At 43.9% G+C, this 285,624-nt stretch overlaps 10 protein-coding genes across 15 annotated transcripts; 4 read left to right on the forward strand and 6 right to left on the reverse strand.

The window, feature by feature from the left end:
- The first annotated feature begins 696 nt into the window (after positions 1–696).
- On the forward strand, positions 697–30,722 carry CAPRIN1 (cell cycle associated protein 1). 4 transcript variants are annotated; one of them, XM_058806178.1, is made up of 19 exons: positions 697–895; positions 1,222–1,424; positions 9,668–9,730; positions 10,928–11,014; positions 12,569–12,807; positions 12,921–13,003; positions 14,041–14,178; positions 14,770–14,822; positions 14,908–14,994; positions 19,296–19,451; positions 19,546–19,654; positions 20,081–20,142; positions 21,494–21,604; positions 22,128–22,277; positions 22,435–22,585; positions 23,263–23,457; positions 24,404–24,504; positions 24,905–24,968; positions 25,652–30,722. In XM_058806178.1, the coding sequence occupies exons 2-19, from the start codon at positions 1,224–1,226 to the stop codon at positions 25,714–25,716; spliced, it is 2,115 nt and encodes a 704-aa protein (XP_058662161.1). In that variant the 5' UTR covers positions 697–895; positions 1,222–1,223; the 3' UTR covers positions 25,717–30,722. The 4 variants fall into 4 exon arrangements, with proteins under 4 accessions (XP_058662161.1, XP_058662160.1, XP_058662163.1 ...); XM_058806177.1 differs by lacking the exon at positions 697–895 and having other exon boundaries at positions 1,184–1,424; XM_058806180.1 differs by lacking the exons at positions 697–895; positions 21,494–21,604 and having other exon boundaries at positions 1,184–1,424.
- A 1,445-nt stretch (positions 30,723–32,167) lies between these two features.
- On the forward strand, positions 32,168–50,325 carry NAT10 (N-acetyltransferase 10). Its single transcript, XM_058806884.1, has 28 exons — positions 32,168–32,337; positions 33,782–33,873; positions 34,266–34,437; positions 34,730–34,852; positions 35,181–35,242; positions 35,508–35,622; positions 36,888–36,995; positions 37,529–37,662; positions 38,034–38,127; positions 38,491–38,589; positions 39,562–39,698; positions 39,807–39,931; positions 40,874–41,024; positions 41,388–41,484; positions 42,367–42,483; positions 42,579–42,680; positions 42,785–42,859; positions 43,279–43,395; positions 43,561–43,694; positions 44,145–44,193; positions 44,642–44,735; positions 44,831–44,941; positions 46,053–46,225; positions 46,313–46,432; positions 47,026–47,124; positions 47,499–47,572; positions 48,708–48,791; positions 49,818–50,325. The coding sequence occupies exons 1-28, from the start codon at positions 32,230–32,232 to the stop codon at positions 49,906–49,908; spliced, it is 3,057 nt and encodes a 1,018-aa protein (XP_058662867.1). The 5' UTR covers positions 32,168–32,229; the 3' UTR covers positions 49,909–50,325.
- Positions 50,326–54,182: 3,857 nt separating this feature from the next.
- Positions 54,183–55,134, reverse strand: LOC131559347 (olfactory receptor 8D2-like). The gene is given in 7 exon segments (XM_058807676.1): positions 54,183–54,301; positions 54,304–54,353; positions 54,355–54,481; positions 54,484–54,514; positions 54,517–54,666; positions 54,669–54,860; positions 54,862–55,134. Coding segments are annotated over 7 exon segments (942 nt in total).
- A 5,991-nt stretch (positions 55,135–61,125) lies between these two features.
- On the forward strand, positions 61,126–69,454 carry LOC131558772 (olfactory receptor 8A1-like). The gene is made up of 3 exons (XM_058806793.1): positions 61,126–62,026; positions 68,483–68,595; positions 69,383–69,454. Exons 1-3 carry the CDS (start codon positions 61,126–61,128, stop codon positions 69,452–69,454), a joined length of 1,086 nt encoding a protein of 361 aa, XP_058662776.1.
- Positions 69,455–71,782: 2,328 nt separating this feature from the next.
- Positions 71,783–72,709, reverse strand: LOC131559348 (olfactory receptor 5G3-like). Its single transcript, XM_058807677.1, has one exon. The coding sequence runs from the start codon at positions 72,707–72,709 to the stop codon at positions 71,783–71,785; it is 927 nt and encodes a 308-aa protein (XP_058663660.1).
- A 7,932-nt stretch (positions 72,710–80,641) lies between these two features.
- ABTB2 (ankyrin repeat and BTB domain containing 2) lies at positions 80,642–195,091 on the reverse strand. 2 transcript variants are annotated; one of them, XM_058806719.1, is made up of 17 exons: positions 194,966–195,091; positions 120,027–120,173; positions 117,169–117,379; positions 97,044–97,196; positions 95,241–95,406; positions 92,110–92,199; positions 91,571–91,672; positions 90,088–90,184; positions 89,297–89,432; positions 88,030–88,256; positions 87,166–87,344; positions 86,694–86,799; positions 86,443–86,545; positions 85,904–85,994; positions 84,218–84,286; positions 83,706–83,819; positions 80,642–82,425 (listed from the first exon to the last, which is right to left on the reverse strand). In XM_058806719.1, exons 1-17 carry the CDS (start codon positions 194,976–194,978, stop codon positions 82,228–82,230), a joined length of 2,202 nt encoding a protein of 733 aa, XP_058662702.1. In that variant the 5' UTR covers positions 194,979–195,091; the 3' UTR covers positions 80,642–82,227. The 2 variants fall into 2 exon arrangements, with proteins under 2 accessions (XP_058662702.1, XP_058662701.1); XM_058806718.1 differs by lacking the exon at positions 194,966–195,091 and adding an exon at positions 190,715–191,576.
- A 14,297-nt stretch (positions 195,092–209,388) lies between these two features.
- On the forward strand, positions 209,389–222,988 carry CAT (catalase). Its single transcript, XM_058807832.1, has 13 exons — positions 209,389–209,619; positions 213,224–213,395; positions 214,245–214,355; positions 215,701–215,831; positions 216,406–216,510; positions 216,846–216,971; positions 217,374–217,565; positions 218,304–218,456; positions 218,573–218,711; positions 219,720–219,850; positions 220,151–220,258; positions 220,797–220,883; positions 221,300–222,988. The coding sequence occupies exons 1-13, from the start codon at positions 209,554–209,556 to the stop codon at positions 221,363–221,365; spliced, it is 1,587 nt and encodes a 528-aa protein (XP_058663815.1). The 5' UTR covers positions 209,389–209,553; the 3' UTR covers positions 221,366–222,988.
- Positions 222,989–227,191: 4,203 nt separating this feature from the next.
- On the reverse strand, positions 227,192–235,654 carry LOC131559379 (acyl-CoA (8-3)-desaturase-like). The gene is made up of 12 exons (XM_058807704.1): positions 235,409–235,654; positions 233,462–233,572; positions 232,554–232,751; positions 232,095–232,196; positions 231,809–231,937; positions 230,894–230,954; positions 230,156–230,232; positions 229,760–229,857; positions 229,034–229,130; positions 228,690–228,769; positions 227,917–228,042; positions 227,192–227,829 (listed from the first exon to the last, which is right to left on the reverse strand). The coding sequence occupies exons 1-12, from the start codon at positions 235,652–235,654 to the stop codon at positions 227,778–227,780; spliced, it is 1,377 nt and encodes a 458-aa protein (XP_058663687.1). The 3' UTR covers positions 227,192–227,777.
- Positions 235,655–254,732: 19,078 nt separating this feature from the next.
- Positions 254,733–265,809, reverse strand: LOC131559380 (acyl-CoA (8-3)-desaturase-like). 2 transcript variants are annotated; one of them, XM_058807705.1, is made up of 12 exons: positions 265,585–265,809; positions 262,883–262,993; positions 262,306–262,503; positions 261,233–261,334; positions 260,941–261,069; positions 259,750–259,807; positions 259,318–259,394; positions 258,773–258,870; positions 258,370–258,466; positions 257,623–257,702; positions 257,390–257,515; positions 254,733–257,071 (listed from the first exon to the last, which is right to left on the reverse strand). In XM_058807705.1, exons 1-12 carry the CDS (start codon positions 265,801–265,803, stop codon positions 257,020–257,022), a joined length of 1,347 nt encoding a protein of 448 aa, XP_058663688.1. In that variant the 5' UTR covers positions 265,804–265,809; the 3' UTR covers positions 254,733–257,019. The 2 variants fall into 2 exon arrangements, with proteins under 2 accessions (XP_058663688.1, XP_058663689.1); XM_058807706.1 differs by lacking the exon at positions 265,585–265,809 and adding an exon at positions 263,680–263,826.
- An 8,379-nt stretch (positions 265,810–274,188) lies between these two features.
- Positions 274,189–282,324, reverse strand: LOC131558851 (acyl-CoA (8-3)-desaturase-like). The gene is made up of 12 exons (XM_058806908.1): positions 282,106–282,324; positions 280,030–280,140; positions 279,557–279,754; positions 278,693–278,794; positions 278,433–278,561; positions 277,261–277,321; positions 277,074–277,150; positions 276,496–276,593; positions 276,090–276,186; positions 275,807–275,886; positions 275,289–275,414; positions 274,189–275,094 (listed from the first exon to the last, which is right to left on the reverse strand). Exons 1-12 carry the CDS (start codon positions 282,301–282,303, stop codon positions 275,043–275,045), a joined length of 1,329 nt encoding a protein of 442 aa, XP_058662891.1. The 5' UTR covers positions 282,304–282,324; the 3' UTR covers positions 274,189–275,042.
- Between the last annotated feature and the right edge of the window lie 3,300 nt (positions 282,325–285,624).

Below are 285,624 nucleotides of genomic sequence, written 5' to 3' on the forward strand. Positions count from 1 at the left end.
CAAGACAAGTCAATAAATACCAAATCCTTTCCCATTTAGCTCCCAGCCTTCTCAGGGCAGTGGCATTTCATTTTCCAGCTGTGCCTCACTAAGCAGCTGGAGCATTCATCCCAAAATTCCCTTTGCCTCACAGAGGCAGTTGTATTTTATTTATTAACACTGAAATAATTAATATTGAAAGAATAAATTGCTGGCATAGAAGTAAAGCTATACTGAGTGGTGGCAAGAAGTAAAGGTTTACTGAGTGGTGGCAGCTTTTGGTGAGTGAAACGTGAAGGACTAAAATCACACACGTTACGCGGGGATCGTAGGGACATACAGGGATATATTGGGAAACGCAAATCCCAGCCTGACAGACAGATAAAGCAACTGCTCTCGGCCACTGAGCGGCGGCTATTAGGGCTCAGTTACAGCCGTGACGGGCTCCCCCGGTGTGGGGACCCGCCGCCGGGCACACAAAGGCGCTTTGGAGGCGTCAGTGCCGGAGCGGGCGGGGGGCGGCCCGGCAGTCCCTCAGGGACCCCGGGCTCCCCTCAGGGCCGCCCCACCATTGTGTCTGCCGCGGGGCCGCCCGCCGCGCGCCTGAAGGACCCGGCGCGCCGCGCCTCCCCCGCGCGGGCAGCGCGGCAGCTGCCGCCGCGGGCTCAGGCGTTCTCTGCGGGAACCCGCGGGCCGGCCAGGACCCCGCGCGCTCCCGCGCCGCCTCGCCTCTACGCGCCGGCGTGCGCGCCGCCGCTGCCTCTCTCTCCCTGCCTCCCTCTCTCTTCTCTCTCTCTCTCCCTCCCGTGGTAGCAGGAGCAGCGCGGGCGGCGGGGCTGGAGCGTGGCTGAGGCGGCCATTCCTACCGAGCGAGAGAGAGCGCAGCGTGTCCCCCCCGGGCTCAGTCGCGCACAGGGTGAGGAGGGCGGCGCGGCCCCTCCGGACACCCCGAGCGGGGCGGGGGGGGAAGGGCAGCGTGAAGGCAAAATGACCGTTGGGCGCGAGGCGGCCGCCCCGCGCCGTCACGTGACCACCACCGCCCCGCGCGCGCCGAGGGAGGGAGGGGCGGCTTTGGGGGGGCCCCCTCAGGGGCGCGCGCGCCGGGGCAGGTGCGGCTCGTGCGCGCGCGGTCGCGTGCGCGCTCCCGCGCGTCCCCGCCGCCCGCGCTCCCCCCGTGACGCGCCCGCCGCTCTCTCCGCTCTCTTGTCTCTCTCTCTCCCGCCCGCCCTCCCTCCTTCACAGAGATGCCCTCGGCTACCAACAGCACCATGGCGAGCAGCACCACCGGCAGCAGCACCGGCAAGGCGGGACCGGGCAGCGAGGCTGCCCCGGCGGCGGCCCCGCAGGCGGCGGCGGGTGTGAACATCACCACGGTGCAGACCGAGGCCATGAAGCAGATCCTGGGGGTCATCGACAAGAAGCTGCGCAACCTGGAGAAGAAGAAGGTGATCCCCACGTCCCCTCAGACCCCCCAGCCTTGTCCCCCGCCTTCGGCCGCCCCTGCCCCCGAGCCGGCCCGGCCTGTTTCCCTTCCGCTCCCTTGTGCCGGGCCCTCCGCCGAGCCCTCCCGGATTGTTCCCGGCGTGGCCCCCAGAGGCCGCCTGCTGGAAGGTTCCAGAAGGGCGAGCGCCGCTCCCCCGGCCTGTCCCCTTCCCCTCCCGGGGTTCCCCTGCCCCACCCCGGCCGCCCTCCCGGCGCCCCGGGACCCGGCCCGGTTTCCCCCCGGCTCGCGGAGCAGAGCCCGGAGGGGCCGCGGCTGCCGACCCCCCTTGGCCCCCGCTGCCCGGAGCCCCCTCGGCGGCGCCGCTCCCTTCCCCTTCCCCCTCCTTCCGCCTTTTGTTCCCGCGGCGGGGCCTTTCCCAGCCGCGCCATCCCGGCAATCCTCTCCCCACATCCCCGCTCCGTGCGGCGGCCGGAGCGCGCCCGGTGCCGCGGGGCGGGCGGGCAGAGGCTGCGGTGCCCCCGGTGCCGGGCACATGGACGCGGAGCTGTAACATGGCGGCGGCCCGGCCTCCCCGGCGGAGCTCATTGTGCCGCCCGCACAAAGCCGGGGCCACCCCACCCCGCCCCAGTGTCACCGCTCGCTTTCCATCGCCCTAAGCTCAACTCTTTGGGAGCCTGAGCCCGGCTGGAAGCGGCCTTTCTCGGGTTATTTTTAGAAAGAGCAGCTACTCAGTCCCTGGTGCTCGGGCGGTTCGAGTTGTGGCACGGCAGGAAAAGGCTGCCGTGGTTACTCGCGGCGTGTTTTGCACCCTCTCGGTGGTGGCAGATTAAATGAGCTTCGCAGGGCTTTACAACCTCCGGAGCATGAGGTGTCCATCAGAAAAAGAACTAATACATTGCCTCAAGACTTGCTTCAAAACACCACAGTGCCAAGCTAAAATTACCCCCAAAAATTTTTATATTTGTGCCAGAGTCCTAAATATGTTATTATTTTTAGAAGTGAATAAGCACAATAACTGTTCTATTAATTTTTTTAACTTTCATTTTTTATATTTTTCATAGTGTATAAGGTGGAGGTATTTCCAGTAAATTAGTCTGTACAGGTGGGTTGTAAAGGAGAGAAGCTGTGCCTTACCTATAAATAATACACTGTGTATCAATAATGCACTGTATAAATACACTGTGTACAGTGTAGCTTCCCACTTCAAAACTGGGTGTGGGATTTTCCTGGTTTTTAGAAATGACATGGCAAAAAGCAGCAAGCCAGGACATTTTAGGTAAGTTTTAGAATCAGAGGAGCTTTTCCTCCATGTCTGTTGTGTGTAGACAGGACAAGATGTCTGTCTTAAACTTGGCATTAATACACAGGAATATCTGCACAGCCAGTACTGGTCCTCAGCTCGAGAAAGAAAGCAGATCTTTCTGTCTCTAGTTGTTCTAATACAAAAAAAGAAAATGTTTGAAAATTAACTGTTGCACCCAACATACACAAAAATCCTCTGAAAATATTTTTATCATGTTAAAAGCATGTGTTTTAAAAACCAAAATTAGTTAGTGAACATTCTGACCTGTTCTGTACTTGGGAGTAATCAAGAGGATAAACACAGTGTTACTGGTGTGAGGGTCCTTGGGAGCAGTGGTTTTATTTACTTTTAAATAATTTACACTTGCCTTAGCCATTCTATTCTATTTGAGTGGAGTTTTAGTGTTTTACCAAGTGAGTAAAGGGGACAAAGTGCCCTTTTTTTCTGGCTTTTGTTGGAAGATGTTCCATGAAAATTACTGAAAGCATTTATTTTTTGAGTACTCTGTGCTGGGCAGTGTGTGCTTAAAGAACAGGCAAGGGCTGGGGCTTAAAAAGGAAAAACTCTGTGTTGTCTCTCACTGATGAATTGAAGTTCAAAGATTCCTAAGTCTTAATGGGCTGAAGTTGTGAAACTTCCTGAAGGACGACTCACAAGCACTACAAAAGTTATGAGAGAAATGGGGTTTGGTGGATTAAAGCAGAGAAATTCATTTGTGGGCTTGAGCTTCTCCCTTGGTGGGGGAACCAAGAGTTCTGTAGTGAATGATGTCCTTTGGGAAAGGGAGCAGTACATGCTTTGTGTCTTAAAACAAAGCTCATTGTACACAGCAGCATTTCCTTATATTTTGCATCTTTGGACAAGAATATATTTTTAATTTTTCCAAGCACCCAGAAAGTAAAATTGTTCTGGAAACTGCAGAGCCAGGAGTGGGTGAGAAATGCAGTAAATCTCACTGGGAACTTGTGCTCAGTTGGACAGTTAATCCTTCCTTTGTCAGCAGCTGCTAACCAAGGCCAGGAGAGATGATTTTCAGAGCTTTGTGTCATAGGATGAACACAAATAAATACTTAGACACACATTTCTGAAGGATGAAAAATTACTGCTCTGGAAGAGGTACCTCTTAGGTTTTAAATAAAAGGAGTGTGCAGCTTTTAGTAGAGGAAAGGTCACTCTTCATAGAGAAATTGGAATTTTTGGAGTGAAGTTTGTCATGTTTACCTGCAAACGGAGAGGATAAAATAATGTGACTACCAAAATACAAATTGAAATAATATTTATAACTTTGGTTTATACTAGTTTGAATGTTTCTGTATAAACTAAAACCACTGCATTATTAGTTACACTTTCATTTTCTTTTCCTAAATGTGATCTCATTTAAAAGAATGAGTATTTCTTTTGTTAAAAGGGACTGGGATAATTTGAATTGCGGTTCAGAAATGGATGTGAAAACACGGCCTGAAAACGTCTGTGTTCCCCTCAGCTCTTTGTATTTGGAGAAGATAGGAATGCTGTCCTCTGCTCTTAGATGACAAGATATTTGTGTGTGCATGGAAGGGGGTAATTGAAGGGGTATTTTCTCTCCAGGACCTTTGAATGTGCAGCTCAAGTTTATGTTGACAAGCTTAGTTAATTTAAAAGTTGCCCGGACTCCACCAGGTGTTTGTCAGGTATCTGGGGTTAGAATTCTGCCAGCTGTCCACACTCCCTGGGAGAAAATATTTCACCTTCAGTTTCTCCTTCTCCCTGACTCTTTTTTTTTTGTTTTTAGAGGAGAAAATCCTTTCCAAATTTTAAGCCAATTGAATGTGAATCAAACTCTGGTTTTGTTTCAGGGCTGAATAAAAAACCCCAGTTGTTTTTGCTTTCATCTTGTGTAATAGGGCATGAGCCATGTAAGAACAGTTCATCAAACAAACCTTCTGCCAAAGGGGCAAAATAATTAATGTGCTACCACGTGGACATGGGGATGGGCAGATGTTCACAGGGTAACAGTGAGCTTAGAGCTTGGTGTGGGCTTGGTGTCTGGCGTTGGAAACATGGCACATGCTGCCTGTCCTGGTAACCTGAGCTGCTGTCACTTTATCAGCTTGTCTGAGTTTCCTGCTGGCTGGAACCCTGGCTGGGTGCAGAATGAGCAGCTCACAGGTGCTGCTGGCCTTGCTGCACAAGAGCTCTCACAGCACAGCAGGGGGACATCTGAAGTTGGTGTGACTTGCTTCAGTAAAATGTTGGATTTCCCTTGGGAAACAGGAACCTGTAGTAAAAGCAGGGGTCAGTTTTCCATTCTGGTAGCAGGAAGTTTGAAGGTGCCCATTGGTAGCAGCTCTCTCAGTGCATTTGTCCATGATTGGGGCCCCTTGGGTGTTCAGGCTTGTGAGTGGCTCCAGAACCTCTCAGTGGGAAGTTTGGTTTGAAATTAATCTTTGGAGATTTAACATGGAACAAATTGTAAAATTCATTTCAGACAGTGTATTATAAGCCTGAAACTTTCTTTGAAATCTCTCTTAGTAGGAATTTTGGATATCAAACTTCAGGTCAGAAAACCCAAGTAGTTTATCTGTGAAATCTTGTGGTGGTTTGTGCTTTGAGGTTTCAGGCTGGTCTGTTTTGGTTTTAACTGGTTATTGTAAAATAGGGATTGTCTCACAGTGAGTTCAGTTAACTGGATGCATGATGAGTCCAAGGAGCTGTGAAACATCTTCCAGTTTCAGTTTTTCAGATGCTGCTTTGGGGTTGGATTGTGGTTTTTGTTTGAAGAAAAAGACGTGCAGAATGTGTTGGGAGAGACACATTTGTGCTCTAGAATTCATTTGTAAAAGTAACTTTTTGGAACAAAAATTATGTGTGGAGCAAAATCCATGTCCCCTACAGTATAGCCAACTTCCCTGTAAATTCAGAATGTTTCTGTAGGAAATCCTGTGTGATGGTGATTTGGAAAGAACATCTCTGCAGTCACCAAAACTTAGGGTTCCACTCCTCTGTGACTTAATTCTGGTTACTGAAGAAGCTTTATCTGCCTCTGGGGTTAACTGATCGTGAAACTGCAGTCTCAGAATTGATGTGTCCTTGTCCTTTGTTTAAAAACTAATACATTATGCAGATATATTTTCTAAACCATCAAACTTCTCAGACTGTGGGGAAAAACCCTCCCACGAGAATATCTACTACTGTTACTCAAAAAATCAATTCCATTTAAACAGAGGACCTGTAAGTGTTTTGTGTCCTGGAGCATTGGTGTTATTGTATCCTTCCATCTTCCTGCTTCCAACTCAGGACTGAAACAGCTGCTCAGAACTGGTGGGGTTTGAGAGGTTCTGAACTTCCTTGCTAAGTGTTTTACCTTTTTCCTTTTTTTGAGGAAATAGAAGACTGGTTTTTGGTTGTGGGTTTTTTGGGTCATTTCTGGGCAGTTTTAGCTGCAAAGCCATGAATAAGTGTGGAGGGCAGACAAATTACAATGCAGAGATGTAAAACAGGTTAACAAACTTCTAATTTTTAACTTGGCTTTTTTTTTTTTGCTTCAATGCAAACTGTATTTCACAGCTATTTTAAAGTTTTGGATTATCTTCATTGCTTTTGTGCTGTCAAAAACATTCGTTCAGTTTTTGAGATACCTGAGGAGACAAACTTGAAATGTCCTTTCCATCTTTTCTTACCTTGTATGGTAGAGTTTGAATTACTAAAGATTTACTCCAGCTGCTGGCAGAGGTTCCCTTGTCACCTTGCAGCTTGTTGTGCACACTTGTGCTGCTGTAATTGGTAGAACCACAGCATTGAAATTATCTGGTTAAATATAGAGCCTCCCTTCTTCCTGCTCCTGACCCCCTTTTTTAAGGGTTATTTTTAATCTGATGATTCCAGTGATCCAGTTTGCAGCACAGCACTGGAAGTGGTGGCTCAGTGGTCAGACATTTCTAAAACCAGGCTGGGTTTGGAGGGTAATGCCAGGTAACTGCAGTTTTTGTTTCCACTTCAGGATGCTGTTTTTCACACAGTTCAGAGGAGGTGAAGAGAACTGTCTATTAGTGCAATAAAGTAACTCAGTTTTGGATTCCCATTAAAGTAAAATCCAGGGTGTAGTTCAGCAGTGAACACCACAGTCCCAAGAGCCTGTTAGTGGTGCTTTTTCCCCAGGAAACTCCAGAATGCTTCAGGTATCTCAGAGGAAAGAGCTGGAGCAGAGTGTCTGGCTGCCTGCAGGACTGGGAGCTGCTGACTCACGAGCTGCTCAATACACAATTCATGTGCTCACTTTGCCACTGGGTTTTTTTTTTTTTCCTGCTGGTTTGGTTTTCGTGCTCTGAGATCTCTGTGTGAGGAGTGAGGGTGAAGTTGTGTAAGGAGGGGTAAGATGGAGAGAGTCTTCCCCTCTTGCAGGCACTGCAGTAGGTTCCTGAGCAGGAATTGCACTGCAGTTGTTTTACAGCTCTAATGCTGCTCTTGGATTGCTGGTAGTTGACAGTGCAGATTAAAAAGGAAGGCATTTTACTTAATATTTCTGTGTAATGCAGCTTTGGATCTTAAAAGTGTCTTTGTGATGATAGAAGAATGCTTACTTGGCAGTCCAAATCTTTGTGGTAACATTTAACTAAATGCACATTGGCTTGTCCTCTGCATTGCAGCTGACAGGACTTGCCTTCCTTTTACCTTCCCAACAGGAATATTTTGTAAGAAGTAAATGTGAAGACAAGTAACTTTTCTTCTGTTCCTAACAGAAAGAGACATATTACCCTTGGCTTTTTAGTTGAATAAAAATAAGCAAAGCATTTACATTAGACCTAAGAGTATTTGACCATTCAAGAAAAACCTTGTGCGTTGTTCACTATGTTACTGCAATAGCTTATTCTGAAAGGACCAGCCATGCATGGAAAAAGTATACAGAAAAAAATTGTAGTTATTTAGGGTATTTTTGCCTCTTCCCTTCCTTGTGCCCTCAGCCACAAAAGGGATTCTGTGAGTGTTTCAGTGTAATTTTGCAATATATGTTGTTTTTTTCAACTAAGTCAAACAAAGTAGTGTTCTGGAATACAGCGTTCCACCCATTTTGTTTCACTGTAGTTGTTTGTGGGTTTGTGTTGGAAACTGGATCACAGAATTTGTTTCAGTGCATTTTTCTAGCCCCTGCTCAAGCTGGCTCATGTTTGCAGTGTATTTACTGAGCAGCCTCACAAACAATTGCATCAGGGTGACCAGGGGAATTGCAATCTGCAGCAGGAGAGCCAGTGACTTGAGCAAGTAGGAACTTCCTTGGAAATTTGCTTGTCTGCAGAGCCCCTTTGCTTTGGGATTTCAGCCATCAGAGGTGTGGGTTGACCTGGCTTTGCCCTGGGGCACTGCAGTGGTTCAGTTCTTTCACCTCCCTTTTGGCTGCACAGCTCTCCCAAATCAAGAGACTGTCCTGTGATTGTCCAAGCATGTCATCATCTGCTCTGAGATCAGGATGGAGAAGAGTAACCTGACCTTATTTCCTGTTGAGATAGATTTGCAGTGTGCCAAATGCTCTCCAGGGCTGCTTTTTTGATCTGTTATGAGCTGTGGCTGCTGCATTTAACAACTGTTACCATGTAGTTTCTGTCCCCAGCATGAAACTCCCAGTAATGTATTTTTGGAGCTCTGCAAGTTCTTGCTTTGACTTTGCCTAGGCCATTGCTGGCTCTGATACACTGGAAGGTGAAGTAGTTAAATGTTCTGTCTGACCTGGAGGACTTAAAAAGATCCAGCACCAAAAATGACATCAAAAGGACCAAGCCTCATAAGGGTGATAGGGTTTCAGGAAATAATGATGGGCATCAAATGCTTAGGAAGAGGAGCTTGCTTGATAAACTGTTCCACAGACTTTGATCTTTCCAAAAGTCTGAGACTGAGCATAGAATAGAAGTTGAATTAGCTAGAAAAGTACCAGTAAAGTATTTTAACTGAAAAGTCTGAAATGAAGAGCAGCAGCAGCCAAACAAGGTGTCACTCAGTGCAAATGTACACCCTGAGACAGTGGTGCCATCTTTGACATCCAAAATTAAGTGTTCTCCTGCTTCTTGTGTTTTGTTATCCTACATTGGGAAGACAATTGTTAAGGATTTGTTTTAATAACTTGTTGAATTAGATCATGGCAAATTTCATTCCAGCTGCAGTAAGTTGTGCTAATACAGAAATGGTGAAAACAATGTAATAATTAGGTGTGTTACCCTTAGAGGCTTTGCTTCCTTTTGAAGAGCCTTTGTAGTTAGCTGTAGCGTCTGTCACTGGGGCACACAGGAGTTTGATTCTGCCTGATGCCCCTCTGCTGTGTGGTTTCTGTTTAACCAGATGAGAAAACTGATCTTGCTGAAAAGTAGCCTAATGATTCTTTTTCAGTTTTTTTCCTGTGGAAAAAAAAGTCCTAATGCTCTTGAACAAAAACTATTTTAGAGCTATTAATATTAATTGTGTTGGTGGGCATTCTTGCACAGAGGATTAGAAACTGTTTAAAATTCTTTACAACTATCTTAAGGGATGGAGCTACAGAGAATCACAGTTCTGAATCTTAATAGCGTTGTCAGTGGGGGTTTGCAGTCAGGTTTTTGCTATTGTAGTGATGAAGTGGTGATAAGCTCTACCTCAGCCCTCAGTTCAGCTCTCTGGTGTTTGGACTGAAGGACATGTGCATGGGGAGTGCTTGTCCCCTTAGGAGGAATGTGAATTTCCTTGGAATTTCCAACTAGCCACGAAGACATTGTAATAGCCAAATAAGATAAAAATATTTACCTCTCGGCAAAATATTTACATTTAACCCAGAGGACAGTTTTCCTCTTGTACACTTCGTACACGACAGTTATGTTCTTGTGTAACATGGTACAGTCTGTGTAGTGTAATACTAGAGTGCATCATTTTGTTAGCACAAGTAGAACAAAGCTTTAAACTGATTTTTGCCTCTTCATGACAGCATTTTTCTTTTGTTTCAGAGCAAACTTGATGATTACCAGGAACGAATGAACAAGGGAGAACGTCTGAACCAAGATCAACTGGTAAAAACAACCAAAAAAAATCCTAACCAGATCTGTTAAATTGTTTTGTTACCTTTGTGATGAGGAGTTTTTCCTGCCTCTCTCCTTTCTGGGGCTGGTTCTTAAAGTAGGTTATTGCAGAGCTTTGATTCAGCAGCAGTTTTGCAATTGTAAATAAAAAGCAAGTATCAATTTCAATTCAGTTGTATGGTGCAAACATGCACATTGATACTTCAAGAAATTACCAGATGCTCAGTGTTACGTGAAGTCAAATTCCTAACAATTATCTTCTCAGTCTAGGATCAACAGTGTTTTGTGGATGATTTTTAACACTGAGAAAGTGAAGGGACAAAAATGTACCTTCCAACTATTGCAGCTGCTGACACTTTAAAGAATGAGCTGCTTCCCTTGGTGCCTTGGATTGATTTCATCTTCATTGTGGTGGTTCTGTGCCAGCTGAGAACTGAAACACCACAGATCTGTGTATTTGTGTTTTGTAATGGCCTGTTGTGAAGATAAACCACGACAGAGAACTGACATCATGTTCAGGAGGGAAGCTCATGGTTTTTATGAAGCCTGACCACCAGGCTTGATAAAAATAAACGTTAGTTGGGAGAAATGCATTCTTTTGTCACAGCAGGAATGTAAATGTCTCAGCCATAATCCTCCTGATTTGATGCAATTTCTCAGTAATATCCAATGGGTTGAGGAATTTGGTTTGCTTTGGTGCAGATCAGACTGTTAGGTTTAAGAAGATAGCAAAGCAAAGATTTCTGGAGAAGGGGACATTATGCTCTGTATATTCTGATTTTGGCTCTGACTGGAGATAACAATGCATTAATTCTCAAACTCTGCAGCAGTTCTGAGTGGCCAGCTTGTTCTTCTCCCCCATTCTTCCAGTTGTTTGTTAGTTTCTGTCAGGAACTGGCTGCAGCCAAACATGAAACCAGTCCATCATCCGTGTGAGCACATAAAGGCATATTTCTGTGCATGTTTAGCATATCTAAAGAAACTGGAGGCCCTAAGGACATAAACAAGTCTTTGATATCTGGGCCAGTAAAAATCTAAATTTACCTTAACATAGTTGCAGTCCCATTCAGGGATCCTGTGTCTCACTTTAGAACTAAAAAATGTGGGAATTTATTTGTTGGAAGTATATGTTCAGTTCTGTTGCTGATGGTTTACATTTGTGGTCTTTCTGGGGTTTTTTTTTTTAAGGATGCAGTGTCAAAGTACCAGGAAGTGACAAATAATCTGGAATTTGCTAAGGAACTGCAGAGGAGTTTTATGGCTCTGAGCCAAGATGTAAGTAAAGATCAAGCATTGCCATGTGGGTTATCCAAACACTTTAAACTCTTCCACTGAGGCAGTAGTCACCTCTGTTTACAGAGATAAATTGCCCTTGATTCCTTCTGTGTTTGGCTGTTTTCTTCTATTTTTTTATATTAGTTGATGTCAGGTTTTCTGAAGAATTCCTGATGTACTACATAAATGTATGGAAACAAGAATAATGTAATTTTCTGACACAACACAAGTGTTGAAAATAGTGATCACAGAACCAGGTCTGTCATGCAACATTAAAGATGGCCACTTGCTGCCATTGGTAACATTTTCTTAAATGGATTTCATAGGGTTTTCATTTCTTGGTAACACAATCTGAAACTACATTATGGAGCTATGTTATTTTTGTAAAGGGTAAATTAAATGGATGCTATGAAATAGGTAATCTTTTGTGTTCGTGTTTTATCAAGGATCCAGAATAATACTGTAATCAAGAATTAAATTCTAAAAATTTGGGAGTTTTGGAAAGAGCAGCAGCATTGGAGGAATTGGCTGAGCAGTGGATGTTAGTACAGCTGACTGCTCTAAGGAGCAGACTTAGCTTGTGAACAGGCTGGGATAATTTGAAGGGCAGCAGCATCCTTGTGTTATAAACTGCTTTGTGCATTGGCTGTGGCTGTAAATTAATTGTAGGACTCAGCCAACTTGTTTCTCTATTTTCTGGCAACACAGTTCATCTGTGTTTATGAAATGTTAGTAATGGAGAACGTCCTTTTCTAGATAAGTCTGTTCTGAAGTGTTTCCCTGGTCAGCTGACTGCGAAAACAAAGCAGTGAATGCAGGAGTACCAGATTGGTGTTCTGCTTTCAAACTTGGTGGTACTTTTTCCTGGCTGCAGTTAGTTGATTTTAAGATATGTCTTTGATTTTTAAAAACAAAATTTGGATGTTTCAAGTGGGAAAATTACCATCATGATAGATTTTTTGGAAGAGAATATTACATTTCCAGCTGAATATGGGACACTGGGTGCTTGGATTAAGAGTGGAAGAAACATCCTGTTCATTCAGAATGGTGCTGTATTTAGACCTTGTGGAAGGTTCAGTGCAGAGCACAAGGCTGCTGCTGATGTGTCATCTTCTTCCTGCCTGCATCCATGCTCCTTGCACTGGGAATGCTGCAGTGGATGCACATGCTTGTTCCCTGGGGTGTGCAACTGGGGATCTCGTGTCCAAGAATTTGTTGAAATCCTTTTTCGGACTTGGTGATCTGTCTATCTATCTCCCTAGCCTTTCATGTCAAAACATTCCATGAGTTCCCTCTTGTGGTGTGTGACAAACCAGTCCTTTTGTTTATCTGTTTTAAGCTGATCTCCTGGTAGTTCCAATGAATGCTTCCTACTCTGGTGGGATATGGTGAATAACCCTGTTCCTGCTCTCAGTGTGGCCAGTGTGAACGATCTGCATCACCCAAGCCTTTCCAAATGGAAGAACCCAACACTTGGGCTTTTCCCTTGCCTTCCTCTGGACGTTCTCTTAGCAGTTAGAGATTTGCAAAGAGTTTTCCCTTGGGTCATTGCAGATCCAGAAGACAATAAAGAAGACAGCTCGCAGGGAGCAGCTGATGCGCGAGGAGGCCGAGCAGAAGCGTTTGAAGACGGTGCTGGAGCTGCAGTTCATCCTGGAGAAGCTGGGGGATGATGAAGTGCGCAGCGACCTCAAACAGGGATCCAACGGGGTGCCAGTGCTGACAGAGGAGGAGCTGACCATGCTGGATGAGTTCTATAAGCTGGTTTACCCTGAACGAGACATGAACATGAGGTAGGGTTACAGCAAAGTGCTTCTCTTTCTAATTGCCAGTCACTTAACAATGTATTTTGTATGGTAATTTAAAGACTCAGTAAGAAATTAACTCTTATTAATTAATTTTTAAGGTTGAATGAGCAGTATGAGCAAGCGTCTGTTCACCTGTGGGACTTACTGGAAGGGAAGGAAAAACCAGTTTGTGGAACAACCTGTAAGTACAGTCTCTGCATGAAGAGACAGCATGCAGAATTTGTGTCTGAACTAAAACACACATCTGATGTAAGAGAACTTGGGCAGTTATTGTCTGTGAGGTCTTAAAAGAACTACTTTTTCTCAGCTCTTAGCTGGACTGTAACAGTGACTTGTGAAGTTTGTGCTCAGTCTGTGGTGTATTTTTTACACTGGCTCAGCATTACTCAGTATTGAAGCTCAGTCTGTTCCTGCTGTTTCAGCAGTACTCTGCTGCTGGTGGTGCTCAGTAACAGTTCTTTGTTTTCTGCAGACCTGGCTGTGAACAGGGTGACAGTGTAATACATACACTGACATGGCATTCCTTATTGGGATGTTCTCTCCCCCTTAGCTCCTGCAAAAAGTGTTGCGGTTTTGCCCTGTCTTCATTGATGAACTGCAGATCAGGGTGTGACCATGCCAGCCAGACTGCTTTTTGTGGAACTCATTCCCAAATACCTGGCCTAGGTGGCCAGGAATACTGCTTTGCCAGTGGGGCTGATGTCTTTTGGGTTAAGGTGCCCCAGCATTCATCTGAAGCACTGAGGGCAATTGTTCTTTGCTTACAAAGGCTCTTTTGAGCCACTTCACCTCAGGAGAAGAACTCTCATGAATAAGATGGTACCTGTGTAGATTTATTTTTATTGGCAGTTAGTTGTTTTGGAAGAAAGTGTCTTACAGTAATGCTTGTAAGTAAGAGGAATAAAAGTCTAGTAAATAAATTCATAAACTAGATCTCACTGTGAAGTGCTCCACAAAGCTTCTGAAGAGTTCTGTGTTCTTTAGATCCTTCTTGCCCTTCAGATTTTTCTGAATGACAGTGGGTTATTCATGGATTTATTGAATGTGACCCAGTAAGAGAAGAAATCCTGGTGCTGGTGGACTGGCTTGGGGCAGCAACATCTTCCCAGCTAAAGGGTCATAAAATGTATATGCAATCTTTGGAAAGGAGGGATGGAAGGAGAGAGAGGATGATAAGGACTGAGGTGGTGCTGATGTCTCCGTGTTCCATTTCCCCAGATAAAGCACTGAAGGAGATTGTTGAACGCATTCTTCAGACCAGTTACTTTGACAGCACCCACAACCACCAGAATGGGCTGTGTGAGGAAGAGGAGGCAGCACCTGCACCTGCAGTAGAAGACACTGCAGCAGAGGCTGGTGAGGAGGGGAAGATACCCTGTGACTGACACGTTTGTGTTGTTCTGTCATGTCTCTGCACTCCTCAGAGTGATTAAATTGCAAATGCAGTGTTCATCCCTAGCACTGCAACCATCCAAGATGAAAGTTCTGGCTGCCTGAGGCTTTTCCTGTTTTTCAGTGGTTCCCACCAGTTTAAGCTGAGGTAGAAGGGAGCAGTTTCTGAAGCAGACAGTGTAATTACATACTTAAGAAACTTAGGATGTTGTATCCAATTTTAAGACAACTCAAAAAGGGACAAACAACAACAGACAACTCAAAAGGGACATTTTTCCCTTTTGTGGAGAAGGCATAGCTGAACATAATTCTCTCTAGTGAGAATTTATTGGGTTTTTTTCCTTTTCAATTCAAAGCTCTGAGAACATTTGTTATTACTAATTCTCTGTTAACACCCATGACATTTCTTCTTTATTCTGAGACATGAGATTTTTCTCATCTAACTTTGTAACTTCTAGGTCTATAGCAAGAGGTTATAGGTCTTTGTTATTGTTGTTTTGGGGTTTTTTATTTGGTTTTTTTCCCACATAAATGGTTTATTTCTTTTTCTTCCAGAACCTGATCCAACAGAAGAATTTACTGAGCCAACTGAAGTTGAATCAACTGAGGTATTATTCACTGAAACACTGTCATTTTGTATACCTTCAATGCCACTTACTTTTACTTTCATACCCTTTCTTATTTTTATTTTAGTATGTAAACAGACAATTCATGGCAGAGACTCAGTTCAGCAGTAGTGAGAAGGAACAGGTAGATGAGTGGACAGTTGAAACGGTTGAGGTAAGATCTTGTGTACTGCAGGTAAAATTGCAATCCCTGTTTCTGCTGGCTCACAATTCATGATAGGTTTTAGTATTGCATCCCTTCTCCCCCAGTATATAAAAGAATACATTTATTTAAGTAGGCTTGGACTTGCTACTCGATTCTTTAATTACATACTTAGCTCAGGAGTACCTAAAATAAAAAGAAATAAAACCTATTGAGTCTGGCTAAGTTCGCAGAGAACTTTCTTTTCTTCATTAGTGGCTTGCTTGGGAAAACAGGGCTTAAAAGTCTTATGCTTAAAAAGACTTTAAGGACTTCTTTTGAAGTCTTTTTTCTTTTTGGAGAACTTAGCTGCAAATGTAGAACTTGAAAGTTGATCTACCCAGCTGCTGGCAGTGTGGTGTAGTTGTGCTTTCATGAAGCACAGGTGCCTGGAGAGGGAGCTGAAAATGAGTAACTCAACTAATTCCTACTCCAGATTGCTTATGTGCATCATTTGGTGTTAAAATGTGCTCATATGTGTGTACATCTCTGCTTCCCAGAGCTACAGCTCTTCGGGTATCTCACTTGTTACTGCTGTGCACTTGAGTGGTGTTCACTTGTGGTGTTTGTGGTGCACTGGTGTTGGGATCCATTCCCAGTTCAGTGATTTGCACTCAGACTTTGCTGCATGTGCAAATCCATTATTTTATTGCACTGGAATTTGTGGCCCTCATGTACAGGAAAAGACAAAGCCCCCTGGTACTCACTACTGTTGGAGTTTGAGTTGTGTCTGTCTGGGAAAAACAAGTATGAGCAGCTTCTTTCAGGTGCTGGAGAGTTAATTTTTGATTGATTTTAGCCTTCTGCAGCATCAAATTGCAGATGGTCAGTTTTTTAGACTTTCCTGGTGCCTTTGGCTGTTTTTAAGTGTAGTAGTGAAATAAGTGTTCATCATCTTGTGTAGTGCTGAAAAAAACAGAGCAGCTGAAATTTTGATCTGATAAACTAATCTGGCTGATTTTTACATTGAGTCTGGCTGAAATTCCTGTTTTACAGTGTTGAAGACCACTTAGAGATTTAATAATACTGAGGATGAGTGTGAGACTTCTAAAACCAAGTAGACAGCTTTGCCATTTATGTGAAGGAGTTTGATAGTTCCTTGTCACAGTATTTCATTTACTTACTTAAAAAACTCTGAAATTGTCACTGCTACTCACTGCCTACTGAATGTGTTTTAAGAATTATTTTAACAAACTGAAGAAACCCTCCAAACCCATATATTAAAGTCATACTTGGTTGGAGTGTTCTTAGAAGGCATTGAAAATTATTGATTAATTGGCTTCAATTATACCCATTTATATCTGTGTTTCTACCAAGTGTCCAGAGTCTCTGTTGTTCTTAATATAAGAAGTATGGATGAAGGCATAATTCAGGTTGGTGATTTCAGAAACTCATCATTTCCTGGTCAGCTGAATCTGGAATTGGCTCAGCTTTGTTTTCATAGGACAATTCTGTCCATATATCTTGGACATGGTAGAAAGGAATAATTTAGAAAAAATTAGAGTTGAAGCCTGTTTCTTCATAATAAAGAGCTTTATTTTCTCAGCTATAACACAAAAAAGGGAAATAGAGAATATCTGCCTGTAAAATTATTCTTGCTGGCACTACAGTCTCCATTCTCAGGAGAATGCAGCTCAATTGTGCTTTGGTAAAATGGTGACACAGGATGTACACTGATAGCTGTGAATTTTGAAATCTGAAAGAGATCATTAGCTCAGAAGATCTCTGTAATTGTTCCCTAAGGGGGAGGATATCATACACTCCTCTCTTTTTCTTTCAGTAACCCTCAAGCAGATGTGATACAGCCAGGATTTCTGTGGTGTGTTTCTGCTTGGGAGGTGATGATGTCTTCACAAGGATGTTTTTTGTATGGTCCTTCCATAACTTTTAAACTAAACAATTTCCTTGTGAATTTTCCAAGTGTATTTGGATTATATGATGTTCTAATTTTGGTGAAGATCTCCTTTATTGATAATAGTATTTATGGAGATTTTTTGTTGCTGTTTTGTAGGGTTTAATTTTTTTGAACTGCTTCTTCTGTAATTAGTCCATGAGTCTGGTTGTACACAAAGTTCTGTGTGTCTTAGATTGTGAAACTTTGGTTGGATGGATTTTGTGTAGAATTGAAAACTGTTCTCAGACTAACAAAATACAAGTTCATTCTCTTGGTTTGTGCTGTCATTAAACTTGTGGTTCTACCTTTCCTTCTATTTTTTTTCCCGTCCCCTGTCAGTCTCCTTGCCTTGTGTCTGGCAGCTCTGCCTGCTGACAAGGTTAATTTACCTCACACAACTTGAAATTGGCTCAGTTGTTCATCCTACTGTGGTTTACTTGCTCAGAGTACCCTGGTAGTGCTAATAAGGCTGAAGGAATAGGTCCTGAACTGTTCCTTTTGACATCAAAAAAGGAGCATTGGAAAGATAATGTAAAATATGAAGTACCATCTGAAGTTACTGGTGTGCTATTTGTAGAAAAGGAAAAGTTGGGTATTTTTGTCACTGTTGTTGTTGTGTTCTTGATGATTACATTGACTTTTTTTTTTTTCTTGAAGATACTGAATTGTTGTGAATGACTTGGACTCCATAAGTTGAGTAGTAGGGCTTAAATAACTGAGAGTACTTTTGGTAACAGTCATCCAGGAGATGAGTAGCTGTTGGTTTTACCACTCAAGTGCACATTTTCTTCAATTTTTAAACTTTGTTATGTGCAAGAGGTCTCTATATGTGCTCTAGATAATTTTTTCCACTCACAGGGCTTAATTCTTAATTTGGAAACAGTCCATAATGTGAAATTCAGGGACAGTTTGATAGAGCGGAGTTGTGCTTGGTTTCCAGTGTGGACTGCCTCAGGGTGTATTTTTCATGGGAATTGTCAGATTGCTTCTCTGGATTGCTACCAGTGGGGATTTGGGTCTGAAGGGGATCTCAAAGAGGACTGTGGCTGTGGTTAGCTTTTAGTTTTGTTCAGATTCTCTGTTTGGGATTTGCTCAAAGAGTGAGCAAATTGGAGTTGGTGAGGCAGCTGCATGTGCAGAATGCCATGGACAAACAAGGTTTGGAAATCTGGGCAGGCAGCAGGAATGCTGGAACGTGCTGTAGGTTTCTTGGAGAAATTAACAAGAGATGTGCAGGCTTTGAGGGTGGGTAGTAACAGTGTGGGGCATAAAGTTCAAACCTTTGTTATAGGATGGTTTGTAATTGTCATGGCTGGGTACAGAAACCTGTCTTCTGCAGCTCTAATAAGAAATCAGGTGTTTTACATCAATATTTTGAGGTTTCAGGTGCCTGTATGCTAATTTATATCCTGTGTAAGTAAGTTTTAAGGCTTAGCTCTTTATCTGGAATGTTAGCAGTGTTACAAGCTGATTGAAATAGAGAAGTAATGGTAAGAGACAATGGTATTTTTAAAGGACATTTGTTGACATTGGAAATGGCACTTCTGGATTACAGGAGCTGCCTGAAGAGCAGGTGAGGGACTGGTTAGGGCCATCAGAGTGCATCTCAACCATCTTTGTCACTGTCTGTTTTCAAACTCTTTGCTGATGGATGTTTGATGTGCCCATGTCCAGCTTGGCTGGTTGCTCTGCTGTCTAATCAGGTGCTCTCTGAAAGCCCATTGCAGTTTGTTCCTTGTTGATGTTTGCCACTTTGGGATATGTCTGGTGAACCTGAGCTTTCTGGCCCTCCCTGATCTGTGCTTCTGCTTCTGGGCTTCTGGTGTCCCCTCACAGTGCTGTCTGGCAATCCTTGTCATGCAATGCTGCCTGCTGTTCCTGAGACAGTAAACCAGGGAGCTAGGGTAACAGTGGCTGTGAAAATTGAACATTATGAAGTCTTAAAAAAGACCAAAAAATTTTGACTCCACTTATATTTACCAAAAAGCTATGAGAAAATAATTGTTCCCCATTTGTGCATATTTCTGAAGCTTACTCTTCCCCCACTTCCTTTGAATTTCTAAATGGTGATAAATTGCTGTCTCAAATCCTGGTCTAAAAAACTCCATGTGATATTGTACAAATACTTTTTTCATGGAGAAAAGAGTAGAAGGAGAGAAAAAAGAGCAGAGTGTGAGCTCTGTAATCCTGTGAGTGCTCAGATGAGTAGCTGGCCACAGTACCGACCTGACTAGGATGTAACGCTGTCCTTCAACACCACTGCAGCAATTCCGTCATCCATAACCAGTCAGGCAATAGGCAGAAATGCAAGAACTCCTGAGTCACTTGAGTGCAGCACTGGCTGGAGCTGAAATTGCAGTTGGTTGTTGTCTCTTGTTAGGTTGTAAATTCCCTACAGCAACAGACCCAGGCGACGTCTCCTCCCGTCCCGGAACCTCACGCACTCACTGCTGTGGCTCAGGCAGACCCCCTGGTCAGGAGACAGCGAGTACAGGACCTCATGGCACAGATGCAGGGCCCCTACAACTTCATGCAGGTATTTCTGTACTCTAAACATTCATCTGTTCTACCCACAACAATGTGGATTTGAGATTTGATTTTTATTTTTTTTTAATTATTTTTCTCCCCAGGACTCGATGCTGGAATTTGAGAACCAAACGCTTGATCCTGCCATTGTATCTGCACAGCCCATGAACCCAGCCCAGAGTTTGGACATGCCCCAAATGGTTTGCCCTCCAGGTTTGTAATGGTAAATCCTAAAGAGAAATACTGGGGAAGCCTGCAAGTCATCTCTCAGAAATGCGCCAGTTGCTGCTGCATAATAAAAAGGTCTCCACAAGTAATAGTACAATCCTGTTATAGTGTGTTTTCTTCTCAGAAGTGTGGTTGTACTGTTTTTTAGGCTTCCAGTTCTCACTTGCTTATGGGTTTTGCTTGAAAATATGGAGCAGCTAAAGCTTCTTTGGTTTTGCTTTGGATTATTTTGGTCAACTAGAAAAAATGTTCTTGGCATGGAAACAGGAGTTGGTAATTTGAATATAGCTTTGCCATGCTTAGGCATCATCTTCATGATCAGCTTTCACTTAAGTGCTCAGAGCAGATAGTAATGCTATTCTGTAAAAGGTTTGATTTTACTGTGTAATAAGTGAAATTATTTTTCTCCAGTTCATGCTGAGTCAAGACTTGCCCAGCCTACCCAAGTTCCTGTGCAACCAGAAGCTACACAGGTAAAATGTTTAGTAAATTCTGGTTTGGATTTGAGTTTGATATTAGGCCTGATGGGAGTTACAAAAGGGTTTATTTCCTAACTACATGAGAGACTCTTAAGAAAAAGCTGAAGGACCAATTTTGTGGTGATCTCCTTTGTTGCTTACAAGCATTACTAGTTCCTAGTTTCATTCTCTACTGACAATGCAAATTTCCAGTAATGGTAAGCAGGTAGTTTATTTATTTGCAACAGAAATGCCAAAACCACTTGGTTACAGGCAGCCTGTGTCTGTCCAAGTGAGTGTCAGGGCACAAGTAGATCTCGTGCATTAACAATATGGAGTTTGTGTTCTGTTTGATTATTCCCACTTGCTTGGATTGGGATTTTACCCTGGAGTTGTAGAGCAGTCAGTTTGAGTTGAATGTTGTTTCCAGTTGAGCTTTAAATGGGATCTCCTAAACTTGCTTCTGCACTGTATAAATTAAGTAATCACTTTGTTGTTAAGATGTTTCAGTTGTCTGGTGATTAAAGATTTTTTTATTAAGCATATGTGACATCTCTGAGGACTCTGCTGGTCTCAGTAATGGGTCTGATCCCTGTAGGTGTTTGCAAACCAGAAAAAAATCTGGATAGGTGACGGATCTCACAGTACAGGCAGTGTAAATTGCTTCCTTTGGCTTGTCCAGATTAGGTCTGCAAGGTTTAAGTCACTCATTTCTATAGAAACAGGAGTGAGGGAATTGTTTCTTGAGTTTCCTCTGTATGTACCTCCTGAAATGCTGGTGCTCTCCACAGTTTTGTTGTTTTGTAGGAGTAGAATAATTTTTTTTGGGCAGAGTGTTTTTTTTTTTCTCTGCACTAGTTTTTATTTTGCTGTTAGCTGTCTGACTTAATCCAATGGATTTTTTTTTTCCCTTACCTCAAGCAGTGCTGCCAGTGATTGTCTTGAGGATCTTGCAAGCAGTAGCTAAACTTACTCTTGGCTCTGGAACATTCCAGTGTGATGTGAACACCCCCATTTAAACTCAAATCAGTTATCCATTGCTTCTTTAACTCCCCAGTACAGTCTTTATGCAAAGTGCTCTGCTTTCCTGGCTGGACTTTTCCCTGGGCTCTCTGTGTGGGAGCAGAGCTTGTAAAATGTAAAATTCAGGCCATTGGAAGCCAGCCCTTGTCCACTTGTGTTTGAGCTTGGAGCTGTGTGGTGTTAGAATGTTGGTGGTTAAAAAGGAATTATTTTGTACTGGTTTGAAGATGTGCTGGCTCACAGACTAGAGAGTACCATCGACTCCAGAGTTCTCTGATACTTTTTACAAAACTGTGTGTGAGCATCAGCTGACTTCTGGGGGCTTTGGGGTTTATTTTGTCAGGTTCCCTTGGTTTCTTCTACAAGTGAGGGATATACAGCTTCCCAACCCATGTATCAGCCTTCTCACACAGCAGAGCAACGGCCACAGAAAGAATCAATTGACCAGATTCAGGCAAGTCAGGTTTCACAGGGGTGGGAAGAACTCTTGATTGCAGCTGGCATCAAATGTTAGTCTGTGTTTCTTAGTAAATAACATTATTTTTAGTTGATAGGGGGTGCTTCAATTCCCTTTAATTTCAAAATTCTGAGCCTGTCTGTGACCAGTGAGTCCTCCATAGCAAGACTTTTCATTTGGAAGCTTGTTTGTTTAGTTGGATGCAGCATGCCAACATCAGCATGGGAGCATCAGTGTTGTTGGCTTAGGAAGTGGGATTTATTTTTTCACAGCAGTTAGCCTGGAAACTTCTTCATTTCCCCCCTCTGGATTTTTCTAGTTGTGTTTCAAGTTAATGAGGGAGAAGATGGTTAGGTTTTTCCTCTCATTATGCTGTTGTGAATTAGGCTGTTGAGCTGAAGTACAGAACAGTCATTAGTAGAGGTGAAGCTGAGGCATTGTCACACTTTTTTAAGCAAAGTTTTTGAAGTTAAATTTTTGGTACCTCTAGAGCTAAAATATAATTTGTTTTAATTATTAGGCTTCCATGTCCCTGAATGCAGACCAGACCCCATCCTCATCATCACTTCCCACTGCATCCCAGCCACAGGTGTTCCAGGCTGGATCCAGCAAGCCTTTGCATAGCAGCGGAATCAACGTCAATGCAGCTCCATTCCAATCCATGCAAACAGTGAGTAGGAAATCAGTCCTGGATCCCTTTGGCTTGGTGCTCATCCCTTGTGGTGGGATCAGTCATGCAGCTACATATGATGGTCCTTGGTTATTCACATTTCTAAGGCTCTGATGCTTCTTTACAGAGCTGTAAAACTGAATTTCTGCTCTTACAGGTATTCAACATGAATGCACCTGTTCCTCCTGTGAATGAGCCAGAAACCCTTAAGCAGCAAAACCAGTACCAGGCCAGTTACAACCAGAGTTTCTCCAATCAACCTCACCAAGTAGAACAATCAGATCTCCAGCAAGAACAACTCCAGACAGGTAAAATTCTTGTGGCTTTGGTAGAACAGGTGATAAGTCTGTGACATCCTAGATGATGGAGCACAGCGTGTCGTAGGTTCCCTTGCAGGCCTTTCCCCTGAGCAATACCAGGTTTTGTTACTCTGTCTGGGTTGGAATATCCAACAGGGAGTAAAATTCAGTATATCTATTTCCAGTTGTTAAGCCACTGACTGAGGTTTATATGGGTTTAAAAAAACCCATGAACAGAATTATTCTGAAGATGCAAGTACTGAAGTGAAGTATTGGCTCTGCTGATGTGAAGGTTGTATTAAAAAAACCAGTGCAATTTGAGGTGTCATTTTGTAAAGGAAATAGCAAGCCGGAAATGAGAGCAAATACGGATTGCTTCTCACAGTTGATGTAAGGTCACAAAGGCCTGGAATCTTGTGCTGAAATCAGTGAGAAATTATTTGAATTCAGCAGGCAAAATGCTTTCCAGGTTAGCAACTTGAAAATAAAAGTTTATATCCAGAGCTGTTTTTTGCTCAGCACTGCCTTCACTTTCCACTGAAGTGCTAGCAAGTACTCAGTGTGGAACGAGGACAGAGGGCCTCATCCTTTTCCTCTGTAACAGAATGTTGGATTTAAAGAGAGATATGTGGGAACATAAAGAAATTGAGACTTTTCTCCTTCTTTCTTCCCCGATTCCCTTGCAGTGGTTGGTACCTACCACGGTTCCCCGGACCAGAGTCACCAAGTGGCAGGAAACCACCAGCAGCCTCCCCAGCAGAGCTCTGGATTTCCCAGGAACAGCCAGCCTTACTACAACAGCCGGGGCGTGTCCCGGGGGGGATCCCGCGGGGCCCGGGGCCTCATGAACGGCTACAGGGGCCCAGCAAATGGATTCAGAGGTGAGAGCTCTGCAAATCCCTCCCTGAGCTCTGCTCCACCCTGGGGGACCTGACCTGCTGCTGGGAGACTGGGGTAGCAGCCCTGTGAGACAGCGAAACTTGCAGTAAAAATCTTACTGGTTGTAGATAAGCAATGTAAAATTTAAGGGTGTGCTTGGACTCTTGTTACAATAGTAAGCATCTACTGCAAGTATGAGCAAATTCAGAAATATCCACCCATCAAGCAAGGAATTGAGATGCCAGCTGGTATTTCAAAAACGCGTAGTGTTTCCACAGTGTATTTTGTGCTTTTGTGTTTCATCACAATGAGAATAGGGTGGTTTATATAGTACAGGAACACAAGAGTCCAAAAGTCACTAGGCCAATGCAATTAACAGGAGTGGAGGAATGATAGTGTAGTTCTGGATAGATAAGAGAATGTTCATGATTCCTGGACTTTATATGTGTGGCTGTCAGTGTAACAAAGGTTTATGTTAGAATATAACAGATTTCCTTGTCAGGTGTTCTGGGATTGCTTATGGACTCAGGTACTGTCTTCCATGTTCTCTTCCCCTCCTGTGGCTGGGGAGTAGAGAAGAAATGTGTGTAATAAAAATACAGCTGATTGGAGTGTGAATGCAGTAATCACAGCTGGGACATTTAGATCCTGTCTAGGATTATGTTTAGCTCTGATCTGAATGTTCTGTAAATCAAACCTCGGGTTACTCTGAGAAATGCACTGAACTGTGCCTCCTCCCAGGCCTTAGGAGGTGTTAATTCTCATTTCTTGTGGTATAGTAGCTCTGATGTTGGAGACATTTGCTTGTAAACAGCCCTTGCTAAAGGGATGGGATTTTTTAAGGTTTAGGTAAAATGCTGTTGCTGCTTTTCTTTCTATAGTAGCAGAAGGTCAAGTATTAAGTGCAGCTTTGATTTCCAAGTGAAAGATTTGTGCCCTGTTCCTTAGGGGGATACGATGGCTACCGTCCTTCCTTTTCCAACACTCCAAACAGTGGCTACACACAGCCCCAGTTCAATGCTCCTCGGGATTACTCAAACTACCAGAGGGTAAGCTACCTGTGGGGAGGGAAATAACCTGCCAAAAGCACTCAGAGCTGTTAGTGACATCTTCCTCTGGGACTTTGTTGCTCAGGAAAACAAACTGCCCCTGTGTAGTTTGGAAAAGTTGAACACTAAATGCATCTATTTATATTTCTTAGTTATATTGAGCAACACATCCTGTAACTGGAGAGAGCATTTGTCACTGCACATTTTATTACAGCTGCTAGGCACTAGTGGAAGTAAGAATTTATTTTTTAAAGATTATTTTTTACTAATAAAATGTTGCGTGTTGAAGTTACAGGTGTTTTGTCAGTGCATATTGTTTTAAAAGGTCCTTATTTTGCTGGCAATTAATAACAGAATGCCCAGGTTTTATGTTGTAACTTTTTAAATTTCTTTGCTTCAGGATGGATATCAACAAAATTTCAAACGTGGCTCTGGACAAAGTGGACCTCGGGGAGCTCCTAGAGGTAATTTCCTGAGTAGGGAATAATTGATTTGGGTTGAGTGGAAGTTTCTGAGCCAACTTTTAAAGTTCTGCACTTAAAAAGCAATCTCCCTCCTTAGTCAGCAGCTCACAATTAAGAATAAGCTGACTTGAATTATTGGGATCTTGTGAACTGGTGGTGAAAGTCAAGTTGACTGTTGAATGAGGAATTCTTGGAAAAGAAACTAAAACAGCAATTGCTGTTCACATTCAGTTATAGTAGAACTATTTAACTGTCTTTTATTGATGAAAGCCTTGGGAAACAAGCCCAACAGACATAATGAGGCTGTAGTTAAGCTTCTAAATTCTATTCTCATCACATTTCCTCAGGTCTTTTTCTTAGTACATTTTTGATCATGACACTGTTCTGTCTCCATATGGACATTGTTGTAAGGGCAGTTCGAGGCTGTGCCCTGCATCTGTGAAACCCCACTTGGTAGTTCAGTTTTGAGGGGATTCAGTTTCTCTCCCTGCCTTGGTCCTGAAAGCCCTGAGGTGTGGAGCTGAGGCCTCTGGAGTTCAGTGCAACATTGGGCTGTGCTGAAGCTGAGAGTGTGTTTTAGGAAGCACAACAAAGTCTGACTGAGTTCAGAGCAGAAGAATTAGGGCAGTTTTTAAACTAACCAGATTTCCTGCAGAATTCAACCCCCTATTTGTGTTTTCCAGGTCGTGGAGGGCCCCCCAGACCAAACAGAGGGATGCCTCAGATGAATGCTCAGCAAGTGAATTAAACACGTTCACAGGATTCCGTTCAACGCCAAAAACATGCTGGCCAGTGTACAATACATGTTACCAGAAGAGTTATTATCTATTTGTTCTCCTTTACAGGAAGTTTGTTGTAAAGGGACTGTTTTCATTACCCATAATGACAGGACTACAGTTGCCAGCTTTATATTCCCTGGATATTGAAAGGAACGAAACAACGTTTACTCTGCATGTTCTGTCCTAAGCATCATCTTGAGCCTTGCACATGAGATTCAGATTCCTCACCCTTGCTAAGAATAAAGCAAAAAAGGCAATTTTCAGGGTGATCCAATCTCCATGGTTAACTGAAGTGGCAGGAAAAAGCAAAGACTCACTTCTGTCATTTAAAAGTAATTTAAAAAAATTCAGATAAAATCTGCAAATTCATAAAAATTTTCAGTGGTGGCAGTTAAAAAAAACTTAAATGTTCCCATGAAAAGATGGAAAAGGTGAAGTGTGGCTTGGTAGAACAGCTACATTTCATCTTTTTCTTAGTAAATCGAAGCACTGAACAGTTCAAGATGTGTAGTGATGCAATTGCCCTGAATAGACAGGTGGGCTTAGAGGCAGTTTGTGACAAAGAAGAGGCACCCTTAGCTGCAGCACTCCTCATCACCAGGGCCCTGATTCCTGTGGCTATGGAGTTAAGAGCGCTTGCATAACTGCTAATGTAACTGTGTAATTAATTTTTTTAGGAGACAAGGTGAAAAACAAAAAAAAACAGGCTTTGATTTGGCACTTGGACAAAATTTTGCAACAAATCCTGAGCTATAATCTGGATGGCCACTGTACATTTGATGTGAAGTATTTAGATATCTCTTTGAAACACTTTTAAGTTTCTTTGATAGCAATGACTTTTGTAAGGATTGGTATTCTCTATCATTCCTTATGACTTGCACATTGTCTGTCACTAATACTTGACCTTGCTGTATTATCACCTAAATAACTGATGCCGGTACTGATGGAAATCCCTAATGGATAATCATAACACTTTTGGTCACATGTCCTTTTGTCTTTCCTGCAGCCTTGAAGGTTTTAAGAAATCTCAAATGCCTGCTGCTGCTGCCCTTCCAATTGCTGTCTTTTGAAAAGCACCAGTCTGTGTTTGAGTTGATTTCCCCTTTTCAGGGAAATGACAGCCAGCAGTTACAGTTCTAATGGTATAAGCAAGATAAATAAAACATGTTTATAAAAATTGTATCCTGGAACACTGGTTTTCAACGGCTGAAACAGATTCAATGTGATGGGGTGACATTTCATAAGGGGTTTTTTTTTCTTTCTTTCTTTGGTTTTTTTCCCCTGATAGTCTCTTTTTCCTGACTAGATGTAAGCCCTCCTGCTGTTTTTCTGATTTTATTCTACTAGCTGTGACTTCTGGGAAACGTTTCTTTTTGATGGACTTTTCTTTTTTTTTTTTCTTCTTCATCAAGGCAGCAATGTATAAAAGAAATGGCATAAGCCTAGGAGCTGGAAAATACCAAGTCTTATTCTAGTTTTACTGCATCCTTGTGGTATAATCTTTGGAAAAATCACTTGTGCCTGCCTTTTGCGCACATGCACTCTCTCTGCAGTGGGGAGAATATTTTGATAGCTGCCTCCATAGAGGTGTTGGTAGTTCTGTTGCATTCTGTAGCACGTGTGAGAAGAAAAGTGCTATATTCTCTGTTAAGTATTGCTCATCAAATAATTCCTACCTGTGGAAAGGTGAAATTGAGGAACAGCTGCGTGGTGTTTAACTGTTCTGTACAAAACTGAAGGTTGTTTTCACTCAGAGGGTCATTTCTACTTTGTATCACCACTGAACTTTCAGAACTTGCAGTCAGATACTTTTGACTTCGTTGCGAAGCAGTCTGGAACTCCATACAAATAGGTGGGATATCACTTTTCCATGTCCTGTGTGAAGAGCACAAATGAAAAATGTTTTCACTGCGGGAAGCGATAAGCTTGTGAAGACAATATTCCACACCAGGCATCCTGAAACGGGGCTGATGTCTGGAAGCAGCAGTTTGAGTCAAGGCCTAGAACATTCCTAAACTGCAGTCCGGTGAGAAGTTGCTGTTCTGTGTCTTTTTTAGGAAGCTATTACTGAGATAATAGTCCCAACTGTTTTTTAACTGGAAAAAAAATAAAAAGACAAACCTTTTAATGTTGAACTGATGTAGGAAAACAGTGAATTATTTTAATTATTTTATTTTTCTTTATGCATCAGCTTTTAAATGGTTGGTGGAACACAAGCTGCTCAGCTTTTTCCATTGCACACCAGATGCTCCTTAAGGAACTAATTGTAGTTTGTCAGTAAATGTGCACCATACTCAATCAGACCTCTGAATGGATCAAAACATTCCACCTTGAGTTTGGGGGGTTGGTTTGGGGGTTTTTATCCAACTTGAATTTATTAATAAAACACCGGGCCTCTTCATAGAGAGACAAGTTTGTAAACCTGTATGCCAGTAGCCTTTAGAGGAGAGGGAGCCCTTAGATATCCACCGTGGTGTGATAAAGTCCTGAGACATCAGCTGGAGTGACCCTGTGCACCCAGAACCCTCGCTGCTCCTCTCAGGGCACCTCTCAGTTTTTACTCCATGGCTTGGCTCTGGTCTGAGCTCCCTCCAGATCCCAAGCACTCCTAGGTAGGTGTCTTTTGGAAAAGGTCCTGTTTAGAGCAAAGACTCTTGCCAGAATTTGATGTTGAAACAAAGCTGTGGTAGCTTGGGGCTGGCTCTGGTGCTGAGCCCCTTCTGGATGCAGGGATGAGCTGTTTGTTCATGGGCAGCTCAGGTGTGATCCGGGGGCTGGGACAGGGCTGGGTCTGAGCCTGTTCAAAACCAAACTTCTGCCTTCAGCCTCGTGCTTCCTCTTGGCTGCAATTCAAGGGTTTCTGAGCAAGTGATTTTTAAATCTGAAGTATTTCAGATCTTTGTATGTATTGTTACTGTGTCTGAGAAACTTTGATCTTTCCTAGACATCCTCCTTATTGAAAGCTGACCCAGAAATCATGAGCTGTTGTGTACCTGAGGCCAGCCTGCTCATGAATTTTACTCCTGTGTTTCTGCTGTGTACAGGCTGTTTTCTAAGAACAGTTCACCAGTGCAGCTTAGGGATTTTGCTGTGGAGAGAGTTCTAAACGTACCTTAACCCCTGTTTTCTTCCCCAGATCCTGTCTGTTGTATGCAGCAATCTCTGAATCATCAGGCAGAGTAGTTGGAAGAGGATTGTTGGCTTTTGTTACTTCACCAGGCAATGTATCCTGCTGGGACTTAACTCTCAGAGAACCTCGTGTCCTTAAAAATATGTCTTCTCAAAATGTCCCACCAACCTTAAGTTTTTAGGAAGATTGGTTGTGTTCCAGGTCTTTGGAGAAAGGATTGAGCTTCCCTTTATCCTAAATGACATTTGAGTAGAGAGAAGTTAGTGAAGAGTCTCTAACTGCAGATAAATACTGCAAAGATGATAAATTCTACTGAAAAAGTTCTTAAAATTCATATTATTTAGAATAAATAGGGCAAAATCTTTGTGGTAGGGCAAAATCTTTGTGGTCCTGCAGAGCAAGACACGCAACCAGTTGGTTGGAAGAATCTTGATATTCCCCTCACCCGGTTCATGAGGCTGCAGTCACATCCTGGGAAATCCAGACCATCCCTCTTGCTGATGTGAAACTGTTCTTGGGTGAAGTTTATTGCGAAGTATTGACAGGATGCTTGAGCTGCAGCTGAGGTTTGTCAGTGTGTGAAGGAGGCTGGTTTAGTTCCTAAAACCTGAGCACCTGTTTCTCCAGTTTTCCATCTGCACTGAGCATGGATGGGACTAAAAGGTTTCCCTTCACTTCAGCTGGCAGCAGGGAACTTGCAGGGATGTGCTGGGAAGGTGCAGTGCCCCTCACTGATGGACCAAAACATCTGGAGAGCAAGGAGGAAATGAGCCCAGACAACAAAACTCTCCTGTTGAACTCAGAGGACAATTTCCTTATTTAAATCTGGCCTTAAATATATTTGTGATTATTGTCTGGAGTTTGCTGAAAGCTCCCTTCTAATGGTGTTTTTCCTGAAATGAGAGAATTTGTTAAAGTGCATCTGAGCCCTCCATTGGTCTGGACTGATCTTGGCTGTCATGGAGGCAGTGGCACAATTCAGGGAAGGAGCTTTTGACTTTGACAAAAAGAAGGGAGCTTTGGGAACATTCCCTTCTTTTTGCCAGCACACTCTCAGTCCTGGAGAGGGCTAATTGCTTAAACTGCAACGTTTTCCTGTTGCCCAATAGTTTTTGCAGAGGGAGGGAGGTGAGGAAAGTCCTTCAATGTGGATTTTTGGTGTGATGTGGAGAGTGTGATGAGAAACTTCCTTTTCTAGACTGTTTATCTAAGGGCAGAGGTGCTATTCTGTGAACCACTTTCAGAGGCTTTTTGAATAGAATGGTATTAAAATTTGTGACTCTCTGGTTCCAGCCTTAAGGGAGGGAAAGAAATCTATTTCCAAAATCCACTTCCTAAAAGCCACTTAGACTAGCATGTAGGATATCTGCATAAGGAAAACTAGAGCCTAACTTGGCATTTGGTTCTGAATTTAACTTTCTTTGCTCTTGCTGCAGTTTTATTAAAAGAAAGATTCTCTTCCCCTCTCTTTTTAATACTCCTAGAAGAGTCAGAAGGGTGTCACTGGCTCAATTCCAACCCTGCTGGCCCATTTCTACCCAAGGAAGGATCAAGAGGACACCTGGAATTTTGGTCTCAAGCTAAATTTTAGGAAATATCTGTTAGACTTTTAAGAAATGAAAATGTACTTCCTCTTTTGAAGCTCTTGGATTTTAGAATGAATTTAGTAATGCTTCTAGTACACAAAATAAGTGTTGAGAATTTTTATTTTGTTGTCAGGTTTAAATTTTCTGATGGCCTTAAACATACCTCTATATTTGTCTTTGCAGTTCTTAAACTCAGCGTTGGAAACAAATTGGTCCATGGCTTATGTAAACACTTGACAAATAAATCTATTTAAATGTTTTATGTCCTTCCCTTTTAACAAATACTTCATACCTAAAGGGATTGTCTTGCTACACTTCTGTTGCATTGGTGGTTTTGTCTCAGTGACTGGGTTTGACTGGGTTCACCTAAAAGAAAACTGTTCTACAGCCTTTATGATTATTAATTCAGTATTTTTATCATATTTTTGTTATATTTTGAAACAACCCCAAATACATCCAGTGGTATTAAACACATTTTTCCTACGCTGTCACCTGGTTTTAAATACTTCATTGTTTGAATGTTCAAGTTAAAAAAAAAGGCAGTATTAAAAGCTAAGAATAAATCTATCTATGCAAATAGCTGGGCTCAACTTTGGTATTGAAAGGTTAGAACAGCTTGAGAATAAAATTCCATGTTTCTGAAACCTCACTGGAATTTCAGCTCAGGTTGATAAATCACTTTCTTGTTGCTGCTCCATGGCTGTGCAGCTTGGGATTTTGTAGGGAAAACTTTCCAACAGCTCTGGTGGATTTATTGAGAAGCAGAGTTAAATGTTAGCAGCTCCCTCCTCTTCCTGAGGAGCAGGATTCCTGATATTGATATTCCCTGGGGGTGGCTGAGTGTCCTGAAACAATGAATCCTAAAGATCTGTTCTTTACTGGATGTGTTCTGTTTGCTCTGTGCACTCTTGTTTCCCTAGGAGACTGCCTCCAAATGCCATTTAATATATATATATATATATATATATATAAATATATATAACATATATTTATAAGTATAAATATTATAAACATAATATATAAATAGAAATATTATAGCTATTATATATTATATGTTATGTGTTATAAATAGATTTATATTTATATTTAAATATATACATACGTGTATATATATGTATATATATATATAATTGGTATTGTCATCTCTCCCCCTGGAGGAAAGGCCACCCAGACTCAGAGTTGGCAGGTGTGGAAATGGAATTATCTTTATAAAATCAAAATTTTTAAATTTATAAAATCTGCTCTTTGTGCCCCCACGCCTGGAGGGGTCAAAGGCAGGATTTGTTTAGAATAAATCGTTAAAAAAATAAAAAGGGAAGGGAATTTCAAGGAAAGGCAAAAGAAAAGGAAATTGAAAGGAAAGGAAAAAGGAGGAGGGAAGCTGTGGGCAATAGGGGCCGCTCTGTGTCTCGCAGGGATGTTGGGAGCCGGCTGGGCACAGAAATCCTTTCCCATGTGGAAAGCTACTTTCAGTTACTCTACTTGAGACCTCGACACACAGAGCAGTGTATATATGTGTGTGTGTTTTACGTGCGATTTTACAGAAATGTGTATTTAGAAATACACCTGGGTCGCGCAGGCGGCCGGCGCGGGCAGCCCCGGGGTCCTCCCGCACCGCGCGGCGCTCGCGGCCGGGCCCAGGCGGCTCCCACGTGGTGCGGGGGGAGCGGGAGCGGGGAGGGGCCGCGGGAGAGCGGGGAGAGAGAGCCGGGAGAGCGGGGAGAGGGAGCCGGGAGAGCTCCAGGGGAGCTCCGGGAGCCGCAGCCATGCAGCGCCGCAAGGTGGACAACCGCATCCGCGTCCTCATCGAGAACGGCGTGGCGGAGCGGCAGCGGAGCCTGTTCGTGGTGGTGGGAGACCGCGGCAAGGACCAGGTACGGCCGTGCCGGAGCCGCCGCGGCTCCTCGGGCCCTGCTCCGCTCTCTCCAGCGGGAATGGAACCCTGGCAGCCCCAGGCAGAGCAGCGGGGCCTGAGGGGAGGGAACTCACAGGGACAGGGCTGGAAATGGTGTGTGAGACCCCCCTGAGGCATCTCCCGGCTGGGAACCTCCTGAACGGCAAATGAAGCTCAGGACAAGCTGCGGTGTGTGGGCTTGGTTTGGTTTTTTAAGTTGTTTTTTAACTGTTGAACTTTGGGGCTAGCTGGAGGTTCTGCCCTGTGATGGTTTCTCTCTCTCGGGGTGGGCTTGGAGTTGTCTCGCAGATGAACCTGCTGAAGTTGTGTGGAGGAAATTCAGTGCTAAACTCGTTTTCCTTCGGGGACTCTAGCCTTGTGTTTTTCAAGTGGGGAGGGGAAGAACAGCTCGGCAAACCCAGGGTGGTTTAGGACAAGTCCATTCACAAAATCACAGAGTTGTTCAGGGTGGGAAAGCCCTCCCAGACCGCTGAGTCCAGCAAGGCCAAGGCAGCCCCTAACCCACGTCCCCAAGTGCCACATCTGCGTGGCTTTTAATCCCTGCAGGGATGGGGACTTGGCAGCCCACTCAGTGAAGAAATTTTGCCTTAACACCAACCTAAACCTCCCCTGGCACAGCCTGAGGCCGTTTCCTCTCCTCTTGTCCCTTGTTCCTGGGAGCAGAGCCCGACCTGGCTGCCCCTTCCCATCAGGGATCTGTAGAGAGCAATAAGGTCCTCCCTGAGCCTTCTCCTGAGCAATAAGGTCCCAGGCTGAGCCCTTTCCCCGCTCCCTCAGCCATTCCTGGTGCTCCAGCCCCTTCCCCAGCTCCATTCCTTTCCCTGGACATGCTCCAGCCCCTCAGTGTCTTTCTTGCAGTGAGGGACCCAAAACTGAGCCCAGGATTTTGCCCTGCCCTGTGCTGAGCAGAGGGGAGCAATCCCTGCCCTGCTCCTGCTGCTCTTCTGTTCTAATTGCTGTGTAACTGATAATTCATTTATCTCCAGTCTGTGGGCAAATAAAGTCAGCTAATTATAAAAAAAAAAAAAATTGAACTTGGAAAAGAATGAGTTATTCAGGTGGCAGTAGAGGAATGTTGGCATTATGACATTATTTACTGATGAGTTCTGACATCTGATTGTGTTCACTGAAGCCCTCTGTGGAAAATCCATAAGAATGGGTTATCCATAAGAGACAAAAGTGTGTTTAGCCTGGAATTATCAGTGTTGGTTCTGGCAGAGAAGGGAGTTGAGGACACAGGAGGTAAAACCCAGTGTCCTGCAGCCCTGGAGCAGGCACAGGCACAGCCAAGGGGCCCCTCTGTTCTCCAAGCTGGAAATGCAGCTGTAAAACCAAGTTTAGAAGAACACTTTGCTTTGTGATGCTCCCTGAGAGCTGTTTGTGAGTGCTCTGTGCCCTGGCAGGTCGTCATCCTCCACCACATGCTGTCCAAGGCCACGGTGAAGGCCAGGCCCTCTGTGCTCTGGTGCTACAAGAAGGAGCTGGGCTTCAGCAGGTGAGAGAGCCCTGCATCCTGGGCAGGGAGCAGCAGGATCCAGGGCTGCAGGCTGAGGGGAGGGAGGGAGGGAGGGAGGGAGGGAGGGGAAGCCAGGGCTGTTCCTGGAGCAGCTGGGGGAAATCTGCTCTTCCAGGAGTGAAATGTGGCTTCCATAGCAGAGCTGGCACTGGCAGAAACTACCTCTGGTTTTTCTCCTTTAGCTCTAACACTGACTCTGCTACCCTGGGCCAAACTCCCTTTTTAACCTTTTTTAACCTCAAAACTGAGGTTCCTTAGCTGTTTCACCTCAGTCATATTTAGGACTGAGCTCTGACTTCCAGGCTCAGCCTGAGCACACTTCCCTCAAACCCTTCCCCAAGAAAACTCTTGTATGTTCTTTTCCCCTCCAGCCACAGGAAGAAGAGGATGAGGCAGCTCCAGAAGAAGATTAAGAGTGGGACTCTGAACATCAAGGATGATGATCCCTTTGAGCTGTTCATTGCAGCCACAAACATCCGCTACTGCTACTACAACGAGACCCACAAGATCCTGGGGAACACCTTTGGAATGTGTGTCCTGCAGGTCAGGAGGGCCTTGGCTGCCTAAAGGGCTCTACAAGAATCACTTGAAACGTTGCAGGAATGGGGTTTGTGGCTTCTGTCACTTCAGTTTTGGTGGTCTTGCTTTTCCCTCACGAGTGGTGTGAGGGTGAGGTGGCCTCGTTGGTAGGAGTTGGAACAGGGCATTGCTTGGTGCAAATTTCAGTGGGAATTAAACTGTGAGGAATAAAGGTTTCAGGCTCTCTGTGCCTTTCAGTAGGAGCCAGCTGCCCTGCTGGACTCTGGGCAGCTCTGAAGTTCTTTTTCCTGCCCAGGATTTTGAAGCCTTGACTCCAAACCTGCTGGCCAGAACTGTGGAGACAGTGGAAGGTGGTGGAATTGTGGTGATCCTGCTGAGAACCATGAACTCCCTGAAGCAGCTCTATACAATGACCATGGTATGTGCAGCACAGAGGGTCTGTTCTCTGCCAGCAGCTGCATTGAGGTGATGCTGGGTGGGTGTTTATTGATTCTGTTGTGGGCTGTTATCCTCCTTCCATCATCCTTCCTGCTCCTTCATCAGGAGTGGGAGGAGATGGGATGGGATTTGTTACACTCAGGCATTTCTGAAATGCTGCAGATGTGGGTGTTTCACCACAAAGTCAGGATCCTGTCTGGGATGTGCTGTGGATGGAAATGGAGGGATAAGAATGGGAAAGAAGGGGTCACAATCCTGTAAATGTCACTGTCACATTTTCTTTCTGTTTTCTTCCCTTTTTCCTTCAGGACGTTCACTCCCGGTACAGGACCGAGGCGCACCAGGATGTGGTGGGGAGGTTCAATGAGAGGTGAGTGGCTCAGAGTGCAGAGGAGCTGGGCTGGCAGCCCAAGGAAAGCACCAGGAGCAGCACTGGCTGTTCCTGATGGGAAAACATCCCACAGGTCTGCCTTGGAACAGGCCTTTTTCTGGAAGCTGGACTTGCAGCTCAGCTGTGGGGAGCTGTGAATACTCAGCTGTGGGGAGCTGTGAATTCTCTGTGTTTAGACGAGAGTTCAGCTGAACCACCAGGGAGTGCTGCTGCTGATTTTACTGAGTTTTCTCTGCCTGCCCAGGTTCATTCTGTCCCTGGCCTCGTGCAAGACCTGCCTGGTGATTGATGACCAGCTGAACATCCTGCCCATCTCCAGCCACGCTGCCAACATCACTCCTGTGCCCCCCCAGTCCCAGGTCAGTGAGTGATCCCAGCCCTCTGCCCTGCCACAAATCCCTCTGAGTTGGCCACAGGGTGTTAAAGATTTAAAAACAGGGAATGTTTTTTTTTTATTTCACCCTGATTTATATCAAAGGATGACATTGCAGAGAGGAAGCAGAACGTTCTGCAAAAATTATGTGGGTGAAGCTTGGGGAGCTGTTTTTTCTATATTCTGCTTTTTTTTTTTTTTTTTTCCCTGTCACATTTTGTGCTTGCCCATATTTATTAAATTTCCTGTACTGCTCAGCCCAGTGAGGTGGAGCTTGATTGTGGTTGCATGGAGGGATTTCAAGCTGATGGACCAATAAAAATACTTTTTTGGCATTTGGAGAGTGGGAGAGCACTTTGGAAATAAGTATATATTGCAAGCTCAGGACACAGCTGGAAGCTGTGGCAGTTGTTTCAATTTCTGAGTTACACATGTCACATTCCAGAAAGAATTCCCTGAGGATAATCCAGACACATTTGCACTGTATGAAGTGTATCCTTTTATCATTTCCACTTGTAGACTGCAGTAAAGTGGAACCAGTTTTAAACAGAAATCTTGAAGCATTTAAATTGTGCTGTGTGGCCTAAGAAATAACCAACACAGCTTCTCAGCTTCTGTCAGAGCTGGTAAAAACATTCTAATAAGGCACTGATTGAAAAATAAACAAATAAAACAACCTTTTTTTATTGTTAGGAACAACACTGACAGCAGCACAAATGCTTATCTGTTGGTTGCAGAGGCTGGTGCCTTTGGAATTTAAGTGACAAGCAGGAAAATCAGCTGTCATTCCCATCTAAAACTGGTTGTGTTTGTGTCCAAGTTTATTATTTGGCTCTGAAGGTCTTGATATTATTTTGGTATTGGTGCTGCAGTAGTTTTTCCCCCTGCCTGGACACTGCATGTGAGAAGTGTAACAAAGATCATGAATGTCCAAAGACTAAAAAATGAATTAAATTATTCAGAGCACTCTTCTTTAATCTGTTTTTTCTATCAATGCCATTCTGTAATTACTATGTGCTGCAAAATTCTTCCCTGTTTTCCCTTCCAAGCCTGGGGAAGTCAGGACTGGGGAACCTCTTTGTGACCATTCTCCTGAAGATGCCTGAAATTTAAGTGTTAAATACATGTCTGTCCATATAAATTCTCATGGTTTTGAGGAACACATTTTTCTTGTGGTAACTTTTCCAGAAGACACCACAAAGGTAGGATTGTGCTGAAATACCCTTGGCTCATCCTGTTGTGTGCCTGCAGGAGGAGAGCCTGGGGCCCCAGGACTTGGAGCTGAGGGAGCTGAAGGAGAGCCTGCAGGACACACAGCCTGTGGGAGTGCTGGTGGATGGCTGCAAAACCCTGGATCAGGTTGGTGTGATGCCTCAGGTTTATATTTTTCAGATTTTGTGCTGCTTTAGTCTGTAGTTCTGAGCTTCATAGTAGGGGATAGTAAGCTCTCTTCACAGAGTAGGGAGACAAAACAAGGTAGGTAGACCAAGGATAAATTATCCAAATTTCAGGCCCAAGATCATAAACAGTGTCAGAATGAAAAGAGATAAACAAGGATGGGACTTCATAAGCTAAAGGTGTAATTGGACAATTAACTCCAATATGCAAATGGACCAGAACTTATAAAAGTGAGAGATTCTGTGACTGGTTGTCCATTTTGTGACCATTTTGGTTCATCTTGGGTGCAACCCTGGCTGGGCTCTTGTGCTGCCCAAGGTGGATCCATTGAGGCCTTCTGATAAATCCCTACTTTATTCTTTAACTCTGTCCAGTTCTAGGCCAGCCTTCACAAGGCATCAGGTGTGTTGGCAGAGCTGAGCTTCTCTGGCTAGAGCAGGACTCAGGGTGAAAGAAACTCAAACTCTCTTTTCTGGGGGTTTTCTAATCCTCAGGCAAAAGCAGTTCTAAAATTCATTGAAGCCATTTCTGAGAAGACCCTGAGGAGCACTGTGGCATTAACAGCAGCCAGGGGACGAGGGAAATCTGCTGCTTTGGGGCTGGCCATTGCTGGAGCTGTGGCTTTTGGGTGAGTGATCCCCCCCTCCAATCCCCCAGGCCTTATCTGCATCCCTGAGTTAAAAAAAAAAACCCAAAACACAACCAAGGTGGCAAGATTGGAATATATTAGTAATATCCAATCTTAAATCCCTAATTTTTAATCTTACATCTTTTGATACAAGATTATATCTTGACAAAATTGTGTCTTTTGGTCAAATTTTTCTTAAAACTCAAAATAATCAACACATAAATCAAGATTATTGTCCATAGGAATCTGCTGTGTTTTGGTTATTAGGTAAAGTCAACCCCTCCTGTTAAAAACCTAACCTTTTTAGTACTTATGTGGTAATATTTGTTCAAAAAAGCATTCAGCTCTTGTTTTGTTTGTTTTCTCTGCAGTTACTCCAATATCTTTGTCACATCTCCCAGCCCTGACAACCTTCACACTCTCTTTGAGTTCATATTTAAAGGCTTTGATGCACTGCAGTATCAGGTGAGGGGAGCAGATTATTTTACAATATTTTCAAAGCATTCCTGCTAGGAAGTTTTACACCTCATCAGTGCTTTTGGCTACATATGTTTGCTACCAGCCTTTTTTACAATGTTCTGCAAGAAAAGGAATCATGGTAGAGTTGTGTTTCTTTCTCTGTCTTTAAGCAGGGTGAACCAGTTTCTTTGTGAAACAGATTTTAACATCAGTAAATAATTTCCCAGTTCTCAGGCCTTTTAAGCTTTTATAAGAATTTTTGATTAGAATGTGAAATAAGTGTCTGAGCTTGTTTTGATGATGATGATGGTAAATTATGTTTTTCTTACATCTTGGCTTCTTATATTGTTTAAAAATGTTGTTTTCCAGGAGCATTTGGACTATGAGATTGTTCAGTCCTTAAATCCAGAGTTCAACAAGGCAGTGGTCAGAGTGAATGTGTTCAAGGAGCACAGGCAGACCATCCAGGTAATTGGCATTCTTACCTTTCCAGGTTTGTTCCTGGCTATGGTTTTTGCCAGTGTTGAAGTTGTTTTGATTTTAAGCATGTTCATTCTGTGTGATGTGGAGCTGCCCTGGTGGGTTTTGCTGGAAGGCAGATCTTCAGGGAGTGACTTCCTCAAAATACCCTCTCTCTTTCAGAAAATAACTTGTAGATTACAGAGCTCCCTCATGGGTTTCTCCCAAAACAAAAGCAAAGGAAGGTGAAAGGAGTCATGCCTTAAGTTTTAGCTTTCATATTTTTCAGATTCTGTGCTGCTTTAGTGTGTAACTCTGAGCTTCATATTAAATGTTAGTAAGGTCTCTTCACAGAGCAGGCAGACAAAACAATTCCTTTTCCAGTCTGAGGACCAAGGACAGCTGTTTCAGCCTCAGGCCCAAAAACCATAAACAACAGGGAACTGAAGAGTGTATCTGGGAGGATGGGACTTCATAACCTGAAGCTGTGGTTGGACAATTAATTCCAATATGCTAATGGACCAGAACTTATAAAAGTGAGAAACCTCATGGCCAGTTGTCCATTTTGTGACCATTTTGGTTCATCTTGGGTGTAGCCCTGGCTGGGCTCTTGTATTGCCAGGGTGGATCCATTGAGGCCTTTTAGTAAATCCCTACTTTATTCTTTAACTCCTTCTTGCCTCTGTTCTAGTCAGCCTTCTCAAGGCATCAGGAGCACTGCAGGAAGAGGTTTTAGTGATTAGATTTCCTTTATTTTCCTCACCTCTGCAGATGAATTCCTGTGGAGTTGTGCCAAACAAGATGTATGAGCCAGTCCTTGTTAGGGCAGCCTAACCTTTCTCCTGACTTTCTGCTTTTCCACATCTCAGTCTCTGGCTTGGTGTTTGAGGAGAGCAGGGACAGCAAAGAGCTTTCCTGGGCCCCAGCTTTGAGGACCCTGGTGTTTCCCTGCTGGCAGTGACAGTGTCCCCTCCTTTGCAGTACATCCACCCTGCTGATTCTGTGAAGCTGGGCCAGGCCGAGCTCGTGGTGATCGACGAAGCTGCTGCCATTCCCCTGCCCCTGGTGAAGAACCTGCTGGGCCCTTACCTGGTGTTCATGGCTTCCACCATCAATGGGTGAGGCTGGAGCAGCCACTCTGCTGGGGCTCCCCAGAGCTGCCTGGTTCCTGTGGCTGCTGTGGTTGCTGTGGTTGGTGTTTCAGCTCCCTGTGTCCTGGTTCCCAGGTACGAGGGCACCGGGCGGTCGCTGTCCCTGAAGCTCATCCAGCAGCTCCGCCAGCAGAGCGCCCAGAGCCAGGTGACCCTGACAGCAGAGAACAAATCCACAGCCACTGCCAAGCTCACCTCAGGTACAACATGTCAGAGCCTGAATGAGGGATGTGGGACTCCAGGTGGCTCTCTAAAATGCAGTTTATTCCATCCAGGATGTTCCAGCAGTCCAGGGTGGTGGGTGAAAGAGCCTGTGCCTACAGTTCTCAGCTCCAGCTGCAGGCAGGCCTGGAGCCCCTTTGGTTTAGGTTCCATTGCATTACATACTTTTCTTTGCTGAGCATCTTAATACAGTAGAACCAATCTATACCTTAACTTTTATCTATAGCCTAGCATAAGTACTATAATATTCATGTTACTGTTCTCCAATTACTAAAAGTTAGTACATTACAGTTTAAGCTAGCAGTTATTATTCAGTTTTCTTGCAGTGGGAAATTCTGAGACTTTTTTTCTATTTGCAACTTTGCTGACTTGTTTGCCTGTGCTCTCTTTCTGCTTGTTAAAAACATCTTGTTTGAGGTGGGTTTGTCCTTTGCTGTAAGCAATAAAAACCCCTTCTAACTAACATATCTTTTGCCTCCTTGGTTAGCCAGCAAGTTTGGCTCAGCAATTCTTTTCTTCTATATCAAAACTTACTTACATCTCTATTCCTTCATCAGACTCTACATTTAAAAATCTTTCTGCTAAGCACACATATCTGTGAGACTTTTTTTGTCAAACTTTCATCCTTCCCAACAACAGCACCTCTGCCCTGTGTGTCCCACACAACCTGTGTGTGTCCTGGGGCTGCTGTCAGCCTGATCTGTAGCTGTCCCACCCATCCATGTGCCTTGCAGCTGTGGGAAGGGGTTGTGTGGGGAAATGGCAGAACTCTGCTGGTTTTCCCTCACAAGTTTCAGATGGAAGGCTTTTTAGAGGTGAAAAATCAGCACCTGACAGTTCTCTGATCTGGGAGCCCTTCAGGGCACAGGGATCCTGTGGGGTGCTTGTCCAGCCCTGAGTGTCCTTTTTTACCCCTGCAGCTCGCACGTTGCACGAGGTGTCCCTGCACGAGTCCATCAGGTACGCCCCTGGGGACCCCGTGGAGAAGTGGCTGAATGATCTCCTGTGCTTGGACTGTCTCAACATCACCAGGATCATCTCTGGCTGCCCCCTGCCAGACACCTGTGACCTGTATCCTCACTGAAAGGTTCTCAGCCTGGCTCACGGCTGGGATAAGCTCAGCACATGGTCTTTTCCCCAAGACCTCACCCCTGGCACTGGTGGTGGGTGCTGCCAGGACATCACCAAAGCCCAGTTTTGCTGCAGGGACAACCTCAAGGAAGGGTTGCATGAGGTGATGCCCTTGTTGGAATTACAAAAGGTTTATCTTTACAGGTGAAGGGTGTGAAAGCTGCAAAGACTGCCCAACATTATTTATTCTTGTAGATTAAGCTGGTGGAGTCTAAGAAGGCAAGCCCAGATATTGAAAATAAACCAACAGGAAGCTTTTTCCTGGTTCCCAAGGAGTTTTCTTTCTTTAATCCCTGTATTTAGATACTATGTAAATAGAGACACACTCTTCTGTTACCACAGAGCATCAGAAGTTTTCTTGCAGAGGCTGATGGCCCTCTATGTGGCTTCACACTACAAGGTATGGCTTGGGCTTCTTCCATCCAGTTTCATTCCCAGTTTCAGTGTGGAATTTTCTGGGGACAGAGGTGCTTGTTATGACAGCTTGATTGACATTTCTCAACAGCTTCTGTTGCTTCTTGTTGTGTACAGAGCTGTGTTCTTCTTTCTCTGAGATCTCTACCTCAGTCCTGGCTGTACACACTGGATTTCCAGATAGTCTGGAATATTTTTGCCTTGAAAAAATGTGGAGACTAAAATTCTAAATGAGCGTCCAAGCCTGTCAGGATTTTATCAGTGCTGAACCTCATTTGCAGTTCTCTTTACTATGTTCTGGTGGCCTCAAGTTCACCAAGAGCAGCACTGTTATGAGGCTGAAAAGAGGAATAATTCCTCTCAAGGTTTCAAGACCAGGGTTAATCTGTAAATCTGGGGAAGTCCAGAAGCACTGAGCTACTGAGTTCTAAAAATGAGGCTTAAAAAAAGATTGAGATTTGGTACTTAGGAGGTAAGGAGCTGTATGAAAATATGAAGTTCAGGTTCATACATATTAGAGCACAGGGTTTCCCTTGAGGAGAACAGATGCTGTCTGGGGATGTGACAGCCATGACCTGGCCTGGGAGCTCCTCCATCCCTCAATATTGTATGAGTTCCAAATTTCTTAATAGCTCTAAATTTGGAAGATAGAGGGATTGTTTAGAAATCAGCTGGATTTGGAAGCTCTCCTCATGGAATAACCATTTGGTAACACTCTCAGGCACATTTGTGCCCTTTTTGGGGTTGTCCTGTGCAGGGCCAGGAGCTGGACTCAATCCTGATGCATCCCTTCCAGCTCAGGGTAGTTGGAAGGGACTCTGTAATTCTCTGGACAGATTATGATCTTTCTGATGTCTTCACCCTGCAGAACTCCCCCAATGACCTCCAGATGCTCTCTGATGCCCCTGCCCATCATCTCTTTTGCCTTTTGCCTCCTGTTCCACCCACCCAGAATTCCTTACCAGAAGTCCTGGCTGTTGTTCAGGTAAGAGAATGACTCTGAGTGTCAGTTTTGATCCTGGTCTAGTTGAGCAGGAGGAAGCATTCTGTGTGTTCATGGTTTTGTGTCTTTCCTGGCAGGTGTGCATGGAGGGAGAGATCTCCCGCCAGTCCATCATGAACAGCCTCTCCAGGGGGAAGAAAGCCTCTGGTGATCTGATTCCCTGGACCATTTCAGAGCAGGTGGGTGATTTGGCTGTGCACTGGCACCCAGGGTGTATTTAATGTATTTCTTGTCTCCAGAGTGCCCAGCTGTGTCCTTTAATGGGCTCTTTGTCCCTGTGCAGTTCCAGGATCCGGACTTTGGGGGCCTCTCCGGCGGGCGCGTGGTTCGCATCGCGGTTCACCCGGATTACCAGGGGGTAAAGTACCTGGGGCCAGGGAAATGGAAATGGCTCTGCAGGCAGAGCTCAGAACAGGGCAAACACTGCAGCTCCTCCAGTTCTAAGCATTTTAAGCTCAGGACACCAAATCCATGCTCCCAGAGCATCCCCAGCCACTGTACGCAATCCAGGGATATTTGCTGTGATCTTACCGAGTGTTCGGCATTTTCTGAGTGCCAGAGTTAAACCCCAAGAATTACCACACAGCCCTGAACTACCAGGGCTGATGCTGATTTCTTCTGTACTGTCCTTCTCCCTGGAGCTGCCATGTGGCCAAAAAAAGCATTTTGCAGTGACTGAGTGATGTCTGAACTGCTGATTGTTAATGGGTTTTAAGGGAAGGACGTTAAAAATCAGAGACCTGGTTTTGCTTACAGTGTGCTGTTGCTTCTTCACAGATGGGCTATGGCAGCAGAGCTCTGACTTTGCTGCAGATGTACTATGAAGGCAAATTCCCATGTTTGGAAGAAGAAACAGTTCAAAAGCCAAAAGAAATCACAACTGTGAGCAGTGAGGTATGGTATTTTTTTTTTCTGTCATGCTAAGCTGCATAATTTCCCTTGTAAGTCTCCACTCTCTAGGGAGGAAATACTCAGCTTTGATTTTCATAGAGAAGAAGAGCTTTAATTTGCAGCTTTCTGTGGGGATTGCTGCTAACCCATTCCCACTTTCTTTTCCAGACTGTTGGTTTATTAGAAGAGGTTGTGACACCCCGGAAAGATTTGCCTCCTTTGCTGCTCAAACTGAGTGAGAGACAAGCTGAGCACCTGGACTATCTCGGAGTGTCTTATGGCCTGACACCCAGATTGCTCAAGTAGGACATGATTCTATTTCCCAGTTACATCTTGCTCTTCTTAAACAGATAATGAGCTTTAAATGCCCAGTTTTTTCAGGGTGTAGAAGTAAGAACAGCCTGTGATAGGTAGGAGTGGTTAAATTCTCATCTCTGTGACCTGTAGAAATGTGAGGTGCTGCTCACTTCAGAGCTGGTGGTTTTTACCTGACTGATGTAAATGCCTTTCACATCACCTTGAAAGTTTGTGCATTTTTTGACATTACAGTCATAATTTTTCACTTCCCTGAGCTGAACCCTCATTCAGGTGGGTGCTGTTCCTGCTTTCTGACAGAACGCTCATTTACTGTGTTGGTTGGAGTGTTGCTTGCTCCTCACCAGCTGTCCTTGTACAGCAGATAAATTGCATTTAACCACAATTTATTACTTATGTAGCTCCATAATTCTCAGTGTGTTCCCTCTTTTTCCCAGGTTTTGGAAGCGTGCTGGATTTGTGCCAGTTTATCTGAGGCAGACCCCTGTAAGTACCACACTGTTCCTGAGTGAAAGTCCAGCCCTGCTAAAATCCCTGGGCATGCATTCCAGCAGATTCTGTGAGAAGGGGTTTGGGGAAGAAGGGTTTGCTGAGGCTGCTTTTAAGGCTTGGTTTATGTTCATTTTTGTTCTTTGGGCCTATAGTTAAGGAGCAGAGTTTTAGGGTTGTGAATGTGGGCCTCCAAGTAGTTTGCACATAAAAATTTAGAGCTGTTGAGGGCTATTAATATGGTTATTGGTAAAATAGCTGAGATTTACCAAATTCTAGAAGTTCATAGGTTTTCCATTAAGTGGAGGTGGTCGGTAGCAGTTGATGCATCTGTTGTTGTTGATTTAGAAGGTATTTCCCTTCCTCAGCTGAGCAGAGTGCAAAAGGTTCATGGGGGTGATGGGAAATCCACCACAGAATCACAGAACTGTATCTTATTTATCAGAATGACCTGACAGGGGAGCATTCCTGCATCATGCTGAAGATGCTCAATGAAGAGGACTCTGAGCAGGAACATTGGCTCACTGCCTTCTGGAAAGGTAACTCTGATCCTGCTGACTCTGAAGGACCCTCTGGGCTGTTTATTATTCTAGAGGTCTACTGGGCTAATTTATTTTGTCCTCTTGCCCTGTAGATTTTAGGAGGCGCTTCCTTTCCCTGCTTTCCTACCAGTTCAGCACCTTCTCTCCCTCCTTGGCACTGAATATTCTACAGAACAAAAATATCAAACAGCAGCCCCAAGCACGTGAGTACCCTGACTGGGACAGCTGTAAGTGCATGGCAGAGCATGGCTGGAGCCTGGCACCTCAATTTGCTGTTTCCTCAAGATGTTTAAGAGGAGAATCCTCTGGGGAGAACTTGGTACTTGTGTCTTGTGGGGTTTTAGTGTCTGGCTAGAGGGTTTTCCTGCTGCAGCAAGGGAACAAACCTCTTTTACAGCAAAAGTTTTGAATTAAGACCCTGGAATTGACAAGAGCTCTTCGAGCAATGACTTGTAACTATTGTCAGGCGTAATTTATGCCCTTTCCACTGACTGGACTTTCACAGCATTAAATTGCTGTGTTGTAATATAGCAGTGCTTAGTGCCAGCAAGAACATGCTTTAAGCAGGTAATAAGCAGAAATATTATAGTAAGGCTACGAAACACAAGGAATAAATGACACGATTATGAAGGTTTGTTTTTAGGTGAACAGAGAGGGGGAATTGTGGGAATCCACAAAATCAGAGGGTTTTGGGAAAGCTGCAAGATGCAGGCCTCAGATAGAGCAGAACTGTGAGTTGAGCTAAAGCAGCAGCCATGAGATAGGTCAGCAGAAAAAGTATTTAAACTGTAGGAAAGCAAGGGCAAATAGAACAATGGCCTGTATATTAATGCTTGTCTGAATAGCTTTCTAAGCTACAGAAAGTATATCTAGCAAGATATTAGGAAGGTTAAAGCTTAATAATGGAGCTCTGTGTGTTGTGTTTTAAGGCTTACAAGTAAGTATTGTATTCAAAATAAGCAAGCATTGTTTTAACCAAAGGTATGTGTGCTTATGGTGATTGGATAGAACTACTGTCAATGTGCTTTTCCTTTATGTGATTGGTCAAGAAGCTTATAAAGTAAGTTGTAACATTAGGTTTTCTGGTCTGCTGCCTGGAATGTGAGCTGCTGGCATCTTCCCTTTGTCATAACAATGTAATGAGACCGATGCTGAAAAAGCTCGAGGTGCTTTCAGCAGCAGCTGTGTCTTGTTCGTGTCTGTAAATAGCCCCCGTTGCCAGCATCACTAAATACCTGAATTCCTGCTAAACACTGAGCTCCTGGGTGCTTGTAGAACATTGCAAACCTTGCTGTGTTTCTCTGCTCCCACCAGCCCTCAGCCGTGCTGAGCTGGAGTCAGCCTTCATCCCCTACGACCTGAAGAGGCTGGAGATGTACTCCCGCAACATGGTGGACTACCACCTCATCATGGACATGGTGCCCACCATTGCCAGGATGTTCTTCCTCAGCCAGATGGGAGACATCTCCCTCTCTGCTGCACAGTCGGTGTGTGTGGGCAGGGTGGATCTGGGAAGTGAGCTGGGGATGTGTGTCTCTCTTTGCTCTGTGCTGAAATCCCTGTCTCTTCCTCAGGCCCTTTTCCTAGGGATTGGCCTGCAGCATAAATCTCTGGACCAGCTGGAAAAGGAGCTGGAGCTGCCCAGCAGTCAATTGATGGGGCTCTTCAACAGGATCGTCCGCAAAGTGGTGCAGGTGGGAGCTCAGGACAAGCCTTGGCCATGTGGGACCATGATTCCAAAATTAACACAAAATACCACACTTAGAGAAAGCTGGGTCAGAGCTGGGCATCCTTAACACATCCCCACTTACTGACCATAAACTTCTTGGCAAGTGGGGAAAATCCCAGCTGGAAAATGTGTGGCAGTGATTTAAATGCCCATGGTTGGAAGTTTGGAACTCAGTGGTCTTTAAGGTCCTGTCCAACCCAAACCACTTAATGATTCTGTGTAGTGATTTCCCAGATAAGAGTGCTTATCTTATGGTTTTCCATGTTGAAGTGCCCTGACCAGAATGCTGAGCTGACAATCCTTGTTGCCTGAGCCATTGTTCAGAGCATTGGTGACATCTCTGCTTTCCTTGGAAAAAAATAAAATTATTTCCCAGTGTTATCTAGAGGTAGACTTGAAATCCACTGAAATAGTTTTAAAGTTTTGGATCTGGTTCCTGGTTTTCTTTCTCTCTAAGGTTTAGGATAACAAAGCTCCTGGTTTAGGAGTTCATTGTAGAGGTGATAAATGGTGTTTTAAAAACCAAGTCTTACATGTGCTGGCTTGTTTCATTTTCAGCTCTTCAACACAGTCCAGGAAAAAGCTGTGGAGGAGCAGATGGCAGCAACAAAGGATGTTGTGATGGAGCCAACGCTGAAATCTTTAAATGATGATTTGGTAATTACAAACTTTATTCCTGGTTCATATGTAAACACTTCAAGGGAGTTCACCTGAGGGCAGAAACATTAAATTTTCCTGGATGGAAAGGGTTCCACACCACATCTGGCACTGCAAGGGGGTTAAAACCTGACAGGTTTGCATTATGTGCAGCTGGAGTTGTGCTTTAAGCTGCAGTGTGGGGTTTTCACAGAAAATTACAAGTTTGTATGTACAAATAACATAAAAATGAAATTAAATAAAAGAGAGAAGCTATTCAGGACCAGCTGGTATTTGGTTTAGGGGATGTATTTGTGGGGAAAAGGTATTTTTCTCTCATTACAAAGTCATTGTTGCCCTCACGACCTAAAGCATCTTGTGCTGTCCTGTTGCAGGAGGAGGCTGCAAAGGAATTCCAAGAAAAGCACAAGCAGGAGGTGATGAAGCTGAAGGAGATGGACCTTACACAGTAAGAATTCATCTGCCTGGGTCTCAAATCCAGTTTTTTCCTGGGTGGAATGCTGGCTCTTGCTGGGATTTGTGCACAAGGCTGTAGGTGCAGTAACCCATCAGTAAATGAGAACCAGTGTGTATTGTCAGCAGTGGGTAAAGCATAAAAAACCCAAATCAGCACAAAAAGGGCAAGCAACCAGAGCTTTACTAAAGTGTCTTAATCAGACTTTTACTTAAAACCAGAGCTTTTATTTAAGTGTCTTAAGCAGACTTCTTTCTGGACCAACAGGAGTTACAGATGCCACTGATTCTCTCTCTTCCCTCTCCCCTCCCACTTTTTGTCTTACAAACACTGCTCACTGTGCTGATGTCCCAGGGAAGTTGTCTGGCTTGGCTCTAAATTGGTCTCTGGTAAATCTAGCAAAAGGAATTATAACCTTCTTTGAGGTTTGGAGAAAGGACAAGAATGGATGTGATTTGAAGTGACTTGTAAGTCAGTCACATAAGGAAAATAATACAACCAGAATGTTTTCAAATTAATTCTATTTTATAGCATTGATAGTGCTGCATACCTTTTTTGTCATTTTGGACTCTGTTTCCTGTTTTTTTTATCCTCAGCCAGAAACAGATTTTTGTTCTCCATGAGGAGAGAGACACAAAAATCTATTTTGAATACTTTTCAATGCAGGTTGTAGCAAACTTGTGGGGCTTTGTCCAACATTGTTCTGCTTTGTGGACAAAGCCTTATCTATTCCAAACCTCCAAGAACTTGAGATTGAGAGCAGTCACTCCATTCTGCTACACAACTGCTTTGCCTCTTTAAATCTGGGTGTAATTTCCAGGGTGCTTGAACACCCAGACAAGGCCCAAAGGACATGAGCTTATTTGAGTAGCAATTTTTGTCTTAATTTCTCTTTTTAAAAGCAAGCTGCAGCTCTTCACTTTTCCCCAGACTGATTTAGGAAAGCTGTCCCATGCCAGCTTTTCCAGCCTGACTTGGTGTGTGTTTCCCAAATCCCATTTGCTTGGGTGCTGCACAGTGGCTTTGTTTGCAGAGTAGTGTGTCCCTGACAGGAGAAACACCTTATTTTTATGTTGTTTTCCTCTGTGCTAACAATGGGACCTGACTTTCCTTCCCCTTTCCCACTCAGGTACATTATCAGGGGGGATGATGAGGAGTGGAACGAGGTGCTGAGCAAGGCAGGACAGAACGCTTCCGTCGTCAGCCTGAAAAGGTAAAGGAACTTGAAATATTCCAGAGATCTCTCCTCTTCCTGCTGGCTTTGTTAAATGTTTTCCAAGAGTGAAGCCTAAGGGTTAAAAGTGAACTCAGGGTCCTGGCTAGATCCTCAGTTTTCCTGAAGGAATTGGGGTGTGAGAGGCTGTGAGCTCCACTACCCAGTGTTTGTGTTGCTCTAAGGATGGTCCTCTCTTCATTAACTTGTTTAATTCTATTGCTGATGATCTGATCCTGATCCCACACAGAAGCTGGGACTGTTCCTCCCTTGGGTCACTCATTCCACCTGGCTGCCCAATTTGCTTTGGGATCTAACACTGAGTGGGAGCACCTGGAGGTGCCAGCGGAGAAAATGCAAATTCAGGAAAGAATTCTTTCAAAAGTGAGCTTGAGCCTGGAAAATGTCTGTATTTCTACAATTCCTTAATTCTCATCCATCTTCTTTCTTCTGCCATGCCCAGCATGTAATTTTCCCATTTTTTTCCTTGGGGATTTATAGGTGAGACTTCCCTGCTCACTTATTTCCCCTTCCTGGAGTGCCTGACAGCTCAAGTAATTATGTGATCTCTGTTCCACCCTTCCATGGTTTTTTTCCATGAATGCTAGGAGCTGTAAGTTTCCAAAAGCCTTCCAGGAAGGAGAGACTCTTAGCAGCTGCTTAAAAAGATCAGAGCTTGGAATTCCTGTTGTGTTTACTTGAATCCAAATCCAGTGCAGGGACAAAATTGAATGTTTTAAAACAATCAGTAGTTTCTCTTCTAGGTACTCTAAAATCCAGATACCTCATTTAGGACAGATAAAGTTTTGAAAAGCAAACACAAGAGCTAAAAGACAAGAGCTAAAAATCAAGATCTTCTGGGTTAGAGAATGTCAGGACACTATAAAATCTAAGTCAGGCTCTTCTTTGTGCTTTTTCTAGCACCAAGTTTAAATTTTCTCCCTCACTCCTATATTACAACAAAGATTTCCCTGCTGGATGGCAAGCCAGTGTGTTTTTAACAGATGTTTTGTTCCTGTTTTCCAGTGAGAAGAAAAGAAAACTCGAAACAGCACGAGGACCCAAACAGAAGAAATTTAAGAAAACTAAAGATCTAAAGCAGAAGAGGAAGAAATGACTTAAAAGCCAATCAATCAATGAACTTGAATGAACAAGTGCTGGGTCTGTACTTAAAAAGCCCTGTTCTCCTCTAAAGCAAGAGACTATTTTGGAGGGAAGAAAAATCCTGAGAGGCATCTTTCAAGTGTTTGTATTGTGGGAAGAGCAGTGTTCAAGTGTTTGTGTGAAGATTTTTATATGAAGGGTGACTGCAGCATGTGAGTGAGGAACTGGAATGCACTGGAATAATGAAAGTGCTTGAGCAGCTCCAAAATTCCCATTCCAGGAGGGCAGATCTGTAAACTTCCTGCATCTTAATGGTCCTGTGGTTCATTAAACAAGAGTTTGGACAACAAAGGACAGAAATGTTACTCTGCCTTAGCACTGCAGCTCACCTTGGTCTCTGCAGCTGCTGGTTCTGGTGGTCCTTTGGAGCTTGAGGGGGCTTTTATGTCCTTTGTATTTGGGGCTGGCTGGTCACTGCACACTCACTGTGCCTCCCTGCTGGCCCAGAGCTGCCCCTTGGCTGTGGTGGAAAGTTTTGTGTTCAGGTTGCCAGAAATCAGCACTGTTGTACCAAAACCTGCTTGTGGGATCTCCTCTCTGACCTCAGGGGCCAGTTGAGCAGCCAAGCACTGAATTCCCAGCACTTGGCAATGACTGTGCCAGTCTGGAGCTGGGGCTGGCTGTGACTCTGGCTCTGCTGCCTCTCGCACTCCAGAGGCTTCAAACCCAGGCCAGAGCTTTGCCATAGAGTGTCCAATCCCAATCCTGAGAGCCCTGCTGCAGTGCCCTGATATCCTTCTGGCTTTTTGCTGTGGGGGTTTGGAACAGAGCCCTCCCTGCAGCTGAGGTCACAGCTGTGTTGTATTTACCTGCAGATCTCACAGCTCCTTTTCCTGGCAAATCCTGAGGTAAGGACAGCTTTTCTTCTCTAGGAGGCTGATTTTAAACAAACACAGCCTGAGCCTGCCTGTGGTTTGGAAGCCTCTGTGGTGTGTCACCACAGTTGGTGGCAGTGGCACATCCCTGAGCAGGGACATGTGCAGCTACAGCCCTCAGAGAGGGGCTGGGATCACCCAGCAGCACTGCCAGGGCTGTGGTGGCCACTGCCTGCCCTGAACTGGCCCCAAACGTCTTGGAAAAGGAGCAGGCATGGAAGGCATGGAGTGTGAGGCTCTGGAGAGCTGTGCCCAGGAGAAAAGGTGAGTGTGAATTGTCCCTGGTTTTGGTGTTATTGTTAAAAATAGTGGTGTGCACCCTGAGGTGGTCTGTCCCCTTTTTTGTTCCTTAGAGTGGTAGCTGGATTTGGGAGGAGCCAAGTATCCTGGATCTGTGAGGTTTTTCCTGTCAGAAATCCATGGTGGGGATGTTTTCCCTGGCTGTCCCAAGTGGAAGGAACAGCTTTGGAGTCCCCACAGGCTGGGGATGCATCCCCTGAGAACCAGTTCAGGATTGTTCATCTGACTTTGCCACTGACCTGTGGCTTCCAGGGACCCTGCTCCTAGTGCTCCAAGCCCTGTGGTGGAGGTGAGCAGGGGGCAACAGGAAAGCTACCAAAAAAAATTAGGGGTAGGGAACAATTTGGAATTCCTGGCCTTCCTTTTTTGACAGCAGTTTATTTTGGGGGCCAAGCTTAAAACACCTGGAGTGTGTGATTGTTCCCAAGTGTCACACTTCCAGACTAGGATCTGATGGGGTGGTGACAGTAGAACCATGGAAGGGCGTGGCTTGGAAGGGACCTTAAAGCTCATCCCATTCCAACCCCAGCCAGGGGCAGAGACATTTTCCACTATCCCAGATTGCTCTAAGCACTGTCCAACCTGGCCTGGGACACTTCCAGGGATGGGGCAGCCACAGCTGGGTAACAGGTAGTAGTTGGTATGTCTGACTCCATTTCCCTTCCCAGCTGGCAGCAGATGAGTGGGAACACTGCACCAAAACCTGCTGGAGTTCCAGCTTCCAGCTCTGCATGAAGCATTACATCCACATGTGAATACTCACCAGAACAATTCTCCCATGGACCAAGGGAACCCTCATGACTTGTCTTGCTCATTTCTCCCTGGAAAGAGACATGGCATGAGCACCTTTGCAGCTATTGGAGAAATCCTGGAAAGGGCAGGAAATCAGGGTGATTGGAAGAGTTTTGTGGTGTCACACAGCAGTTCACCTGTGTTACTCCATGGTCCAGTGCTAGCCATGGAGCTCTGCCCCACAGACATTCCAAGGGCTCGTGTTTAAAGCAGCATTAGCACAAAAGGAGCTGCATTGGCATAGGAATTACCCTGTTGGTATTTCCAATTCCCAGCCTAGAATTCCAGATGACAGAGATCAGCTCAGCTGTTTTGAGCGGAGTGCAAAGCTCCTGCTCCCACATCCTCTGCCTCCCACAGCCCTGCTGGGGCTGGCACAGCAAAGGAAACGCCTCAGCTCCTGCTGGAAACTCCCTCCTGTGCCCATAAACCCAGGGAAATCCTGGCTGCTCCATCCCTGGAAGTGTCCAAGCACAGACTTGGGGCTGGAGTCGTGGAAGGTGTCCCTGGACTGAACTCAGCAGGAGCCAAATCCCACGTAAGGCCATTCCCCAGGGCATCCTCCTCCAGGGAACAGGAGCGCCTCCAGATCCTGACACCGCTGCACAGCTAAGGAAAACTCAGAACTCTCCAAAGCTGGGTCATCCCAAACCGTGTTCCCTCCTGAAAACCAAACAATGAAAGCACCTGGGGAGCACTGGGAAGGAGCTGCTGGAACCGCTCTGATTTCACACATGGATTTTACAATCTATTTTTATCCCGCCTGGGACTTTCCCCACCTTCACTACTCATAGCTTCACTTTCACCTCAGAACATTCCTTCTCTCCCCCGCACATGAACTCACATTTTACCCCGAAATGTTCATTTTGCTCCCTACAGAATCCGCCCCGGTGCCCGCAGCTCCCGGGCCGTCCCCGCCGCCCACTCGGGGCTGTCGCCGTTTGGGGTCGTCCTTGTTCCTCGCTCGGGGCTGTCCCCGTTCCCCGCCCGGGGCTGTCCCCGTTCCCCGCTCACCTCCGAGCCCGCCGCAGCCGCTCCCGGTGCCCCCGGCTCGGCCCCGCCGCTCCCCGGGCTCCGCCATTGCCGCTCCCGGCACAGCACCCGCGGTTCTTGCCGGGAGCGGCCCCGGCCGAGGGCCCCGCGGCCTCGCACGGCCAGTCCCCATCGTTGTCCCGGCCCAGCTCCACGTCCCCGTCCCGGTGCCGGCGGAGCCGCGGGAAACGCCCGGCGCCCTCGGAGCTGCAGTACCGGGTGCGTCCACAAGACAGCAGCACTGAGGGAGCCGCGGCCACCGCGCATGCGCAGCCGTTTTAAGGGTCCAAAAATCCCAATTTCAGGCGCCAATAAATCCCAATTTCAGTCAATCCCAGATCCCGGATTTCGGGTGTTCCAGAGGGAGGAGGGAGAAAGAATTCCGCATACACAGAGATGTTTCTAGGTTCTTCATACAGACCATCTTGTCTTACCTCTTTGAGCCCTTTATTGTTTCATTCGTGCACACAAGGGTTTTATTTGTATTTTCAAATCCTACAGATCCATATTGAGAATTTCTTACAGTCTAAAATCTTGACTATAACACAGCAGACAGGCGGGGTTATTTTAAAATCAATTTTTATATAAATTAAGATTATTTCTCAATATATAGAAAATGAGAATCTTTGTAGTTTTAAGTATTTTACACACAAACCCCTCAAGAATTTTCTGGCATTTTTTTGGGCTATAGCCTCCCCTGGGTTTTAGGAGGACCTCTCCTGACCCCCTTCATCCCTCACTCTCCTGGCTCCCTCTCCACAGACATTGGGGTGTCCCAATGATACCATCACCCTCTGGACACCCCCATCTCCTTTTTCCTCTCTCCCAGAGAAGGCACAAAAGGAGCCTAAGTGCCCTGGCGAGCAGCTCGGTGCTTCCATAAAAGCTCTTTCCACATGGAAATCCCCCCCAAAAAGGGGGAAAAATCAAGGGAGGGCAGGGCAGCTCCCCAAAGGGTTGGAATCTCTGCAGCTCCTGTCCTGCAGCACAGGATGGTGCCTCATCTCCCACCCTGGCTCTGCTCTGCCACGTTCCCCCTCGGCTCCTCCACTCCACACAATGCCAGGAGATGTCTCCTCCCTTCCCTGCGGTGCTGCTTCAGGGACACCATGGCACCAATGGCTTGGAAGATGAGTCTGGACTACAACCCTGGGGTCCTGAGGGTCTGATATCCAAATTCTCTTCTTGAGGGTCTGATATCCAATCTCTCTTCCAGAGGGTCCAAAATCTAACACTCCTCACTGCAGCGGGGCTGTCCTCTCCTTTCAGCTGACTGGGAGCCATGGATGGCAGCAAGGATCCAACTTTTTGCTTTCCTCACAGCGTTCCTTAAGTCTGCGTTGTGGCCAGCATGGGGGCAGTGGTGGAATACCCCAGGGAGATGAGCTTGTCCTCTCCAGGGAGCGGCTGGAGACGGGCGCAGGTCCGTGAGGGTGGAGCTGCCGTGGCTCAGAGCGATGGAGGCCGGGTGGGAGGCGCAGGTGGACAAGGCCTCGTGCTGCCTGGCCGCCGAGCAGATCCACAGGCGGCAGCCAGGACGGACAGAGAGGACACCAGGATGGATCTGGATGAGCCGTGGTGCTCAGCACATTGAACCCCAACATGGCAGCCACCACAGCCTTGCTGGAGTGGGTGTCGGAGCAGGAGGGCCTGTCACAAACCAAGTCCTTGATGGCCCAGGAGTGACAGAACAGGACATGGAGCATGGAGATATGGTGTGAAGAGTGGAGCTGAGCCCTCCAGCCAACATCCCCGTGCAAATCCTCTGGGACATGGGCACGGAGTAGAGCAGGGGCCTGCAGGTGGCCACGTAGCGGTGGTAGGCCATGGCGGCCAGCACATGGCACTCAGTGGTGGCCCAGGTGGCGAAGGAGAAGAGCTGGGTGACACATCTCGCAAAGGAAATCAACTTTCTTCTCCACCAAAACATTCCTCAGGCTCCGGGAGATGATGGTGGAGGAGCAGCAGACATCCAGCAGGGACACGTGGCTCAGAAAGAAGCACATGGGGATGCAGAGGCGTGGATCGATCCGGATCAACACGATGGCTCCCAGATTTCCTGGGAGAGTGACCACGTAGAGGGCAAGGAACAAGACAAAAAACATCACCTGCAGATCTGCTTGGGTGGTGAAGCCCTGGAGAATAAATTCAGATGCAAACATCTCATTTTCTCCAGCCATACTGAACATTTTCTATATGCAGATCAGCTGCTTTCTGTCTTTAGACTGAAGTGTTTAATGCACATAAATCCATTGATAATGATAAGAATGTTAATTTTTGTCAAGCAGTTACAAAACTTTCAGTCAATAAAAGGTAAATTCTCCTTGAAAGAGAAAAACCACAAGTTCCTGGCACCACTAACCCTGTTCAGCCAATGCATTTGGAAGCAGGGGCGTGTTTAAGCCATTAAGAAGGGAAATACCATATCAAAATAAATAAATCATAAATAAGTTGCAAGGCTTCTTCCTAGTTCTTCTCCATCCACTTACACATGGAATTCCATGATTTTCCTGATAATTCCTGGGAAAATGAAATTGTTTCTTATCTTTTGACCATTCCCTATGCAGCCTGAGCTCCTGAGGAATAAATACCCACTCCCTGTGTCCCAAGAAGAGATTTTCTAGGTGAAAAAATTGGAAAATGGGACTTCCCTTAGTGTATTTTTTCCTGGTGTAGGAATAAGAGCTGGAATTTGTCTTACCTCACTTTGCTTTAGATATGATGCTTGATTTAGAGGTAAAAGATAAATTCATGTTCCATCTTGCTGTTCACCAGGGAGAGATCAGCAGCTCCTAAAACCCTACTCTACAACAGATAGAATAAATCAACATGGATTTTCCTCCTGGATAATTATGGCTTGACAGAATTGCACCAGAGAGTAAACCAAGAGTAGGCTCTGCTGGCTCCTGACAAATGGATCCAAACCTGGAAATCCTCATTATTGCATGAGCCTTGGTTGAAGGCTGAGCTCACCCCCAGAACCTGACATCTCTTTCAGGTTTTCCATGGTCTCCTGGAGTTACTAAGGAGGATTTAGAGCTGCTTTTCATTACCCTCATTAAGATGACAGAGGTGTTAAAAATAAGGAAAACCAAACACTTTTGAGGCTGAATTTCCCCCAAGAGGCAGAATCCACCTGCTGCCATCAGAATTGACCTTGATTTCTTGCTTAACTAAAGTCCAGCCTCACTTTTTCTTACTTAACCAACCAGCTTTACTTTTTGTGATGGATCAGACACATGGAATGGAAATAAACTCAATTAAAACCCATGAGTTATATTTTATTCTTGCTGAGAAGCAGGTGGTAGGTGTGGAATAGCTAATGGAGTGTTCATCCTGTCCTCCTGTGGTGAGGATCTCCATTGTGGCACCCAAATTCCATAAAATTTTTGGGCAAAGCAGTAGAAGAACTTTCAATGAGCTGCCCTAGGATTCACCAAGATTACCTCATCCCACCTGGCCTTAAACACTTCCAGGGATGGGGCAGCCACCGGTTCTCTGGGAAATCCATTCCAGGACCTCACCACCTTCTCAAGGAAGGATTAATTCCCAATATTCCATCTAACTCCACCTGAAGGATTCAGACAACCTGAAGCATCAGCTGAAAATTGTCCTAAGACAAAAATAAAATGCAGTTTTAAAGCATCGTTTCCAAATGTGAGAACTTCAAACACCCAATATTTTCAAGAGGCTCAGGAGCTGACACTTGAAAAATAAAATATCCAGGTGGGATCAGGCACACAATGCCATTGTTTTATTTATTGCCTACTTCTCAGTTTCCTGAGCAAGATCAAGGCACTTTGCTACCCAAAGCTTACAGGAAAAAAGGAGGTTTTATGTAAAATAAAAGGGAGATCATGTTTCCAGCAATGTCCAATAGATGGTGGTGACATACAAGAAATACTAATGGATATTTTTTAACCTTTTCCCCTTCCAGTTCTCTACTTCATACCTTAAAAGGATTTTTGTGGCTCTTTAATGTCCCTTGGGATTGACAACGGAGTACCACAGTGCACCAAAGGAGAAAAAATAAGTTGTTCGTGTAAAAACAGGAATTAAATTAATTTGGAAGTAGATGAAATGCAACTTTTTACAATGAAAGGGCTTTTTTGACAACAAAAACCAGGTTGATTTGTCATCCTTGCCAGCACCAAGTTTTCATCCAGAATGTAGAGAAATGAGGGAGCTGCAATTTTGATCAGGTGTTATTTCTTGCCTAAAAATTTGACTTTTTAAATAATTATCACCCTTCATCTTTTAATTTCAGGTTTTCAGGTTTTTTCTTGCTTTGCTTTGTTATTTTTCAGTCCCATCTCTCCATTGCCAAAGGGCAAATCTCTGGATACGAACTCCACTGCTAATATTCCTGACTTTGTTTTTGGCAAACCACCAGGGGAATAAAGAGGAAAACTAATTAGAGCTTTGTTTGAAGGCTTTGAAAGGCAGAAATTGAGTGTGGAAAAAGGACAGGGCAAAGGTGACTGGTTCAATTGAACCTGGAAATTTACCCAGTTTTCAAATATGAAGCTATTTATTAATTAATTTATTGACTTGACTTATAGGTGATATCTCATTATCTCCAAACTGTGTTAAAACTGCAAATTAATCAATTTAGAATGTTATCCTTCCATCTTTCCTAGAAAGGACTTTTCATGGGAGCTGCCTCCCTAATCCAGCCCAGAAATCACAGAAGTCTGGAATGTGTCATGTGTTAAACCCACAGAACCTTGAGACAGGGGATCCTGACACCTCTCACACAATCCTGGAATGGTTTGGGATGGGAGGGACCGGAAGGATCATCCAGTTCCACCCCACTGTCATGGGCAGGGCCACCTTCCACTAGCCCAGGGTGCTCCAAGCCCCATATCCATAAATACACATGGATATAAATGGATAACTTGCCATCCTAGGGCCAGAGATCTCCTAGATGTCTGTCCTTTCTGATCCAAAATCATAAATATATATTAAAATCCAATATCAAATGTACATTATCCCATATATTTATACATAAAATGCAAAACATTACTGGGTTAAATGTGTGCACCAACATCCACATGTTACTGGATTTTCTTCTCCCTCTTAAGCCTCCATGAATCCCATTTCATTTCCAGCTGAAACCAAGGTATGAATAAGAGTCCCAACATGATGGAGGGAAAAAAAGAGCCAGACAGAATTCCCTGTCCCTGATAACACAACAAATCAGAATAAAAGGATTAAAGATAAAAATCCAGTTCTTACCTCGCCAGAGGAGCATCAGGATCAGAAGGTTCATTGAGGAACCCTCTTCATCAGCAAAACATCCTTTAATAGAAATATAATTTAATTTTTATAGTGAACATAACTTTACTTCAGGGTCAGGGGTGGGTTTGCTCCATTGCAAACAGCTCGGGCTGTCCTGGATGGATCCCTGAAGCAGCCAGCTGGGATTACAGGGGGTGAGGGCTGATCCAGACCTCCAGGTAAGGAATGGGCCCAAAATTCTTCCAGGCTACTCCTGGCCCAGCACTGGGAGCTCTGTACAGGACCCACCTGTCAGAACATGATCTAGAGTCCATCAAACCTTCTCATTCTGCTCCAGGTATTCCCAGGAATATCTCAGCTGCCCACAAAGTACAGTTTGGATCCAGAGATGGAATTGATCAGTTATCAATAACACATCCCATGATAGCTTAGATGGAATTAGAGGGATCAAGAGACTCCAGGTAGGCTGGAAGAGAATGTGCCATGTCCAAAGGAGACCCACACAGGGTCACAGAATCCTGGAATGGTTTGGGTTGGAAAAGGCCCTAAAGATCATCCAACTCGTGCTGATGTTTCAGTTGGGAGTAGCTCTGCAAACAACAACATTTTAACATCAGTGTTGGAATTTGGTGAGTTTCCATACCAAAATTTCACCACTGATTCCCATTAGTTCCTGCTTTATTCCCCATTCCCAGGCACAACTTCAAACATTCCCTCTTTTCTTAAAATAATAAATAAAACCAGGAAATCCAGTTATTTCCATGAGAAACTTTTGATACTTAGAAAATAATGACCAAGAAGGCAAAACAGCTTGTAAAAAAAGTTAAATAATTATCAGGTAATTAATTATAAATCTTTGAACTGTTTATCACTCAATCCTTCCTCTGCCTTTGTGCATTTTTCCAAGAAAAATGGCAATTTTTGCTTTCATGAGTATTTCTGCTCCATTTCTTTGGCATTGACCCAAATCAGATCTATTTTATCTTTTTCCAGGACTGTATTGCACCAAATCACCACAGACTTCCCTAAAAACCTTATTTTTCTGCCTTCCAGCTTGCTTCATAAATCAGAATCAGATTTATTCTAAGCCTCCTGGTGTTCTCTGAGCCAAGACTCCAAACCACCAGAACAGCTGGTGACAATAAGGCAGGTCCAAGGTTGACCTAAATTCTATTTTTTTTTAAATCGGGTATTTATTTTAATTCTGAATCCAGTCTATCAAACTGTTATACTAGATATCATTCACAGTGGATAAAGTTCACATAGATAAATTAATGTTTTTTACCTTTATGAGGTCCAGCAGGCTGAAACATCCAAAAACCAACTCAGTCCTGATCAGGGCTGGATCTGTGATCAAGACAAGGTGCAGATTAGTGGAAGATGTGCACATGTTGTTAAACTGGCAACCAGGACTTCTGCAGAGGGAACAATCTCCTTGAGCTGAGCTTAAGCTGAGCTTAAATAGAGTTTGTGGGTCAAGGTGTGGATGGAGCCCCCAGATGGGGTGATTAATGCAGATTAGTTCACTCTGGGACAATTAATCACTGTCTGGAAGTGCCCAGAGCTGCCTGCCCACGTGTGGGCATGTGGGCTGCAGGTACCTCACCTTGGATAATCCCATCCTTGAAGGAAAACAGGGCTGCCTGGTGTCCACAGAGGGACATGAGCAGCTCCAGAGCTGGAGGTGCTTTGTGTGACACTTGGGGACCCTCTGACCAGCCAGTCACTGCTGGTGCCACATGTCCATGTGACGTGGTGGCTCATCCATGTGATGGACTTGAGATCCCTGAAGCACAATAGATTTCAGAATTCCATTCTATCCCTTTTTTTCTTTTCCTCTTTTCTTTGTTTATGTGCTGTGCCATGAGGAGCCCTGAGGGTTTTGTCCCAGGAGAGCAGAAGGAACATATTCACAGCCCTGTCACCCACAGGCTCAGAGTTGGAGTCAGGAAAGGAGCACATCCCTCTCCCCATCAGCCTGGATGTTCCCTCCTGCATTTGGGATAAACCCTTAGCTCCCACCACCACAGCAAGCGCACAGGAGGAGCTGTAAATCCAAGAGAAAGAAGTTGGATTCCTTCTACATGTCCTCATATCCTCTTTTTTGGAGCTGTGCTGGAAAACAGCCTTCCAAAAGCAGGATTTTTTATACTATATGGGAGCAATGGCTTCTGCAAATTGGTTTTTGTTTTCCTTAGGCAGCTAAAGCAAGATAAATGGATTTCTGGAAGTGTTAAGGACAATTCTTTTTAGTTATGAAGAACTGTCAGCAGAATGCAGTTGTTAACAAACCAGCCTCTGGAACTGGATTGTTTTAAAATTAATTCCCATTCAAAGTAAGTTTTGTCTTAATTCCCATGGTTCTGGGATGTTTCAGCCCGCTGGAGCTCAGAAAGGTATAAAACATGAATTTATCCATGTGATTTTTATGTGTGAGTGATATAGAATACAACAGTTTGATGGACCGGATTAATAATTAAAAGCAAAGGGAAAATATTCTTAATGTGATGTAATCTGGGATTTCACTAGCACTGGGACTTTCTCCCACTCCAGGTTCACATTATCTCCAATGAGATTCCTCCAAGGTGCCTTCTGAAACAAATTTCTTTCAAACCAAAAGGGAATAAATATCTGATTCTTTTCTTCAATATTAATTAACATGTGCCAGAATAAATCCATAATTTTAGGTATCCGAGCACAGAAAAGCAAATTTGCCATTTGTGTTTCTTTAAGCTCTGTGTTCTTTTCTAGGTACTTCAACTGATAAATAAAAAAGTATAGAATTTATGTTTGGAAAATATATGGAATATACCAAAGTATGGCAATTAAAATAGTGATCGATTGGAATTAAATATGACCCAAAAGCAAAACTCTGGGTTTTAGAATTTTGATGTATTTCTTCCCTTTGCCTCAGCAGGTAACACCTGGCCATGGGAGGAAACTACACACAGCCCAGATTCATCCTCCTGGGAATTACAAACACTCCCTGGGCGCAGGCCCCTCTTTTTGTGCTCTTTCTGTTGATTTACATAGTCACTTTGGTGGGGAACATCGGCCTGATGGTCTTGGTTTGGGTGGCTCCCAGCCTCCACACCCCCATGTACTTCCTCCTCACCCACTTTTCCCTGGCCGACGTCTGCTATTCCACCGTCATCTCCCCCAAAATGCTCACAGATCTGTTATTTGGGGATAAAACCATTTCCTGGCTGGGCTGCGTGACACAATTTCACCTCTTTGCTCTCTTTGTCACGGCCGAGTGTCACCTGCTGGCCGTCATGGCCTACGACCGGCACGTGGCCATCTGCCACCCCCTGAGCTATGTCCTGGTGGTGTCCCCCCGGGCCTGCTGGCAGCTGGTGGCCTGGTGCTACCTCGTGGCCTCCCTCAGTGCCCTCCTCTACACCGGCTGCACGTTTGGGGGCTCCTTCTGTGGGCCCAACCACGTTGATCACTTCTTCTGCGACGCCAGCCCCGTGCTGAGGCTGGCGTGCTCCGACACCCGCGGCTGCGAGGCCGCCATCTTCACCCTGGCCGCGGCCAACGGGCTGGGCACCAGCGTGGTCATCCTGCTCTCCTACGGCCGCATCCTCCACGCCGTCCTGGGCACGAGCTCGGCGCCCAGCAGGGCCAGAGCCTTCCGCACCTGCGCCTCCCACCTGGCCTCCGTGGCCGTGTTCTATGGCTCCCTGTTCTTCATGTACCTGCAGCCGGCGTCGCGGCATGGCAGCCGGGACAAGGTGGCCTCTGTCTTGTACACCGTGGTCAGCCCCATGCTCAACCCTTTCATCTACAGCCTGAGGAATAGGGAGGTGAAGGCAGCGCTGGGGAGGGGCAGGAGGAGGGTGTTAAACTTCTGCTGGCAGCAGAGAGGTGCAGCTTGTGGCATCACGGAGTCCTGGAATGGTTTGGGTTGGAGGAGACCTTAAAGATCCTCTGGTCATACACTCCATGGGCATGGACACCTTCCACTACACCAGGCAGCTCCAAACCCCTCCAACCTGGCCTGGAGCTCTTCCAGGCATGGGGCAGCCACAGCTTCTCTGGCCAGCCTGTGCAAGGGCCTCCCCACCCTCACAGGGAAAAATTTCTTCTTAGAGTCCTATCTAAACCTACTCTCAGCTTAAAGCCATTCCCTGTTGTTCTGCCACTCCATGCTCTTGTGGAAGAAAACAGTTCCTCTAAAGCATGAATAAAAAAATAAAATTAAATTATATGGATTTTTCCCTGATCTTCACAGTTTTATATAGGTTCTTCCACAGTTCCTCACAAAACTCAATTAGAATATTTAGCCAGGAGAAACAGACCCCACAGTCACATATTCCTTGGAAGGAAACAGGAGTGGGAGCCTCAAACTTGAATTTCCTTTGTAGCCACGAGGCTGTCAGAAGAAATCACCCAGAATTATTCCAGGGTATTATTCCAATTAAACCTTTCTTTCTCTCAGGAAAAGCAAATCACAGCTTTATTGGTTTATAACTTATTTTGCACTGATCAATATGTATTTTTCTTGCAAGATTATTGTCCATATCCCTAAACTACAATAAAATTCCTCATTGTTACTTGTGAGTTATTTATTAGAGCCAAGCTGCTGGGGTGGGAGGGAGCATATGGGAAGAATAAGAGTATTTTTAAATTTGGTCGATAAATGAGAAAGGTAAAAAGCTTTAAAAGTGCATTTTTTTCTGACTTAGAGGGACAAAGATCTGGGGCAAGCCAGGATCTCAAGATACACCTTAGAATATCAAGGGGAATGCAAAACACATATTGAAAACCTAACAGTGCATTTCACCCAGAGTTTAAGGACTTAAGTAACTTGGTTTCCACAGATGAGAGAATCCTCAACACCTGATCTATGAATAGTTGGGAGCTGTTTGGGTCTGGAAAGGGCCCTAAAAAGCCAAAAACAACAGTTCTCCAAAGTACGGCTCAATAAAAAAGGCACAGGGATGGCCACAACACTGGGGAGAGACCAGCAATCCTTCATCTTTTCCTGGCAGGCACTTAGAATGGAAAAAAACTCCCACTTTCTGCTCATCTAACAAATTCCAAAGGATAAATACCCTTGTTGTTTTTGAAGGCAAACTGAGCACAATCCTGCAACTTTCTTTCACAATTCAGATGGTCTGGATAAGCTCAGCAGACACTTCCCCCTCTTCCTCTTCTCCTCCCCCCCAGTTTGGTTGTCCCTCACCTGTTGACACCTTTGGGAGTGGAATAAGTTCCCTCTGCAGAGGGATAAGCCCTGGCTGCAGCAGGGAAAGGTGGAAGCAGAAAACTTTTCCCTTTGGTGTTGTGTTGTAGATGTTGTGTTCTGAGGAATTACAAGAGAATTCACTTCTGTTTGAAAAGTAAATGGACTGTGAGTAGTCTCCTTGTTCTCTGGGAAAAAACAGCAGGAGAAGAGATGCTTTAAGTCTGGGGGGAAGCAGGAAGGGTAGATTTGGACCTGGAATTGATATAATTAAATGATAAAGGTATAAATGTCAAATATAGAAATCAAAATTGGTTGGGAAGGAACTTTAAAGCTCATCCCATTCCAACACCTTTCACTAGACCAAGCCCTGTCCAACCTGGCCTTGCCCACTTGCAGGGATGGGGCAGCCACAGCTTCTCTGGCAACCTGTGCCAGGGCCTCAGCACCCTCCCAGGGAAGGATTTCTTTGCTATATCCAGTGTAAACCCATTCTCATTCAGTTCAAGATTTTCAGGTTTAAATGAGGAATTAAGAAAGCCCACCAGCAGGTCAGCTCCAGGGTGCCACCATACAGGTACTCACAGCTATTTCCAGCACAAGGGATGCTGCTCCCATTCCCAGAGCAAGAAGTGATCCTGGGAGACCAACCACCCTTCAAGGGATCACCAGCTTAACAAGATCTTCTGGGCTTTGCCAAGAAAGTTTCCTAATCATCATCATGGAACTTCTCAGAGGGCTTCTCAACAACTTCTTTCATTCATCTTAACGAGCCATTAAAGACTAATTAGCAAAGGAAAACAAGGAAGAAACTTTCTTCCTTGTTAAAGAGAAAGCGAACTTCTCCAGGCGCTTTGTTTATCAGATCCAGGCCCTGGGGCAAAAAAGCTGGAGGGTTCATGTGTTGGCACAGGATTGTGTTAGGAGACCCTAAAGCTCATCCAGTGCCACCCCTTGCCACGGGCAGGGACACCTTCCACTAGCCCAGGCTGCTCCAATTCCCACCCAGCCTGGCCTTGGACGCTCCAGGGATGGGGCAGCCACAGCTTCTCTGAGCAACCTGTGCCAGGGCCTCAGCACCCTCACAGGGATGGATTTCTTTCCCATATCCAATCTAAAAGCCATTCCCTCTTGTCCTGCCACTCCATGCCCTTGCCCAGAGTCCCTCTGCAGCTCTCCAGGGGCCCCTTTAGGCTCTGGAAGGGCCTCTCAGGTCTGACTCTACAGACTGAGCTCAGATATGGGTTAGTGCTGGCCCTGGCAGGGCTGGGTTAGCACTTGGGCTCCATGATCTTAGAGGGCTTTTCCAACCTAAACGATTCTGGGATTCTGTAACTGCTTTTACCCCATATTTGCTCCTGGTCAGCATTCCTGCCACTCCTTCTGTGCTCAGTTTCACTGTAGTCCCAACAGTTTGTTTTTCCTTCCTCTCTGTCTTGGTTTGTTTTAGAAGGGAAATCACAGTTGCCCTAAACTGAGCAAAGCCTGTTTGATAATAAAACCAAAATATGAACAAAATGCTGGGATAGGGAGCAGCAGTTGTAATTCCACCATGATCCATGGGAGATGCCAGATGAGGGCTCCCTGCTCTTTGAGCAAGCTTGGGCCTTGAGTTGGGTCACTGCCCACCCTGTGGTGGTACATTGGAAATTCCCCTTGGAATGGATGACTTTGGAAGCAGCTCCTTCAGCAGGAGACTTGCACTGGTAAGTAAACACCATCAGTTTCAGGAAGTTTGATATATATATTCTATATATTGTAGCCTGAGGGTTTATGTCCCACTTTTTACATATATAAATTTATATGTATACAGATCTTAATACATATTTCTTTATGCATATAAAGAAAGGTTGTTTATAGAATTTCTTTATATTTTTTCTTAATATATATTTAACTTTAAATATATATAAATTTGTCCTTGAAATATATAATTGACTTCTTGGGCCAATTATATATTTCAAGGATATAAATAAATAAATAGAAATAAAAAGAACCAGTGTAAGAAACAGAGATTCAGGGACTGGGAAACAGCTGGGGGTTTGGAGAAATGCTGCAACTGCTAACTGGGAAGAAGGGAGAACACTTTAGAAAGTCTCCTGCTGGATTTTATTTTTACATTATCTGGGATATCCTGATGTCTAAACAACCCAAGAGTGTCACAATTGGGCAGATGGAGCAAAGTTTCTCTTTTTTTTTTTCCCTAAAAGAAGGAAATGGTCCCAAGTAGCTGTAATCAGAAGAGATGAAGAGTCCCTGGTCCCCAAGCTTTACAAGTGGTCAAGAAGGGCTTAAATTTCTGAAATTGAAACACCAGGCAGCAAACACAAACCAAAAAGGAAATACTATTTTTCACTGAGTGTTTCCTCCCCATCAGCCTCCAGAGCCCGGCCTTCCCCTCCTGGTTCCTCAGGCTGTAGATGAAGGGGTTCAGCATGGGCGTCACCATGGTGTAGAACACAGAGGCCACCTTGTCTGGCTGCCGGAAGCTGCTGGAGCTGCGCCGGCGGTACATGGACACCAGGGATCCGTGGAAGAGTGCCACGGTAGCCAGGCGGGAGGCGCAGGTGGAGAAGGCCTCGCGCTTCCCCGCGGCCCAGGGCGGCGGCCAGGATGAGGGCATAGGAGAGCAGAATGGCCAGGATGGTGGCAGCCAGGCTGAGGGCGTAGGAGAGGAGGATGGCCAGGACGGTGGCAGCCAGGCTGAATCCCATCATGAGCAACATGCCCAGCTTGTTGGGCGCAGGGTCCGTGCAGGAGAGGGCGAAGAGCGGGGGCCCCTCGCAGTAGAAGTGGTCGATGGGGCCGCAGAAGCTCAGCCTGAGGGCCAGGCCCATGTGGAGGGCGGCGTTGGTGACCCCAGCCAGGCAAGAGCTGGCCACCAGACACGCACAGATCCCTCGGTGTCGGAACTCAGTACATCCCTCCAGGTGTCCAGAGTTGCCAAAGACCCCGTTGGGGGGCTTGGAGACCTTGGCATGCTGCCCAGAACACCTGGGGATTTGATTTTGACCCTTGGAGCAAATTACCAGCTTTGTATGAGGACGTGAAAGTCACACAGGTTTGAATAGTGTAATAACAAAATAACCACAGGGTGAAAATGTAAATTTTAGTATTTTTGGTATGGGGGTTATGGGGACAAGATGGAGGAATCAGGGCGTGTCTAGCCTTTTTCCTTCTTCTTCTTGTTCTCCATTTTCTGCAGTGATGTTGGCACTTTGGGATTGGTTTAGAATAGAAATGCACTGTCTAGCATAGGTGATAGATATTGGGAATTAAGTGTAAATATGATATATGTAGTTTGTAGTATAAAAGGACAACACCACCTCGGGGGCGGTCAGAGTGCCTGTGGCTGCCTTGCTGAACAGACCTCTGCTGGGCAGAAAGAAAATTTTATAGATAAGAATTAATAAACAACCTCAAGACCGAAAAGTGAAGAGTTCAGACTCATTCTTCAGTTGCGCAGGCCGAAGCAGAGACATCCTGCACATCTTGGGGCAGCAAATATCAACAGCAACCCGAGACCTCGGGACATGGACAGGGGTAGAGCAGGGAGGGCAGACGGCCACGCAGCGGTCGTAGGCCATGGCAGCCAGCAGGCAGCACTCGGTGGTGGCGAAGGCCACGTAGAAATAGAACTGCATGAGGCACTCTGTGTGGGAAATGGCCTTGTCCTCATGCAGGAGAGACCGGAGCAGCCTGGGGGTGATGCAGGAGGAATAGCAGAGCTCCAGGAAGGACAGGCTGCTCAGGAAGAAGTACATGGGGGTGTGGAGCTGGGCAACCAGCCTGATCAACACCAGCAGCCCCGCATTCCCCAGCAGAGTGATCACATGGAGCACCAGGAGCACCACAAACAGGACAAGCTGGACATGGCCCTGCTCAGAGAATCCCAAGAGGACAAAGTGAGCACTGGTGCTTCCATTTCCTTTGGCTGCCGTCCTAATGCAGGTGCTGCGGGAAAGCCCAGATGGAGAGTCAGGATATTCCTGTTTTCTGCACAAACTTGTTAAAAACGGCTGTGTTTTTATCGGCAAACACAGCCTGGAATTCAGGAACTTCAGAATTTACTGTTTGGTTCAAAATACATTTTAAAGTAATCAAAGTTCCCTACTGAGTTTGTTTCTAATGGTTTTAGTTTTAGCCACTGATTTGGTTTGATAAATCATTTTGCACAGTGGAAGGTTTATACCACCTCCTGAAGAAATTAAGGGAATCTCATTAGATTCAAAGCATTAACCCTAGTAATTTACCCTGACTTTAGAAATCATTATGAATTTGAAAAACAAACTGAAAACAACAAAAAACACCCCCAAACCTCATTGGTTTAGAAGATCCAAAGGAGACAAAGCACTGGTGAGAGATCAGGACATCTTTAAAATTTTCTTTAGGAGAGTTAGAACAAATTAAAATAAACGAAATTTATTCTCTTCCTTCCCATGAAACTGAAATTCAAGTTCAAGCAGGAGATTTAGTGTATTAAAAAACCCTTTAAATATGGTGATACTTGTGTCAGTCCCATGAGAAGTGTGGAGAAAGAAAAGGGTTTTAAAAGTCTGGAGGCCCCAAAAACATTGTGGTGCCATAATTAACAGGAGGAGTAAGAGGCTGGTAATACAGTTCAAATAAATATAATATTTATAATTTGGGAAATAATCCAGGTAGTGCTGTATGCAGTGATGGATCTTCAGGGCCAGGTTGGACAGGGCTTGGAACAACCTGGGCAAGTGCAAGGTGTCCCTGCCCATGGATCATCACTGGAGGATCCATAAGGTCCCTTCCAACCCAAGCATGGATTTCATGATACATTCCTGGGTTTCACCTCAGAGACCCTAAGCCTGGATGATTATTTGTTGTGAGAACAGGCTCCCACCTCAAGCCCTCTCCTTGCAACAGATCAACTCCCTGCAGCCTTATTTTGGCAAAAACTCACCTGTTTCCTCACCTCTCAGGGTCCTTTTTGCTTGATCAGATTTTATCTCCCAGACCAAAATTTCCAGGAAGAAATAAAGCCAGTGTTAGTGTGGGAATAATTTACCTTCACAAATTTACCTTCACAAAAAGCATTAAAACTTGACCAAAAAATCTGCTGTTTGCAGTCCTCATTCACAGGAACACCAAGGGGTTTGTCACTGCCCAGCCCTGGAGGAGGAAATTTCCCTTGGGAATGGATGACTTTGGAAGCAGCTCCTTAAAAAGGAGACCTGCACTGGTAAATAAAGACCATTAGTTAAAATAATTAAATTAGTTTCAGGAAGTTAAATGGCAGTTTGACAATTTATTTACCACTATATATATATAATTAAATATATTAATATTTTACTATATAAATAAAGTTAATACAGAGGTTTAATTTATATGTGCAGTTAGAGATTACAGTTAGAGATTTATTAAGTAATTACTTAATAAATATAAATATTTTCCTAATATATATAATTTTGTTTTATAAATTATAAGTAATAATATAATTTTATTTTATATATTATATGTAATTGCATACATTTAAATGTATCTCTTAGAATATATAAATAATTTCCTGGAATCACAGGGAATTAAAAAGAACTGGTGTAAGAAATGGAGATTTGGGGATTGAGAGACAGCCCAGGGTTTGGAGAAGTGTTGCAATTACCAATCAGGATGAAAGGAAAACTCTGCAGGAACTTTCCTGCTACAATTTATTTTTACATTTTCTGGTGATAATGATGAGCTGAATTTAAGACTTTTAGGTTCATATTAACCCTTCAGTCAATTTGGCCAGAGTGTGCCTCCTAATTCTGCTGATATGAGGAACATTCATCCAAAACTGGAGTTAGGAATGAAGGTTCAGATGTACTGGAATACATGTTTTGCAATCAGGAGGAACCTTCACAATTTCCTGGAGTTATTTGTTATTATATCCTTCTGCAAACACTTGGGAAGGACAATTTTCTGCAACCAGCAAAAAATTGTCTCAAAACCATCTAAAATTTCACCCTCTCTGGTTGTTAAGATACTCACAGGTCCTGGAGCTGAAGTCCACAAGCTCCATCAGTCTGGCCAAATCCAGGAAGTTTTCTCTTCCCATCCCCTAACACGGCTGGAATATTTAAGTTTTACCCCATCCCCACGTGACAAATTACCACAGGGTCTCTGAGGTACCTGAACACACCATGAGCCTTCTCCAGAGGCCCTGGGATCCATCCCAAGGTTTCTCCCTGGAGTTTTAGGGATGGGATGCCCGCAGCACATCAGGATTGATGCCTGCAGAGCACAAACAAGAGGAAACACCAAAATGAGGATTTTTGCTAAAGGCTTGAATTTGAAAAAATTTAAAATTCTTCCCTAATTCCGTATTTCTCTTCTCACCCTCCCAAAGAAGCTTTTCCTTCCCTGTTGCTCCAGCTCTCAGTCAGAGGTTCATTGCAGGAAGTCCCTTGAGTGGCTGTCAGTACTTTCAATGCTTTTCTCCAGCTGCTGTTGGATGTCCTTGCACTCAGAACATTCACTGATGCCTCATCTCCATCCTGGTGGCCACCAAATCTCCACACCTGCTCTCCTGTCCCAGTGTCTGGGACAATTACTCCCCATGGGAAATGCTCAGCATTTCCCTTTTCCAAGCTTACCTGGTTCCCATCTGCCCATTTCTGACCAGGAAACCTCATTTTCAAAAGCAATTTTGCAATGTGTGCTCCAAAATGAGTTCAGGAGACTCACGGGGAGTAAACTGTGCCAGCCAGAGAATGCTGGGATGGCTGGGGTTGGAAGGGACCTTAAAGCTCCTCTCATTCCAATGCCCTGCCAGGGGCAGGGACACAGGATTGCCCCTGAGGAAGGTGTGAGGAATGTGTGTCCACCAGGAGCAAACATCAGTGCTGGACGTTCCATCTCCTTCCCACACGGTGCCTCCAGCTCCTCTCGTGCATGGTCAGGTGCTGTTCCCACAGAAGCTGGACACAGTTCACCCTCCTTTCCCCAATTCCCACTTGCACCACAACCCAAAACCTTTTGGGTTTGAGAGCAGCAGCTCCAGCACAAAGCCACAGCATGCACAGTGACAGTGCCACGGCCACAGACTCAGGGTTTAATTCACTAAGGGCTCACATTCTTGTTTAAGGGTCAGGTGATGGCCAAGGGAAGACCAGCTGGACAAAGAAATTAAAACCATGAAATGCTTTCTCAAAATATTATTAAAATATTGAACATTTTTCAAATATTGAATATTTTTCAAATATTTTTTGTATTGCCAAACAATGGCTGTAAGGCCTCGGAGCAAAGAGAGCTGCTCTGGGGCTTATGTTTTAAATGCCTTAATGTTTTAATCAATTAAAAATTATGGGGGGGTTATGTTTTAAATAAAGCATTTAAAATAATCTTTAGTCCTATTTAAAGAAAAAATGTACAATCTTGTCTGCACCCAAATTAAGCAATGTTGTGAGGGTGGCAGGGAGGAACAGAAGGGTGGGAGAAGAGCAGGAGATACACAAAGAGGTCCCAGTTCATGGTCCTGATCACAGAGTCACAGAACTGGAAAAAAACCCTCTGGGATTATCAAGTCCACCATTCCCACAGCAGTGCCAAGGTCACCACCAATCCATGCCCCCAAGTGCCACATCCACACACCTTTTAAACCCCTCCAGGGATGAGGATTCCACCACTGCCCTGGCAGCCTGTTCAAGGGCTGGACAGCCTTTCCCATGAAGGAATTTTCCCTTTCCAACCCAAACCTCCCCCAGTGCCTCTTGAGGATGTTGTCTCCACATCTGTGGACGTGTGAGCTGAGGCCCTTTGGGGCCTGCCATGGGGGCTCAGCACAGCTGAGGAAAGAGGAGCAGGAGCACAAACAGCTCAGGGGGATTCAGCCAGGCAGCCTGACTAAATAATAACCAGGGAATTATTGGCAAGATTTGGGAAAAAAGGATTCAGCTGACTGACCCTGAGTGCCTATGAGTTTTGTGTCATCACTAAATCGGCAAACTACCTCGATTCTGGCTTGATTTAATCCAACTGAGCAGCTTCTCCTCCATCCCAAGTTGTTCTGAGTATCTAGGAGAGTCTCATCACTCTGGATTTCACCATGGATCTGGCACAGGGTGAGATAATGCACTGATTTGGAGGGTTTGGGGTTTTTTCATATATGCAGTGCTTTAACACCAAATGTGTCACAGAATTCTGGAATGGTTTGGGTTGGAAGGGACCCCAAATCTCATTCAGTTCCAACCTCCTGCTGTGGGCAGGGACTCCTTCCACTAGCCCAGGCTGCTCCAAGCCTCATCCAAACACCAAAACTGGAGTGAAATTGCTATTTTCAGCTGATACTGAATCAGCCAGCACATCATCTAAATCAAAGTGCAGAAGGCCCCAAAAATGTCTCTCTACATCAGCGTATCACCCACATCCCCACAACGTTAAAATGTCCAAGCTTATTTTATTTTCCTGAGTCTCCTCCAAGCCTCCTTCACCTCCTGGTTCCTCAGGCTGTAGATCCAGGGGTTCAGCATGGGGGTCACCACAGTGTAGAGCACAGCAGCCCATTTATCCCCTCCCCTGGAGGTGTCTGCCCTGGGGATTAGGTACATGAAAATCAGTGGCCCATAGAAGGTGCTGAGGGTGGCGAGGTGGGAGGCACAGGTGGAGAGGGCTTTGCGCTTGCCCTCGGCTGAGCTGATGCTCAGGATGCTGGAGATGATGGCCACATAGGACACCAGGACCACCAGCAGGCTGGGAACACCGAGCAAGGATGAAGAAGTCCTCAGGATGAGGAGGCTGAGGGTGGTGTCAGAGGAGGAGAGGGAGATCAGCATGGAAATGTCACAGAAGAACAGGTCGATGGTGCTGGAGCTGCAGAAGAACAGGCTGGACATGCCAAAGGCTTGTCCCACGCCGTTGGTCAGCCCCAGGAGGTAGGAGCTGGTCACCAGCTGGGAGCAGCGCTCTGGGGACATCACAAGGGGGTAGAGCAGGGGGTGGCAAATGGCCACAAATCGGTCATAGGCCATTGCAGCCAGCAGGAAACACTCAGTGACCAGAAACAGGCCAAAAGTGAATATCTGAGCCATGCACCCAGCATAGGTGATTCCCTTCTTCCCCAGCAAAACCCCAGCCAGCATCCTGGGGATGATGGTGGTGGAAGTGCAGAGGTTCACAAAAGCCAGGTTGCCCAGGAAATAGTACATGGGGGAATGGAGCAGGGCACTGGCTCTGATCAAGGTGATCATGCCCAGGTTCCCCAGGATGGTGACAAGGTAGGTGAGCAGGAAGAGCAGGAAGAGGGTGACCTGAGTTGCCAAGTCCTCGGTGAATCCTGCCAAGCTGAACTCCATTGCTTGGGTGCAATTTATTCCTGGCATTGCTTCAAAGTGTGTTGTCTGTGTGAACTCCCTGCTGGAGGTTTCCTCCAGCTGGAAAACCCCCTTTGCAGTGGGATCTGTTGGAAGAGAGTCCTACAAGATCTAAAACAAGAGTTTAGGCACAGATTGATACACAGTGCTGGGTGGAAGTCATGGCATGGGCAGGGAGAAGCTGTAGGTTACACAGCCCTGAGGAGCTTTACCTTGGTGCTGCCTTCAGTCCCCTGGGCGTCTTCAGCCTGGGACTTTGAAATCATCCAGCACAACCTGAAACACGGAGAAACCCAATAAAGCTGTAAAAGACAGCACAGAATTGATTATTCTTCTTTCTGTTGGCATCTGCAAACCACCTGCTTTGTGTCTTCTCCACAGACTCCTGTAAGGGTTTGGGTTGGATGGGATCTTGAAGACCATCTCATTGCACCCCTGCCATGGGCAGGGACACCTTCCACTAGACCAGATTGTTCCAAGCCCCATCCAGCATGGTCTTGAACATTTCCAGAGGAGGGGCACCCAAAACTTCCTGACTATGAAATCTCCCCTCCCTCCTGATGATTTTCCTAAAAGATTTTCCCAGCTCATTATTCTGCTCCTGCAGTCTTCAAACAAAAACATGCAACACTGAAAGCTCAGCAATCTCCTCCTGAAAATTCTTATTTTTTGGGGGGAAAAAGAATTAAAAATCACCTTTTGGACATGCCTTAAGTCAGCAATAGTAAGATCCATAAGTGTTCCTTGCAGGAAAGCTGCCAGACCTCATCCAGGAGCCCATTGTGGTCAGTGAGAGGTATCCAGAGCAAGTGTTCCAACGGGGTGTCCTCACCCCACATCTGCAGCAGATCCCCTGGATTTGGTGCTAATCCCAGAGTACAATGAGGAACTGGAGCCCAGGAGCCTCCAGGCAGGAGCTGAGATGAAGGCTGAAGCTGTTTCTTCTTTGCAAGAGAAAACAACAGGAGATGGCTGGCTCAGCATGTGCTGTCCCTAGTCATGGTTCTCCAGGATGATCCTCCCCTACATCCCTGCAGTCTCCCTGCTTCCCTCCTGATGCTCTTCAAGGTGGATATTAAGGTGCTCTGCAGGTGAATTTAAAAATATACCACTGTCAGCAAAGACATTTGTCCACGTAATTTGGGGATTTAGAGGCTCCTGGAGCCCCGGGAGAGTGACAAAGCCCAAGGCAGGTTGTTATTTCTTCCCTGAGCTTCTGACTTTGGAGGTGATTACACAGAGGAGATTATCTCACCTTGAGTAAGCCACAGGGCTTTGGGGACTCCCCAGAGCAACCACAGGGCAAAACACCCCCTGTTGTGACCAATTTTTGAGCATTCCAGAGATTTTCAACTCTACAAATGCGGTGTTTGGCCTTATCACACCAGGTGAGCTGAGGGGAATCTCACTGGTGGGGCACAGTCCCATGGGAGCTGGTATCCATCAGCAGTTCCAGTCACCAGAGATGATGAACCACCTTTCTACCCATTCCAAATTCCTTAGACCCAAATCACTGCTCACCTGTCCCATCCCTGGAAGTGTTCAAGGTCAGGTTGGAGGGATCTGGTCTAGTGGAAGGTGCCCCTGCCTATGGCAGGGGTGTGGAACAAGATGAGCTTTAAGGCCCTCTCCAACCCAAACCATTCCAGCATTCTGTGAAATTGCTGCAAGAGAAGAAGGCTGCAAGAATCCAGGAGAATCACAGAGTATGCTGAGTTGGAAGGGATCCACAAGAATCACCAAGTCCAGCTCTCAGCCCTGCACAAACCCATCCCCAGAAGTCACACCATGTACCCGAGGGCATTGTTTAAATGTTTGCTGAGCTCTGTCATATTTGGTGCTGTGACCTCTGGTCTGGGGAGTCAGTCCAACCAGCCTCTGGGTGAGGAGCATTTTTCAAACACCCAGCTTAAACCTTTATCTCTTCCACAACCAATCCTCCCTCCAAAAGATATCTTCTGTTAATGGGCCAGTGAGTGCCACTACATAGATAATAAAAATTACATCATCCCATTGTGAGAGTCCACCCAGAGGGAGGAACCAAACATTCCTACCTGGATATAATCTAAAATTTAGAACAGAGAAAACCTTTTCCCACTAGATTCCCAGACAAACAGCTTTCTTCTCCACTAAATTCCCAGAAGAAAACCAAGCCCATCTACACTACCACTGGACCTTCAGAAGAAAACTACACCTTTCCACAAGATCACTACCTCCATTAAACCACATCTATCTCTCCAAAAAGACTGCAAACACCATCTATTCAGACTGCTATCAACAGCCTGACCAACAGTGTCAGGTTGTATTCTGACTCTGTCAGTGGTTTTTTTGTTGCTTATTTGTACTATTGCATTTGTATTTTAATTTTCCCCAGTAAAGAACTGCTATTCCTATTCCCATAGCTTTGCCTGAGAAACTCTTAGTTTCAAAATCATAGTAATTATGAGAGAAGTTTACATTTTCCATTTCACAAGAAATTCCTCTCTTCCTTAACAGACATCTGTCTTTTCAAACCCAGACAAGCTTCCAGTCAGCTAGAACTTCTCCAGATTCCCAAGACGGCTCAAAAAATTGAGAGAGGTTTTTGACATCAACAGCTCTTTGAGGATTCTTGGATGAATCCCATCGGGCCTGATGGATTTTTATAGGGATCCAGCTGGAGCAGCAGTTCCCACACAACTTCAATCCTGTCTGTTACTCGAGGTTCAACCCACAGGCTCTTCCGCACAAGACAAAGATCCCACTCCTGTGCTGGATCCAAACACAGAATGGTGTGGTGGGAGAAGTTTGGAATTACTAGAAATGGATCAGCTTCACAGTTTTCCCCCTCTGTTTTTCAACTATTTCCAAATTCTTGGAATTACTCTCAAATACACCCAAGAAAATTCCTGTGAAAAGATCAATCAGAGGAACATCCTAAATAGAGAAAACCGCCTCCAGCAGCAGCTGGAATGATCCCATTGCTGCTCTCACCTGGTCTCCAGGTGCTCCTGCCAGAGCTCCCAACTGCCACTGCCATTCCCAAGCAGGAGCCATGGAAGACATTCCTGCTGTCCATGAGGGTGAGGAGGCCCTTTGGCATGTTCTTGGCTGTGCAATCAGACAGGAGAGTGTCAATGACCTTGTGCTCCCTTCCGAGCCAAAGCAGCCCCGGATTCCTTGGGATGATCAGCACCTCTCCCAGTTCCATTCCAGAAACATCCTCCCACTAACCCAGGACTTTCCTTTTTCTGCACCACATCAGGGATGTGTGGCCCAGTGCGCCGGGCAAGGGATGCCCCAGCATTCCCGAGGTGTCTCAGCATTCCCAGGGATGCCCCAGCACTCCCGAGATGCCCCGGTATTCCCAGGGGTGCCCCGGCATTCCCAGGATATCCCAGCACTCCCGGGGTGCCCCAGCATTCCCAGGACGCCGCTCCCCTCCGCTCCCGCGGTGCGGCGCCGTCCCGGGCTGCAGTTCCGGCGCTGCCCACGGGGCGGCAGCACCGGGCGCTCCCAGCCCGGCCGGTGTCGCCGTCCCGGCGCGGCCGCGCCTCTGACCCGCCCTGAGCCGGCGGGGCCGCGAACGCCGCGGGCAGAACCCTCCGATGCCCCTGTGCCACCCTCCAGGGCACAGGATCGCGGCATTCCTGAGCCGAAAGGGACCCGCGGGGAGCACCGAGACAAATCCTGGCCCCGCACAGGACCCCAAGAATTCCCCGCCGTGCCCGGGAGCCTTGTCCGGAGCCCGGCTCTTCCCCCACGATCCTGAAAACACAGCGGGGCTGGGACAAGGATGACGAGGGGGGCAGTTTTGTTTATATCTCGTTATACGATCGTTCTGTAGCTCCGTTATGTATCGTTATCGGTAACCCTACAATCCATACGTCCCTTATATCTCGCTATTCATCCTTACACGTCGCTTTCACGGCGGCGGCTCCAGTGACCGACGGGGGCCCCGCCTGACCCCCGCTCCCCTTCCCGCGGTCAGACCAGGTTTCCTTCCCGGCTCCAGCCCTGGATTCCCGCGGCAGTCTCAGGTGTCTCGTTCCATAAAGCAAATTATTCACAGCAACACAGAGCCAGCCCGAGCTGGTCCCTCCGGAGAGCATCGACCACTTCATCCTTACCCCAAACTGTGCGTTCTGGCCCCTGCACATTAATTCAGATTTCACTCTAAAATGTTCATTTTGGCCCCTACAGAATCTGCACGGCAGCGACGCCCCGGGCCCCGCTCGGCCAAGGCAGCTCCGGTGTCCCCTGCCTGCAGCTCCCGCTGCTGCCGCCGCCTTCCCGCTCCGTGTCCCGAGACAGGACAGCGATCCCGGCACAGGGACAGCGATCCCTGCACCGGGACAGCGATCCCAGGATCGGGACACCCATCCCCGTGCCAGGACAGCGATCCCCGTGCCGGGACACCAATCTCCCGTTCCCCGCTCACCTCCGAGCCCGGCCCCGCTGCTCTCCGGGCTCCGCCGCGGCGCTTCTGAGTTTGGTCCCAGAAAAAACCTCGGGTTTTATTTCTGAGCTCGGACTAGCAGGACTTGCCCCAACCCCCCCGGGGCCCCCCAGTGTGATGTAGGGACAGCCGGAACCCCGGCGCTGTCGGGCCGTGCTTTGCACTGCAATGGGGGGTCCCGCCGAGCGGGCCCGGCCCCGTGTGGGGGCTCCAGGGACAGCGGGGGCGCCGCTCCGGCCCTCTGGGCTTTATTGTGCGGCGCCCCGGGGGAAAGAGGAAGGGGGAATAGGGGGGAATGAGGAGGGGAGGGAGAAGGGGGCAGAAAAGGGAATAAGGGCAGGAGGAAGCAGGGGTAGAGGAGGTACAGGATGGGACCCCGAGGCCTCCATTCCTCACCTTGGACCCCCGGAGAGCCCGGCCCGGCCCGGCCGCTGCCCCCGCACCGAGCGCTGAACGAGCACAGGAGGCCGGGGTGGCTCCCGGGTTTCAATCCCCCGGTCCCGCCCCGCGCACCTGAGCAGGGCCCGGCCCGTTTGGGGCCGCTCGCCCCGGGATGCGCCGGGAGCATCGCCTTGTCCTGGTCCGGGATCAGCCCTCCGTGCCCGCAGGGAGATGGGAACGGCAGCGGGAGCCTCCCATCCCCATGGAGGCCCCTCTCCACTGACCCAGCGTGTTTTCCACCTCCCTTGTCCCAGACAGGGAAACACTGGCTGCTCCTCTGCTATTCCCAAAAACAGAACCCCTGGAATTAGTGCCCTGGGAGCCCAGTCTGGTCCTTCCAGGCACTGGGGGTCACCCAGAGGGTCTTCACCAGCATAAAATGAAAAAGACATCCTGGTCCAGTGGATTCCCAGCAGGACTGGACACTCCTGGGCACGGTGACCAGTCCATGGAAGTTGGACCAGTGACAATTCAGGGGGATTTGAAGTTGGATTCTTGCAGATTTCATTGTGCAGACGCTCCAATTCTTTTTGGCACCTCTTGTTTAAATGTTTTCCTGCTGGAAGAGGTCAATTAGTCTTTTGAATGGCCAAATTGCCAGAGGCAGGGAAAACCAAGCAGCATTCCCTGCACATCTCCATCACTTCCACGTCCACCTGCAGCGAGTGGCTGAAGGACAGGAGCCAGCCCAGGACAGGCTCGGAGATGAGGCTTCCAGCCCAAACCGCTCCAGGATGATTCCACAGTCTCTCCCTGCATTAATTTTCTATTGTTTCCTCTCAAATTTAGATGATTTGTTAAAAGAAAATAAAATCTAAAATTATTCCAGGAATAAAAAGGGGAGTTGTAAAACATGCAAGAATCATTCCTATGTCCATGAAATAATTTTAAATTGGAAGCTTACTCCATCATCTCTGTCCTTGTTTTGCTTTTCTGGAAACCCTTAGGATCTTAGTTTCTAGGTGTATTTCCCTCCCCAAAAAGGGATGGAAACATCCTGATGCATTAGGGAAGTGTTGTTTTTTTTTGTTATTCCAAGGAATGACAAGCAGAGAGATGGCTTGGACACTAGGGATGAACACCCTCAGCATTCCCTCTCTCCAAACCCTGCACAGATGGGGCTGGGAATGCCGGAAGGAGCCGGGTGTGCCTCTAATTGCAGAGCGTGCCTTTAATCCCGGCCTAAGCCAGCTCAGCACGGGGACAGGCCAGGACAGGTCTGGGCACAGCCCAGCACCCGGGTGCATCAGTCCCGGCCTGCTCCACACCCTCCAGGCCGCTGTCTGCCCATTCCTGACCACTGCAGCAGGATCTCTCCCTCCTCTCCCACAATTTCCCCAGTGACGGGGTCCCGTGGCTCACTGCAGGCAAATGTGGCAGCCACGTCGGTCTGAGCAGCTCCCTGCAGGTGGCGGCGAGATGTGACCTACTTGTCACTGGAACCACGGCCCTGCTTGGAGAGCTCTGAGCTCTTCTTACAGCTGGAGCCAGCTGAACCCAGCCTTGTCCTGGGAGGGAGCAGAACCAGGGAAACTGAGGCTGCTGCCAGCTGGAAATGCTGCCAGGACAGGTCTGGCATCCCAGAGCAGCAAGAGGGAGAACGGAGCTGGGTGGGAAGCACTGGGTAAGGGGCAGGAGGAAGGTGTGTCCTTTCCTGGTGATATTCTGGCCCTGGTGATATTCCCTTGGGAATTTTTAACTTGCAGAGCTGGGTTTCTGTTTGCCTGTGCACCTGGGAATCGCAGGTGAGGGCCCTGGTGTGTGGGCAGGGCTTTGTGTGGGAGCCAGGGCTGTGGATGGAGAGAGGGACACGGGAACCCTTCTCCTGCCTGAGCTAAGCATGGAGGGAGGATCAGCAGGAATAGGGATAGCACTGAGATGACTCCAGCTCTGGGTTGTGTCACTCCTTTTTCCTTGCTCTGCGATTTTATCACAAGATACCTTTTTTGTGCCCTTCTTTTTCTTGAGCAAATAATGCCAAGTGCACCATTCTGTGGATTAATGGATCCCTCAGGCTCCAGTCTGCCCTTTGGGGAGGCAGGTCCAGCTCTGGAGCCCTGTCCTGTGCCACAAGCAGTGTGACAGCAGCCTGCTGCCCCAATCCCTGGGGAGTGTCCTGCCTCCCCCCTGTGGCAGGTGCAGGAAGCAGGGGCTGCCTGCCTGGGCAGCATTTGGCGAGGGCAAAGGGCCTGTGAGTGGTGCTGCTGCGTTAGCCAGGGCCTGCCTGCTGTGCAAAGCCTTATTAGAGAGCCAAAAGGGCTTTATTTCAGGCTGGAAGTCATCGAGCCTGTTCAGGCAGATGTTTATTTCCTCTGCTCCCTGGAATGATGTCATTGTGGCCAGTTCTGTGCTTCCCCAAAGCTGGGCAAGCTGCTCTGGTACTTTCTCAGGCTCCCCGGGAAGCACTCTATAAAATACAGGCAGTGTACAACTGGTTTCACAAGGAATTTCTGTTTAGCCTACTCATTAAAGTGCTCCAAAGGGAATCTGAGGTGTTTGTATTCCATGATTCTTGAGAACCAGTCCCTGTTTATGCTGGCAGGTTTCCAAATACGGAGAAAAAAAGGATACTTCTGGGTCAAATTCTTGCTCTTAAGCTTTTATACTCCTTACCTCTTGGATGAGTCCTGTGCTCCATCAATCCTCCCAGAGAGCACCAAGCAGAGCCCTTCTGGCCTTTGGGATCTGAGGTGACATGGAAGGATCACCTGTTTATTTTTTTAATACCTCTGACCTAAGAGTTACTTTAACCCTCACTGTTTTTCCTGCTGCAGAGAAGAATCCTGGAATTAGGGGTTTCTTGGACACTACATTTGCTGCTTTCTGCTGGAAAGCAGGTAATCTTATTCCAGCTAGGGAAAAATGCAAATTAAACTTTTTAACTTCACAAAAATGTCTGAGCCTAAGAAGGGGAAATGAATGCCTCTGTATCCCTTAAATTAGATTTATGTACACCAAAACCAATTTAAGATGCTTCAATTGCAACAGCCTTTTCCACATGTCTTTAAATCTTTTTTTTTCCTACTGTTAAGAGGAACAGAACAAAAAACAGCACCTGTGTATTTTAAAATTACGTTGTTAATAAAATCCCGGTACATTTACATAAATGACAACATTAATGTACAATTAAACAAAGCATTGTAATATTACAGCAACAAAAGAGGACCTACATATTTGTACAGATAGCTGGAGCAGCTACTTGAAAATACTTTCCAAAATAAAGCCTTTTGTGGCATTTCTCAGTGATAATTTTGACCCCCCTGTATGGCTTTCTGTAATAAATAGGGTTATTGGAGCTGGTGATGTTCAGCAGATGTGTACCTAAAGCACAAAGGGAGTGTGCCCTGACCAACCTGTCAGCTGACTAAAAATCCTTATCCATGCATGCAATTTGCCTCTGTGTAAATCCTTTAGGAACAAGGCCATGTCAGATTTTGATGGATTTGCTGGGAGATGCTGGTGGTTCCTTCTCCTTCCCTTTATCTAAACTGTGTCTGTGCTGGGCTTTGGAGCCCGGGCCCAGCTGAGCCTCCTCCTTCCACTGTGTTTAGATACAATGGGAATAAATTGTTGAATTTCTAATAAGGAATAAATAGTTCTCCACTTAAAATTTGGTTTCCTCTTGTTCACCCATCTACAACAAATGGAAGTGTCCTGGCAAATGATTTTTGGAGGGTGCTTAGCCCAGCTCAGTGGGAATAGCTAGAGGTCTTTCCTTCATCCCAGCCAGCTCCAGAGAGAGAGCGAGCCACTGAGCTGGATGTTCTTTGGAGGCCAGGGGAGGCTTTTATTGCTTTTATTGCAACTGGGCAGTGTTTCAGCCTACTGCCAGCTCCTGCTACACCTGAGCCTTCTACAAAGTGTCTTTTGTGAGGTCAGGTCTCACAAGCAATGTCCAGAAACAGGCTTTTAAGGTGAAGAAAGTGACTGACTGACACTATCAGACCTTGACAGCAAAAGGGTAGACAGTCTTTTTCTTTCTCCTCAAAACAGATCCAGATTAACAACTGGCACAGTGAAATTGTATTTCAAAACACTCAAACCCCCAACTCTCCCCTCCCCTCCCTGCCCCAGCTCAGCTCCTCATATTAGGCTTAAAGAGTGAGTAATTTCAGTGTTAGTATTAGTTTCTACTCAGCTTTGAACATACAAAACCTCTCTCTCAAGGTGCAAACAGTTGTGGGGGAAGTTTCTGTCAGTCTGTAGCGATGCACAGATGCTGGTACTACTGAGGGGAAGTATTTGTGTGCAGACAGATGGCTCGTGGGATGGGCTTTAGGACCAGGAAACTCCTTCTAGGCAGCCTTTTTACAGGGAAAACATCTGTGTGGATGAACCTAAGCCCATGTATTAGTGCTGGGCTTAGCTCAATTGCCTCTTTCTCCACGGGCCGGCGCCGTGCTCGTGGAAAGGGCAGCGCCCCTGGCCGCGGTTGGGGCTCTCCCCTGCAGCCCAGCTGGTGTCTGGGCCATGGCAGTGTGGTTGTGTGACAGTGTTGTTCCTGTGGCAGCAGCAGCAGCAGCACAGAAAGGCAGCTCCCCTCCCTGGGCACGGGGGGTGCCCGTTCAGGCTCCAGGGCACTCTCAGGAAGGTGCAGGGGGCAGCCAGCCCCAGAGCAGCGCGGTTTGCCAGCGGGACCGGGGCTGCCTCACACCCTGGAGGTGACGTACACCGAGTGCAGGCGCCCGGCCAGGGCTGCCTGCAGGTCCCTCAGAGGGTCCAGGCCCTGCACTTTGCTGTTCCTGCTGTAGATGAGCTGCTTGAACGAGTCCTGCTCCAGCAGGGAGCTCATGTGCTTGAGGAAGAAGCCCTCGCAGAAAGAGGCCAGTTCTGGTGCATTGTGAATCTGAGGAAGACAGCAGCATTATTAACTCCTTCTGTACATCACAGACCTAAATGACATCCCTGAGTCTCTCATTCCTAATGCTCTTCTGCTTTTTGTCTCATGGAAAGCATTAAAAGACAGGAGTAACAATGGAAAAGCACTGAAGGCAGGATTTTGTCTGATCATTTCTCCTGGTGCTTTTTGCAGGAGGGCATCCAGGCTTTTTTAATTCCTTCCCCTGCTGGCCTGCTGTTGGCAGAGCTGCTGGCCTGCACTCCAGCCCCTTCCCTTCCTGCAGCAGAGCAGCTGGCTGATGAGGTGGCCAAGGTACCTGTTTGGCTGAGCCACAGCACACACACAACAACGCTGCTGTGCTGGCAGATGGTGAGCAGGGCTCAGGGCAATCAGGACACGGGTCACAGGACGGGAGCCTCAGCCCATCAGGGAGGGGCTGAACACAGGAGAACACGGATGCTGCACTCCTGAACCACCACGAGGTGATTTCTGCCCGGGACCTGGCTCCTTTTGCTTCAGCATCAGTAACAAGAACAACGAAACTCAAATTCAATATTAAGAAGCTCTGTGCACACACAGCCTCTTCCTGGGAATTCTGTGCAAATAATAATTTAAGGAAAAGTACATAATGGCCAGTAGGGAATGCTGTTTCCCCTTTTTACCACTGCACACTGTTAAATTTTAGGTCTGAAAGAAACCAACCCAATGTGAGAAAAAAATTGAAAAACATCAGTGGGACAATACACACACAGTGGGAAAAAAATCATTATCAGCCCTCTGTGCAGTTTTCTCCTTGTCTTTAAAGGAGATCCTGCAAAATTCCAGGAAGAGCAGAGCATTTCTCTGATTTATGTTATTTGCTACAGAGGTGTGTATCTGTCACACAACAGACTTTATGTTCCTTTTGGAGCTGAAAAGAATATTTTCTAGCAGCAGGGGTGCCAGGAAAGGGTTCACTCTGTAGTTGCTGTGGTGTGATCAATTGCCCCTGCTGCTCCCAGGACTTGAATCCCTCAGGATTTGCTGATGTTGCTGTATCAGCCCGTTAAGACAGCTTTCCCCTACTCTGCAGGGATCCCCCATCCATTTCATCCATGATTGCTCCAGACAAGAAAACACACCGGGGCTGTGCAGGACTTTCCAGCCTGGAGCTGGGAATCATCTCCCTCGTGTTGTGGCTGGGAGGAGTTACCTGCAGGGAGGGTGCCCACCTGGGGTTTTTAGTTAGCAGCAGCAGCACACAGGCTGCTCACTGGGGTTCTCAAACCAGGGGGGGTTGGATCTACCTTTGCATATTTATAGATGTTGACAGAGTTGTCCATGCTGATGGTCTGGGCACAGAGGATTTCACAGTGTCTCTGGAGGCCGTCCAGCTGGAACAGGCTGGCAGCCGACAGCAGCTATGGGGACAAGAGAGAGGCTATTTGAGATCATGAGGCTTGAAAGGCCTGGGGAAGGCAAACAGGACGGATGATTTCCTCTCTGAAGAGTCTCTGACTTGCTGTTTTAATGGCCAAGTCCTCATCAAACAGCAAAAAGGCTGCTCCATGCTGAAGTGACAGACTGACACATTTGCCTCTTAGCAAAGCTCCTCCCACAAGCATATTTGCTCTCCTTTCTGTCAGCACGACACAGAAACACCAAGCAGCGATGTTTTGAAATTTTAAAGCTCATTTCCAAGCGTTAAATATGCTCCTGGACTGAATGGGAGCCTGCTGTTAGCTCCTGGATTTTGCCTTTCAACTCTGTTTTATGCCCCAGCGCACTTGGCAAGACTTGGAAGAAAAAGCTCTCTCACCTCTAAGATATCAGTGGTGGGAATTTCCATGGATTCTGTCCCTCCATAGTATAAATACTGCATCAGCATCTGGAATGGGAAGAAGGCCAGGCATGAAGTTATCAGGGCAGTCACAAGGGGCTGTTGATGGCTGTGCTCCCCTTCCTGAGCAGACAGGAATCGTGTCCTGTGCCGGCTCTCACCTCCGCTGGTGGCTTTTTTCTCACTCCCTGGCGTAGCAAATCTGCTGCTTTCTAGCAGTCCTTTTTTCTCTTGGGCCCTGAAAAGGGCCCTGCTGGGGACCTTGGGCTGAGGGTGACAGTGTGTCTCTCAGCAACACCACTGTCCTTGTCTGGGATCTGGGCTGCTGAAGCTGGGCAGACCGGTCACGTGCGGAGCTGCCAGCGAGCCCAGCGTGAGCATCCCGGGGACCTCCCAGCCACTCACATCCCTGCTGGGCTTCTAATCAGCTTCCAGCCCCTCTCCAAGCCCGGAGGAAAAGGCATTAATTGTCTGCAGGGAGAGCAAGAGGCAGCTCCTGCTCTTTGATCTGCATGTGCCATCCCCAGCCCAGGCAGCGTCAGGGGAGGGAATGGATCTGCTGTTGGATCACAGAAATGTCCTGGGTGCTGTGTGGGGCTTGCAAGCTCTGCTTGCCATTCCTAACAGGGCTGGGAACAAAACTGAGCTGGTCCTTGTGAGATTGCCTTGTTTAACAGAGTTACATGCAGCGCAGGACCCACATCTCTGGTGCCTCAGCGTCCTCCACCCTACCTGAGCCTGCCTCTCCTTAACCCCTCTGACTGTATTTACCATCAAATTGTCAAATACTGCACTGTTCCAAATCTTTCTGATTTGTCTCTCTCCCTCCACTGAAGCACAAGTTTATCTTTAGAAACCTTTTGATGTACAAATGCTGTTAAGGAAGCTTATTTCAATACTCAGTTAGATTTTCTTCTCTGTTGTGGCTTGAAGCTGCAAAATTTGGATGTCACTTGTCCAACACAAAACTTGTACAGCCCCTTACAAGCAGAACAAAGATGTTCTCACGGTCAACTTATTTCCCTCTAGTGGGATAACAGCACTGCTGACCAACAGACCAGGTTTGTTTGCTTATAAAAAGAGAAAAAAAAGCCTCAACCCATTAGTGAAACAGTGACATGACCTATTCTGCACTTCACATCTCCCTGTTCCTCCACTAAATACGGAAATGTCATAAAAGCAAAGCACAATTCTCAGTTCTGAGCCTTTCTTGACAGGGACACCATTGATTTCTTATCATCTGATTTGAATTAATATGATGCTTGGCAATGCACCTGCTGTAAATAAGTTACTTTTTGCTTAGCAAAGCATAAAAATGGTGGTGTAAAAAGTATGAAAATGGTGTGTTAAAAGTATAAAACTACTTTTCAGTAGAAGACTAGTTTCTCCTGCATTATGGAGAAGTCAGCTGCCTAGGAAGACAATAAGAATGTAGACTGGAAGAGTCTGTTTTAAGGCTGGAACTTTGGTAAAAGGGTATTTCAGAAAACTCCTTAAATTCAGATCTGTTGAAAGGTACTCCATTTCCACTTGTAATATTACCTAATTATGGTATTACTTATTATCTACTTATGATATTACTACTTAGGTTTGTCTTACCTTCAAGTAGTTGAGGAAAGAAAAAGATGAAAAAGAATAAAGAAAGAGTTGGATTAAGTCCCATACCTTGAAAATATTGTATTTCATATCACTGATTTCTACAGTCTTGCTGCCATGGCCATCATGCTCTGTTTTATTGGTCATTAGTGTCTTGAACCTGGGAATGGTTTTAAACAGATTTAATTGAAAAGACTTGATTTAACTGTATTAGTGTGCCACACACTCATCACAAACAGCAAGGGCAAAACAAAGATCCCTCCTTGTTCTTTGCAAGCTGAAAATTGAAACATTTTCTTTAATTTAATGATGATTAGTTCAGGGACAATTTAAAACTGTAAATTGGCTGGATCTGATCTAATCCCACCCTGTGATAGGTGGCAGACCCTGTTTCTATGCCAAGAACAGAGAAAGAAATTGCAAACTGCAAGTGCACCAGGTCAGTGTGAAAGCTGGAGCAAGTGCAGCTCTCCCTGCAAACTCTGGGAGAAGGAATGGGAAGGCAGGGAATGGCTTGATATGTACACTCCATCTACCACACATGATTTCAGGGGCAATCATGGCTGGATTCATTATTCATTGTGGATTCATTATGGTTAGTGACTCACCTGTTAGATGCAGTAACCAGCAGGACTTTGTGTGCATAAAAGAGCTTTCCTTCCACTAAGAAAGTTACATCAGACATTTCTTTATTGTTCAGAAAGTGAGGATCTGTTGGGTAAAGTGACAAAAAAAAAGGTGGCACTTTTTTTTTTTTTATACTGTCCATGCTTTTCAGAGAAGAAATCCAAGCAAACAAATTAAAACCCCCACCCCAGCAGCAACCAAAAGAAGCTCACTGCTGAGGTGAGCACCTTACCCAGCCGAGCTGGCAGAGTCTTCCGGATCTCGGGAATGCTGGGAATGGGGCTGCTGCCATAGCAGTGGGTGAAGATGGATGCCAGCTGCTGGTTGATGGAATCATTCTGTGAGGAGCATGGAACAGGGATCAGCAATTCATCATTTAGCAGGTTCCAAATGTGCTGTAAGGGCTCACCTGGGGCTTGCAGCAACTGCACCCCACAAGAGTTACCTCCCCACAGCTTTAAATTAAGGCAGAATTACAATATCTATGGAGTTATGGAGGTATAAAGAGCTGCAGAGCTTGCCCCAGATGTATGTTTGAGGACTGTCTGGGGGCTATTTATGAATTTAGATAAATGCTTCCAGGGCCATTTCCATGCCATAGCTCCAAGGGACTTTGCCCAGCCATTCCCTTTTTCCTGTTGTGCACAACAACAATGAAACCCCAGAATACTCAGCTCTGGCACAGTTATAAAACTCTGACTTACTTTGCTGGTTTTGAGGATGTCAAACATGAGCTGCAGCCCCTCAGTGACCAGCTCTTCATTGTAGTCCTCCTCTTTGATGGTGACAAACTCCCTCAGCAGGGTCTGCACCACGGAGTAGCGGGACTGGGAGAAGGTTGTCCGCAGGGACTCGATCCACACGTGGAGCTTCCATGGCACTCCTGCAGCCACAGGGAAAAGGGACAGTGAAAAATGATTTCCTGAAGTGCCTGTGAGGAGATTATCCTGCTCCTATTACTAACACTTGGCAGCACTGAAGTAGCTCTACCTACATCCTAACAGCAGATAGATTTTTATCTTGATATTAAAGGTGACTGAACTGGGTCACTGACAGGTTAAGTGGCAAAGGATTGGCACCAGGATCATAAATTGGAAATTTCTGCTGATTTTTAAGGATCAGAGACGCTCTGTTTTGTTCTGAGCTTCATGGTTAGTCAAAACCACAAGACAAATTTGAACTGAAGTTGTAAGGATACATAATGCCACACAACTGTGGTGTGAGGTCTTTTCTCCCAGTTACACACAAGCTTCAAAGCTTTTATCTCTCCTACCTTGAGATCAGTTTAGTTCCTTCACCTTAAACCATTGATAGAGTGAATTTTAGGTGTAAGTATCTGACAGGGAGAGATGCCCCTTCCTTTTGATACGTGTGAACAGAAGATCCAGCCAAGGGTAAGGGACATCCCAGAGCAGCAGGAATTTGAAAAGAACCCAAACTTATGAGGAGCCTTAAACACTTTTAAAATTTAGATTACACAGCTTTGCAGTTGTTGCTCTTCTAAGTGAGAGAGGCAGAAGGAGGGTTTCTATGCCTTATGTGCACAGTGCAGAGAAGGAAGAGCTCACCCAGGGCCCTGAGCTCCATGGTGATGTCCACGTAGCCGTGCTCGGCGCTGTAGTACATGGCCTCCTGCAGCGCCTTCATGCGCGTCTTGCACAGCCGCACCTGCCCCTCGCTGGAGCTGCCCTGGCTCGAGGTGTCGCTCTCCACCCCCTCGGCCAGGATCTCCTCCAGGGACAGCACGTCCCCCTTGGCCTGCTGCGGCTGGCTCAGGAGCTTGCGCAGGACGTTCCTGAGCAGGACGAGAGGTTTCGCTTACTGACAAAGGAAATTTCAACAACTCACACAGGACTGTGGGGATTTGGGATTAGGGATCCGGCTCAGTAAACAGTAATTTCCTTCCCAAAGACAGCTGGTACTGTGGAGCAGTATGGAAACCACTTGTCCTTCCCTACCCCACATCCTAGAAACTGGTGCCCCTCAGCAAGGGCAGAAACATGGCCTATACTCCTCACACGGGGGGTTTGTTTGGAATTTCACACGGCAGTTGCAAGAAACAGACTTTTCTGTTTGTGTCTTGTTTGGGGAGTTTGCATCACGGGTGTCCCTGAGCCAGCTGGGGACAGCTGCTCCAGACATTCCCCAGCCCAGCAGGGCCACCCAGCACTCCCTGTGCTGCTGCACTGCCACCAGCCGCTGCTCTCCCTGCACCCACACCACACCCTGGGGCTAAATTCAGCTTATTTAAGGACCCAGCTTTAGGATCACCCCATCCTATCCTACGGCAGAACAAGCTTGGATCTCACTAATGTTTTTTCTGGGAACACAGAGAAGCTTGCAAGTAATGTCTTATTTCTGAACAACCACCCTGAAAACAGGGTTGGAGAGCCCAGGCTGGCTTGTTTAATGATTCACCTCTTGGTTGGCCACCCAAAAACCAGAGATGCAGACACCCAGGCTCTGCTGTAAATTATTCTTGCCACCTCAACCTGATTAGATTCCATCTCAGAACATGAACCAGGATCTCACAACCCTGATCTCGTAACCTATGAGATTAGAGTCCCACGATGAGAGTCCCACCTTAGGTGTAGGTGGGACTTGGTCTGCTGATGTGGGGCTTAAAACCAGCTCACTCTCAGCGCTGCAGAGCCAGACCAGCAAGTGTAAGGACAAGAAACAGCAAACAAAGATCTTTGTTCTTTGTTGTCAGGAGAGTCTTAATCCCATCTGCTGAACTGCACAGGCAGGGGTTTGGGTCACAAAGTCCCACAGGACACACAGCAACACCCAGAGTGCAAAAAGGTCTTGTTGTGAGCAGGAGCAGAGCACTACCTGTGGCCGTGTGCTGCTGAGTGGCTGAAGCAGTTCATGTCCTCGTGGAGTGACGATGACATCCCGTTGACTTCCAGCATGCTCAGCAGTGGATCGGCGCCCCTGCTGAGCAGCAGGCTGACCAGCTCATAATTCCCTGGGGAAAAAGGACAGGAACATCAGCATGGTCCCTCTGTGGAAGCACAAAACACAGGACTGGCCACAGGCAGGACTCCCTGGCTCCGTTCCCATTAGAGGGAGTAGGGAGTGGTGGCAGGACATCCAGCACTGGGTGTCACTGGGAGAGGAAGAGGCCTTTTTTATCCTTTCCATAAAGCTTGGAACACAGCAAGCCAGCCACTCCTCTTCATAAAAGCACAAAGATAACAGAGAAAGAAACAAAAGGAAAAAAACTAAAACCACTTTGAGGTGAGAAGTGTTGACAAACAAGGCCAGCACAGACTCGTTCTGAGAATGTTCAGCTCCTGACAGCCCGCTATAAGAAATGCAGAATTTTTACCAGCATTTAATAAACTAATAAACCAAATTTCTTTATATAACAGTTATTTTTCCTCAGGCTGAATGGAAACTTGTTAATTTTTCACATCTGGGTGTTGCTTAGGCCCACAGACATGCCCAGACTAGACAGTTTATGTTCCTTGACAGTGCTGAGTGAAGGAGTTGGTGCCATCAGCTCTGCTGTGCAGGCTCTGGGGAGAAGTCAAGAGTGGGACAAGATAAAACAGATACTTGGGGCCCATCAGGCTGGTGGCAGGAAGAGATGGAGAGTGCTGAGGCCACAGGGAGCTCACCTGCAGCTGAGGCCAGCTGGAGGGGGGTCTCAGCATAGTTGTCCTCCCCAGTGTTCACGGCAGAGCCCTCCACGTGGGCACCAGCATCCAGGAGCAGCTGCAAGGGCACAGGAAAGACAGGGAGTTGGGAAAAGAGCAGTTCAGAAGGACCAAGCAGCCAGGGCTAGGTGTTAGAAAGGAGAACCAGTGAGGAGGGCCCATCTGGAGAGCACGTCCTCCTTTTTTAATCTCCTTTATGGTCGTGGCTGTGCAATTGGAATCTCCAACCCCAAAGGGCTCTGCAATCAGAGCAGGAAGTCTATCCTAGCTCCATGCTGTGCACAGGAAGCATGGTTCCCCCAGGGAATTACCAGGCTGGTCATAGCTCTGGAGCCTGTGTAGGGAGGCCTGGCAGCTGCAGGACTGTCACACAGAACCTGCTTTCAGAGCTGCTGTGAGGGAAAGAGCCCCCTCCAAGTGAAGGGGAGAAGGTGCCAGGGTGATGGGGATGCTTTATGGCCAGGTGGGGCTGGCAGAAGGCTCTGGAAAAACCAGAGCAGGGCTGGCAGGGGCTGGCAGGGAGGATCAGCCCTGTGTGTGTGTATCCATCAGGATATTCCATGCTTCCACGACTGTGGGCACTGCAGTACACAACAGGAGCTTTGATTCACTTGGCTTCATCTCCTGGGAGAATCAAACTTGTATCTCACACATAAATTAAGGCTGTCCAACCTCTGGAATACCAAAGGCTACCTGGGCAGTTTGCCAGGTGGAATCTAATCTTTATAATTATGTACAAATGTACACAAACAAAAGATGAGTGTGTGCAGCCTCCATTTACTTACATTTTTATTTTTTTTTAATTTTATTCCTTCCCTTTGAGCAGAAGGTAAATTAAATTCAACAGCAATTGATTGTCTGCTGTGATCAGTTTTTCATTCCCCTGGAAGTCTGGGTAGCATTTCTGGGGCTCCACCCCATCCTGCTGCCCCCTGTGATAATTCCACAAAAAAGGGAGCAGGGAGGATGCCACAGGCTCAAATCCCACAACAGCTTAAGTCTTGCTCATGCAGTTCTCAAGGATTATGAAGGAAGTTACAGATGATTTGCTGCCATTAAAGCAGACATCAGCACACACTGGATTTCTGCATGTAAATTTATAAACCAATTAATATCTACTGTTATAAAGCTCCCGATCAAACAGCCAACCTGCAACGACTCCACGTGAAGCACAAGTTTATTTAAAACTAAAGAAATGATTGTGCAGCATTGTTTTAGGAGCAGTGAGCAACACTAAAACCAAAGAAAAATATAGAAACACGCTGTGCTTTGTTATCAAAGCCTTACTAGGAATTATGTCACTAATTTTCATTCTCCTTGTTTTAAACAGCAGGCAGTTTTTTCACTGGTGTTTAGGAGGCTCAGGAAGGCTGGGAACAAGGGCTCCCAGGGCTGCATTTCAGTGCCCTGTGCCTCCTGGAAGGATTCCTGGCTGGAATCTCACCTGTACCACGGAGATGTGGCCGTGCAGCACGGCGAAGGTGAGCGCAGTCCAGTGCCGGCTGTCGGGATGCACCGAGGGGTATCGTGGAGAGCCACTGGGCACCTGGAGCAGGGAAGCAGCACTCATTACCCACTGCAGCCTGCCTGCCTTCCTCCCCTGCCTTCTACAGAGCCAGCCTCTTCCTCTGTGAGTGACAGACCCAGGGAATGGGGACTTGGGCCACTTGGGGAACACTGTGACCACCACTCGCTCTGCCCCATCCCCTGGGACTTTTAATGGGCTCCCTGGTTTCTCCCTGTGGCAGTTCCTTCCCTCCCCCTCCCCTGCCCATTAGACTTGCCAGTGCCAATCCTAATTGGAGCCACTGAGTACTCCAAGGTGTTTGGAAGGTTTCCTCCCCCCTCCCAAATCCCTGAAGTGATGGTTTTAGGGAGAAATGCTTTCTTGAAGCTTCAGGACTGAAGCCTTCAGTTGCTAGGAGAGATTTTAGAGCTCCTGTTAGTTTACAGCTGGATAATTATGGGCAGAGGGTTACTCACTGGTATATCTAAATTTGCTCCAGCATCTATAAGCATTTGGACCATAGCTTCATCTCCAGCAGCACAGGCGTACATGAGGGGGGTCATACCCTTCAGAAAGAAAACAACAAATAAAAACAAAAACAAAGTTATCTTTCTATCCCTACCAACAGTGACACTGTCATGGACACAGCCAGTTTGAATCTTAACCTACAAAGTGTGTGTAGGGACAGCATACATGTATTTATAAAGCATTTCTGATTTCTATGCAGAGTGGGCACAACTGATACTGGAAAATGACCTGGACAAACATCACTGGACAAGGCTGAAAGAACACAAAAAGGATCACTGAAAATCCTAGCCCTGTATTGTTCACAACTCTCCAGCTTTCCCAAGGCTGCCAACAAAAAAATGCCATTTCTTGGCTCATTTGTAGCCAAATGAACTGAAGGCAGAAAGCAACACAAAAATACAGACGATGAATTTATTTGGCAACTTCTCCCCATTGCTAAAATCCTATTTGCCTCAATATTTCAGCATTTCAATCCCATAAATCTCCCTCCCTCTACTTAACCAGCAAACCATGACGGCTCAGAGATGAATTATGAGAAAAATGAGCCTTACTTACAGAGCTCATTCCTGAAGTAGCCAAGGACAGAAAGGAAATGGCCTGGTAAAATCCATTCCTGCTCACATCCCACAGCTTTCCTGCCCCCTCCCCTTAATTATTGCAGGCATTTGAATTTTTTACAGGCAGCATCTCCGCAGCTCAGTGTGCAATAACAGAGCTTCATCCTTAATGGAGCTGCACTGTAAAATGGAATTACATCTCTCACACAGGAATTCTGCTCTTGACTCTGTAAAGGTGTTTTTTCAAAGCAGCCACAACTCCCAGTTTCCTGCTTTGGGGCACTTCCATTGGTGAGGATATTTCTGGGTGAGATATTCTGGCTTCTGTGGGGCTTGGGAGACTCCACACTCATTATAAACTGAGAACTCAAATCACGGGTCTGCAGGCACAAACCCCAGTCAGGGCTCTAAAACTTGTATAGACTTACACTATCCTTTTTTAAATTTTGAATGTTAGTTTTGCAATTCCTTCTTGCTCCTTGCAAAGAAAAGAAGAGACTGTTCTCCTAAACATCTCCAATCCCCTGAAACCAGGGTGCTTGTTGGTCCCCATCAGAACTGAATACAGGGTCCTGCTCCAAACTCACGTTTCTGAGGACATGTTCTGAGTTCTTTTCCACAGATTTCCATGTACACAGATGGGCAAGTGGGTCTGAACATCCTGGACATGCTCACACCCTGGGAGTAGTCAAAATCTCAGCCTGGATCTAAAACCTTTGTATTAAATTATCCAGCAGCTCCATCATACCCAAGTCAGATTTCCCAAGTTTGGGCACCTGGCTTTGTCTTTCTGTTTTCCAAAGGGAGCAAAACAAGCCGGTGGCAAAGTCCAGCTTTGGCTTCCTGTTCCAGCTATGGCAGAGCTCCTTCTCAGAACTTGGATTTAACTCTGCCTGCGGTGGGCAGTGCCATGCAGGCACTTGCTTGCACACAAAGCTGAGTTGCTCCAGAGTCAAGTGGAGAATTTCCAAGAAACTATGTCTTCAGAGGGGGCCTATCCTGCCCTTTTTGTTGGTTCTCAAAACATTTTCTGAGGGCCAAAGACACAGAGCTGCCCCTCTCACAGCAGGGCAGGCAAGAGGATCCCACCCACAGGATAAGACATCAGTGAGTGATAGCAGAAACTCCTCAGCCTTCCCGAGGAGCTGCACACAGGAGCCTCTGTGCTGACAAAAGCCAGACAGCTCCCAGTTTGCTGGCTGTGTGAGAGGTAGAGGACATCGTGCAGCAAGAAGTGACAGTCCTGCTACCAGTGTCTGAGGTGTTGGGGCACAGTGGCTCATAATGCAAATCACAAAATAATATTTGAGAGATTGAGTGGCCTCTGGGCTACAGGAACTGCAAAAGCTTATTTTAAAAAATATAAAGAGGAAGTGGGAAACCTTTATAATATAAATCTGTGACCTCAGTCACTTTACTGAAGTGAATATCTATGATGAGATACCCACCCCAGTGACCACAAAGCTCCTGATACTGGACCTGTAAATAAGGCAACTATACACCCAGATATGTCCAGGAGCAGCTTCTGCTATTTGTGTATACATTCACACTTCCCTTAAAACTGTAGGATGGTGGGAAGTGCTTTGGAAGATGTGACAGGTTCAGAGCTGGGTCTGAAATGTTACTGCAGTAAAATGCTGGCAGTGAGAAAACCTCTCTACCTGAACACAAGCCCTTCCCACTGCTCAATATCCTCTTGTTCCAGAGATGTGACAGCTCATTCTCCTCGCTGTGACAGCTGTAACGAGTGTTTATTTAGGAGAGGTCGCTTTTTCCCCCCTTTTTTTAAATTAAAAGCTAATTCCATGCATTGAATGATATCCCAGAGGACAGACTCTGCTGTTACTTGATGGGACTGACAGCATGAGCAGAAGCAGCCAGAGACTCCCAGGACTATCAAATCCCTGTGGTTCAGAGTAGCTGAGCAGGGAACAGTTAAAAATGGATAAACAGACACATCAGCATGATGGACTATGAGCAAATCTAACACTGACTGACACCAGGCCACTGGGGCAGGGCCCTCAGTACTGTGTCTTGTATTCCAAACTGCTCTGAGCCCGAAAGCCATGAGACAAAAACACCTTTTGGTCACTCCTCACTAACCCAGCCGGGATTTGGGCTGTTGAGACAGAGGAGAGTGTCACTGGAAAAGAAAGCACTTTGCTTTGACATCCTCTCAGCATGTATCAGACTTTCCATTCACTGCCCCTGTGTTAACCTGCCTGCCATCAGTGCCTGAGACAGCCCATTCAAAGAAGAACAGACATTCCAGCTGATAAACAATCCACTCCAGGCTCTAATGGGTTTCTTTTTTTTGGAGGGGTGGCATGACAGTGGGGTGGGGACGTATTTTTTTGTGTTTTAAGGGATGCATTTTCAGCCTACTAAACCACAAGCTAGAATTAGAAAACCCTTGGAGAGGCAACAAACACGAGCTGGTATTGATTTGCCACGTGGAAAGGAAGGAGGGAGCTGCTGATGCAGGGGGTTTTGGGGCGGTGAGGGTTTGTTCTGTGGCACACCTGATCATCCATGGTGTTCACCCCGTCGGGGCCCAGCGCATCGATGGCCTGGTTGATCAGATCCGTCCTCCCGCAGTTCAGCATGCGGAAGCCCAGGTCCTGCTGGAATTTCTCAGTAGCAGCTTTAGCATCCAGTCTCCTGAAGGAGCTGAAGCAGCATTCAGGTCTGTGAAAGACAAAAGAATTCCTGGATGGTGCCCATACCATAAAAAAATTTATGGATCCTTAGTAATTTCTGGGCAAAAAATATATCAAAATTTTTTTAAAGTATTAAAGTTAGGCAGAGAACACCCTCAACACTTTTCCAGCAACTCACTTGAAGGAAATGTTTTAACATTTCTATGAGGATCCACTAAATCCTTATCCTTTAGATGACTATCAGGACAACTTTTATGTCATCTGGAAGGAGCCCAGGGATTACTGTAAATCCTCTGGCTGTCTGCTCAGGCTCTTCTGAATTCTAGACCTGGAAGTGTGTCTCCTTCACTGAAGGATCACTTCCCAGCTGGAGGCTGGCACTGGGAGCTCAGCCCTTTGATGTTATTTTGGGGTGAATGCCTTCCACAGTACCTGCCTGGTTTCCAGCACAGGCTCTTGAGCAACCTCTCAGTGAGTGAGATATCAGCCTGCCAAGTTCCTCTGATAAATGAGATGCTTTCAGCACAGCCATCCTCCTCTGGAGAGCCTGGACAGCCTGCCAGAGGAACAGGCCACTCATCACCTCACAGAAGATTCAGGATGAATCTCTCATAAAATCCTACCATAATCTTGTTCTAACTGGTATCACAATTTACAGTGTTACCCAGAATAACATGTAATTACTTTATACAATAGTAAGAAGAAAGAAAAAAAGAAGAATTATGTTAAAAAAAAAAAAGTGAAATAAAATGACTCCATTTGAAATCTAGTGAACTTCAAAAAAACAAAGGTTTTTGAAGATATGGAACTTGCCTTTGCACATTGTTCCTATCCTACAGCAAGTCAGGAATAAATAAACAAACAAATAAATAAACAAACAAACCAGTTTCAAGACCTTCTTTCCCCCTGAACATGCTGGATACAAAATAACTGCTTTAAAGGATCAAAAAATGCAATCTGGAATTAACTTTTTTTTTTTGCTAGTTTAGATCTTTCATTCAAGCTACCTTATAAAGCAAAGAATAAGTTTGTAGTTAAGTCTGAGGCACAGAAAAACCCTGAACCCAAATAGTTGCATTTCATATTTAACTTTCAGAAAGACAAAAAAATCTTTCTGCCCCAGCTGCAGAGTTTGGCCAAAGCTCCTTTATCTCTGGAAGTACCAGAAAGTTAAACATGTATCGCTTGTGCAGCACAGAGAGATCTGGCTTGTGGGAAATGTAGTGAAAGTGTGACCCTGAGATTAGCTCCATGCTTACAGCATGGTGCTAATTCTTAAGAGTTGAACTTGATGATCCTTGTGGGTCCCTTCCAGCTAGGAATATTCTGTTCCAGCTAGGAATATTCTGTGCCTGAGCACTGGCAGCTCCCACCTGTGGCCTGGGCTGCGGCATTTCCAGCACCAGAGGGACTGATAAGAGACTAAGTGAGCTGAGCTACAGCCCACAGAGGGGACTTTCTGAATTTGTCACCTCTTTTGGAGCAGCAAGAGGTTTTGCTGTTTAATATTGTCCATTTTTGTGCTGGTGATTGGCCAGCACCGAACCCACTCCACAAATTGGCACATTGGCCGGGAAATCTCAACTTGGCAAGCCAAAACCACTAGAGGGAAGTTTTAAGAAGCTCCAAGGACCAGAGGAGCTCCCCAAAGCTGAGCCCACGTACTTGAGCTGGCGTGGCTCGCAGTCCAGCCCCGGCAGGAGCAGCCTGGCCGTCTGCCTGATGTCGTCGCTGTCCACGGTCAGGCTGCGGCGGTGCTCGGCGTAGGTGATGGCCACGCGCATCCACTCCATCAGCGGCGGCAGCAGCATGAAGGGGCTGTGGAGGGAGGGCAGAAATCCATTAGGGAACAAGGGCTGGGGCTGCAGGGCACTTGGTGGGTTCCTGGGTGTGCAAGGGGGAGCCTGGCACGGATAAAGGAAACTGGACTGTAAGGTCACGGTGTCTCAGCCTCGGTCACCCGAACAGTTTATGTAATAGCTGTGTCTGTTATTCTAAATAATCCATAGGCACAGGATTATTTATTATTTATTATTGTTTTTACACTCCTCCACTAGGAACGCTACATATATCCTTGACTGTTTGCAACTCCAAACCTTGATAAATTCAGTCCTGCCTCCATTAATCTTCACATTACTGCCATCCCCACGGCTTTTTGCATTTTGCCTTTCTTATGCAGAGCTCAGTTATGCCCACCTGACCCTCAGCTTTGCTCCCCTGAGTCTCCAGACCACAGAACTGGTGGAAGAATGAGGTTTTACTCAATATGAAGGGCTGCAAGGCAATAAAGGAATATAAATAAGGTAATAACAGCAGCACCAGCTTGTGATTAGCTCCCCTTACTCCTGCTGTAAGAATGAACACAGCACTGAGATCACACATTAATGTATAGTTACCATAATACTCTCATACACAACACATCTCATCTACCCTCTCAATATACAGCCAGACTGATCTATTTTGCTTGATTTTTCCCCAAGGATACCTGCCACCCCAGTGGAAGGCTTGGAAGTGCCGGCTGTAATGAAAACACCTCTCCCATTCCCAGAAACGACTTCATTAACGCTGTGGAAAAAGGAAAAAAAAAACAAACCAAAAACCTGTGCCATTTAACCATTCAAAAGAAACGAACTGAGGGGAGAAAGGATCAATTCCTTTACAAAGTTCAGAGAGAAAAAAAATATATATGAGGGAATATGAACTGATTTGGGCATTAATGAAAGCAGTTGAAGTCATGAAAGGCATTTTTCAAAGCTGTGCCTGTGTACATGTGTGAGGGCAGGAAGAGGGAGCTGCACCAATCCCTTTAGAAACCATTTATTCATAATGGGATTTACAAGCACAACTCCCTTTATCACGACTTTGAACACCCTTCAGGCTGGAATAACTCCACTCTGTAAAAATATGTTCTGTTCTCATTTTCCCAGTTGCAAGGTGCACCCAGAAACGTGGCCACTTATCACTCTACACACACACCCACCATTTTTCCCTCTTCTCCTCTTCTTCCTTTTCTTCTGAGTTGTGAAACAGCTTCTACAAAACCAGAGGTGTTTTAAGCACCGGATCCTGGCTTGCCCAGGGCCAGGGTGTGTCTAACAGGACACTGACTTTCTCCTGTTACCAGTTCACTTTTCTGCCAAAGAATCAGAATATCAAGGTTGCTGATATTGCAACAATCACCACTTTAAGAACCATCCAGCAGCTCATCCTTCCCAAGACTTTCTGAAAGGGATGGGATGAATCATTCCAGCTCATCCAATTCAGAGCTGATTGACCTCCCCAAGGGAAGAGCAGGAATTGTCCACAGGCATTTGGGAGATGCCTTTAAGCAAATTCTCTGCTCCAGAGAATTTCAGCTCTTATCCAGCCTGGAAAAGAGCCATTCACACTTTTTGAATGCAGGTACTTAAAAGAGGAGCCAAAATAATTATTTATCTTTTCTATGTACTCTGCAGAGCCTCTAGCATGGAATTCAAAGTTCCACAGAGGTGGTGAGGGCAGAGAGGTGGGCCAGGGAGGCCAAAAGCATCAAAACTAAATACAGAATTAAATTATATTTAGATTGGGAACGCTCAGGAGCACTGGAAAAGCTCATCTTACAAGAGATTCCATCTGCCACCTTTTGTGGTAAACAAAGCTTTAGGCCACATCCCAGCTTCCCTGACACTCCCATGGTGGGAACACCGCTGGGCAGGAGCCCTGACCAAACTCTGTTGACTGACTCAAGGCCTGGGCAGCCAGAACCTGTGGTCAGCCAGCAGCAAATGCCACAGAGTCTGCACCAGAAATAACACCTATCTTGAAGGAATTTCCACTCTGCAAAAAATCCACATGTGCCAAGGTTATAAATGGCTTCCACACAAGCAGACCTTGGATGTGGAAAAGTGCTTTGGAGGAATAGCAAGAAGAAAAACTTTTTTTTCCCCCTTCTGTTTCTTTTTTTAATCTCAACAGATTTTTTTCCAAAGGCTTTAAAAGTGACAGCTCAGACTGCCTGGTTCTCCTCGTGTCCAAAGGGGAGCAGACATTGGAATGCAAAAAGCAGTGTCAGGAAGGATGCTCTCATCCTGCTGTCCTGATTTTCCAAACCCCACTGCTGGCATTGCTGTGCAAATTGGATAAATCATTCTTTATTATTCATTATTCTATCGAGGGTCACTATAATGTCTTCAATTTTGCTGAAAAAACTTTGTTTCTCTGCAAAATTTTTAGTTTGAATATAAGCTTCTTACTCTTTTCCCCTGCTTTTATTCAATTATTTCCTTTCTCCCAACTTGGCCATGCTCTGGGAACAGCTTTATCTTCCTTTGCTCACTGACACTTCACCAGATAAGCAGCATTATCCCAGGATTGAAGCAGAAAGAAGAGGTGCAGTTCAGCTGAATCAAACACCAACACTGGGTCACATCGCACTAAGAAAATAAATGAAATTACTCATTTCCTAGAAAATAAAATGCCGTTCTCAACCCTGTGGCCCTTAACCTGGGCATCCATCTTCCCCCAAGGAATCACTGATCATTTCACAGTCTGCAGCAGGGGAAGGGGGGGAAACCTTAGTGGAAAATTAACTGGGAGATGCTGCAAGCTAAAGAATTAATTTCTGTCTCTGCGCTCCTGCCTGTGCCATGTTCTGCCTGGTGCCATTTTCCTCTGGTCTTCCTGACATTTAGAAGCGTTTGGCAGCTCATTAAATTCCACACATGAAGTGATCCAGCCTTGGGAAGCTGTCATATTCCAGCAGCAGCTCACTGGGGACACAGACCCTCAGTTTTCTTGGAAGCACAATGCCACCATGGCTTCTTCCCGTTTTTTTTGCCATGAAGTTGTTTTGGAGTGATGCCAGTGTGAACTGGGAATGTGCACAGGACTGGGAAGTGGAATAGGAACTGCTCCTCTTCTGTACACCTTGTGAAGGATCACACTGATGTCTGATACTGTCATGAGCTGTCAATATTGCACCCATAAGTTCTCTGAAATTCCCTCCATCTGGAATAAGACAGCCACTCCCGAGGGGATCACCTTGGAGCTGGGTGAGAGTGCTCTGAGAAAGAACAGACTTTATTATGGGCTTTCCCCCTTCCTTTGAGCTAAACCACATTGTTTTATTTAGACATAGCTGAGGAGGCCAAGCAGCTTTTGGCAAAGAATTTACAGCAAGTTTTAGGATAACTTTTTCCTGGAAAAGGTGCTTTCATTAGAATGGCTTTGGACATGACTGGCATGTCGAGAGCACATGCAGCAGCATCTGAGGAGGAGCTGTGGGATCACAGACTTTCAGGGATGTCCATCACAAAGAAATCTTTCCCGAAGTGGGCTCTTCTGGGGATTTCTAGGAGCACTGGGATCAAGATATTTTGGCAAAGGGAAGTTAATTGTATGCAAAAAGGAAAGAACTCCAGAGGAGTTAGAAAATCACATCATCCTTCCCCTGCTTTGAGCACCTGCTAACTCAGGTGAAGACAGTGGGGTTTCCCACAAAAACAGCCATTCTATCACATTCCTTCCCCCTGGCTGTGCCCCCAGGAGGATCCAGTGACAAGACTGGTGAAAAATCACAGTCATAGAATGGTTTAGGGTGGAGAAAGCTCATCATGTTCCAACCCCCCTGCCATGGGCAGGGACACCTTCCACTAGCCCAGGCTGCTCAGAGCCCCTTCCAACTGGAGGGAAAAAGGAGAAATAAATAATTTTCCCTGTTGCCCCACCTCTTCTCTATTTTTCACTGCCTTCTGCTCTGCTACAGCAAAACAAAGCAGGAGCCAACAGTGACAGCAACAGCAAGAAAGAAAAACCTTGTTCCTCTAAACAAGGCTCTCCTTCTTCTAAAGTGGGAAAGAAAATCCTGTCCTAATGGAAGCAGGTGGGAATGGCAAAATTCACCTCCCTCCTGGCAGCCTGAGCAGGGCCTGAGCTGCACAGGCACAGTCTCCATCCTGCCTGTGCCCAGGCCTTCTAAATGGTCTGAGTGAACTAAAGCATGTGGAGATCTCAAAATATTCATGGTCAGAGTGGAGGGGCCCATGGTAACCCCCACATTTTACTTACAGGAACTATACAGAGGCTCCTGCAGAGAAGAATCCCAAATCTTTAAAGATCAGTGTGAATTTTTACAAGGGACTAAAAAATGAAAAGGGAAGGTTTTCAGTACAGTGAGCTAATATTTGAATTTATTGCTGGAATCAAATTCTATGGCTCAAAATCACTCAGATGGAAAAATCCCAAGGATGGCAACAGAGTCAAAAAGAAATTAGAGCGAAGTCTCATTACTTGGAGAAGGGAAAAGATTCTGAGGCAAGACAGAGTATCCAAAACTTAAACCATGGCACACTGATGTGGAAAATAGTGGCATATTTACAATTTGGATTCTCAAACACTAAAACCACTCTTCAAGCAGCAGGGAGGAAAAAAATGTATCTTAGAGTATGTAATTATATGTGAATAAAATAACAACAGAGATGTTGATTTAGAAGAAACACAAAATTGTTGCTCCAAAATACAACCAGCTTCACACAGGAGCTATTCCTCACAGATTCAAAAGTATTTCACAAAATTTCAAGAACTTCCCACATTTACAGGAGAAAAAATAGGAATTACCATGCTGGGCCCTATTCAAGGATCATCTCAACATGTGCAACATCTTTCAAGGCAGACAGTCCAGATCCTTACAGAAAAGGAAGAAGAAATTTAACCACATCCAACTGACCCCAAAAAGCGCTCTTCTGACTTCCCTTAAAACAATGACTGGCTCACATCTCAGAAGATAAGAGTTCTCAAATTTTAGTGGATCGTTATCAAGTTACTAAGGCCTTGGCTTGGCTATGCCATGAGTTTAGAGAGTTATCCTGCAGTCAGACACTAATGGAATGAAAGCCATCTGGTTAATATTATATTTATTGGGATCCTTTCTCCACTGAATCTGCCTTCAGAGTTTCCTCTTTATATACAGAATATAAAATGGTACAAGAGTAGTTTAAATCTAGAACTGGCAGCTCTGATCCTTCTTCCCACAGACAGAAATAACACCTTTTCCATCCTTTGCAAACCACACTTAAAAATAAGGTGCAGCCTCAGACAGGTTTTACTTCATGTTGCTACAAATCAAAGGAAAAATTAAATTTGAGTTCACTAAAAAAATAACATGAAGTAATCATTGGGAACTCACTATGAAACTTAAAAAGAGCTCTCAAGTCTATGGTTTATTTATTGTAATCGCATTTTACAAACCTTACTTTACCAACAGGGAAAAGATTTCATTTTCAGGCTGGAAACAAGCACTGGTGCTGCTCTGGAATGTGCCATGTGTCTCATTAGAAAAACATATTTGCAACATCTGCAAAGCTGAGGCAGGAGGAAGGTTTCTAGAGAGGCAGAAAATAATGAAAACCAACTTCAAATGTATACAGTTGTTGTTAAGAGGCAGATAAACATACATGATAGTTTAACTATGACAATATGGTCACAGTTATGGGGTCAAGATGCGACAGATTTCCATCTGTCCCCCCAGCCCCACACGGAGCTGTTGGAGCCCTGATGGACATGGAGGAAATGCAGAGGAAGGAAAACCACCAATCCTGCTCCTGCTGCGGCTCCCAACTCCTCAGTGCCCTAAAGCTCTTCATTAGGTGAAAACTACAGCAAACAATTTGGGGGATGAACCATTCTTCCATGTGTCTGGACCTAATTGCAGTCCTGACCTCAGTGAACACGGAGTGAGTCCAGTGGAGGCCATGGAGATGCTCCAAGGCATGGAGATGCTCTCCCAGGCTGAGCAATGTCACCTGGGAGAGCTGGCATTGCTCAGCCTGGATGAGAGAAGGCTCCAGGGAGCACCTAAAGGGGCTCCTGGAGACCTGGTGAGGGACTTGGGACCTGACAGGACAAGAGGGAATGGCTTCCCACTGCCAGAGGGCAGGGACAGATGGGATACTGGGAAAGAATTGTTGCCTGTGAGGGTGGGGAGGCCCTGGAAGAGATTCCCAGAGAAGCTGTGACTGCCCCATCCCTGGAAGTGTCCAAGGCCAGGTGGATAGGGCTTGGAGCAACCTGGGCTAGAGGGAGGTGTCCCTGCCCATGGCAGTGTGGTGGGACAAGATCACTTCTAAGGCCTCTTTTAACCCAAACCATCCCATTATCCTGATTCCATGATTAATCCAACAGTGGCTCTGGCCAGGCCATCTACATCAGATCAGGCCTTTCCCAACTCTTACAAAAAAGTGACTGCTCTGGTTTGCAAGCACAAAACACCTTCCAGACAAGATCCAACCAGTGCAACATGCGGAGTCCTGGTGGCCAGGACTCGCCTTGAGGAATCTGATCCAGGAAAACCTTGCCATGCCCAACAATTCCAGCAGCAAAGGAAAAAACTGGTACATTTTGGAGCAGGACAGAGGCACAATTTAAACGCATGAAAGGAATGAGCCTGTAGCAGCACGCTAGGTGATAGTCAGAGATAAACACGGGCAGAGAGCCAGAGTGGGGTGTCTGCTATTCTTGGATCAGCCTTGATCCTGTGGGCAGAAAAACCAAGCAGCAACTCCTACGGTGCATTCCAGCAGCTACACTGGCAAACTAACAAAAACAAAACAAAACCAAATCAAAAACAAAACAAAAAAATATCCCAAGCTACCTGCAAGCAGATTTACCAGGGGTCAGCTGGTTCTTCACTACCCACAGCCCAGACTCCTCCTTCCCCAATTTTTTTTGCCCATTACACATAATTCCCAGCAGCAGGAGCAGGATTGAGACAGCAGCCCTTTTAGTTATGATTTCAATCTGATTTGCCAATGTGCATATGTTAAAAGCATATGCTGGCTCTGGAGCCAAACCCAATGTGCCAGATTCAATCACTGAACTGGTTTTCAGGGCCCACTTGTAAAATCCTGACACGGAGTGTTGCCACGCTCATGAAAACTGCCCGGAGCTCCCCAGTTAGAGCTGGGTGAGCAAAGAGCCAGGAAGAGAAATGGTTTTTTTCTGCAGTTCTGGAACACTGAAAGCTGTTCAATTAATTATAGCTGGAAAAGTTAGTTCTGTTAAACAAAGACAATTCTTACCGAAGCAAAGGGGTTTTCACAATAAACAGGGAAAGCTTTCCCATTTACATCCCAGCACAAGCCAAAACCTAATTAGTGTTTCAAATAAGACATTTTAAACTACAGAATACTGGTATCTAGAGGCAAAACATTTCAGGGTTAAAAAGATGATTCTAAGATGCTTCTTCCCTTTTCAGGACTAAGAAAAAGTTGATGAAACCACTGTTTTTGTACAGACTTGACTGATGTGGCATTCCTGTGCCATGTCACACTCCTATGAGCAGGGACACTGTGTGTCATCAGTCACCCCACTGCTGATGTCAGTGCTTTCTTCATGAAAATCCAAGAAATCTTTTGGCTTTTCACTTTCCTAGAATCTGAGATGTTCCAGGAATTAATTTAGCATGAAGGCACTAAGAACACACCAACACATGAGGGTTTGCAGCTCTCTTAGGTGAAATAATGCAATGTGTGCTCTAAAATCAGGTACCCACTCACCCAATAATGTAATTTAAGAGTCCATTTGCTTAAATAAAGGGTATTCAAAGCCCAGGGGTGTAGCATTTATGAATGAATGGACAGGACTTTTCTAATAGTGCCATGTAAGACACAAAATCTGCCATTAATCAAAGTTCAGAAGGAGAAGTAACATCACTGATCAAATAGATGCCACTGTGGCATTTTTAAAGTTTTAAATTATTATTTTGCAGGAAGACATCACTCTGTCCTAAAGGCAAACTGCTCAATGAACACATTTCACCTAAATCTTCAAGAAGCTTCTGCTCTGCTCCTCAGTTCTTGTCTTGAAACACTGAAGAGTTGCTGTGCAGAATGAAGAGAAAATTCCAGTGGTGAATTAATTTGTTTCTGCTTTTTAGTGGAAAGCATAGAGTTCCATGTTTGCATTTTGCCTTAAAAAACTGAATAAACACCACCATGTAAAGTTACAGATACGAGAAATACAAGCAACAGACGTGTCCTGAATTTAAAGAAAACAACTGTTGCAATGAAGTCTTTCTATGCCAATCAAGAAATCATCTTAATCATCCTGTTCTTCCATTTTGTGTTTAAGACTGTGAAATCTCCTAATTTCAAACTCTTTTTATGGTTCTATCTCTGGGATTTTTATGATCCTATCAATGGGCATCATCACTGAACCTAAGCAGCACTGGGAATGGCAGACACAACAGCTTAACTCTGGGATTCTGGTAGGTGGATTTAGTTGGCCAAGCTCAAATTCTTTCAGTTTTCAAATATCCTAAATTTAGAGCACGCATGCACTACATTTCAACATTTGGAGCTTCTCAGCAGATGCCACAAATTCCAGCTATTAAGTCTGCTTTTAGTGCCAGCAGTGCTGCTGAGCAGCCTCTTGCTTTGCCTGCTACAGTGTATGAACTTCTACTGAATCTCAAATGAGAGTAACTATAATTATTCAAACCTCAATATATGGATGCAGGAGATCTTTCAGCAGGTCACAGCTTGGCCTAACCAAGAGCAATGCTGACAGGACACATGGAAAAAAGCTCTTACCCTGACACCCTGAGGATGCTGTGGTCAAATACCAACACAAACAGGAGGCCAGAGGCATAACCAATGCCCTCCTACAAAGCAACTTGTCAAATTACCAGAGTTTCATATCTATTTCTCATGGACTGTGAACTACAGAGTTGCAGATTTTGTGCCCAGATGGCAAATGCCTGAGTAAGACACCAGCAATATTTGTTTAAACCCCGACACCTGCAGCACAGGGAGATGAAAAAACCCAATTGTCACTCAAGTCTCCATATCAAGTTATCTGCTACCCCATCTCTCTCTCTCTAAAAAGCCACACTTAAATAGTCTCATATTAATAGATTAGATAAACATTATATTAGGGATAAAATAATGAAGTTTCCATATGCTCAGATAAAACCTGTTCTTGCAACAGGCCCAGCCTGGTTCATGCTGACCACGGCAGAGGGAGCAGCTCTGGCCTTCCTACAGGAACACAAAGGAATTTCAAGCTCCAGCTGCTCTCTCAGCTAATGACCAGCACGAAAAACCAATAATTTTTCTTTCTAATGCCAAATGGCAGGGTTTTTCTTTCTTTTCAGCTCCATTAAAATGCTGCTGCCAAAAGGCAAATCTCAATCGTATCAATGATTGATACGATAAAAATGACAAAGCTGAACATAAGCATATTCTGATACCATTGCATTCAATGTGCACAATGATTCTTTTTCAGCTTGTTGAGGGAAATACCAGCATTTTAAAATTCTGCTCTACACTTAAGTACCTGTTGCTTTAATAAACTGTTCTCTCAGCATCCAATGCTCTGCATTTCAAGCACAAATAAAGAGTAATCAATGAAATGTTTACAACACATGGGACACACCTTTCTTCGCAGAGTTTCTACCTCAAAAGAACCACGAAGGAACAAAATTATTTGAGAAACAAACTGGCTTTCATTTTATTTTCTTTGCAGCAGGTACCTCTGAGCCCTGACTGTGAATGAAGCTGTACAGAGCCCAAATTCTGTCACTATGCTGGGACAAACTGTGCTCTCAGATTAAGCCACTTATCTTTAGGTATCTTGAGTATCTGAGCACAGACAGTTTAGCAGCCCAGAAGTAGCCCCAAAGTGTGTTAATTAAACTATTGTAACTTCTCCTACAAGGAAGAATGGGATGCCCAGATGGAAAGTCACTTAAAGCACATATGTTTCTGTGATATTCCACTGCACCAGCTCCTCAGAGAGATCCTTCCTGAAGAATTTGGCAGCCCCAACAGGGAACTGAGCACTGGCTACCTGGCACAGTGCAGGGCTGACAGAGGGAACTCTTAATCACCCAGTCTGGCTGCTGGGAGCAGGATAATTACAAGCAGCTAAGTTCTGAGCAGGTTATGTTAGTCCTGTTATAATTTCACGCTAACATGCTCCTATTCCCTCTCAGACCATCTTTTAGAACTGCATCACAAACAACTCATCCTTTCCCACTGAAAATGTCCCCAGTTCTGCAGCATCTCCCCAAGAAGAGCCCCCTGTTTCTCCAGAAAGATCTTTTCCATTTCTGAACAAAGCCAAAGGGGTGAGGAATTGTTAACTGAATTCCTTCCAGCAGCAGAGAGTTTTCAAGCAAGCTTAGAATAAAACCTTCCAGCTTCTGCCTGCCCCTTCTGTTCTCTAGACATTATGATAGCCTTTCCAATCCCTGAAGAGAGACCTGCAGGTACAAACTCTCCAGTGGAACTTGAGTTGCCAGTGGTTTGACTCCAGGCTGGAAATGCCCCTTCCATCAGCATCACCAGCAAAGCACAGCCTGGTCCCTCCTCTCTCAGCAAACATGTTAGACCAGCACCAGGGATCAACACCAGGTGCTTCAGCTCCAGAAGAGTCTAAACCCAGGGCTGAATCAGCTCAGACATGCAGCTCATTTGAATAGGATTTGTCTTGCAGAGCAGAGGTGCTTTTTGAAACACTCACTTCAGCAGTTGCTGCAAAAACCATGTGATTAAAATGGTGCAGTTTAGCTGTGTAAGTGACCACGAGGTCAGGGCAGCACAGGGATGAGATGGGGAAGTGCAAACTGCCTTGGAAAAGGAAACCAGCAGAGACTCACCAACCTAGGTTACCCCAGGGAAAGCTTAGGTCTAATCTCCATAAGGTCAAACAGAGAATGATAGCTGCTATTATCACAAATTACACCCAGAAATATTTATTCTGCAGTGCAGCTTGGCTCTTAGCAATGTGTTACAAAGATGTCAGGAACAATAACAGCAAAACCCCCAACAACCTGCCAGCCCTGGCTGCTGCACAGCAAAGGCTCAGGATTGTATTTATTTAGTGTGGCCTTTGTTTAAAAGCACCAGATAACTCCTTCCTCAGGAAACAGGCAAGTTCTGCAAGGGAAGGGCTGCAATTTAGTCCAATAGGAAACAATATTAACTTCAATTGGCAGCAGCAATTACTGAAAAAGGAGAAACTTGTTGGCTTGTTACCATCACTGTTCTTTGCAACGTGCACAGAACTTTTCATCCCCAGAATTACTGATTTTTCATTGCATTAGTTACAAGAGCACTGTGCTGCTATCAGGAGGCTGTCCTTAAGGAAAGATGGACACAGGAAAGACAGAAACCTGCAAGAGTCAAGCAGAGAGGTGCAAACTCTCAGTCAGTCCTCTATTATTCCCATAAGCACTATCTAAAAGGCAGGAAAAGAAGCCAGAAGAGCTTGCCTAACTCATTCCTGTGTTTCTGTAATGCTCTAACAGCTTTGTTTTAGGTCTCCCTGGATTATTTTCCTTTCAATCTTGATGCTGGTTTGCTGCTCATCACAAGGAGTGAACAACAAACAATGTACAACCCAGGCTGCCCACAGGCACTGGAGATTCCTGAGTGCACCAGCCCCGAGATTCCAGGCAGCTGAGTTGCCAGGCTCTCATCTTCTTACACCTTTTTTATCTGAGCAGATGGAAACTCAAGAGCAGGAGCCAAGAGCTCAACGTGGGCATCTCTGCCTTAGTTACAGTAATTACTGGAGCTGTAATTGCAGGGTGGTAACACACACAAACACACACATAGTGTCTGTTGTCTCTTCACTGCTGAACAGCACAGCCAGAGATCATCTCTCCACTTCTCAACACTTTTACAAACAGGGACTTTCACCAGAAGTGCCCTTGGTCAGTGACGACCTTTGCGGGGATTTCCACCCAGCACTGGGGTAAAACCACTGGAAGAGCAGAAAATTGTGGTTTTCAAACAAACATTTTGTAACTGATGTCAGACACCTCCAGGTAGGTGGTGAGGATCAACCACTGCCTGCTGAAGAAGCAGTTCCAGGGAACAAGGTATTGATTCCTGTTGAGTGGGAAATCACCAAGTGGAGAGATGTTAAACAGCTCTGAGGGCAAACACCAAAATTAGAACCACAGCAGCACAGGACAGCTGGGGTTGGAGGCACTTCTGGAGACCATTAAGTCCAAAGCCCTTGCTCAAAAGCAGGGTCAGCTGAGCACATTGCCCAGGAGGACCACCTGAAATGGGTGATTTTTCAGGTGTCCTGTCCCACCTGTACCAGTGACACTTGAGACTCAGAGCATGAAAAACAGCAGCCAGGTCTCAAGACAGGCCAAAAACCGGACTTCTCCCCCTACAGCTTCACACACAGCCTTTGTCATCAAACTTCTGTTTCACTGTACTCTCTTTTGTACCTGTAATATTTCCCCTGTCTCTCCACACAGTCTGCTCTGTGTTGCTCCACTTCATACACAGGGAGAGTCTTCTCCTCCCACTTTTCAGAGAATTTAAATAATCTGTGTTTGTATCACACCCCTGCTCTGAAACAGAAAGATCAGAAGATGCAGCGGGGCTCCTTTGGAAGCACTACAGTAACATTACAAACTGCTTACAGCCAGCAATGTGGAAGAAAGGCTGGTCTGTCCCAGGTGTGAGATATGTAGACGTGGAAAAAAATGAAAACTGAGCAGTGGATGTTTATACAAACAACATAAAAGAGAGGGGGGGAAAGTATCTAATTGAGAGTAGAGTCCATTGCCAGCTTCAGCAGTTGCACTTGGATGGATTCGATCCTCAGGCTTTGCAATTAATTCCTTTCACCACTGCCAAGGTCATCTCTCACATTCCAGTTCTGCAATCTTTGAACTATAAAGAAATGAACAATTAAAAAAAAAGACAGCTCAAAATACCTCAACAGCTTCAAAATACAGTTTAAAGTACCTCAGTAGGTGATGCCAGGCAGAGGAAGGAATATTCCAGGAATGGAAGCATACCTGGGGTCTGTCACCTACTGACTTTAGCCAGACTGGTTTTAATTCCATTCCATTTAATATTCCATAAACACTTCATCCTGTGTCTCTCTGCAGCCTTTCAGTTAGAATACCAGGAGCACATATGCAGGAGTCCCACTTCCATGGGCTCTGACTCTGTCAAAATGTCTTTTTTTTTTCATTTTGATCCAGAAGTTACTGCTGAATATGTGCTGAGATGTCCCATAAACAGCAGGAAAGTGAAAGCTGCTCATCATAAATGTGCTAAAGCTACTTGCTTTTAAAAAGGATAGATGTCCTCAGATCTCAAAATTGTGTAATATATTCAATGTTTTGAACTATTTAGTATGGACTCAGCAAACAAATGATCCAGTCTAAGGTCAGGAACAGCACAGCCACTGAACAGTTAATTTCAGTCAATAGACACATTTGGGTTGCAGCTTACTGGCCTCTGAAATAGGGTTATTCATGTCATCTCCTTGTGAATGAGCACCTCAAAATCACAATTCAGGCTGACATTAACTGGTCAAAGTCTAAAAAATGCATGGTAGCAGCCTCTCTCCCTGTGCTGGTGAAGGAAGTTGATCTTATCTGTTTATAACCTTTTTATTCTACTAATAAATCTAGCAGACTAGGCTTTCATGGATAAGCAAATAGCTTTTTTTTTTTTTTCCTTTAAAAAGGGGGGCACATTTATATGTGCCCTTTGCACAAGCAATGCCCTAATGACACAGTTCACTGTAAGGCTTCCTTCTCTTTCCCTATATTTAACCACTATATTCCTATCAAAACAGCTCTGGGGGAAAGAATAAAATCAATGGAGTGTGGCATGGGGATGGGGCTGGAATGTGTGGACACATCTTTCTGTTGACTTCAGGGATACTCTGAGTGGATTTAAGTACTGTCAAATTCTGCAGGATCACAGCATTTTGCTCTCTCAAGGCAAATGACTGGATCAGGGTCTGCTTTTATTATTCCTGTCCACCTATTTTTGAGTGGTGAGGCAGCTGCAGACAGAATGGAAAGATACTCAGAGCTCTCAGACAAGAGACCTCAGAACTTGTTTTATTGCAGACCTTTTCAAAGGAACTAAGTGTATCAAGTTCTGCTCCTGATACTGCATGGAAACAATAGGGTATGGCTGTAAAATAAAAGAACTCAGACATAAATACATTAAAGTGGAATTAGGAAAGACTAGGCCACAGATAAATCTAAAAGACAGGCAATGATGTAGCTATGGCACTTAATAAAATTCCATAAACCTGCAGTTAAAAGGAGCAGAGGGGAAAAAAGCCTCATGACAGATCACTGAGAGTCTGGAAAGATCCATCTGGAGAAGAGATTTGTCCTGAAAAGCCTCAACCAGCTCTGAAAGCAGGGATTCCTCTCAGTGATGCTGAGGATGCAGCTCAAGCAAACACAGGTCTCAGAGCAGGCTCTGCAGGTTATTCCTGATTTTCCTTCCTTTCCTGCCAGCTGGATGCCCATGCTATGCCAAGCAAGACTTTTTTGAGACAATTCCCACTAATAACTGGGCTATTAATATTCTCTTTAATCTGAATGAGAATCTTTGCATAAATGTGATCCATGTGACCAAATCACTCCTGTCTCAAGCAATTCCAGAAGGAACATTTAGTAGTGGCAGGCATTTTTTGAACACAGGGAAAGAACCCAGTGAGCCATGAGGGAAGGAGCTGCAGGCTCTCATTATTTCTAATAATGCACCTAGAAATCATTGAGTAAAAAGGAACTAGGTAAGATCAAAGTCATGTGTTTTTAAAACATGGAATTTAGGAAATATGATGAGGAGACCTAGGGTCACTAGGGATTAAAAGCCAGCCATGCCATAGGGCTCTTTATTTGCATTGACCACTGCAAATCAATGAATCAATTGATCCTGCTTGGGCGGGATTTTGACACTCTACCAGGAAGAATTAATTTAGACCCAACTCTGGTTTCTGTTCCAGCCAAAGTAAGTCTAGATTACACACATGACAAAAACTATCAAGTGTTCCAGCCAATGATGATTTAAATCAATAATTCAGATGCTGGAAGAATAGAGTATTTAAGCAAAGAGCACTGAAACACAGCATGAAAGGGCTGCAATCTTTCCTTTTGTAGCATTGATATATCTTCCTTCAGATTCAGATGCATTTTTCACCCCTTCACAATAAATAACTTTGCTGGGAATTCTCCACAGAGAAAACCCAAGTAGGCAGCTCAGCTTCTGTCTCTTCTGCCCAGCTAACAGAGGAGTCCTTTTTTTCTGCCCGACTCTCCTGAAAAATATGGTTTCCATGTTTATCCTTTGGCTTTGGATCATGAGAGGTAACAGATGTAATGGGAAGACTCCTGGTGGAAGCAGAAAACAAATCCAGGTCACTTTTGAGCCTGGTAGGCAAGAGCAGCCGCTGAGCTGAAGGCAGGATGAGCAGCAGCCTTCCTGAAGGATTTTCTGTGACAAGGGAGAAGCTGAGTGAGGCCAGGTTTGTTTACAAGCAGCAAATCTGGAGCCTACACATGGCAAACCTAACCAAGCTTTCTCTTCTCTTAAGAGGTGGCCTCTGGGCTTCTTCCAGTTTTCCAGCTTAAGAGCTGTGAATTTCCTTTAAATTGACAAGCCCCAAAATTTCACTGCTGGCAGCTGACAAATCCTCCATCAGCTCTGGAATTTCCCCAGCGTTTTGCTGGATTTCCACTGACAAGCTCAAGATGGGTACAGTCTGTGGGCTCCTGCAGATGTAAACTGTTTTATACTCCCTCCCTGATGTCTGGGATAAAATAATGCACCAGCAAACTCAGACAACATGTAAAACTTGGCACTGCTGCAGCATGGACAGCTTGGAAAGGCCTGACATGGCTGGATCGACAGGCACTGATGGACAAGCCTGGAACGAGCTCCACAATGTTCTACAGACCAACAGTACCAACAACAGACAAAAATTTAGAGGTTTTTTTTTAATAGGGCAGCTGAAAGGGGAAGAAGCCCAGCCTACCCAAAGCCACAGATAATCAGCTACATAAGGAAGCAGGATCCAACTTTTTTTGCCTGTTCTTAGGTATTAGATCATGCTGACTTTCCAACAGTAAGTGTTGCAGGCAGATGATAACCAAAAAGAGACAGGATGAGGGCAGTCAGTGGTGTCTATTCCCAACTTTCAGGTTGGACCACTATGCTGGCCAAGTAATTAACCCAGGGCAGAGCAGTCCATTCAGCAGTAAAATGAGCCTAAATATTGACCTCGATTTGGGCTCTGTGGGAGCTGACAAATACTCCCCAAGATAAGCATCACTGCGAGAGCATTCCTGCCTTGACACACCATTAAAAAGAAAACAAAAGCTTAATATCCCACTTGGGGAAAAGTGAAAAAGGAGAAAGGAACTTCGTTTACCTTTGAATGGCTCTTCTCAAGTCACAGGATCCCAAACAACCCCAGCAAACATGCTCTGGGACATGAGCTCACACTGCACGAGTGCTCCCAAGCTTAGCCTGACTGACATAAGCAACGGGAGAAATCCCAGAGCAGGAACAGAGTGAAGAAAGCAGAAATGCCACGTGCCTGGTCCAAAACCACATAGTTTGACCCCTAACACAACACAGACTAGGATCTCAGAGAAAATAAAAGTATCTTATTGCCCAGCAGAAGCCTTTTTTGCAGCAGCAGCAGCACAGACAGAACTCTGCTGACACGGAAAAGCTCCGAGCCTCGGGGCACTCAGGTGTATCCTCACTGAGCTAGTGCTCACCTCAGGGTCTAATTCCCTTGCCAAAATATTGCACAAGTGGCACTCTGTGTTTGCAAAATGCTTCCTCAGGTGTCCTGTTCGACCCCAAACAGCAGATGCTTTACTGTCTGTGCAGCAAACGAGGTCATTCTGGGGTTCTAAGTGGGCCATGGCTTGGTTGCAGAGCAGCTGCATTCACTTTGGAAATGCTTCATGTTTTGCCTGAGATATCTGAGTACTTTCTAATTCTGCCTCCTCTCCTCCTCCTGTTTCAACACCTTCACCTGAAGGTGCCAGAAGCAAACATCCCCAATCCACAAACTCTGCAGAGTTTCAGCCTTTTGGGTATCCCAAAGCATCCACATACTCCAGAAAGCTGTATAGGTGACCCCATCCACCCCGCTGCTGCAATCTTCTCCACCTTCCTCACCTCAGGTCTTTTGCCAAGGTGTTTAGCATGGATAAAAACCCACTTGTGTGGGTTGAAACTGGCTCTGTTCAACAGGGTGCCTCAAATCTGCAAGTGTGTCTGTTTTCATACCCTCTGCAGTTTGCTGCAGGGTAAGTGCAGAAGCTCAGCCAGGCTTTTAAAAGCCCTTCACTGCACATGACAGCCTCCATTAGGCATGGTTTCAGAACAAATCTTAGGCTGCCTTCAAGCTGAAGTGAAGATCTTCCAGACCCTACAGGGTTATGATTTTCACAGCATTCTGAATGGCAGTGTGACACACAGAAAGCCAAACTGCACAGCTGACTGTAAGGTCTGTGGATGAACCACTGCAGCTCCTTCCACTGAATCACTGTGTCTCATGGATCTTCCCCAAAACCAGGTCTTACCAAGCCTGCAGCTCTAACAGCCACCCCTCTCTGCTGAATTTCAGATCAATAGATGCACAGATTTAGGCAAGAGTGTGGGGACTGAAGCACAAGCAAAGGCAGAACAGGTCAGCAATACTGTCCCTGCTTGTGACCAGGATTTTTCCAGCAGAAAGCAAGCTGGAGCTGCAGAGCATGGAACACGTGTGTTCCACAAAGTGTATTCCAGAAAGTGAGCACAAACACACAAAAGAGCAGTGCCCAGTTTGCAGCTGATTTAGCACAGCGCAGGGAAGAATACAAGAACTGGGCTGCACAGCCTCGCCAAGTCACATTAGGTGAATCAGTGCCCTCGCCTCTCACGCCACGAGTCCGGCGCCTCGCACGCAGCCTCGGCTGCCTCTCTCCTCCTCGGCCAGGAGAGAGCAAAGCACCCTCTGCAAAGTGCTGCCAGCAGGATTCATCCCCTGCCTATGCTAGATATGTGCCCAGAGCTCAGGACAGCGAGACACAAACACATCCTGCAGCAAACAGAACATAGGGTTGGATGGGCAGTACTAATTTCATTTCCAGCTTTCATAAATTTTTCGAAGCCAGTCATTTAAGTGCTCAGGTTGTTTTCTTTTTTTTTCTTCATGTCAGTTTTTGCTCCATTTTAATATATCCTCTTTAATTTCCTTTACAGCTAAGTACTGGTCAGAAAAAATGGCAGAAATTTCCCTTACCCCAGCTGTTGCAGGATCTAGTGCGGATTTCAAAACAGAACAGAACTGCAGCCTCCAGAAAAACTCCGGTGAACCATGAGAAGAGCATTGTTTGGGAGCAATTGGAGAGATAACTGCTCTCCTGATTTAACTCCTTTATTATCCCCAGTGTACAAAACAAGTAGCTACAGTAACATTATTACACTGAGAGGACTGAAAAGAATACAAAACAGAAAGCCTAATCTACATTTCTGATACGAGCTGTTCAGCAGCCTCAGCTGTATCACTGTGGGAAACAGTGGCACAATTTTACACAATCTGGCCTCATGAAAACTTTTTTTTGCACAGTGTTCAAAATAAATGGCCTTGCACTATGTAAGAGTAACCTAGATTAAGGTTAGTGAGCACAAAAAACTGAGCCAATAGCAGGCTGAGGTGTGCAGCCATGCTTCTCTCTACTCCTATTTATTCAACTTAATTCCTCCTGATTCTTCATATCTGTACATCTCTTCCCTCTCTTTGAGGTGTTCTGCTCTTTTTGAAAAGATTTCAGGGGAGGATCAAACAGAAAGGCAACCTTTTTTTACTCCTGTAATTAATTATTTGTGTGTTACTACAATTTCATACAGATCTCAGAAGCTGGGCTGAGTACAGTAAAGCCCAAGGTGGGAAGAAGAAACTATGTTATTTACAAAACTGCAGAGATGTTCTCCTTTCCCTGCTCACCTGTCCAACTAGCATTTTGCTTTTTAGTTTTATGAGTATGGCCTCAGCACATCAATACACGAGGAAACTTCCCAACCACAGGCTGCTTTTGGGAAGGGCCAGGATAGAGCCTTCCCTCACCCTGATGTCCAGCAGCCCAAAAAGATATCCAAAAAGCAAGCTGGAATAAATAATGGATAACTAGAAAACAAAACTCCCCATTTAAGATTTCTGAAATTAACAGAAACTTGGATGTGCACTTAGAAGTGAGAAAACAAGTCTGGAGTGGCCTGGGTCTCCTTACAGAATGCAGCTGGGGAGCAGAAGCTACCTGACCTGTCCAGGAACTCAGCTCTGAGGGCTCCTCAGCTCTCCTGTGCCACCAGCCTGTCAGGCAGCCTGCCAAGGGGCTGGGCAGGAAGGAAACCAGGGAGGCTTCCAAGAGCAAAAACATCCCACTGGAAAATTTCTGACTGCTCTAATAATGGCCCTACTTTGAGAGTTCGTCACAGAGCTGGCAGAAGGCAGGGAGACCCACTGCCTTCCCTGGTTAGCTCCTGGCTTCCTGTAGAAATTTCTTTCTACTCCAGACACACAGCACCAACTGAAGTAACCCTCAGGTAGGATGTTCATAAAACCCCTGTTCATAAATCCCCTGAACCCTCCCCGCAGCAAACGGCGTGGCTTTTCCCCAGAACGATGACAATTGTTAATTGACACCATTCAGGAGGTAACATTTTCTTTGGGAAGGCCTTTCCTGCTTTAGGCAACCACATGTACTTTTGGCAAGGTCTCCAGGCAAGCCCTGTTGGCAGCACACAGCCTTGTGCCTCGCTCGGAAAGACCACACGAAAAACCAGCTCACTTTCCAGCTCCGATTCCAAGGCTTCGCAAACTTGGCAGGGCTCACAAGCTAATGTGGCCTGGCTGCAGGAATAAGTGATGCCTCCTAGGTAGCATCCCACAAACCTGCCCTGGAAATCCAACAGAAGGAGCCCTTTCAGCCTGCTCCGTGCCCGCTCCCAGCTCACCGACCTACCGCTCATTGCTCAGCGTCATCCTCGGAGGGTCCAGGTTGGGATTCTCCATGGACTCCATCTGGGGACAGCGTAGGAAGTAGTAGAGGGTGTGGAGGGCATCAGGGGACCAGGAGATGGGCTGCTGCTGCCGGGTTTGCCTCACAGGGCTCATGCCAGGCCGGATGGTGTTCAGGCACTGCATGTGGTGCATGGCTCGCGAGACCAAATCGCCTGCGCGCACACACAGGGAGAAAACACAAAATCATTTCTTTATTAGGCACCCACAACACTTTTAATCATGCTTCTTGAAGAAATCAAAGCTCTCACAGCTCAGAGGAATGTTTGCTGTGTGCACAGAACCTCCTCCACGAAGGCAGAGGGTGTCCTGTCCTTCAGGCTGCCACTCGGCAACACTTTCTTTCAAATACTAAGTTATCAGTTAGAAAACATGAAGTGCAACACCTCTCAGTTAGCACACATTCTTTACAGTGAGTTGGCTGGTTTACTGCTGGTGCTCTGCTCTTTCCAGCCACAAATACCGAATTTTTTTGCCAACCTACAAAAACTACTGATGTCTTTGTAAAATGTTCTCTGCCCAACCTGGCAGCGACAGTCTCACAAGGCAAAGGCAGTAGCACCAATACTTCACTCTCCTTTTTTTAGGAAGTTGCTCCCATTTCTTCCAACTGGGTCATGCTGTTCTACCCTCCTGCCCAGGCACTTGAGACAAATTAGTGACATTATGTTCAAAACAGAAACCTCTTCTTTGAGGGGTCTGCTGCTCCCATTCTCACTCCAGCTGCAGGTTTCTCCAGAAGAGCCAAGACCTGACTCTCTTATTAAAAAGCCAATCTTTATCATGCTGGCTGTCTCAAGTTGTGCCAGAAATCTGTCCCTGAGCATTATAAGAATCTCAATCCAGGAGGTCTCTGGGCTTCTCATTCCTCTTGGTTTTTGAACTCAAGCCAAGCTGTCGGAGCATGGTGGACCTGAGGAGGCCTTGACTAAGGTGACCTGGATCACACAGTTGCACTCAGAATTTTAGGACTGCAGATTTTTAAAAACTTCCCAGAGCAATGACCCAAAGTTGGTATTTTTGCAATAAGCTTGCTTTAGGCACAACCCTGTTTAATCTCCTTGTGTTGTGGTGCATTACAAACTCCAAAAAGCTTTAAAAGCTTCATATTTGAGTAGTGTGACTACCAATCAGTGAGCTAAATTATTACTATACTTAGCTAGGATATGTTTTTTCCTTGGGAGAATCTCTGCTGCTTTATGCTTCACAGTCCCCTCAAACTCTCACAGGAAACATTGCTCTATTGTGTCCAAAAGTTACAATACTGGGAAAGGATGGAACCGAAATAGTCGCCCCATCAAAAAAGCTGGCTCCTGGGAAAGCAACCTGAGTTTAGTGGTGCCACATATGCATTAGCAACACGTCCCTCTGAAATTCTTGGGAAGTCATTATTTGTTCATTTATATCTAAAAGCAATACACTAAATTTGTTAGTCAGAAGCCCTGGGGTTCTACCGTTACACAGGAGAAAGCCCCACAAAGCTACTGTATGTCTAAACATGACATTTTTAGTGGTTCAGACCAACGGGGTATTAAAAATCTCAGCTTGTAGTCTAAAGCCCTGCCACTCCTTTGTTGAACAGCACATTCAGCTTTAAGGACCCACTTCAGAATAATAAAAAAATCCTTCTAACAACTCTGCCTTTCCACTTCAGTAGCTCCAGGATCCGCACGTTTTACGAGAGCATCACGGATCCTCCAGCGCTGGTGCTAACACAGAAGTCTGCACAGTTTATAGCAGAAATGCATCTGGAATTCAAATTTTCAGCTCAGAATAACGTTCCTTCTCCTTTGCACACTCACTATATTTTTCTGGCAATGGCCAGCAACGTTTTTGGGTTTTTTTTTGTTTTTTTTTGTTTTTTTTTTTTTTTTTTTGAAAAAAAAAAAAAAAAGAAAAAAAAAAGGCAACTGTATCAGGAGAGCCATTCACTGGATGTACTGACCAAGTTGACCAGGCAGGGATGAGGGAAGAGGGAGAGAGGAAGCTGTATTCAATTCCAGCCCCTTGCTACAAATGTTCTCTTGTGTTCCAGGATAAATAGAGGTGTGTTGAAGGAATTTGAAAACCTCAAACTACGGCAGGTTGCAAAATAAATGGTGAAACACACAAACTCCTTACTGGCCCTGGCATTCATTAGCATTCAGATGGTGCAGGCTAAGAAAGTGATGCCAGCAGAAACGTTGCAAGGGGGAAAGTAGACCAGGAAAACACAAATCATTTTTGTTTACTTTAAAGGGGCTTTGTGAGTACTCTAGGAATGGAACATTTCATTTGGTCAGCTGTAAAAAAAAAGGGTGTTGAACAAGTTTTTGTGAGCAGAGTGCTCTCAGATTTTCTTTTTCCTTCGCTTTTTGTTTTTTAAGTAACCAAAAAGCTTTTCCTTGAATATCCCAGACATTTCCACGGCAGAAACACTAACCAAAAAAACGCTCTTTGCTGTCTTTGGGAGGTTTGCTGTGCTTCACAAATGCACATGACAGCCTCCAGAGGCATCTGGGAAAGAGCATCCAACTTCAGCTGGCAGTAACTTCTCTACCAAAAAAAAAACACCACCAAAAAACCAAAAGAAGCACCTCTCACACCTCTCCAGGTGATTTCGACATTAAGCAGACTAATGAAACCAGCTGATTTTCATAAACAGCACCACCAGACGATTACATCTCACCCAACACTAAATGCTGCTCACGCTGCCAACAGTGGCAGCGCTCCTGCTGCCCCTCAGCAGCGGAGGAGGGATGGGCTCTCGTGCCCTGCTGCAAGAACCCCATGGTGGATTAGAGGATTCCATCCCAGACTTACTCAGTTCCGAGATGCTCCCGACGCAGGTGGCCAGCAGGGACTGCTCCAGGGTCCGCAGCTCCAGCTGCGCGTAGGCGTCGGCCCGGCCATCGCTGCACACCGAGCCGTCGTGGTAGGGGCTGAAGTAGGCAGGGAGGGACAGCACACCTGCGACAGAGCACACAGCACACCTCTTACAAATCAGCCCACACTTTGTGTGCAAAGGCAAATCCCTCCAGGAGGGATACAGAACTTGCACCTTTCTCTGGGAATTTTTGAACGGTTCAAAGGAAATCAAACAGTGCTGTGAACACTGCTGGAATGGCTGAAACAGGCTCCAGGGAGTAAGGCTGGATGTTCCTACAGCCTTTAAGAGCTGGAAACAAATTGCAGTCGAGATAAAACTACATGAAAAGCTTTGGTTAAGTCTCTACTCTTGTTTATACAACAACAGGGCTGCACACACGCGGCTTGCTGCTGAACAGCTGTATGCAGATCCCCAGATAGAAGGGCCTGATCTGGAGAGATGTGGAATATAGCCTGGAGTCCACCTCATCCCTGCAACCCTGCAAACAAAACCAGGGGCTGTGCCAGCCCTTTGAACCTGCCAAGCAGTTTCAGGTGCTCAGACTGTGGTTTCTGCATGTGCACGCCTCTGGATGCGCCCAGCAGTTCTGAGGCTGCCTGAATTTTCATCTCTGTAAATGACCCCATGTGAGAGAGAGAGATTAGGAAGGTAATTACACTGCACACATATGTTTACCACGCACATCTCCTCTCCATCAAATGCACAGGACCTGATTGCTCTGTGTGGCACAGAGAAAAGGGGGAATGTGACCTCTGGAGTGGATGTGAGGCAGGGAGGAGGGTGTGTGACAGGCTGGGCTGGGAGAGTGACCTGCCCTGTCCTGTGGCACCCTGGGGTAGATCTGGTGCCACTGCATCCACAGGGCAGGTGGACACCAAAAAGCCACCTGCAGTCACTCAGCCATTGTTCTTGTGCCCTCCCTACTGCCCCGTTTTTAATTACAGATCCATCCCACAATTCCAGCAGCACCTCCTGGCCCATATTTTCCCTGATTCTAGACAAGGGCACTCAGAGCAGCCACGACTGCCTGTGCTCTTAGCCTGCTGTATCCTGTATTTCTGCTTTTTAACTTTGATCCCCAGCAATAGAGTGCAGCTCAGACCCACGTTTCCTTCCACCCTCACCTCCTGACCCTGGCTCAGGCTGGGATGTGGAGATCCTTTACTCCTGTGGCAATGACCTCCTGTCACATAGGTGCTGGATATTGTTGCCCAACAAAACCCTGCAACTTATTGTGCAAGACCTTTTGTTTCTTTGTCTTGATGTTTTCTTTTGAGATTTTATGCTGGATTGATCTCTCCTACCCTTTTCACATCCTCTTTGCATCCTGCTTTGTGGCAAAGCCAAGGGCTGTATCAAAAACTTCCTGGACATGATGAGAATAAGGGAATGATTTATCCTGTTATGCTTCTTCACTGTACATCACTGTTGGTTAATGGAGAACGCTCTGCCAATGCCCTCTTAACCTGAATAATTAGGAAGTTGAGGCTTTAAGAGCTACCAGAAGCCATGCATGCAAACTAGGAGAGCTTTGCTTTAAATACACTATACAGAGCCTAAGCCACTTCCTTTTCCATGCCAAAGCTATGAAAGGATGTTTGAGAGACATATGGATTGAATTTATGGCAGAGGGAGAATGAAAACAGCCTGATTTGTCAAAACTTTCAAATAGAGGCATATAATTCTACAGAGGCGAAAACAGAAACTGGCAGCTCCACTGCTGAGCCCGGCAGAGGGAAAGGAGTGGGGCACATTTTCTCTGCCAGCCCCTTTCAGTTGGTTCTGTTTTCTAACAAGGAATTAAAAATAAAGATTTGCAGAATGCTTTGGCTCGCAAAAGGCAACACTATTTTCTCAGTTTTCCAGTTCACAGTTTGTCAGGTGATGCTTGGAAACTGGGAGGATTTATTTACCTTTGGAAAAATGACTAATCCAAGATAGCTATGGACAAGATTTTTGCTGTCACCTGCCTTGGCAGAGCTGAGGAACATCCTTTAGGCACCAGAGAGGAATAAGGAACTCACCAAGACTTTGGCCATGTGCCAAAGCCCAGTGATGCCACTAGGGATTTTCCCTGGGAGAGGGGGATGAATGACACACAGATTCCCAAGGCTCCCCACATCTGGCAGGTCTCCACAGGTACAAGCAGGCCTGGGAATGAGGACACGCCTCCCAACACTGATTTTGGGACACTGGGAAGCAAAACAGAAATGTACCACACAACTGTTCTATCTTGCAGCACCCTAATCTTGGTTTCCTCTCTGATCCACTCCTAGTAACTCTGTAGAGCTGGAAAAGCATCATTGTTGCTCCTCAGATAAGAGATTCAGGCACAAGGACATCTGCAGTCAAGCTTTGCCCAGTGATGTTTTAAGTAGGAACAGGACTTAATCTTTAATACCAATTAAAAACCCCCTTTTTTGATAACAGGCCTTGTGCTGATTATTTGTATCCCAAACTATGGTTCTTGCTCTCCTACTCCCCAAATCATGGCATTTTCAGTCTACAGGTGTTAAAATGGTATAAACCATGGGTAGTTTCTGTCTGGCATTCACAATCCTGCATTTTCATATTCCATGGCAACACTGGTTTTAATAACGACAAGCAAGATAAGCAAAACTGCAACTGAAATAAATCAATCCAGGTCAGAATACTCTCAGTTTGATATTCACCTTTATTTCCTGATTTTCCAAACTGTGTTTTTCCCACAAAACAATGTGACAACACATAATTACTGTGCAGGAATGAACCACTTGGGCAGTATTTTTAATTAAGATTTTAAGTACAGGATCCAGGCCATGGTGGAGCTAAGGAGAGACTAAATTCAAGTGTGGCTTAGCTCAAACCTCAGGAGCAGCAAGAGCTCACAAGTCACCTCTGGAACGGCCTGATTCTCAATTAAAGCATGGCTGGCTAACAATTTTTTCCTGATCTTTCCATAGCTTTTGAAACAGCAGCTGGAAATAAAGCAATATTTATTCTGCCTCAGTTAAATATGAAACCTGTTCACGAGCACTTGCTGCCAATGCTCTTAAAAGGCAGTCACGACTGGGTGAATTCCAGTTAAGCAGTTCCTTAAACTCAAATTATTCTGCTTGCCTAAAGAGTTTGAAATTGTTGTCTGTAATCTGATGCTTTTTAATAGCAACTGAAAATGTTTCCAGTCTGAGCAAGATCCAGGGAAAAGTCTGTTCACACTCCTGGACATCCTTCTGCTTTAAGAGGTGCAGCAGCTCTGCAGAGAGCTTTGGCTGTAAAGTGACAGCTCCCCCGAGCAGGGCTGGGCAAAGCTCTTGTGTGGTTTCCAGCACGTGCTGGAACACCTCTGCTTTGGAGACAGGCCGGGAGAGTTGGGAATGTTCAACCAGGAGAGGGGAAGGGTCCAGAGAGAACCCTAGGGGCTCCAAGAGAGCTGGAGAGGAACTTTGGACAAGGGCATGGAGTGACAGCACAAAGGAGAAATGGCCCTAAACTGAAGGAGGGTGGGTTTAAACGGGATGTTGGGAAGGAACTTTTTACTACATGGGTGGGAAGGCCCTGGCACAGTTTCCTAGAGAAGCTGTGGCTGCCCCATCCCTGGGACTGTTCAAGGCCAGGTTTGACAGGATTTGGAGCAACCTTGGTGTATGGCAAGCTGTTCCTGCCCATGGCAGGGGGTTTGGAACTAAATTATCTCTAAACGTGCCTTCCAAGCCAAACCACTGCCTGATTGTATGACTCCCCAGGCTGGGCAGTCAGTTCAGTTCCTCAAGCAGGATAATTCCTGTAAGAAACCCCAGGTCTACCTCTGAATGTCCTCATAATTCAGAGGCTGGCATCAAATTCTGTTATTTTGCTCTCAAGATACAGGCAAATGCAGACCTTTCCCTGAATTTTGCTCTGAGATTGGAATGTTTGACGTTTCAACTACCCATGGCCCCTTCACAGCTCAAACCATTTGCACGCCATGGTTGTGCTAAGGGACTTGCCATCATTTTTACCTTGTTGTAATGGTTTTCTCTGGGCTTTCTCCAGTCTGGACCCTTGATGTTGGCAGACAGCTTCCTAGAGATTAACTCATCAGCAATTTGATGGCTTTCAAACACTTCTATGATGTCGAGAGGTTAAGATGGGGCCACTCACAAGTGGCAAAGGGCCAAGGAGTCTTGGCTGGAAAGCACTTGAATTCTGCTGTCTGGGATTCCTCATGGAAATTGCCCAGGGTACTTGATTTCCTTATTTCAGAAATGCACTGGCTCTGCTCATGACAGATTAGGCAAAGAATCAGGAATATAATTAGGACAGGGATATACACCATAAACTACTGACATGGAAAAACTGCTTTTTTTAAAAATAAACCTAGCAAAATGCATGGGGTAATACAATGTGCTATTTATACCTAAACACTTCCATAAAACAAATCACAACAGTAGGAAAAAAAGCACCTATTTGGCCAAACCAACTAGACAGCCCTTGGAAAATTCAAAATCATCTCTATACATTATAAATTGCTGCTAAAATCCCCATGTGTGAAACAAGGAGTCCTGTGAGTATGCTTGAAAAATGCATTAGGAAACCAAGCAGGAATCCCTACAGCAGCGTGCTTTTGTAATGTTCGGCTTGGGATAAATTCTGCAAGAAACATTCTGGGGGGTGGGAATGATGGCTGATCCCTGTGAAGTGAAATTCTGGAAGGCCCAAGTTTTGAAGGCAGACGGTGACGACCTGACTGTGCTGGAGTTGCCAAATCCCACCAATTCCAAGGGAGCCGGGGGAAAGCTCAGCCAAGCGCAAGTGCAGTTCCCACGTTGGAACGTGGCCATGACATCGGGACGGCTGTCACCTTGCACAAAGTCCTGCCATTCCTCATGGCCAGGAGCATTCAAGGCTCTCCTTGTTCTCCCTTCCCCGTTCTCCCACACCACACAATGCCCTGCAGTTCCCTCTTGCCATTCAGTTCCCAGTGTGGAGCACCAGCAGGAATTAATGCCAGTTCCTGGAGCTCTGTTTTCTCCTTGCTGACCTACCGCGGCTATGAAAGCTCAACCCCTCTTTATTTTATGAAATGAGATGGGATCATTTTGACAGAATATAAACAAATCCCTCCACAAAACAGCAACCAAAGTGTTCCTGATGGAGCTCCCTCAAACTTTAAACACATCAGGCTCTATAATCAACTGCAGCCATGTTATGGATGGCGAGAGAGGCTTGTGATCAGGGAACAATGCACCTAATTGCTCATATATAGGAAAAAAGTGTGGCTTCTGCTAGAAAGCAGGCAGGCATCTCTCCCAGTTTGTCAGCAGTAAGAAAAATCAAACACAGTTTCCTATATCTGCATCCACATTAAACAGTAATTCTGTAATTGGAAACAGGAGTAGAAGCAGAGGAGGGAGGAGCTGCAAGTGGAGAAGATTTTAAAATTTTCTGCAAGTGCTACCCTGGATCTCTCCATCAAAGAGCTGATGTCCTAAGGGGACACTTCTGGACACCTCAGAGTCACACAGCCCTCAGTCTTGGTCCTACTGCTCAAAGAGACAATATTCTCTCCAAATTAACAAAATACAGTTTTCCTGGACTTCAGGAATGTTATCAGAGAATGAGCCGCCTTCACGCTCACAGTCTTCCTGTAGCTCAGTGTTAACAGGTATTGCTCAAGTTAGGTATCAAAATAACCCAGGAGAGACTTATAAAGCACTCTCAAAATTCAGCACTCTTTCCTCCTGGGGTGCAGGTCACTGCAGAACTGGAAGTCTAAAACGCAGGGAAATCCACAGAGCACACAGCCAGGGAAAGGGCAGGAGCCGGTGGACCATCGCTAAAAATGCCTCCCTAGTCCTACAAAACTTCCTGTGCCTGTCTTCATCCCACACATTTTGCTTCCCTTTTGCTATGAAAATGGTGGAATTGGACAAAGGTAGGAAGGATCTGTATTCCATTTGAATCCAGCTGTGATATATGGGCTTGCAAATGACTATAAAAGTAGGAGAAAGGCCTTGGTTTAATACCGAGTCAGAATTTACTGAGTCACTAATCCCACTTCCATATCCCTGTGGTCTTCTGGACAACCACTAACCTGGCCTGGCCCCAAGCATTTAATTGAACATAAGCACAAGGGAACATATCCTGGGCTTGCATTGTCATAACTGCCAAAAAACACAGCACAATGACTGTCCTCGTTCCCATTTCCGAGACGGAGAAACGCAGGCAAAAGGAAGAGAAGCAACCACCAAACTCCTGCACCAGAACCAGCACTTGGCAAAGCCCAAACCTCCCAGTTCAAATTCTCAGTATGAAACTGGGCAGCACAGAGCCATTGCTCCCTGTTCAAAATTCCCAGTTCAAATTCCCAGGATGAAACTGGGCAGCACAGAGCCACTGCTCCCACAACCTGGATCCAGAGATTGGAAATAAGTGGAATAACTATGTGGCTTTAAGTCTAGGTTTGTAGAATTATGCTTCCTGTTTTATGTGTCCTAATAAAAGGCCTTTGGGGATATAATCTGTAAATATAAACTGTAAATGCTTCCTACTATTATTACTTCCTACAACTACTTCTCAAGAGGAGCGTGTGTGCTCAGATGTCAACAAATACATCCCTAAAACTCGGCTGATCCTTTTGGAATTTTGTACATGTGATTTTCCAGGCATTGGCTCTTCTATGCAGGGCCCAAGGGCAGGCAAAGACCTGTGCTACACTGTAATATCAGTGTTAAAAAATCCACCAATTATGAATAAATCCATGCTTCCAGGACTCTTATTTTCAGGATCCAATACGGCACACTAAAGAGAAAACCCCATACTGGGTTAGAAATATCAATGAAAAAACAGTTTTATGAGGAGTGGTATAAATAGATTATGAAAACTGTGAAAGAAATAGAAAACCAGAGTCCTGTGCCAAAAAATTACTGTGGTCCAAGAGGCTGAAGACTTAGAATTCCCTACTTGTGTAAACCCCGACCAGTTTGAATAATCTCAGAGTCTCAGTCTGCTTATCTGGAAAATGAGGATATTGCTTAATTCCTGGTAAGGGTGGTATGACAGCAGCAGTGTTCTTGCTTCATTTCTCATCCTCAACTTACTCCTTCATGCTGCTCAACATTTAGCAGTGTCCCCATTTCCCATATGTGCCAGTAGCACATTTTTTGCCCCTTACCAACATCCCTTTTTTCATTTACAAAGCCCTTTTAACCTTCAATAAGGCTCCCCAAGATGCAGCTACTTCTGAGATGAAAGTACAGATTTTATGACAATATTTAATTGCACCTCAGCGGAACTTATGACATCAGAAGTGAAGCTTTACCCAACCCTGAGAGGGTTAAGGAAAGTAAAATTATTTTTTAGGTGCTTTTACAGTAAAATCAGCTTCATGTGGTGTAAGCAGTGGGACTGCAGCAACGGCAGGCACCAGCTCGAGCCCTCATACCCTCCACAATACCCTTTTCTAATCCATTCCTTATTGTTCACTGTCCTTCCTGTAATCTGGCCTTTGAATCATGCCCAGTTCCCCAGATGTGCTCTGAGTAAGCTCTTTGTACATCCCATAATGACCTCTCTTTGCTTGCCTTCAATTCTTCTATTTATACATCCCATGATCTGTATGCTTGCCAAACAAAGAGGATAGTAAATTTATATCCTCAGCCACTCCCAGTTCCTTTTCTTAGGGAATGTCAAGACCGGGAATCTGACCAGGGAAGTACTCCAGAATAATCCAGTGCAATCCCTTCTAAAGTATTCCAGAGCAATTTTTGGGAAGAAATTACCACTGCATAGCTGCTTCTTTAGACAGGTGAGTCCTTGCCTGATAAAATCTACCCTCCTTAGCCTCTCCTGGCTGTTGCAAGCCATTAAAATCAGATTTCAGAAACCATGGTCACTTAATAATAAACATCAAGACTACAATAACATCAGTTAATGACCTAAAATATCAGAGTGTCATAAGGGCTGATTACTCTCAGTTTATTTTTAAAAAGCCACGAGGAAATAGGAGCTCAGAAGTAACATACTGCTCCTAAAGGAATTTTTTAGACAACTCAGAGCCTGTCTCCTTTAGCTGTCAGCAACAGCAGCTTGGGCTTTGTCAGGGAGAAATATGCATCTGTCACTCAATATGAAATTGAAATTTTATCTAAGAGAAACACAGTGCAGTGCTGAGCCCGTGAAGTCTGACCTCAGGAGGGCAAGGCTTGGAGGCTCCCCAGGATGAGCACATTCCTACCCTGCCTGCAGACAAAAATGATTCAGCTTTGGAGTCACCGGCCAGACAGCACAAAACTTGGGGCGGGTGCATGGTGAGCAGTTCAGGAGAAAAGAGCCAGCACCATTGTAGATTTGATACCTCCAGTTTAACCTTCAGTATTATTTCAGCACAGCAGATTGCTCACAGCAGCATTTACATGCATGAGTAATTCATGAATCACTAACTTTGTAATTTTTCACCCCAGCTCTGCCCACAGCCCCATATTAGTGCAAGCTTTTGGGACAAGACAAACACAAAAAGCTTCACCATCCTGATAACAATGTTTGTGTTTGACAAGCACCATAAGGCAGGGTTTGCTCTCCAAGAGTATTTTGATAGCACTAAAGACCAGCAGCAATTCTTGCCCAGGACAGAAGCTATGCCTCTCTCAATTTTCATTTCCTCAAACAAACACTTGGAAGTATTTGGCAGTTTTCCCCCCAATACAGCTGATTAGTCTCTTACTAATGACAGTATTTTGCAACTTTCTGCTTCCTCACATCAAAGCATCCTGGAGATCTTGTCAACAATGACCAATTGTTTAGACACTCAGAAGTGAAGCTGAGGAATTCCACTTACTCACCAACTGATCAGCATTACCCTCAATCTGAAAGATCTGCAACACTTGAGCCCATTTCTCGCACTGTGTGTGGCACTCAGAGACCATCTCATACCATCCACATTCATGCCTGGCTTCCTTCCATGACGTCTTGCTCTGGTTTCAGCACCTATTTTACCCCCTGCTTCTGCATCTGAATTCCTCTTTCTTGTCCCCCATCACCTCTTCATTGTCATCACACTCGCACTCAGGGTCCAACCTTTCCAAGGCTCCACACCAGTCCCAAACGAGAGCAGATCCAACATCTATTTTTGAAAGTGCCCTTCAGGGGTGGCAACACTGTAAGAATTTGGCAATATTTGTAAAGCTGGCAGGCAAAAGAAAAAAAAAAAAACAACCAAACCCAACTGTACTACAAGGCTCTGGCCTGTCTCACTATTGCACAAGTGCCAAGTGCATTTCAAAGTCTAAGTCTCTTGGTTGTAGCCATTTATAGTTTGTATAAAAAGCATAACTTGTACACTTCCATTAGAGCCCTAAATATAACTGCCCTGAGCAAGTACTCGCTGCTCAAACAGGACCTCTTTGAATTTTGTTTCCAAAAGAATGTTGCTGCAACTATATTATTTACAGACATTTACATTAAGATCTGAATACTTGGTCAGGAAACCACTCTGATTAATGGATCCCCAACATTATTTTATAACCAAAGAAAACCAGCATTTTTATTTTAAAACAGTAAATTTTTTACATAAGCATAAAAAGCAGCAGTTCTCAGGATGGCCACGGTTCTTTGAAGAATTTGGAAACGCAACCACATGTTCTGGGTTTTTAACACAGCATCTGTGTAGGGGATGAAAATTAGAATCCCAATCTTGTATTTTATTATAAAAATACACTTTGATATCTCTATCACAGCCGTGCAGCAGATCCATAATGGATTCAAACATTCAGCCCAATTGATTTTGACAGCCTGCTGCTGTCTCAGGGTTTTCCTGCATGGGACTTCCAGTTACCCCATTTCATAGCATGCAATTATTTTCCTGACACTTGGAACATTGTTATTTGTGGAGGTGAAATGAAGGAAAAAAAAAACCCAAACATTTTTCATCATTTCAGGTAAAATGATGGAAAAACAGGGAAAATTGCCTCACAGCAGAAGAAAGTGAAATTAAAACAAAAGAACTTTTTAGAGCAAGATTCTTTAACTGACAAAAGCTGCACAGTTGGAAAAAACTTCTTTATTTTAACGAACAATCACAGTGTTATCTTTGTTCATAAAACTTCTGTAGTCATTAAGGTACAAAATAAAACCTCTATTTTCTATTTTGTGGGTTCTCTGTTGTTTTAAATTATGATTTTCTCTCTGAGGGCAATGTGGATCATCTCCACTGCTGCGAGGCAGAGATGCACAGCATGGAAGGACTTGAAAAGCAAAGGTCCATCCCACACAAATAACCCCATCTCACAGAAGTAATCACTTTTTGGATCCAGCTGTTTGTCTGCAACCACTATATCCCAGCAATATTAATAGCTTTGATTATTGTCAAGGGAAAAAACATCTTAGAAGGCTTTTCAGATTTGTCATGGAATAAAGCAAAAGGCAGAACCATAGCAGAGACAGATTTGGGGAGGCTCAACTGTCTAAGAGTGCTTTTTTTGGTTCTTTTCACCAAATCATTGAAGTGATAGCTCAAATAAGAGACTGTTCTGTTAAAAAAGGACAAACTGGTAAAGGCTAAAACTGGGCTGCCCTGCAGCTCTACTTATGGGTGGAAACAGACTGGAATAGGAGATAGGGAACATCACTTGGAACTAACACAGAAACTTATTTGGAGTTCAAACTGTACTTCAGAACAATCTTTTCCTCCAGAAGTAATACAATTATAACAACAAGGAAGGGAAAGGAGCACATAGAAGACTCAGAGAGGCTGGAAATAGATATATGGAAAAGGAACAGGAAAAAAACCCCAAACCCTTAACATTCCCTGATGGAAGAAATCAGTGAAAGAATGGAAAACAGTCCTATAAATAAGAGCAAATTCTGCACCTTTACCTTGGAAATATTTTATTTTTCCTCAAAATTATTGAGGAACGTGTGACACTGTCTTTTAACCTCCAGGATCATTTGTCTCCCTTTCCCTGATCCCATTCCCTGAGAAGTGGCACAACAAACAAAGGGTGATTGAGCAGAGCTGGACATGCCTTGGCCCTGTGCTGATGGAACTTGATACCCACTGTAGCTGTGTGGGCAAAGTCATTCAGCTTCCAATACCCCTTCCCAGGCAAATTTCAAGATCACCATAATAAGATAAAAAAAATTAAATGTCTCAATTTTTTAACACCCTGCTTTGAAACCTGAAGTTACCTTGGGTGTGATTTGGGTGCTTTTTTGCTGTTTTATAGTTCTTCAGGGCAGAATAATCAGACAAACAGAAAAATGTAGCAGTCTCCTTACTACCTATTTTCAAGATGATCTTCACCTTCCTGCCCTGTTCTTCCTAATAAATCACTGATTTACTGTTAGGGCCCTGCAGGCTCAACCATTGCTTCTTCATCTCAGTGGGAGCCAAATGATGATTGAGATGCCAATATATTAGGCTGGTCTGATTCAAAGCAGGGTAAGGAACAAAGCATTTGTGCAGAGCGAAGATAAATGAATATAAATCAAGTGCTAAGCCATTTTCTGTGATGGATTAGCACCTTTCTTTGACCCAATAATGTCAAGGGGTCTCCATGCTGACAGGAACTAATGTGGAAATCTGCGCTGTGCAAAGCCAGGAGGAATCCTGATGTGCAGCTGCACTGCTCCTCTGTTTGCATTTTGCTCTCGCTCAGGTGTGAGCAATCCATCTCCTCCATCTCCCCTTGGGAAATGTCACCACAGTGCCCACCAAAACTATCTCTAGAGTATAAAAGATTTCTTTTATTCTGACTTTCTGCCTGTAATCCCATTCTTATCAGTAAACCAGCAGGTCATACATGGTACCTCGGCAAGGACTGGATGGAAAAGCTTTCTCAGTATCTCACAGAATGGGCTGGAAGGGATCATCTCAAGGGATCCTCTCATTCCAACCCCCTGCTGTGTTCATCTTCCACTGTCCCAGGTTGCTCCAAGCCCTGTCCAACCTGGCCTGGAAAAATTCCAGGGACGAGGCAGCCACAGCTTCTCTAGAACCTGTGCCAGGGCCTCAGCATCCTCACAGGGAAAAATTTCTTCCCAATATCCCATCTAACCCTGTCTCCCGTCAGTGTGAATCCATTCCCCCCGTCCTGTCACTTTAAGCCCTTGTCTAAAGTCTCTCTCCCTTCTTGTAGCTCCCTCCAGGTACTGGAAGCTGCAAATAGGTTACCCCAAGCCTTCTCCCTGGTATCTGATATTGCCAAAGTACAAAACTATACAAAGCCAGCAGCAAAACCCACACATTTGGATCAAATCTGGCAACTGCAATTTTGCCAAAAACATATGTGAGGGAAAAAACATTATTGTACGCAGAGAAAAACTTCAGTGGGAGTCGAGGCCAAACCTCTCAGTTCTGGCCATGTGCAGTAGCTGGAGCTGTACTGTATTATATTAAAGAGTGGTTCAAGTGCACTGCATCACTGGCTGGTGGCAAAGCTGCAGGGTTTGAGAGCAGGAAACACATCCAAGCCCTGCAGCTATTGCAGCTCCCACCATTGGCATTTCCCAGATGCAAAAGTCGTGTATGACTTGCCCAAACCAAGACAAGAGTGAAGCTTGTCCTGTGTCTGTGACATGAGCCTGGACACTTGGCTCTGTGAAAACGAGGGTTCTGTGCCTGGGCTGCTCTCCCAGCTCACTCTGGATCTGAGACAGCCTGGGAAACTCAAATTCCACAGGTGAGTGGCACTTGTTTAACCTGCTGCAGACTGAGTCACCTCTCACCCTCTCTGATGAAAGACCATCGATATTATGTGCTCCAGGCTGGATTCCACCCTCTTGTCTCCACATTACACTGATAAGAGGCAATATCTCAGACACCCAGGGCATTAAAAATGAGCTGAAGATGCTCTCATTACCACCTACATTGTTTTAAATTTCCAGTGAACTACATCCTAAGTGAGAGCAGCCCTGCTCTTTGTCCCAAGCTTTGTGTTCCTGGCTTTTGTCAATATTCTCCCTCAGCAGGATCAGCTTTGGCTATATCAATTCCCTGCCTCAGTGTAAGCACTGTATAAACACATAAATGCAAGTGCAGACATAAAAGGGCAGTGGGGAAATGTTTGGGGGCAAAAAAGGATGGGTGAGACTGCAGCACCCCCGATTTAGTTCAGCTAAAACTGGCACCAAATCACATCACCCTGCCAGTACCACCACATCTTGTAGAAATAACAGAAACTGCTGAAATGCTGAAAAATTCATAAATTAAATAAAACCTCTTAAATTTAATCTCTTCTACTTTCAGAGAAAATACTAAAATACTTACTTTTAGAAGTCAATAGAAAACTTCTCCACAGTTTTGGCATTCTGAAGCAAACGGAATTTGCCAAGTGCAAGAAGTTGTTTATAAGAAAAGAAACAGAGAATTGGAAGTAGTTCCAGAAAATTTATTATGACCCACCTGACTGAAGCCAAGAATATTACATCAGCCCAGATAGCCTGAGAACTGGAACAATATTGCTCTCAAATTAGCAAGTTGCTGGTACCACCGGCAGGGAGAAATGGTTTTGCAGGAGGTCTGGGTTCTCTCCTCAGCTCTGATGGGCAAGGCTGCTTCTAAACTCACTCCCTGTGACCAGAAACAAAGGATTTCTTCTCTTTATTCCTGAGGTTGGTTGGATGGGGAAATGGTTTTTTGTTTTTACAACATCTTAAGATTCTTAGGGCAGTGAGCATCTCTTAGTAAGGCCTCCAGAACTCTCTGTACTCCACATGAGCTTTCTTGGTTCATGCTGAAACAGGAATGACTACAAGGTAAATCCAGCCCAAAAGCCACAGAGCCCCTGGTGCTGATGGGGAGTTGGAATTAAGTATATTGCCAGCAAGCCAAGGAATTCTGTGATGCCACGTTCAAACAAGGAAAGCACAGCACAGGCAAAGAGGTCAGCTGACACTTAAGTAATTCAAAGATCATAATTAGAGAACACCTCTGCAATATTTAGACAATTTCCCTCCAAAATAAAACACAGCACGGAGCAGCTACAACATGACAGCTCATCCAACAACTTTCTCTTCCTCTCCCACTGCAATCAAAGCCTGAGTGTTCCCCACTGCAGCTGCAGGGTGATTTCTCTCATTTAGCAGCTCTGATAAATTACCTATTTTATAAGAGTCTAAGAAGCCAAGACTCATAAACTCTCTGATGAAGCTGGCATGACATCATTAATTCTGAAGCAGCACTATAGATGCCTTTTATCTTGAAGCATCTAAAAGAACTTTCTTATACATTAAACAAGGTGGTTCATCAGCAGTGCTTCCTGGAAAGAGCCTTTCTCTCCCCTCACACCGGAGCATTCTGAGGGAAAAAGGTCTGAAATGAGGTTCTGAACATTCAGTTCTTACAATGGTGAATCCTCTTTAACAGCTCCAGTAATCTCCTATTAATCTCTCACCACATTCTGGGGCAAAAATATAATCATCTCTAATCCTTTGGGGCTGGGGGAAGTTCCAGGATACAACCCTGAACCAAAAGCACTTAGTGCCTGAGCTAAAGCTTTCAGTACATGATCCCAGGATGAAGAGGCTCCCTCCAAGTTATCAGCATATCCTGACCCAAAACCTCCATGAATACCATGGGTATGCCCAGATGGAAAAATGCTACTTAAACATTGACTCAAGTAAGAACCACATTGCATCCAACCACAGAGAGCTCAGTTCCTACAAGCTTGGTCACATCATCCATAAGACCCGTGTTAGGTCTAAATCATACCATAGTTCATATTTTATGTGATTTTTTTTATCTATAAAATACATAAACCACATAAGCAAATAGCTAATGAAAAGCAGAATGCAGGAAATTTTACAGGGCAAACAGAGGTCATCTGTTTCAAAGATGTTATGTTGTCATTTGTGTTTCTGCTGCCAAATGTCTTCTCCATGAATAAAAGAGCATTTGTTGCATCAGGTTTCATTCCCAATTTCACTTTCTGAATTTTGTCATGAAAAAGGAAATGCACTTTAGATACATCAGCATTTCTCTTCTCCTCACCACTGAGGAGGAAAATCACAGGGGGTTGGTGGCTATTTGTTTGTTAGGGTTTTTGTTTGTTTTTATCCACACCTGCCTGAAATCTGAGGTGTGGATTTCAAACTAACACAAAAAGCTGTGAAGGAATATTTGAGCCTACTACACAAACACAGTATTTTGTCAAAATTAGGTTCAGATTTAGGCCTCACTAAAGACATCATCATCACCACTCTCATTTCAAACATGGTTAAAAAGCTGAGGTTTGGGTCTAACTGGAGCCTTTAGGAACTATTTCCATCTCTGCACTTCTTAGGTAGGAAGGAAAAGGTCTCTGAATTTATTTTCATGTAACAGACTGAAAAAACAAACTGACAATTCCTCTTTTCTTCTAGGATGCAATGAATAGACCCAAACCGCTCTTTGCAGAAACACTGTTTTATGGATTTGAATCGCCTTGGCCCTTCCTCCTTTTAAAGCAGTTTGAAGTTTTAAACAATACCTGGTACAAAGCAAAGATCCATATCACTGTCTTTGTTTTCCAGCAGGAGAAACAGAGGCACAGCCCTCAAAGCCCTTGGAAACCCAGTGCCCAGGAGGTCAGGGAAAAGGGTGGGAGAACAGAAGGGGTTATCAATAACTCTTTTCCTGTTTGCACATCTTTGGTGACCACATGGCACCTGGTGCCATGTCCAGGTGAAATCCATCTCTACAAGCAGATTTATGAAATATCCTCCATGGAACCTGCCCGACAGCCTAAAAGTTCAAGGCATTTCCATATGGATATGGTTTATTCAGTGTCTTCAGCTGGGAGGTACAAGAGAAAAATAAATCATTGCAGTGCTAGCCTACATCAGTATTGTTTTAGTTACCCTCTGGCTTGTTTTCTTTATGTGCCCTTTCTCTCGAGGGACAGTGCCAACAAGACATGCACCTCTACCTAAAAGCAATGGAAGAGTCTGGAAGGAATGGGCACATTCACTCTGCCACTCTCCTATTTTCTCCCTTTGTTAAACAAGCACCCCTGTTTTGTTTCACTGCTCCTGTGCACCAGGCTAACGGCTTCCAAGCTTTTTCCACAACAATATCCAAAGCCCTGTTCCAGCACAGTGTTCTGGATGGTTTTTCCAGTGCACACACATATTCCCCCAGCTGACTTCTTTCATTTCCAAGTTATTGTACCATTAGAATGACAAGATGAGATTTATTGCACAGCAGAAGTATCTTAAATAACCCAGAGAGGCGCTGACATTCCCAGCTCTGGATGGGGCCTGTGCAAACCCCTCTCCTGCTGGAAGGACAAGCTGAGATCAGATTGATGTGGAGGTTTTCAGCAGGGAATGATTAAAAATTTAAAAAAAAACTGGGGGAGGGAAGGTATTTTGAAGAAAAACTTCTCTATTCTCAGAAGAGAAGGACAGCTATTTTTGAGGCAATATTAAAAACCCTAAGCCTGTGCTGAAACAGAGATTGGAGTGGGAAAAGCCTTCGGAGGCTGGAAAGGCAACAGTAGGTTTAGTACACAGCTCCTGGGACCCAGCAGCAGAAATACGGAACTTATTCCAGTCTGCCACTAAATCATGTGGCTAAGGCATTTCCCTCAGCTTTCTCATCTGTTTAACAGTTCCCAACCCTGCTTCCACAGACCCTGCCTCTGCATTGCGTTTTCCCGATGCTGGAAAACGCTCCGAGATGCGAGGAAGGAAGCGGCAAGGCAAGACAAAAGCTCTCAGTCTGCACAGGGGAAAAGCTCTAAACTGAACACTAAATTCCTGATCCACTGAGAGCAAAGCTGAGCATTAGTCTGCTGCTTTATATAAAACATAATGCTGTATATATATATATCAGCCTCCAAGCAAGGCAATTTCAGAATTCTGGGTTTCCTCCAAAGAACTCTTGGGGGAAAAAAAACCCTCAACCAACACAGAGCAAGACAACTCTCACTGAACACAGCCATGACAAAGTCAGCAGCTGCTTCAAGACAAGTATTAACCTGAAAAACAAGCACTTTCTTGTCTATGGCAAGGCAGGTGTTGCTGCAATTACAGATTTCTGGTATTTGCAATTAAATCCTTAATTCTCAACCAGTGCAGGGACAAGGCAGAGCTGGGGAAGAACCCAGAAGTTCTGTTCAGATCCACCAAAGGGACTGCTCGTTGCCTCTGTGTTTGTGGCAACATCTATGTCCTGATAAAAATATAAATTTTTTAACATTTCCAAACCAAATTACGCAGCAAAGAAGCTGTTTTACAACAAATTATGAGGCTAAATCTCTCTCTGCTCTCTCCCCAGCCTTTAAAAGCCTGAAGGAAGATGAAAGGCAAGCCAGGGCATGCCAGTCGGAGCAGGCAAATGACTTAAAGATCACCAGTGACACACACAGAAAACTCCCTTTACTGGCTCTGTCTGACCAGAGAGGGGGGAAAAAATCAATTAAAGAAGAAGATCAATCCCTTGTGGTGAGACTAAAAGACACCCAGCTTCATCAGCCATCTTCACTTTGAGCTTCACACAAAGCTTCACTTTGTTTGAAACTTGGAGCCTTGGAGCAAGAGATGAGCACGAGGCTTGCTCTGTCACAAGGTAGAGCACAGAAGGATGTTGTTGTTGGGGGATTATATCCCCCAGTTAGGACATTTTACTCCATGCCTTCTTTTCCATGCCTGGGAACTGAGGAATAGCAGAGGAATTTCTATTCAATATTTAGTTTCAATTCTTGATGGGCAAGGCTCATTTCTGCAGCACAGCTTCTCTCTGAGCAAAGTTCTGTTTCAGTTTGATACAGAGGCTGCAGAGAGGACAGTTTGCAATAATTCTGCAATGAGTAATGAACCCACAGGGCTTCCAAATGCAGCATGTGATCCATGGAACTTCCCAGAGGAGGAAAAGGCCTTTCCCTGCAGCCCAGCCTGGCTGGACTCTTATCAGCAGCTACTCCCAACCCACGTGCTCCAGCATCTCCCTCTTGCATGGAACCAATCCATGCTGAAATTGCACTTATCACCCTCAGCTTTTACTCCTGACTTCAACTGTCATCTTTAAAACAAAGTTATTTCTTTCCTTGCAGTTTTCCACATTCCCTGACTGGTTCTGAGCAATTTCATCTCCATATGACATTAATAACATTGCCCTTGTGAGGACCTGCTGCTCCATCCCTTGGGGCTGAACTGCAGACAAGTTTGTGACAGGCAGAGCCAAAAAAAAAAAAAAAAAAAAAAAAGGCTTATTTCATCACATAAGAGACTGATTTTTACTTTAATTCCAAACCAATCCCTTCCAAAAATAAAAGGCAAGTAAATGGTCAGTTCAGCTTCTCTGCTGCCTTTCCCAAGGTCATGACCAAGGGCTGGCAGGCTCACAGCCAGGCTGTGAAAGGGATGAATTTCCCTTTCCTGATCTCTTAAAAAGTGTAACATCTTGGCTCACCCTCGTGCCTCTTTAATCTCTTTGCTGTATTCATACATTTTCCTCACCAACTAGAAGGCTATTGCTGTTCCACAGTATTTTTTTTTTCCCAATAAACATTCCTTGTTAATTTTATTATTTAACATCATCTGAAGCTGCACTCTGGAAGAAGAGTGATTTTGGAGTGCCCATAAATCACATCACAAAAGAGACTTTTAAATAAATAACTTTATTTATTATTATTGTTCCTGTTATGCTTTACAGCCTATTACTGGAATCAGCTTATCCTGCCACGTATAAAATCTAGATGAATTAACAAACAAACAAAAAACCCCAAAAGCCAAAAAGAAAACAAGAGAAGACCCAGGTACCACCTGTAGCTCATACTACTGGAAGTAAGGGCTGAGGAAGTGGCAAGGAGGCAGATCTTGCTGGAATTGCTACACTGTGACCTTCACTGGAGTATTTTCTGCTTTGTGCTGGCCAAAGAAATACAAATCGTCTTCTCCCACAGTACTTCACCAACTAAAGTGTGCAAGTCTGCATGGTTCAAAACCACTATGGCAGAAACCAGAAGTGAAAAAGGTTTTCTGGCAATCTCTCTGTATTCTGAAAAATGAACTGTATTAAGACAGTGGTTCCCTTCCAGTTTAAGGCAACAAAAGTCAAACTGGGAGTCTGCAATACCAAATTAAAGGCTAAAATAAAGAATTATGGATAACAAAGAACTGGGGGAAAAAACCCTCACACCAAGAAAGCACTTGGTAGCTTTGGCTCATTAGATCACAAACTGAAGACTCATGGAAAGGGATGGAAAAGGCTTATTCACACTCAATTCTCTTGCAGTTTTTGTGGTTTACAAGTGACATTTCTCTGCTTCTCTGTATTTGTGCTCAGGACAGAGCCCTGACAACAATGAAGTATTTTAAATGACTATGCAGATTTTCACTGGAAACAATAAAATTCCAATGGGAATCCACACTAGGCCACCAGAATATCTGTGCTTTATCTCTGTCCTGGAGCTTTCAGCAGATGCCTGGACCTGGATCCCCTCACAGGCATCCAGTGGGATACAGCACAGTATAACCAGCAATCAGCCTCGGAAGTTCCTGTCCCCTTGGGTAAGGACCACTGTCCATGTCCCGAGCATCTGCAGAAGAGCAGCCAGTGCAATGCCACCCTCGGGGCCATGGCTGCACTGGAAACTCACCCTGGTGGATCCCAGGGGGATCTGAGGAGAAGGAGCAGGGTCCCATCCCCACAGGGACACACACCAGCTCTGTCCCCAAGGTAAGAGCCCGTGGCAGGAAACCTTCATGTTTAATTCCTGTGAGAAACCACCCTTCCCTGCTGCATGGGAATGACTGAGGATTAAACTACTACACTTGGAGATGAGAGCAGCCAGGCACTAGTGTCACATCAGCACCAGCCTGGTGGCTTTTGAAGCTGGCACTGTGTAGAGAAGGCTCAGGAAGGTGCAGAACCTGGAACCTGCAGGAGGCTTGTATTAACAACCAGATTTGGGTTAGTAGCTGAGGAAAAGCGGGAACAGCACAGGGATAGGGTGTAATTGGATCCTGGCTTGGGGAGGAAAGACAAGGCTGTGCTCTGTGTGTAAACACACATGGAGGAAAAGCAAAAGGAAAGCCAAAAAAACCTTGTCAGAGTTGACCACACTTGATTTCCACAGCTGAGGTTTCCAGCCACCATTTTTTATTACAAAAGAAACAAAATAAATACAAGCAGAGCAGAGGATTGCTGTGAGCACGGTGGGTGTGGGAGCGGGACACGTATGACATAAGTTGGTGGCACAGCAGAGCTGTGAATCATATGGTAATCAGAGAAGTTCCTGCCCAAACAATGCACACAGTGTTGGGCTACAGGTTGTGTAGGCAGCAGCCCTGAGCTCATGGACTGAGAGCTGGAAAAGCCCCCAAAAGAGTCTGAACAGCAAAAAAAAAAAAATAAATTGAGAGAACCTGGGCTCTGGAATGGTCACACTTTATCTGTCTCCCCGAACACAAGAACCCCAAACCTACTGAGAAAACTCTGGCTCCTACTGTACCCCACCATCCCTCGCTGTTGAAGACTTGCCTCAGATCTTTGTAATAATGAGTTAAATAAAAAAGATTTACTCAGATGCTTTTGAGCACCACCAAGCTGTTATTTACTACATTAAACTGCTGAACACCCTGACTACAATTACCTACCCATTACTAAAATAGTTTTCTGACTATTTTTCAGCAAGATAAAAAAGGCAGCAAGAACTCCCGAGTCAAGCAGGAGGTGCTGAGCCAACCTGGAATCTGTGTCTCTGACTGGGATCTGGAATACCAGTACTCAGGAGAAAGACAAAGGCCTGAAAGTCACCTAAAAATAACAATTCAGAGAAGAGAAATGTAGTAACACAACAAAATGCAAATAATACTCAAGCTTACCCAGCAAATGCCAGAGCAGGAGACCAAAAAAAATCACAGCTGAAGCAAATCTAGTGAAAACCACAGGCATAATAAAAACCAGACAGTAAAACACAACGGAGATGGATCGCTAGCTCTGAGTTTTCTCTGGTAATGTTTCCAGTAAGGCCCAGAAAATAAATCTGATGGTGGAAACGATAAGAACTTCTGAGTTACAGAGCCCTTCTGAGTTACAAGGCTGTACAGATGCATGAAACTGAGAAGGAAACAGCAGAGCCTACGATTTCTACAAAGCTGTGTAGTTGCAGTTTCTCTAGAATAACATCTGTGTGCACTGAGGGACGGTAGGAAGGAAATATGCTCCTTAAAAACAGGCTCCACTTCTTCCAAAACCAGGTACACACTCGAGCTCTGTTAGCCCCACTGTAAGGCCAGTGTGATCACAGCCCCCTGGGGCTCCAGGTTCTCTTATTTTACATTCAACAGTCATGGGAGACCTACAGGAAAAGGCAGAAGGCTACAAAAGCAAACAAATCCCAAATTATGCTCCTCATAGCAGCCCTGCCTTCCCCTAGGAGAGGACTGTGGGACAAACTGGAGTTGGATCCACTGCACTGACCACACTTTGTCAGGACAAACACTGCCCAGGTTGAGGGATACTCAGGGAACAGGCAGCATCAATTTCTATTGAGAGCAGTCAATTCTGCTAAACTGAAAAACCATAATTCCATAATTCTCTGTGCATGCAGCCCCCTTCTCCTCTCCTCAGGCCATCTCCATCCTTTTTCTACTTATTTTTTCTCCCATGGTTGTCACAGCTGTTTAGCAGGGTTCATCTCAGACAGAAAGGTCTTTCAGACAGAAAATTCAGTGTCTTGCACCGTGAGTGTTAATATTTAGAAACGGTGCCCAGAGGTGAGCTTTGGATTTGGGAGAAGGCTTATGATGGGCTATGAGTGTTCTGCTTTGAGTGCAAAGTACCTCATTATAAAAAGACAATCACAGAATCATTAGGGTTGCAAAAGACCTCCAAGATCATTAAGATGAAATACCCCTGTGCCCACTGAACCATTTCATGAAGTGCCACATCTACTCCTTCACATTCCTTCTCCACTGCAACAATGGAGCACACTGGACTAGTAAACATTCTGCCTAAACTATCCAAAACGGAGGCATGGACATATTTAAGTAGCCCTATTTATTGCCAGACAGCCAATGCTGAGGAGACTCCCATGTGTAACAAAGGTACCAGAGATTTCTCGTTTGGATGCCGTGACGCCAGGGACTTGAACAATTTAGGGCCAACAATCAGTGTGAGCAAGAGGAGCCTGAGACTCAGACACTGTTCTGGCACATGAAAGGCTTTGCAAAAAAGCCCAGGCAAGAGCTGAGCTATGCAGGCCACGCCAGTATCTGCAGACATGGTTATTAAACTTCCAGCAGCCTCCAGATCTGTTACCTTAAAGCAACAACACTGAGAACGTGCCAGGCAATTTGGGAATTGTCACTGGCCAGACAAATCCAGGGTGAGTTAAGGTTGAAAGTGCAACCTTTCCTCTCAACACCAGGAGAATCCCCCACCTCCCAGTTCAGCAACAGGATCCTTCATCCACTGGGCATTCAGCCAGTGCTGAGCTCCGAGGGCAGGTATGCCAGGATAATACATCAGACTTGCTTTGGTGGCCTGTGTTCATTTCTGCCTCACTTCCACACTGAAACTTGGGAAAACCTTAGTGAAACCAAGTGAATTTCCCAGTAAACCATCTGCTCATCCTGCAGAGACTGAGAGTCTGGGTTGGATTCGTGGGAGGAAATGGTGAGAGGCTTGCAAAGCCAGCCTTGCATAACCTCGCTGACATCAAAGGCCTGCCAGGGGTTTAAATCAGATCAAAATTTGACTGTGCAGCATTTGCACTAGAAACAATCAAAACTCAGATATCCTCAGAAGCAATTTTTGATTCATGCTTACATTTTAACCAACAACTTTTCTCTGCAATTCCAATGTCTTTATTTTTTCTAAAGCAGACCAATTTAAGATAAGATTATTCATATTTAGTAGATCACTTTATAGGTCTTTTAAAGCAACTGCTTAAAATGCCTGAGCCCATGCAGGGAACACCAGAATATTAAACATCTGACATGTTCAGTGAAGCATTTCTATAGAGAATTAAGAATAGATAAGAAGAGTATGAGGAAAGAGGATAAAGTGCAATCAGCAGGAGGGAGGAAAACCCAGCCTACTACTTGCTGGGTTTTTTGAGAGTCAAATAACTGGCCTGAATGAAACCACAAATACCTGTTCACTGTGTTACGTTTTGCATCCTGAATAATACATACACCTCTCCTGCACATTGAAAATAGAACTCACTGGAGCTGTCACAGTTACTGTGCAGATGGAGAGTGTTAGGATTAAGTGACATCCTTAGGTTACACCTGGAAAACGTGCAGAGGTGTAGCTTGTAAAGGAAATAGTTTTGTATTTTAGCTGTTGTTCCAATTCAAGAAGAGCATGGAGTGCATCTAGAGGATGTTTCAGTGTCTGCAGAGGGAGAGAGAGCCAACCTAACACAAGCATCACACCAGCTCCCAACCTCTGGATTCACAGGACAGGCTGCATAAAGCACCTACTGAAAAGAAATTCACAGCATGTGTGTGTAAAGGTAAAGACATATTATTACAAAATAGAAATATATGTACTTTAGTGGAGCTGAAGTGACTGATACCCACAGGATTAAAAGTATAGTTTACTTGGGGTCACTTTCTGCACTGACAGAAGTTTAAAAATGCCTTTGTTTTTAGTGAACTGGCTAAGACAAATTTATTGAGATGGAGCAGATATGAACAGCAATAAGGATTAATTACAACATGATTAATTAATGGTAACGTCTGGATTAAATGATACACCAGTGGAAAGATTAAAAAAAACCCTGAAGTGTGATACAGATCCTTGGTAACCAGATCTATTTATTACCATTAGCACCCAGAGGCAGCATTGCTGTTTCTCTCTCTGCCATATAAAGTTATAATTAATTATGCAGCGCAGCCGTGGACACCTGAGATCGATTCCCAGTTCTGCTCTTCCAGGACAAGACTCCATGAGAGGAGAGAACTTTGGAGACACCTGATACTGCCTCAGCATCTGCTACCTTGGCACAGCATGTGCTGGAATACAGTGATCCCCTCCCCTGACACGGCACAGGCTCAGGAAAAACAGAGGGAGAAGGGTGCATTTAATTTTTAAAAAATGCAGCACTTCAGAGTTGATCACCTGTGTTTTATGGGTAGAACCAGAAAGGCACCAGGAGATCACAGACTCGTGGCAAACTCTTTGACTGTGCCCTACTTTCAGCATGAGCTTCCTTTTTGGATTGCAAAGTTCCTGGAGTTTGTCAGACAAACAGGAGCAGGTTGTGCTGCACAGCACTGACATGAGGCACTTTCTGCAGTGGGAGATGCAGCCTTCACCTCAGACAGTCCCCAAAAGGAGGAATAATAAAAGGGCTGCAAGATTAAACCAGCCCAAATTGATAATGAACTGCAGGTTTGTTTTGAACTGAGCTCACTTTTAAATGGTGTCCCCTCAACCAAGTGACTCAGGGGATGGGTTTGGAATCAGGGATGGTTTGAATTGCTATGTTCTGGATTTCATTATTCCCCTCTGGGCAAGTGGATGCATTTCAGAGCCTGAGCCTTCATTTGGAGAAATCCTGTTATAGCTGGAAAAGCAGGAACCAAACCAACCAGGATGGGATACATACTCTGAGTCAGCATTCAAATTCCTGTTCCACTGCAGCATTTACTAAGTCTGGAAAGGACAAGAGGAAATAAAAAAGAGACAAGAGGCTTTCCTTACACTGCCAGCAGCACACAACCACGTGTGTGCTACAGGAAACAGTCTTGGGCTCCACTTTTCAGAAAGTTTCCTTTCTACATGAAGCAGCTCATTGTATAAAATCACAATTCTATTCCTGTTCCTGGTTTATTCTGTGCCTCACCTTCCTACCAGCTGGTGGCTGCAACTGCTGCTATCTCATCTGCTAGGGAGAGGTGAGTGTTTTGCCTTTTGACAGGAGACGTGTTGCTGCAAGTCTGATATATTTAACATTCTTTCTACCTGGTTCATTTACTAACACACAATAATTAGCTTCCAGAAACAATTGGCAGGGCTCAAAGGACTCCTCCACTGAGATTTGTAACCAGAGTTTTGAGTCTGAGCAAACACAAAGGGAAGGAAAAAAAAGAAGAAAGGCAGAGCGTGTGTTCAAGATGAGACTTGAAGCAAAAGCCTCAGCCCAATGCTGAACCCCAGGTGATAATAGTGAAGGAATGCACAGAAGCAGAAGGTTAAATCTGCAGCACCAGTGGACTCAAATGTGATTGCAATTATGGGGAAGATGTGCTTCTACTCCTCATAGCTCTCCTTTCTCTTGGCTCACACCCAGCAAGAGTCATAGAGGTTTTATGGGCAACTCATATTTGAGACCAAAAATTAATGGAGATACTGACCACACACATAGCATACATTAAAGTAATTTGATTTAAAGCACAACTATTAGTGCTTTTCTTTCTCCAGCTACCTGCCTAACCAAGAAACACTCAGGAGACAGCAATTAAAAAACAACTTGTTGATCCTTAAGGACTAAAATTAAATAGATCTATGCCATAGAATTCTAGAATGGTTTGTCTTGGAAAGAACCTTAAATATCACCACAGTTCCATCTCCTGCCCTGGGTAGAGACATCCTCCACTATACCAGGCTACTCAGAGACCAATCCAGCCTGGTCCTGAACACTTCCAGGTGTAGGGATATGTATCATTCAAAATAGAAGGGGGCAACTATCTGTTTTGGGAGGGATGAACACAGAAAGAACATTCTCAAGCACTCAAAGGCAGAGGTGAGAACATGAGGTGCTGAGACAACCCCCAGGTCATGATTTGTACAGTAAAAGGCCAAACTAAAACGAGAACTCTGGCTCAAAGGGATCACCACTGGGGCAGGTTCAAAGGAGAGATTTCAAAAAGTTCAGGCAAGGACAGATCCTGCTCAGGTAGAGCTGTTAGTGGAGCTTGACTTGGAAGACAAAAGTTAAGATGATTCCAAGGTTCAAAGAACAGATTAAGAAGCAAGAGATCTTGGTCTTCCCCCACCTCAAACTCCTTCCACACAGCACCTCACACTGAAAACAGCAAATGGCCCTTGAGAAGCAAGAAATTCAGGATCTGGTTTTGTCTTTGTCTGGCACTTCATGTTTTCATTTGTGAAGTAGAAGCAATAAACATCTCTGTTACTTCAAAGCACTGCAGTACTTTGAGCTCCTCCTCACAGAGAAAACAGTAGGTACAGTTATGATCTGCTATGTGATCATTTCAGGAACAGCACAAGCTTTGCTCTCCCAGATTTACAGCTCCTTTACAGACCATTCATTTTATTTTTTGTGTTACAACTGAAGGAGCTGCTGACTAACTTGCTGAATATAGAAATGCTACTGTACTCCTTGGAGTATTCCTTCCTGCATCACTTTCCCCACCCCCAGACATATGTTAGTAGTTAGAATCAGCTTGCTGAAGCTCCAAATTTGACAGAGGAGGGGGAAAAATGGGAATAGGATATGTCTGTTCAGAACAAAACAGGATACCTAAAAAGACTGCCCTTGTCTCTCTAGCTACATACATACATACACACACTTTTTCCCTCTATATGAGATTTTTAGTTAAGGCCAAGGAACTTCTAACTAGCTGAAGCAATAAATACTTCAAATGGCTCTCACTATGTATACCTGCCCCTGAATAAAAATAATGACTGAACAATGAAAGAACTCAGATATTGGTAATGCGCACACACACTGTGCATTCATATGGATCACAAGGAGTTATCCCTTAGAATATCCGAAGTTGGAAGGGACCCACAAGGATCATCCAAGTCCAGCTCCTGATGACAACATCAGCACAGTAACTATTGTAGTTTATACTGTGTCTGGTTGATGCAGTGGCATCATCACTGGAAGGCTGAGCCCTCTATCTGAAGCAGTGCAGCATTTCCTAGCACAATTTCTGAGGAATAACACACAGAAGTAGTAAATGAAAAGGGACAATGCTAGCAGTGGGCTTGCCAATGTCCAAAAGACAACAGAAAAAGTCTTCCTGCTTCTTACTTCTCTCCTGCCAGAGAGATGAAGAGGGCAGAAGGTAAGGGAGCAAGTAAAGAGCCACTGACCACCCCAAGCCAAGGCCAGGGACACAGAGAGCTGAGGGGGCAAAGGAGAAGAAAGTGTGGCTGGTGGTGGACATGTCACCCAGGCAGGGAATTCCATCTGGGAAGAGCTCATTCCAGCTGTCATTGCTGTGCCAGAGGAAAACACCCCAGTGTCCCCAAGCCAGCCCTGTGTGTCCGTACCCATCCCCTGGGAGCCGTGAGCCGATGGGAAGCGAAGCTGCAGCAGTGCCCACGGTGAGAGCAGCTCCTATCTCAGCCCTATCCCAGCAGCAGGAACCCCCAGCAGGGCTGGCACCCTGCCCACAGAGCACTTACTCAGCCGATTCAATTTATGTTATCGTGGAGTCACAGCACCGAACCCACGGGACAGCCCAGCTGTCCTTATCGCGGCATTTCTCCTTGGAGCAGTGTCGGTGACCGGGTGCAGGGCGGCACAGAGAGGATAAGGGAAGCTGGGACAGCCTGGATAAGTCAGGCACTCTGCTCCCACTTCCAGAATTGGGCCTGGGAATAGAATTGTCACCTTGGCATTAATATGCTTTCCCCGTGGGAAGCAGCAAGGCTGAAGTGAAGGGTTGAACAAACCCAAAAATACTACAGGCTTTTCAAATTTTCAATTTTTGGTTAAGTAACCAGAATTACATCAGTACTCTGGAAGCTTTGTCATGGCACGTGTATTTTTATTTTGAAAGAATAGAGCAAACACATTCAGCTCCAGCTCATGAGTTTTCCCACATTTAGTGAAGTGCTTGGCAGCACTTAAAATTATAAAAATGCTGCTGTACGTGTTCCTGTGTTGGAGTTACCCAGTACAGGAACAGCAGGGAATTCTTTGGAGTTTCAGCAACACTAAATCTTGCTGTTTTCATTCCAGCAGGACTGCTTCCTAAAAACCCAGCCATCTCCAAGTTAATGCCACAAAACAGAAGTATCCTAAGAAAATAACCTGAAAAGGTTGAAATCCCACACCCACATCTCCCTGGATTTTAGATCCTCTATCTGAGATGTCTTGAAGCTTCATGTTGTAAATACAATGTCCTGCTAACCACAAATCATGACCACAATGCTAAGAGCTGCTCTGCCATGGCTGAGGCTTGGTCTGGCAGAAAGCTGTAGATAAGCCATGAAATGCTGACATGGGAAAGGGAATGGAACTGAAATTCCATTCCTGGACTATTACAAGTTGGGAACAAAACCCTGGAAGGCTCATCAGCACAGGGAATGAAGCTTGACAGATCTCGTGTGCTTATCACAGATTAAAAAAAAAGAATTGTGTTAACCCTTCAGACTTTTCCCCCCCAGAAAGTTAAATGCTCCTTGTTAAACAACTCACTTTGGTATTTCCCATGCAATATGATTACAGCTTCATAGCTGTCGTTTCTCACATGTGGTTTCCAATGTGCTGTTTTGTTTACAAAGGACAATTTGATCCAGCTTTCAGATCAAACCCAGTGTGTGGCAAGTTAAAAGCCATGACTGTTTAGGCTGATTTCTTCCTTACTCTACAGAACAGAGCTCAAGATTTGCCTGGTCTAAATAAAGTGCCCAGAGTGGTCTGATTTTAGGACTGCAGCTTATTTAGCTGACAGGAATACTGATTTTTTGCTGATACTGTTTTCTAGAAAAAAGGCTCAGCTGATTGCTGAGCACTGCAGAGATGCTCACGATAACTGTAAACAAGTTAATCACTGGGAGTGCAGTAATTGCAACAGCACAGCACTAAATATGGGTTAATATACCCTGCTAGGACTCCAGGATAAATCTACCTGCAAGGAACTCCAGGGCACCCCAGCTGTCCTTTCTCAAATATTCAGGTCAACTCTATGTACTGCAGCATAGGAACACCTGGAATCTGAGAGAAATGAAAATATTTAAGAAGGGGAAAAGATGTTCAGAATTAATTGGGAAATTAACTGAAGTAGAAAACCTCCAGGAAAATTAGTTTTTCTCTGTAGTTTCTGAAGCTTCTAATAGCTTTTCTTATAATTACAGATCAGAAGGACCCTGGAAGCCAGGGACAGCATTTTTGGGTTTGTGAACTGTAGCCCATACATGGAGAATGAGTTAAGGAGCTGTATTCCACTCTTGGGTACTCCAGGGCAGAGAGGAACAGAAAAGGGAGGAATATTCAGGGCTGTGGCCCTTCAGGACTGACTTCTGAGTCAGTCTAGATCCAGATTACTCCACACATTTTATGACAGAAAGGGAAAACTTGCTTGTGAGTTCCTACAGCATCTCTCTGATTTGAGCTCCGGGGCATTACTGATGTATCAATTGTCTCTCTAATTACAGTAATTGGAACAGACAAAACTCACTGGGTTTCATCTTCATCTCAGCTCAGGATTTCTCTTCTCTTGAGGAGACTTTTATGTTTCCAACAGTGAAAGCCACACTGTTGGAAACATAAAAGTCTTGCTTTCCTGCAAGTCTGCTTGACAGAGCAAGACATCCACTGTCAGGAAATCCTTTGGTATTCAACTTGAAGTTCCCTTTTGCATCTTCTTTCCTCTGCCAATTACCTCTCCAGAGCGCACTAAGCAAATCCTTCACCATTTACATCTTTCAAATAATATGGCATAATTAACTCCAGGGGAACAGCTTTCACCAAACTACCTGTATTTATCTCTTTTAATCTTGTGCTATTAATTTATCCCCTCCAGCCAGTCCCTGAGTTGTTTGGGTTGCTCCCCTGTGAGCTCCTGCCAATTTGTGAGCTTTTTTCTGGTGACTCAATTGCATGAAGCTCACAGCAATGCGGTAGGTGTGGTCTGTGCTGAGCCACAGGCAGAGATCTCCACGGTTAAAGGCCATTCTGAGCCATGAAGGACGACAGCACATTAAAATATTTTGGAAGTGGAAGCTAATTCCCATATGTCTCTCTGAGAAGGGAAGTGTCTGGCCTGTTCTACACATTAGAAACAACAAAACATTTTACCTCTGGCCACAAAAGCAGTGTCAGTGTGAAAACAGTGCCTGAAATTCAGCATTTCACCATTAGTCTTTGACTTTAGACCATTTCCATTGGTCCATAAAAGAAACTGAAGGAGCTCCAGAGAAAAAAAATTTCAGAAAGACATGAATTTAGCCGCAGTTGTCCTGTAATTCTGCTTCTGGCTCTCTGGTCATGCATTATTGTATTGGCTCTGCATCTGAGTACCATTGTGCTTCCCAGGGTTCTGTTTTGATACTTGACTTGCCTCCCTCATTCTCATCCATTTCAAACTGGAGTCTGAACCTCCAGCCCTCCAGAGCCCAATCCCCTTCAGCTTTGAAGCCAAATGTCAAAATACTCAACATCAAAGCACAAGCCTGAGAACGAACCACACCTCCGAAAAGCCACAAGTGCCTCTCCAAAACTACAAGTCAAAGGTGTAGATTTGTAAAGAGAACGGAACATAAAGCAGTTCAGTGCAGGATCCCTCTATTTGTGGGGGAAAAGCCCGGTAACATTATGAAGTGTTGGCACCATTCAACTCGTGCTTCGTACGTTTCAGCAGCGCTGAGCTGTTGTTGGTCTTGACAGACCGAGCAATGCCAAGTCCTCAGGGAGCGCTGCAAGGAAACTGCTGCATGCCTGGCTGGAGAAGGAGCAGCTGTAGACTGAGACCAGAGACTAAAGAGAACATGTTTCAGCTTGATTTTTGTTTTTTAAAGCCATTTCTACACCTTCTACAAGCAGCTTGTTTCCCTTGCGCTCTCACTCACGCTCTGAGAATGGCTGGTTTTGGGCCTGGGGTTCTTTTGGGCCATGACTATTTCTGTAATCTGTCTTTTTTCCAAAAAGTTTGGGAGAACTTTCTAAAAACAATACAAATATCACAGTCTGTCTCACCATGTTAGTGGCAGCTGCAGATGACTCTGGTTTAGTATACCTTTGATCTGCTAAATAGATGTGCATATCTATGTGCTTGATAACTAATTTTATTCAAATTCAGTATCTGGATAACCTGAAGCAGTCCATAACGCATGTGTGCACTTCACATCCCCTGCCTGTACAAATTTGGGAGCTCACACAAGATTTAAGGCTTCCAAAGTCAACATTTCTCCAGTCACACTCCCTTCCAAAACTCCTTGAAGGTGGAGAGACACCAAAGTGTGGGACCCACACAGTGCCGACTCTGTTCTCTGAACAGTTTTGCACTGATTGTGGAAAAAGTCTGGACCTTCCTCCAGCACTACACATGGAAAACTGTAAGAAAATAATGAAAATAAATGGGAGGAGGTGCTTGAGAGATCCTACATGAAAATATCTCCCAGAAAGGCAGACTCTCCTGATGACATAGCATTTCCAACCCAGGCAAAAACAAGACACTTGTACAGACACGTAAATTACAGCGTAAGTGATAAATATTTTTAATTCTGCTTCCTCCCAGGTATTCACTAGGCCTGTACCCAAACAGAGAAGAACTTTTGAGAGGAGATTTAATTTCTCCTGGAACGTAACCTTTCCCTGGGGACTCTGCTTCACAAATTCAAATACAATACCACTATTCATTAACCTCTCTTGCTTGCTTTCCTTGAGGGGTCCATTCCCTGCTCAGCCCTTTCCTCCAATTCCCCCTCCTCATCCCTGTACTGTCATTCCATGAGCCATGTTCCTTCCATTCTGTGATGCCTGCAGTACAGATTTGATGTGCTTGGCGTAGAGAGCCAATGTCTGTTTAGATTAAAACCATGTTGTAATTTCCAGGGAAAACATACAAAGCCACGGCTGAGTGTGACGGGAGAAAGCCATTCCCAGTTTTGGAAGCTGCAGGATGTCCCTCCTGGGAGCAGCTCAGCCTCGTGTTTATTACTTTAACCAAAAAGAGGGGAAATGGCTGAGGTTTTGCTGGGCTCCACACTTAGAGAGGCCAGGGCTCATCCCCCCCCAGCTCATCCCCCCCCCAGCTATGCCGAGGTGAGTATTTTACACACACTCTCATTCTTACTTAATGGCTCTTCCATCCTTTCAAATAACCCTCTCCACTCAGGCAAGCATATGATTTATGGGAGCCCAGCAGAAAGGAATGGATTACAGGGCCAATGAATGAATCAAATAAACCCAAGAGGGGAGATCATATCATCAGCTGCGTGGGACTCACTTTTTGAAATGGCATTTCTACTGCTTAGGTCTTTGTGCATGGTTATACTGAGGTTTCAAAGAGCCAGGATCCAGACAGACACCGAATTGTTTAAAAAAACCTCCTAAACTGTGGAATTTTTCAGTATGGATCTGCCCCCATTGACATCTTTTCATCAGCGTTGTCTCCATCCAAATTAGCTTCCACTAATGCAAAACTTCTGTGACAGCCTCTACAAAACTTGGGACAGAACAACTTCGGGAGCATTTCCCTCTCAAATACACCTATGGCACCAGGCAATCCTAACAGGACACTTCTCTTGGAAAATATCCAGGGCTGTGAAGTTCTATTTGCCCTTTTAGTAATAATATCCCTGAACCTCTAAGCTGGTTTGTACCCTAAGCACACCCTGAAGAGGTTGGAATACCTGGAGACTCCAGCAAGAACAGCAGACTTTGCCCCAGATTTGCATTCCAGCAGCTCCCTGTGATAAAAGCTTTGCCTCTCTACCAGCCCAAAGAAGCTCTTTCAATGTCATATCTTTCAATATCATTAGTTTAAATATCAGGTTTGTGTCTCAGCAGTAACAAAAATCCCAGCACAAGCGCTTTCTCATCCAACTCTTTATTTTCCCAGTAAACCTTTGTGGTTTTTTTCCTACAGCTTATGATGAAACAAATCATAATTTACACACACACACAGAGCCAGTGGTTGGTCTGGATTTGCAAAATCTTATCCTGCATGTTTTGCTTTATGTAATCAAAATCATAGATTACTTGACTCAGGTCTAACTTTATTTAAAAATTAAAGGCAGTTTTGCCTGAGAGTGGTAGTTTAAATATAGTTTAATTTATGACTATTTTTAAACACTGAATGCATATGGGAGAGAATAGAAATAAGTCTAATTCTATCAATTTACCTATTGAGTTATGCATACAACTTCAGGCCTACTATCGAATTGTTTTCACAACATGAAAAACTGGTTTGTTTTGATTGAAAGTTTCTTCAGCTTTCACATTAAATGCAGGCAAATAAAAAAATTTTAATTCATATTGACATTAAAATCTTTGCCTTTTAAGTCTAAAATGTAAATGTTTAAACTTTCCAAATTTTAATCCTACTGATTAGGCCCATGTTCTGAATTTGATGAATACCCATTTTGAGCTAAAATTAAATTGCACTTTTGGGGAATGAACTATTTGATTAATAATTCCTAGTGTTCCCTCAGTATTTATTTCTTCCCTCCTGCCAAAGGAGGGTCACCAGAAGGAATGAAGAGCTTTAGCTGAGAATTAGTTTAAGATAATTATTCAATATGTTTCAGGCTCTTTCTACATACAGGAGAACAAATATTGTGGAAACCGGAGTTGTTTTGTGTGTATAATCTGAGAATATATTTTGCAGAACGAGTGAGCGGGATATTATTTGGTTAATGCCTACAGAGCTAAATTCATTAAATAGGATTTTTTATTAGTACTAGGAGAAACATTCTCTTTGAGCAATGCCTTGTGTTCATCATACCTAAATACTTCCCAAGACTCATCTTCTCACTGCCCAAATGCTGAAGTTTTTACTTTACCCAGTCTTGTGAGATTCAGCACTTTGCTATCAATCAGATTTACTGCGAGCTACCAGCACTGAGATGACAAAACCTGCTTCTATTCTTGACTAATATAATTGATTGGACCCTGCTCTTCACTTTATGCCATGTGGAAAAATAAGTGGCAAAGAGTATTTTTCCCCTTTCTCTCCCCACAAAGCCTGACATTTCATTTCATCCAAGCCTTTTATTGGTTCTCACATCTGGATTATATAAATTTAAAGCACAGTTTTCAATATCTCAGATGCTTAAGGTTACCATATTTGACAAATCCTATTCGCCAGGCTGTCAAATTAAATTAACGTGGGCAATGGAGGGGGAACAAAAGAACAAAGAGGCTGAGTTTGATTCCCTTGTGTTCTCAAAGTGAGACAAAATTAACCCCTCTGAAGGGGAAGGACCAGCCCTGACAGGCAAACCTGCCAGAGTGCTAACAGGGGATGTGACAGAAATCCAGGAATTTTGTTGGCTGGCATCCCAAGGATCAAGTGGCATTTTTTTGTGCCATCAACTCCAGTTTTCCAGCAAACACACCAGGTAGGATCCATCTCCAATTCACTCACAAACTCATTAGTGGGCCACGAAGACTAATTGGTCCCATATATTTTTAGTATCCCAAGGGATGCTCTTCAGAGCACTCCTTTAAAGAATCTTCCTCTGCAGCTGTACACACACAGTCTTTTTAATTTTGTGCTCCAGGGTAGGTTTTGGGGGGACACCACACTTCAGCAGCCAATTCCTGTGTGGGACACTTACCAACAGCCAAGAAAAAGGCACACAAAGCCCAAAAAATCAGTAAGGATAGGATGAAAAGTCAGGGCACTGCTCTGCTTAATTCCTAACAGATGATTAAATCTGGTGTAGTGCTGCTCAGACTTCCAGGTGAGACTAACTCAGAACAGCAATCCTGCATGGGACCTTTATCTGCTTATATGCACTAGGAAAAATCTTGGATCCTAGGCTGTGTCAAGATGGCACTTGAAGGTCTCTGCAGGGGGCAAGAGGGAGAATTCTTTCTTCAGAATTACCTGTGGGCTCTGTAATTGCCTCTGTATTTCTGAGATAAACTTGGGTAGCCACAGTCCAGAGCTGAAACCTGGAGGTCTCATCTTCATTCTGCTTTTCCCATTTTTGTCCCTGATGGTTTCCTGCATCCCTCTCAGTTATGGATGGACGACTACACACACTCTTCTTCAGTCACAGCTATTATGGCATTTCTTCCTACTATCTGCATGGAATTTTGGGGCAAGCAACTGCTTAACTAATGCCTAAAGTCTATATAAAATAATTAACTTCAGTAACAATTTCCTATCTCAAATATCTTGGTGTTCACTTTACATACATTACACAGACCCCCTATTGAGCAGCCCCATTACACTGAGCAGGACTCATTTTTTAGGAAATTAAGAAAACCACATGGCTTTGTTATCATCATTCTTGCCACTGCCGTGCTGCAGGGCAATGATGATTGCTCCTTCCAGCTTCCAATTTGGAATGTGCTTTTGCTTATCTCAACTATCTGCTGACAGCAAACACCAATCTAAATGTACACATTGGTACTTTTTTTTTTTAAACCACCACTTTATGGCAAAACCAAGGGACTGACAGGCAGTAAAAAAGGAGAGAAAACATATCAGCAGTGATGCTGTTCTGAGGCACAGTAAAGCAAGACACATCTGTCATGAGATAAGGGACCACAAATGTAAATCTTTTTTGCATGTACATACATGAAAAGATATTTGACAGTGATCATGATGTCAGCGTGGTACCCAGGCTGTCTGGAAATCCTGAGAAGAACTAGCAGCTCTTCCCATGATCAAAACCACCTCTCAGCTAAGCTCACTTAACACTAGAGCCACTCCTTGTGGATATTTTTAGGTTCGTAATAGTGACATGAACTGATGAATCACACTTTCTGTCCTCTCAACTCATCCAGTTTCTGCTTTTAGAAATTATCCCTCACACTCCCACCGCCCCCAGAGTTGTGTACTACCCCCAGTCATCTGAAACCTCCAAACCAATAGTCATTAGAGCACTTTAGACACTTATTTTCTCCCTAAGAAGATGACATGGTTCAGACAGCACATGACTGGGCCTATGGTTCAAAACTGAACCAGCCATGGGTGAAATCAGAGGCACAACCTCATCACAGGGACATAGCAGCTCCCAGAAGTTGTTCTATAACAAATATTTACCAAGGGCTTTTTTTTTTTTTTATGGGCAAAAGGTCACACTCCAAGGAAGAGACAAAAACTAAAATGAAGCTGCAATAATCCAACTCTGAGTATTTGCAGGTGTGAGGAGGTAGAAAGAAATTGGTGAAGAAAGATGCTTGAAGGAAGGAGAAGGAATCTGAGCAAGTCTTGAGAACAGAAAGAGGATTTAGGGCAGGTCACCAAGGTCAGTTCAGTGGAAGAGCACTCAGCTTGCACAAATTAAGTGTGTTTGGAGTCGTATTGGGGGAATCCATTGATGAAGACTCTCAGCTGTGGAAAAGTGAGGTTGAAATGGAGGAGGAAGAGAAGCACAGCTACGTTTGGAGGAGGAGAACCTCAGAAACACAACAGGCATGATGGAAGCATTAGGAGTTACTCCTGTGACAAAAAGAGGCTTTTGGACGGTGTTCCCTTTGTGCTTCCTTAGATTCCCAGCTCAGCTTACCACAGGCAACATTTTGAGGCCGAGGTTTCAGATGAGATTTTCCTTTCCCAATGGGAATCTAAAGTTACAAAGTGACTTCAAAAAGAGGCAAGACCCTGCTTATTTCCTTATCAGTGGTTTCTGAAGCAGCTCCTTATCTCTGCAGGAGGGAGTGGCTCTCTGAGCTCAGCAGCCCCTGCCCTGGCTGATACTTCAGATGCCACAGCTGAAGGACCTGGCTGTCAAGTTCTGCTCCACACCTGCCTCAACACTCTGCTTTGAACCTTTCCTAATCAGCTTCTGTGTCCAGATACACTGCCCCAAACCTCAGAGAGCCCCAGAGACCTGCCCGACAGAGCTAAACCTGCAATGAAGCAGCAGGGGAGTTGTTCAGCATTTATTTCTTGGAAGGATTAATTCTGCGCAAGAATCAGTGCCATGAACAGAAACCCCTCAGCTGATCGATCAGTATCTGCAATTGCTGAGGTTGTAAAACTCCAGTGAATGAGGCAGATCACTCAGGACAGACAGAATCACAAGTTCCTCCTATGCTCTGCTAGGATGGATAATGTTACGCAAGATTTCCTGGGAACATTAAACCCCAATATAATGGTCATTTATCTGCCCAGATCTGCAGTTCTTTGGGGGACATTACATTCACTTGGCAAAAGAGAATCTCCATCTCCACTACATGCAGAGGAACATAAAATAAGAACAGCAGCACATGGCAACACTCATCCTTGTTTAGAAGATTTTAAAAATGAGATGGTTTAATGGACTATTTATTCTAGAACAATTATTTTTTCATTAAAATCAGTTTTATCATAGATCCCTCACAGAGGAATTCAAAACAATTTGAAAGAGCAAAAGCATAGAAAGCAATATGAATATTCAGCAAGGGACTGACTAACAGAAGGGAATTAGAAAGTTTTGAAACTTCAGAATGGCAACGTCCTCAACTGCTGGTCCTGGAAATGATTACATTTAAATTTGGGAAATGATGGAGGAAAAAACCCCACAATATCCCAAACCAAGAGCAACCTGCACTCCTACTCCTGAGCATCAATACAAAGCAAGGCTACATGCCACCACAGCTACTCCTGCATGTTCTCTTCCACACAATTATTGGTTCTACTGTCACAGGATCAAAGGCAGAAGGGAAGATTCCTTCTTGGGTGGCTTCAATCCCAAATGCTGCACATATGGCAAAGTACAGCAAATAAAAACCTGATCCCATCACCCTCACTCTGGAATCAAAAGGGTTTTTTCCAAGATCTGCTTTTGTGGTTTGCCCCAGTCTGAAGGGAAAACCAGAAAAATGCACATTCTGCAGAAAAAAGAAAAAAAAATTAAACCCTATTTGATAGGGATTGAACCAGGAGGAGGAAGGTCAAAAATGCAGAGTAACAATAGAAAATATTCCAGCTTTTGAAATTATCCACATACCAGCTCTTTATCCTACAATGCCCAGATATCATGAAAACTAAGTGCAACACTGTCAGGCATTCCTCATTTCTCCTGGACATTTATTATTTAGACATTATTTCTCTTTTATGGTTTCCCTGGAAGGTCAAGACAAATTTTCTCTCATCACCTCCAAGGCTCAGGTTGGTAATGAAACACCTACCCAACAAAATAATTGCTGCATTATAAGCTGTAATGCTCCATTGGAATAGGGGACATGAAATAGCTCTATCCTTCAGGGAGCAGAGCTTCCACTCACAACACCAAGAGCTTTCACATTTCTCTCATTTTTTTCCTTCCTGTTCTGTAATATCATGAATTTCTAGCCAGAGGTTATGCTGAAAGAGATCAAAACAACTTTGCCACTTTCCATCCCTTTCACTGAGCAGATCTGCAAACCAAAAATTAAGAAATCTAGTAACTGTAAGGAAAAAGACACATTAAGGAAAATTAATTGTATATAATAATAGTAATTTTCTGAATGTAAAACTCAGTACTAGTAAACAATATCTCTAACAGAGGGCTAATCAGAATTATCCATCTGAATTTCCTGCTCTCTTCCCAATGTCAGAGCACAGCCTCTGTTCTTGCTTCCAGTGTTGTGACACTAATTTCAATTTTCATTAAAAAGCCTGGAGTTTGGCCTTCAGATTTGCATTTGTTCCTTGTACATTAACAATGAACCATATTAACATGAAAAAGCAGCTTCAGAAAATGCACTTGTGAGCCACGAGAGGCTGTTTATTATTGTTACCCCAATTCTGTACCTGAACAAAAGCAGGTAAAGCACAAGGATTCGCACCATGGCCATAAGATATTTTTGCATACTTTATACAACACACTGGATTGTACATTTTGCATTTCAGTGGTTGGCTCATATTTGATAGCACCATTTTGATGTTTTTGGCCAATTTTTTCCACAAGGTATATGTTCAGGCCAGTTGAAGTGAGTGCCTGGCAAAGGAAATTGTGAAGAGTTGGAAGGAGAGGATTTATTACTGGGAAAGTTGTTCCATGCAAACTCCTGTTTGTTTGTAGAACCTCAGCACAACAGGCACAGCTGCAGGACTGCATGGTCCTTGCAATAAACAGGGAAATGTTTAAGAGAGACAGATGCAAGAACCAGCTACAAAGCAGAGTAACCTGATAAAGCTCTTTTTAGCAGCTACTGTAATAAAGAACCTTGATCTGCAGCACACAAAGTGAAGTGAGTTTCTGGAATGGTCCCCCGAAAAATGTGCAAACATGGGCTGAGTGTGGCTTCACTCCTCTCAGTGGGAGGAACTTCCAAGGGCAGCTGCACCAGGCTGAGTCTGCTCACAGGTCTGGGATAGATCTTACAGGGATATTGCTCTCTTAACAACAGAAAATTTATTTATTTATTCTACTTTCCCCTGCTGAGGGGTGGGAGAGTGATACAGAGAGTTTTATAACTTGTTACTAAATGCTTTTTGTAGTATTTATTCCCACCATAAACCTGGTCTAGAAAAATAATGATTTCCACCAATTTAAGGTTTGGTTCTGCAGTACATATCTCCCCAGGTTACCTGTAGGGACTACTTCCAGGAATAAAGGGTAACATTCTGCTTTATGAGCACCTTGACTTCAAACAGAGCTACTCCTGATGTATATCAGAGTGAATGGAAAGGGGATCAGAATGAGATGGCATCTTGCATAAAACTTCTAAGAGAAAAGGAAGAAGTGTGTCCATTCATGTATCACCAATCAGGAAGATGAGATTAGCCCACAGGAGATGAGAGGATAAAGCATTTGTTTTCATGCTGGAAATTGCAGTTTCCTGCTGGTTAAGTGTGTCACCAACTCAAGTGGAAGCACTCACCCAGAACTCTGACCTGGGATGCAGCTTCCTCCTGCTCCTGACTCAAAGCAAGGTGTTTCAAGACTTGTTCCACACCCTCTGATAAGGCTGCAGGGAAGTTTCATGTTTATCTCATCCTTCTCTAGGAAATACCCATGATGTAACAGCTGCTCAGGACTGCAGGTGATGCACTGGCAAGGGGTGAGTCAGTGGTACAAAGGACAGGATATTTGCCTGTCAAATTCCACCCATTCCAGTGTTTCCACATGCAGAGCTACCATCCAGCAGGGCAGCTCACAGCCAACAACACAGAAACCAGGATCTCACCTGGAGGTACCAAATGATGTCTTAAAAAGGTCCAAATTATTCTGTAAACCTCAGCTAAGTGTTATCAGAACTTAACCACCGAGGTCACATCACACCGGTGCTGTCAAAAAGTGAAATTCTATTTTCTTTTTCCCTTAAGGAGCAGATTCACACCCTCAGCCTTGCAGAGCTTTGTGTCTTAGAATCCAATCCAATAGAAAAATCGCTTTTATAGTTTGGAAAGCCAGTTTTCCATTAAGTCAGCAAACTGATCCAGCTTGCCCACAGTCAGAGCTGCCAGAGCAAACACAAACAGAGGGAGCACACGGCTGGCCCAGGGAGAACAGGATCTCATTCCACTGGCAGCCCAAACTGGGGCTGAACTCCATGTAACACAAACCTGCACCCTAATTGTCTCTGACTGACTCACAGGACACTGAAGGATCTCTGGACAACTACAGAAGTTGCTGTGCATGAGGCTGATTCCTCTTCTCTCCCATATGTGAACACGGAACAGATGTTAAGGATTCTGCTGCAACAGTTTTCATATGTAAGTGGTGACAGAGGTTGGCACAAAGCTCTGGATAAACAGAGGAACAACAGATCCAGAAAGCAATTCTTAGACTTTCCTGATGAAACCTTGTCCACATGCTATGGACTCAGGAAAAACAAGATTTACCAAATTACTAATTATTATTATGAGGGTTATGCCAGCTCTTAGCAGTTTTCAGTGCGAAGCCACAGCTCCAGAAGAGTCAGGAGTTACCACTCTATTGCAAATGTGGGGCTTTCTCCAATTCTCAAGCACAAGTGTTAAATGAGCAGAAAAATATTTTTTAGAAGAACAAAAAAGTCAAAATATCCATATTTTTATTTTTCATAGGTAAGGACAATTTAAACACTGCAGGCTAAAAACAGAAAACAACCAAAACTAAACAACCAAAACCTAACCAAAAATAAGGGGTTTTTTGTTTTGATCCGTATTAAAAAAACAAACAAAACAAAACAGGCTCCTAACTTTTGAATAGCCAGGCCAGAATTTTAGAATATTGAAGATGCTAAAAGAGCCAAGCATTGATCCTGCAAATAAGAACTCTTTAGCATTCCAGGACTATCATCAATATCAAAACAATATATAATGTATTTTCTGTTAGAAGGGTCCTTCTGATTTAGTCAAAAATCTCCAGTAATTTATATTAAGTTCCAGTTATTAGTGCTCTTTTCTTCTGTGGTTAATATCTTGAATATTTAAAGGATGTCAATTATAAGTATTAAAACTTTTATATCATCATCTATTAATGTCTTTTTTTATTATTACTAATTTTGGTATTTGAATCCTATGCCAGCTGTGAGGGGAAAATTTGGAATTTAGGAATTCACATTGTAATTACCTTATTTCTGCCATACAGGTCTTTACTGCATGTCCTGGAAATTCACCTGGTAAAACAGAACCTGCCCAGCTTGAGTTAGCTTGCTCAGTTTAGTTAAATAAAACTGAGCAAAAAAGTTAAGCTGCCCAAGACGAACTCCCCAAGCAACACCAAACACCAGCACACTCTGAACCAGGGCACTTTGCAAGGGAGGAAAGAATCCCAAATGGCAGCAGATGCTTTTTGTTCAGATGTATAATTCTGCTGCAGAATATTAAAGTTCTTTTTCAAACTTGAGTTTCTAAAGATGAAAAGAACTGTTAAGATTAGAAACAACCCAGTCAATCTGACAAGAGAGTCAGATTTGGGGTCTAATTCTAGAGGACAACATCCTTTAGCACACAGGCACGTTTTACACGGGCTTTTTAAATGGCTTTCACATTTATTTTGCCTCTCCATCACTGACAACACAATACAAAACTGCCTGAACTTAAAATATGCATTTCATTTCCACTACAATGGATTTATCTTTCCAGCAGATGTTGTGTGGAATATCCAGTGATTGCAAGAGGTTTTGATCTAAAGTGATGACTAAAATGTGCACCAATAACCCCCTTTCTTCAGGGAGATTGGTTTTTTGCAAATCTAGTTCCTATAATCTGTGGGACAGCCTTAAAATCCAGGCACCAAGATGAGGTGTCCACAGCACTATATTCTAAAGAAATACTGATTAAAGAATGTTGTTTCTGATCTCTAGGCCAAGACTTCTCAGCAGATCAGGTTTCCTTATTTTGAGGAATGGATTCTTTGGAAACCTGGAGCAATATTCCTCCTGGAAAACTATGAAGGCAGTTGTTTGAAAAGTAGAAGCTGACCTGGATTATCAGTGTCAGGGCAAGAACTCCAGCTGCTTGATGTAATTTTTAGTAATCAAGCCAGGGAAAGTGCAGCGTGTTCAGGACAATAATTGCACAAACACTTCTCTAAATTTTTGTCTCCTTGGCTTTGAAAAACATATGCTGCAGGAGTGGAATGTTTGGAAGTGTCACGGAGGTATTTGTGTAAGCAAAGCCCACAGTAATATGGTCTCTTATTTATACAGTGCCTTACATCCACTGTTTCAAGAGTTTTGGTCAATCCTATACCCAGGATTGTTATTTCACTCTCCATATTTTTTCTTCCAAACCCTCCAACCTATTTTCTTAATCAAGTGATGGTTATTTGACTTCTCTAACTCTCACTCTGGTCTCTACCATGACAGTGTCCAGGAAATGCGGTTTCTGTTCTTCATATATATAGAGAGAGATAGATAGATATAAAAATTAAAAACAACTTAAAGACTTGAGCAGTTGGCCTCTTCTTGCTAATTTTGAGATTTTTCTGAGAGCTTTTAATTGCTTTTGCTGGCAGTGATTTGATGCTTCTATGATAACTTATCTTTGGCCAATGTTTGTTTAACAAGCCTTCTCCAACAGACTGCACATGTGAAGAAATAAATTTTTTTAAAAATTCTGAAACAAATTACACTCTTGATTTGCAAGTTCAAACCTACTTAAAAAAAATCAGACTGAAATCAGCTATAAGCATAGAGACCAGAATTAAATTAACTCCCATCAAAAATTTTACATCGGGATTTCAATTAGGCTCAGAGTTAATTGTTAACTGCCTTAACTCCTGACCCATCAAAGAGTTAAAAAAATAAAAAGGAAAAAAAAAAAAGATCAGGCTTTGATGCCAGTCTGGAAGTTGCTGAGCTATTAATCAGTGGTTATCAGTTTGCCTTAGATGACTAAAACTCATTAATATAAACGAGAAGCCTGAAAGGATCACATTAGTGTGTTATCAGTTTCATCATTTACAACCCTGGAACAGCTAAAAGAGTTAAGCTATCACACACTGCACTGAAGGATAATTTGGCATCATTAATTTTGTTCTGCCATTTGCCAAACCTAATTGGGAATGATAGGGGCTTGGAAATCTGAATTCACAGCTTTCACCCACATCCCTTTATTTTTTCCCCAGAGTCCTGGCATTTAATGAATGAAAAGCACCAAAACCATTCAAAGGTTTTAATAACTCAAATTTTGGTGAATAAATTTCACGTTGCCTTTGATTTCAGAGATATATCCATCATAAAAGAACAGTGCTGGTGCAATTATTTCCAAATTTGTTCATTCTTAAAGGGGCTTTTACACTTTTGTCACACAGGGAATGTGATGAAATGGAAAAAGTTTCTTCTTTGCTAGTTAAAAATTTAAAAAAAAATTTTTGTGTATATGGCCAACAGTAAGTAAAATGCACTCTCTCCTCAGCCTCATTCCCACTGCCTTTGAATAAAAGCTCAGTATTTCAATAGTTTATGAATAAAATAATTAAAAGTAATGCATAAATGTTAAATATTACTCATCAGATCCAACCTTCCTGTGATTTCAGACTTGCAAACACTTAGCTAGGTCAGGGAGAGCAATTCTTAACTAAATTCATGTGTGGAAAATGCCTGTTCCTGTCACTATAATTGACCTAAAGGTATAGTGAAAGCTAAAAGGAGGAAGGTGTTCCAATGGCAGAGGTGGATAAATGGGCTGGACCAGGAATATGGTTATTTACTTCCACTCCAGATCTACATTCAAGATAAGCTGAATTAGCTCCTGTGTAGCTGCATCCCTTGGATCTGAGAGGCTCTGCTAATTTCAATGAATCATTCCCAATGAGACAAGAACAAATCATACCTGTGCTTTCTAAAGAGATGTCATTCACTGCACAGAAGGAAAGCATTCATCTTTCACATTTTGGCACTTGCCAGATAATCCCTTTAGCCTTTGGGTTGATGCACTTTATAGAAATTCAAAATAACCATCCACCAGACTTATTTCATAGCACAGCCTTTTATGACGCTCTTCAAAGAGCATTCTTATTCCAAAGAGATAAGGGAGTTCTTTTGTCACATTGACAGAGAGACTTTATTATCCTTTAATGGAAACTTCATCATCTGTGGCAGTTTTTAACCTTAAGGAGGTTGTGCTATTAAGACACAACAGACGTGCTACTTTTAACCATTAAAAGTTAACATTCAAGAAAAGTGTTTTCCACTTTCCTTACAATATTGTGATGCTATACAAGACATTTGCTATTTTCACAAGAACACCCAAATTACAGCCCTCTTCCCAAAACTCTAGAGGTTTTTGTTTTTTTTTTTTTTTTAATAAATTGTTTTGAAAGCAATTTTTAAAGACAGGGATAAACAAGGGCTTCTCACAGTTCTGCATTCTGAAATTCTGTACCGTTAACTTGCTTCACACACTGAGAAATAACCTTCTGCAAGCCAATAAAGGATTAAGTCCATGAAAACATATCAGAATATGTAAACTAAACCTCTTTTGAGGCCCCTTCCCCTAGTCCTGTCCCTGGAAGCAGAGCCTGACCTGGCTGCTTGCATCCTCCTGTTGGGGGATTGTGCAGAGCCAGAAGGTCCCTCCTGAGCCCCCTTTTCTCCAGGCTGAGCCCCCTCTGCCACTCCAGACCCTTTCCCAGCCCCATTCCCTTCTCTGGACTCACTCCAGCCCTTCAATGTCCTTCCTGAATGGAGGGGCCCAGAACTGAGCACAGTGTGATTCCTTTTACATTGGCATAGATTATTCCTCAGGTGAAGAAAGTTCCCATTTTCTCCCTTACACAGAATGCAAGATGTTAAGGAGCAACAAATTCTTTCCCAGGAATTCACCAACACTGGAGCTTTGTTAACCACAACTCCTTGGATTTACATAATCCCAGACTTTGAAAAACGTGAAAAAGCATCCACCACCAGGGTGGTGTTTGTGAAAGCATCTCAGGGGAATAATTTTGCAACCTGCTGACATTGTGTAAACACACAAGAGTCTTGGAGAACCTTTTCAAAAACTTGTGGTTCATTTTCACTCTGGCCAAGTAATGCAGCTCACACCAAACCACCCCAAGGGGGGTTAACAAACATCCTTCATTGTTCTGTTTGATACAATCCCATGCTCAGTAAACAGCAGGTACAGGATGTTCCTTGTAGCACTAGGAACTACACAAGTAGGAAAGAATACAACCAGTAACCTTCCCATGGCGGGAGTAAGCTCATTTTGCTTCTTTGTTTTAGAAGCGAGGACAAATTTTACGTAACTGAGATTCTGGAAGACTCACAAAATATTTTATTTTCATTAACACAACTGGCTGAAGGGGAGTTGTTCCCAGACCTTCAGAGCATTTGCTGTTTGACAAGGAAAAGTTCAACTTCACCTCCCACTGAGTTCCTGGGATGCCTCTGCTCAAAACCTGTATCTTTACATGCAGCAGGTATTGGGGATGCCTTTCCAAGGATGAAAACAAACCTCACCAAACCTGCTTTGAACCCAGTCATGCCTAATAACTACACATGCACTTCAAACCACAGTGCTGCCACCAGGGGTTAATGAAGAGGCTGAGAGAGAAGTGCTAATTACCAGGGTCAGAATGGTATCCACACCCATTATTACTTTATACAGCAATTCCTTATTTCTGTTTCCAACACCAGACACTAACTAGCTTCTTCAAGAATGGACAAAAAAAAAAAAAAAATCAGTGTTAGGTGTCTAATGCAAGGTGTCTCTGCCCATGACAGAGGGTTAAAGATGGTCTTTAAGGCCCCTTCCAAGCCAAACCATCCTCAAAATCTAGGATGATCTTTTTTGTTTGTTTTTTCTTTCCCCCCTGCACTTGCACAGTAGATTTAACAGAATCCAGACTTCTTGGCCCACATTGCTACAACTCCCATTACTTCAGAGGGTCCAAGTCTTGCAGAAATGGAACAGGCAATATGAAATGTAGGATTAAACCCTGGCCACACCATAGAAGCAAACAGGTTTTGACATACAGAGGGCAAGTAGGGAGCATGTAAGCAGAAAAACAAATAAAAATGGGAAACTGCAAAGCAAGAGGTTCCAAGAGAAGCAGACTCTGTTTCCAACACAGCCAAGCAAGTGGAGTAGTTAAGTACAGGCAAAGCCACTTAGATTTGGGCTAAAACTCAAATTCAATCCAGAGATTAGATTCAGAACCCAAATTTCACTACTGCATTTCTGAGGGGTGTCAGTGACTTCCTGAAGCTCCAACAGCTCTGCCAAATATATTAGCTCAGCATGGATTCAAGTCAAGAGATGGCATTTCAAAATTGCTCACATGATGTCTCCAATTCTACTCTGGTACCATAAATATAAGTCTGTTTGGAGTTTAAATCCATTCTGGAACTGTACCTGATGATAAAAGATGACAGCATCTATTTTAAATGCAATTATTATTTGAAAGGTGCTCGTTAGTGCTAAATGATTCCTCTTTGATAGAGCTCAGTACCTGCAGCACAGACTGGTATTGCACTGGAATTCCACACTCCCAGGAGTGAGCAGTTCCCTAAACTGCTAATTAACGTGATAACATCAGGGCTCCTCTCAGATACACTGTAATTGAACTTAGGGTACAGAAAGAACAAGCTCTGCCATCTGTATCTGTGCAGAGGGAAATGCTTGATTTGGACTGGGATGGGGATTTGTTTGGGATTTGCCTCTTTTTAGCCAAAGGGAACCCTCTCACAGGGGACTGCTTGCTGAGAACTTGAACTCAGTGTGTTTGTGCTGATGGTGCGGCAGCCCCTGGTGTGCTTTGGAAGTCTGTCAAGCTTTGTTTGCAAATTTTCTACATCTTTTAAAAAATGATTTGTGCCACTGTTCCCTCCCCCCCTGCCAAGCAGTTCTGAATAATTAAAGCGTTTTTACAAATTTTGTAATTAAAAGACCTCCTGGAGTTACTATAGTAACGGGGCCTTTAGAAATCAATTCAATAAAACAAAAAAATGGGGTTGATTGGTTGGCTTTGATCTTCTCTCTTTGTTCACTGGCATTAAGAATATTCTGAAATATCATATTTTTCTCCCCCTCAACTGCAGAGTTGTTATATTCCAGGATGTACAGGGTGTAAGCTTTAGTAATTATCATCAAGCCATAGCATAAATGGGGATGACTTTCTGGGTGCCCTTTTCTTTCTGGTACCAACCCTGACAAACAGAGCAACTCCATTTATTCCATTTTAAGAGAGCCTTATCAAATGTTTACCACTGCTTATTTTGCATTGAAATCAACACCTGGAAAAACTCTCAGTCACAATACTCATTTTAGTGAATATTCCTCAAAAAATGCAATGCAGTTCCAGTTACAAGAACAAAACTCAGAGCTGATGAATTTCAAAGCAGGATCCAACTGGATGGTGCAGTTAACTTGTTTTAGTGCCAGTGTTCTGTTCAGTTTTACTTCCACCAGCACCTGACTCTTCAGGTTTCTGTTTCAGGAGTGTTTCCACTTTGAAAAATCACTTCAAAGCCGTGATGAGCTCTTCTTAACTGCTCTGCTCCTTCTCACAGAGCCAGATCACTGCTCTTAGGGCACACATCATGCCTTTTGCACTTTTCTGTTATTTTACTTGAATTTCTAGCCAATGAAAAAAAAAAATCACACCAGAAATTTTCACTGGGGAAAACATTTAACAGCAAGACGCCAAATAAAAGACCACAACAGTGGGGGTATGAGGAGGATGAGATCCTATTTACCAAGTGCTCTCCTGCTGCAGATGAATAGAGGTGCTGCTTGCTTTGGGATCCCAACCCCTCATCAGCACAAACACAGCTCAGTGCAGCTGCCACCCGTGCTGGAAGGGCAGGATTTGCACTCCAGAGCCTGTCCTGGGAAAGGGTGAGCTCAGTTCTCAGAGCCAAGTCTGGCCTCTGTTGCAAGCAGCCACCTCCAACACTGTTTCAGTTTGCAGTGTTGAAAATGAAACTTTTCCCCCATAAGGAACAATTAGCTGTCATTAAGATATTTCTATTATTTACTGGGATCTGTTTGGAGAATACTTTCATGAACATCTTACTGCCGTGCAGAAGATGAAACTACAAATCCGAATGTCAAAATCCTACCCACAGCTGTGGAATGCTCTGCCTATCTCTGGTATCACCCCATCCTAGGATGCTGGCATGGCCCCACTTGGTCCTCACCCATCAGTGGTGCCCAACTCCAAACCAGCACCATTCCAGGGACTCCCTGCAGTCCCATTTTCCCAACTCTGCTGGAAATTCCCATTTTCCTTGGAAGAACATTTGGGTGCCCAGGTAACCAGGCAGGCTGGGGAGGAGGTGGAGAGATCCACACTCAAGTCCTGTCCTGCCTTGTGGTAGGTAGGAACACCAGAAGGTGTTAGACCAGCTCTGCAAGGCACACCAGGATGAATCCACCCCACAGCTTATGCAGAACCAGAGAGACCAACACTTCAAAATTATTTTTCTCCAGAGGAAGAGACATTTTAGAACAAATTTAGCAACAAGGAAATTCAGCTGCACATAAATCAATAACATTTCCAGAGGTTTAACATGACTTATGTAAAAGCTGTTCTTTATGTCTAATTTAGGACTGTTGTTACAAGCTTACTCAACCAGATAAATTTATAGTCACACATATTTATGGAACAAGCCTAAATCTCCATGCAGAAGTTGCTTTTACCTTAAATAACCTATTTTACTGACTAACTAATTTTTATTGGTCTGAAGGGCCATTGTTTAAAACAGGTTTCTTTGTAGATAAGAGATAGGAGTCCAGATGCTCATTTCAGATACATGACTGGAGCTCAGATGAACACCAGATCCATTTGGTAAAGTCAGAGCCTGATCTGAAAGCAATAAATCACAACTTTTTGTTTTATATTTAAGTTATGCTAGTGAACTTCCTCAGGCCTTTGGAATTTTCTATTTCTAATTAAAAAAAGAAATCATATTCTTGGCTGATTAATGATAGAAGCTGCTTTTATCTGTGAGAAACCAGTTCTTATTTAGTGTAACACTGAATTGAGTTGCAGTTCTAAAAGAAGCCATCAAAACAATGAGGGATTGATTATTTTTTTGATGAAATTTTATAAAATAAGACAGTAATGAACTCTCTATACAGCTTCCATAAAGAAAAATGCAGAAGCAGATGCATCCCCCTTCAACTTCAGCATCTACCAGAGGCTATAAAAGAAAGAAGAATTCCTTCTGGGAAGGACCAAATGGAAACAGACTGAGATTTCACTTTCAGCATGGAAAGGAGTTTTGTAATCAAGTCATATGTGATGTACTGAGAGTTGGCTCAATCCAAGAAGGCAGTTCCTATTCTCACCTTGCTGCAGGAGCATCTCTCTCCAGCAAAATTCCCTGCAAAACCTCTAACCAGACTAATTCCTTAAAACGAACATCAGCACTCCACAGCCTAAGGATGGCACAACCTTTTGCTCCCTAAGTCTCAAGCAGACCACCCTCTGACAACTTCCCAATACCCAAAGGAATTTCAGGAAGGCAGCATCCCATTTCTTGTCTGGGGATAGAGTAGGATGCTGAAGATGCTTGGCTGTCTTATGTCCCCCCTCCACTGTCTGTGGGCTCTAAATTCATGCAGTCCTGGGGTTGCTCTGAAAACTCCTGAATTCTGCTGCAGCCTCATGTTCAGGACACCTCTGCTTCAATTCCTGAAGAACTGGTACAAGTCCTGAACTAACAACACTTCTGGCCATTAGGTAGCACCACAATATCAACTCAGATTCAAGGATTCTTTCCAGTTTTGCCGCTTTTTGGTGTAATTTCAAACAAATCACTTCTGCATACATTTCATATTTTCCTTTTTGTTTTAAACTCGCAATACCTTCTGCCTTGATGAGCACTACAAAGCTTATTTAGTACTTGCAAAACACCAGCAAGAAATACTTCATTAAAAAATCCATGTTATTTATTATAATAGTAAGTTTTATAGGTTTCTTTATTTAAGGCTTGAGCCCTTGCAGTGTTTTGTAAGCAGGGTGTGAGGTAGAAGCAGCACACAACTTCTTGTGTGTCATCTTCTCCACCTCTACGCTGCCTACAATGCTTGGAAATCTACACAAACACCCGGAGAACCCACACAGCTTTTCCATATTGCTGAAAGGGGAAAAGAGGCTTTCCTCATGTGCCTGGTATGCCCTAATTCTGCCCAGCTGGAGAATATTTTCAAAAAGAACCATGACAGCCTCTGACATACCCAGCAGAGTCATCACCAACGCCATGCAAACTGAATCCAAAACCAGAAGACTGAGCTTCAGAGAGAGAGAGAGAAAGAGACCTTCCCATCATTTGCAACAAGGAAACCACCTTGGCTTATCAGAAAAGAGAAGTTGCTGGGCTGAGGCAGCGTTTGTCACCACGCAGATAACGTGGAGGTTGCTGCTGGGGAGCTGCCCCAACATGTTCTGTAATGAGGTTTCACAGTGTTCTGCTCTCCTACAACATGGAAATGTTACCCAAATGTGGCTGGCTGTACACAGGGTATTCCTCAGAATATTCCATCATCATACACTGACTTTCAGTCTGACAGAATGCCACAGCTGAGCTAAATGGAAATTCCCAGGGTTATCTGGCTACTCAGATTTTCACTGCTCTTCCTCATGGCTGTCCCAGCCTACCAGGCTGCAGAGAAAACATCAGATGAGCAAGCAGTTCAAAGCAGTTGTGGAATTTATTGCAAGCATCAGTGATTTTTACTGCAGTAAGATCTTGCAGTTATTTTCACTGAAGGCTTGATGCTCATGGTATAAAATCACTGCTAAAGAGTCCCATCATCTACTGGTGTTGTCCCAAGTGCAACTTGTCCTCTGGAATCTTAAGCTCTAAACTTTCACACCAGGAGAACACAAAAACTCAAAACTTGAACCAGACAGAACATCGAGAATTCAATCCCAACTTTAGGACTGACTTAAAAGGTGGTCTTGGACAGTGAATTGAGTTTTCAGTGCCACATCAATATAATGGGTAGGGTGCTGTACTAGCATCAATATTCAGCTTAAATAAAGTCAGGCCTTGCTGAAAAAATAAAAAGGTACTCAAAGTACAAGAAAAATCTATCCCACACATGTCTTTATTTTCATAAAGGGATCTGCTTTCCTTTTCCTTTTGTCCCCAAAGGGATTAGTTTTCCTTTTCCACAGAACAACCCCAGCAGTGAATACAGATCCCATTTTTTAAATCTTGTCATGTTTATTCACCCACAGTGTTCCATCCACTACTACATTCCCTAGAAATAACATGGACAAACCTGGAGAGGTTTGCAAATATTTCAAATATTTCAACTGCATCCAGGCCAATCAACATAAAAGCGGGAATAATATTTGATCCCTCAGGAAAGCAGGGGACACCCTTAGTCCTCCAGTCACCTACATGCTCTTCACAGGATTCCACTACAGAAGTAACTACAGTGTATGACTATTACAGTAAATCCATTCAGTGCTGGGTTTCCTGCTGTTTGGTCATAATTCTCATTCTTGGTCATCCTTCCCTTTTTTTTTTGTGAGGAGAATGAAGGAAGAATTCTAAGCAATTTGTTTTGCAATCTCCACATCCTGCTTGGTTTCCAAACCACACTATTCACACACAGCTCTTCCAAAACTGCATTACTTATGTATCTGTGTCTTCTTCCCACCAGAAAATTACCTTTGCTTTAAGTGTATAAGGGTTTTTTGTGGGCAATAAGTGTAAGTTTAAACTTAAGCTGCTGTTAATAGACTGTTGCTGGTACCAGTGAAACAGGTTTCTCACGATGCATCACAACAAGCCTTCCTATTGAAATTGTTTAAAGCACATTGCCAGTTTCTTGGGCTTGTTATTTACGATAAAAATGTAAAGATGAACCCCCTAAAAGTCAGAGCTAAGCTATGTACCCAAATTCATGAGCTGTTGTGATTAAGAGCAGCTGAGCAGCAAAGAAAAAAAATTACAACAGAATGAAAGAGAAAAGAGCCAAACCAGATCAAAGACGTGAGTGAAGAAGCCTGGAAAGACCTATTTAGCTCAGAATCTGAACAGCTTTTTTAGACAAATAACAAGAGATCCCACTGCCTTCAGAACACAAGAGACCTTCATCCTAACACTGCATTTCTGCTATGAGGGTATTTCACAATTATCAGTATTCCCAAGAATGGGAGCAGGGGGGTATTTGTGGCACAGGAACTTTGGAAGCAGTCAGGGGTATATCCACATCTGGGGAGCAATGCTCCTGTACCACTTGTCCCAGCTCTGACACCCAGTCTCTCCAGATACTCACTTGTATTTGCACCTCAAATGCTTTAATCTCCTGTTCATCTAGTCTCAGATTAATTTATTCTGAGATAAAAAGAAGAGAACTTGCCTTCCCCTTTTGCAATCCCAAACTCCAGTTCCACCATCTATGGTCACGTTTTTGGGAAGGCTTTTCGATATTTGTCCAGATACAACTGCAGTAGGATCAAAAACATGTAAGTACGTGGTGTGCTGGATAAAACTTGACAAATTCCCTCCTAACACTTGGGGAGGGAATTAACCAGCAGCAGGGCTCAGTTCTGCAATGAGCAAAGTTTATTTAGTTAATAGCTTTCAGAACAGTGCAGAGGTGGTTTCTCCAGAATCCTGAGACTGGGAGAAGCTCACTCCTGTCTGTATTTACAAGCAGAATACCTGTACAAACCAGCAGTCCAAACATCCCACCAGCTAAATCCCAGGATGGAGTTGACGAGTTACACAGGGAGCTTGCATGGGGTTGTATTGCTTTATATAAAGGGTTTTATTAGCACACGTTTCAGATGACTTGAGAGCTCAGTAGCGGCTTCCTGAATAATGTGGCTGGCTCAAACTCACACCAATAAAACTTTTACACCGGCCCAAACTGCCACCTAGTATTTTAACATCACACATTATACAGGGAAGCTGTTTTAGAGAGCTTTAAATACTCTGTATTTGCTCTACTTCTTCACGTCTCCAGCGATTCCATAGCTGCCAGGAACAAATGGCACCCAGCTGCACAGTTAGAGGCACAAATACAACACTTCTCAGGTCCCTCGAAGGGATCTGTTTATTAAACAAAGATGAGAAGCATTGACAGGCTGTGTCTGGTCAGTAAAAGCCCATTTCTCGCCCTGTGTTTAATACAGGGCTCGCCTGTGACAGATGCACAGCCCGAACCTGATTCCAGGGATGCTCTCCTGCATTAGCAGAGCTGCATCCATCGGGACACAGGCAAACCTGGCTCTGAGCCACCTCCAGCTTCTGAATCCTCGTGTGTGCGAGGAATCAAAGGGCTGGTCACATCCCCCGAGTGGAATGAATTAGTTCCTGACAAAAGATAACATTTTCCTGGAGAACGCTGCTCCCTGAATGAGAAAGTGCTGAAAGGGGCTGCATTTCTGTAACGTGAGTGCGCGTTTAAGGGTCCCCTCCGGATAATCCACATGTAAATGAGGCAACATTTAGCTGCAAGTATCTCTCGAAACTTAAACTGGCTGCACATTCTGAAAGTTAAGTAAAAACAGAACCACGGGAGAGAGCCCCTAATTACCACATAGCGAGGGGACTGATTAAAACCATCAGGGCAGGGATCCTGTGTTTCATTAAATAAATATACCAAGTTGGGCTTTATTGTTATTTTAGCTGATGAAGGAAAAATAAAGTCTACCTCTGCATGCATGAAATTACCTAAATTCAAAATCTCACTGGCAATAAGGGTAGTGCAGGATTTTTTCCCCCCCCAATGTTTGTATTTAAGTAGCCCACTACAGTTACTCAGATTAATATGAAATGTTGGAACACTGTTAACCTCGGCATTTTTAGCACCTACACAGAGCCATTTCTTTGGATTTCACATGGCAGGGTGTAACTAATAAATGCAACATTAAAATACCATTTAAATTATTTTTTTTCAGCTGAAAGCAGAGAGGAACTATAGAGCATTTTGATGTAAGGGACAACACCATCTCACTCATTCTCTAGCACATGGGGGGGGTTTGCTGTTTTCTGGCTACTGCATTAAGTATTCAAAACTGATTGCCAAGAGCTTGAGCAAACAGTCTTGGTGAGGTCATTTCTGGGTAGCAATTTCACAGGGGGTTTACTTCAATTAGAGCAAGACAGACATGAATTTGTGTGCACTTCCCTCTTGCTACTACCAAACCCAATTTAGTTCCACTGCCCCAGACAGGAGAACACCATTTTCTGGGATATACCAATATTTGCAGTCTATACCTCATTAGTCAGCATTATCTCTGCTGACATTTTCCAGAGTTTTTAACTATGAAAAAAAAGAAGTCTCTACTCTTTTTCCATCTTCCATTCCTCTGAGGGAAGCCTGCATCCAGGAATGGCACTGCTGGCTGATGGGATCCAGCCTCTTCAAGGAAGGGTTCGGCACAAGCTCAACTTTTCCACAGGAGAGAAAGTTACAACTCTTATCAGTTGCTTGTACTAATTACCTCAAAAGCTCGAGATTTAGGAGCTTTGTTCAAGAGCTGAACAAGTTAAGACAGAATAACTTTCAGTGTCACAGTCTCCATCCCCGTCTCTCTCCCAAGGTTTATAACCTTAGAAGTAAAATAAATGAAAGTTGGAAGACAAGCAGTGTGGCTACATTGAAAGTTGCTCAGTCACCAGCATTGCTATTTTAATTGAAATAGAATCCTCTTCAACTGCTTGCTTTAATATTATTGGTCTGTAATTTTTGGTGGTGACGTTATGTTTTTAAGGGTTATGTAAAACTACAACATAATCCCATACCTGTTTTCCTGGGCAAGCAGTGTTTAGAGCCACATTTTTTCCAAAGAGATGTTGAATGAGCCTTTAGATTTTTGTGAAAGCTCCACAATGCAGTGAGTAGAGAAACCAAAATATTTGTTTCTCACTTCTCCAGTTGCACAGAGTGCCTCAATTCTCCAAGTACATGGAGGCAGCATTCATGTAAGTGACTGCAAATTTAGAAAGGGCAGCCAGGGATGAAGAATTATAAAAGAGAGTCTGCTGTAACCTTCTTTACCATCTTCTAAGCTTAAAATCATCAGGCAAGTTATGCCTTCAACTCTGGTTGGGGGGACAGGAAAGGAAAGGAGAAAGAAAAGCACTGAAACCTGAGACCAGATCTCAGGCAGAAACAGACTCGCAGCCAGACTTCAAACCCTTGGTTTTGAAGGTGTCTAGATAGTGAAAACACTGATATTCTCACACACTGCAATAGCTGTAACTCAGGTGAGTTTGCAAAAAAACCATAATATTCAATTGCCACACAGAAGACTTTAAGGATTTCTGTTGGTTTGATTTTGCCAGGCTTTTTGGGGAGTTTTTCGGTGGTTTGGAGATGCAGTGGCTTTTTCATTTTTGTTTCATTTCGGTTTTTTAAACATCAGAAATAGTTTTGACTGTACCAATGGGTACAAAGGAACTCAAGAACCCCTGCTTGTGGCAGCAAGCATCCCAGTCATGAAATGAAGTCATTTCTCTACGGAAACTCCAAAGGGCCCTCTGAGTTTCATGCTCTGACAGAATGAAAATTCTACATTTGAAACTTCTCTTTTTCCACCTCAAAAAGTCACAGCCTCAACAACATAGTTCAGCAGCACTTTCCAACCTGAAAGGTCTCCTGCACTCAGGGTGAGGCAGAGATGAGAGCAAACCACACAATACAATGTACTGATAATGGTCAGAGAACAGCAGCTGATCCTGAGGTCCAGCTTGCTCAATCCCTTCAGCAGCAGCCTCAGCAGGTTTGTGGGGAACACAATTTTAGGCTCCCCACTTCAAGTGGGACATGGTTAAACTGCAGAGAGACCAAATGGTCTCTGCCTGGAAATTGTGAGGGTAGAGGAGCTATGTTTGTAGAGTCTGGCTTTGAGGACACTAAAGGCCAATTTAAAAAGCACCTACAAACTACCTGAAGGGTGGCTAGAAAATTTATGGAGTCAAATTCTTCTGTGAAGCAGTGCATGATGGGCACTGGCACAAACGTGAGTTAAGAGCCTCATGCTGGACATCAGGAGAAACATCTTCACTAAAAAAGTGAGCAGGTTGCTCAGCAAGGCTGTGAGATCTACCACAGGGGTGTTTCCAAGATTTAGAGATGCAAAGCCATCACTCAGCTGATCCAGTTCTGGCATGAGTCCAACCAGAAGTGGAAATGGACTCAACAACCTCCAGGAGCAAATCCTAACCAGCATTTTAGTGATTCTGAGGTGCACTGCAGCTGAGATTTCCAGCTTGTGAAGTATTGGTATATATTCCTCCTCCCACCCTTTCTCAGCTTTAATTTATCAGCTCACAATGCTTTCACAATTAATCACAAACACTTGAAAAATCCCCTAAAAACACAAACCCCAAAACACATTGAACTGCTAGTCCAGGCAACTTCCCTAATGCTGAATGTAACAGAGCAAATATCCATGACATTATTGGGAAAAGAAGCCTATGAGATATTTCTATTTGAAACATCTCACTCCTTTATTAAATACTGCTTTTGTCTTAGCTTGTCATAAGCTGAGGAAAAGAGGGGGGCAAAGGAAGCACATAATTCCCCACCAATAAAAATAAACCTAATATTCATTCAACGTTTAGAGCAGACCCAAACACTTCAGCAATACTTAAAGCCTTCAACACCACTGCCTGCACTGCCTGCATGCTGTTACCAAAGAGCGGCTCATGACTTGCATTAGAAAGCTGAGGCCAAAGAATAATGTATCCCAAAGAAGCCAATTGGAAAAAAATAATAATAATTAGTGAACAGCTGTGTGATTGCTGCACAACAGTTGTGGGAAAAGCAGTGCAGCAAGGTCAGGTTCTGATCCATTACATCACTGGGAATCAAGACAGGCTCTGTTGCAGAAGGAAGCCATTAAAGATGTGAAATAAGCACTAGAGATGTGAAGTAAGATCAGAGTCCAGTCCACAATCTGCAGGACGGGCAGCAGAACACACTCATTAGCATAGGCACACGAATGCCATTATTCAAACAAAATTAATACTACTCTGCTCTCAGCCCCAGCTACTCACTGTGCCAAGCCATGCGTATTTTAAGAGGAGGCACAACTCAGACCCCAAGAGATCTCATTCTGGTTCACCTCATGCTTTACTAACCCTTCTATCCAATTAAGGCTGCCAGTTTTATGAACTCCTATATATTAATGACCACACAAACCTGACTGTACCCTCCCAATAAAATGAAAATGCTGCTTGAGTACCCTCCTTAAAGGCTGAATAGAAGCTTGGTCCCGTGCTTATGATCCCATTTTGGCTTGCAGGAACAGACAACTGTATTATTAGACAATTAAAGAGCAGGTTTCTGACCAAATCTAATGCTCCCTTCCTCTGTCTCAAAACTGATCTAGGTTTTAATGGTTGATCCATTTACTCCCACTCCTCAAAAAAACCCAACTCTGTAACAAGTTAACGTTGTTAACTATTATAATGTAGTAAGTTCTTCTCATACCATTAGGACTACACAGGGGATATATAAGAAAGACATCCCCAAGGAACTTGGGTTTTAACTACAGAATAAGTCCTGCTGTAAAATAAGTGCTGGGATTTTTGAGGGTAGAGGAGATGCAGAAGCTGGTTAATGCGCTGAAAGACTTATAGGAAAGTGAAGTCTTTTGTGTTAGCAAAACTGAACAAAGGGAAGAAGCCACTATCCCAGGACAAAAATTTACACAAGAGGAGAGTTCAGAGCAGTTCTTTGTGCAGGTACTTATACAGCCACCTCCCACTCCTAAAAATGAGTAACAGGAGAGCCAACAATTAAACAGGAATCTGTTTTGGTTTTACTCCCTATTATAACTATTTGATGATCTTAACCTATAGATCTGACTAGACAATATATGTCTTAGGATCTCTGGCATTTCAAAATGTACAAGAGATGCAATAAGTTTTTTTTAATAATAAATGAAGGTTAAGCTAAGTGATTAATGAGTTCTTTAATGTGTTATGCTGACTTTGTTCCAAAATAAGCAGCTGCTTTATGTGACCTGCCTCATTTCAACAGCAAATCACAAAAAAAGTAGAAGAAATCACTCCCACACGAGTCTCCTAAAGCTCGTGCTGTTCATCACAGAACAAGCCCAGAGAATAACCTGCTGTCCCTGAACATCAGAAAAGTGTCCTCAGATGAACTGTCCACACAACAAATACTACACATTCTTCCAGCTATTCCCTGAGCAAACTCCACAGTAACAGCTGAGAACAAAAAGCAAGGTTAGGAGAGCAGTTGATTATTAATGCAGATCCATATTCAGATCCAGAAGTCAAATTAGAATGTGTCTATCAAGCCCTAATTAAGATGAATCAATACAACTTCTCTGTCTCTTCTAGAAATCACTCTGGGTGACAAAGTCAGCTGAAGCCAGCCCATGCAAGCTCCATGAATATTTTAAAGCAAGAAATATTGTCTCTCCCCCCCTCAACTGGCTCGAGGGATCTGACAACAAAAGATCTCGTACCTCTAAGCAAAATACAGATTGAAAATACGAGTGACAGTAGCTTCTCACCAGTGTGGAGCATCAGAAAGAGCTGTAGCCCACAACAGATTGTTCCAATCAGCCTTACTCAACCACTCGAGCACTCCTTTGTTATGCTTTCTCATCAGAGAAATACTTGGCAGTGTTCACATGTAAATCACCAGCAGCTTTTTGGATCACTTCTTTTAATGTAGAATCAGCTCAAACTTTTCAGAATTGGGATGTTTCCCTAGAATGCTCTTTCAGGAATACAATGCGCTGCTGAGGGCTCAGGCAGATGGCTTGGCTGAGACAGTCTGCCATTTGAACACTGTCTCCCTTCAGATTTAAATAAAATCAAAAAGGAAAAGCAGCAAATCTTTCTGACATTATATTGCACATAAAAAGGCAGCAGTTATTGGAAGATGCAGGGTCATGAAATAAACTGCCTCAGTCACTGATCCCAGGCCCAGGGTTAAACCCTACTGAAGTTTTTGATTTCTAATGAGATTAATTGGTAGCTCCAGTTTCATTCTTGACAAATACATCACCAGTGCATCCAGCAATATTTGGCCAGACCTCACCTTACTCCTGGTCACAGCTCCATTCTTCCAAGCAGCTGTAGAGGCACTACATACACAAGCCAAACTGGAAAATGCCCGGTGAACAAACCACCCTCTTATATGGCTCCCTTCAGTCAGAATTAACCACAGATGGGCCTTGGAGAGAAAGTTTTAAAGCAGGTTTTTACCATAAGAAGTTTGCTGAGCTCCTGTTCTGTCTGTCCAGAATGCCTCCCAAGCACGATGCTCAGTGTGGATTTGCTGGAAATTTTAGTCAAGGAGTATCTCCTTTACTAAAATTAAATTAGGAGCTGCTGGAGAAATTATCCTTTCCCCCATCTGTCAAGGCAGCTTAAGCTGACCAGTCCTACACTACACTTCAGACACAGTGGAAGCTCTGCAGACTGTGCAGTTCATTACACACAGATTATTGTGCTTATCTCTCATAGGCAGATGATAAAACTGTTTGCTCTCTAAAGCAAATCACCCCAGTATTGCCTATTTTAACCTACAGCTCAAGGAAAATGCATTAATAACTCTGACCCTGTGATCTTCTACCCAGGGCTACAAAGTGACCCAGCTCCACTAACCAAGCACCTTCTGCATCCCTGTCACTTGATGGGCCACACACACATAGCCTCCCATAGCAACACACTGTAGTCCACAGAACACAAGCCTTGATCCCTAAAAATAGAACTAAACCCCCAAAATGAGTCCCTGGGAAGGAGAGGCAGGGGCTCCTCTTCTGCCTCACATGCCCCAAGCTCCATGTGGTTACTCCTTTCTCCTCCACTTTCAGCCCAGCACAACCAATTAAGCCAGGGCTGAATCAGGCCCCTCGTACATCAATGGATCATTTGAAGTTCTGCACGTTACTTTACATGGAAAAAATTCCAGCTTTTAAAAAAATGAGCGTATAAAACCTACCAGGACATTTAAAGCACGCGGGCACACACAAGGCAGCTTTGCTTCTCCCTGCCTGGTGAGCAGAACAGATAGCCTGTTCTCTTAAAGTCCCTTTTAACTGAAAACCTTATACAGGCTGTGTGTATTTTGGAGCCTTTCCCATCCTACCATGATTTCCTGTCTGAGTCTGCAGCCCATGGCAACAGCAGAAAATTGGAGTGCGGGCTTTGCAGATGGTGCAAGACCAAATGCCCCGTGCCAGCTCAGTATCTTCTGCCATAACATAAGAATTATCTAAGTCTTGGCTGTGTGGCAAGGGTTACCTGCACGCTAATAAATTATATTCATTTTCATTTGTAAGTTGTGCTTGCCTTAGGGGAGCTCTGGCCTTCTGCAGTGAACGTGAAAAACCACAATCACACAGCCTTGCTTATACATCATCACACTATAACAGGAGAATTTTGAATATTCTGAACTGCTGTGGAGGCACAAGAAAATTCAGAGTTTAATCACTCAATTGCAGCAGGTCACCTCAACTGTTTGAAAACAAAGCAAGACAGCCCCCTCCCCAACTTTATAAATGTGCAGCACATACATCATCCCACAAAATAACTGTGGTGAAAACTGCATTTCCACATGTCTCCTACAAAAACATGAGCCACAGAATTACACACACAGGGAAGAAGTGCCAGAAACAATTCCAAGGTTGCTTTCCACGGAGAAATGTTGAGCATGAATCTTCCTTGAATGGCTTTAATAGGAGACTCTGCATCTGGCATTGACCTTAGAGAATGGAGCTGGAGAATGGAGATGCTTTTCCAAATAATATTAACATCAACAAAATAACAAGATTAACAAAAAACATACCAGTCACCTACATTGCACTCACCAGCACAGCTACAAAACTACCTCAGGGCACAGATGCTTTAAATCCCCCAATCCAGGTTTTCCATGGAAGAAATGGTCACCAAAGCCAAAGCTTCTCCCACCTCAAGGTGTAAATCCTTTAAGTTTATTACAAAGCACTAAAACAAAACCACCTCAGACAAACATGTGGCCTCAATCCAAGCAATTGTGAACCCAGGCAACTGCTTTAGAAAGGATCCAGTCTTTTCTGCTAAGCAAAAATTGACCAATATCTATTAAAAGAAGTGGAAATTATTCCTTAGGCTGCAGCAAGGTTTAACTTCAAAGTATGCAGAACTTCCTGCATGGATTCTGAGCTTCTTTCAGCAGCAGGTCATTGACAACAACTCTGACAAATCTCCTGTTCTTACTTCAGGTTTGAACAAAACTGACATCCATTCAAGCCAAAGTTTCAACATGTGCTGACAAAGCATAACAGAAATTTTCATAATACTTCCTGGGGGGGGAAGCTTTAAAAGTCTTTATATAGTGACAATAGAATGACATTGTTTATTAAAAACAACAATAAAGATTATTAATTGGTTACTACCATTATAGTTTTTCACCTTCTTCCCTCCACTCTAAGTCCAACTGTCCCTACTGTGCAAATATCCACAGACACATTATAAAATTCATATAACAGCTCAAAAGTACCAGAAACCACACTAAGATAGTAATAAAATTGTATCAATGCAGCTCAAGAGACATTTTTATGATCTCTAGACTAAACAAAGTCGCCAGTGCAAGCTGAGCACAAAACAGGGTGGGGGGCTGGAATGAAGATAACATTCAACCAAAGAGCAGAAATTCAATGTACAATTCAAGAGAACTTATATCCACCGCCTCAGAGGAAATATGTTTCATTATATGTTATCTCTCATATTATTACAACAAACACCATCACTAAGGTTTTGGTTAGGCCTGTGGTGTTATCTCAGGAAATTGCACAAAAACTGGGAAAAGAAATAAAAAGGAACCTCACAACCACTTGTAAGAGAAATCAAAGATAAAGATGAGTGAACTGCCTAAAAGCAGCTCAAAACCCTGGGTTTTGCTTTCACCTGATATGAGTCAGAGCTGCCTGGAGTACTGAGTCGTCATTTAAACGAAATAAACAAGAAACTGACTTCTACTAAATTCTAGTAAAACATCAAAAACCCAAATAGTCTGAAGAATAAATATGAGGCAAAACTGGCCCAATTCCCTACTTTAACTGTCTGCCAATATTCAACTCTTGTCCTTCAGCTCCAATAGTAGTGTGCTTGATTCACAAACAATAAAATGTAAATATTAGAACAAAATCTACTCACTGTCATCTTGGAACTAATCAGGAAAAAATCCAGAGCTATATAGGATCAAAAAATAATAGATAATTATGCCTCTGCATGCTTATCTTTTTAATGTATAAGTCCCAGCATAAACAGAGTTGTATTTTTTTCTTTATTCTCCAGGTCCCAGGCAACAGACTCCAGATTAGGATAGAAATTAAAGTGACAGAAGTAGCCAGCATGGACTGTGATGTTATAAACACTGCAGAATGGAACAAGCAGATTATGTCTTCTCTAGTGTTCCTTTCCTCTCATCCCCAAAAGACCATAAACAACTTTTACTTTGATCTTGCACAGCCCCACAGCAAATCTATCAGTTGTTATAAATATACATCCACAAACTGAAAAGCTGCTCTGAAATGTTTATTTGGCTTCAGTTCTTGGTCTCTACCCCAAGATTCTACCACAAACACTCTTCATCATCTCAAGCATTTTAGTGTCACTACACAAAAACTACAGGAATTGTTTAAGTACATTTTCCCATTTTTTGGGGTTTTTTTGGCTCATGTCAAGGCTTTTTAATTTTTGGACAGGGAGAGCCAAATGCAGCCTCATGACAGATTGTTCTGGCATTTTGCTCAATTCAGACTTGAAGCAGGTCAAGTACAACATGATGTGAACATCAAACAGGTTTTAAGAAAGAGATGGTCCATGTGTAATAATTAAACAACCAGAACAAGACTGACAAGTGCTCAGGTGTACAACTGACCTCTGAGTGTCTGGGTCAAAGCCACACCACATTCAAGAGCACCAAACCATCCCTCAGACTCAGTTTAATGATGCTCCCAGGTTGCAGCCCAGCACCTCAGGCTCTGCCGAGGGGCAATTTCAGAGAAATGCTTCACGTAATCACAGCACAGACCAACCCAAACCCCTGCCCCATGGAGGAGCTCCTCAACAGCATCAGCCCAACCAGGAATCACAGCATTAAGGAACAGGTTTTGAGCAGATGAGGAGGAGGAAGTTTACAATTCCAAGGGGTTTCCACCTGCAAGTACCACATAACAAGTAGGTTTTAAAAGACAAGGATTTTACAGCTCGGAATTCCATTTCACTTCAATCCTTAGCATTCCCTCCTGAAGAGCACAGCTGTCACATCATCCCCTTTCCTCAGAAGTTACTTCCATGCTATTAATTCCATCCCGCATGTCCCAAGCTCACAGAAGTGCAGCCACCACCCGGGCAGGCTGCAGGCAGACACCTGAATTAGGGGTTGACAAAGCCACCTCTGCCTTGCCAAGCTCAGCAGGTCACCTGCTGTATCCCAAGCCTTCCCAAGGAGCAGGCTGAGCTCACAGATCCTGCCTGGCTTGTGACCCAGGGCCAGAGGCAAGTCTGGATGCGTTGGGGGTGAAAGGAACAAACCTTTCCTCTTTCTATTGCTGCTTTCTTGGGACAAGTCCTGTGATGCAAACAAGGCAACTCCACTTCAAAGGCTCTCCTCACTCATGTGATTGAAAGGTCATCCTTCAGGTACCTTCCAACCTGGTATTCCATAAAAATCCACAGCTTGAACCCTTAAACTGACTCATGCTCTCAACAAGGTCCACCAGTTTTTTATATATATTTGTTCTTTGTTTTTTAAATGTAGCTGCTCTTCTGTACAAAAAAAGAATCAAGAGTTCTGTAGAAGTACTTTGGCCCCAATTTGTAAATGAAAAAACACGAAGCCACCACTGTCCTGGATGTACTGGTGCCTCAGGCTTGTTTGGATTTATTGGAATGTCATGTTAGGCACTAAGAATCAAAATACCACATAAGTCAATCCCAATAAAACAAGGGAGCACCAGAAATTCAATTGGATTTATCCTTTTGTTCATCAGCCTGAATTCTCATAGTTCAGCATGAGTAAATGGACATTTCCTCCTGCTGTCTACTGATGGGGCAAAACTTCATCAGGGAGAGAGGGGTTTTCCTTAATGTCCAGCTTGCAAAATCCTGAGTCTCCAACAACAGGAAATGTTTATAAATAAGGACCACATACACTGACTGTAAAGCTCAGCCCTGACCAAATGCAAAGTGAGAGTTCAAATGTAAATGGAGAATTATTTTCATATTGTTTCCAAACATTCAGGAGAATTAAGACAGCTGAGAGATTTACTGGGCACTGCAGAGTATCCAGTGGGTTTATTGTGTTTACAAGCCTCTGTTTCTCCTCTGTTTAATTTTGCTGGCACAACTGACAAATTGCTCAAGAAAAAGTGAAATGTAAAATGCATTAGCCTTTAAGAAAGGACAACAAGCTAATTTAGTGAAGATCACAGGATTAATACCACTTTTGGCCTTATTCCATTTTCTTGCATTGCTGTAAAATGAGTTTTTTAATGATTTACTTCTACTTCAGCACCAAGATTTTGGGTTTAACCTCCCAAGTGCAAGCGGGCACTTTGGAGCTTCAGCATTCTCTGCAGTTAATTAAGTGTTTGAGTCTTCACCCATCCTACCCTGCAACTTGGAATTGTTTATTGTAAATAAATGTTTCCCGCACTTTTACTTATGTTTCCTGCAACAGAGGACTTCATAAACTGAAACATTTCCTTTGAGTTGTTGCAGACCCATCCATTACAAAGCAAGCTGGGGAAAGGGACAGAAAAATCAAACAGATGAAGAAAGCTCTAAATGGACCATTAACTGGAGTAATTGAATCACATGATGTACATCAGCAGAGACAAATTATTACAACATGAAAACATTGCAATAACATTACTACCCAAACAAGATTTTTCAGTGTAAAAAGATGTTTCATCTCAACCCCATTAATAGAACAAAATGTATTCAAAATTCACCACTACTCTTTGTTACTACTTCAGTTAGTTTTGGAATAACTCCAAATTAGGGTGGATTAAGATGTCAAAACAGCCAAAATATATATATATATACACATTACATCCATGCCCTGGATGAGTGCTGATATCAAGGAAGAGGAAGATATCCATAATCCTACAGATCAGTTATGGAAGTTGATTGACAATCAGCAACCCTCCCTTGATCAGGTGAGTTGTTGTTTCAAATCACATAAGAAATTAGATGGGATACATGAGAAAAAAAATCCCACTCTAGTGGCTCAGTTCAGCAAAATCAGCTGCAAGATCTCTACTTTAATTCCAGTTATTCCAGGATCAGAAGACTGTACATTAAACACATTGCATTTTATTACTAATAATATGAACATTTAGAGCTCATTCCTCATTTTCTGCTGACACACACACACACAAAATGTCATGTAACAGCACCCCATATACTGCATACGTGTTCACTCCTAATCTTTGAGCTAAACCAGCTTTTGTTTTTCATCTGGAAAATCAATTAATCAATGAATTAATGAATGAACCAAACACCAGAACTCTGGGATAAAATTCTGTCCTGACCCCAACAATATTTGCTCGGTTTCAACTTTAGCAGTAACAAAAAATTTCAGCCTTGACAAAAGAAGTCACAGAGTTTTCTCTCCAAGAGACACAACTCTTTTTCACAGGGTGAAGTTGCCAGCAACAATGATTCCACTAAAAATCTAAACATCAGCAGCATTTGCTGCTGGTAGTAACAGACAGGGGGATTTCAGCACTTGCTCTTTAACCACTTTTACTGAAAGGACACAAATTTTATTGCCATGAGGCAATATCAGCAATGTGAAGGATTAATTTATGACAGAATCATGACATCATTAATTTTCCTTTACTAAAACTAAAAAAATATATATAGACACACAGTAAAGTGGAAAAAAATAGGCAGGTCAGCCCTACTTGCTCTGTACTTTAACACAAGATGCACAATTAAAAACACAAACATCTGCAGATATGCACCTGGTGGTTTGGTTTTTGTAGGAGAGGAGAGCATGTGTGTACAAGCATTAATATTTAGGCTTAAAGAATTTGTCCCTGTGGGTTTGTGGATAGAAATCCAAGCTCTTGGCTGTGTAGGAGTAGAAGCACACAAGGTGGGCTGGGGGTCCAGAGGTGAATGAAGCCAAAGTTGGAATAGGATCATAGCTTCACCCAGTTCACCCAACATGGAAATGTGAACAAAAGTTACCACATTCCAATATCCAAAAGTTACCAAATTCCTGCCCAGAAATCCCCAAAATTGCTTCAAACTCCTGATTCAGACAAAGTAACACAGAAGACAGAGTTACTTGATTATTTTTTTCTGAAACAATTTACAAGCCACCTTGTAATTGTACCTGCTGTAGCACCATATGAATCCTGTATTTCCCTTCAAATTCATTTACTGATTGCATTTGCAGCTCTTTTCCCCAAAATGCCCCCCTTCCACCATCCAGTGCTTTCCTGAAGACTTGTGGAGCTGATAGCTTATTAAAATTGATGAGGCTCTTGATGAGCACACCAGTTTGTTCAGCTCAGATAACAAAAGGACATTCTGCTTATTGAAATGTCATTATTTTTCCCCCATGCTGCATTTCAATACAGTACCATGACTATGCAGAAATAAAGTTACTTCAGATCATGTGATAAGTATAAAAAGGAATTTTCATCACAGTGTAGCTCTAAAAAATCCTGTTAAAATCAGCTATAATTTTTAACTTGTAGTGTGAAATATAAAAGAACACAGGGTTGGTGACAGTAAATGCTAAGCCCATGTATGGTGTTTGATAAGGTTTGTCAGTATTTAATATTAGAGAGAAGAAAATTCATGCCTTGTTTAATTCTATAGAGTCCAAACCATTCCCTCACACTGTGAGGAAAGGTTACACATTCCCCCCCCCCAACCCTTCCTAAGAAAAATACCTCAAAACACAAATAGAATTCTTTCAGACCCTATTTTTCTTCATCCTCAGGTGAGCAAAGCACAAGACTCATTTGTGTATTAGATTGTCCAGGGAGAACTTCAAGTGTTTGGGCTAAGAGGTACATGAAGAAACAGCATTATCGGGTTAAATTCCAACCCTTCCCCCTCTCCTTTTTTTTTTTTTTCCTTTGGCAAAACATCTGTCAACACTTCTATCTCCAGAGCACCAGGATGTGCTGATGCATTAAACAGCACAGCAGGTGGACTGGCAGACAGAGGAGTGCCTGACCATAACCAGAGAGTTCACTACAACCCAAGTGCTGTAATTAACAGGGCAATGATATCCCAATGTATTTGCAGTGCTGACAGCTCAGAGTCTAAAGAACCCTGCACCAAACACAGGCAGATCAAGTAAAAGAATCGCATTCCCAAGGTAAGTTCAGATTTCAACTTCTCTCTCCAGCATTTTAAATTAATAGACACTAATATTCCTAATTAGAGTGTCTCAAAACCCCTGTGAAACCACTGGGTGCATTTTCTGACTGCATATATGCATTTTCTGACTGCATCTATATATGACCACTGCATATATAGATCCCCATATAAATAAAAATAGAAAATAAAACCTGCATTCCAATTTACACTTGCTTTACCTTTCATTAGCTACATTGTTCAGTAGCTGCTTATCTTTTTTGCTGCTTTTGTTTCATTTTCTTTCCAGCATTGCATTGTTTTTACAACATCCCACCTGAACTCCGCCTAAGGAGACCTTACCCTTGGGGGCATTAAGAACTCAGGGCCACAGGCTCAGGTCATTCCTCCTCCTTCCAAGGCAGAGCCACCAAGTCCCAAGCACAGAGTCAGAACTTGCACTAAGGGCAGAGAACAGCTCACAGAAGCAGCAAAAAAGTTGATTAAAGAACAGCTTCACAAAAAGGGCAAATAAACAAGAAAGCCACTGATTATTATTTATTTAAAAATAATATTAGAATTCCCCCTTAAGCATTTACAGAGTTTTAACTTTACCCTTCACACAGCAGGTGTTGATTAAAACACATTTGTTTTTATATACAATATTGCTCTTTCAGCCTCCAAAGCTTCAAGTGACTGGACTGTGGTCTTTGATGGGAGATTAGTCACTGAAGAAATACAGGTCTAAACCTCAGTCTCATGAGAATTTAGGAAGATTTATGTATTTACTTACTGTTTCTTTGACTCCAAAGCAGCAGGCTGTCCTGATCTAATAATGAAAATGGTATTCAATAGATCATAATGCCAGAAATGTCCATTATGATAATCCCGTGCAATCTTCTGCATAGGACAGCGCCATGGATCTCATCCAGGGATTACAATGCTTGACTGGAGCTGGAACTGAACCTCTAAGTGCTTTTTATCTCTGCCATCAAACTCAGGGCTATAAAACAAAACCCAACACACACACACCCCCCAAGTTTGCAATTTACCAGCGCTCCACTAAATGCTTTTACTAGGAAAGAAACAAAAGTGACAGTAAAGCAAGTTTCCCTGTTCCTTAAACAGGAATAAATCCAGTTATTTCACTGCCAGATCTACTTCAGATTTAAATTAACGTAAAAGACAAGATCATTTGAAAGCACTGTGCAGAATGATGTGAATACTACTCATTTACAATTCCTACAGGGAGAAGAATAGAGAAGTTATTTCAAGCTTTTTTGCATCCATATAAAACCATTTGTGGCCTTCCAACTGCAAGAAAAGCCATTTAGAGGATTCACTGACTTGTGTCAGGTAAAACACTAGTGACAGACTGTCACAGGAAATCACAGGATGCCTTCATGTGCGGTTTTATTCAATTTCCAGACTTAAAAAATGCATTCAATCATTGACAGGATTGATCTGAAAGGCAGGAACAACAAAAGAGGCAACAGAAGCCAATCCTTCTGTGGCCACTGACTGCTTGGCTTTCCACTGTGCAGGAGCGTTATCATAACTGACCATTTGGTGCTCTGAATATTTATAAGCATTTCCCTGCACACTCACCCTTCTTCCCATTCAACACCAGCATCCATTCACTCACTGCAGTTTTTCCAGGGAAATTTCTCCTAAGAAATAGACTAAAGAAGAAAAGAAGCTGAGTGAGGCTCCAACTCTTCACTTTACACACAGAACCTGTGCGGCAGAAGCACCGAGCAGAGAAGAGCTGAAATTTACATTCAGGTTCGCAGAACCAAAATACTTCCCTCCAGGTTCCCTAAATAAGGAACAAGGGGGGAGAAACAAGTCCTTTTCTCAGAGCTGGTGGCAAACAAACACTCCCATGAAAAACGAAGAATGACAAGTGTTTTGGCAGACACGTCCTCATACCTCTCTAATCACCCAAGCGCTTTTAGTTAGAAGTGTAGATGTCTGCGTTTGACCTTGAAACTTAGTTATGCCTTGGAGCAGAGCCAAGAGAACATCCAAAAGGCTCTTCACATTTATTTCTCAACTGTTTAGTAATGCTGACCCAACGGGGACAACTCCCTGCAGTCACCTACTCGTGATCCGAACAACAGAATTGCCCGGGTATGGAAAAACTGCAGGAAATCAATGTACCCAGGGAGGAGAAGGTGAGTCAGCCCATCTGTGACAGCTTCAAAGGGTTTTTCCCCCTCAACTCAAAACAGCTCCTTTACTTCTCTCGCTATGAGATTCCCTTTTGAAAAGCCCCTTGGTTTTATAGAGTTAAATCACAAACGTATTAAGCATGGAATAGCCGACCGTAACAGAGGCCAGCAAAAGTCATGACACCGTGGGTGGTACACAAAATACTTTTCTAAACTGGACGTTTCCCTGAATTTTCCATGGGAAAAATATGGTATTCCTCAGTGTGACAATGCGAAACAAACAGTGCAGCTCCTTAACACAACTGTCACGGCTTAAGCCTTCCAAACTGCTCCTCGCTCCCGTAGAAGGTGCCAACATTCCTCTAAGTTGTTCGGAAACTTTGCTTTCCAAACAAATGGCAGCGGTAAGTACCTTAACACTGTGTTATTCTCATCACCGAGACACCGTCCTACGCTCACACACGCGCTCTTGTTTATGGCAGGAAAGGACACCACAGGTTTCTGCTGAGTTACAAGGAATTCCAAAGTATACAAGTTCAAAGTTTTTGCTCATAAAGTGAATTTTACTACCGCAAAGGAAAAAAAAAGATTAATGTTGTTTTCCCTCTCCAGGCTGTACGTAGTAACAGCATCTTTAAGACAAAACTACAAGACACTCGCTGTAAGATAAATTTTGTTTAAAAGACATATAGTAGTACTTTCTGGACAGCAGCTTGTAAACCACATTTCATCTTAGTGTTACAGAGAACATATTTGCACGCCAGTTAGAGGGAAAATGCTCAAAACAGCAGCTGGTGTAAAGTCAGATGTTTGTTAGGACAACAGGGCTTGGTTTCCCACAGCCTGTTATAACCTGGCACATCTTAAGGACAGAGCAGGATCGTTCTTGCCTGGCAGGACCGTCATGTCTGCTTTACGCACACATAAACCGCGACCAAGATGCAATCCAGATGCAAAGAAAACCCAGAAAAACCCCAAGTCCACAGAGAGCGAGGACTTTTACAGTAAAGCTTGCTGGTATGAAGAAAACAGACCATAAAAGCTGGATCTTACCATTAGCATTTTTCCCACAGATGAGGTGCTCGTAAGGTTGCAACACTCCCCAAAGTTCCGCATCGTTGTTGATAACCATCTCCAGGATTTCAGCCGAGATCTCCCCTCCACCATCGGGGCTCTGACTCGCCAAAACCCTAGCCTTAATCTCTTCCACCAGGTTCTCCATGCAAGCGGTTAGGGAGATGGCCGCGTACTCGTGGATCCTCACCGAGATCCTCGTGTCCACCATCCACCTGAAAAACCTGCCCACCGAGAAGGTGAGGCCGCAGCGGGCGGATTTGCCTTTCCGGAGCCCATCGCCGGCGCTCATGCTGTACAGGGAGAGCGCCTTGACGGTGGCCAGCACGCAGCTCTCGGCCAGGGCCCAGCTCTGGATGAGTTTGATGGCGCTCTGCACCTCGAAGCGGGTGCACTTGGAGTGCATCACGCTGAGCCGCTGAGCCTCCCGCGACACCCGGATCAGGGCGCGCCGCAGCAGCTGCGAGAGCCGCCTGACAGCCTCCTGCGAAAAGCTCCTGCCCGGGCCCTCTCCCTTCCCTTTGCGCAGGATCCTGCCGATGTCTTCATCGGTCCAAGGGTACTCCTCGAGATCCGGCAGCTTAGGGCACTTGGAGAAGATATCTGCGACCTCGGGGTCTTCCGGCAGCACGGTGTTCACGGTGTCCCAGCTGTTATTCCTACTGTTCATGGAGCCCGAGTAGTACCACCAGTTGCCTCTGTGCTGAGAAGAGGTGAAGGCTTGCGAGTTGGACTTGGAAGAAGAGAGACTAAGGGACCTGCAGGAATCCCCTGCCCCATAACCAGAGTCCAAAGTTAAATCCTCCAGGGTCTTCAGAGTCGAGCTGTATATCCCAGCCATAGGAAAGACGGGTTAAGCCAAGCGGCAGGACAAGCGCGAAAGGTGAGGCAGGGGCAGATCCCTAGCGAGCCCCGAGCGGCGCGGGCGGATTGGCAGCGCAGCGGGCAGGAGCCCTCCCCGAGGGCCCGGCTACCTCCATCCCGGCGGGAGGCTGCGCTCAGCCATGTCCCGCTCGGGCCGGGGCGGCGGAGGGCGCGGAGGCTGCGGCGGCCGGGCCGGGACGGGCGCTCGGCGGCGGCTCCGGCGCAACTTCTCCGCTGCAGCACCGCCTCGAGCCGCGCACCGCACCATGCAAATGAGGCGCGCGGCGAGCACCAATCGGCGGCGGCGGGGGAACGGCCCGGCCAATCACACGCGAGAGGGGCGGGGCGTGAGGCGGGGCGAGGGAGGGCGCGGGGAGCGGCCCGTGCGGACGGTGCGGGGCGGCGGGCGGGGGTCGACGCTCGGCCCGGGCATGGTGCGGACGGTCCCGGGGCCCGTAGCCCCCCACGGGAGCCTTTGAGGCACGGCGGGTTCCCCCAAACCGGGCTCGGGCCGGGAGCCATCCGCGGAGCGGAGGAGTTCAGTGTGTCCCGTCCCGCCGAGGTGCGCGGGACGAGCGCGCCCCCGCGCGGCCGCAGCGGGGAGCGGCGGGCAGAGCCACGGGTCTCGCTGTGCTTCGGGCTCGGGTCCTCAAATCCCTGGAATTTAACTTAAAAACGCGTTTTGCGCATCTTCCTACAGGACGCAGCCTCTAAAAGATCTTAAACCCGCTGCTATTTACGGCCCCGATCCAGGAAAACGCGATAAAGCAAGAGTGCGTGTCCTCGATAATGCTGCCGCTGTGACAAAGTGCGTAAAAACCCAAAACCACAGCCCAAAGGATAACATTTTTATCTGTTCGTTCACACGGATTTTGAATTTTGCTGTCTATTGCTGCCATATACTCGCTGTTTGTAGGATAGATATGATAGGGTATGAGTAGAAGCCTAAAGAGAGTACGTTCAAAACTTCTCACCAAGGACATTTTCACTTCAAGAAGTACTGTCAAGACAGATCTTACACAGTCCTTAACTACAGACTGAAAAAAAATAAAAATAGATATTTTCCACAGAAATGTTCCTTACAAGATACAGCTTCCAACTATGATCAGCTTCAATACCTGGATTTCCAAAGTTCAAAATGACAAATTGTCTTTGCACCACGAGGACAAACTTTTCAGCAGGGCCTGTTGCAATAGTACAAGAAGGATGTTTTTGAACTGACAGAGGGATGGTTTAGATGATACAGAAAAGAGATTTCCTGCTTCTAAACGCCAATGCCTTACAGGACATCCCTTTGTCTTTTTGTACTGCAGTATACACATTAGTTAGTGTCAATAAAAATGCATCAAAACTATTAGGCATGAATTAAATACTTGAAAATCATCTATTTTACTAATGAACTCCTGCACACAGGATCAGGCAGCTTCTGTTTATACTAAAAGACAAAATATTTAACAAGGCATCCTAACTTCCACTAGCTGAACCCCAAAATTGATATTTTTTTAAACATAAGATCATCTTTTATCTTTCTTATATTGAAGCCCAACTATAATGCAGCTCTCAGCTTTTTCATAGCCTCTCCCCATGAAATCATGAACACAAAGGAAAAGTTGTCTAATAAAACCAGACCTAATTCTCTCAAAATAATTCCAATTTATTTGGAAATCTTAACACCTCAGCACCTCATTTGTGCTCCACTGTCAGCTCAGAAATTGGTATTTTTACTGCACAACTGATGCTTTGCTCAGGTGTTATTTTATAGATCAAAGCTAACTCTGCTATTTTGGTGTATTTTTTAGGCTATATTTTTAAGAGCTGACAATACAAAACTGACAGTAAACACGGGAAATAGGTCCCTAAATGTGAGACAAGGCAGGACTGTTTCAAAAAACCCAGTTTTAAGTCTCATGTGTTCAATCAATACACTTCGTTATAAAAAAATTATAATCTTTCTAGTTACATCTGTATTTATTCCCCAAACTTAGGGTGCCATGGGCTACTGCAGGCCTCTTAAATGAGACTTTTGGTGGGTGACCATGTGGTGCCTCCTCAAAACCAGGGTATTTATTTTATTCTCTGTTAGTTCCTCCAAGATCATGCACAGAAGACTTGTGTTTTTACAAGGATCACTGCAAGAATGGAAATAGGGCAAAAAAAGGCAACAGAGTTGGCCTCTCTCACCAAAAATCCTTCATGCTTTGGTCTGTGATACTGCTTTGCAAAAACTTCCTCTGAAATTCATCCTGTTCTATCTCCTAGAATTCATTTCAATCACAAAAGCAAGGCCAAATTGACACAGAGAATTGCTACACAGTTAGCAAATAGGAACTTGATATTATTTAGGAAAAATGCAGCTGTGCAAGCACTCAAAACTTTTACAAACCACTTCTGTTCCCTCTCTTTATCACACTTCTCCCATACGCCCACACAGTTTGTTATTCCTGCCATTCCATGTCCGTTAACAACACCAAAAATGATCTGGTTTAACAAGCAGTGTCTGCCTTCCCCACTTCCTTCAGCCAGTGTTTTCTCATTGTAATATTTATTTATAAAAGAAAAACCTTTGCCAGACAAATCCTTCTCTCCTGCTGCAAAGGTACCACCAGCCTTTTCTACAAGGGAAAAAACCTTAGAACAGAAGCACCCCCAAATGAAGATTTAAACCTCAAACTCTAAGATGTTGAACCCAATAAAGACATCAAGTCATACATCAAAACACCCATAAAAACAACTCAACATTCCTTAATTTTTAAGGCACAATAAATACTCAGATATTTTTTTTTTCTGTTTGCATATGTTTCAAGTGGAGCCATCAGGAATCCCAAGTTATTTTCACACTACAAAAATCAACTTTCCACAGACAGATTTTCTCATAATCATTTCTCTCTAAAATTAGTGTTAAAGTAGAAAGCACCAGAAGACTTCCAGGAACATAAACAAAACATGTAACATTGGAAGTTTCATAATAAACAAAGCCATGGGACTCTAGAAACTCCATTTTCCTTCGTGTAAAGGCTCAGATATGAGCTTCTCTAGCTCTGATAAACTATAGAGTTAAAAAATTTGAATTTAAAGTACACCAGAATTAATTAGAAATAAAATGCCTTTGCATTCTCTGATACACCAAAAGCAACTGGATAAATAGAAAACCTATTTAAAAAACAAACACTGGTTTTAAGGAACTACAGCAGTCAAAGCAAATGTAAAATCCCCATAAACTTGATCTCTACCAAAAACTCCAAATCAGTACTTTCTAAAGTAACCAATACTGAGATTGGCCTGTTACTGTTCAATCCACAAAGTTCAGTGAATTTCTAAGAAAGAATATTCATATATATGGTATTGAGCAGCATAAACATCCCTTACCTCTAGGTCCCATGAAGATTATTTTACTCACTTGAGGAAAAGAACACTCAAGAATTTCCAACAGGAGAAGAAAAAACAAATAATTAACAACAAAACTTAACACAGCCCTCAAAGAAGCTGCTTGATTGGTGCCACCAACCCCTCAGAGCAGTACTAAGAAGAGAGGAGCCCTTTCCTGACCTTATTTAAAGCACTTGTGGGAGGGAGTGTTAATGAGCCCAAAGGCTCAACAGCTGGCTGGGCTTCCATGGATGTTGCTGGAAATTTCCTTCTCAAGCTGCTGTCTCTGTTTTGAACACGTGCTAATGGCATTTTCCTTGTGTAGCTACTTCATTAAACTGCATTTTATCTGCAAGGTTCAGAACTATTTTTGTTAATAAAGAAAGATAGCTGCTGTCTGATACCTGAAAATCAATGTGAGACCAGACAGCAGGAGATGTGGGGGAGCAGAGATGAAGTGTGACTAGAGCAGGTGAATCACATATCAAGTCTAAATTAAATGAAAAAAAAAAAAAAGTGTTAAGAGAATTCATTTTGCATATTTTCAAAGCACCACTGATGGAGAGAAAATGTTCATGTGGTTTGTTTTCTACCATACAGCAAAATCCCCATCCAGCCCTCAACTTATTTTCTAACTGGAGTTGCTGGTCCAGTACTTGGAGTGACCAAATACTCCCTGCTGACCTCCACCACTGCCAGGTTCTTGTATCTTCCCAGCTGGAGAGAAAATTTATTCAATGTGTAATAATTCAAGGTCTCCTCCCATTCATTTTGTGCAAAATGGCCTTTGCCAAGGTTACAATACTTGTCTTTCAGAATGTCTTGATTGGTAATTTAGGTAAATCTACTTGATAGCACTAATTAAAATTTAAAAAGAGAACATAGAATCTCATGAATGTAGAATTTTAGGAATAATACTGTCCCTTGTGTAAACTTTTCAGATGGTTAGAAGTCACTGAAATCAGTGTGTGCTGAACAAATCTTCAGGCTATTATTACTAAATGGACATCTCACCTCCCTGTCTTGGTTTTATTTCTGATTTAGCATAGCCTAAAACTACATTTTGCTATTAACAATTCCTACCAAGAGAAACACTCCTGCTTAACAAATCTTGCCTCATTTTTCCCCTACTCTACTATTTAGTCTAATAAAAGACATTTCTTGTCCTTACATAACTTGCCTCGCTCGTATCCTTAGGCTGTCAATTAAAACATAATTTCTATTTAAATAAGATCAGGAACTTAAATTTGCTTAGCATAAGAAATCAGCCCAGATCAGCATTACTGTTATTTATAATGACAGATAAGGCAGAGCTTCTCAAAATTAATACTGTCAAGAAAGAAGGGGTCATGTCTATCATGACTAATAGTGACTGTTAAGCAAGACCATTTAAAAAACTTTAATTGCTGAAGATTTTATATTACAGCCTGCTTCTGACACACATTTTCAGGTATGAAAAGAGTGTAAGAAGCACTGGAATCTATTAAGAATATCTTTTCTACACTCAAGAGCTGCCTTTTGTAGTAGATATAATTGGAGTGATAAGGAACTAGGAGTGAAATCTCTATGCACAAGTATATCAGATGCCCAGAATGAACAAATAAGTGGTTTTCTGCTGCTTCAGAGATCCTTCAAAGCAAACTGGTCAGGTACCAGTCAGGTACAAACTGCTCAGCATCACCTTTATCCTTGGGAAAGGAGTGGAACAAAGAAGCCTAGAAAGCATTAAGGACAGAAAGGTGATTTAGAATCACAGAGTTTGGGTTGGAAAGGACCTTCCACCCCCTGCCATTGGCAGGGACACCTCTCACTAGACCAGATTGTTCCAAGCCCCATCCAACCTGGTCTTTAAAGCTTTCCAGGGATGGAGATTCCACAACATGTCTAGGCAACCTGTGCCTGTGTGTCAGCACCCTCACAGGGAAGAATAAATTCCCAGTACTTGAGGCTGGATGCAGTTGTCTTTCTGGATTGCAAGTGTGTGTTGCTGGGATTTGCTGAGCTTCTCATCAACCAACACCCCCAAGTCTTTTCCAGGCTGCTCTCAGTCCATTCTCCAGTGATTTAGGAAGGGTAATTATGCCTGACCAATCTGTCAGCCTTCCAAAATTATATCAGTGGTACGATGGATGAGGGAAGGGCAGTTGATATTGTCTTCACCACAGCAAGGCTTTTGACACTCACTCCTGCAACATCCTCATTGACAAATTGATGAATTTTTTTCCTGGATAAACGGCTCCTTTCAATCTAAGTGAAAAACTACTTTGGATAAAAAGGCCTGTTGGAAAACAAGTTGGATGTGAGCAGGGAATACACCCCTGTGGCAATGAAAGCCAGCAGCACCCAGGAAAAACCCTGCCAGCAGGTGGAGGAGGTGATCCTTCCTCTGCTCAGCACTGATGAGACTCAGATGGAGTTGGAGTCCAGCTCTGGGTTTTCCAGTACAAAAGAGGTGCAGACAAACTGGAGTCAGTCCATCAAAGGGACACAAAGATGATTAAGGGAATGGAGTTTCTGTCAATTGAGAGACTGAGAGGCTGGGAGTGTTCATTGTGGAGAAGGTGGGACATTGTCTATAAATACCCAAAGAATAAAAAAAGGAAAAAGACAGGTGGGCTCTTCTTAGTGGTGTCCAGGAAAAGAATGAGCAGTAGGCTCAAACTGATATACAAAATATTCCATTTAAACTTTAACGCCCCCCACCTTTCCACTGGAACAGGTGAAACAGGTGACAACCTGGAACAGGTTTCCCAGGGAGGTTGTGGAATCTCCATAATCAGAGATATTCAAAACCCAACTGGACACAATCCTGGACAAGCTGCTTTAGCTGACCTTGCTTTGTGATTCCAGAGGTGCTTTCCAACCACCAGAAGGATTCCATGAATTCTGCTCTTTCCACTGCAAAGGGCAGAGGAACCATTTCCAACACAACTTCCCCTTTCCAAAGTCTGCCTACATTTGGAATGATTCTCCTCACAAGCTTTCAGCACTGCTGCTGAATCCTCTGATCTTTAAACATTTCTGGTTTATTTTGTTTTTAATCTCTCTCAATTCAGCACACATTGTATATGTTAAGGCATTTTTAAATCAAACATTTTCTAAGGATGAAAGTATTGCTCAAGATGCTTTCCTCACTTTTAGGAAAGAGCCTCCCTCCCCAGCAGCTGTTTCACTTGCAATGCATTTGTTCCATGGGTATTTTTTGAAAAAGACTTTGAAGCAGGAAAAGTAAACTACTCTCAGAAAAAAACAATGATATTTTACCTAATTTAAAATGTAATCCTCAACAAGCATTGAACATTTCTGTCCTGAAATTTGGAGTGTAGGAAGACATGAGTTGATATAAAAATGCTTTTTGAAATTTTAAGTGCAACCAGACAACTGAGCAAGTGTTATAGTAGGTTTTATTTGGAAAGACTATGGAACTACAAAAATTACAGATCTGTGTTGGATTATTTTCCCCAATAAAATGATTGTGATGACAAAGGGTGGAGAAAACTGTCAGAATAAGAAATATCAGACTAGAATGCATTACATTCCTGGATAAAAACTTGGTACAGTATCAGACTGTCTCAATCATTATCAGAAATCTTATCAGTGAGGGTTCGTGGGGAGAATTATACTTTACCTGGAATAAGATCAAATGAAGGGGGTAAAAGAGTATTTACTTCATCACACAACAATATTCAAGATGAAGGATGTACTGAAACTTACTGAGGCCTCTTTGCCCACTCCTCCTCTTCTCATTTCACTCCTACTATTAATTACAATTTTACGGTGCCTGCATTTTCTTCCTAATGTAGGAATTAAACAACCAGAACATTCTGAGAGCCATCAGGCATTACCAAATAGCTGCAGACAATGAAGTTGTTCTTCAGCATTTAACAACTTTTAATTTATAACATCCAGCTATAAAGTTACAGCAGGATAAACATCCCCAGTCAGCCAGATCCTTAGCTCTGATCTAACACCAGGCTTGCCAAGTCTGTGTATAATAGCTACCAGTGTAAAATAACTCTAACTCTTTGGAGGCACTTGAAATAATCTCAGTTATCTGGTCACGGGACCAACTGCTATATCATGTCTGTGTGGAAACCTGCTGCAGTCCTGTGTGCCAAAACACACATTTGGAAGAACTTCATGTTAAAATTGCACTTATTTACTACAGCCATTCACTGGCTGTAATATCAGCCTGTCTCATGAGGCACTTGATAGAGCCAATTACGTGTATCAATTGCAAAGGATGTGTGTCATGTTTCCTGAAACAATGTTCATATCCTCAGCTCTCCCCTATTGGCCAGGGACACAGCATTGACAAGAACATTATCAAGACTCTAGCACTGTAATTGCAAAGCCAACAGAAATAATAGCCAAAGAGAAGGAATTACAGCTAAATATTGTATTTTTCATAACCCTGAACAGTCAGGAAGTTGCCAGGAAGCCAAATAAACTATTACCCTCTAAGAGTGCTATGAAGTGGATGCCCCAAAATTTATCAGGCCAAGCTGAGATCAGTGGTTATTTGCAATGGGAAACAACACTGAAAAGAATTGAAATTATTGAGAACACTCAAGGTCAAAACCCCGCCTGCCTTGCCTGGGATCATTCAGAACCACCAGACAACAGCCGCAGTGTTTGTTCTGGTACTGAAATACACCAAGTGTAGCAACAGCTTCCTAGCTACTCCTCCATCATCATCTACAGCGGCTGTGCCTAAATTCTGCCTCGCCCTGGTCGTGCTTAAACCTTTATTTTCCCAAGGAATCCCGAACTCGCAGGATTAGCAGCTTTTCCGTGTCACATAACCCGCTGCCTCCCTCTTGAGGCCGCAGTGCCGCATTTGAGCTGCGGCAGGCTGTCCGCCTGCTCCCGGAGGAGCAGAGTGCGGGATGCTGAGGGGAACGATGGAGGCGCAGCCGTGTGAACAAGGGCTGCCTGTCCCTCCTCGTGCCACGGGCGTGCGTGTGAGCCATGACGAGGCGCTGCCTACGTGGCACAGGTGATGCTGTCCCCACGATGTGACACTGTCACAAGGTCCCTGCCTCACAGAGGGACCAGCATGTGCAGCACCTCGCACACGAGGATGTCCAGAGGAACATCCCGACTGTGTGGAAGCAAAGCTGCCGACTTTCTAATTATAAAACTCAAAGTAGAAATCTGTTTTCTTTCCTCATCCTTAGCCTAAAGCCTCTGGAAGGGGGAACATCCCTTCTCTCCACTGGCAAGACAGACTCAGCATCGTTGCAGAGATTTTTCCACAAAGGGAACTGAGTGCAGTGTGGTAGTGAAACTTTGTCACTGCTTTTTTCCACTCAGCTGAGGAGCAGATCAAAAACTCTGTGAAGCTTCAGGTGCCTCACTTTGAACTGGTATATATCCTGTAAAGTTCAAACATGTTTGGGGGGGGGAAAATCCCCAACAATGAATCATCATTTCCAGCAACAAAATAATTCCTAAAAAAAGCCAGACATGAGAATAAGGGGGAAACCCACAACAAAACATCTTTAATTGCAGAATTCTCTTTTTGCTCCGAACTTCCTACCTTTTTACTTCATGACCCCTAATCTTCTTGTCTCTGATTTCTCTTGTAAACTCAAGAATTTTTCACCCTTTCCACTAAACACCAGAAAACTTTGCCTACCTGAGAAGAAATCTACAGTAGAACACAATAAATGTTTCAGTTTGAGGTATATTTGTATTGTTTAAATACCTCAGAACCAAAAGCATATAATTCTAATTTAGTAAATAAATGAGTGGTTGCCCAAAATTAGGCTGAAATTTTAATAGTTATATCTAAAATTTATAAGTCCTATGTGAAAAGTGTGATATAACTCACCCAGCAGGACCATTAATATTGGCTTTTTTAAAAGAAAAACAAACCAGAAACCCAAGTTTTGTACCACTAGTAGGCCACTAAAACAGGAAAGTCTGAGATAGAGGAAAAAAATCTTTCTCTCTCAAATAATCTGTAAAAGAGTTTCAAAGAAATCTTTTTATTCTGTATAATATTGTAACACTATTCTAGGATTCACTATTAAATTGTATTACCCTTATTAATAATTTTAGAAACCTATTTCAGTGAGAAGATTTAAACTCAGTATATTGAGAGCAGGAATTTGTAGCTGGACATTTATTGCCAAGGGAGTGTAGTAATTAATGGGAACTTTTTAGGTAAGAATGTTGGTCAGAAAGCCTTCCATAATGCACTGGTCACACTTTTCCAGCCTATTCCTTCCCAGTTTTTATATGAATGAACAATCTTTTACCATTTCACCCATCTTGTGAAGATGCAGAATGTGTATCCCACCATGGTTTTGCTACAGCAAAAAAGCAAGTGTAATTCCAACCTCAAAAAGTAAAATCCTGGGGGAAAAAACATTAGGGAAGCAATCTCATACCAAGGTTTCAAACCTAATTGTCAGCTCAGTACAGGCACGCGTTGTTAATTAGCACTGTAGGCTCAGAAACCACCTTGTCAACGTGCAGCCTGAATAAACATAACGCCATCCACTTCCTCGGATCCCTAACTCCAGTTATGACACAGGGCTGCTTGTTATCACATAACCCAGGATTATTTTTCCAACAAGGAGATGGCTGACAGGCCAATTTGTGATTACCACTCAGGATGAAACACATGCTGGGAGCAATGGGGAGATAATGACGCTTTTTTTCCCCTTGCCTGCATCACTGGGAAGGAATTCCCAGGACACATCACCTGTGATGGAAGTGTAACAGTGCTCTGTAGTGTTCTGTGCATGGCACAGCCAGAAACCAATCCCCAAAAAATATAGAAACAGTCTGGATGATTCAGTAAAAGTGGGGCTGTTCCAGGAGCCATCAGCACTCAATAAAATGGTGAGTCAGAATGTATCAGAATTGGATGAAAGGATTTAATTAAATGAAGAATGGAGGGTGGATATTGTAGGATAAGTCATTATGGATCACAGCAAAAGCTCCCTGTTCAAAAGGATCAAAATAGATGGGGACAGACCCAGGTTTGCCTCCAGTTCACAGGGGAATACCTAAAAAAAAATTCTCAAGTACAATGGGATAGGAAACATTGGTTGCAATCCCTAGGAGTGGTGAAGAGGAAAAGGAGGAAACCATCATTGTGGAAGAAGACGGTGAAAAGCCTCAAGAATCTCAAGAAAATCAAGATATCTCAGCCTTCCATATCTTGAAAATTATTTTCAGTTTCATGAATAGGTATAGATAAAAACACCAAACAAAAGAGGGATTGGCACATTGTGAAAACAAGTAAAGAACCTCTCTACCATACTAACAGCAAAAGAAAAGGAAAAATAAAATGAACATTCTCAAATAATATGATAACCAGAGGACTACTGAAAAAGAGTTGTTTTCAGCCTGGGGGAATCAAAAGTAGTTGGTGTTCAAAACTAGGCCAAGTTGCCATGCTTAATATGATGTAGTACTCTTTGTTGTAGCTGTAAAAATTTATCAAATATTTTTAAACCAAAAGTATTGAAAAAAACAAAAAGTGAAACATGTATATTCCTCTTTAAATTGTTTGGAAGTCCACATTACAGGTGAAGACCCAATTGTGCTGTTCAACCACTGCCCTCAGTCCAAGGAAAATAGGAAATGCAACCAAAGCTGGGTAGGAATGCTGATAGGATAGATCCCTGTAGATCTGTGCAGGAGGGTTTGGTGTATTTATGAGTTTGGTGGTTTGGAAGCTATGATCTGTATTTCATTTTTATCCCCACATCAGAGGTTTCTTGGCAGTGTAAAGGGCTTGTAAACCTCTTGTAAATATCTTAGAAACGTCCAACCAGGGTGCAGGTAGCAATTAGGAGCTGGAAAGAAACATGTCAATTAACCTGGAAGTTTAGCATCAACCTCCAGGGAAAAAAGAAACCCAAAACACACTAACAATTTGTTACAGTTTCCATGTTAGATCAAAATAATTTGTAAAGATGAACATTCTAGAAACACAGTTCTTCATGTGTAAAAATGGACTAAATGTCTAAGTAAAGACACTGTAATTATGGAATTGTTATATATATACATTTTGAGCTTCCATAATTCCAACTTACCTATTTGAGGCAATGAATTTTCTGTGAACAGAAAAAAGAGGTCAAATGTACAGAAGAAGACTTGGGCTTAAAGAGCAGGAAAAAATCCACCCTTTGATTTCCATGCGCCTACCTGTGCTCAAAACAGCCAAGGGCTTGTCCAGGACTTTAATTCAGGAGCAGGTCCCTGGCAGTTTGTAAATGTTAAACAAATCAATGGCCATCTCTGCAACCCATAATGATCTAGAACTAATTGCTTTTAGGAAATGACTGGAGCAACAACTCAAATGCTGATAGCTGGGGCAAAGGGCACCAGCAAACTGCTGGCCAGATGGCAGGCACTGGGCTGCAAGAGTTATTTTATATTTATCTAATATCCCACTAACCCCAGGATTTCTTTGTAGCCTTGCATGTTTTCACAATGAAGATGTTTAAGCAGGTGGTTTACTTTTTGCCACTTTTCAATCCTTAGATGTCTCCTATTATAATGGAAAACAGACTAAGAATGGCAGCTACTTCAAGAGGAAAAAAAAGGCTAAAATATTCCCATCAAAATAAAAACTAATTTTCAAAGGTACTGAAACTCCTATCGATTCCAGCAATACTAATTAGTGTGCTGGTGTCCTAGGATTAATTATTCCCTGTGCTCTATTTGCTACCATCTCAAGGGACAAACCTAAATGGTTGTTATTGCTCTTAAACAGGGCACCTCAAGAGACAGCTACATCCATCTTCTAGAATAAAGCAGATTTTTCAAACTGCCTTTATTTCACAATTCATTGAAATTATCTTTAAAAAATCAGTTATATTTAGCATCTATTAATCACCTAGAGACACTGAAAATTAATCAATATAAATGTATACAAGTGTGTGTGTGTATTTTCAGGGCCAAAAAAAAGCAAAAGAGAAAACATTTTAAACTATATTTGAATTGTAAACACCTAGAAAATGCTATTTCAATGGGATCTTGCAGGCTGTCTCCACACTGGAATTTGCAGCAATTCCATGGGAAGCTGGCCCAACCAGTCAGCAGAGTGGATTACTACCCATGTGGAGTGCTTGCTGATGCCCTGGCGCACAAATGCCACGTGTGCCTGCCACCCTTGTCACCTGGGAAGAGCCTTTGATGTTCCTCTGCTTGCAGGGTGCCCCATCTTTCCCAACTCACTGAAACAGAAAGGGATCAATCCAGCATTCCTCAGGACACCTAAAGGCCACTGGCTGCTGGACTCCAACCTCTCAGCTCTGCCTTGTGAATGGATCAAATCTGGAGAATTTCTACCTCCTATTGCTTTCAAAGACAATGACATTTCCTCTCCCAGTACCTCACAAATCCACTTGTTTGCATTTCCTTGGTCTCCAGCATGCATGTTTGCTGTGGTTTTCACAAATTCATCTGGTTTGTTGCCATTCCACTGGCTGCTCTCTCTGTTGTTGTTGGTTTTTCTCCATAAGCTCCCTGTGATGATACTTTATTTTCCAGTCAGCACCATGATCCCATATTCCCAACGAAATTCAGAAATCATCACTGTAAAAAACAAATTTTAACTTTGTTTAGTACCAAACTATCTGAAATTTGAGGTATGAGCCATGCTGAAATCCATCATCACTGGTGTTAATGAATTATATCAATAATCTCTATGTGTCAGCCTAGAGCCCTACTGATGCATTTAGCTACACACACCTCTGCAAACTTTTCAAAGGCATGTATCTGATTTTTCCTGGCCATGAAAGAATAGCCTGATTTTCCAGTCCTGCTGGGCAGACAACATTTTTAATTGCCTTTCATTTTCTGCACCTTCAAGCTCTGTTCATTTAGGATTCCCCTCTTTCTGTGGAATTGGAACACATGAAATGACACCTAGAGTATCAAAGTATCTCTTGGATCAAACATCTATATTTATACATGCAAACATCCAGCATGCTAATTAAGCACTTGACTAATTTAAAGAACATGTGACTAAGTCATACCAAGGGTTGACCCATTTAAAAGCTTAAGAGCTTCTGATTGTAACAACAGAACAAAATATGGCTGTGTTTAGCTTTAAATCTTTTCTTATGCAGAATGAAGCTCCAATGGGCAAAATCAGGTTCCAAAATGAAGGTTTTATGAACTGCCACTGGGTAGATGCTTCAGACAATGCTGCTAATAACACAGAGAACAAATGGAGAAAAACATTCATGTGGGCACTCTAACTTGAAAGGAAATCAAATCTGCATTAACAAAAAGAAAAGTGTGTGTCTATGATGTGAAATCATTTTAATGGTGCAGTTTTCAGGAGTAAAAACACAGAACTGAGGTATCCAGGATGCTAAAGATGTTTGAAAACCCCACAACCTGAAAAGTGGTGTATTTCTTACCCTGTTTTTGTTCCTTCACTGATCTCAAGAAGTAGATTGCGGCTGTCTTTGCAGCACTAAATATGAAACATAAATTCTTCATAACGATGATCACGAGTAGTTTATGAAAAGCAATACATTATTAGAAATAATTAATAGAGATTAAGTAAATTCTATTATTGGTAAAAATTACTAGGTACAAGACTACTGGCATTTACTAACCCCATACAAACCTCAAAGGTTGAAGAGAACTGCTCCAAAACCACTGAAGTCATTCTCGTGTACGGAGAATGAGAGAAGCAAAGAAAAACATGTTTGAAACATATAAATTATTAATATTCTAACACACTTTTCTATATTTGAGGCTAATTTTTTCCTAGTAATTTAAATTGAGACTTTGCCCTAATAACTACAGCAGAGGAGGGTGAAAAATGACGAAACACAAAGCAAAGTTTCCGATCTTCCTTTCCCTGATTTTCTTCTAGGTGATTTTTTCACATTTTCTGTGCATCTCAGTATCTCACTCTGTCCAATGACACTCCAATGTGCTATTTCCCATAAAAATCAGACTTCCTGCCTGCTTACCTTGTTGTCCCCTCAATGATCCCTTAAAGCCCACCTCTTCTGAAGTATTTCAGTGCTTTCCATGTTTTCCATTAGATCTGATGACTGAAAACACAAAATTAAACAGGCCATGCACAATGCAAGTTACTGAGTGACAAACTTAACATCAAAGCTGCAAAATGTGTTCAGACCTATCTTACAGATGGAGAGATCCCCAGTTTATCATTACCCATCTCCTGTTCCATCTCTTGTGCTCACCATAGACCGTGTCCGACACTTCAGCACGTGTCACCCAGGGGCTGGCTGACCTTTCACAGCGTGAACTTCACAGCTGTGTAATTGCCAGCTGGAGGTACAAAATTTCCCTGAGTGTGTGTTGGGGATCAGCACAGACAGAATGTTTTCTTTATTGCATTATAACTGACATTAATCTGTTGTTTCTATTAATAAATCTCTGCTTCTGTCTATAATAGAATAGCAACCTACTTCTGTCTGTGGCTGCCATACCTACCCCTCAATCCTCTGCCATGTTACTGTTCTTTGTTGCTCTTTCCATGCTTTTTCTGTGCCCTGATGTTTACACCAGGCATGACAGCAGAAGGATGAGTGGAAAAAGTTTCTGAGGTACTGCAAATCTATAAATATTAGATATTGATAAAGGCCAATTAAAATTTCAGGTCTTGAGAATAGATTCATTATATGATTTCATAACTGGTCCACATGCAGTAGCTGAATTTGGTTTGTGACTGAAAATACACTCAGTCATATCAATTATACTTTTATTATGTGAGACTGAACCAGAGCTTTGATGTTTGTCTGACCTTATTCCTTGAGGCTCAGAGTAGAAAACATATCCAAGTCTCACCTCCAGATGCATAATTTGGATCCTCTGGAAGATACAAGTTTGAACATCTTTAGCAGAAGGGTCAATAAACCTCCCAATCCTGTGGTAAGTGTTCTCATCAATAATCAGTTTAATTATGAAGTCAGCACACTCTGTCTTGTGCTTCTCTTTCCTGATCTCTTATTGTAAAAGTCATCTTGTCCCCCATGCTCTGTGCTGGAGTTAAAGGCTCCGGCTCTGCAGCAGAGGCACTCAGAGTGCACAGATGTTGTTGTGGGGAGCTTGGGAACATTTGCAACTCTGATTTAATCATGGAGCAAGCAGGGACCAAGGCAGCCAGAGAGGGCTGCTAGATGCAGGATTAAAGTTTGGGGTGCTTGTGGAACTTATTTAGCAAAGCAAGAGGCACTGCTGACCTTCTACTCAACTAATTCTAGATCCTTCCCTTGGGTGTGAATCACTGAGCTATGTGCAAACTCTATTTACAGCACAATCGTGAGTGACACTGACCTTGCAGTTTGTGTTTAAACTCACTTTAAATACAACAATACACAAATGCTAAGCACTCTGTCTTTTAATCTCCCCAAATCTTAATTAAGGGCAAAGTGTGGTTTGGATCATGCCTCAAAAAATCATGTGGCAGCAGAGAACCAGTCTCCCCAGGTAAATAAAGATGATTAATTTGGAATTGTTTGAAGTTTGTTTACTTAATGCAGATATATAACAGGAGGCAAATAAAGTGCTGCAGGAAACAAATATCATCAAGATAGAGAAGGGGGGAAAGGTAAAATACGAAGATACCCACAGCCAGATACCCGTGGAATTCAAACCAGCATTCATGGTTTATTTTTTCCTGAAAAGACATTTTCTAAGACAAAATTAGAGCAAGGTGAGAGGCAAAAGTATTTGTGTCACTCTGAACTTTGCCTTTGACCTTTCTTATGAAATGCAGTCACTTGGTTTTAGTTAAGCTGAAGTGCAAACACTGTTTGCAATAGGTGCCACTGGTGTTGCCACCTTCTGTCTCCTGGGTTTTGGTTTGGGGTTTGCTATTTTCCTTAGCCAATATTTAATCACTTGTTTGTTTTTTATGCAGGCATACACATGTAAATATAAATATATGTATATGCACATATATCCTTTCCTCTAGCATATAATAAAAAAGGTTCATAGGAAAGGAAAGAAGTTTTTGCAAGTTACTCTTACTTTGAAACAGATTTGTGACCAGCAAGTTTACCTAAACATGTTGGCCTGCTTAAAATTTAAAGTGTTAAACTGTAAAGGAAAAGCAAATATTGACTGTTGATGAAAATGTTCACATTTCCCCCAATTTGCTTGTTAAGCAAACTGAAATAGCAATTATTGATTTAAATAAAAAACATGTGGGCAATCCTATTGTTAAATCTAGGTGTGGTAAGTGTAGTCTGCTGATGGATATTTTATATAAAAATATGAGAAACATAAGCAATCTTCCTTGCCCTTCTTTATGATGTTGGTTATCATGCTGAAGCAGAAATGATTACGAGGCTTCAAGACATGAAAAAAAATGTCCCAATAAATGGTGAAGCAGAAAAAAAGGAGCTTGCTGTTCTTAATTCTGCAGAAAAGGAATAGAAGTAATTATATCCCCTGTATAGTGCAGACCTGAATCTGGGAGCTTTAACCCTCTAATCCATAATAACACGTACCAGATAAAGCAATTGTCTACTTGAAATAACAAGTTTGACTGTTCTTTGTATCTATTAAGACAAAGAATGTAGATATAATCTTGCAGATAAGGAGTTTAAAATGGATTATTTGTGTTGTTGAAAGGTTTTACCTCAGAAATAGGAAAAATTACCAGCTTTTTGTCACTCTTGTCATCCTTAGTAGATGCATAGGCCCAAGCCAGGGATATTCTGCAGTATTATCAAAACTACTTGTGTCATATTTGCTCACAATTTGTAAGTATAACCACATAATTCAGAACTGGGTGAGTTTTAAATGTTAAAAATACCAGTCACCAAAGAAATGCTCTTTTGTTGGGTGCATATGACTAAAGTGAACCACCTCTACTCCATTTCAGGCACCAATACAAGAATGAGCCCGTATACAGTTAGACACTGATGTAATTTATATAGTTACATAATTTATATAGTTATATATCGGTCGCTTTGATTTTGCAATTTACAAACAAATTTGTTTCAGCAAATTTCAGCAAACAAAAGTTTCAGCATTTTTTTTCACTGCTGAAACAAATCCTCCCTCAGAAACTCCCTAAGTGCAGCTTTCACGGTGGCGAACCTATAACTTTTTCCTGTCACTGCACAACGCCTCCACCACCAGCAGTTTTAGAAATCTCCGGCATCTCAACAATGCGATTACAGGCGAAAAATCCCTTTCGCAGAGATTTTGGTAAATTTCGCAGGGATATTGGAAAATTTCCTTTCAATTTCAAAGGAACCCGACAGCGCCGCCGGCCTCTCCCTCACAGCGTGAGGAGGGGGCGGGACCTCGCCGCCCATGATTGACGTGTCTTTAGACCAATCAGACATCGAGGTGGCGGCTGGCCGCGGTGCTATTGGCCGAAGAGGTAGCGGGGGCGGGCGCAGGCGGGAGCGGAGCTGTATTGGCGGTGCCTCCCGCTACCCGCGGCTGCTGCGGGAGGGACGCGGCGGTGGCGCAGGGTCCCCGCGGGGTGACAGCGTGACCGGGCCACGGCCTGAGCTCCCCGCCGCTGCTGCCTCCTCGCCGGGAGCGAACACAGCCCCGCCGCTCCTCTCCTCGCTGCCCTTGCTGCCTCGGGGGTCGCCGGAGACCGCAAAATGGCCGACGGGCGGGACGACGCCGCGAACCAGCTGGAGCAGTGGAAGAACCAGCGGGGTTCGCAGGTACCCGCCGGGCACCGTCGCTCCCCGCTACTCCCGCGCTTCGCATCCCCCGGGAGCCGCGGCGCCGGAGGGCGCAGAGCCCCGCGGAGTTAAGCGGGATGCGGCGCTCCGAGCGCCCGGGCGTCCCCGGGGCAGCGGCGGAGGGCGAGGCGCCCTCGGCCCGTCCCGGCCTCGCCCCCACGGTTGGAGCTGTGCCCGGGAGCAGCGAGGCACGGAGGGCTGGAGGCTGCCAGCTGGCCCCGAGCGATACGGGCGGGCAGCGCTGCCTGGCCCCGGCCGATCCTGCCCGGCAGCGCCGGGGCTGCGCTGCGCCCCAGGCGCGGGCCCGCGGGCAGGCATGGGGGCGATGTTCTTCTGTCTTAAATCAGAAGTTTGCGTTTCGGTTTGCTGTCACGGCGGTAGAGCCCGGTGAAAATGTGACTAGGGAATAATAGAAGAGATAAAGCACGTTCAGCAGTGTGTGCAGGGCCAGGAGTTGGACTCGGTGATCCTTGTGGCTCCCTTCCAGCTCAGCGTATTCTGCGTGACCAGACCGAAGGGAATTTTTTAGGAAGAAATTCTTCTCTGTGGGATTGGTGAGACCCTGGCACAGGTTTCCCAGAGAAACCGTGGCTGCCCCATCCCTGGAAGTGATCAAGGTCAGGTTGGACGGAGCTTGGAGCAGTCGTGGATAGTGGGAGGTGTCCCTGCCCGTGGCAGGGGGTGGAATTCAATGACCTTGAAGATCCCTTCCAACCCAAACAATTCTCTGGTCCTATGAAGTGGACTGGGACAGGTGGCTGGCTGAAATCGTAAGGGCATGTAATCAACAGAATGGCACTCAGTCATCTGAAGCTGTAGAATAGACTCCAGATATTTAGGTTAAGGTGTAAATGTTGCAAGAGTTCGCTTCCCTTCTTCGTCAAATCGCTGTGACAGTTTCCACGTGTCGTTTCTGACGAAACGTGTATTTGCTACTAAATACATTTTGTGCTGGTTTTAAGTGGCAATCTTGCAAGATGTAAGTGGATGTTTCAGTTCCCATCGGAGCTGTTAAGTCGTCTTAATTTTATTTTTTCTCTCGGTTCCCAATGGTACAGTGCAAAAACTACCTGATGGCTTGTGACTCCATCATATCCTAGCATGTGTCATAGTAGTTCCTTTTTTATCCATGAGTAATTCTTTTTGTAGGGATGTCAGCTTTTCTGTAGCAGAGCAGCGTTTGAAAAGAGGCCAAAGTTAATTTGGAGATTGGGAGGCAACCCAAAGTCTGTGTTGCATAAGGAGTCATGAGACTTTAAGATAGAAAGTAGGGAGGACTTATTAGAATTTTAAAGTGAGTTGTATGAGGTGCAAAGTATCAGTAACGCCTGGAAGTGTGTACTTTGATGTGTGCTGTTTGCCATAGCAGCGACTAAAATTCTTCTGGCTTTCCTTCCCTTCTTTTTGTCATGGCAGGTTAGTGCTGTAATGAAATACAGATCTGAAAGCTCTTACCTATCAAGGTCTGGGCTGTGTGCAGCTCCCAACCAGATTGAATCACAGGCTTCAAACAAACTCAGGTCCAAAAGTAGTGTGAGAGTTCTTCCTCAAACTGTGGTGTGGGGTTTTTTCTTCTCTGGAACTTACTTTGTGTGCCTCAACGTTATCCTGAAACTAAAGTGACTATCTCCTTCCACTAAGTAAAGGAATATTCTTTACTTCTAATGTGAACACTAGAAAGTCTGCCTACACAAAGGAGTCTACAGCCACAAAGCTGTTAATTTTTTTTTACAGCCTTAATGTCAACAAGTTGTGGTTTTAGCAACTACTTCTAGTGGCCTTAAATATTGGCATTTTAGAATAGTCTATAATAAATAAACAGTGGAAAATATACTGAGAACAATTTCTACTCTTGCATATTTCCCATAAGAAGCTATAGATAACCTTTTGATTTAAGCAGATGTTTGTTAGACTTGAAATACGAATTTGGCTTTATTTAACTTCCCTGTAACTTTCTGAACATCATGTTTATATTTGTAACCAGTTACTTATTGTCTTTTATAATGTTTGTGCAGATTTCAGTGTAGGTGAGGATTCCAGGCATCCCAGAGGAATTGGATTTATGCTTAAAGCTTTATGCTAATGAAGTGGTGAAGCAATAAAGAACGTGGATATTTTGGGAATTTAAGCCAGCTGCAGTAGCACGTGCTGCACGTTAGTAGGAACACAGTGGAAATGCACTTATCCTCTCAAATGTCTTTTATGTGGTTATTCGTGGACCTGAGTGAAACAAAGGTGTCTGGAACTCCCTGTGTTCTCTGCCTCATCCAGAGCTCTGGGTGTGGATGTGAATAATTATTCTTTCCTTGCCTTTGTGGGTTGCCTTTTGGGGGGAATAAAGTCTTCTATCAGATGGGAATCTTGTCTGTTTGCAGTAATTAACCCCCTTAAAGCAGAACTTAGGGTAAGAATTGGAACCCCATGCAGTCACTGTTAGAATAATGAATGCTTTTCTCATCAAGAATTGCTTCTTCATTCTCTCCACCATCCCTTTTCATTTATAGAACTTTAAAGGAGGAGAACTTGTCAGGAAGGGCTGAGGGAGTTTGTGCTGATGTGGTTCAGCTGTGTGGATGCTTCTGGATAGTGTGGATGGAGAGCCCATATGGAATTATGTCAGTTTAGTGCAAGCTGTGGTGGATTTATTGTTAGCTGGAATCTGCGACTGTTTGAGCTCACCCTGTTGAAAATTTTGTGTTTATTTTCTTTATTTTTTCCTTGGTCCTTATTTTTTTTTTTTTTTTGTGTTCCTATAAGTCCTTTACAAGGCTCCTAACAATAAATGTACTCCAGAAAGAATTGAAAACTGTGACCAGCAGGTCTCTGGAGCTGATGTGCCTTTCTCACTACATTTTCCACAGCACCCATTAAACAGGAATATTGCCTTAGAGGAGCATATAACCCCACATGTGATGCAGATGAAGTCTTTTCTACTAGAATCTTTTAATGAGAAAGTTCTATTCTCATAATATTCTCATAAACTCAGTTCTAGTGCAGGTGTTTCTTGAAGTTGTAGGACATTTCCTGCCAGTAGAGCTTCTTAGGGTTTGTGTTAATCTTAGTCTTTCCATGGTGCAGGAGTCTAAAATGATGATTCCTCAGGTATTCCTACTTCTGTTGTTTTCCATAACTCTTCCAGACCACTACTAATTAAGGAAACCCCATTTTGGTCTGGCTGTAGCTCTTTCCTTATGTCTCTACCCCTGTACTGACAATACCTCCTTCTTCCTCTCCTTTCTCCCTTATTTTCCAGCAGCTGCTCTTGTTTTAGTTTTTTTTTTCCATCCCATATTTTTCTTGAAATGAGTTCAGTGGTCTTGACAAGAAACACTTCTGAGCCACAGAAAACATTCCTGGATTTTACATGACTTCAACTCTCCTTCTTAAATTGTCCTAAAACTTTGCTTTGTAATTTAGGTAAACATCTGTGTGTTCTGTAACTTCCCCCAGAATCTGAAGTCATTTTGCCACTTCTTGTTGATATGTTCTGTGACATGTAATGATTGAGTCATGCACATTGTGTGGCTCAGATCCAGAGGGTTTTTAATTTCTGGTGTTGAAAGTGACTTTCTCTTGCTTCCAGAAACCAGATGTCCTGACCACAGGCTCTGGGAACCCCATTGGGGATAAGCTGAATATCCTGACAGTGGGGCCACGTGGACCTCTTCTTGTCCAAGATGTTGTTTTCACTGATGAGATGGCTCACTTTGACAGAGAGAGGATTCCTGAGAGAGTTGTGCATGCAAAAGGGGCAGGTATGTTTAAAATCACATATTTTCTATGTGTAGAATGAAAGAGCTTTTGAGTAAATGTGTAGATTGTGATGCCTAAATTACATTGTTATTTATGATTTAGTGTTACTAGCTGTAATAAATCAGTATAAACAACAGTGGTAAGACCTTCAACTCAAAACTTGAAGCACTGCAAAATTTACAAAAATGAGAGAAAATGTGGCTATAGCCCCTCAATTTTTACTGTATCTGTTGTAGTCTCTGCTTCTTCTGTCTGTTCCTCCCCATCTCTATTCAAATGTTGTTTCCATGTTACTTAATAGGGAATTTGGCTTTGTCTTCTAGTGTATGTCTGCCAAAGCAAGCTGATAATCTAATATTTAAATTAAAAAACCTTAAACCTTTAAAAAATTATTCTTGGTCTTAGTAAGGTAGAATTAGTACATTGAGTTTTGTTATGCATTGCCCTAGAAGGAGCAAATATGGGGCTGTATTTAAAATGTGATTGTACATGGGAAAAGTTCCTCTGTGGGGGTGGAAAGGGTTGTGTTGCTTCACCCAGCTTACAGATGCACCAAAAATTCTGCAACTCATAGAAGGATTAAAGAAATACCTACATTGCTCCCAGATGAATACACAGATCTTGGCAGAAGAGCATCTTCTGTGCTGGGAGCTGCTAAGAGTCAGTTAAGGAGGAGAGAAAGAGCAAATAGCTTGTGTTAAATCAGTTTCATTTTGTGAAAGAAAATGGAGTGTTTAGAGCATTGTTTAAACTGGTGTACTTCCCTTGGACTTCAAGTTGTATGTTAACAGACAAGCTAGGAGTGGGAGGAAGGTATTTGGATCTGATATTTTGAACTTGCTGTTCTTCAGGAGCCTTTGGCTATTTTGAAGTCACTCATGATATCACCCAGTACTGTAAGGCAAAAGTGTTTGAGCACATTGGGAAAAGGACTCCGCTTGCCATCCGCTTCTCCACTGTTGGTAAGGCTCTAAATTCCCTTTGTGTCTTCTGCATGTGTGCCCTGAGAGCACTGTTTGCATTGTGGGGCACTGAAGGGTGTCTGCAGTGCTTGCTTCATCTTCTCTGACATTCACTTGCATGGAAGACCTTAAGCAGCTTTTGCCCCTTTCTGTCAGAGCTCTCTGGAGACACTTTTCTGTCTGAAATGTGAGAGAGAGGGCAGCCCAAGCTGGTTTTTTCTGACAGAAAACTTGCTTTGTTTCTGGTTGGATCACAGTCAACACTAATAAGTTAAATACCTATCATCTCTTATGCTGCAGGAATGTTATGGGGATGAATGATGTAAACTAAATACTGGGCAAATGAAAACAAAAAATCTTCCTTAAATAAACTCTGATTTCTTAAAGATTGGAATTCACAAACTAGCAAAATCTTAAATGCTATTTGTTGAAGCTGATTGTGGTCAGTAGCTTGTCTGATAGAAAAATTATAATTCATGATGTGGATGTATTTAAAAGGAAAGAAATCCTAATGAGGATTCAGTTCTGGAAGTATTGGAGAGAAAAAAGTAGTCCAGCAAGGCTCAGGGAGCTGCTGGCTTTGGCCTACTGGCTGTTTCCAGTCTTAAATCCCTTAGGATTTAGGGTGTCCTGAGTGTTGTACAGGGTAAGGACACTGTGCTGAGTTTGAAAAGTGGACTGCTGCTGGAGCAAGTTGTTGCATCCTTCCCTTCCCTTTGCCTGCCCTGTTTGGACACGTTCCCTCCCTGCTCGTCTGGAATACACGAGGTTTTTAACGAGGGAATGAGCGTCCTACTGATTTCATCACAATTCAGCATTAGCTGTTCTGAGCACTTCTGGAACACTTCTGCACAGGTGGTGTGCTAAGCACTTGTGCTCTGGTCTCAATTCCCATTGAAAATCCCATCCGGGGTGAAGCAGGAGGAATTAAAAGGATTACAGCTCTTCCATAGTGTTTTATTAGGCACGCTGGTTAGATTGCTACCTTTCAGATGAGAGCTTTCCCACTGGGATTTGGTGTACAGAAACAAATGTGGGTTTAGATGATTCAGCCTTAAAATCTGATGATGTCTCTCTTAGTGATAATGCAAATTCCATTCTTAATTGGCTCAAGTGGATATACTTCATTTTTTCCTTTTTTTAACTGAGGCCTGAATGTTTGGTCGGCTTTACACTTTGAAAACTCTCAGTGCCTGAAGCATTGTTGAAAATATTCATACAATTCCTTGGTGTAGAAAAGACTGCAATAAACCTTGCCCTTTTAGGATTTTATGGCCTATTTTCAGCTCATATTTATATGCATTTCCTATGCTAACACTTCTGTGTGGTCATGTATTTCTTCAAGCTGGAGAATCTGGCTCAGCTGACACAGTTCGTGACCCCCGAGGCTTTGCCATGAAGTTCTACACGGAGGATGGGAATTGGGATCTTGTGGGAAACAACACTCCCATCTTCTTTATTCGGGATGCAATGTTGGTGAGTAAGCACAAAAGTTCATTCACATCTTGTTTTGGCTTCCCTCAGAAGCAAAAACTTGGTTATTGGTCAGATTGTCTGAACATTTTTTACTTGGAAAGATGTTCTGAAGCAAAAGTTAATAAAGAACTAAAGCTTGATAACTTAGATGGTTTCATGCTTTTCACTTGAACTTTTCACTTGAAAACCTTCTTGCCAATTCTGTTTATTAAATCTGGGGTTTTTTGGTCTTTTGGCATAAGTTTGACAGCAGCTAGCAGAGGGGTTTTCCTTGAGTGCAGGAGTTCTGCACAGATACTTCATAGTATCTCTGTATTCATTTATGAGTCACATAAACACAGAAATACAAATCTGAACAGTTTTATCTCTCACCTTATCAACCACAAAATGAAAGCATTCTTTATCTCTGTTTATTCTAATTGTGAATGTTTGACATTACCCTAATTTTACTGACTGGTCTGTGAATTAATGTGTTTGGCAGGAAGGGTATGGCAGTAGAAGATTTTTTTTCAGTGATCTTACAGCTTTGTCTTGTTTTTCTCTCTTTTTCCTTTTCAACTTCTGGACGAATTAGTTTCCCTCCTTCATCCATAGCCAAAAGAGGAATCCTCAGACTCATCTGAAGGATCCAGACATGGTGTGGGACTTCTGGAGTCTTCGCCCTGAGTCTTTGCATCAAGTAAGCTTCTCCTGTGACTTTATTTTGTATGATAAGATAATCATGTTATGACAGCAGGTTCTTAACTCTCTCTTTTCCATGTTTGATTTAGAAGTCTACATAGTCTTATTTATATTTTATTTAAATATGATTTTAAATTATTCATACTTACCTATGCTTACAGGGGAGTCAGTTTTATTTCATTAACACCTAAAGTAGAAATTCCTCAAGGAATTCCTGACAACATTAACATAACTCCCAGTGATGCAGATTAACAATAAACAAACGTAGTCTGGAGTGAAGAATTTCTCCTTGATATGCTGAGCCCATTCATAGCATTTGATCCCTCTCTTCAGGTGTCTTTCCTGTTCAGTGACCGTGGCATTCCTGATGGCTATCGCCACATGAATGGATATGGATCACACACCTTCAAACTGGTTAATGCTGATGGAAGAGCAGTTTACTGCAAATTCCATGCCAAGGTAATCATTTTTTAAATTGAAACTATACATCATGCTGGATAAAAACCATAAAGATGTGTGACTTTTCAAGTTTAATTCAGGTTCAAAGGTTTGTGGAGTCCTTGTTGAGTATCAGTTTCATACCCTTAACCAGTAGGAGAGGCATCTGTCTTCTATTCATTTACTAGACTGTAAGAAACTCTTATTTGGGCATCTGTCTCTTGTTAATGGAGCACTATCAATGAACTGATTTTTGTCTGGAAGGCAGCTGTTGAATGTACTATAAATCTAAACTCAAGTTACTGGAAGTTAGAACTTGGACAGTCTCATTCTTGGATTATAAACCTTGTTAAAATCCATTCTTGATGAATCATCTCTGTAGTACTTTATGCATGCTGTAACTGGTGCTTGCATTGCTTTTAGACTGACCAGGGCATCAAAAACCTTTCTGTGGAGGAAGCAGGAAGATTGGCTTCTACTGATCCTGACTATGCCATACGGGACCTTTACAATGCCATTGCCAAGGGGAACTTTCCCTCATGGTCCTTCTACATTCAGGTTATGACTTTTGAAGAAGCAGAGAAGTTCCCATTTAATCCTTTTGATCTGACTAAGGTATGTCTGATAATTCTGGGAATATTCAGTTTCAGGTAGTTTTTAAGTGTATTCTTTATTGTAGAGCCACGATGAGCCAGGACTTCTGGAGTGAAGCTGTAGTTGTGTTATATCTGATGTTACTTTTCCTCAGGGAAATATGGGTAGGGCTTGATTCCAGGCCTGCAGATCCCATGGCACTTCAGAAGTGTGATCTCAGATCAGAGTCACACCCTGAGCGTTGCTGGTCTCATTTTGTCCCACTTCCAATAGCTGCTCCTAGAAATGCCTCATTGAAAGATGACAACATAAACTAGCGTTGCATAAACTCTTTTTTTACCTCTAACACCATTCTCCCCAAGTGGCTAAAGACCTTTGAACTTTAAAAGTGCAGCTCAGATGGCAAAGAAAATGCCAGTTAAGCCAGTTAAGCATTTTGAAGGAGCTGAAAACATTTGTGCCACCAGTTCCACCCACGCCCTGCTTCCCTAGGCAGCTTTTCAAGGGCCTGTGGGTATTTCGTTCAAGTACTCAAGTGCTGAGATTATGCTGGGATGATGAAATAAGTTGCATTAATAATCTGTGTTGATTGCAGAAGGCTTCTTAAAATAAGACATTCCTCAAGGTTTGTTAAGAGAAAAGAAACTCAGTAATGTATTTTATTAACCTAGACTGAAATCGGGTGAATTCTGCCTGGCGGTTAAGCTGCATAATACTGTAATAATGTTGATTTTACTGGATGTGTGTTGTGTCTTACAGGTTTGGCCTCATGGTGACTACCCTCTCATCCCTGTGGGAAAGCTGGTCTTGAACAGGAATCCTGTCAACTACTTTGCAGAGGTGGAACAGATGGCTTATGACCCTAGCAACATGCCTCCTGGAATTGAGCCCAGCCCTGACAAAATGCTGCAGGTAAACAGGAGGTGTGACCTGAGGAGCATTGGTTACTTTGCTGCTTATGAAAGCTTTGAGTTGACATGCCCCAGTGTTTTACAAGTGGTGGTTCGTGTTTGTGCTCAATGTTTTAGGGGCGCCTCTTCTCTTACCCTGACACCCACAGACACCGCCTGGGCCCCAACTATCTGCAGATCCCTGTCAACTGTCCCTTCAGAGCCAGGGTGGCCAACTATCAGAGGGATGGGCCAATGACTGTTTCTGACAACCAAGGTAGCTAGCTTTCAATATAATAATTTCAATATAATCATGCTCAGGCATGGGCTACTGTGTGCCCTTCAATTCATAGGGGGCTTATGATCCATGTTTATTATCTTTACGTACTTGTTAGAATGCTTGTAGATCTTCTCTGTTAATCCAGTAAAGGAGACTTGGGATATTCGGATACGAGATGAGGAATTTGTTTGAAAGTATAAAAAGCAAACAAAGCTTAGGATGTGTTTAAAACTTAATAGAAAGGTCTTTAACAGGAAAGCAGTTTGTGGAAGAATACCTGCAGTCAGGTTTTAGAGACTGACTTGGCTCAGTCCACATTTTTGCTTTCAGATTTCTGAGAGATTGTGAAAGACAAAAGTGAAAATGCCAAGAGTAGAGCTGTCACTTCCCCTCTACTGAGCAGCTTCTGTTCTGTCAGGGTTTGCCCAATAGTGGCTGTTTTCCACCTGAGAGTAAACAAGGATGTACTTAAGCTGTGGCTCATGCCAAAATATGTGTTCCTCTGGGCTATGAATTCAGACACGTGCTGAGGAAGGAGAGGGAAATATTTGAAAAACAGGAACTTGAGGACAGCTGCACTTGTCCCAGAACAGATAATGAGTTTATTTTTATGCAGTTCTCTTAGTTCACTAGGTGTTTAAAATACACCCCCTACACAGGGAAGCATTGTAGTACTTCAGATATGTAAATGATTGTGTTTTTATGCTGCCTTAAACTTCAGCCATGACTTTCTATTATAATTGAGAAATATTGTTGTGGCCAGGTTTTCTTATTTTTGAATCAATATTCTCTGAAAAAAGCTGTGGAAATTCTCTTTGTAGCAGGTGCTGTCAAGTACTGGCTTGAAGGTGTTGACAGAAAAATGCTGGCAGCTGTTTTTAATAAAATGAATCCTGTCTCAGTAATTGATTTAGATTCCTCCAAGCAAATAACATCCTCTGTCTTCTGATTTCCTTGAAAGTGCTCCCATCTGATTGATTTGGTTTGGGGATTATTTTTTCCCAGGTGGTGCCCCAAATTATTATCCAAACAGCTTCACTGGTCCTGAGGATCAGCCCCAGCTGAAGGAGAGCCGCATGTTTGCTTCAGGGGACGTGCAGCGCTTCAACAGTGCCAATGAGGACAATGTGACCCAGGTGGGGCTGTGGGAAGGCTTTGTGCTGCTTGGCACACAATGAGGAATGTGTAGGGTGTGCGTTAGTGTGAGTTCTCACAGAATCTGAAATTCAGATTTTGGGCATTGTTAGGTAGAGGCTCTGACTTGTTTTCTTGCCATTAGTGTCTGGAGAAGTTGTTGGCATATTTGCCAAAGAAAAACCCTGACAGATTGGATGCCTTTTAAATGTTTTGCGTATTCTAAGTGTTACTTGACTAGGAAGCGAAAGCTATTTTTATTCACTTTTGGGACTATCAAAATAAACCTTTATTTCCTTTAGGTGAGAGAATTCTACCTCAAAGTGCTGAACGAGGAAGAGCGCCAGAGGCTGTGTAAGAACATTGCAGAACATCTGAAGGATGCCCAGCTCTTCATTCAGAAACGAGCTGTAAGTGCCTTTGGGTTTATTCCAGGTTTTCTATCAGCCTGGTAACATTTTCATAATGACTTCTGGAAAGGAAGATCAGGAATTCTCTGAAAAGGCTGGATTTTTTCTTACTCTGGAATTCTCATACTTAAATATTTGCCTATTTACACAATATAGCATCAGTATATAACATGTTAAAGTAACTTGTTCCTGGGGGGAAGAATGGGACAGGTGTTGAACAAATGTTTAGCTCGGTGTTTTAAAAATCAGATGACTGCCAGAGTAAGGTTTTGCTCTAAACAAGGAGAAGCAATGAGGGCCAAGGAGGGATTGGATCCTTATCCTTCCCAGGGCAACTTTGTTTAAATTGGGAATGAGCTCTGTGTGGCATAATAGAAATCGTCTTTGGAGATGTTCATGTCTTGTTTATAACTGATCAGAATTAAACTTTTCTTCCTTATGATACCTACTGCTTGTAGCCCAGGAAGTGTGGTAAAGAACCCTCTTGAAATGGAGGAAAAAATTCTTACCGCCTTTTCTGTTTTGTCTTCCTGTGCAGGTGAAAAACTTCCATGATGTTCATCCTAGTTATGGAGCCTGTATCCAGGCTTTGCTGGACAAATACAATGCTGAGGGTGGGAAAAAGGTAATGATTTTTGTAGTTGCATTTTGACTGGCTGTGAGTTATTTTGGCTTCTCTTGTAAATCCAAGGACATGAGAAATTAGTCTTGATCCCCATTTGTGCTAAAGGCCAGAAGTCAGTGCTTACAGAATTGTAAAATAAGACAGTCCTCTAATAACAATTAAATGTTGATTAACTGGTGGTGTACAAAGACTTTGTTTCAGTTGAGGTTTGTAGGGTTTCTGGAAGGTATCTGTACATGATATAAAATGTGTTCAGGTTGGTTACCCACCCTTTGAGATGGTAATGAAAAATTGCCACAAGCCTTTCTTGGGCTCAGTACTTGCTCCAAAGAACAACTCAGTTGATTCAGTTTTTTCCTGCAGGTCTTTACTTTAAATAGAACTTGATCTGAGTTTTTCTCTTGCTTTATTTTCAGGATGTAATTAGAACATACACACAGTCCGGAACTCATATGTCTGTCAAGGAAAGATCCAACCTGTAAATCTGCAGAGAGCTGCTCTGAATTTTGCATCCTTCCAGCTGCACAAGAACCTGTCCAACACTTCAATGAATGTAGCAGACTTGTCCCCAAGCACATTTTACAGGTGTGATTTACTGAGCTTTCAAGTGCTGTCTGTACTCAAGACCAGGTAACACAAGCTCCTATCCTAGTGCCTTTCAACACTAGTGCTTTACTGCTTGATAATAACTTAGGGGATTTTTAAACAACTCATGGATAAGAAATTGCCTTCATTTCTAGGAGCAAACAGAAATTTAATCAAAATACTGCTTCATTTTTTTTTTGTTGTACAACTTTCTTGGCTAAATCACACAGTAGAATTTCTATAAGGGCAGTGTGGTTGCCCTCATGGAGAAACTGCTTAAAAAGTTGCTGCTGTTCAGTATTTCTAATAAAGTAATTACCTGTCGGTATTTATGAACACACCTCTTGAATTTCATTTCTGGCCTTCCAGAAGTAAAATGATACCCAGTACCTTGAGTAAAATGTTGGTATGTCTCATTCCTTATGAGTCAGACAAAGTTAATTACAGTTTCATCTAAATACAGTTCAGTCTTATTCCCAATATATATTTTAAGATAATCTTTGCTTACTAATGCTGTGTTGGGATATAACTGACATAAGGGAGGTAGCAAAGGATATTTTCTTATTCCATGCACTGTTCAGCTAAATTGATTACACCTTACAGCCTTTTCAGGGGTAGGAGAATAAAGTGTTCTTTCTAATCTGTAAGACTTTAAATAGAAAAATATTAAACATGCCAAATGTTAATAAATAAACCTTCTAATGCATTAATATTGAAATTCAAGCTCAAAAAATTTCAAAACCATTCCCAGTGGTTGCTGAAATTCTTATTTTACTGCAATAATCTGCTGTTGCTATTTTTTGATCAAGCCAGGGCTAATTTTTAGGGTGATCCTTTCATTAAGGCAGCATGTTTGTACAAATGTCAATATCTAGCAAATATGTCTAAAACCTGATTTGAGGCATGCTGTAATGTTACCCAGCATTTGCAGTTTAGTTAAATAGTGCAAAAAATCTTTGGACCCCAGTTACGTGATAATTATTATCCAAGCTAAATGCAAAGTATTTCAAAGTATACTGCTCTTATCTAAGGCAAATGTAAAAAAAAATCAAATCATAGCAGTTTGGGGGTGATTTGTCAATAATCACTGCATTTCTGGGTCTGCCCTGAGTTGTATTTGACTGGGATTACTTCCTGGTTTAAGTGTGAATTGCCAGGAATGGTGGCAGGTAAAGGAGAGTAGATACTAAATGCTGTTCTGTTAAATTTTGGAGAATGTTACTTGCTTTGCAATTCATTTATCTACCAACCTCTTGTGAAAAATCAACTGGGGTAGAGGTGCAGTAACATAATATGAACTGATAACCTACTGTATTCTAGGATTACATTGGCTTTTTACCTGATCAGGCATGTGGGATTATCAGGCATGATGATTGGGTGGGAATATTTTGTGCTGGAGAGAATCCTGACAAGTTTTGGAAAAGAGTAAACAAGGCCTGATCTTCTAATTTTGTGTCTGCTAAGTGATTTATTGTTTTCTTTTATTTCTGAAATAAATGGAATGAAAAATCTCTTGGCAACATGTTTTCTGTGCAAATGTCTTCAAATACTTTGTGTTAATCTAGGAAGTTCCAGAAAAACAGATGAAGGTATGTATGAAGTGGTGCAGAAGTTGTAGGTTGGATGTACTTTTTGCAGCTGCCTTTGTTTTAAAAACTCATGTTTCAACTCCACAGTTGTGTTTAAATGACTTAAATGACCTGTGTTCTATGCTAAACTGGCTGTGACAAGTGTACAGAAAACTTGGCTTTTCCCAAAGCTGTGGAGAGCACTAGGCAACACTGGAAGAACAGTAATGTTATTTCTTCAAATAAATAAGACAATAAATCCATTTACACCTTCTTATTTTGAGATTAAAGAGACTGTTGACATGACAGAACAGCAGTTTTGTTTTGTTTTTGTATTCTGTTCAATTAAAATCAAACATTCCTTTGCCAGGTTGTTGCAATATGATTTCAGTGATCTGTAAAGCAGAATTGCTCAACATTTTCTTATTCCTGTTCTATTTTAGATGCACATCTCCAGCAGTGGATTTGGGAATTAATTTGAAACTAATGTTAGGGAAATTACAGCTTCTCTAGCAGTACCTCTTCTTTTAATAGGCCTTCATTCCTAGGTTATTTTTTCTTCCCCAGTATATTGGAACTTGAATATCCAAAAACCGTGAGCAGATTTCAGAATCACATTTGTTATAGTGAACTGTGCCAGGAGATGAGGAAGTTCATGGGATTGCTAAATGTTATGTGGGGAGTAAAAAAGGGGTGAGGTAGGTTTGAATCAGACTTTCCAGTGCTTCAAAGATATTGGAAAAAGCCCTGATTTCCTTTCTGTAGTGCAGCTTATTGATGAGAATTGCCTGCTAAGCAGTGTTTGGGTGTCCATAATTTCAGCTTCCAGTTAACCAGTCACTTTGTTTTGCCCAGTATTTCATAGCTGTTGCCCATCTTGCAGAACGCTGTTTGTTCTCTGTTTGTATAGCTCATCCATGAATTCTTGCAGGCAGGTGAGTCACCATTTTCTCACAAAATGTTTTATGAGGATGATGAAGCCCTGGCTCAGGATTCCAAGGGAAGTTTTGGGTGCCACATCCCTGGAATTGTTCAAGGCCAGGTTGGATGGGGCTCTGAGCAGCCTGGGATGGTGGAAGCTGTTCCTGTTCCCTGCAGGGGTTGGACTGGGTGAGCCTTCTGTGACTGTCTCTACACTGTGAGTTCAGATTGCTGTGAGACTCCAGCCCAGCGCTGCAGAAGTGAATCGATCCACTGATGGGTTGTGTGTTCTTATCTCCTGCTGATAACAAATTGCACAGAGATCTGCAGTGCAGGGTAAAGCCTGACCCTTGCCCTCCCCAGGTAATATTGCTGAGCTCAGTCTGAGCTGATGTTTGGGGTCAGAGTTGTGTGGCATGCAGAGGTGGCCTTGAACATAACCACAATCCTGACATTGGAGATTAAACACCACAAGTGGCCTAAAGTCATTTTGGACAGAATTGGGAAAATAACTGAGACTCTCTTTGAATTTTAAGGCAGTTTTGCCAGGTTTGTGGCATTCAGGATGATTCCAGCTGGGATGGATCAGTAAGATGAAGAAGATTCCCAAAACCAGCCCTGTGTTTGCAGAAGGTTACACATCCAGGAAAGCAAATGAAGGCTGAACAGCGAGGCAGTGGTGTAAAAATAACAAGCGAAGTATTTGATATGTGAGTGTTGATGATGACACTTTTCCAGCCTGGATTACGGAGCAGAGCCTGTGTGGTTTAATTGTCTGATGAAAGCTTGGATTTTGTCACCCTGGAATTCTACCCAAAGTCAGACTTCAACCCAGAGCAGCTGGAAAAATCCTTGCACTGCAGGCCCTCAAGAGCTGGGCTGAAATTTATTCTCAGATCACAGACTGAAGCTTGATAAACTGATAGTTTTACTTTTTTAATGAAAAAACATACTGAATATTTTTACATCCTGCTACTCAGAGCAGTTCAAATACTGGAAATCTCTAATGGACGAAGTCAGAAGGAAAACTTCTTTTCCTGTTTCATAGCATGTGATGAACCACAGAAATCCCTTATATAGATTTGCTGTGTCTGTTAATTTCAGTATTTATTCTTTGCTTGTTTCTCTCAGGTTCCCCATTTTTAAACTTTGACCAGGATTAGGAACATTGGGGTTTTTTTAGATGTTTGTTTGGGTTATTTTTTCCAATATAACAAATGCTTGTACCTGTGATTATTGATTCAGGATTGACACAGTAGTAGATACACTTTCCTACTCAAACTATTGTATGATTCTCTTTTTCACACTTGGCAATCTTTGACCTTGTGTTTGCATGTTGTAAGATTTATTGAGGAAGAACGTTGATGGCAGGTACTGGTTACAGACTCAGTTACAGTTGCAACACTCCCCAAAACAAATGAAAATACAGAATTTCTGCATAATCATAGTTCCTGTGTTCTCTACAAGGTCTCAACAACACTCTCAACTTTGGAAAGCCAGGAATGAAGAAATCTTTTTTTTTTTTTTTTTTTTTTACTTATTGTGTTTGTGCAGAGTCCAGGATGCTTTAGCCACTCTTACGAAAAGTACTGAGATTTTATTGGAAAAAAACTTCACTTTGAATTTAAACTTTCAGTATTATTTCAAGTAGGAACTGTGTTCCCTGAACCTCTGATTCCAAGATAATAGTGTAAGAAAAGAATGAAATTTTGCCCTTCAGAGTTGCAGGAATCAAGGCTGTATTTTAAGAGTAAGCCAGTTAATATTTTGTATTGTTTTCATCGTCATTCACATTTAAGGAAGATAATCTGCTGCTGATGCTGATTTTTTTTTCACTCTGTTTTCATGTACCATAACTTTTTTTACAGAAGTGAGTAGGTTTTGTTTTGTTTTGTTTGATTTTTTTTTTTTTTTTTGTGGGGGGGAGGGGGGCTTTTTGTTTTGTTTTGGGGTTGGTTTTTTTTGTTTGTTTATGCTTTTCTGTTGGGTTATATGACTAATTTGTATGTGTTTCCTTCTTTGGGCCTCTCAGGGATATCTTCTTGGTAAAATCTCACCCAGCTAGCCAATATTTTCTTGAGGGAGTGCAGGCAGCCTTTTATTTGAGAGTGATACTGCTAGGATTGCTCAAAGATAACCCAGGGAAGACTTGGCAGCTGCTCCTGTTTGCTCTGGCATTCATCCATTTATTGCTTAGGCTTTATTTCCTATTTATCCACAGCCCTTCATCTCAGTCTTGCTCAGTCCTCTTGCACACCTGTCCTCACTGGAGCACTGTTGGGTCCTCAAACAATGGAAACATTCACAGCTCTCTTTGTTAATTGCATTTTGACTTGTAGGGGTAATGAATTAGGAGCCCAGTGATGTCAAAGGTCCAAAAATCAAATTATGATCTTCAAAATCAGGCCTTTCATCTACCCAGTAAATCATTTTCAAAGGCTGCTTAAGGTAATTTTAAAAGGCTTTTTAAAGTAGTGGAAATGTGTTTGTGAGTACATGATATTGCTGTGACTTCTGCTTAATTTCTTAATTCTTCCACAGAGCTTTTGGGAATTGCTTCTTTTGCTCCCATGGGTCAGGCTTAGTACTTTGTGCTGTTAACCTCTGAACATAATAGAACTTTTTTCAAGGCAGAAAAATGGTTTAATAGCAAATCTTTCCCTTGTTCTGGCTGACTGTGCAGGGTTAAAGGTTTTTAAGTAATCAGCCAATCATTGCACAAGTAGTACAAAGTCCATTTGTTACATCATCAGAGATTTTTTTTATATCTTTTTACCTCTTGAGTTTTCTATTTGTTAACCTTGAATTACTGAAAAAAGTGTGGTAACCGCTAATATTTAATATTTAAGTGAATTTTGTTGTTCCCATTGTCTCCTTTCCAAAAGCTGGTCTTCCATTTTGGGGTCTGAGTACTCACCTGAGACAAAGAAAAGTGCCTGAACCAGCCTCTTTCACTGGCTCACCTTCTGCCTGGCACAGCCAAAATCTGATCTAATCTTGGTTTAGCTGCAACAGCAACTTTCAGATATGACCAAATGGCTGTAGGTGATTTATTTTACTTTTTGTTTACCTTTCTGTAGTATAGTCCTGGTCCTGTTTAGGTGGGGGAGTGTGTGTGGAGTGTGCACACCTCTCAGCCCAACACAAAATACAAAAAAACCCCCTCAAACCAGATCAGTTTTGAAGAGAGCAGAGGCCTTAAGCTGGCTTTAACCCCATGTGTTTCTTGGCCTTGTGACAATGAGGATTCTCTAGAGGATAGTAATGAAAACCCATTTATGTTTTTATTCACTGCATGTGCACTTGCTACAGTCTAAGTGTTGTTTGTAGGTTATCCTAATTTATTGTAGTTTAAGCACATTGCTGGAACACCATGTTAATCCAAAATCCTTTGCAGTTTCAAATTCAAGTAAGCAAATGCTGTATCAAGCATTAAACCCTCCACATGAGGAAAAAAATAAAAACAAAACCAAAGCCCATGATCAGAGGCCTCTGACATGAAGTTAAGTGTGTGCAGCTCCACCAGTCCATCATCTGACTTGAGCCCGAGCCCAGGCTCAGAAATGCCCAGACTCAGCAAAGAACTCCTCCCTCTTCTAACAATTCACCTTCTGCTTGCCCTGTCCACTCTTAACATATCTGAACCATAACCCCAGGAAAAACCAGAAGAAAAATTCAGGCAGTTTCATCTCTATTGGAATTTTATCCCTTAGTCCTTACTGACTTTCTTCTGCCAGAGAATCCCTTGTGGTCCCTGCCCCTCAGCTTGCTGGGAATGCATCTGTGGCAGGCTGTGAATGGTCACACCAAGCCTTGTCCTTCATTTGTGCAGGTAGGCATCGTGCCAGAGCTCTCCCGAGGTCTTCAGGGAGCTGGGAGAGAGAGAAAGAGGGGACACATCACAGGGCTGCTCAGGGGAGTGTTGCTGGGACAAGGGAATGAGGTTTGTTTTTACTCACTGCACGATGTCTGCAAAGGCTGTGAGCAGAGGCTTGCACTGGTACTCGAGGCCATGCTTGGCACACAGGGACTTCACCAGAGGGGCCACCTTGCAGTAGTTGTGCCGTGGCATCGTAGGGAAAAGGCTGTGAACGGGAGACAGGCAAGCTTCACAGGAAACCCTACCATTAGTGCTTCCCAGGAATCACCCTGCTCACAGCTCCTCTTTCCCCCTGCTGTGCTTTTAGCACAAGGAACTTGTAGGCACTTCCTGCTTTACCCTCTGTTCTCTTCCACAGTTTGTCTCCAAATGAAATGATGTTTATGGAAGAAACTACTTTCCCCTCCATGCCTTTTTCCAGAAGTAGCCCTCTCCATATCATAGAGGAGATGAGCCCATCCTTCATCCTTGCATATCTCACTCTATAGAGTAACAGCATAAAAAATCAGCAGAGGTGGCTTAAAACTCCTATGGCAGACTGAAAACAGATGCTTTAGCCAGGACATTTCCATTGATCCCTAAAACCTGGGATTGACTCTATTGCTGTTCTTGCACTGATCCTGCCCCTGTTCCATTTTCTCTTGTCATCCTGTGGATCCAGTAGAAGTTCTGAATTACATGAATCTCTTTAAAAGTTCCAAGTTTTAAAGATAAACTCATTGCTGCCCCACAACTATTTGTAGAATTCAGAGCAAAAAATAATAAGAAAGGAAAAAAATAAAAGAGAGAGGGGGAAATATTTTTTTCAAAAAGAGAGGAGAAAGAAAATTCCCTCTTGGTGTGAGTACTCACTGATGCTCTATCTGGAAGTTGAGGTGTCCTGTGAACCAGTCATTGAACAGTGACTGTTCCACATTGCAGGTTGCCAGGAGCTAGAGGAGGACAGAGGAAAGCAAAGTCAGAGACAAGTGAAGAGTATGTTTAGGAACCAGGACTCAACCTGGATTTCATTTTGAATTGCCCATGAGTGTCTCATTGCTTTACTTCCTACCTTTTCCATGACTGAATCCATCAGCCTATTAACCTTCACCTCCCAGCCACCAACAGATTTCACCCTTAGTGCAACAGGAGACTTGCTTATGGTTAAAATTTGTACCTGTATGGCCACAATTCTTAAGAAGGGAAAAATCTTTTACCTGAGTAGACACCCAGTCCAAATTCTTGTCATAGTCGATATCCATTGGGATGTGGTTCATCTGTGAGACCCAGACAAACCAGCTGCTCTCCAGCATCCTTTGCAATGAGATGAGAGAACTCAGTGCTGAGTGAGCAGGTCAGCGAGGAGCCATTGAAATAATGGCAAAGCCAGACTTAAAGACATGGCTGAACACTAGCCTTGCTAAGCCAGCACCTGGAAGGACTTCCAAACTCTGGAAGTTTAATATTTCCTTATGAAACTCATGATTATTTAATGTGTTTTGTTAACACTGACTGGTGTTCAGCTTGTTTTATCTGTAGCCAAGGCCCAACCTGATTAGAATCAGTGAAATGATCCAAGGGGAGAGTGTGCTGTCCATTCAAGTCAGTGCTGCTGGATAATACCATTTGCAAGCCCAGGCTAAGCTGTTTTGGTTAAATGTGTCTTTAAACAGCAGCAGACCCAACACTCAAAGCACTGAATGTTATATGAGGTAAGTATTTCTCAGTTTGGTCAGCACTCAGTGAAATCTTTGTTGCCTCAGCTAATGGGGCAACACAAAACTTGCACTGGCAATCGAACAAAAGAATTTATGAATTAAAAAGTAGGCAAAAAAGAGGTGGCAAAGGAGAATGTGGAAATATAAGCATAGAGAAAGGCAGGCAGGTACAGATGGAAAGAATGCATAGAGAAAAGGCTGAAGAACCTTCTGAAGACACATCACCTGAATATAAAATAATATGCCAGGAGACTCTTTGTTTCTAATAAAGATCCATAAGTATAAAAGAATCTGATGTAGAAGGTCAGCATCCAGGCCAAGTCCTACCAAAACCAGAGACAACAAGAAAAGCATGTCTTTATAAATTACATTTGCTTATTTATTTTTTAAACTTCATATAATAGGTAAAAGAGAAAAATTTGCTTTCAGCTTTGACAGGTTGTTTTTTTTTTCTGGAATGGAATGGAATCATCTAGACCAAGCCAACACAAGCTGATGATGCTTTCTCACAGCTTGCTGTAAGAGGTGAATCTGAGCATTCTTGCCCAGCAAGGAGCAGGCAGAAGGAAGGCTGAAGGTCCCCCTCTGACCCCTTTGGGTCACACAAGCAGCAGTACTCACCGCCCAGTACTTCTTTGTGTAGGCAATGTAGAATGTGTGGCAGTGGAAGTAGGTGGGGAACAGGAGCGGAGGAAGAGCTGGAAAGAAAAATTCATCACTGGTGACATCATACATCAGCCTGGGAGGGAAGGGTCCTGAATTCCTGCTCAGTCTGGAGAACTGTCCAGGTTAGGATGTTGGTTTAGTGCCTTGAAACATTTATAGGTCTGACAATTATCTGAGAGTTCTTACAAAACTCAGATTTCGTCTTAGGCTCTTGACTGAGGAACAGCCAGAAATTATTACTTTGAGAAGTGGCTTCCACAGCCCAAAGATTATCTGGCTCCTTATTCCTTGGTGCAAAGCAGGGGAACAACAGGAATGAATATTAAATCCTTTTTCTATCAGGGATTTGGGGCTGAAGAACTCAAACTCAGCCTTCCAAAAGGACATCTCACTTGCAGTTAAAACCCCAAGAAACCAAACCAAACAAAAAAAAACCTGAAACCCACAGACTTTGATACTACTGAAAGATGTGGTAAGATATCATAACCCAGAGCCTCTGTGGAGGATGTGGGAGATCAAGGATAAGATGAGGCAGGTCTCCAACTCTTCCAAAAATCTGGTTGTTATTATTTTGGTTTTTTATTTTGTTCTTTGACTCAGACACCTTTGTTTTTCTCGAGTTCTCCAGGTCAAAAGTAGACTCTCCAAGCCTCTTTAATACTTTACAGGGAATTGAAGGATAGAGATACTCACTGATGAAGAAGTATTTGTGTTGGTGGTTGTAGGGCATGTACTTTTTCTTTTTGATCCCAAGCTGTGGAAAAAAAAACACAGAAAAAAAATATTAGTGGAGACCAGGCAATTTGCCAATTTGCACAGGTAACTTGCTCTTTTCCATTTATTTTCCAGAGGGACTATTCTTGCACACTTCCCACAACCCTCATTCCTTGTTTCATGATTCATTTTGTAAAGAATTAGATATATCAAGGCTAAGTTATGTTAGTGGTCAGAAATACGTATTTTCTCTCATTTTTCCCCCTTATTTCTTCTCTGAGTCTCTAAACTTAAATGGCAATCCCATGATGGCATGGAGAAAAATATTTCAGTGCTGTAGCTGCTGTGATGGCGTCAAGAACTGGTGGGATTTACAGCAAAAGGGGTTCAGCACTCTTAGGTTGTCACTCCTGGCAGTGCCCAAGCAGGGCAAACTGGGAATATCCTACACAGTCCAACAAATTCTGCCCAATTGGAGTTCCAGGAACAGCCCTGGTTTTTTCAGTCCTGCTGTTCCTGTCACAGCAAACTCTCCTAGAAGACATGAACACATCAAAGCCACCCTCTGACTGAGCATCATACATTAATACTAAAATAATAATTCCAGGCTGACTGCAGCCATGCCTTACATTGATTGATGTTTACAAGTTATCTAATGATCATTAATTACTGAGTTGCTGTTCTAGGTCATTAGATTTCTCCAACCATGAATGTGCTGGTGGATTTTCCACCCTATATACAATGCCCTTACATCATGTCTAATTTATTTACATCAACACATCAGCTGTTCAAGAGATTCTTAAATGGACTTAGCGTGAACTGTGGAGAAATAAACCTCATTACAGAAATTGCCATCAAACCTTAGTTTTAGACTTCCCACACCCACTCACTGACCTCCACAGAGAATTTCTTCCCCAAAGTGAAGAGGAAAGGGTGCATATCAATGTCAGGGTCCTTGTGGAAGCAGTTGGGTTTGGCATGGTGCTGGGAGTGCAGGAGAGTCCACCACTTGGCAGAGGCCCCCTGTTCAAGAAAGAACAAAGCATGAAAAGCACTTTCAGAGCCAGAATTCCCTTTACTTCCTGACCCTAATCCTCCCCCCAGTGCTGCACATGCTCCACAGAGTCTTCAGAACACATGTTTTTACAGGAAAACCCCCAGAAGTTTTCCAGGGACTCACAATCAAATGGCACATCACAAACTTGTGTAGCAAGTGGTTCCACTTGGTTTTCCTGAATACTGAGAGATGTCCTAAATCATGCTGTAACCAGGAAGCCTGGACCTGGAGGAGGAGAAAAAAAAACTTCAGGAGGGGAGAAAAAGAGGAATTGAGATGGGCATGGTGCCACACTCATCCTTTGCATTGAAATACCAAGATTTATCTTCCAGACACTGCTCCCAAGTCACCAGCAGAAAGGGACTGTGGAATCCTGACAGTCCTAAGGCTTCCCCCAGAATACATCTTGCTGAAAGAATCCCAAACTAAGTTTACTGTGAGATCCCCACATGCAGAATTTCTTCTTGGTATCCAGATAGTGGCTGTGTTTTTATGCCAAGTGAGGAAGCAAAGGACAAGAAACTGCTCGTTTCTTGTGTGTGTAGGTTGATGCAAGGCCTTGCTGTGGAATTCATTGCTCACCTGGGAAATGGTCAGCAGCAGCAGGGAGAGAACAAAGGGCAGTAAGGATGTCCCAAAGTAGAGGAGGATGAGCCAGGCAGCTGTATCCAGGAGCAGGATGTGAGCCAGGAGCAGGAAGAAGAAGAGCTGGTTTGGCTCCAGGAGTCCCATTCTTTCGACTGTAGCGCGCAATTTCCGGAAATCTTTCACCAGCATTTCCTGGGGGAAGCATCAGGGTCACAATTCTGTGGTTTTAGAGAGCACCACTGCAGCCTCATTACCCAAAAACCACTCTGGTGGGGGGGACAAAGAACAAAGGATCTGGCTAAAAGGGCAAGAGCTGGGTTTAATAAACATTATCTTTGCTCTGCTACAGCTTTTTGTTGAGGAGCCAGGAGCAGCCATCCCAATGTCTGCATCCCAACCCCTAAAAGAAATCCTCCTCAGTGCTTCTTCCATCAAATCCTTGGCAGGCAGCAGAGGGCTCAGCTGAAGTTGTGTTTAGTGGAAGCTGTACTTTGTGTGCATGAACTTCCCATGCCACCTTGTGGTAGGTTTTTGCATTAAATTATTCCTTATATTTGTCTTCACTTTTCCCTTCCCAGGATTAACACGGGAGGATTAAATGGACCTACAGCTGAAGGAGAATATTTATTCTCCAAAAATATTCCTTTTCCTTTTGGTTAGCTCTTCCTCCAAGCAAGGGAAAGAAGAGGTGATAACTCTGCTATTTAGGTAGAGAGGCTGTGACATGAAAAATTCATCTTCAGGGATTTCATATTTACACATTGTTTTTAAGTAGTAGCCCAAAAATGTGAGGAACCTGGTTCCCATTGCTCCAGGAGCTATGCTGATAGAGAAGAACATGGTGTAATCTCAGAATATTTCCCTTTAGTCTCCTTTGATCTGTTTTGTAAGGACAGACTTACATTTTTAGTGGGCTCAATGCTGGGTTGGTCGGGTGCCAGTTCCCCAATCTGCAGTGGCTTCAAGTACTTGCTCACCAGCACCTTGTCAACATGGAATGCCACAAAGGCATCCTGCAAAGGCACAGCAACAAAGGAAAAGAAATCCAGATTTTGTTTAAAAAAAAAATTTAAATTGCCTTTTAAATCACTCCATTCCTGGAAGTGTCCAAGGCCAGGTTGGAGCAACCTGGTCTGGTGGAAGGCATCCTTCCTTTTTTATCCTCTGTGAGAGAACACCACAACAAAAAGCAGCACCAAGAGAACTCCAGAGTTTCAGTGTGCAGTGTCACCCTTTCTAAAATGTTGGCATTAGTTATACTCATTTTTTAATTCCTCAGGTGTCTTTGCCTACTGAGAGCCTTCTGTGCTTCTCACCCTCTCCTGAGCTGCCACCTTTCATGGGTTTCTGCTTTTGGTTAAAATCTTCCAGCTCAATTAAGATAATTTCTTTATTTTTCATAATATATATCCAAAAGATTAAGCAATGGACCTACTGCAAGATGGACAGACCTGTGGCTCAGATCCTGGAGGGCTTAATGATTTGCACATGGAACCAACTACCTACCAACCTGGCTCAGATCCCAGAAACAAAATATCTGGTTCATCCATTGTCTGGGATTTTCCAGCAAGCTAAAATTAAAGAAATCTGGTAGTAGTAACTTGAGAAACGAGTGCTGAAATTACAGAGTGCAAAGTTCAACTAATACACAATTTGAAATTTAAACTTGATGGATTGAAAATTATTTGATTTCCATGAGCCTCAAATATCTCTTATATATGGAAAAAACTGCTGCAGCTCACAGCAATGACACAAGCAAGACCAGGAGATAAGAGGAATCCTGAAGACTTAAGAATCATAGAATGGTTTGGGTTAGAAGGGACCTTTAAAGCTCCTCTACTCCAACCCCACTGCAATGAGCAGGGACATCTTCAGCTATACCAGATTGCTCCATTAAGCCTGACCTTGAGTGCATCCAGGGGTGGGGCATCTCTGGGTCACCTATGCCAGTATTTCACCACCCTCATCAGCAAAACCTTCTTCCTTATACGCACTCTAAATCAACGCTTCTTTAGTTTAAAGCTATTCTCCTTTGTCCTGTCCCTCCGGGCCCTTGTCCAAAATCCCTCTCTGGTTCCCTTGGAGCCCTTTAGGTACTGGTACTGAACTCTTCTTAGAGCCTTCTCTTCCCCAGGCTGAACACTCCCAGCTAGCAGAGGTGCTCCAGTCCTCTGAGCATCTCCATGTGCTCCTCTGCTCTCTGTCGCAGACATATTTTCATTAAAAATCCTTTCCTTAGGATTTTTTCCTCCTGAGAAGCCGAGAGGCCTCAGGAACAAAATGTAAACCATAGTTATCTGCTGCTGTGGAATGCAACAGGTGGATCTGGGATTGGCCCATCTGGAATGTTTATAATTAATGGCCAATCTCAGCCCAACGGGCTCGGACAGAGAGTCTGGGACAGCTGCCTTGGTTATGATTCCTTCTTTTCTATTCTTAGCTTAGCTAGCCTTCTGAGATGAAACCTTTTCTTCTATTCTTTTAGTATAGTTTTAATGCAATATATATAATAAAATAATAAATCAAGCCTTCTGAAATATGGAGTCAGATCTCCGTCTCTTCCCTCAACATAAGACCCCTGTGAACACCGTCACAGCTCTCGCTCCCGCTGTTGCTCTGATTTAGCTGGAGCAACAGCTCCGATCCCGTTCCCGTGGGCTGCATCTTCTCATCTGCCCTGTCCCATGGCATGGGCATAGCGAGGCTCGCACGGAGCGGTCACACTTCGCTCCCCCGGCTCCGTCCCACACCCCGATTCCCGCTGAGGCCGTTCCCAACCCGCTCCGCCCGGCTTTTCCCGGGCGCCCTCCTGCGGCGCATCCCGGCTCCCGCCTCCCCGCTCCGCTCACCGTGGCGTCCTGCCCGGCGTGGCTGACGAGGAGCCGGGCCCCTCCCGGGTGTCTCCGGTAGAAGTGGCTGATGTCGTACACCTTCCTGTGGATCACCAGCCAGCGCTCCTGCGGCGCCGGCCCCCGCCCGTTCCGCTGCCCGATCTCCTCCCAGGTGAAGCGCCGCATGCCCGCAGCGGTGGCTCTGTCCCTGTCGCCATCCCTGTGCCCATCCCGCAGCTGCCCGCCGCCCCCCGGCGGTGCCATGCTGCCTCCTGCCCTCCCTCCTCCCTCCCTCCCGCGGCTGCAGCCCCGCATCCCGCTCCGCCGCGGCATTTAAGGGCGGGAGCCGCCCCGGCACCTCTCCCCGCCTCCTCCACCCGCTCCAGCTCCTCGGGGTTGGGTTTGCCCCCCAGAATTGCCCCTTTCCCACCCTGGTTCTACATCCCCAGTGCCAAATGCCCCGTGGTATCCTCAGGTGGGGGGTCCTCAGCAAGTTCATTCCATTCCCAGAACAGGCTCAGGGAAATCTTCCCTTAAAATACTCCTCCGATTAACCAGGAAAAATATCAATCTGTAGCTTCACTTTTGATGTTACAGTCCACAAACCCTCTGGATGAAACAAGAATTAAGCATATTCTTATGTCTTACTAAAAAACCCAACAACCAAACTACACCAATCTCCAGAAAACTCAGTATAACAGTTAAAACCTGATAAAACTCTATATTTCAGTCCAGTTTTCCAACACCCACAGCAAGCAGGGAGCTCCCACAGAGCCCATGGCAGGAATAATCCTCGAAGATCTGCCCTGCATGCTTCTGTTACCTGGGATAAACCTGGGATAGCACACACGGAATGTTGTACCAGGTTCTGATAGCAGGTTGTGAAACTGCTCTTCTTCCCCTCCCACTGCCCCCTTCATGTTTGTAAAATTATTAATTACACCTGGGGACTCCAGGAAATGAGCATTAATTGCAGAACGACACTTGGTGCCACTTTTCCTTTCCCTCTAAACAGTCACAGCATTCACATAATTTTCTCCTGTCAAAACAGAGCCAATCTTGAAAATTGAAAACTGCAATTGACTGAATGATTTATTTATCCTGTAGAAAACCATATGTTAAAACCCACAACAGCAACAACCCAGATGGAGAAGCCCACAATTAGGACAGGCTTTTCAAAGTGCATTAATTTATCTGAGATACCTATATCCTTTGATGATTAATTAATTTGAAATTATTTCTTTATAACATTTCTCATGCACGTACTTGTCCTTTTTCTTTCAGTGCTTGTTTGCTCCTTGAGTCTACTTGTGCTGGTAAAGCTCACACTTGATAATGATTCTGCAGTCTAGATTTCCAAAAGAGATGTTGATGCAAAAGAAGAAATCTCATCTAGTTATCTCAATCAAACTGTTTACACAATATTTCCTGCTCTTCTCCTTTACAGGAAGGTGTGAAATTCTAAAGCTGATTTCTCAGCCCAGCTCCCAGACAGCCAGCACAATAAGGCGCCTTAAAAAGAAGTTTAACAGTCGTTATCATCAACCCATTTATTTTCTTGTCCCCTGTCACAGTAGGCACCATTTCCTCCTGATTCCTGGCTTTGCGATCCCTTTAGGCTCACATTTGGTGCTTTTTGCAAAATGTGTTTTTATAACATTTGAGATAAACCACTTCCTGCACATACCTTCAGGAATGCAGCACAACTCCTTCCTTTTAGCTTCTCCTCTAACACTGAATACTCAATACTGAATATTCAGCAGAAAAGGGGGAAGAATCCACTCCCTTCTTGTCCCATGTTCATACCTCCTTAGCTACTTTATGGAATTATTAAGGTGGGAAAAGACCTCCAAGATCATTGAGTCCAACCATCAAAATCATCAGCCCAACCTTTCTCTGATCCTAAAATCCTGCACGAGGTTAAATAGGTTAATTAATAGGTTAATTAAATGGGTTAATACGACAAGCAAAAGCTCCTCCCCAAAGGGTTTTTAGTGTATGGAGCACACAAAATAACCCCAAACTCCACAACTTCTGTGCACAATTCCAGTACCTAAAGGAGCTCCAAGAAAGCTGGAGATAGACTTTGAACAAGGGCCTGGAGCAACAGGACAAGGGGGAATGGCTTCCCATTGACAGAGGGCAGGGTTAGATGGGATGGATATTGGGAAGAAATTCTTCCTTGTGAGGGTGGGAGGCCCTGGCACAGGTTGCCCAGAGAAGCTGTGGCTGCCCCTGGATCCCTGGAAGTGTTCCAGGCCTGGTTGGACAAGGCTTGAACCTGGGCATGTCAGGAGACAAGCACGAGCTTAGCTGGAGTTTTAGATTTTTTTTTAAAACTGACCTCAAGCACCCAAAATGGTAGTGAGGTTTTAAGACCTTACATGGATTTATGTCAAGCCCTTGGATAACTGAAGCTTTCATTGCCTCATGATGAGCCAGGTAATTTGCTGAGAGAAGGAGCTGCCTGTCACATACAAGACACTCATGACATTATCACCATGTCAGACACTGCTCTGATAGGAATGCTGATAACATTATAGCATACAGCAGGTCCTTCCAAGGGGGACAATCCATTTGGGAACAAACCCTTCATTAATCTGCACCACAGCCCTTACATTACCAAGGTTCCAGCTCCTCAGTTTTCTACCCACATTAAGCAGCACTGATTGCTTTTGCAATCTGTCTTTTCACAACAAAGTTGTCAACTGCTAAAAAGATAAGCATCAAATTATGACTCGATACCTATCTGATAACCATTGTTCCTTCACACATCCCACATCTTTATGCTCCTGTAATCCAGCCTTCCTTTCCTTGCACTGTACCAAAGCTGCATCATAATCCTTTCTGGAACTTTTGTCTTAGTACATATGTCATCAAGCCTGGAAAAAAAAAAAAAAAAAGAAAAAAATTGGGGCAAAGCTAAATGGACTTTTTGTGCAGACTAAAATCTGATTTTTTCCAAACTGAAGTGCTGCACTTCCTAAATGATGAATATATTTGCTGACTGCCAAAGGAACTCCGTTAGTTCCCTTTCTGCGTGTCATGAATGTGGCAGATTCTGGAGAGAAATATTGATTAGGTGATTGACACCAAAGGCATGAGGAAATCAAGCACTTTGATAAATGAACAAGCAGGAGTCTCCTCTCTCTTAGAGACGGGAGAAAATAGAAGAGAATGGGATACAACAGAATATTTCAGTTGAGTTGGTTGCAAGGGACTATCATTTAATCACTTAGATCATGTAGATCACTACAAATATCATGCCTGACCACTTCATGGCTGACCAAAAGTTAAAACCTCTATCATTGCTCAAATGCTTCTTAAACACTGCCAGGCTTGGAGCATCACCCACCTCTTGAGGAAAAAGGGAAAAAAAATAAAAGGAGCAGTAATTAAGTTGAGTAACTCAAAGCAAAACATAAATAAAATACATTATTAAATATAAATAAATAAACCACTTAGCCATAAAAAAATGTAATTTATAGAAGAATGAAAATTGTATCCATAAGTTATTCTTTGCAGTCTGTAACCCCTGTTCTTTCTTTTTCTTTTCTTATTCTTTCATGTGGTGCAACTCCTTGTGGAATGTTCTCTATTTATTCCTCATTTTTCCTAGCAGGATCTGAGCAAGTCCTTGGAGTTTACAGCAAACTGGAAGGGACACCATGGCAGGGACTTTTGAGGGTCCTGATGTTCTGCTGCTGAGGACTGGTAGAGCTGCTTATCCTGTTTTGGTGATAATTTAGCCACAAAGGGGGAGGGCAGGGCTTTCCTCCTGCACCAACAGGAGCGAGGTGAGGCAGTTCACATAGGCAGGGTTGCAAGTTTCCTCCTGCCAGTGGGGCTTTTAGTTTGTTGTGTTTCTGTTGGTTGGTTGGTTGGTTTTGGGTTTTTTGTTAGCAATGGTTTTTACACGATGAAAAGCCGCAGTTAGTACAAGTGCATGTAGCCAAATAGAACCCTCCAAAAGGATGTGTCTGTCCAGACCCTTCCTGGCAGAGTGTTTGAGCTATCAGTGGTTCCAGGGGGCATTGCAGAAGAAGCCTACCTGCTCCTGTGTGAACAGGTGAATTATCTCCCTTTGCTGGTGGCCAAGCTCAGGGAGGAAGTTGAAAAGCTAAGGAATATCAGGGAAAGTGAAAGGGAAATAGACTGGTGGAGTTTTGCCCTTCCATCCTTGAGGGAGGCCCACCAGAGGACTCCCATGCCTCCCACTGCCAGGCAATAGAAGGACACCTGGTGGATGAAGGGGAGTGGAAATGAGTCCCTGCTTGGGGAGGTAATAATAAAAGTTCCTCCTGACCCCCATCCCCTAGCCAGGTGCCACTTCAGAATAGGTATGAGCCCCTGGATCTGGAGAGACAGACAGATGATTCAGAAGAAAATTATCTGCCCAGTGAGCCTTCTAATTACACCTCATCTGTCAGACAGATCACTGCCTCTGGCATTAAAAATAAAAGAAGGGTAGTCCTTGTGGGTGACCCCCTTCTGAGGGGAACAGAAAGCCCCATGACCCATTGACCCAACCCACCCCACAGGGAGGTCTGCTGCCTCCCTGGGGCCCAGCTGCAGGATATCACTGAGAGACTCCCTGGGCTGATTCAGCACTCTGATTATTACCCACTGCTGATACTCCAGGCTGGCAGTGATAGGATTGAAAAGAGGAGCATCAGGGTAAAAGGGACTTTAGGGCACTGGGTCGAGTGGTTGGTAGGGCAGGAGCACAGGTAGTGTTCAGGTAGTCCCTTTGGTGGCAGAGAAAAATGATGAAAGGAGTAGGAGAGCTCACATTATCAACAAGTGGCTCAAGGGTTGGTGGCATCAGCAGAATTTTGAGTTCTTTGATCATGGGGCAACTTTTATGGCACCTGGCCTGCTGGGACCGGATGGGCACCATCTCTGTGTTAAGGATTTTAGCTCAGGAACTGGCAGAACTCATTCAGAGGGCTTTTCTAGGTTTAGAAGGTTTGAAGGGGGAAGGGGCTGTCTGGAAACAGATCCAAAGGTGGTAAGCCTGACATAGGAGTGAAATCAGTAGCCCAACTGAGGTGCACATATACTAATGCACACAGCATGGGTAGCAAACAAGAAGAGCTGGAGGCCATGGTGCAACAGCAGAGCTATTATGTAATTTCCATCACAGAAACATGGTGGGATGACTCACAAGGCTGGAGTGCTGCACTGGATTGCTATAAGCTCTTCAGAAGAGACAGGAAAGGGAGAAGAGGTGGAGGGGTGGCCCATTATGTTAGGGAGGCTCTTGATGCCATGGTATTGAAACTAATGATGATGAAGTTGAATGCCTGTAGGTAAGAATTAAGGGAAAGGCCAACAAGGCTGATATCCCTACTGGGAGTCTGTTATCGACCACCCAGAAGAGGTAGACAACTTATTCTATAAACAGCTAGAGCATGTTTCATGTTCATCAGCCCTTGTTCTTGTAGGTGACCTTAACCTACCAGATATCTACTGGGAACTTAATACAGTAGAAAAGAGGCAGCCCAGGAAGTTCTTAGAGTGTGCAGCTGGTGGGTAGCCCACCAGGAAAAGGACTATGTTAGATGGTCTGGTGGGAGAGTGGTGGTTGGAGGCTGCTTGGGGCATAATGATTGTGAAATTAGACAGTTCTCAATATTTAGTGAAATGAGGAGGAACATCAGTAAGATTTTACATTGCACTTCCGGAGGGCAAACTTTGGTCTGTTTAGGAGACTTAGTCAGAGAGTTTCTTGGGAAGCAGCCCTTAAAAACAAAATAGTTCAGGAAAGGTGGGTGTGCTTCAAAACAGAGATCTTAAGGGCACCGGAACAGACTGTCCCTGTGTGTTAAAAGAGGAGTCAATGAGGCAAACGTCCAGCCTGGATGGGAAAGGTTTCAGAGGAGCTTAGGAAAAAAAGAAGATGCATCATCTTTGGAAGGAGGGTCAGGTCTCTCAGTAAGTTTTTAAGGAGGCTGCTAGGGCATGTAGGAAAAAAAATAGGGAGGCCAAAGCTCAGTTCAAACTTAATTTGGCAACTTTTGTAAAGGATAATAAAAAATGTTTTTACAACTATATTAACGGCAAAAGGAGGGGTAAGATCAACCTTTGTTCTATACTGGATGTGGGAGGGAACTCGGTAACTGCAGATGAGGAGAAGGCAGAAGTGCTTAACGCCTTCTTTGCCTCAGTTTTTAGTGAGAAGACAACTTGTCCTTAGGATAGCTGTCCTCCTGGTTAGATGGTGTCAGGGAGCAGAATGGTCCCCTTGTTATCCAGGAGGAGGCAGTCAGAGAGCTGCTGAACCACTTGGGTGTTCATAAATCCATGGGAACAAATGGGATCCACCCCAGGGTGAGGAGGGAGCTGGCAGATGAGCTTGCGAAACCGCTCTCCATCATTTACCAGCAGTCCTGGCTCACTGGTGAGGTTTCAGAGGCTTGGAAGCTGGCCAATGTGACACCCATTCACAAAAAGGGTGGGAAGGAGGATCCTAGTAATTTATAGACCAGTCAGCCTGACCTCAGTACCTGGTAAGGTGATGGAACAATTTATACTGAGTGTCATCACACAGCACTTACAGGATGGCCAGGGTATCAGACCCAGCCAGCAGGGTTTAGGAGAGGTTGGTTGTGTTTGACCAACCTGGTCTCCTTTTGTGACCTGCCTGGCTGATGCAGGAAAGGCTGAGAATGTTGTGTACCTGGACTTCAGCAAGGCATTTGGCACTGTCTCCCACAGCACACTCTGGGAAAGCTGCAGCCCATGTCTGGGACAGGAGCACTCTGAGCTGGGCTCAGAACTGGCTGCATGGCCAGGCCCAGACAGGGGTGGTGAATGGTGCTGCATCCAACTGGTGGCCAGTCACCAGTGGTGTCCCTCAGGGGTCTGTACGGGGGCCAGCTCTGTTCAATATTTTTATTGATGGCATGGATGAAGGTATTGAGTCTCTCAGTAAATTTGCAGATGACACTAAGCTGGGATAGTGTGTCAATCTGTTGGTAGGTGGGAGGGCTCTGCAGACAGACCAGGAATGGTTGGATGAATGGGCAGAGTCCAATAGGATGAAGTCTAATAAGTTCAAGTGCCCAGTCCTGCACTTTGGCCACAGTAATCCCCTGCAGCGTTACAGGCTGGGGACGGTGTGGCTGGACAGTGCCCAGGCAGAAAGGGACCTGGGGTACTGGTGACAGCCAGCTGAACACAAGCCAGCAGTGTGTCCTGGGAGCTAGGAAGACCATCCTGGCCTGGATCAGGAACAGTGTGGCCAGTAGGAGCAGGGAGGTCATTCTGCCCCTGTACTCTGCCACACCTGGAGTGCTGTGTCCAGTTCTGGGCCCTCAGGTTGGGAAGGACATTGAGACACCTGAGCAGATCCAGAGCCAACAGGGCTGGAGAGGGGCTGGGAACACAAACCCTGTGAGGAACAACTGAGGGATCTGGGCTTGTTTAGCCTGGAGAAAAGGAGACAGAGGTGACCTTATCACTCTCTACAGCTCCCTGAAAGGAAGCAGGTGCCAGCTGTCAGGTGGGGTTGGTCTCTTTCTCCAGGCAGCACTGATAGAACCAGAGGACACAGTCTCAAGCTGCACCAAGGGAAATAGAGGTTGGATATTAGGAAACAGTTTTTTATGGAAAGAGTGATAAAGTACTGGAATGGCCTGCCCCAGGAGGTGGTGGAGTCACCATCCCTGGATGTGTTTAGGAGAAGGCTGGATGTGGCACCTGGTGCCGTGGTTCAGTTGAGGTGTCAGGGCATGGGTTGGACTCAATGATCTTGAAGGTCTCTTCCAACCCAGTCATTCTGTGATCCTCTGTGATTCTGTGAACTGCACCCACAGGTCCCTTAACCCCTTGAAGAAATTCCGGACACATGTGGAAGCCGCCTCCTACCAACTTTCCCTCACTTTTAACCACTTACACTCTGAGGAAAACCCTGCATTATTCCTATTTTCTTCATCCCAACTGGCTTTTCCAAGCACCAGATTACCATACTTCTACCCAAAACTTTCCAGTCCCAAATTCAGGGCTGATGAGGTACTAAATAAGTGGCTCTGCATGTCTGAACTAGGCAGGCAAGGGTGTCAACACAGAGACGCTTCCATGGGAACTCACAACATATTTGAGAGTCGTTTGAGCCAAGATATGCACAAAAATAGGGAAAAGAAGAACCTAAACAAAAACTACAAAGAATGTGGCTGCAGAATGTTAACATGGGATAACTTCTAATGCTGTTAGTGGGATAAATGGGAAGTAAGCTGAAGGAAATGCTGGGTACAGGAGTGATGGAGTTGGCACATGCTGAAGTTGCTGCATAATACAAGGGATTTTGTAATCTCTGGGGAAGTGATTTCTCTCATCAGCCTTGTTTCTCACACCTCACACTTCACCATGACAGCAATTACCTGCAAGGGAGGCCAGAATAAAGAAGGACAGACCAGCTCCACATAAAAATTACACATAGAACCAGTTGTATGATCACTCACTCCCACAGGAGGCACTACTCTCTTGTTAGATCAAGAAGCAATAAATAAAGCAACTGAAAGCTTTATCAGTCCACATGACTTTCCCTCATGTTATCCTTATTAATTTAGAGATTATTTGTCCTATGAGTCCTACCAATAGCAGAAAAGCAGTGAAAGTATTTCACAACTGCACTATTTCAAACAGAGTATTTCAAACTTGGTCCTGAGAAATGAAAACAGAATTAAGGTTAGGCCCAGTTCTATACATCATTTCAGAGATGTCCAAATCTACCAGTCCCTCTCTTTCTCCCTCTTCTCCTGCAAACATAGACACATTATTTTAGAATAAGAGTCAGAGGGAGCCAGAAATCCCTCAGAAATCATTGGCTCTTCCAAATAATCTTATATCACAGTATTGCTAAACTGACCTCTCACTCTCAAGTGTACCTGGAATATCCTGAGCTGATTTCAACTTCACATTGCCAATCTGTGGGGGAGAGAGGGATTAATGTTGCATAATTCCTAATTTCTTAGTCCTGTATATCAGAACCATAATTTCTTCATTTCCTAATCTCCAGAGGGTGATGTCCTGATGAAGAGAGTGTTTGGAAAAGGCTAAATGAGCAGCCCAGCAACTCTAAATGCATTGGAATTATGAAGGAAAAGAAAGGAACAAAACCCATCCACAATGAGCTGGTATAGAAGGTGAAACATGGTTCTCACTTGTGGTGGAAAGTCAGCCGAGAGATTTCATAAGGGTGGTGATTATGTTGCTGTCACACCACTGGCAAGGATGGGGAAATGCAGAAAAAAACTGGAACCATTTTGGTTGGAAAAGACCTTTTACAGTCATGTTCTTAAAGCAAATCTGAGAGAAACTTGTGACAGTGTCCACTGTAAATGTACATTTTCTCCTGGAAAAGAAAGCAGAGAAGGGCACTCCTTATGTTTGTGCCACTGCATTCCCTCTTTTTCTTGTAAAATAGAGGAATTGTGCATTTCAAGAGCTGAGGAAGCACAAGGAGATGAAGAAGAGCAAGGAGCCAGCAAGGATTTGCTGCACATTACTAGCTGTGTCCACATCCTACACAGACTACACAGATCCTGTTGGTAGGAAGCTTTGTCTGTTTTAGTGTTTGGGGAAAATTCCAAACTCATTCCAGCTCCTGAGGAAAGATCCACCCAGCCTTCCCACCTGAGGTGTGCCAGCAGGTACAGGCAGGCCCCATCAGCCATCAGGGTGAAAACACATTGCACAACCCAAATTACCTTCCTGAGAAGCTTCTTCTGTAACACTTGGACTCAGCTTGTGTGTCCTTCACTGTACCTCCTGAGAAGCACTTCCTTTGCAGTTCTTTGCACTAACAGGCTCTTACTAAACCCAGCTGGAAATCACATTATTCTGCAAAATTTAAACACAAAAATATAAATTTCAGTGACTTTTCACTTGGAGAAGAATACTGCAAATATCACCTGAAAATGTGATTAGTCCTTTCTTACTTGTTTATTTCTTTTTTCCCCCCTCTGCTGTTTGCAGGAAGTCTTCCAGGCCAGGCTGGAACAATCTGTTCAAGGGGAAGGTGTTTCTGTCCATGGAATTGGATGGGCTTTAAGGTCTCTTCCAACCAAAACCATTGCATGACTCCATGAAGAATATTATGTCCTTTAACAGTCTCATCCCCTTTTATCAACTACATGTTTAAGGATCATGCTGTGGGGTGGCACAGGTTCAGAAACCTCTCAGAGGTTCATGGAACCTCTCTGTCTCCAAACAGGATGATGTGAGCACCAGAATATTTCAAATACAGTAAATTAATTTAATCACTTAGCTTTAGCTGTCTTAAAATGCATAATGTAAATGATTTATGTGTTCTTGCTCTATAATCATGTAAGGAAATGGACAGCATAAATTAGATCCAGAGGTAATTATCTCTCTCCATTGACAAGAAAACCCAGGCAGCAGCTTAGACAAGATGCTTGACTCCATAAAGATGGACAAGATGAATCTGATTTGGGGAGTCCTTCAGTGTTATTGTTGACAAGGTTATTTTTCTAAACAGTCATTGCTGCAGGCAGCACGAGTTCTAGATTTAAGGACAACTGGAGTATTTGAGTTCTAATCAGCATTTCTTTGTATTCCTTCCCTTTGTTATGGACAGTGACCAGCTTATCTTCTCTTTCATAAGTGAAATAATGGAACTTATGGAACTGTGCTTTCAGAAAAAGTCTGCAGAAGCAGTTGAAATAGAAAATCAAAGAAATAAAATACCCCTTTGCAGAATTACACTCTTACAATTAGCTTTTACAACTTTATCACATTTCAGAAGGGCTTAAATGATTCTCCTTTATTCTCCCCAGGGGAGAAAGAACATTAAAAGCCCAGTCAAGTTATTCAGCCAGTTTCAAGCAAGAACTCGTGTTTTCCACACATAGAATTGTCTTACAAAATCCCAGACACCCACTCACTCCATGAGGACAATCTTGTCACTTTTATTGGAGGGAAACGAGGGGGAGCGGAGCTGAGGGATATAATTCATCCTGTCACTCAGGAGCCTTTATCAAGATCAAAAGGGAGGAACTGTATTTTGTAGCTGGACCAGTTCCTTGCTCAACCTGCACCCAGCACCACCTGGCTTACCTAATTGCCTTGATTCACCTGGAGTGGCTGCATCCACATTTCATCACAACCCATCCTTTCTTTTGGGGTCTTCCTCCTCCTGCATCCCTGTGAAGGGCAAAGAAGCAGAAATGGAAAGTTAATGCTACCTAAGCCTCACCATTCTTGTTTGTCAGACAGAATTTATCTAAAACAACCTATAAAGTGTCTAGTTTATTTATATTTTGGCTTGCAGTTGCATTTGGAAACATAAATTTGCATAGGTGACATAGGCACAGGACACACTAACTTCACATCCCCAGGTGCACAAGTGCAGCTCGCTCTGGAAACACAGGGATTTGGTAACTGCAACTTCAGTGCTGTAAAACAAAGGCTACAACTCAGACAATCAAAACCTGTGCCTTTGCATATCTGTAATAACAATATCTGTTGGAAACTTCTTGCCCATTTATTAGGAACCCTAAAAATAATTAAATATTCCTTTCATGGTAGTGTCCAACATATAAAGAGCAGATAATAAATTCAATCAATCAATAGAAGGGGTGTTAAGCATAGATAAGTGAGTGTTGCATTGCAGTGCCTCTTTTTAGAGGGTTTTAAATCATAAACATCTTCAAACAGGGCTAATGTGTCATTGCTCCTGCTCAGGGACAAAACCCAGCAGTTCAGTTCAAAGTTTCCTTTATTCTTCTTACTTATAATCAAAATGTTTCATTTTTCAGGCAGAACCTTTAATTATCTTCTCCAAAAAACATTTCAAGAGTCTATATGGTTAAAATTGTTAAGAAACATACGTTAAGAAAAGGATCGACAGGTCTCAAAAATTCAGTAGAATGGAAACATTCATTAAGTATAACAAATATTTAAATATTTCCTTGCACAATCCCTGCAGAGCTTACATGGATCAGCAATGGTTTATCATTATCCTTTTCCAATGTCATCAGATAAGTTATCTCAAGAATCTGATTTGCAGTAGATAAGCAAGTGCTCAAAGTCTAAAAACCTCCCATCACTAATGATTATTAATGCTGACCAGATTATTTAATGCTCCCTTGGGGTTTTTTTAGAGTATTTTTTTATGCTCTTCAATCAAAACTAACCTGCATTATTGAAAGAAATATTGGTAAAAATACAGTTTAACTATTCCCAGCTGTTTTTTACTTAAGCTTTTTCTGATTCTGACAATGAGTCAGTAAATAAAGAGTAAATGTACATAGAAATTATCAGCGTATGCACCATTTAAAACTACCTAAGCAAAACACAAGAGCAAAAGTTTTAGGGGGGAAAAAGGCATCTTTAAAATATAATGAAATGCTAGAAATGAGTCAGATAAAGCAGCTTCTGAGGGACGCAAACTCAGAAAGTAACTGGGAAAATTATAATAATAATAATGGAGAATAAAATTTATATATCTATATCTATCTATATAAAATATATAATATGGAGAATAAAAACCATGCAAACAGTGTAGATTCAAGGTGAATTTTCCTGTGCTGTCCTTTTCCTCTCAGTTCTGCATCCTTGAACTGAGGGATTCCTACTGAGACAAGTCCATTAAGGGACTAGATGTTTATTTGGATTCATGGGTTACTGTTCCATAGGTTAAGTGGTTGGAATGCTTTGTTGTTCTAGTATGGGATCTTCTTTAGGTGCTCCATGAGCCACCTGGAGTGTTAACCCTGGAAGGAAATTGCATTATAAATCCTTTTGCTCCAGCCCAGCAAGATGGATATTAGTGGATATTATGCCAGTATTGCAATTGACTTCCCTTAATTGCTCCTAATCCTTGATGAGACAAACAGAGGCCTTGGGCTGTGCCTGTGGGATACTTCTCAAGTACTAATTGGATAATCTTAGCTCTGAGCAGCTAAAACCATCACCTTTGTTCATGTCCTGATTGATCACAGGTTGCAAACCAGAGGAGGCACCAAAGCACTCCAGGTCCTGTGCTTTGGGCATGGAACAGAAAGCTTGAGAGCAGCTGGGATTATCCCAGGATAATGGATGGAAATACATTATCTAGAAATTACAAGATCTAGAAATACAACCTTTACCATAGTGGGATCTCCCCTGCCCTGGGACAACAATAGGGTAAATAATTAAAGGACAACAGGCTCAGTAATTAATTTGCACCTTTAGGGATTATATCAGGGATACAGTGAAATTAAATTTCCCGTTGGAAGAGGCATGATAGGATTGTGGGAGTTGCAGAGGGAAACAAAGTAATGAGTTTAACCATGCAAGGCTGAGTCAGGCCCAGCCACTGCTGGTCTCTCACATGGAGCAAGCAATGGAAACACCATATCCCTTTCTATTTTTTATAAGATAAATTGAAAGAAAAGGCTTTTTGAGAGGCCGTGCAGCTTTTCCTGAGCTCCTTTCCTTGGGGAAGAGGTTTAGGAGGAGAAGGGAACTCAAGGACTCTGACCTGCCATCCGAACTCTGAGGCTCTCCCCCTCAGAAAACGATGTGCCAAAAAATGGGTAGCAAACACTTCCTGTGGTAAAAAATCACCTCAGATGTGCCATTTGTCCTCCTGGGCACTGGCACAGCCTCACAGCACCCAAGGGTATCCCCACAAAGCAGGAGCTGAGGAGCAGGCCTGCACATCACGGGGAGCAGCAGTGACAAGTGTGAGGCCATGGGCTGAACCCCCTTGTCACGGCTGCGGGCAGACAAGGCCTCTCCTTTATGCACAAACGCTCACGATTTGGTGGCAAAACAAGTGAACCAAATTCTCACACTCTGAAATTTCATGTGGACAATGATTCTTCTTGTTCAGGAGGTGGAATATCTTCTCTAAAATATACAGGTTTGGGGGGGGGGGATGAAATTTGTAAATTATAAGTCCTGTGTAGTCCTAGCTTCTAAATCCGCCATTATTTCAAAATAACTCACCCAAAAATATTAGAGTTTTCATCTCATTTTTCCCTCTCTTTCATGAGCTACTTAAAAGTTGGAATTCTTGTCTGGAGATAATTTGGGTTCTTTTACTCCCAGAGCAGAGCATTGATTAAATAGCTCCAGCTGTAAAGCTGCTATAAAGTGTTACAATTGCTGCACCTTTTCATTATCAAATACACCTAGTGCAAATGTAACCCAGGAGAAAGATATTTTTTTTAATGTTGTCATTTGTTATAGTGATTTGGATAACATTTCTGTGTTATCCACAGCAGCTGTATTTAAGGGTTTTTTTTATATTGCCATTTGTTATTGTGATTTGGAGAACATTTCTGTGTTATTCTCAGCGCCTGTTCCAGGGAGGAATTCATCCAAAGGAAAACTGGCCCATTTCCAGGTGCTACAGCGGGATTCTGCCACAGGGGGGCAAACTTGGATAATTTTTCCCCTCATCCCTTCCCTGTTTTTTTTTCCTTGAGAACTCTTCCAGCTGATTCAATTCTCGAGGCTCTCCAAGCTTCCTCTCCTTAGCTGTCCAAATAGCAATCAATTTGAAACTCAGCTGCCTCTCACAGTGGTTTTCTCCAGATCCACATTCAAACACTCCTTTGAAATAATCTGGAAAATAAATTTTTTTAAGTTTTAATTTGATTTCAAGTCATAAGGGGAAATGCTGACTCCAGAATTGAGGAGGTCAAATAAAATACCCCCAGTAGCTGAGGATTACACTCCAAAATCAATGATTTCACATTTTGGGTTTAGAAAATGCAAAGTCTAATCCTGACATGTATTCCATGGTCACCTGGATGCATTTACCAGCAGGGGGGAGCACACAGCTGCAGCCAATATTCAGCTTTAGTAAGCACCAGTGCACCTGGAGCAGGCAAGGTTTACTCCCAGTTCCAGGTGGGAATGATGCTAAAAGTGTCAAGCAGCGACCAGAGGCCAAGGTGAGCTCAGAGATGAGTTCTGGGCTTGCCAGGTTCCAGGTGTCCCAGTGGGAAACTTGTTAAAAGATTTTCTTTGCAGAGACAAGAGGGATTATCTTGCTGTCTTCAGATTCAGACAAGAACACCAGGCACACCCTGGTTCATGCAACTGAAGAGTGACAGCAGACAATAAAACACTGCATGAAGGAGGCAGCTATGCCTCAAACTTGCTTTTAATATCTGAGGTCATATTTAAGAGCTTGTTAGTCGAGAGAGAATTCCTTTTCCAGGAATCTTCTGTTCCACGGGATTGCAGCCCTGAAGAAGCAACACCAAATCAAATTATATTCCACAGACTTTTATTTTCCCAAAGCCATGTTTTCATTAAGAGAAAAATGGAAGGTTTTTATTTCCTTGGACACTGGGGAATGGCTTCAAATTGCCAGAGGATGGGTTTGGATTGGATATTGGGAAGAAATTCTTCCCTGAGGGCAGTGAGGCCCTGGCTACATGAAAGGACTGCAGTTGGTGCTGATCAAGGCCTGAAAGGCACCATAATACAAGGAATACAAGGATGGGGAACTGGGATCTTGTGCAGCTCTCTGGAAAAGCCAACTGCTTGGATTTGTTGGCATGATATCTGTTATCTTGGCACACTGACAACAAATTTGCAGGACATTAGCTGGGATCTCTCCTCCTCTGCTCTGTAAGTCACTGGGTGTATTCATGATAAGAAATACCAGCAGATTTTACTAAGCACAGCTGCCTAAATCTGGATATTACTCTGGATATCCCCCCAATATTTATTCCAAACCAGCTTTGTGGGGGAAGAAAGAGTGGCAGAATCCCAGGAGTAACAAAACTGGAGAGAGTAGCCCAGAGGTAAATCCCTTCCCAAGGTGTTATTACGGAGAGATGGAGGTGGCAAGATAACTCACACAGGCAGTGAAACTATCCAGGGATATTCAGATTTTGGACTGGGGAGTGTAGCAAGGATGCAAATCAAGAGTTTATACTGAAAAAAGGAGATGCTGGTTAAAGATATAACACAGGGCCTTTCATCATCAACTATTCTTAAATATAAGCAGTCAAAATGAGGAACTCGGGGCCATGCTGCAGAGAACTGAAAGGATTAAAGGGACAAAAAGGAGTTGATATTTTTCATTGGAGGTGACACATTTCAGAGAGGTGCTCAAACTGTAAATTACAGCCCCAAGAATACCTTATTTGAGTCAGGGGAAAGTTTCCTCAGCACTTTTTCTACTACATTCTTAGGCACTACTGAATTTCACCTCATTCCAGAGACCACAGAATTCAGGACTGTTGGGTGGATGGTCACATTGGCAGAGTTTTCTCTCACCTCACAGGCTGTCAGCATGTCTCACCTTCTTACTCAAGGGATTTTTTTATTTAAGAGTTGGTAGGAGCAATAAAAAGGAGAGGTGGGTTAATAAAAGAGGGTTTAAAACTACCCAGAGAGCATCTCTTTCATTCTCACACACCCAAAGCCTGCAACTTCAATCCTAGGGTTAAAAATCTTACATCACCACCACTTATATTGAGCAAATTTTGTGTGCTGCAATATCACACTTTTAGCTCATGTCCCATAGCTGATATTTAAATAATTTTAATGAGCATTTTGCTGGGTAGTCCCTGCCTGCTTTACTTTGCTCATTGCTGTGCACAGCTGATGGATTTCTGATTCAGCAAACTGGAGCTTCACAATGGGGTGTTGAAACACAGCATCAGAAAATCCCACCTGGAGTTTGTATCCCATCTATTTCCCTAAAAAAGCCCAGGTAGAACGTTCCAAAATTGTTTGGCTCCTCTCTCCCTGACGTAACACACAGAATGCAGGAAACCTTAGTTTGAAGTTTAATTATGTTTGGTTTTGGTTTTTATGGCATAGATATTTTAATATGCAATTTTTATGTAGCTTTGGGTTTGGTGTGGAGTTTTTTATTTGATTTTTTTTTTTGTCATGGTGTGTGTAGATATAACACCCGCATCAACAAGAAAATAAAGACAAAAATAAAACCCACAAATCCTCTTTGAGCTTCATGAGGAGCCAAAGCCTGGTAAATCCACTGTTGCAACAGATCAAAGGGGTTTAGGGTATTTCATCATTCCAGAGGAACAGAAGAAGGTTAAGTGAATATTTGGGACCTCTGGCATGAGGATGCAATTCCAAAGGTCCTAATAAATCAGTGGAAGTGGAATGAATAATTCCCGAGAGGAGCCACCCTTTAAATCAGAGCTGCCTCTTCCCACATGGAATAAGTCCCTGTCGATTCAGCCCATGTAGGATAATAAAATAAACACTAATTAATCCCTATTGAAGCTGGGTTTATTTCTTTCTTCAGGCCTCCACTTTTGGGCACTGGGATAATGCCCTGATCTGATGAGGTCTTTCTTTTGCCCTCTCCTGCCTGTTTGTTGTTCTGGATACCCCACAGACCAGGAACCAAAGCTGATCCAACTGGTTGTGAAGGGGCAGAAAAGCCCACGTAAGCAAACCCCAGCCCTTCACTGACTGGGATCCAACTGGTGTGCACAGTTCTGCTCCCAAAAGTGGAATTATGAGTCAGAGTGAAATTGAAGGTCATGCAGATCGCTGTGTGCAGCAATTCTTGCAGGCAATATGGGCTTTATTTGCATAATTAGCTTGTTCTTGCTCAATAATCTCCTCACAGGACTGGATTCTGGATGTTTTTGCTGGATTTTTCAGGTGTTATATGCTATTAAAACCCCAAAAAGCAAGGGATAGCACTTTAAAAAATACCTTTGTTTTTATTTCATGAATACATTTAAACTGAATCTCTTCTAACCCATCACAAATTGGAATAAGAGCTCCAGTGGGTACCTTTGTGTCAACACCTTCAATCAATAAACTGGATTAATTGGCACAAAAAGATAGCATGGTGGCTGAGCATGTTATTTTTTAGAATGGAAAAAAACCCCCACAAAATCAAAATCTCAAATATAAACATATTTACCCTTCTAAGCCTAACCACCCTGCAGATAAAACACACAGATAGGGTAAATAAGACTTGAGTGGTAAATATTTGTAAGGATGGAACAGTCAGTAGGGAGAGTTCTAGACCATTTCCAGAACCTAAACCATCCCTAAAAGGTGTATTTTCACATCTATTTTTCTGTGTTTTCAGGTGTTACTTCCAAGAGAGAATACAGACCTGTTAGGGGAAAACTATTTTTTTCAGACTAGATTGAGTTTAGTGACCAGACAAATCAGTAAAGATTATTTCATTTGATTTTTCCTCATCTATCACCAAGGATAAGAGGATATAAGGAAGATGCATTTATATTTTTCTGAGAAAATAGAAAAATACCCTTGGGAGGCCAAGAGCTTAAGTGAGGAACATCCTCAGCATTCCCCAGTTAAGAAGAGAGTGAAAGAATTAATATTTTGATGTAAATCTGCCACAATCCATGGAGGAGATGAGGGACAAGTTGAACTGAAGGGCCATGGACTGAGATGAAACCTTAGGTACAACATTGCTCTTGTAAGTTTAATTACAAAGGATGCAGGATTGCTTCTCCCAGCTCAGTTTTTGAGAGAAAACAGCCATAAATATCCTCTGGAAAGCACAGTCCTGCCTTTAGGAGTGTGATCCAAGCATGCCCATGGGATGAGGTCCCTGAGGGGGATGGCAGCCAGGAAAACTGAGCACGCCCCACCCTCGGGTGGGAGATAAGAGGAAAATTGCTCAGACAGAGGCAGCTCTGTACTTGCAGGGGAGCACAGCTCAGCACTTTGGGCTGAGGAGTAATAGCAGAACACACCTTCTGTGGGCAGCACCTGAGGAAAAGGCATTTTAGGTGGCAAGCTGGAATAAAGTCACCTGGGTTTTTTTGGAGTTCAGTGTAAATACAACTTCTGTTTCTGGCTGTCTCTTTCTTTATGGACACACAAACTGTAATTTCCTTCAAATTAGGCTACAAGTTGCCCTCCAAACAATCATTGAAGACTTTTTAGGCAATAAAACTGAAGGAGTTTTTTTGCAGGGGTGACTGGTAAGAGGAATCAGTGCCTAAGTGAATAATTTTACACACAGAAAAAGAGGTGCTGGACTGGGATGCTGCCACACAAAGTGGGAGTTGTGGGAGTTGTTCTCTCCATTTCTAAATCCTCTTCATCAGGTTCCACCCAAAGCATCTTATCCAATTGCACCCCTAAATCTGGGGCCTGGGGGAAGAACAAAAAGATACAAAAGAACTTTTTCTCTACCTGGATAAGGGAAACCACTTCCAGCAGCATCTCAGCACAAACTCCAGCAGCCAGGAGGATTCTGCAAAGCATCTCCCTAATTTCCTTGTCTCTTCCAGGTATTTCAGATGGCAAATATTGTCTTTCAGGGAATATTAAAATTCTCACCTGACCCCTTGGACTTTGTAAAGCATGTTAGAATTTAACCAAGGTAAACCAGCTCTACTGTGAATAACCTTTATTAAAAAGATAAAGAAATTATTATCAACACAGAGCAGCCTGTTGAGACAAATAGAGACAGAAATGTTTTAATTAAAACCAGATTTGAAAAAGAATCAATAATAATGACATTCAAATAAGCAGAATTCTAATCAAACAGTACAAATGATCAGTTTAATTTATGAGACTGACACTACAAAGAACCCTTTTGATTCAGCTTTGTATTGATTTCACGGGATCAGCACAGCTTTCAAGTCTCACTGGTAAAAAAAAAGGAGGAATCTTTAATATTTATATTACCTTCAGCAGGACAGAAATTTTAAAATGTCTTTATGTAGTACCATGAAATCCCTGCATTCATCTTAAGACAGTATCATCCCTTAAATAATTATGTAATATTTTTGCTTTTGCAAATAATTATGGATATCACTATAATAACCAGCCCTGGATTTGGGAACACTGAATTGCTCTAGGGATCAGTTATCAGGGATTTCCAAACTACATTTTAACCACTTTTTAACAATTACTTTTTTAAACAGGACCCCTTTCAAAGGCACCTGTCAACCATTCTTATGATACATCCAGAACAGTGTTATTGGTACCTGCACCTACACATAAAAATATAAAAAAAACCCAAGAAGAATTGGAGATGTTTTGGAAAAAAAAACAAAGGCAAAAATAAAAACTCCAAACTTCTTCTGCTTTGTTTGTTGGGCTTGATCTTGTTACTCAGAAATTGCAACACAAGAGAGCTGCTTTTATATCTCCCACATCTTCCTCCTGTGGGTGATTTATCCACTGAAAGTTCTGGGTGTGAAGGCAGAGGAGAGGAACCATGTGGCCTTTGAGTTTATGGGCAAATGATCTCTTTATTTGCCACTACAGGTTCTTGCCATGAAAACCTTTCTAGTTTTGGATCAATGAGGTGGGTATAGTACCACAGGGGTTCTGCCAGTCCCATAATGGAATATATTTGCTCTAAGTGCCATTAGGAAATGTCATTGAATAATAATTGCTTTCAAAATCAGCAAGATAAATCAGAGCTCCTTCTAAAACAGGCTTTGACTTCAATCTAAAATTCATGACCAAGAACTCTATTCATAATTCTCTCATAAAACTAATTGTACTAAACCACCAAGAGGTAAACTTTTAGATAAAATGTAATATATATATATATATATATATATATATATATATATATATAAAAGCAGGAGTACCCTAAATACCCTTGAAATCTGGACCTACTCCTCAGTGCTTTGTCTCCTCAGCCTGATTCAAAGCTGGTCTGCACCAGAAATCCAATCTGACAGCACAGTCAGCACTCAGTCAGAACCCAGACATGTATTTATGCCTACAGACACCACTTGCCATGCCAAACTGTGTTCACAATGCCTCTGCAGGTGTCAGCAGCCCCCAGCTGATCTGCCTGCCCCTGCCATCCAGGAACAGAACCTGTTACAACCCTTAAGAGTCACAGCAAGCTGACCAGAAGTGATGGGGACGTGGCCCAGAGGCTATCTTGTTCTTTGTACATTTGTTTGATCTGTTCAAGAAAATTAAAATAAAAAAATCCCCTCTGGCCTAATGTCTCCTGACTTCCTGCACTTTTCCTGCATTTTTTCACTGATCCACTGAGCCAAGAACACAAAGGAGACCTTAATACTGAAAGAGGCTTGTGAGAAAGATGGAGAGTGTATATCAGGACTTTTAAGGACAACAATTCAATTTGAATTGACAGAGAGTGGGTGTAGATTGGATATTAGGAAGACATTCTTTATTGTGAGGCACTGGAGCAGGTTTCCCAGGGAAGCTGTGGATGTCCAGTTCCTGGAACTGTTCAAGGCCAGGGACAGGGCTTGGAGCAACCTGGTCTGGTGGAAGGTGTCCCTGCCCAAGGCAGGGGGTGCAGCAAGATGATCTTTAAGGTCCCTTCCAACCCAAACCATTCCAGGATTCTATGACTTGGAGAAGAATTTCCTTTCAAACCTTTTCCATAAGCAAGGAGCTGGCACTTCCAATAAAGTTAAACTGGTCAAGCTGAATGAAGAGCTACTTCTCCCCAAGTTTAAAAGCACATCTCTGAGTTCAGAGACTGAGAGCAGGAAAAAACAGAGGTTCATGGTGGGGAACAAGGTAAAAATATATCTTGAAGCCACTTTCCCATTTCATTCTTACTGAAATTAACTTTGCCCAGCTCCTGAGTTTCCATGCCTGAGGGATGCACAGGGATGTGTCCTGGCTTTTGGCAGCAGTTGTGTGGTGAAGGGACTCCCTTGGAGAGTTGCCAGTTTCTATCCATGCAGATATGCTTCCAGCCAGTGCTCCCCAGAATCCTTCAGGGAACTGCAGGAGCAGAAGGGAAAAAAGATCACTTAGGAGGAGACAGAGTTCAACTTTGTGGAAGGCCAACTGTAGTTGTAGAAATAAAAGGGAAAGAAATTGATTTTAAATTGCATGAACACCTCATAGCAAAGTCTGACTGCTGGCAATGAGCTGAAAGGATTTAAAGAAGAGAAAAACAAGCTTTGAAACTCTAAAACTTTAGAGAAGTCTAAATAAACTCTAGATTTCATCTCGCCATGGACATTGATTTGAAATGGCTGCCTGGGTGTCTCTTACCTGTCACCACAGAGCAAAATCATCTTGTTCATTGATACTTACTGCAAAATGTCTACAAAGGCTGTCAGCAAAGGCTTGGTTTTGTACTCAATGCCGTGCTTGTCACAGAGGCTCTTCACCAGGGGAGCCACTTTCCAGTAGTTGTGCCGAGGCATGGTGGGGAACAGGCTGCACAACGGCATGAGGGAGAGTTATTGCAAGGCTTGGCTTTCTCCCTCTTCAAAACATCCCCCTGCCCCAGATGATTCCCATTTTTCCCCCCGCATGGTACTCACTGATGCTCGATTTGGAAGTTCAGGTGCCCAGTGAACCAGTCATTGAACACAGACTGGTTCACGTTGCAGGTTGCGTGGAGCTGGGAGGGAAAAAACCCAAAACCCTCAGATGATTTAGATTTTATTTTCCTGCAAGTCCAACAATTGAACCCCAGCAATCACTGCCCACCCTTATCTAGCCTAAAAATCAAGGCAAAGTCAGGGATTACAGCCATCATTGCCCTGAGGAATTCAGCACAGTCTAGACTAGCCAGGCTGAGTTTTTCATCCTTGATAAAACAGGAAACTGCTGCAAACCCACTATGTGGGATGATACTGCTGGAGGCAGGATAGATGTGAGCAAAGCTCTCTTTACATGTTCTTTTTTTATCAGGCAATTTTTTCAGATTTATCTGTAGTAAACTTGCAGCCTGAAGGGTAAAAATCAAGGTATCCCACTTTGCTTCCCTTTGCTTGGCCTAAAAAGGAAATTGACTGTTATACCACCAGTACTTTTCTATAATAGGGAGGGGAAAGGGTTGTGAAAAATATGTCAAGGCCTTTCAGTGAATAAACAGTATTTTTTAAATCTAGATTTCTTGTTTTGCAACTAAAATTTTAAATGGCTTGAATATCACAGAAAGGTTTATTTAATGAATAGAGTTTTATTTAACCTCATTAACAGTAAATCTAAGAGAATAACAACACTGTCTTTGTTCTATAATTTAGACCAGCAGACCCAGTATTCCAGAAGAAAGAGTTTCTCACCTGAGTAGACACCCAGTCTTTGTTCTTGTCATAATCAATGTTCATTGGGATGTGGTTCATCTGGGACACCCAAATAAACCAGCTACTCTCAAGGTACCTGGGCAGATAAATCCAGAAACTCTTGTCATATCTCTAATCCCATCCAAATTTAATACTAAAACACTCGGCTAAGTCTCTTCTTAAGTGAAAAATCACTTTTGGAGTTTAAGAACCACTCAAGTTTTAGATGCAGATGTCCCTGAGCAGCCACCCCCCCCCCCACCCCCCGAAGTTAAACTGTTTCTTCTGGACTGTTTATTTCTGAGAAAATCATTGTTTAAGTTTTCATTTCTTTCTTTTGAAGCTCAATATTGATGACAAATATTAATTGTGGGGCTCCAGAGCCCCATGTGCTCTGAGTTACCTGGACAGCCAGTAGTATATCATGAAGGTTTTAAATCCCATTAAAGGAACATACATGAGGCAAACTCGGATGTTGAAAGTCACAACCAATATCAGGTCCTGTAAAAAAAAAACCAAACAAAAAACCCCCAAACAAATCAGGATGAAAATCAGCGTTTGTTGATCAAATGCCTCCATTCCATCCTCTCCCTTTTTCTTGAACTGCAGCTTAAAAAATGTTCTGATATGCAAATTTCTGATTTGTCAGGAGTATGCTCCATTCTGCATAACGTGGGTGTGTCCCTGAAATATTCCTACTTAACCATCAATAACTGCAGACAACAGCCCTGCCATCACACTCTGGGTCTGGGAATTTCCTGGTAATTTTTATTTATCTGCTAAAAGGCTAAAAAGCCTCTTCTAAACTATTTTCTCTTGCTGCAGCAAGCCTAGAATCAGCCTTCTCTATCCTTCTTCTCTCTTACCCCCCAGCCACCTGACCAATAGGAGGTGAAGGTGGATACAGTGACATTTTTGGAGTTTTCCAGACAGGGAAGCAGTGCTTACCAACCACTTTTTCCTCTTGATTGCAAAGTAGATTGTCGACAGCTGGAAGAAGGGTATGATGGCGAGTGGGGCCAGCACTGAAGGACAGAACAGAAAAAGAGAGATATTTGTAATTTCACTGCATCATAAAAATAATTCTTCTTTCCAGTAGAAGAAAAATTGCTTTCACTCATATTAACCTCCATGCACCCACATAATCTCTTCCTCTTTTCTTCTCATCACTTCTCCATTTCTTCCTCATCCCTGTATCTGTTTGATACATCCCCATCTACATCTTATAACCCAAACAGACACTTAAGGGGTAATTCCTCCTCATGGGACCTTCTTTAATGTGAAGGAATCTTCCTGGAGCTCTCACTTCAATGGGAATATCTTTAAAAACCCTTATTTTGTGGGGAAGGAGATGCACTTGTGGTTTTAGGGGATACTCACAGATGAAATAATTGTGCTGGTAATTGTAAGGCATGAACTTCTTCTTCTGCTTTCCAAGCTGAAAAATGAAAAGATATTGAAATATTCACAAAAAGCACAATTAAGTTTATTTCTTCACCTTGTAATTTTTCACCAATTGCACAAAAAGTTTCTTAATATCACCCCAAACTTTTGTGAATATAATTCTTCAAAAGACAAAATAATAAGGAGCTAAAGCAAACTACTTCCAGAGCTCCAGTCTGCACTGGATCAACACTGGAGCAACAAACAAACTGGATAAACAAAAGCCCTGAAATCCACTTTGCCTACCCATAGTGTGCCTAACACTGATCCTGCCAAAAAGCAGGAAGACATGAGAACTGATTTCCTACATTTTCACTCCACCAAACCCACTGGAGCACAGCCAGCCTGCTCTGGATGTTCATGCTCCTACATGAGAGCTCTTTCCCAAAATCCCTGACAAAATCCAATGGTCTTCTATCAATAAGCATTTTGTATCTCCCATTGCAGGAATATGTCTGGGACAGCAGAGCTGGAATTTTCCATGTGCCTTGGAGAGTTTCATCAGCAGGTAAAAGAGAGAGGCATTGTTTTAAGAGGCTGGTGTATCTCGCAACGAGGCTGTTTCATCACTAAATGATGAGTAAAAGGAATTACAAGGAAAAGGCAAACGAGCCCTTGCCTATCCTGATGCTGTCAGAAACCATCATGGAAGCAGGGAGGATCTATTCATAGCTTCTCTTTTTATGAAAGCCATAAAGTTCAGGATTAGGAAACCCTTCACTGTGTTTGGTTCGGAGCGCGGCAGCTCCGCCAGCCCTGAAGGATTTGGGTGCCCAACAGCTCCGGCAGCCAGGAGGATCCAGAGGGAACATCTGACTCACTACCACTCTCTAATGCAAGGGGCTGACTCACCCCTGGAGCTGCCTTAAGGTGCTTGCCCTTACTTAAGCACTGATTTTGAGCCTTAGTTTCTCAGGAGCAAGTGCCTCAGCATTGCAATAACACAAGATTTTCAGATCTTGGAAAACTTCATGAATTATCATAAAATCCTAGAATAGTCTGGGTTGGAAGGGACCTTAAAAGCCACTTTGTTTCAAGGCACAATCTGGGTTGTTATTATTCTATATTAGACACATATCAGTACATATCACACTCTAGCTTTCTGTGACTAAATCTGCTTTTGCAGACCTCCATGGAGAGGGTCTTTCCCAGGCTGAAGAGCAGCGGGTGCATGTTGAGGTCGGGGTCCTTGCGGAAGCAGTTGGGCTTGGCATGGTGCTGGTTGTGCAGGTGGTTCCACCAGCTGGCAGGCAGCCCCTGCATGGGGAAAAGGGCAACACCAGGGATTCAAACTGGAGCAACATCAAGGATCCCATCTCTGTTTACTGCAATTCCCTCACAGGAGACCTTGCCTGGATTTAGGGACACTCCCATCCATTGCTTAGTCCTGATCAGCCCCAGAGAACATTCCCACCACTACCTTCAGCATGTTTATCACCACGATCTGCAGGAGATGATTCCACCTGGGCTTCCTGAAGACAGAGCAGTGCCCCAGATCGTGCTGGAACCAGCCCATCTGGATCTGGGAGACAAAAAGATCACTGAGGAAAGAGAACTGCTTCATTGCAATAATTTCCCTTGTGAGTCTCTGTAACTTCATAGTGTGAGCTTCATCCTCCTTCTGATGTGTCAGGAGACACTCATAGGGCTGGGAACTTCCATCCAGGCCACTGTCCACTACAGCTGCTCAATTCCAGATATTAGTTTCATCAGGAATATTACAGGGAAAGCAGCGAAGCATCACTGCAATTAACTTCACTGTCACAGCATGGAATTGTGTTGCTACCATCACAAATAATTAATTTCCAAGTAACCAGCCACAGCAAGTCTGTGGCTTCACTGCATTCCACATTTCCATGGAAATACAAGACTGCTCTTTGAGGGGTATCTGCCTTAGCAGATATTAGGCAATTAAAACAGATTAATTAAATAAATTAGCTCATTTGCACCTGCTCCAGGGGGACCTGAGCAAACTTAAGCATTCAGGGCTAATAAGAAAATCTCGTGTTCCTCCCTCCACCACACCCTTCCATTTCTCCCATCTAAGTGCCACAAATCCCTACACCCACACTGAAATTGATCCTTTGCTTATATGGCTGAATTTACTAATCCAGCAGAAAACTATTCAGGGCTAGAGGGGACTCAAGAACCCAAAAAATACCAGAGCCATCTGTCAGAAGAAACAGAGAGCCAAAAGTGCAGGTGAGAATGAAATATTCCTTCTTTTTGTTGGGGTAAGTGATTAAATCAGCTCATCCCATCTTGTGAAAGAGCCAGTTCCACAAGAACCCCACCATCCTGAGGGAGCAGCCTGTCAGCAAAATGAGATCTGCTGCAGGCAACAAAAATTGTGACGTAGAACGTGCCTGTCATCTTCAGCCAGATAATGGGATCTAAGGAGAGGCAATGCCTGGGATGGGAGCATTCCATTAATCCTCTCCACCTGGAGAAGCCGAGGGTGTCTGCAGCATTGAGCACCCGTCAGCAGTTTACCTGGGCAGTGGTGAAGAACACCATGCCAGCCAGGAAAGGCACCAGGGATACGCCAAAGTACCAGAGCACGAGCCAGGATGCAGCATCCAGCACCAGGAGGTGAAGGAAAATCAGGAAGAAGAAGAAGTAATTGGGCCTCAGAAGTCCCATCTTCTCAATGGTGCAGCGCAGCTCACGAAAATCCTCCAAGAGGGATTTCTGTGGGTAAAGTGAATATTAATGCACTATTTACTTTGAAAATAGAGCAGAGCCAGGAACCCCAAAACAGCCACAGAAGTTTGAGATGTCTGTCAGTAGGGGCTCTGTGCCAAAACAAGCATAAAGTCAACAGACTTTGCTTTGATTCTGAGACACCCCAGCGAGGAGAAAAGAGCAAGATTTGGGGCTCTGGAGCTCGTTCCTTGCTCCCAGGGGTGGATTGAGTGATGCTGGGACAGTCACATTTCCATGCCTGCCTGTCACCACTCACAGCATCAGGCGTGCTCCCTCAGAGGCCATTCCTGTTACCTCACTGTTTTCCTTCTCCTTCCATGCTGAACCCCGAGCCATTCCCACCACGGGAATCTAGGGCACTCACCTTTTTATTGGACTCAAAGCTGGGTTGATCAGGTGCCAGCTCCCCAATCAGCAGAGATTTCAGGTACTTTTTCACCAGGCTCTTGTCGTTGTGGAATGCCACGAAGGCATCCTGAGGGACACAAAGGGAGGGAGTGAGAGAGGGCACGTGACCGAACACCAGAGCTGAGCCTCTCATTCCCCAGGTCTGGATTATAACATAAAATCCTGCTCCCCTTGTCCGTTTTTGTCTTTCCTGTCACTCTTTCCTATTAACTGGAGCTTGGCCCAAGGAAGCTGGAGGAGTTTCAAGCACCCAGATTTCATAAAAGCCCCTGGGCGAGGCTGGTAATAAACATGAAAGGGTTTGATGAAAAACCCTCTGCAGAGGGAAACCTGTTCCTTCATCTGCTTGTTTCAGCACAGTCTGTCCCTAGAAGGCTGCAGCCAGCAGCCCTGCCCTATGGACGGGACCCAGGAGCAGGGAATGAGGTGTGTCTCTGCCATGCTTGGGATGAGGCTTTGAAATCCTGTCTGTGCAACACTAGGCCATACAAAATAGATGCTGAAGCCTCATATTCAGCAGCACAAACTGGGTGTCTCTTACAGTTCCCTCCCAATTTCCAGAACAGGTTGATGTTTTGGGGATGTGGGAACACTAATGACACAAAAGTTCCTGTCCAAGAACCATTTCAAATCACAGTTTCAAATCAAATATAAACAATGGAAAAAGGATGAGATTCCAGATAAATCAAAACTCTTCTTTAGCTCGTGTCCTCAGTGGATTTTCCAGAAGAAAGGTAAAGAGGCTGGCCATACCCTTTTTTCTTCCAGAAAGAGCAGATAGAACAAAATCCTCATTTTGAACAGTCTGGTTTTGCTGATTTTGGCTCTGAAAATCAGCAGGGATGAGCACAACCCAAATATTCTGCACAGGTCAGGTCAGGATCAAATCCCTGGAAGAGGACAGCGGACTTCCTTGGAGCCTCTTGGCTGGAGACAGTCTGTCTCTGAGTACTGTAGTCTAGAAAAAGTCAGAACAGGGTGACTTTTTGGACACTTGGGCTTTTCTACAGACATCTAGTGACCCTTTGTCACAGTGACAAATGAACAACTCTGTCCAGACCAAGAGGACTGAGGAAATCTTTCCATCATAATTTTGTGCTCCTCATCCTCCAGGTCCTTATACATTTTTATATCCCTTCATCTTGCCAGGAATTCTGATATAATCCATTAGTATCGATACTGCAGTTTGGAAACAGGAACCAGAATCCTTTCAAGCAGAAACTCCTATCCATGAGATCAGTATCACAGATTCTTATCACTGAAAGCCTTTAAGTCCTGCCTGTTCTTTCTCCTCTCTGGTCTTAGGCCCTGATTAGCATCTTACTAACTTTAAGATTAAGTCTAGAGATTAACTTTAAGAACTATCACCTACAATGCACATAACTCACAACATTTGACATCAGTTAAATGCTCTGCAATGGTCTTCCCTTGTATTTTCAAAATAATCCCCCCAGAGGAAGAAAATTCTCACTATGTATGGACTATTATTAGTTCTAGAGCAGTCAAGAGTTGTTGGAAAAAAAACATCCTGGATCCTGGTTTTAGGTCCTGCACCAGTAATTTTTTGAGACACCTTCCAGTCCTGCTTTTCTATGTGGATTTCTTAGACTATATGGAGAAGCAGCACTTTAAAAGCAAAAAGGATTAGCAAAGTCAAGACAGAAAGTGTTGTTAGGATGCAAAACAAACCCACATTGAACCCACAATTTCGGCTACTTGTTGTTGTCCTGTCTTCAAAGGGATATAGTACAGCTAGAGGTTTGAAAATACCTTTAAGATCAAGTAAAATCAGATTGTAATTATTGCTACAATAAAAGCAAGTAAGATCAAAGGTCATTTTTTAAACCCATTCACTGCGGTTAAAGCCCCTGGGTGTCTACAAATACAATGATGTAAAGTGCAGATCCTTTCAGGAGCTGGGAGAACATAGCTTGGGGACAAATCATTCCATGCATTCTGCATTCCTTGACTCCTGTAAAAGTACAGTGGCAGAAAGTGCAGGAGATAGCACCAGGATCTCAGGGCTGGCCTATGCTCTGAAGGTCAGTGAACTTGGGAGAAACCAAACAAGACTCAAACCTCTCCTTTTGCTTCCTCTGGGATCACCAGGTGTTTTTCTGCCCCAGTTTCAAGCAGGGTACAAGGGATGAAATGGGAAAAGTAACTGATCTGGTCCATTTTGGGCTGGGAATTAGAAGTGCTATCCCATTCCACACGCTGAAACATGAGGAATTAAGACAGGCTAAGCAACTTTCTTCAAGTCAGAAAGTCTTGTCGTGACAAGAATTAAATCTCCCACATCACAAGTTTATACCCATGTTTCCAATGCCCAGATTTCTGCCTATTCAGAAATTCAGCATCTCCTTTCAGCATAGTCTGGGAGATCTGCTTAGAATTTATTATTCCTGCCAAAAAGCACCAAATGATTTTAGATAAATCCTCTAGATCAAAGATTTTTGCAGGAATCCCTGGAAGGTCTGCGTTCAACTATATTTGTAGGACTTTTCCTCATGTCCTGCAGCCCAAGGTCATCATGCTGCTTTCTCAGTCCTCTCTCTGACCAAGCACAGCGATGACCACCACCAGACAGGATTCCCCACCACGTCCTCCTTCCCTGACACTGGAACCACCTTCTTCCACTGCTTTCCCAGCTCTTACCGTGGCATCCTGCCCGGCATAGTGGCTGATAACCCGGCTGCCCCCGGGATGCTTCTTGGAAAACTGGCTGACATCATAAACCTTCCTGTCAACCACCAGCCACTGCTCCCGGCCCTGCCCGCGGCCGTTGCGGATCCCGATCTCTTCCCAGGTGAAAAGCTGTGGAAAGGCTGGAACAGGTCCCGTCTCCTTCTCGCTGGGGCCAGTCTGTGGAGCCATCCGTGCTGGGACTCTCCAGCACCAGCTCCCTGTCCAGGCTGAGGGTGGCCCATGCTGGCCTGCCCGTTATACAGCCCCACTCCAAGCCACTCCCTGTGCTTCCAAGGGCTGGTTGGCTCTCCTCGCCCAAACACACCCATCCCGAGTTCCCTCCTCTTTCAGATGCTTGGACACGCCTGTGAGGAAAAGCCCTGCTCCTTCTTGTCCTTTCTGAGCTGCCTTTGCAAGGTCTGACTGCTCCACTGAACACAAACAGGAATAAAGACAGAAATTTGGGAAGACCACCTGTTACCTCTAAATGGCCTTATCACCACCCAAACCCTTCAGGTTGTTCTTGGTCTTTGAAATTTTCTTGACTCTGGCATGCCAAATTAATGTGCCTTTCTTAGCTAAAAAATTGATTAAAATACCACCAGATCAGAGCAGAGAAAGAATGCATTAAGAAAGCATTCTTTGTTTCCAGTTAATTTGGCTTCTACATTGATAATACTTTGCATACAGTTGGTTTCAGAGTTTCTTTTATGTTCCTGAGGCCATGCAACCACCTAATTGTTCAAGTCATTCATTCATTCATAAGTCTATAACATTAAAATATTTTGTAGTAATAGCAGTAGTAATAAGAGTGATAAAGATAACAACAACAATAATAATAACAATAATAATAGCAGTAACTGTTAACACCAACTTTGGCTATAAATTCAGAAGCCTATGCTTAAAGGCAATGTTGACACAACTAACTTTACTTAAACACTGCTCCTGCAGAAATCAAGCCTAAGCATCTCTGATATTGTGAAGGTCTGCTGCGCAATAAAGACGTAAAGAATTCTCAGCTGTAATAAAATGCATTGACAAGGCGATGCCAAGTTTCCTATGAACTCACGTCAATTTTGCAGAAAAAATTAAGCAATAGAAATTAAATATTGTCCTACTTGAGATCTAGCAGTGTCTTAATCCTGGTTGGGTTTTTTTAAATCCAAAATTCCAAGCCTTGGGTGCTTTTGAGGAAGGTACAAGGAGCAGGCAGACATGGTACAGTCTGGGGTGGTACAGATGGGGTATTTCCATCATACCCCTCTGTAATGCAATACTGTGTTAAATCCTGACTTTTCACCCTTGCCCCAAATGTTCTATTTATGTTTCTGAATTTCTTAGGTCTATAACCCCAGATGTGGCCTGCAGTGATGCTCAGTCCCTGCCTGAAGCCAGGCAGCTGAAGTTCTCAGCTATCTCTCGTGACAATGAGCTTCCCAGACAATTCACACCCTGGGATTCCAAGAAAACTGCTTGTTGTGTGAGCTCCCAGTTCTGAGAAGGACTGAAAACACTCAGGTGAAGTTGCAGACTCCAGGCAGGACAGAGAGATAAAGATAAAGGTAGATAAAAATGCCAAACTACTTTCTTGACCAAGGCACCTTAGCAGAGTCAGGCGTTTTCCCTGTCTCCCAAGCACAGAGTGGGCAGTTTTCTGGCTGACACAGAACTCCATATTATGCAAGTCTAATTCTTCAAATCATGTAGCATCTTGCAAATTAATCAGTCAAGCCCCAAACTGCCATTTAAAACTGTCTGACATGTGGCAATTGGTGAACCACCCAAAGTAAAAGAGAAATGTAACTGCTGCTATTCATTGGACAGTGATAAAAGAATGGGAGGAATAATTTCTATCCTGCTGTCACATTGTATTTTGTAACTCTTTATCTTGCTCTAAATAAAGGCTGAGAGTGTCCACGCTAATGATATGTTCATGATCTATGTACATGTGCAGAGTCTTACCTAAATCAATGTTCAGTACTTGAGGTGGTGGCAATAAAATATGCAACAGTTTGCGCAATTTCGTGCAGATGTGGGGTTTTGTGCACATGTGAAAATATCAAGTTACTCCATAGCTGGCTGAAAGTACAAAAAATCCTTCCCATTGCCCTATATTCAGACTTGAACATGTCTGAAAAGGAGGAGATAAAAATGTGGGGTTTGGTTTCAGTCCTCGAGGAGATGCAGGATAAAGAACCAGGAATGTGTTGGAGTGAACAAATATGGGATGTCTCTGTCTATACCCACAGTCAGCAGCTGTGACTTTCACTGTTAACACTGTGGGTGCCAGCATGCACCAAACTGGTGGAATTAAGTTTGGGAACTCTAAGATGATTGTCCTCTGTATTGACAGTGTGTATAAATATTTATAGTCCAAATTTATTCAGCATCAGATCCCATACAGAGGGGCCTGTAACACCCACTGATATTCTGTTAAATTAAAAAAAATCCCTTCCCAATGTGAAAGCAGAAGCTGCCTCTGTCTATATGATCCGGGTTACCAAACTGATTCCAGAAGCTCAGACAGTGAAAGGCATGGTCCTGCTCACCCAGAACGAGGATTGAGAAACCTGTTGAAGTGAATTTACACCACACTCGGTGTTCTGCAACCGCTGCCTACACACCTGCCAAGAAGCGTGTCCTGCGCTCCCGGGAGCTGGTACACGTGCACAGGGCTGCTCCCGTGACTCAGAGCCTCCTTGCTCAGGCTCCTGACAGTTTCCCAGATTTCCAGAAGGACACTACGTGACTGCTCAGCTGGCAGTTGCTGCCTCAGCCCTTTTATTGTCTGGCACGTAAATGTTTGCAGCTTACACTTAATCCACTGGAGATAAATAAATAAATAAATCCAAAAATAAATCTGGTACTGAAATACCCCAGAACATTTCAAAGTGGTTGATGATCTTAGAGGTTTTTCCAGCAAGAATTAATGATTCTTGTTTCCAAGAAAATCTTCTTTTCCAGAGAGGATCTTTAGGTTCTGAGTAATACTGTCTTACTTTTTTACAGGGTTTTCATGGAGCCTTGCAATTGGGAACACCTCTCAAGTGAGGCTCCCAGGCAAAACTGGGTGTGTAATCTCTACTTTATGAAGTGCAGAGCCTCACCAGAGTTGTTAGATAGAAGATAAACAGTTTTGGGCTGAACAGGTCTCCAGAATTAGGTGTCAACAGTGGGGAAAGCTGGAAAAGTGTGACCTTGGATGAGCATCTACAAGTACACCTGCACTTCCTTCTGGAAGCAGAGCTGAGCCTCTCTGCCCTGTCCTGGCTGCTCTGGAGCCATGGAACAGCATCTTTGATCAAAGCAGAGATGATCTGAAATGTCTCTGCATCAGAAGGAAGGTAATTTATATAACCTAATTTATATAATATAATTTGTATAACATTTTTACCTAAAATAATACCACCTAATTTATATAACATAACTATGCTTTGAAGAGTTTGTCCTCAAGGGACTCTGGAATGGAGCTCACAGGATTGTGGAGGGTTCAGGAATGTTCTGCCCTACAGTGGCTCCAAGGAAATTACCTGCATCCATCCACAGTCAGCACACACATTCCTGTGCACAGAGTCTGTTTTTCTTCCTGGATTTCATGGACTCTCCTTCAAGGCTCCCTCTTCTGTGACTGTGATGTGCCTCATCCTAAACACAGCCAGGAAATAGAAATAATTAAAATTATTTTATCTCCAGAACAAAACTTAATGGGGAATCCATAATTCAAGAAAAAGCTGCATTCAGAAAGATCTTTACAATCTTTTCAAGTGATAAAAAACTTGCACAGTTGGCAAAATTTTGTTTTGGAAAGGAAAAATACTCTAGTAATTTACTGCTTTTGGATAAAAACATAAGGCATCATGTCAGTCAGGAGGAGAAAAGGACCAGGTTTTCCCTTTTTTAGTATATTTGATGTTGATGAAATACCACCCTGGACCTCAGATGGAGCTACTTACCAGCAATACCATGTCCCATTAAATGGAAAGAGAAACCTAAAGCAAAACCAAAGGGTTTTTTTATAGACAGAGTCAAGTTTGTAATGGACACCCTGCCTTGAGGGATTTAATTTGCTCAGATATTAAAATTTTTTATCAATTTTGTTTCATTCCTTAGTCCAGATATCAATTGTAAATTAAACAGGGTTTTTTTCTCTGTGAAAACTATCTTCACACCCTTTGCAAAAGAGGAAAAAAAACACCTGGGAAAGCCACACCTTCCCTCCCAGCTTTTGGTTGCATTTTATGAGTAAACAATAAAACCCTGAGATGCTAATTAGAATGAGGGCTAAAATTAGGCTCTGTAATAAGTCCTGTGAACCTTCTCATCTAAATCTCCCCACAGAACATTAAATTGCATTAAAACACATATTATATCATTTTTTTTGCAACTCCTATGAAATAAACCCTTTGCACCCTTCAGCTTCATGAAAGAATCAGAAGAATGAAGAATCAGAATCCCAGGGGCTCTTTTGTGGCTTTGAGATCTAAATTAAGCTGATTGCTCTATATTGTTACAAAGAGTAAGACATAACATGATCCAAGTCAAAACTGTTAAATGCCCGTAACAAACCCATTTTATTTTCTCACTGTTGTGTATTTGTGGTTGGCTTTTTTTCAGACCAGGCAGCATTTTTGTTGCATTTCCTGTGCCCAGTGCAGAGCACTCACTGCTTACAAACTTGTGAATGCTCTGGCTGCCTGAAACTGGGCATCCACAGAAGAGAAACTCCACAAAAGGTGCCCATGCTCGAAAGTTTAATACTTGGTTTGTGCAACATTAATTACGAACAAGGTGGCCTAAGCCAGGATTAAAACACCCACGGTGGCTCCATGGCCTACACTCAGAGCACCTTCCTCTCTCTGACCTTCCTGTGGGCCTTGGGCCACCTTCCAGCCTCTGCAATAAAAGTGGCACAGCCAATATTTGGCCATAATTCCTTCCCTGGCATTCACCATCTGCCTCTGTCCTTCCTCAGCCATGTATTTTGGGGTGTATTCTTAGGGCAATGTAAATATTTTGCCTCAGAGACGTCCCTCATCCTTAAACTTCTACATCCTACCCTGCCTGCAAGGGCACCACTCATAGTTTTCATATTTTGTTTCTTCTTTTGCAAAATTTAATTTTCCTTTGACACTTTAGCAATTACTAAATTGCTGAAGTTACTACAAGTAGCAACTCCTACTTGTAGTTCCATGACCTTTTCACTGTTCTTTCTATTCCCAATCAGCCTCACAGGTTGTCCCTCATCCCTCAAAAATGCTCTCCTGAGTTTGTTTCTCCCCTCCTTGCTAGGGATCTAAGCCCCATAGTTTTACTTTGGCAGCTTTGGAATATTTGCTGAAGGCAGAAATACCTGTGACTTTCTAGTCTCACATGTTTTTGATCTTCCTCTATGGATGAGGGGAGAAGAGGGAACAAAACAAAGAAAATGTCAAAACCTGAGCTCATTGCAGATCTCCACTCACCTTTTATTTTACTTGGGCAACACCCAGCATTTCTTACCTCACCTTGTTTCTTTTTCCTAACTGACTGGGAGACGATCCTGGAAAGGAATTCAGGCTCACTTGTTAGAACATTGGCACCCCTTCTTGCCAGAAGAAGTTATCATTCTATCTTGGTCTGCAGCTAAATGATGGGTTAGTGCTCATCTGAAAAAGTCTATTATGCAGGAGCTGACCTAATTAGGATAATACTGCCCACAGGCCTGCCCTGATCTCTTCCTGAGTCAAAGCAAAACATTATACAAGGAATTATCACTCATAAAATTGAGTTATTTTTGAATTTTTATATTAGCCTTAGAGGACAATCTAGCACTGCTCCTGCTAATTGGACTAATTAACCTTGGTACTTAGAATTTGCACTTACACTGTATCTTGAACTGGTATTGATACACACTTCAGATCAGGCTGCTGAATATTTCTTTCTTACTGACAGATTGAAGTATGCTCTGCTCTAAAACTTCTAATTTTATGATCAGGTCACTGCCTCTTCTTTTATTGGGCTCAGGGAATGCTGAATTTTATTCTCTCACCAAAAAAATCACCAGACTGGCAAGAGCCTAAATAATGAGCTGCAAAAATCCAAAAGCCAGGCTAGTTCTTGGGAGCAAAGCCAAGGGAGATTACTATGGATCAATCAGACCCTTGGAAATTTTGCCTAAGGGGCACCGTCATAACCAGGATTTCATATAAGCTGTCACAGGTGTATCATTACCTGTTGCTGTTTCAAAACTATTCTTGGTGGAAATTCCTCCCTATTTTCTGAACATTTAATACCAGTCCCTGCAGGAGATGCAAATCCCAGCAAAATGTCTTCCAGTGTAATCCTCTTCCTTTCCCACCCATAAGCAGTCTTGCATTACTGCACTTGTCCTCTACACCTGACCTGTCATGAAATCTCTTTATGTTCCTTGTAAAAGAACCTTGGGAAGCAGCAAATCCTCTTGTTTATGAGAGACTCAGCTGTGTTCATCATCCATCCTGTGGGATCTACAATCAGCTTGATTTCCCCTACTTTTCTAAAGGTGGGGAAAATTCCATAAATAAAACCATTTCCCTCTTCAGGAATTTGGGATAATGGATGCAAACACATTCTCAAGTTGGGCAAGGACTGCAAATCCACACCATTAACAAATCCAAATGGGTGGGTGCTGGCAAGGGGAAAACTACAGCAGCTTTTAGTTGCCCCATCACCCTTAACTGTATGAACATCACCCTGACATTTTTGCAATTCCAGTTGCTCCATTGCTGAAGATGTTCCTCCCTGATTTGGAAAAAGCTACTTATTCCAGGTTGGAGCCACCTCTTTGTCCAATCATATTCCACTTAACTGGACAATCTTCAAAGCCTTATGAACCTCTGACATCTTCAGGAACAATGTCCTCTTCTTCCGGCCATGAGCAAGGACATCTCCCACTATCTCAGGTTCCTCCAAGCACAGTCCAGCCCAGACTTGGACACTTCCAGGGATCCAGGGACAGCCACAGCTTCCCTTGGCAACCTGTACTGGGGCCTCACCACCTGCACAGGGAAGAATTCCTTCCCACTACCCCACCTAAACTTCTTTCAGTTTGAAGCCATTCCCCCTTGTTCTGTCACTCTATGCCCTTGCCAAGTCTCTTTCATGATCTGATCCTTCCCTTCTGATCCTCTGAGATGTCCTCCTCCCCTTCTGGTGTCTGAGTGCCACCCTGTGGCTATTCCACAATGTTCAGGTTCCATTTTTAAGGCCAAAAGGTTTCCACTAGATGGCAAAGTTGGGGCTGGTGTTCTTCCAAGGTCGTGTGATTCAGTGTATTTCCTCAGCCTGGAAAACTCTCTGGAGAACTCTTCTCGAGCCTGGATAACTTCCAGGAAACTCAGCACATTCATACCTGGTTATGTTGAGTCAGGTCCCCTTTCACTCTTACTCTTCAGGATTGTGAATCTGCTCATCTGTGTTATTTTTCCTGGTTATCCAGGCATTCGGTTTATTGTATGGTGAATATTCCCTCTTTATTGTAGCAGGGAAAACACAGGAGAAGCACATTCTGGAGAAAGAGGTTTATGACAGTTCTCTCTCTGTAGTTGTGGACAGCCATTTGTTCCACCTTTTACAGAGTGAAGACTCTTGCACAGATGTATTTTACTCTGATGACAGCACAAATTGGTAAGATAAGGAATTTTATTAATAGACTTTCCTCCATCCACAGTTGTAATATGAGGGAAAGAAATGGAGCAGGAAAAAAACAAGGTAAAACAATAACTAAGGCCCACTTTCTTTATGGTCTTAATCAACAATTATTTGATTGCATGATGTATTGTTATTATATAACAATATATTATTATAACAATAACAATATTATATATATTATACGGGTATGACAGTATTATTATTCCCATTACAATTCTATCCTGTGCTTAACAACACTCTTGGCCTGAGAAGATCTATTTCTTCCATTCTGTCAACACCTCATCCTCCTTTTGGATGTTGATTGGGAAAAAAATTCCTCAACATCAACCCATCCCTCCTGGATTCTAATCCACCAGTCCCTGGGGGACCAGGGTGATGGAGCATCTTCCTCAGTGATGTGGCAGGTGCTACATCCTGGCTTGGCATCTGTAACGTTGGGGCAGTAAACTAAAAGGCCCCAGGAAAGGCAGTAAGATATTCAGTAAATCCCACAGGATTGGGATGTGTTTGGAAGGCACATCATCCAAGAGAGGGAGACCAGCAATGTTTTGGCTGAGGAGTGCCTGTGGATATGCAGCTGAATGGAAAGTTAAACACTTTTAAACAGCAATCTGACCCCCACCACCTTTCTAACTTATATTTGTCTGCTGCTCAGGCAGGAATGCCTCACTCTCCATGGGCCAGGAGGCAGGAATTCTCTCCTTTTAAAAAATCACCCAGAGGTCCAAAAAAGCCCAAAGCTTCAGGCACAAATCAAGAGTGATTATGATCACCCTTCACACAGAATCATTGCAGAATGATTTGGGTTGGAAGGGACCTTAAACCTCAGCTCATTCCACCCTTGCCATGGTTTATTGTATTCCACTAAAGCAGGCTGCTCCAAGCCTTGTCCAGCCTGGTCTGGAACGCTTTCGCTTCCTCTGTCACTCCTGTAGGGATCCTGGGTGTGGATAGGACAGGTTTCTCTCTCTTCTGACTCAGTAATGGCTTCACAACACTCCAAAGTCTGGCACGGAGGAAACCCCTTGCAGATCCCCCTGGAATGTCACCAGTGGCCAAATAACCCAGAGGCTTCCAGAGATGTGGAGGGCAGCATTACCACAGAATACAGCCCATGGAAAAACCTCCACTTTCCTGTTTCCCTACCTCAGTTAGGGCTCTGACTAGATCCTGTTCCTAGAGAGCTGCTGCCTGCACCTCCCCACCCACATATGTACAAATTGGTCTGGGAGCTCCCTATTACAAACAGGGATTTGAAAATACTGAACCTACACAATTCCTTAGAGCTTCCACATTTCCCTAATTCCCACATTCCTTGATTTCACACTGTCCCAACTTTCTTACTATACTCACAGTGAGAGCCACCCCAAAAAGCCTATGTTAGATAAGAAGCTTCCTTCCTATATACTCAATAAATGAAGGACCAGCAGATGGAAAGGAATCTGTTCCCAGTCCCAAAGCTGCACCCAGCTTGGTGGGACACAACCTCCTCCATCCAGCTTCTCCCCAGCACCCAGCACCAGAGAAGAGGAATGAAAGAAGCACAAGAAAAAAGTTAAGAGCACATATTACAAAAAAAACAAAAAAAGAAAACCAACCAAAAAAAGGAAAAATCATATTAATTACATTCATCCATGGAATTAAGCAGCACCACCTCCCCAAATCTGGGTTAGCCAGCTCTCCTCAGTGCAGGATCTTCAGGGTGACCACCACAGGAGGCAGCAAGGCTGGGGAATTCCTCTGCAGGGACCCACTGCTGCTTACTTATGTAGATAAGCATCGAGCCAGAGCTCTCCTGAATCTTTCAAAGAGCTGCCAAGACAGAAACAAGGGAATGAACCCACGTTCCAACCAGAGTCTCATGGGGAGAAGTCTACAGGCAAAGCAAAGGAGATCATGAAGTGATTTGGGTCAGAAGGGACCTGTAGAGCTGCCCCTCCCTGTCTGTTCCCTCCCCTTTTTCCTCCACAGCCCCTGCCTTGGGAGCACGGCGGGTCAATACTCACTGCACGATGTCTGCGAAGGCTGTGAGCAGAGGCTTGCACTGGTACTCAATGCCATGCTTGGCACACAGGGACTTCACCAGAGGAGCCACCTTCCAGTAGTTGTGCCGTGGCATTGTAGGGAAAAGGCTGTGGGAAAAGGAGGTGCTGATTCAATGGCATCCCTCACCACCACATGGAATCCTGGCCCTGCTGCTGTGCCTAATTCTGGAAGCGCCCCCAGCTCCCCTTGTGCCAAAGCCGTGGGTGCTCTGCAATGTCCCTCTCGTGTCCCTTCAGTGCCTGTGCTGGGAATTCTCCCCCCTGTGCCATGCAGCTTAGATCTGAAGTGGTGCTGGTGCTCACTGGTGCTCCAGAAATTTTCATTTTGGAGCTCCTGTTCTGCCCCCACACAAAGAGCACAAAATGAACCCACATTATCTTTTGTTCCTGTCTCAGCTGATAGAGGGACCTTGGAGGCTCTTCAGCCCTGGTGTATCTAGCACTCCTTGGAACTATTCCCAAGCCCTGTTTCCACTCACTGGTGCTCGATCTGGAAGTTCAGGTGGCCACTGAACCAGTCATTGAAGAAGGACTGATGAACATTGCAGGTTGCCTGGAGCTGAAAGAAAAAAACAGAAGTTCTGTTTTAAGTATTATTTCAGCAATGCCCTGTCTCAAACACAGGTTTTTCATCCCCACAGGAATTCTGGCTGGACACAACAGCTTCAGGAGTTATTTCCAGCCAACACAAGCTGGCCAGGCTGAGATAGATGGATTTTACACACCCAGAACTGTCATATATCTCCATAAATAAGGTCTCACCTGGGTAGAGAACCAGTCCACATTCTTATCATAATCAATGTGCATGGGGATGTGATTCATTTGTGTGACCCAGACAAACCAGTTGCTTTCTATAAACCTGTCAAAAACAAAAAACCATCACGGATCACACACCCATGATGTGACAAGTCAGTACAAAACACTTGTGCACACACCAGCTGGTTGTTGCCTGACAAAATAAACACCAGAAACACAAACAGATCAGACCTACACACACCTTCCACCTCCTGCAGCCTGACAAGAAACCACCCCTGTCCCACTGAAAGGATCAGGACAGAGAAGAACAGGGAGTGATGAGAAAAATAACCAGGGGGCTGGAGAGAAGCTGACACGAAGGATTGATACAAACTAGGCAGAGAAAACGTCGGAATTGTCAGTTGGATGATACCTGACTAGCAGGTGGAGCCCCAGGGTACCCTTCACACCCAGGAAGGGCAAGTAGGTGAGGTAGAATCGGATGTAGAAGGACAGCATCCAGGCCAGATCCTGTAGTACAGGGGACAGGCAAAACTTCATTAGAAGGAAGAATTTCTGACTTCTGAATTTACCATCATTCCCTTTAAAATCTCCCATAACATCTTCTACTGATCAATTTTTCCTCCCCAGACTCATCACAAAGTAACCTGACACCATTCCCTGTGCTCAGGAATTATCCTGGTTCCATGAGCCCAGCAGAGGGCCAACACCAGACAGGACATGCTCTAAAGCACCACATTTTCCCCTGGATCTAAAGAGGAACCAAGCAGTGAGAAACCCTAAACCCAGAACACCAGAGAACATCTTTCATTCCCCAGAGGATCTTTCACAAAGAAAGGCTGTGGAAGATACCCCTTTGGCAAACACCATTCCCAAATCTATACCCACATCCTTTGCTGCACACACACACACACCTCCCAGTAAATCTGGCACTGGAATTAATCCCTAAACCCAGGAGAAGCCCCCCTGGCCCCCGTGGAGCTGACTCACCACCCACTGCTTCCGCTGCACGGCGAAGTAGAAGATGTACCACTGGAAATAAAGGGGCACCAGCGCTGGGGGACCGACTGCAGGGACAAACAGAGCCATGAATTATCCCAGCAGGATGGGATGGAATGAGAAAACAAGGGGCAGAGTGACTGCTGGCCATGGAACTGCACAGGGGGAGGTTACTCACTGATGAAGAAGTACTTGTGCTGGTGGTTGTAAGGCATGAATTTCTTCTTTTGCACACCAAGCTGTTAAAATACACAAATTACTCAGGCCATGAAGACACCTGTGCACACACTCCTAAACTTCCAGGAGATGTTCTATCCAACCAAGCCAGCATCCACCATCCCCTGGAAGAGTTTTTACCCTGCAGAAGGGGCTGGGCAGTGCCTTGTACACACACAGTGACCTGCCCCTACAGAGGGCACAAGCTGCCTAAAAATGCTGAAATAGAAACCCACACAAACAGTTTGCTGACAAAGCAGAGCTTCAGAACTAAAGAACCCCAGGCTATGGTACCGTTATGATACTGTTAATGAGGATGGCAGTGCGTGGAACTCCCATCTCCTTGCAATTACTCTGGAAAACAGAGAAGTGAGCATCTGAGCATGAAACTGTGTCCACAAGAATGAGGGTGAACAGATTATCTTCCCTCTGAGGCTGCTCATTTTTCAATGTTTACTGTACAAACATAACAGATCAAGCCACTGGCTTCCTTAAGGAATGCCATATCACTGTACATGCTCAAATTAATTCCCAATAGCCCATCCCTTAATTTCAATACAAATCAGAGCATTTAAAAGTGACACTATGAATTTACATATCTTTTTTTTTAAAGGACAGCAAATGCTAAAGCCACTCATTTAACTGCAGAGCTGTACCAGAAACAGAACTGGACTCCAGATGGGAACCACTGTGACACCCACTGCCAGGCTGAGACCACTGAAATCGCTTCTTTGATCAGGAATTGTAAAAGTTCCAGACAGCCCTGGCTTGTCATCTGCTGCTTCCCATCTGATCCCCAGATCACTACAATTAGTCACACTGATCTTGGCAAAAGAGAAAAACTTGTAGTTCTGATCTTCATAAAACTGAAATTCTCTCATCAAGGGAAATAGGAACTTGTAATTGTGGCAAATATTTCATTCTTATCTTCCAACACCGCAAAAATAACTTTGAGTGAAGCTTTAAGAATACAAAGGTCTCAGAATTGCTGGAATATTACTGAGGAATATTAGGGAGTAGTGGAAGGCGAAGTAGCACCCCATATAAAATCATACTAATTAGTGTCCAAGTTCTCTGCAGCTTCCCAAATTTGAATCCCATTGCTGTCACTTCCCAGCTTCTCTCAGGTCTCACCTCCACAGAGAGGGTTTTCCCCAGAGCAAAAAACAAGGGGTGCATGTTGACATCGGGATCCTTCCGGAAGCAGTTGGGCTTGGCGTGGTGCTGGAAGTGGAGGTGATTCCACCAGCTGGCCGGGGCTCCCTGTGGGAATGGATGAGGAGAAAGTGCCCTACAGAAGGTGGATCTTCTGCCCTCGGTTCTCTCCTAACCCTGGGATTGGTTCTGGTGGCAGAGCAGGGCTCTGGCAGCCCCTGCCCACAGCCAGTGCTCACCTTGAGGTGGCCGATGACGAACTTGTGCACCCAGTGGTTCCACCTGGACTTGCTGAACACTGACAGGTGTCCAAAATCATGCTGCAGCCAGCCAGCCTGGGCCTGGAAGGAAGAATGCAACAGTGCTGCTGGGGAAAAAGAGCTGCCAGGAGGGCCTGTGTCTGAAAAGGGCTTTCTTCTCCCTCTCCCACGCTCCTCACAGCGTATCCCTGGATAGCAAAAGCACTTCCACTGCCAGGGCCCAATCCCAACTCTCCTTTTTCACTGCACACCAGTGCACTCCAGACTCTGCCTAATGACTTTTAGTCCTGGACAGTTGTTTCCATGAGGAAGGGGAAAAATGTCACGGGAAAAAAAACAGCCACAGAGCTGAGAACCAGCATTTATTCCCTCACAAAACTGCTCTGAAATCGGCAACAAAGTCTCCTTTAAGGAGCAGCTTGCTGCTGCCTCCTCCAAGTACTTGTAATTCCAAGGGGATCACTGGCCAGGCAGGAATAGCTGGGGCTTTGAGAGCTGCTCTGCCCTCTCCATTAACTCCCTGCAAGTTCCCATGGGAACACAGTGGCTTGGCCCCTGCACACTGCCTCGGAGTTCTGGCACCGTGGAGCTCAGGAGCGGGGCACGGCTTTCATCGTGTGGGCAAGGCTGGAATAAGGAAGGCTTTGATGGAATACGGGGAGGAAAAAGCAAGGCAAACCCTGCTCTGCCACAGCAGCATGTGTAGTTTTGCCTTTTAGTGGAATCCAGAGAGAAGCAGGATTTGAGGAAGTCCATGATGATAAGATCTGTCCCCTCCTTATGGCAACAAGCCCCCAAGTCCCAAATTTGGCTTTTTGGGGCTTATTTTGTGTAGTTGCTCACCTGGACAGTGCCCAGAAGCACAGCAGAGAAGAGGAAAGGCACCAAGGATGCTCCAAAATACCAGATGATGAGCCAGGCTGCAACATCCAGCATCAAGATGTGGCAGAGATAGAGGATGAAAAAGATGTGGTTGGGCTGGAGAAGCCCCATCCTCTCCACGGTGGCACGGAGCTCACGGAAATCCTCCACCAGCTTTTTCTGTGGGGAGACACAAAAGCATGCACTGGTCAGAAAACACCTCAGGAACATCAATAGCAGCATAGTTTTCCCTCTCAGGGATGAAAAGGGGGAAAGCTGAGGGTCACCTGGAGACAAATCTTTGCTAAAACTACAAATAATGATGTGAAATGAACCTTCAGCCAACAGTGATTCCAGGAGATCCTGTGATCTTATGTACAGGGAGTTCTGCCTGCCAGTCAGAAAAGTTAAACAGCACAATTTCAACCCCAAAAGCAAGTTTTTATGACACTCACATTCTTGCTGGGCTCAAAGCTGGGCTGATCTGGTGCCAGTTCCCCAATCAGGAGAGGGTTCATGTACTTCCTTACCAGTGCCTTGTCAAGATGGAAAGCAATGAAAGGATCCTGAAATGCAGACAGAGGAACAGGAAGAAGAAAAACCATCATTCAGGTGGCAGCAAAACAAATCTATTCCATGATATGCTGGAGTATTCAAAAGATTCCTGTTGGGGAAACCAGTTACTTTTATTATTTAAATGTGGTGTCAATTTCCATGGCAACCAGGTGAAAAAACCCACTAGTGGCTTTTATCACTACAGATTCTGTCCCTATATTTAAATTACAAATCCTGTAGGCACACATGGCACTTTGGCATCTAATTCCTGATCTCCCATTCACCTCCTTTTTGACATTTCCCTACTGATGTCCAAATTAGCATATTTTTACAATCTCCCTCAACCTAAGGATGTGGATTTTTTTAATTTTCTGGGACAATATTTGCTTGCTGGGCATCACTTTGTAAGATTCCTGCACCATTCATTGTTTATCACTATAATTACTAGGCCATCATTGTGTGCTTTAAAAAAAAAAAGTGCTTTTAAAAGATCTCTGGTCAGGAAAGGGGTTAAAAATCAGGCTTATATTGCCAGCTCTAGGTCAGCTGTAGCATCCTCCCTGCTCACGGTCACTGAATAAAGGAGGGGAAAAGAGAGGGGAACCAACATTTGCATTTTCTCATTAGAAAAGGGGGAAAAATGGGGAGGAGTATGTGGGCAGAGCAGGGGAGGATGGTACCACACATTTAGACCAATCCTTTCCATCGAGGCTGTGAAACCTGGAGTGCAATCCCAGCTGGGGTTAGGGGACGGCTGACTGCACCTTCTAGAAATCAGAGGAGTTCTTCCTTTACTTCTCATTTTTTCCTGGTTTTGTGGAGTCTTGTTCTTTTGATCCCCAGGGACAAAACCACGGGGAAATAAAACTTGGCAGGGGTTTCTGAGCGGTCAGCAGTTCAGCTGCAGCCGGCGGTGGCACTGGTATCATCACCATCACCTAAAGAATGCAGCTGGCTGCAATCCCACCGTGCAGCCCTGCTCACTCCATGGGCTCACCCTTTTCTGCTCACAGAAACTCAGAATGTTCGGGTGAGAAAGGCCCCTCAAAACTCATCTCATTCGTCCCATCCACGGACACCGTGCAGGTTGCTCCAAGCTCCACCCAGCCAGGCCTGGAACGCTTCCAGGGATGGGGCTCCACCACTTGTCTGGGCAACCTGTGCCAGTGGCAGGGCTTTGAAAAAGCACATGTGCACTCTGCCCTCGCAAATGTTGCAAATTCAATTGTTATTTTTGGCTCTAAATGATATTCCTACCATGGGATCTTCACGTGGAGACCTCAAGTTCCAGCCTGGCCGAAACACAGTCCATCAACACCATCCTAGAGGTGGATTCCCACCCCATATCCACCCTTGGCTCCAAACACGCGCATTTGGAGAGATTCTTGGAAAAGGAACAGGCAGACAAAGGAAGGAAACACCACTGGCAAAGCCACCCTACTCCAGCAGCATTTACTCCACTCTGCAACAGCCGCTGGCACTCAGACACGAGTGATTCATTCCTTTTTCGTGACTGAAATACGACTTTCAGTGATATTCTGCTCTAGTGCCATCTCTCGGGTTCGGGAAGTTGAGGAGGGCGAAGGCAAACAACAACTCTGTCACCGCGTGTGCCACACGGGTGGCAGACCCGATACTGCTCGGCGTGCAAAAATTACCGAGGGGATTGGGTTATTTTTTATTCCCGGCTGCGGCTTTTCAGTCATTCCTCCAGCAGCGCTTCCTCGTAACAACACTCCCAAACAATTCCCGGCGGAGCGTGCGCTGTGTGTCCCCTTGCACACCGCTCCCCGCGTACCGTGTGTGCCACAGCCGAGGGTCCGTGCCTGCTCCCAGTCCCCGGGACCCTGCTCACAGCTCCAGGGATCCCGCTCCCAGCCCGAGGGACCCTGCTCCCAGCTCCCAGCCCCAGGGATCCTGCTCGGCGCTCATCCCTCCCGCAGCCCTCCCTGCCGGGGCCGCAGCCGGCCGCTCACCGTGGCGTCCTGCCCGGCGTAGTGGCTGATGACCCGGGAGCCGCCCGGGTGTCTCCGGCAGAAGTGGCTGATGTCGTACACCTTCCTGTCGATCACCAGCCAGCGCTCCTGCGGCGCCGGCCCCCGCCCGTTCCGCTGCCCGATCTCCTCCCAGGTGAAGCGCCGCATCTCCCCCCGCACGGGCTCCGAGCCCTCCATGGCCGGGATCGGCTCGCCCGGGCTCGGCTCGGCTCGGCCCGGCCCGGCTCCGCCTCCGCGGAGCCCCCACGCCCAGGCCGGTCCCCCCCGCCCACTGGGCTGCGCCCGCCGTGCGCCCGCCCCCGGGGCCGAGAGGGGCGGCCGGGATGCCGGGGCCCTCGGGGGTGGCGCAGGGAGGGAAGGGAGCCCGGGCTGTCGGGGCTGGGATGGCTCCCGGAGCCATTTCGGAGAGCAGCGAGTCCCCCAGCACCGCCCAGCCCATCAGTCACTGAACCACGGCAGCGTTCGGGTTGGAAGGGAGCTCTGGGGATCATTCAGTTCAACCTGACCCTGCCAAGGATGGCAGGGCACTGGGACAGGCTGCGCAGGGACCGCAGGAAGGATGTGGAGTCCCCCTCTCTGGAGTCTCTAAACCCACCTGGATCCTGTGCCACCTGTCCAGAGGACCCTGCCATCCTCAATGTCAAGAAGTTTCACGTTGAGGTGAAACTCCTGGAGTTTCAGTTTATAGCCTTTGCTCCTCGTCCTGTTGCTGGGCACCATGGAAACACGTTTCCAAATGCCACATATATGCGGTTTTTAAATCCCCCCAGCTGATTACACCACTGCCCCAACTGTCTGTTCCAGGGCTTGTCAACCCTTCACAACAATTCTCCTTCATATCCAACTTAAACCTCCCCTGGCACACCTTGAGGCTGTTTCCTCTTGTGCTGTCACTTGCTACCTGGGGGAGACACCGACCCCCACCCGTCCCCACTGCCCTTCCAGGTGATGCCTAGAGAGGCTACCCGGAGCAGAGGGCAGACAGAGTTAAAGGAATAAAGTAGGTATTTATTAAAAGGCCTCCAAAGGATACACCCTGGGCACAACAAGAGCCTGGCCATGTCTCTACCCAAGATGCACCTAAGATGAAGGGATCATGAACTTTCACACTTTTATAAGTTTTGGTCTATTTACATATTGGGGTTAATTGTCCAATTACAGCTTCAGGTTATGAAGTCCCATCCTCCCAGTTTGCTCTCCTCAATTCACTGTTTACACTGGGCTCAAAGCTGCAATGGTGTCCTTGGTTCTAGGGCTGGAAAAGGATTGTTTTGTCTAACTAAACTGTGAAGACAACTTGCTAACACTTTATATGAAGTTCAGAGTTATGTACTAATGCAGTGCAGAATCTGGAACATATGAAAGCTAAAACTCAACGCATCACAGGGAGTTTCCCTTCCTTACACTCAAGTTCCTTCTTTTGAACCACTTTTACAACCTGTTCCTCCTTATTCCTATGCTGACTGTGACATATCTTCCCCACCCTTGATTTTGCTTCCCCTTTCCAGAAGATCCCTCCCTCTCTTCCATCTGTTCTCCCTTCCAGCTGCCTCAGCCTTTCCTGTCCTGAGGCTCCTTTTGGCTGCTCATGCCTGGATATGCAGCCAGAGGGGGGGAAGGTGTTGCCACAGGTATATCACATTAAAACCCTGCAGATGATTCTTCAGACAGCAGAATAATGCTGGAAGAGTGAATGATGCTAAAACAGACCAATCCCTCTGTGTGGGACCTCATCCATATGAGTTGCAAATTAAAATTCCTCTCCCCACACTCATCTCCCTTTCCATAGCAGCAGCCTTCTCCCTGAACTCTGTTATTGATCCCAGATTTCTTTGTTTCCATTCACACCTTCCAATCTGACCTAGTTACAGCAATTCCAGTTGAAGGTAACCATAGAAACAAAGAGCCACCAGGCTGCATCACCTGATGGCTACATCACATCTTGGAATTCTGTGCCTGCAAAACACTGGATGGACTGTTTTTATTTCCATCCCTTCAGCAATTTGTTAATAAAGATTAATGGATGTTAGGTATCTTTTAAAACATAATTATATTCAGAACCGTGCAGTAATTATTTCAAATTATCTTTTTTTCCCATGATCAATTGCACAACAGAATATTTATCTTAAATGTAGTTGGTATTTATGATTTTTTATCGTGAATACGGGGTCATGCAGAGATCAGTTTTCTTTTTCCTATATTTGTTAAAAGCAAAAAAATTCCATCTTCCTACACGAGTTAAACCTTTGGATACTTGCTTTGAGGGATCTTAACAGGCAAAAAGCACCACTAAACTTGATAAAATCCACTCTTGTTCCCTTCATGTGCTTCCTCTGGTTTCAGCAGCTATAAGGGCTGTTAATGCCTTATTAACACAAATTATACCGCAGCCCTTGGAATTTTCTTCCAAGCTCCTTCTGACATGAAATCCCTGGCTGTGATTGCTTTCCCCTCAGCAGATGATTCAAGACAAGCCATGGAGGCTCCTGGAATCACCAGCCCTAAGCAGGGGAGGTTTCTGTGTCCTGCCAGTTGCCAGCAGTGCTTGTTTGCCCTGCCCTTGCCCCACTCAGGATCTCAATGGGTGTCTCAGAGACAAGAACGGGACCTTTGTCATGAAAACTGCCAGGGAAAAACCAGCTGCTGTCATAGACTCACCAGCACCCTGCATCCAGCTGGGATTCCTGGCGTCAATCCCTGCTGGAACACAATTCACCAGGTAAAATGAGTCCTTCTGTGCCCTGACTCCTTGTTTTACCTTCACTGCTTCCACCTCTGTACCTGCTGTCAGCATCATGCTGTGACCCAGCTCCCCAGACTGCCAAAACCACCACCATGAACCAAACCCACTACCATGAACCACCAAAAATCCAAAGGGAGGGAAGAGATGCTCTTTGGTTCACTCCTCTGATCAGCCTGCAAATCTGGTGACTGGGAATTGCCAGAATTTGGAGAAAATATATTAAAATTCCTTATTTCACTACCATGACTTGACTGGAACATGCTTTAAAATACCCAAGTGACCTGGGTGGTGAGGGATCACTAAATATTCACTAAATATTTGGGCATCTGGTGACCAAACCACTAATCAGGGAAAGAGGGAGATGAGTTGAAAGGATTGCAGTCTGTCTTCTCTCCTTTTAGAGAAAATTAGTTACAATGATGGATGGTGAGGTGTGAAACCACAGGAAAAAAAAAAATAAAAGGAAAACAACAAATGCCGAAAAACAGTTTAAAAGGGCAGAGCCTAAAAGAAGACTCAGTTCTTGGCTTTGATTCAGGCTAAGAAAAGCTGAAGATTCCAGGCCCAGGGGAATTGTGGTGGCATGATTTACAAGCTTCTGTCATCAGTGCAATTAAAACAGCCACGTTGATGAAGCAAATGCAGCAGGAAACCACTAATTTAGTCACTGTGTTACTACCAGGGAAGAGCTTGACAGCTCCCTGTAACACCATTCCTACACCAGGCTTGGGATCCACTGCAAGCATCTGTGTAAC

Source organism: Ammospiza caudacuta, chromosome 6, assembly GCF_027887145.1.
Source record: "Ammospiza caudacuta isolate bAmmCau1 chromosome 6, bAmmCau1.pri, whole genome shotgun sequence".
NCBI classification, from domain to species: Eukaryota; Metazoa; Chordata; class Aves; order Passeriformes; family Passerellidae; genus Ammospiza; species Ammospiza caudacuta.

Coding starts and splice junctions, on each gene's coding strand:
- CAT (XM_058807832.1), top strand. CDS start 209,554: ATGGCCGACGGGCGGGACGACGCCGCGAACCAGCTGGAGCAGTGGAAG. Junction 216,511..216,845: donor GCCCTGAGTCTTTGCATCAA/GTAAGCTTCTCC, acceptor CCCTCTCTTCAG/GTGTCTTTCCTGTTCAGTGA. Junction 218,712..219,719: donor GACTGTTTCTGACAACCAAG/GTAGCTAGCTTT, acceptor ATTTTTTCCCAG/GTGGTGCCCCAAATTATTAT.
- LOC131559380 (XM_058807705.1), bottom strand. CDS start 265,803: ATGGCTCCACAGACTGGCCCCAGCGAGAAGGAGACGGGACCTGTTCCA. Junction 261,070..261,232: donor TGGTGATAAACATGCTGAAG/GTAGTGGTGGGA, acceptor TTCCCCATGCAG/GGGCTGCCTGCCAGCTGGTG. Junction 258,467..258,772: donor ATATACTACTGGCTGTCCAG/GTAACTCAGAGC, acceptor TTATCTGCCCAG/GTACCTTGAGAGTAGCTGGT.
- LOC131559379 (XM_058807704.1), bottom strand. CDS start 235,654: ATGGCACCGCCGGGGGGCGGCGGGCAGCTGCGGGATGGGCACAGGGAT. Junction 229,858..230,155: donor ACACAAAGAAGTACTGGGCG/GTGAGTACTGCT, acceptor TGGTTTTGGTAG/GACTTGGCCTGGATGCTGAC. Junction 229,131..229,759: donor GCATATTATTTTATATTCAG/GTGATGTGTCTT, acceptor CTCATTGCAAAG/GATGCTGGAGAGCAGCTGGT.
- LOC131559348 (XM_058807677.1), bottom strand. CDS start 72,709: ATGCCAGGAATAAATTGCACCCAAGCAATGGAGTTCAGCTTGGCAGGA.
- LOC131558772 (XM_058806793.1), top strand. CDS start 61,126: ATGGGAGGAAACTACACACAGCCCAGATTCATCCTCCTGGGAATTACA. Junction 62,027..68,482: donor GAAGGCAGCGCTGGGGAGGG/GCAGGAGGAGGG, acceptor TGCTGTTTGCAG/TCCTCATTCACAGGAACACC. Junction 68,596..69,382: donor TAAAAAGGAGACCTGCACTG/GTAAATAAAGAC, acceptor AGATACTCACAG/GTCCTGGAGCTGAAGTCCAC.
- CAPRIN1 (XM_058806178.1), top strand. CDS start 1,224: ATGCCCTCGGCTACCAACAGCACCATGGCGAGCAGCACCACCGGCAGC. Junction 22,278..22,434: donor CATTCCAATCCATGCAAACA/GTGAGTAGGAAA, acceptor CTGCTCTTACAG/GTATTCAACATGAATGCACC. Junction 24,505..24,904: donor ATTACTCAAACTACCAGAGG/GTAAGCTACCTG, acceptor TCTTTGCTTCAG/GATGGATATCAACAAAATTT.
- NAT10 (XM_058806884.1), top strand. CDS start 32,230: ATGCAGCGCCGCAAGGTGGACAACCGCATCCGCGTCCTCATCGAGAAC. Junction 38,590..39,561: donor AGCACAGGCAGACCATCCAG/GTAATTGGCATT, acceptor CCTCCTTTGCAG/TACATCCACCCTGCTGATTC. Junction 42,484..42,578: donor AAGTCCTGGCTGTTGTTCAG/GTAAGAGAATGA, acceptor CTTTCCTGGCAG/GTGTGCATGGAGGGAGAGAT.
- ABTB2 (XM_058806718.1), bottom strand. CDS start 191,576: ATGGCTGGGATATACAGCTCGACTCTGAAGACCCTGGAGGATTTAACT. Junction 88,257..89,296: donor TCAGCAGCACACGGCCACAG/GTAGTGCTCTGC, acceptor CGTCCTGCTCAG/GAACGTCCTGCGCAAGCTCC. Junction 82,426..83,705: donor ACATCTATAAATATGCAAAG/GTAGATCCAACC, acceptor TGTCTTCCTCAG/ATTCACAATGCACCAGAACT.
- LOC131558851 (XM_058806908.1), bottom strand. CDS start 282,303: ATGGAGGGCTCGGAGCCCGTGCGGGGGGAGATGCGGCGCTTCACCTGG. Junction 278,795..279,556: donor TGCTTCTGGGCACTGTCCAG/GTGAGCAACTAC, acceptor TCTTCCTTCCAG/GCCCAGGCTGGCTGGCTGCA. Junction 276,187..276,495: donor GGGCTCCACCTGCTAGTCAG/GTATCATCCAAC, acceptor TGTTTTTGACAG/GTTTATAGAAAGCAACTGGT.